We start from the raw sequence: 231701 nt of genomic DNA on the forward strand, positions 1-231701 counted from the left end.
ATCCGTATAGCCCCTAAGGTCTTATATACTAGGCCCCTTAGTATTTTAGGACTAGTCTTAGCATAGAATAGGTGCTTCTAGGGTCCACCGTAGTCCCATCCCGTAATATATATCCGCCCTCGGATTTACTTCTACGCGTTCTAAATAAGTATCTTAATTTAACTAAGCGAATAAGGTACTCGAGAGTTTCTAGTAAAGTTATTCCTAAACTTTTCCGCTCGGTTTTAAGTTAGGAAAAAGCTTTCTTAATAAAATATTCCTTCGATAGTTTCGGAAGTATCGTATACTTATTCTTTCGTCGTTCTTAAAGTTAAATTAATACTTCGTTCTTTCGTAGTTTTTAACCTTCTAGGATAGTTTTCTCCTAGGTCTAACCGCTAGTAGTCGTCTTTTCTATAGTTCTAAGGTCCTTTATAAGATAATATACTTATAATACCTATTCGTTCTCTTAAGAAGTACTATTTATATTAAGGTTAAATCGGTATATATTCTCGCTTATTCTATAGGTCGAATAAGAAAGTAGAGCTACGTTACTAGGAGTTCTCTCTCTTCTAGGACCGTAGGATAAAAACTAATTAACGCTAAAACGAATACTATAGTAGCTATAACTAAAACGATACTCTTTACTTACCTATATTAGCGGAGGAATAGTAACGCTATCGATTTCTATAGTCTTAAGTCCGCTAAAGGACTATAGTTTTAAGACTTCTCGTAATAGACGTATATAAAGCTATAATAGCTTTATTCGTAAAGGTTACTACTACTAAAATTTAGGCTATATAGTTATATAGCCGAACTCGTAGAAGGAAAAACGCTCTTAATTCTATAAACTATACTCTTATAACTACTATCTAGTACTTAACGTAAGCTCGCGTATATTAGGTTACTCCTCCTACCGTTACTTATCTCTTCGATCGTCTACTTTCTTCCTCCCTTACTTATTCTTCTATACTAAGGCCCCTTTTCTCTTTTCTTATAACTAAGCGCCTCGAGCCCTAATATAGTAGTAATTCCTATATACTTAAATTAAGTAGTCGTCGATAGCGTAAGTACGCTCCTTCGATATCCTCGTAGCGAGGCCTTTCTCTATAATTACTCTCTATAATATAAAGTTTAGCTCCGCTCCGGAGTCGATTAGTACGCGAAGCGTACGCCTTTTACTATTAAACTTCGTATCTATAGTTACTACTAGTATTCGCGACGATATCGTACTACCTTCTAGTAGCCTTAATATACTAGTAGCGCGTAGCGTACTAGGTACTAATTTTTTTATCTAGAGAAATTTACTCTTCTCCTAATTCTTATTTCTAGCGATACCGCTAGCTACCTTACTAGTACTCTATAAATACTCTACTTTTATATATCTAGATTAATTATAGTTCTAATATAGTCTATCGCCGGAAGTAGGTCTATTTCTCCTAGCCTTTCCCTTAGACTTATCGTTATATAAATAGAGCTTTAAGCGCTTCCTTTAAGGAGTCTCCGCGCTTAGCTTACTAGAAGACTACTTCGAGACTTCTCGTAGTTTAAGCCTTCTACTAGAGGTCCTTTAGAATTCCTTCTAGTACTATACCGCGCGTATAGGCTGCGCAACGGGTTGGGTTGGACAACCCGTAGACCTTTTATAACCCGAGCAAAAAGCCCTATAGGGTTTTTAGTCCTTATAAAAACCCGATTAACTAAAAACCTAATAGGGTTTATACCCCTATTAGGTTTAGTCTTAGCAGCCCAAATTACTAAAAATAGAGATTATTACTTAGATTATTACTATTTTTAGTAAAAAATATACTATTTATAGTAATTATTTCTATTTTTCTTAAAAAATAGTCTATTTTTAGTAACTCTTGGCAGCCCTATTAGGTTTTAAACCCTATCCTCTTTTTTTTTAACCCGATTAAAAAACCCGTTAGGTTTTTAGCTATTTTAGAAACCTAATTAATTTAACCCTATTGGGTTGGGTTCCGGGTTTTCAACTAGGTTTAGCCTAACTCGTTGCGCAGCCTACGCGCGTAGAACCTACTCTTTAGATTTAATATCGAGTAATTACCTTATTACTTCTAGCTAAATCTTAGGCTCTAAGGCGAGTAGTAGCTTCTAAGTATATATCTCGCGTTTAGATATCGATAGAATATCTATTCGGATATATATAAGCTCTTCTTATAACTCTCGAACTATCTAGCTTTCGCCCTAGCGTTTTCGCTATAGGCGACTTAGTACGAATATTAGGCGATTCGCTAGGTCTTATACTAGATTTCGTAGGAAGTAGATAAAATCATTCTATATTAGGACGGCCTTTTTTCGGCGCGCCTATACTAAGGTAGTAGTATTAGTTAGAGACGTAGTCGCTAAGTTAATACGATTCGTATCTAATAGTACTATCGAACTAGATAGTATAGAAAAACGAATCTACTAATAGGTATCGAATTTCTATAGGCTAGCTAACGAAGTATCTATATATATCTTAGGTTCTTCTATCTTAATATACTTTACTAGACTATCCTCTTATAGACTTACTAGACGCTTACGAAGGAGTAGCGTCGTACCTAGGATATTTACTAGATCGTTAACTTACTTACTCCGGAGCTCCGCCTCTATTCGTTATATTTTATCTAGCTATTTCTTTTCTAATAGCCTACGTTATAGTTACGCGTAGCGATCTTATACTATCGATATAGATATAATACTTAACGCTCTAGAGCTTCCTTAAGGAGTATCTACCTTATTTCTACTAAGTAATAATAGTAGGTTACTCGAGTCCGCTCGAGACCCGCGTATCTCCCGCGCTTCCGCTACTACGCGTTAGTTATAGCCCGATAGCTCTCCTACTTAGGACGATAAATTTTCTATTTACTCTATCTAAGCTAATAACCTTCTTTAAGTACGCGTTTTAACTACGCCGCTTATACCCTAAGTCTTTTCCTTAGTATAGTAGTTAAGGGAAGTTCTTATAGAATTATAAGAGTATAAGTAACTTAACGAGAACACTAAGATAATCGATTAATTACTATATAGTCCTTAGAATATCGACTATAAGAACTTAAGGAGTCTAAAAACCTCGTATGCGATCCGCATAGCCCCTAAGGTCTTATATACTAGGCCCCTTAGTGTTTCAGAACTAGTCTTGGCATGGGATGGGTGCTTCTAGGGTCCACCGTAGTCCTATCCCGTGATAAATATACTACTTGTAGGAGGAGGTTAATCCTTCTCTAGAGGTCGGCTTTTAATAAATCTAGTTTGTACGATTCGCAATAAAACCTGAACGTCACGCTTTCGCACTAAAAAAATATATAAGGAGGTTAATATATCGGCTAGATAGTCACCTAGGACCTTGTCGGGTATTTATGTTGAGCCGTCGTGATCGACTTCTCATAGACGACGACCGTCTCTCGATCGGACGGAGGGCGGCAGTGTCGAACGCCCCGTTCGAGCTTCTTCACACTCTTCGAGTTGTATTTTTGAAAATCGTGCCCTCTCCCTTCTATTATTCATGTTAATTCCTGAGTTGGTGATGGAAAATAGGTTCAAGTTAGTATGGAAATTCACGATGGATAACGAATAGTCCGGCGGTTGGACGCTTGACAGGGGTTACTCTATATAGTGCAACCCCTATTAAGCGGCACTGCCTATACGGAGGCACGCTGACACCCCAACTGCTGCCACTCGGGTGGAAGCATGGTGGCTTGCTCTAGGATGTGAAGAAGTTGAACTATCGAGGCGGGTCGCATTGATAGACCCTCGCGATCGGAAAAGAGGCAGCGATAAGCTATACCTCACAACCTCGTACTTCTGGCGAGCACGTCGTGGAATGGGCTGCCTCGACCTCGCAAAGTCCGCTATAAAGATAAAAGAGATGTGACGGGCTGGCCGCAAGAGGTCGCCTTTCTCACTCACCGGTTGATGCCTTCTCGAGTTTCGGTGGTTCGCCATGGTTCGCACCGTAAGTATTGCCGCCACTGTTCTAGCGGGTGAGAATCTCGCTCTCGATATCCTAGCCGGGTATATTGCTTATCGTTCGCCTTGCTGGATCTCCCCTCTCTTCGTTTTCCTTCTCCATCGTGTGGCCTAGACGACACTGGCCCAGCAGTCTGACGTTCTTATTGCGGAATCCGGACCGCGGCATTATGGTCCCTCGCCTCATCCTTTAGTTTAAAGGGGCCGTGGAGGTGCGCTTCCTAGTCGTGATGTTATAGTTGCATTCTCATCGAAAGGCAGCTCCTATATCTCTGCCACTTCTATTGGAGTGGTCTTTACTAATCCAGGAAAATCTTATACTATGAATTTATTTTATCTGGCGGCTGGATCGTATTCAAGGTTCTAGTTAGGACCTAGTCGGCCTACTTATAAGTCGCCAAGCTTTTTCGTTCGTGCCATCCGTCGCCAACTTATAATTCTAGGCCATGGGAGCTCCAGTCGGTACTCTTTGCCATCGCCTCCACGGTCGATCAGGCAATCTAGATGTTTATGTCGATCTTTTTTTACCGGCGGGTCTTCCAGGATCGCGGTGATCTCCTCCGAAGCACCGATTTATCGCAAGCGCATGCTGTCTGGGGTCTGTCAAGATCGGCCCTCCACGTTAACCGTCCGGGCCGGGATCGTTAAAGTTAACGGCTACAACTTCTATTTTAGTCCCACCGAAGCACGACACTTCTATATGGTCGATGCTTCGGATGACTAGTGCTCACTACGAACCCTTTGTTAACGCCTTCCGTGGTCAACCACCTATCCCCCGGATCAGGCCTCGGCGAAAGAATTTCTTCTTCTGTCGCCTGATTTCCCTTCTAAATACACCTATTGTCAGGGCCAGCCGGCCCTGTTAGACATGTTCCGCAACATTCACCACAAGGATCTCCAGAATACCATCGCCAATTTTCCCGCGCATCGCGACGCTTGTAACCAGTGCTTGAAGGGGAAATGTCCCAGTCTATTCCGTCTCATGTGCATGTTGTTGTTGGACCTGGTCCATTCGCGGGTCACACTTCGTCTGAACGATCAAGATATGATCTCTTCGGACGGCATGCACACGGATCAGTTTTACCTCACTTCTATAGTGCTGTAAGAATCATCGGTATTGCGTTTAGGTTTCGTCCTTGCCTCGAACATAAGAATAATCAACATTACGTAGGAAGACCTTTAGTAAATTAATTCGCTGGGGATTTATCTGAGTATATCAAGTGAGATGGCGGGTATTCTTCCTAGGTGGTTCGAAAATGTCACCCTAGCTTAATGGACTGAACTTAGAGTTATAGTACGTAAAAGTACCTTCGATCAAAGACATTTCCGTTAGTATCCCTCTCGTGACGATATCGGGCGACTTCTACTAGTAACCGGGTTGAGCATATTAGACGCCGGATAGCTGTTGTAGGTGAAATGAGGTCATTGTAGGGATGATATATCGCGCCTCCCTTGACAGGAGCGTCTTGAATACCCTCACCTCATCGAGGGCTTCATTGGGCGCCGTGTCTTCCCTAATGGAAGCTGATCCACCTTCTCAAGCCCTAGAGTGTGAATGCCCAAATGAAGGGCCCCGCTTCTCGAAGCCGCATCTTATGTTCAACATTCGATGGCATCCTGATCTTGTCTTTCTAGAGCTATATAAGGAGTCTATTCAATTATATTAACCTTTAAACAAGAGCTGCGCTCCTCACTGTCAAGTAACCGCACACTCTCACGGCCTCGAAGCGATGGAGTCTTCGGAATCCTACCCGTCTACTATAGAACGGCCGCAATACAAACCCTTGGATCTACGCAACCCTTCATTTCAGAACCTCATTGAGCAGCTGCCCGCCTCGTTCCTAGCCAAGCAATCTATAAACCACCCTAAATACCCCAGCAAATTCAGCATGCCGTTTATCCTCTACTGGGAACACAATCTCCTTCTTGTTCAAGTCACGGCTGATGACTGGGTCGCACACTTGAAGTCTATTTGCAGCTCCGTCTGGAATGAAAAGCCTGAGGATGGTCAGTATAAGCTTTGTCTGGACGAAATAGTGACGGTGATATATCACTGTATAGGTCGACCAACTTTGGTTGACAAGACGGTGCTCTTTAATGTGTGGATTAATATGAAGTTCACACTATTACTATAGGTATTGGATTATCGAGCTCGGAACATGATGAAGTCCTATATAACGACATATCCCACGGCGTGCATTGGAGAGTCCGTGGTGATGTGGGATATATCTTCCTCCGCCCAGGTTCACGGCCATCTATGCAAGTGGTCTCCCCAGGAAGTGGACCAGTGGTACGGCGAAATCTCCAGCGTCGGGCAAATGCAGGTGGTCAAGTTCACCACCGACTAGTTGATTAATAAACTAGAATGCCTCTTATTCGATGGAGAAATAGGCAAGTTACACCAAGCCCTTGTTTAAACTACCGCAGCTTCTAAGGAAGGAGGACAGCATGCGAAGACCAAAAAAAGGACAACTAGTTAACTTTCTTTAGATGAATGAGTGCTCCAACAGTTATCGCTCAGCTCGGGTGCCTAGAAACCTCGGTCGAGGAGAGTTGGGAATTATTTCCTTGATATTTATTTCCCTTTCCCTTTTTCCTCTGCTTGCCAGCCAAACATTCTACGCATCGATAATGACCACAATCTTTACACTCTCCTCTGTCTTCGTCCCCTTTAACCACACATTCCTTTTAGTAGTGACAACAAAATAGAGCTTTTCTCTGACGAATCGCCTTTAACACATAATGTCTCTATAATCTTTGAATTCGCGACCTTCCCAACTCTGCGTCGATTTAAGCTCGTGCGTCATGGTAGTCCTCCTCTTCCTTTTGCTGTCTTAGGTCTTCTTTACTCTTTCTTTTTAGACTCTTTTCCGGGGGAGGTTGGAGCGACATGGTTGTTTTTTTTTTGTTTGAAGAGGTGGCCACGGCCGGGTTCGAGATCGATTTGAGTTGAACAAAAGCTGCAAGGGAGAATTGTTGCGTGCGCGCAATACTGTATAATAAGCTGCCGTTCTTGCTGTGAGGGTATTCTATTGAATGCTCGCCGTAGTGTTCTTTTAATTTATCCTCCTTTCGAGGTACTAGACCAAACCCCCGTTAACTTAGTAAGGGTTTTATATTCCAGACAGCTTGCACTTGTCCCTGTCCGGTTTGATGTAACCCTACTGGTCGTAGAATCTGGTTTGTGCTTTGTTTCATAAGATATAGGTATATTCTAGTGTTGCCGTCAAGTTTTGGAATCTTGCGATGATAGCTTGAAGGAGAACTTGAACTAAGAGATATATCCCGCCCAAGTAACCGATCAAAGGTCTAATAAAGAACATAACAACTCCGAAACCGACAGCTGCGATCCACCAAAGCGCTGCCTTGAGAGATATATTTATTGGGTCAGGTTTGTCCTCGATTCCCGAAAGAAGTGCGCTGGGTTTATATCTATGTCTCTAGCCGAAGCCAGGTCACTCTCCACGACTCGGCCTCTAGCTGCGGAAACTCCTCTAGAGATAATCCAGGTCCGCTTCTCGAGGGAAGAAATTCTACCTTTCATGATTAATTATCTGCTTCGTTTTCAGCATTAGCGAAGGCAGAATATCTTTCTATGCTGTCTTTACGTCGGCCCGTTTATCGTCCTGTTTAGAGGTCGCCTGGCCCTCTTTGATCAACAAATCTATCCTAATCACAGCCGATTTTGCTTCCCCGAGATTAAAGTTGTAACAGTAGAGTCCTACTGCTAACTATCGAAGAAGAATTGGACACTAACCGCCGTTCTTGGTCCTGATATTTACGGGCCGCATAATGTCGGTCCAAATTGCTTAAGATTTGTCTCTCGTTGAATTCAAATATTAAACATAAATAGTTTGTATTGACGAGGGATTATAGTAAATGGTCTGTGATGGGAGACCGGCTAGTAATTATTTATTCAAAAGGATGTGGATCGCGTGAGGGGATCGGAAGGATATTGAGGTTTCGGCGTCAAGTTATCGTCAAGTTCTTGATGGACGTCAGTTAATCTAGTACCAAACAAACTTGAATAGCTCACTTTGGGTCAAACGAGAGACACCCAACCAGCAGCAAGGAGGCGCCTTTTTGGTGACGGGGTTTGGCTTATTGTCTTGGAAGGTTCCGGCGACCTCTTGCGCTTCTTAGATAGCCGCTCTCTTTGAATGCCTGCGTTCTCCACAACCAGTAAGGGCTCTCTGGCCAAGGAGTATTGGAGTTATGGCCAAGCCATTCGGAAACTCTTCATCGAGTAAAATCTTTCATAGTGATCAGGTGTCACGGCAGCTTCGCCTTTTTTCAAACCTGAAAAGACCCGCGTGGCATATGTCTGCGCACCAGGGAAAATTTTTGGGAGCCTTGGCAAACAGTCACTGCGGACTACGGACAGGAGCACGACAAATAAAATCATGTGATTTGCATGTGAAATATCGGTTCAGCCAACATGCCCCCGGAAGTTGGGCCCACCCGAAGGCGAAACCAAAAACAAGGAACACGGGGGCCAAACTAAGTGATCCCCTATGGTGGATGCTTGGGCCGCTCATTGTACGCTTCAGGACCTGCCAAGCGGTCCTCAGACACTGGGGCACTTGCCATAAACGCCAGGATTGGGTTGGACGCGTCACCACGCGAGGCAGCAGGCTACTTGAGCACAGCCGGGCAATTGTAGCCGAGGACCTAAAAGGGCACCCGAGCCCGAACTGGCTTCTGCAGATCCGCATCAGGGCAGTGCTCCCTGTGGCTCGCGCAGTGCTCGGGCGTGCTCCCTCACAACTCCCCCGGCGTTCCCCGTACTCTGCCGTAGCTCCCTCGATGCTCTTCCGTGCTCGGCCGGGCGTCCCCGATACTCCGTCACGTGCTAGATTAAAGCGGCCTCGCTCCCTTTCCTGAACGAAAATGGTAAGGGATCAAGGACAGTTCGGGGTATATATAATACATATATATATATAGCAAAAGAGCATAAACCACCACGTATTCCTCACACGTTCGCAACCTTAAATCCAGTGAGCGCCAAGGCGGAATCCTGCAACCCCAAAGGTGAGCCTTGCGGATGTGCGTACATAATAATTACGACAAGGCTGAGGTATTGGTTAGAGCCAGAATCTATATCCTGCAACTCTTCTCAAGACGCAGGATTTGAATGTGTGCTACCACACCCCCCCTTACATTCGGTTCGGCTCGCTTGGCTGTCTTTGAGGCCATCCATTCTACCCTGTCTTGCTCGTTGGGTAATGGGTGCGAATGGTATCTAAGGTCTGCACAGGACTTAGCATGCATGACATGGTGATATAGCATTGAGTGGCAGTCACGAGTTGAGCAGCGGTGGCACAGAGCCGCCGGACAAGCGCGTGAATCACGCCCTCCCCTCCCCGGGTCTCAGTGTGACTTGACGGCCTGGCGGACGAACAACCTCGTGATGCTCGCTTTCGTTGTCTGCATGCCACAAGCGTGTCAGCTTATCAGTGTGACCCGACATTATTATTCGGGCGCCAGATACATAGTTTCTGGTATCTGATATGCAATATCCGAGGTGCGAGTCTGGCACGTAAGCACGACCTGCACCCAGCCTTGCTGTATCTCCGTAACTAACTCGAACGCTGGATATCAGGGCCACCGGGACCCGGCGCGGCGCCGGTATTGATCGCGATTTTCATCGTCGTGGCGATGGCTGCCGTTGTTGCTATGATGAGTTACCACGCCAAGAAGGAAGGAAGCGACCAAGATGACGGTGGAGAAGACCCGCTCATACGGCAGCATTCTGCTGGGCAGGGGGGAGTTATGTCGGACGAGTCGGAGCACGAAGATGATGACGATGACGACGATTGAGTAAATGAACTAGGCGACGATCTCAGTCCAGCATTTCTTGTTACAAAGAAGCTCCTGCACCGTATTAGACGGATTGTGAGGAATCGGAGAAATGTACAGCAGATTACAGAGAACTTACCTCATATCATGCCAGGCCCAATGGTGTAAACTTCAATTCGCTATCAACACAATCACTAAAGGCATTTCATGAGCGTTCCAGTCATACATCACAGAGAATAGTTTATCCAGGAAAACTCCCAAGTCTCCATCCCAATGCAATCAATAATTTTCGCATCAAGCTTGCACCAGGCAGCGTCCTCATTTGTCAGAATCAAACTTATTGTCAATTTCCTCGTCCGGCTTCGTATGAACGAAGGCTCTTTTGACAAAGACATGCCAAAGACGGTTTCGCGCCTTCGTTGCCCTGTCCTCTTTCTTCTTGCCCTTCTTGAGCAATGCTATATCCTGCTCTCGATTCTGGTTGTCTTCTTCGACCTGTTCTTGCTGTTTCGGAAAATGCCCTCTGGAGATCTTTTCGGCAACATCTAACCAATTTCGGAGGGTCAAGTCCACCATTTGGTAATTGCTGTCATTATTCGTGGTGTATTCGCTGATGTAATTGAAGTGCTTATGGGGATTCTTCGTGGTATCGCTTTGGACTGCCTCATTTATTGCCGTCAAATTTGCGTAGTACTGTCTCCAAGACATAAGAGATAGGGTTTGAGGAGAATATCCCGGTCCGGGGGGTGAAGTCTTCGATGGGGCCTTCGGAACAGGAAATTGAGGGCCCTTCTTCTTTTTTCCTTTCTTCTTCTTCTTCTTCTTTCTTGTTTGATCCTGAAGCATATCACCATCGTCTCCAAATCCTTTAAAGCTGTTCTCATGGTCGCTAGAGTCAGTGACTAATGGGTCATAGGATTCGGGAGCGGGGATTCCAATAGCTTTGGACGCAGGACTATGATCCTCTAGCCCTGAAATGTTGTAGTGAACGATCCGCAATGTAGGGTAGAAGTTTGGTACGACGCTGGGTGAAACCAGGCTCATGCTGTATCGCTCACCCCAACAACCTCCAATGGCTTTTAGAAACTTCTCGACATCATTCTTCTTCTTCTTCTTCTTGTGCTTCTTTTCGGCTTCGTAGTCTGCACCTCCCTCCTCCAAGTAGGACGATCCTGCAGGCGGCTTGGGTAAATTTTCCCAATTGCTTCGTAGATCCGTCAAGTATTGCGATTTCCCAGTTGCGGAAAACGTTTCGTTGTTAGACATAAGCTCTAGGCCACCTCCTAGTCTTTGGAATTCGTCATCAATACCCTTAATCTTGAATTTGTACTTTAGTTCATGCACATCCTGGAACATGAAATGATCTATGTTCATGTGGCCAAAGACGGACGCAACAATTACATCCCTGTACTGGCGTAGCCACAGGGTGAATTTTTGATGACACGTTTCGTCCCAGTTCTGTTTGTTTGCAGTCCGGGCCGGCGGTACATGGCCAATGAGCATGGCCTTCATTCCACGGGAGCGCAAAAACTGAAGCTGGATTCGCAACCATTCGAAATGTTCGTACCCTGGTTCAGATTTGAGGTCGCAGCCATCGACGGCGGAATTTGAATCAAAGAAATATAAGGTGTTGAGACTGAAGACCGCCAATTTGTTGGGTATTACTTCAGTGAAATACCATCCGCCTCTTGCAAATGAATGGCGTTGCTCCTGAGGGATGAACTTATTCCATATGTCTTCATACTCGCGAGTCCATGAATTCGGTCCAGGTTGAAAGATGTTGTGAGGAAGAATATCATTGTTGCCAAATGTAGGTACAATAGGCACAACGAAATCATTCGTAGGGTCGGGATCGTGTAGGTTGTCTGGTTTGCCAAAGGCTTCAACAAATTTGTGAACGACGAACTTATTCAGTTTAAGAACTTGCTTGTTGGTCCGAGGAAAGCGGTCATCGTTGTCATGTCGAGCAGAATCTCCTGTCCATATGACAAAGTCTATAGAATCTCTCAGATTCTCTTCGATCCATTTGAATGTGGCATTCACAAGAGAGAAGGGGGCGTCACAGCTCGTGACTGGAGCTCCGTAGTGGCCTGACGAGCCTTTTCCAGAATGGCATTGTTCTTCGGGGGAGGAGTGGACTTTGTAGAAGGGGTCTGGGTGTATGTCTGTAACAATGAGAAACGGGACCCTGGTGGGAGGGATAGCACAGTACCTGTGATATGTAGAAATCTACCCTGTAACTTCCTAGCTGGCGGTTGAGTTTTGAGGATGCTGGGGGAAAGAGGATGTTGTGCATCTGCTCCTTGAGAAGGAGGTTCACGGGGAACAGCGGCCGTGACGGCTGCTAGCAGCAGCAGCAGCAGCCCGCCAGCAGCGCCGATCATAGCTGACAACAACGAGTGAACAGCATTTGTAAAAGAGCAAGGACGCAGACTCTGTACAGAAGGACAGGCACAAAGACTGTTGAATGTGATCAAAAGCTTTTGCTGGGTCGGTGGACAGTCAGGAGTCCACGACACGCAGGCGCGGACTCAGGTGCAGGTGCAGGCTAGGAAGGTGCAACTCAACGTCATTTGCGTCTCGGCCCGGCAGGTTTTTCCGCGAGCAAGCGACGAGTCTAAGACCCTTGCAGCCTAGGAGGTCTTGGCCCCACGATAGTCAGGCACAAGCCAACGCACACTCTCTGCTGCACGTGACTTTACCGCTTGGGCTTGTGGGAGGAAATGAAGAGGATGTCGAGGGTGACTTTCTTAAAAGTTCATCAGAGGAATCCTCTCTGCCTCTTAAGACATCTCTCCCACCTAGTCTTAGTCCATGCCGATCTGTCAATTGCTGGGCTGATCGTCGTGGCGTCGTGTGACAACCTTCTTCGCAGTGCTGGGTGAGTACCTTAAAACCGCCTTGCTTAGGTTATTGTATCCGAGGCCAATGACGCCTTGTGGCTTGTCCACGTGTGCCCTTCAGATGACTTTTTGACACACACCCTCACCCCCAGCTGATATATTGGTGTGGACCGGGATGAATTGTGGGATATCAAGTTCCAGTGTGCCTCATATTAGGACTCGTATATCTAATTTGGTCCTTCTTGGTTGGTGCATGCACATGCCACCATGAGCACGAGCATACCAACATGCATGAAAGAATGATAAGCGACGCCCCTCACTGCCCGCTACGATTACCAAAGAACTCATAGCTCCGTCGTGGTAGCGACCCGGGCGGATAGCTGTAATTATTTGATCCAGCGTAATCATCTGGGGGTGTGAGCATTTGTTGTGGCAGCCCGTCCCCTTGGGGGTTTAGGTCGTTGGGAGGGCTAGGTAGTTGAGCCAAGGTTGGGTTCTCGCACGGGTACTGACTGGGAGCTGGATAGTATTCAACTTTGACCCCGTGAGATAGAACCCCAGATCCGGTGGTTGCGTTTGTCACGGCTGCGGTGGCAGTATACTGAACAGGAGAAAGCTCTGTTTGCCGGGCTTTGAGTCGGGAAAACAGTACTGCAGATTCTTTCTCAAATATTTCTCGCATTTCAGGCATTCCCCACCGGACTCTCGCAAAATCAAGAATCTCAATGATCTGGCGAAGGCAATTCGTAGCCCGTTGGGCATTGTCTAGAGGCATACTTGACATAGTTTGTTCTAAAATGGCATGAGTCGTCTTCAACAAGCGATCGAAATCTGACCAAAGCACCTCCAAGAACTTCTGGCCTATATATCGTGCCCGGCAAATATCAGCATAGGTCAGATACGCGTGCCAACTGACGTCTTGCGTGATTGGTTGCAACTGATCTGCAAATTGGGCAGAATACTCAAAGACCAGCTCCCGGTTCAGATCGGTCATGCTCCTGGAGGGGACTCTTTGATTGGGAGAGACCACCAGGATCTGGCAATAGAGTCTTTCAAGGTTGAACAAGACAATATGTCGTTGGGACAAGTTGGCTGGTATAGTGGCGTACCAGGCGTGGATGTCGTTGGAGACTGAGCTGGCATATGTGGCGGCGGTGGCCAGTGGCCATTGCGTCCGCGATGACCACCTCGTTGTTTGGAAGAAAGAGGATTGAACTCGACGAATGTCGAAGAGATAGAGCGATGGTTTGGTCGAGCGGAGAAATAGCTGAGAGTGGGATGAGTCCGATGCCGAGTCTGGAAAGTGGACTTCCGATGACGAATCGTCCGAGAAAGAAAAGGCGCGGTCAAGAGCCATACTGATCAGGCGATCAAAGGCATAGACGCAATGGAAGATCCGCCTGCGGAGGTCCAGCTCACTTTTACTGATCTTTGTTTCGGGCGGAGGCTCGCAATGGAGACCGAGGTCGACGACTAAGCGAGAGGCCATCCCAATCAAATACCAACTGTCGAAGTGCGCTGGATCAACCAATGAATATTGAACCAACAGTAGAAGAGCTTGAAGGCCAGCAATGGAACCTGGATGAAGCACATAGCTTGCCAGACCCCGAGCTGCTGCCACATGTTGAAGAGCCGTTTTATCATCTTCATCTCCCTTGCGCTGTGACCTCGAAGCATAAGCAATGGCCAGGATTAGTCGGACATTCCAGACATCCAAGGGTTCGGCCGAAGCCAAGAAAGAGGGCTCATGATAGATGCGGGATAGACTGCTCATGAGGTCTGTCTCTGAGAAAAAGGGGAATAAGACGTAGATATTCTCCAGGTAGTGGTTGATCATTGGTGTTATCGCGTATCTTGGCGGCAGTCCTCTTGACTCGATTGAAGGCAAGTCTTGTTTACAAGCGGTGGCAAGAAGAAGTTTGGCAAAGGACATGGTAGAGGTAAATCCATGAAAATCGCGAGAGGTGGCATTGACGGTCAGAAACCCAAAATCACTGACCAGCTCGTCGACATCAGATGCTTCCTTCCGACGAACACCGCTGATTTTTCTTGGTTGAACGGACCGTTGTGAAGGAACGGAGCCTTGTCGCGGTTGGCGAGCGGTGGCATCGGTGCGAGCTCCTTCGATTCTCCTTTGCAGTCTTTGAGCAGCGGCCTCGAGTGCTGCGACATAACTTCGTTCTTTGCCTCGGGCAAATTCATCGTTGGCGCTTGAGCAACTGCTTCCCTTACCCGATCGTTCGCAAGCAGAGCAGGCGGGTAGTTTGCCGTCACATTTGATTTTGGCTGAACGACACCTTGCACATGCTGCAACAGGTCTAGAAACGCGCAATGAAGGCGCCAGAAGAGCGTCAATTGATTCCGTCTTTGCCATGCCGGCGATGAACAAGACCGTTGGGTCAGGAACTTTTGATCGATCTCCTTGTTTTGTTTGGACAGATGTCAACCCCACTTCCCACTGAGAGAATTGATGTGTGGATGGCCCCCGTTGAAAACCGTTGACAACCCAGCATCTGGGGAAACAGAATTAGTTGGACAATTGGGACGGAAATTCCAAATGGCCGTATTTCCAGTTATTAGACTTGTTTTTGCTAGAGCAGATATCCTATCCGAAGAAGGGATGAAAATATCGGTTAACAGATTGATTGTGATGGGCGACTGTGAGCACGCGAGAATATTGGCGCGATCCCCAGACCAACTCAAATGGTTGTGGTACGTGAGATAATGCGCTGAAGGTTCTGGTCTCGTTGGCACCTTGTGTGAGGTGGACTATTTGTCCAGTTCCTCAGAACCCAGTGCTTGTGCCTTTTGCGGATTATGTTGGTTGGTGTATACACGTTACGAAGAATAATGATGAGCGGGAGGAAATGAGAAGTTATGCTTCACGTTTCGCAAAGTCAATCAATGCCATCTTATCCCGACATCCCCAGGCTGCTGTTATCCGTACAAGGTCTCGGCATGTAATTACACCAACCGATGGACTCGTATCTATCTAGTTGGCCACCTGTGCAGAGTGCACCGTCCTCCGTACTAACCATTCCTTAACTAACTCCCCACCTAACTTGGCTAGGCGATTTGGGTTTATCCCCCCCGAGTGTTAGGCGAGGGGGAGGTTGTCGGTTCAAATTAACCCCCCAATCGCGCTGATAGTGGTGGCTGCTGTCTCCAGCTCGCCAGGCTCTTTTAGTTAAAGAAATAACGGGCTGAACAGGGACAGCAAGCCCTCTGAACCCCTCTCAGCCCCTCTCAGCCCCCTAAGAGATACCTCTGCCCTACCTCGTCAGGTCCCCCTGTTCCTAAAACCCACCCCCTCGACGGTCGGTCCCGGTCGCTCGTACCCCTGCACCGTCTGTACTCGCCTTCTCAAATCGGAAGCCAAGGGTAGGAAGAATGGGCTTTACTCGCCTAATCCATCTTCTAAGTCTGGATAGCCTGGACCTAGCTCACGTTTCAGGGCCATTTGGGTGACGAGGGGAGACGGTGACCTTCCCTCCAGCAGTACTTGGGTAGTCGAATCAGTTCACTCTGTTGATCGAGTGGCCTGCTCTCTTCAGCCCTTCCATCAGCCCTTCCATCAGCCCTTGAGGTTTTGAGCTGGGCAAGGGGGATCAGGAGCTGTGCAATGGAATCCTGTGGCCTCAACCTTGGCCAATATGCTTCTAGATCTACGATTGAAACTATGAGGTCCACCTACTGCTCTGTGGGATGTAAGCTGGTTGACTGTCCCCGTCCCTCATCCCCCTTGGTCTCCGCGGCTTCCTGGTAGCTGCCGCCCCAGGCTTGATGACCCAACTTCCCGACTCACTTATCTTCTCCTGCTTCATGCACCCGTCCGTGCCCAGGCTGCTGTATGCACCACTCCGTCCAACCTTGTCGGGCCAGTGTCAATTGCACGTTTGACTGGCTGCTGACTGCTGCCCTAAACGCTGATCCTCTAGCCAACCGTCGTCGGCATTGCTGCAACACAATTCAAGGGCTTCGTACTCCAGCCCACCAAATGTAAATACCAACTGCACCGAGGTCACCCTCTCATGAATAAGGCCCCGTCGGACCCGTCGCAGATAATGAGATATGACCTGACACTTCATCTGCTTCGATCCCACATCAATTCCATCGGCCGCCTTGATGGCAGACGATGAAAATGCCACCATGGCAGATACGCCGGAAAATGAGCGATCTCATCACAAAGTCCACCATACAGTAACCGCTTGTGTTCGTTGCAGACAGGTATGTTCAACGACTTGAATGATGTTCCCTGCCAGCGAAATGTACCCCTACTGACTTGGTGCAGAGGAAAACACGATGCGATCCAGCATTGCCTCGTTGTGAACCCTGTGAACGCAGCAATGCTCATTGCGAGTATTTTGACTCCACCAAGAACAGGACCATTCCTCGAACCTACATAACCTCACTGCAGGATACAGTGCGCCGATTGAACGAAGAGGTAAAGGCTCTAGAAAGGGAGGAAGACTATGAGCCAAACCATGAAGCCATGGCCCGCGGGGCGGGTCTGGTCAAGTTCAGTGAGAATGATGAGTCGAGGTTCTTAGGCCCTTCGAGTGGTATAGCCATCACTCGCTTTGTCATGGAGTTCGCAAAACAAAATTCCGCTCGAAGGACAATCAAAGATGTGGTGCCTCACCACGCGGCACAGGAGATCAAACAAAAGTTCGATGCAGAAAGTAGCAAGCCTACCTCAAAGGTGTATCCGCTCATCAGTTCGGTCGCCGCGCCTGATCTGCCAAACCGTGATTTGATGGATCGCCTTATCGAGATATATATGGTCAAGGCACAATATATGCTCCCACTTCTTCACGAACCGTCCTTTCGACAGGATCTACAAGCCGTTTATGACGGCTCTAAAGATCCAACCTTGAACTTTCAAGTTCGCCTTGTCGTGGCGATTAGCATGCAGAAACTCGACACGCAGTACGCAGGCTTGGCCGACAGCTACTATCTGGCTGCTTTACCATTTCTGGCCGGATCCATTCAGAAAATGGACTTATCGACTCTTCAATGCTTTGCATTGATCGCGCAGTACTCCCTACTTACCCCTACTCGGACTGCCGCTTATTGGGTAGTCGGACTTGCTGCTAAATTGTGCCAGGAACTTGGACTGTGTGAAGAGGAGACTATTCTCAGACCGCCTTGTGGATCTAGGCCTAACTTTCTTGAGATCGACATGCGGCGACGATTATTCTGGATCATTACGTCCATGGAGTATGGACTATCCCACAGCCTTGGTAGACCTAGTGCCTTTGGCGTTACTGTCGATAACATCAATGTCGGATTCTTCGAACTTTGCGATGATCGATATATTAGTCCAGACGGACTCCTTCCCGGTCATCATCCAATAATGAAGAAATGCATCGCTATACACTTCCTCAAGATGAGGCTTCTACAAGCAGAAATTAGAAGAACGCTCTACCTTAAAAAGCGTGATACTCCTACGCACGAGTCGGACCCGTGGTTTCACAGTATGCTGCAGAAGATCGACGACTGGGTACGAGAGTGTCCAAAGAACGACGAGGGAAGTGGTTTGAGTGAGACCTGGTTTATCGGTCGCAAAAACACCATGATAGTGTTCATGTATCGCCCCTCGCCCCAGATCCCCACCCCGACGCTGGAGGCGGCCCAAAAATGCTATGATGCCGCAATCTTCAATATACAGATGCAAAAGCGCCAAGTTGAAGCTAGACTGATCGACATCACGTGGATCTTCACACAAGCAATCTTCATGGCGCTCAATACGGTTCTCTGGTGCTGTTCGTATCCCGCTATCAGACAACAACATCCATTAGAAGAGGTACAGCTACATATACAAGATGCTTTGAAAGCAATCGACCTGTGTGCGGATCGCTGGCCGGGAGTCAGATCTGCACAGCAACTATATGATAATCTAGTGCGAGGCTGTCTCAAGGCTTATGAGATTGATAAGACAGTTGAGTCTCCGGCATCGGATTATGTCTCAACCACGACTCAAGATGTCAGTTCTTCCGCCTCACAATTCGCCAACAGCCCTGCGAGCACAGCTAACACTTCCGTATATGGACCACAGTCGCCCCAATCAATCCATAGTGTCCATGGCCCCAACCATGTCTTTAAAAACGCGGCCACCGGCTACATCGATCATGCGAAGCAGATGTATCAACCTGATCTCGTAGCGGCCATCTCACAGCCTCAAGCGATGAGTGGGCAGTATATGCCCGCACCAGTCCCTCAAATCAATGTCCACTCCCGATCTCTACACTATAGTCTACCAACGTTCGACCCACACAACCCGGGAGGCTATGTTCCCACCACCACTCAAGGTGGAGCAACCTGGACAGCGGCACCTATGATGCCGGGCATTCTTCCCGGCATCACGGGCTCCCCGAACATGAATTACGATGATCTTCCATACCTCGCATCATTTGGCCATGAATACTCCCGCTACATGCAACAGAGCTACCCATCTCAATACCAAATGCAGACTTTGAGTGAACAACAACAGATGGAGCTGATGGCCTCGCTGGAACAGAGCCAGCTTCCCGATGTGTCTGCACTTGTCAGTGATGCGACCACATTCTATACTGCGCAACTGCCATCATAGTGTCGAGCCGAATCTTAAGAGTGCTCAACTTACCAGTCGTCTAACGCCCCGTTTCTGTGGCACCGCTCTCGCGCAAAAGGAGACACTGGCCACTAAAGACTTAAAAGCCAGGTCTTGCCATGCCTGATGGACTGGATGTAGCGAAGTGTAATTCTGTTGGAGCTTGATTGGCTTTACTGTCTTTCTGGGCTATGGCTCCACGGTGTTACAGCGTCTATGGGCAGGATAGCCGAGCAAGCATTTCCTTTGAAGCACTAGAATCTCGGCCAGATGGAACATACTACATTGGTAGCATGCCATTGCTCAAGAATCCACCAATTTCGCCTTTCCGAATGGGTTCTAATGGCAGGCCCCAAGAGACTCAACTACGAGATGTCGATGGCAAGAATCTCAAGACGCAATGAATACGAGGCAGTTGCTACCACTGTCCCTATGTGACCCAATAATGATACCCTCCTGAGTACAGAGCGTAGCTAATTTCTGGCTCGCGGATTCGACTACCAATGGCATCCCAATGTCGTCTGTTCACTCTTCACTGCTCGCAGCTCGCAGTTGGAACATGAAGCTTTGGAAGCCTTTCCTCCATACCCGTTTGCATTCTAGCCACTTGAATCCGAATTGCAATACAGGGTAGTAGGAGTCGTAGATAGACTCAGAACAAGGAATACGGATAAACAGCAGTTCCCCTTCCTGACCGCTCAGGACAGCGGAATACAGGGGTTGCGGCAAGGCTTAGCGAGTGGATGAGCGCGAAGAACCAACGACCATGTTTTGACTTTTCTTCTCTTGACTGATGGCTCTGCTTCTTTGGGGCTTGACAATGTAGGCAAGTACAGGATGGTTTCGATCAGTATAGCAAGCACATGCGTTGGCTTGAGATGAATGGTGGTAGTCCGTGGTGAGATTTATGGGGACCATTATCTTGAACAGAGCAGTCTTGATTACGACAGCTGGCGAATACCATTCATAGTTCACATCATTCTCTCCCCAAAGCCTCACATACATAGTATGCTCGCCAACAAGCAGGAAACGATGGCTTCCCTCTCTGCGCTCCTCCAAGCGACAGACACCAGGGACAACGCTACGATCGTGGCATCCCAGGCTCGTAGAGGTGCTGTATGCCCATAGTCCTGGCAGAGGTAAGCTTCGGCTGCACTAGCTGTCTGCGAAGCAGTCCCGTCATCAGCCCAAGCCCCCTTGCCTCCGTTGTTGGTCGTCAGGTGTTGCGCCCGTGCATGGACAAGTCCCGGGCACACCGCTCGTTCGGCGTCTTGGGTTCTGTGGCTTTTCCGACTCAGCCACCGTACCACGGGACCGAGGCGCCGACGGGACTCGCTGAGCGCCTCCCACGAGTAAGGCAGGGGCCTCTCTTTCTTTCCCTCCCCGGTGCTCCCTTCAGCCACATGAGATAGTCACATGCGTCAGGTCACGGCTCACACGCCTCGACTGGGACAGGTGGATGCCTTGTTCTCCCGCTCCTGCGACTGGCATTGACATCCTAGCCTGAGACGACACCTGGACCGAAGGTTGATGGTCGCTGGAAGCCTATATACTATGTACTACTCCACACTCTATCAAATCAAACTGTCTGTGCGTCTTCAGTGAATTATTCCAGGCAATAGCCGACGGAAAGACTCTTCCTCCATGGTCAACAAACGGGTGTAATAATCGACCACAAAAATAATAGAAGGATAAGTAAGCATCTTCCACCGACCCGCCCACCCAGCACCCTGTACCATGTAGTATCATGACGCTACAGTCCAACAGAACATCTCCACCGAACAGGCGACGCCCAGCTTGGGTGCCGGTAGGGCTCGGGCTTGGGTTCACAGGGGTGCCCCAGGCGAGGAAGGGACTTTCGTAGCAGCACTCGCAGGTACTATTTACAGCCCTACAAAGAAGCAGTTTAGCGGGTCCCACGGGCAGGGATCCTACAACCCACGATCGCCCAAATCCGAGCGCTCAGCCTCCCTGAAGAAAGGTGATTCGACAAATGCCACGTGTGAAAAGGCGATCCCGACAAGGGACTTCCCCTCTGGAGGGTCCGTGATTGGAGTTTTTAGCTCTGGTTGATATCTCCCTTGCGGTAGCAGCCAGCATTCAAGCAGCCAGCCCTGTGGTTCTTCTGGTAGCGGAACAGCCAGTGAGGAACATCCGGTGAACATATCTCGTTAGCGAACAAACGAACCGCTAGTTCGCAATCCCTGCCCTGTCCGGCCCTGCCCTTGCACTCCATACCAGGACGCTTCTCTCGCAGCCGTGAGATCATCTCCAGAGAAAGAACACGAAAGTGGAACCGAATATACTTTCATATCTTTGACGAGGTGCATGTGTGCCATCTGTGCCATGCCATGCTGTGCCAGGGCCCTGGTTGTTCATGGTGGCTGCAGCCCATGGGATGACGAGAAACTCGTACACTAACTAAATAATCGACCAGAAAGGAAACGAACGGGGTCAGTCGTGTATGCATGTCAGTGTGAACTGCGTGAAGGTAACGGATGACTCTCATTCCGGAATGCCACCAAAATACTGCCCCGGCAATAGCAGTCCGTCATATCTACACACCTAGTACCTAGACTACTTGTCTTTTTTCCCCCCTCCAGTTGGTTCAATTACACTACCGCTCTGTTTTTATCTATTCGTTCTGCGAAGGGGAGAGAGAAAGAGAACTTTGTCTGCCGGCCAGCTCGTGTGGTTTTTTCTTACTTCTCCTTGTCCCCTTCGTGCTTCATTCATGGTCACTCGTTCGACTCCCTTTTCACAAGCAAGCAGAGCTTCATTCAATTTCCATAATCGAGTCGATCCGAGTCGGTATAACAGCCCGCGGGGCGGGAATACAATTATCGCGATAGGCTACTTGCACCCCTCATTGAGTCTACTCGAACCTGACTCAATGCAGACGCTATGGATTTCCGAGGCTCAGAAGCTATGAGGAACGGAGCTGTGCATGCGCAATATCATGCGCCGCTTCTTCCCCCAGAAATGATAGATGGAGAGTCTCAAATGAGTACAAATGGTCCGTGGACATTTCATGTGGACAATACACATGCTCTGCCACCAACCAATCTAGGAACCCAGCCACCAGTCTTTCACGGTTCGGTCAGCAACAGCACTCACCAGAGTCGGGCACTCAACGATATCCTCACTCCACTACTACAACATCATGATACCCCCAACTTTCGCGAAGTCATCTCTACATATCTGAGGCTGCCTGCCAACCTCTGGCAACTAGTGAGCAAGATCCGAGAATCGAATTTTGCTCATGAAGTCCTTCGCGACAATCTACCGCGGGATATGTGGAATTTGATGGTCAAGGTGCGGGATGATATTCACTTCGAACATCTGCAGCCACTTGTGGTCGCTACATTCGCGGAGCATGCATCGTTCATGGGAGCTGCTGCAACAACATCTCAGAACCATTCACGGTCTGGGTCTGGCGCATCCTGGTATGAGGGAGGAAACCCACAGATGGGAAACGGTGCCAGCAGACCAGCACTCCATCCCTCACATGCGACAAGCCCCAGCCTGAGCGGATTCCAGTTCTCAAGCCCGGCACAGCCAGAACACTCAATGCAGACCCGGTCTGCGACTCCCATTTCATTGGTGTACCCCAGCAGTCGGAATACCTCTCGAAGTCCCTGGCGTAATAAAAAAGGAAAGGCTCCTGCAGGTCAGCTATATGTCTGTCCATTGCCAAATTGCACCAAGAAAGGCTTCAAAAACGTCGGCAACTATATCAACCATATGTTGCGACTGCACGCGGGATACCCGCGACACGATCCGGAGACGTCCTTGCAACCTGAGTCGTCACCGTCACTTGATGCTGGCGAAGAATTCGTTTCGCCGGCAGCAACGACCGCCAGCAGCTCACCTCTTCTTGCGCGACATCTATCACAAGATTGGGGCAGCTTCGGTGACGTGCATTCGAGTTTTGGGCATGACGATCCGAACCCATCCACTAGTAACATGAACGGCAGAACGAGCGATGCGAATCTCGAACAATTCGACCTGCCGTCTTCAATCGTCTCTGGCTCAGGAGAAGCCAGCAGGGATCAGGACGACTTTGGTGAGATGCACGATCAGGCGAATTCCGTCCAGGAAGATTCGGAGCTCTTAGCAGATGAGGACCCGGAGTACTCGTCTGCAGATGCCGGAGGCTTGTCTTTCGGCATGTTCCAGGCCACCATTTTGAGCGCTAGACGCTCAAACCGCACAAGAGGGTCTTATTAGTGTGTATGAGACGGACTACGGAAGGCTTGAATTGGGGTGGGCAGAAATGGAGGTACGGGCAAAAGCGTCAGAAATCCAAGATCGATCGAGGTCATGCTGGAGGGGACTTCCCCATTGCGTGATACAGTGGCTCGCTGTGCTGCAGGCGGCATGCGAGCAGTCTAGTCGCAGATTGTCAGGGTATATCGGTATCAAAGCGAGGGCCGCGCGAAAGGCATCTGTATTTTAGCGGTCAAGGACTAGTAAGTAATGATTCGGATAGCGACAAATTGCGCACTATGAGAAAGAGCGGAGGACAGGCAAAATGCAAAAGGACGGCGGCTTTGCTCCCTGAGGCTGGACCTCTGGGAGGGAGGATTGACTCGTTGGTTGGACTATTTCTTGTTAATATGTCATATGCCTCGTGCGGTCTGCGCGTTGGTAATTATCATTCCATTCCTCCCCACGGAGATACATTCCGTCGCCAATTTCATCCAGACTCTTTCCGAGAAGCAGAATGCCTATGATGGATTTGTGTTCCAGGGCGTGCTTCCTCGGGCGGCTTCCTTCTGCGTATCCGGACTCACCTCCACAATGGCTTTGTGGCAAGGTTGTAGAACCTATGATCGTAATTAGGGAGGCAGGAGGCAGCTGACGAAGAAGCCCCCCGTCATTCTCAATCGCAGGCACGTCCAGCATGCCCATCTCACTTTCGCATGCTGGAACAATTCCCCAATTTCCAGACCGCAAGTTTATTCTAGGGGGGCAACTGGGTTTTCCAGCCGTTCTAGGCTTGAACGATCAAGTGACCTAGAAAGTGGACGAGCAATCCGGTTCCAGTTTGATCGACGAGGTTGCGGTCAGCGGCGGCAGGGGATGCCAAATTCGTCAAAGCACAGGACCGAACTTAGTCATCTTTGTGGTCGTGTATCGGGTGTATGATGGCCTACACTGAAACCAAAAACAATCTGTTTCATGTCCAGTACACGCGCAATCTCGGCCAGGTCCAGTTGGCGAATTCGTCGAGGCAGACTGATAGAGTTGCTAATGCGATGTGATGGTTATTGATGACTGACTCAACGAGGTGGCGAAAACTCCGGCCACGGCCACGGTCACGGTTGCCTCCAGGCTCTGGGGCCTCGCGCTGGAGGTGGAAAGCCGAAGTGGGGCGGAGCAAAATACCTCGCATCCCAGTAACTCCATAGTCCATACAAGATACAGATAAGGTTCCCGTGGGGTTCATTTCGCAGTGTCACGGGCAGATATCTGCAAATGAAGAGGGGAAGAGCAAAGTCTGAAACAGACCTGTTGGACTAGCGTGGGTAGCATAGCGAGGCCGAGAGAAACAGCTGACGTCCGCATTCGCCAATATCATCTGTCTGTCCGAATTTCCAGCTACGTCGGAACCCCGTATCTCGCCCGATCAATGCGAGCGAGGAAAGTGGCGGTAGAAAATCATCACAAGCAGCGACCTGTGCTAAGTCTTTCTCCCGGTTCAAACACTTCTGCCCAGGAGCGAGATTGCGCAAAACACATGGCACTTCTCGATTGGATTGTGAAGCCCACCGGGTTGGTGGGAGGTTGACCGTTCAGCCACTAACCCAACGAATGGAAGAAAGGGACATGGCTAATATGCACACATGCTGGACTGCTGCACGAGTTTGTGCAACCTTGCGCAGGAACAAGCAAGTGAAATGGCTCTAGCTAGTTACTTAGATCGCAGGCATTGTTCTTTCGTCAGGCGTGCCCCTCGATACACGGTCCGCTGTGTTAGGTAAGAGGGACGCTTGTGCGACGGGTTGACTGCAGCCCTTGCTCGGAGCCATTTGAAGAGGGTTGTGCGTCTTGAAGACTCGGCCATCCACACGGTTGGTAGAGGCTGATGATAACCTCCGCCTTCAACTTTGTGCGCAGAATGAAGCAGGTGCATCGATTTTCTTGAATGATGATGCTCCCGCCCCGGCCACACTACGTTGAGTGGAGTTGTGGTTGAGCGAAACGCAGGCATGGGCCGCGGGCGCTGGTCCTGGTGGGTTTGTTGTGGCGTTGAATCCACCATGACGATTGAACTTGAGGCTTGTTTTCTCTCGGAGTCCTGTCCAACTCCATTTCAAGAGACTGCAAAGGATCCATTGACCGGTTGGAATCGCCGTGGCAAGTTCAAAGAGCCTCACCCAGGGGTAAGCGCGTGATGTCTTGAGGGGTGGGAAATGTTTTAGACGACGATCCCAGTAAAGTGCTTGCATGCTCGGTGAGATGCCCCGCCCCGGCAATTTCAAAGCGCACAAGATGATTGTTGGAGCCTGAATTTCGCGGAGAGGGTGATGACTTCCTGCCTGACACATGACTACGTGCCGGGGTCACTCTGCCCTGATGGACTAGAGGGTTCACGCCCCCCCGGGCAGACAAACGCTGTATTGCCTGTTTTGATATAGGGCTCGTTGAAAGTGAAGCTTCGCTTCTCTGTACTCGTAAATGCGAGCGGCGGCAGACTAAAATGATGATGTGTGGGTGGGGACAATGTCGGCGAAGGCTTCTGGCGTTGATCAAACATTCAGGGTCAGACATTCAGACTTGTTCCCGCCTGAATGTCTGATCCACGCCGACAAGCCCAGACTTGGTTCGAGCAGATACTTACCTTATCGCCTGCAAAACTCAGTATGTACTGAGTTGAGCACGTTAAACTGGCGTGGAATGTGCCCTGGTAGGTATCGGGACAGCTTGCTTCGTCGACCACCGTGGGCTTAGTAGAGACTGATAGAGCGCCTTTGGGAAGTATGCACCTCTCTCTCCCATAGGAAAACCATGCCCGCGCCCATGGTTGTTTTTAACACGTAAAAAGCCAGTGCCTAATCTTAGAACTCTACGAGTATCTGGTTGCGTAACCATTGGAGGACGAGCTGACGAAAGCAGGACACGGAACGGCGCTGGTTTGGCTCGGTCAGGTGCCAAGTAAGTCGTACCGTGTCGTGATCCGACACTCCCAGCATTGGAAACGCAAAAGAGTCAGTAGTGAGAACAGAGACCCGGCCTGTCCAATCCATAGCAGAAGCCTCGAGGATGGTTTCGAAAAAAGAACGGCGTCATTTTAGATGATGATTCCAACGGGTGACTGCGGTATCGCCTTCATCGATGGTCGAGTGCTAAATAAATATCATCAAGACCAGCGATCCCTATTGCAAGGGCGACGCAGTGCTTCGTACACCTCGCACCCTGCGGGAGATATGGTAAGGAGGATAGTAGGTGGGCTGTTTACGAGTACTCTACTGACAGTGGACCGCAGGCCCGAAGGATGACCCTTGGAGTATCGGAAGAGGTTACATGCCTGAGGCTCCATGAGAGGTACAGACTTGTACAGGAGTGGCTCACTCATCGACCGCGAGGACCAATGATGAGGTTGAACATTGACATGGTGTTATAGTTGGACGAAACAATCAGAGGCGATACCCATGCCAGACAAGGGCATGGAGGGGGCGCCGTTCGTCAACCACCCTGCTTCCCGGCGACCAGGGATTGACGTTCGAGTCGAAATAACCTGATTTGCCCCGACGAGGACCGGCCGCTATGGGTGCCATTGGGGAGCTCTTGGGGCTCTTGATGCTTAGGGTGCCTTTCACAGCCCCCAGAGGTGAACTTAGTACGTCTGCAACTAACGAAGTATCAAGAGTTCGAAAGAAGCCCGCTGCGGGCTCTCAGCCATCCTTCTTTCGTAGTCGGGTAGCCAAGCAACAATCCGATGGCAAAGAAGGACGCTGTGCGCCTTGTCCCTCTTCTGACTTGCGTGATGCGCCTATCTGTATTATATACGAGTAGACCCCCCGTCTGTTCCTTGTATGCCAGACCTCTCTACCAGAACGCTGCGTGCGATCATCATACCCACACGTTGTGCCTGGCACTCCCGGTCGGCATTATCATTTACTTTCTGAGAACAAGACCGAATCCTCGATACAGATTTTCTATTAATTCGACCTTTCCCATGCAGCCTAAGCACATCGAGTCACCGAACTGTTGTCTGTTAATAGCGCCCAAAACCCAGCATCTCTTTCCGTGCACGACCTTGCAAGGCGGATGAGAATGAACTGAGCAACTTCAACCTTCGAACTCCAGCCAGGTCTTTTCTATTCTCGGTGGCCCGTCACTCCCACTGCCTTTCCTTAAAACCCAACTAAACGTGGAGGTGATTACGAGCTTTGGGGTCTAGTCTGATCCACCTACCAGACATTGACATATTTCTATTTCGGTCCCACTATCTGCGATTTGTCGGCACCAAACATTACAATATATGGTCTAATACTCGTACATAGCGGGTTCCAAACGGACTAATTGAGATCTCTTTCTATATCTCACCAGGTGGTCTCCCATCAGCCTTGTTGCGCACTGAGGTCTCCATACAAAGGGCGGGACCTGCATGTTTAAGATCCCATCTTCATTCGCAGCAACTGATTGGTATTGACCGCGCTCGTATCCTAGAAGGGGCTGGTCTCCAGAGGCCATCTTTTCCCAGTCAATGGAGCACTTTAACTTTGGCATCCCAGAGGGGAATATACCGCCCCTCAGTTTTCCACAAAAGCCCACGAGGCCTGCACCACCCGTACCGGATAACCAGCTCCTCCTCAAGCGACTAACGGAAAATCCAAACTTTGACTACTACCAGCATATCATTCACGACTACCTCTATGCTGATGAAAATATCTGGTCTGTTCTACTATTTCTGCGCACTGATCCTACTGGTATTTTTCATATACATCATCGATCTGCAACACAGACACCCCCACAAGACATCTTCGAGATCATTTCTCAAATTCGACAGAGTGCTAATTGGGGACTTGAGAAGATTGAGATCTTGAATCGGGTGAACAGTGGGAGACGAAAGCCACCCCAAAATTTACCCTTCCATCAGCCTTACCGTTCTGGTCATCGGCCCCATTTCACTCCCACACCATCGGCATCGAGGGTGAGTCAGTTGAGGAACGCTTCAAATGTGTCTTCTTTCGACTATCCTCGCTCAGATGATCTCAGTCAGTACACGGATTCGCTCCAGAAAGACACAAGCTCCATCATATCCGTCGATGGCCGCAAGACCGCCCCCGATGGATATCGTTTCTACTGTCCATCCCGAAACTGTAAGCTAAGTTATGCTCGCCAAGGGGATTATGAAAATCACATGGACCAAAAGCATGCAGAATATGAACCTCACGACCCTCACGAATCACTCAAGCCGATACCCCAGAATCCGAAAGGGGGAAACAATCACTCAAACGAGAATCCAGGATCGACTCCAGCAAATAATAGTAATTCTAATGCCCAAGCCCCGCCTTTCCCCTCCACAACTCGACAATCACACTTCCACACATCCACTCCAGGACCTCCCGAAGCACACCAGCCTCACCACGCTGTGACCCCTGACATACTCCAAGGAGTAGGCGGCCAAATGCGGTTGACTCCCCAAGGCCCAGAGGATCCCACTCGCTCGACGCTTCACCACGACCCGAACCCTTTTCTATGGACTTATGTCGATGTCCTAGAAGGACAGCCACTACTTGGCAGCCAAAATATCCCTCCTACCTACATGACTCAGGGTCATCACCATTACGAACAGGACATGACCATGAGTTGAACGATTAATGAATGTTTATGCCCACCAACTCGCCAAGGAGAAACCATTTATATTTGTGTTCTCAAGGCTACAACAATTGTGCCACTTGACTGCTGGGCTTTCTTGTTTCCTGCCTTGTCATTGGCCGTCCAACGTTGGCTTTCAGGAGCAGGTCAAGATTATATATCCCATGTTACATGCAGCTGGAGGATTCTCCGATCTAAGCTCACTGTTGCACCCGAACCCATCAAACACAGTGTCCTATGCATCTTTGTCGATGGTGGAGATTCTTACTGGAGATATTTCCCCTCAAACGGTGCTCGGCATCCACCACCATCGCATCCATACAATACCGGTAATAATAGTTCTTGGGAAGTACCAGCTTGCGCGGGCACCCCTATGTTTGCCCATATTTTCGGTGCCGAGGACATACTTGTTGTCGGCGAGCTTTTTCCGGTACAGGTTCCATGCACACCATTCTATGACTTTGGATTTTTAAGGGATTGGACTGAACCGCTTCGACACATCTATGCTGTTCAATCTGAGTATCTGCGGCGTTACGGGTCAAGTCAAGGTTGCCAGGGAATCTACCAAGAACCTTCGGGTGCAGGGCGGAACGCCCAATGGGCTTTGCATTTATTTGATACGAAGAGGAAGAGGGGTTTAGAAATTATCCACGAGGATACCCTCTGATGCGAGATACCCATGTACAATAACACTAGAATTAGGAACAGAGCAGAACAGAACAACGCATACGGAGCCCACTTGGTGCCCCTGGTTGATAGTCGGAAGAGTTCAATCCATGAGTCTCTACAGTACAGGGCCGTTGGCCTGTCCATGAGACCAACCGCGCTCGCCTCGGCTGGGAGCATACCTCGGTGTCTTCGGCTCGCGGTGCGGGGCGTCAGATTTTCGACTCGACCGATAGTAATCATGGACTGATCCCTTTCTTACACCTGGCTAGAGATGAGGAACACAACTTTTCATGTTGATTTATCCGTCACTTTCACCATCTGGCATCAGTTTACTAAGCTCTCCTGTCGAGGAAGCAAAAGTTGTTGCAGCATTGCCCGTAATAGAACACTAAGCGTCACGACTAGTCAGGCAGCTCGATCAATTCACCAAAATGGCCCCTAAATCCCAGACCAACGCCTACGTACTAGGCGTTGGCATGACCAAGTTCATCAAGCCGCGTCGACTCCGCCCGTACACTGAACTAGGATTTGAAGCTGGAGCCAAAGCGCTCCTGGACGCCGGCATCACATATGACGATGTTGAGACTGGCATTGCTTGCTATTGCTACGGTGACACCACCTCCGGCCAACGTATTTTCTATCAATTCGGCATGACCAACATCCCCATCTACAACACCAATAATGCCTGTGCCACGGGTTCAACCGGCTTACAACTGGCGAGGACACTGGTGAAAGGCGGAGTGGTTGACTGCGCTATGGTCATCGGCTTTGACACCATGAATCCTGGGAGCATTAAATCTGTTTGGAACGACAGACCGAGCCCAATGGGTCTCGGTACTAAGATTATGGAAGAGACTTATGGCAAACACGATTCTCCCAGAAATGCCCAGTTTTTCGCCAACGCTGGGCGGGAATATATGCAGAAGTGAGTACTAAGCCCAACGTCCCTTCAAGGCGCACTCCCCCTTGGGTCTGCAGAAACGAGTTGTTGGCTCTATATTTCTTTTAGCCCGAACCAGGTCATGATCATCTCACTGGGCTTTTGCTAACGGTCTCGTCTCCAACTAGATACGGTGCTGAACCCCGTGACTTTGCGGAAATCGGCCGCGTCTCCCATGAGCACTCGTCCCGCAATCCATATGCGCAATTCAATCAAGTATACACTCTCGAGGAGATCGAGAAATCGCCCATGATTCACTTCCCGATCACGAAACTCCAATGTAGTCCAACCTCGGACGGATCTGGGTCTGCAATTATCGTCTCACAGAAATTCCTCGATGAGAGACCTCACCTGAAGTCGAAAGCAATCCTCATCGCTGGACAGAGCCTAATGACGGACTCACCTAAACTCTATTCTCGCAGTGCGATGGACCTAGTCGGATATGAAATGGCTAAGTCAGCTGGAAAGGCCGCGCTGGCTGAGGCTGGCGTCAACGCTAAAGACATTAAAGTTTGCGAAATGCACGATTGCTTTAGTGCGAACGAGCTCATCACCCTTGAAGCACTCGGTTTCTGTGACGAGGGCAAGGCCCACCATATGGTAAGAAATGGCGATATTACCTATGGTGGGCAAGTCGTGATCAACCCATCAGGCGGACTGATCTCCAAGGGCCACCCACTGGGCGCCACCGGGTTGGCCCAGTGCTGTGAATTGACATGGCAACTTCGAGGATGGGCCAACAATGGCCGTCTTGTCAAGAACGTCGACGCTGCGTTGCAGCACAATCTCGGTCTAGGAGGCGCAGTCGTTGTTACCGTCTACAAGCGTGCAGATGGCAAGAAGAATACAGACGTTAGTGTCAGTGATTCTGAAATCGCCAAGTCGAGCGGCTTGGGATACAATCCTGCCATTGAAGCAAGGCAGATCACCAGTGAGGTCGCTGAGAAGGTTAGAAGCAAGAACTTCAAATCCGAATATGCGCTGGGGGATACACCCGAGAGATTGCAAGCCAGATTGTAAGCTTGCCTGAGAATAGTGGAATTGAATGTCAGTATGTACCTGATTGCCATGATTGATAAGAACAAAGAGCCACATTTTCAACATTGGGACGAAGTATGTCAAAGGACGGGAGATTTTCCGAAGGTGAATTCGTCGCTCCATGTTGTGATATGCTGTGATGAAAAGTCCTAGTTGAGCGAAGAAGGCGCCATAACGGAGTGAGAATACTTCTACCTCATGATCGGCGTTTTCGTCACGTGAATCTATCACGTGATTCTATTTACCCCGCATTCTACAATTCCAATGATGTCCCGTGACCATTCTGGCATTACCCCGCCCGAGGCTTGGAGTTGGTATCTGCTTAAAGTTTATTGATTTGCTTTAGTCCATCGGATATGCATGCTTTCTCGCGATGACGATCGTCGCCTCTCGGGGCCCAATTCCATAGAACCCTCTATTTGGTGGAGCTATGAATTGATGTCATCGCGAAGCTTGCGCCAGAGTAAACCAGGCACAGGAAAAGTCTTTTTTTTCCTGCTTAGCACATGGGAGCTTGCTACTTGACGATGGTCACTTAAAAGGCATGTGCCAGAACGCTGGGTAGGTCATTTCTTCCATTCCATGCGATCATCCTTGGTATATCGGATCACACCGCCACCCCTCACCATGATGCTGGCTCTAACTATCGCAATTTGTGCGATATGGTTCCAATTTGGTATTGCGCAGACCTCTGGTTCCTGCGCGGCCGTCACACAACACCTCACAGACGCGCCGTACCAGAATTACTTCTACTCAGACTGCAATAGTGACACACAAGTTGTGGTCACCAGTCCTCTGCCTAATTCGAATCTGTCCATCATCGGCCCTCGAGTGGTAGTTGCTTGGCCTGCAGGAAACAGTGGTATATGTACTTTTTTCCAGCCTCAAACTGGTCGCAATGGCTCCCTAGCTATCGAGCTCGTCAACTCGACGGTTGGAATGCCGCTGGCTCCAGTCTTCAGAAATGCCTCCGGTTCTCAGTACCCATTCGTGGGTGTGCAGGGAGTGCTTTCGTTCAACAACTCCGCGACATTGACCATTCCAATCCTAGGCAGTATCAGGACGATTCGTGACTTTACTGAAGGGCCCAGCCTCTTGAGACCGGTTATCCAGGATGCAGTCAATGTCACCCGATTCAATGGGACAGGCGCCTCATTCTCAAGGCTATGGCTTGACAATGTGACCACCACCACTTTCACAATTGTTCCTTATGGCAACACTCAAACGAATATTACTCTTAATTCTCGAAATAAGACCGTTAGCTTCGGAGCCGGCTTCTACACATTTTCTGCGAGCTTTAATTATCCTCAGCTCACTCAATTGCCACCAGATCAAGTTCTGAACGAGGAATCTCAAGGACTTATCCAGCAGCAGGCGGACCAAACCACTTCTCTATCATTCCTATCTTACACCGAGAAGCTCCTTGCCGGAGCCTGGAGATTTTTGACATATTTTGGTCGAGACAGTATGATCAGTGCACTCCTTCTGGAACCAGTTCTATCACAGGGCAATGGCTCTGCTACTGAAGCTGTGATTGGAGCTGTCCTTGAACGCATCAACCGCACTGATGGCTCTGTTTGCCACGAAGAGACTATTGGCGACTACGCGACATTCTTGAATTTTGAGGAGAACATCACCAGTACCGATCCGGGGTTCACATATCCCATGATAGACACGGACTTCTACCTGCCCGTATTGATGCAACAATATTTCAATAGTAGCCCAGGTCGTGTCCAGCCTCTCTTCGCCCGAAGAGCAGGGACAGTCGACCCCGAGAACCGAAACCTGACTTACGGCAATCTGACACTCATCAATGCCGAAAAGATAATCAACATCACCGCTCCATTTGCTCGAAATCAAACCAGAGATAATCTCCTTCATCTCAAACGAGGTGAAATTGTTGGACAGTGGCGAGATTCCACATATGGCCTGGGAGGCGGCCGCATTCCATTCGATGTCAACGCGGCGCTTGTACCTGCGGCTCTTCGTGCGATCGCGAAGTTGGCACAGTCAGGTGTATATCCCAACAACACTCGAGTGAACACAACGGCATGGGGTTCATTGGCAGATGCTAACGCTCAAATTTGGGAGGAGAAAACCCTCCAGTTTTTCGAGAGGAACATGACGGCTGATGATGCAAGAGAAAACCTGCAGGGCTTCGTAGACACCTCAACTTTCTACAATGGCCCAACCAACGACTCTTCCCTTCCAGAGGACGGCAATATCACCACTTACGCCATTGCGCTGCAAGGGTATAACAACCTCTCATCCGTCGATGTTCTCCACAGCGATACTGCATTCCGTCTTTTCTTCCTGAATGCATCGTCTTCATCTCCCGAAGCCGAGGCACAGGAGACACGCTTCATAAACGCTACAGCCGACAGCCTTGTCCGACCTTTCCCGGCCGGTCTACTGACGCCTCAGAGCATGGTTGTGGCAAACCCAGCATTGTCCGGGTCAGATATCCTCACAGCAAACTTCACAAACGCAGCTTATCACGGCACGGTGGTGTGGTCATTCCAACTGGCGATGATGGCCAAGGGACTGGAACGACAGCTTGCGCGGTGCAACTCGACGAAATATGTCCAAGCCAACACGACGCAAACACCGCGATGGTGTGACGACGAGACCGTCGAACCCAATGTCCGACGCGCTTACAACGCTCTGTGGGATAGTATTGAGGCCAATGCGGCACAGCTCCAGAGCGAAGTCTGGAGTTGGACTTTCAACAACGATACGGGTAGCTACACCACGACCCCTCTGGGCGCGTTGCCACCTCCGCCCGGGGTCAGCTCGGGGACAGAAAGTAATGTTCGCCAGTTGTGGAGCTTAACTTTCTTATCTGTCACACGGGATTCTAGCCTTGCGAATACTGAGGCGTGATGGCCGGATTGGGATGCCAGGCCGCAGAACCAGAACTGGATGGTTGGAAGCAGGAAATCATAATGAAGGTGGATGAAGTTTGCAGCGCATGATCTCCGCAAGTCTAAACAATGATATCCACTAGTATCTGCATTCAACCCGCAGCAGTTGTACTATTATAGTTTATATGCCATGGATGTATTATTGGAGAGTGAAGCAATTCTCGAGCCTCGTCCGGGGCACATCGGGTTTGTTTCCCCTCTCGCATCAACTAGCTCGTTAAGATTGATCTACATTCCGTCCGGCGGGTTGTGACTTCATCCAATCCACAGCCATCTCTGAGTCATAATTCTTCTCTTGACACTGACGATCACGATTTCGAGGTACATACTAGCACTGGCAAAAGTCAAGTTCATCCAGTTCTGGGAGGGGCGCCAGGGCTGGCAGGATAAACAATCCCTACCAAAGTCATCATTTATTTCTCATTAGGATGGCCTTGTTTAACTCCTTCAAAAGGACCACCCTGAGCACTGGGCACTCATACTGCTACCTCTACAACCAGCGCACCCCAGGTAGCGGCAATCCAACACTCCTATTCCTCCATGGTTTTCCCAGCAGCGCGTATGACTTCCGGCACCAGGTGGCGCACTTCTCCCCTCGAGGGTACGGCGTGCTCGTGCCGGACCTCCTAGGCTATGGCGGCACATCACAGCCGCTCGACGTGCAGAAGTACAGCATGACTCGGATGGCGCAGGAGATAATAGAGATCCTAGACCATGAGGGCATCTCGCGAGTCGTGGGGATCTCCCATGACTGGGGCTCCGCTCTTCTCTCGACGCTGCTGCGCCGGCATCATCAGCGTTTTGACGCCTTTGTTTTCATGGCTACTTACTACGGTGCCGCGCACCCGTATTCCGGGGATAGTGTCTACGACTACGGGAAGTTGAAGGAGATGTCGCTGGGGAAGTTTGGATTTAATGCATTTGGTCACACCGTGTTCCTAGGTGACGCGGACAGGGCGGGGAGATTGCTGGACGAAAATGTTGAGAGTTTCTATGATCTCGTTTGGGCTAGGGACCAGGAACTGTGGAAGAAGTATTTCAGAAGAGAGGGCGGGATTGAGGAGTGGGTGACCAACGGGATGAGATGTGATGTCGCAGACTGGGTCGGTGGTGGAGAAGGGGAGGACAAGGAGGAGCGCAGGAAGATCATCAGCTTGTGGAAGATGGGAAACGGATTCACACCAAAATGTATGTGGTATAAGCAATTGTTGAACGGAGTTTCGGTGGCAGATGAGGCTGGTATGTATCGCGCTGAATCCCCCTTCCAAGTGGCAGTGCCGTTGATATTTTAACGTTTTTTAACAGACAGCTCGCCTATCCCGTCGAAACTCTCACAGCCAATCCTTTTGATGATTGAGCAGAAGGACGTCAAAGGCCGAGGGGATGGAGCTGAAGAGGCTGCTAGAGCAGTCTCGCAGCATGTGTACGTCGAAAAGTGCGATACCTACCATTTTATGATGCTTGAGGATCCTGAGAGGACGAATGCAATTCTTGACAGATTCCTTTCCAAACAAATGGGAAGGATGGTGGAAGGGGTAAATTGAGCCATCATGAACGATGACAAGGCTTGCAAGGGTGGATGTTTCTGTACTGCATTGCCATGGTGGAATGTGCTCAAGTATGTTGCTAGGCTGTCTCGAACGTATCAAATTTATAGTCGTTCTGTCTGACAGATTTAACCTGTTTTGGCTGCGTCATGAGGTGCGTAATGATCCGCCGTAGCACACCTCCGCCTCGACCCGCCACAGGATTCTGCCAATTAAGATTGTGGGGATTAGCTGTTCAACCTCAAGAATCGTGTTGCGAGGTGTCAAAACACGAGAGGTTCACAGTGAGGCCAGCATGAAGCTCAGTTCTTTTCGATGGCCCAATACAAACCCATCCGCAGCGCCCCTCCTACCGCTTCTGAGGACAGGCTTCACGATCTTGCAGGTGCGGCCAGCCTGCATGGGAAGCGGCCAAAGCGAGTGGCATGCGTCAGATGCAGGCAATCCAAGGTAAGACCGATGTTTTGCTTTCGAGGTGCAGACTCAGATATCTGGAGCACAGCCTCTTTGTTCCATCAACCCGTGTTGATCTCGGGATGGAAGCTGACTCTTCTCTAGCTGAAATGTGAAGGTCTGGACAAGAGCTCAACCTGTGAGCGATGCGCCAAGCACTCCTTGGTGTGCGAGGTCGACACAGACTTCAAGCGTATTAATAAAAGGGCGTAAGCGGTCTCACACCCTGACCTCACGAGCTGTCTCCTTATTTCCGGCTGCCGTCATGTTCGATCTGTCAGGTACTTACCAATCACAGGAAGCTGGAGGATCTATCTGAGCAAGTCAAAGAACTTCAATCCTTGATTTCTCGCTCTCATTCAGATCTCAATGGAGAGAAGTTGTCCACCACGTCTCCCTTAAACGAGTCTCATCAGACAGAACAAGCGCTTGCCGACTCTCCAACTGCGACCACCGAATTACTCCCGTTTCCCAACGAGGCCAGAAGGAGGACGAATTCGAGGACTCAATCTGGGGCGGCCGCTGATTTTACTCCTTCATTCCGGGGCTCCTCGATTGAATCTCCAGCGGTATCAAGTCAGAGAGCTCAGTCATTCCACATGTACAAGTCCGCAAACTCCCGCCAATTAGGAGACCTCCTTCTTGACCAACACCAAACCTCAAATTTGTTCCAAGTGTACAAGCCCCCATGCTTACCTTCATGTCAAGCCACAGGCTTACAACAACAGGTTCTTCGGCGATTTTCATCCATTTTTTCCAATCTTGAATCCGAATCTGACGCCTGATGAATACTACGAACGATCCCAGCTCCTATTCTGGACAATCATTGCGATTGCTTCAAGGAGCTACTCTGAAGAGGCTGGCATATACGCTAGCCTCAGAACGCCACTGGATAAATTGATGTGGGAGAAGATCTCAAGTACTCCCCATTCTCACCTGACGATTCAGGCGATTTTGTTGCTTTGCGTCTGGCCATACTCTTCACCCTCAATGGTCACCAACCCATCGTTCATGCTCATTTCTATTGCCAAGACGGCGTGCATGCATCTAGGCCTCCACAGGCCTGAGATCCTCCAGGACTTCAACCGTGTCAAATTCCGAGTTCTACCCGAACACGTGGAGGAAGCTGCTAAAGTCTGGGCTGGCTGTTGCATCGCGGCTGAAAGGTAGGAGCTCTCTTATGCATGGAATTCACTGCTGACAATCCTCTTAGCATCACCTCCACAGAAGGCCAAAGCCCATTGTTCGTGTCAACAGACCCGACTTTGAGCCTAGCTTGCGATGAAGAAAATATTTACCACCTCCCTCAACATCTGAGACATGTTCTTGTGATTCAACGCTTCCTCAACCGTGTAAACTGCTGCATGACGGCGGATACCACTACTCGTGGAGGGCGGTCGTCGGCGTATGAAGCCGGAATGCTTCTTGCATCCCTTGAGGATGACCTTCATCAGCTTGAAAAGCAGCTGGGTAGTGATACTACAGGTTCGTTTGACTCTAGACCGTCACATCTGTGGGCAAATGTTAACAGCATCCTTTAGAGGTATGTAACATATGGATCTCCAGCGCTGCTCTGCAACTCCAGTCATACTACTTCCTTGAGCCGCTTGATTCGCCCACTCGAAAACATGGCCTTCTGAGGGCCTATCATACGGCAACCAAACTGATATCGCAAATGAAACACGCGACTGAGAATGAAAAATTCAGCACTTCTGCTCCTCACTACTTTGGACAGATGGTGAAACTGTCGGCTCTGGTCGTAATGAAAGTGTTGTTCTCGAGCTATTCTCGAATCTTGGACATTGATGCTGGAAAGAGAACTTTCAATACCGCCATATCCATGCAGCGGTCGATGTCTGTGGAAATCAACGATTTCCCCTCTCGGGATTGCGTAGTCCTGACTCACCTCTGGGCGATTAATCAATCATCTGCGAGCAATCGCAATGAAGAGCCTACATTAAGGCTCAACACACGCCATAGTGCCAGCGTGCTGCACGATTCGCTTTGGGTTTGGCGGAACTATTATGAAGAAAGGGCAATCAACACTGAACATCTAGGACGACCACCACGGGTTCTTCCCTCACTAATTCAACACTCTCCAGTCGCGACCATGGATACCCCAAATATCAATGCTCTCTTCGAACAGTATCCTACAGCTCAAAATCGCGGGGTCGAACAGCAATTAGGGACGATTCAGGGCATGCAGCAGCTGACTCCCACAATGTCCTCTCAAGGCATGTTATCGAACAACATAGTTGGAACAAACAATGGTCTCATGGCTCAGACCAACTCGATGATGAATACTACTTCCCCTGACCCATTCGACTTGATGGGTAACTACATGATACCTGAAGCAGAGTCAAGCGGCATGTTCTATCCAAGTTGGATGTGGGATGCTGGCTTTTCTCTTCAGTCTTGATCGATCGCTAAATGAGTCCACCCCCCGGTTACGTCCCTCAGAGTTGTAGAGAGCCGTTTTACAAGCGATAAGCGGACATATCGGTCCGTTCTTCTCGACTTCGGTATATGGATTGAACTGCAAGGCGCGCCTCTCATTCTTGCATCGGCATCATGAGAGGTTTACCACGTTCATTCTGACATACCAACCAGAAATCATTGGTGCACAGGTCTCAGCCGAATGGCGGATTGGTATTCTTTCGGTCCGCTATCGGCGCCGATCAAATAGGCCAATAGTCGCCCGTTCCGACTCAGTATGCGGGGAAGTTCGCTACTCTGAGCCATCTGCTCCACAGTAGAGAACGCCCCTTGCCTTGCAATCCATCTGATAGGCTTGGCCACAGCAAACAGCGTCCCATAATCGTTGGGGTATCGCCTGTAGGCGTCTCTAGGTATCTGAGATGAGCTTTGGAAAGCGAAAGTCGCTCATTTCAATTACTTACAAGAACGAGTGAACGCCCTGAGGAACATCTCCATCCTCACCTTCACCTCGACATCTGTGGAATACCCAATATCACTTGTCAGTCATTCAGAATGGGCTCAGGCGCTCCTGTTGCCGTCGATAACTCTCATCCTAGTGATCCGACTGGACCAACCGGCCGACTCGCCAATTGGATCAGTGAAACCACCCTTCAAAATGTACCATCACATATTCAAACTCGAGCAAAACATATCATTCTCGATGGGATCGCATGCCTCCTAGTCGGTGCACATCTTCCAGGGTCGGAGGTGGCCGCTCGAGCCATCTTCGATATGGAAGCACCGGGTACATGCACGGTCTTTGGATGGGGAGGACGAAAGCTCAGCCCCCTCCAAGCTGCACTTTTGAATTCTACCTTCATCCAGGGATTCGAAATTGACGATTGGCACTCGGAAGCACCGTTGCACAGCAATAGCCTGCTGCTACCAGCCCTCCTCGCCGCTGCTGAACATGATGCCTCAAGTGAACTCTCAACGAACAAGGTCACTACTGGATCTGATTTGCTATTAGCGACCATTGTAGGCTTCGAGGTCGGCCCGCGTGTAGGGCTTGGACTGCACGGGGCGCATGCCCTCACAATGGGCTGGCACTCTGGTGCAATATTCGGACCATCGGCGGCAGCAGCGTCCACCAGCAAGCTTCTTGGTTTAACTCCCAGCCAGATTGAAGACGCCCTAGGCATCGCCTGTACACAAGCTGGAGGTCTTATGTCAGCTCAATTCGGAAGTGATGTGAAACGCATGCAGCATGGATTCGCTGCACGAAACGGTTTGTTCGGAACGCTTCTTTCAAGAGGAGGGTATACCGGCATCAAGCGTGTCTACGAAGAGAATTATGGCGGGTTTCTAGCTTGCTTCACCAGAGGCAATGGCAAACAACCGGCGTACCTCTCAGAAGAAGTTGCAAAAGAGCTAGGGACGACTTGGAAAATCGAAGGCATTCGATTAAAAGCATATTGCGGAATGGCCGGCACTCACTGCACCGTAGACTGCCTAAGAGAACTACAAGCGAAATACTTATCACAGATGAAAGACTTCAGAAAAATCAAGGAAATCAAGATTGAACTAGGCGAGGCGGCTTTCCATCATGGTGGATGGCTCCCTAAACGACCATTGACAGCGACAGGCGCACAAATGAGCAATGCATATGTCGCGGCAACACAGATTATTGATTACGCCGTTTCGCCGCTTCAGTTCAGACAAGACAACCTTGACAGGGACGAAATCTGGGATTTGGTCGGTAAGGTGAACTGTATGGAGGCGAAAGACAGAGACCTCAAGTTCGGTCAACGGGTTACTGTGACCTTCCAAGGCGGTAACGGCGATCAAGCCTCGGATCCAATCGTATCAGAGCTTCCAGGACCCCGTGGCGTCTTCCCTGAACTTTCCAATGAAGAGATCATTGAGAAGTGGAGGCTGCTCGTGACTCCATTGATCGACGACTCCAGACGGCAAAAGATAGAAGACTTGATACTAAACTTGGAGAGCCGCGAGCATTTGAAAGAATTGATCGAACTGTTATCTTTGCCGACCAAGAATCCATTGGCCTAAAGCTGACTGAGCGAGGGTTACAGCACTTAGAACAATAGTTAGCCACTTCCTTCTTAATAACCATCATCGCTATTGCTTCCTTTGCTTCGAGCACCATCCGTACGTAGCACAGTCGCACCCGACTCAAAAGCCACTGAAGAGGGCTGCCTCAGGTTCATCGCTTATACCTGCCGATTCTCAATGTCCGTTCCAAAGTCATCCTCAATAGTTCTTTCGGTCCAAGGCGATGTGTTCCATTGCATTTTCACAGGCCATTCTAGATACCCAGCTAGTGAAACTTCTGGACTGACGCCCGAATCGCCCACACGCTTCCCAATACATCTCCCCAGGCCACAGACCGTCGAGCTGCTGATTCTCAATGGCTCCAAAGAATGCGGCCCGACATGTCGAGGGCCAATGACACTTCAACTGGCGTACGGCCAGTAAGATGTGGATATCACATGAGAGTTTGGTGGTTGTCTTGAAGTTACCCCGGATCGGACTTGGTGGTCGAAGTCGGCTTTCGCTATAACTTTTGCGGGGCTAGAGGGCAAGAACTCGGAGCCTTGTGGCCGGGCGACTACGCTTGGCGGATTCATCGAGCTTCGGGAAGCTTGGGGACGCTTGGGGAACTTATCTAGATAAATACATCATAGAAGGACCTCGTGTATGTGAAGGAAGAGTCACGAACATCGCTGGACTTTGAGTGAATATTGTACTCCAAGTTGTGGCCTACTTCGCTTCATCCTGCCGAAAGCCTTCGAGAAACAGAGACAACCGGTCCAGAGATGGAAAAACAACCTGCAGAGCTCGCCCATCTGGAGGATCCAGTGGAGAGAACAACGTCTATTGAGATTCAGAAGCCAAGGATCTCTGAGGAGACATACCTCGCCGACGATGCCGTCACTGAGAAAAGGAAGAAATCCCCAACGGAGAAGAAACTCGTGTTGAAGAGTGACCTTGTCATCGTCCCTCTGGCCGCTTTGATTTATTTCACTGCTTATCTGGTATGTCTGTTTTTGAGCACCGTGGTTATTGTTGGCACCGTGCCAGAGGCATAATATCAAAGATTCAATTCTCCTGGCTGATTGTTGGAGGTATAGGATCGAAACAGCATTGGACTCGCGAATGTCATGGGCATGTCCAAGGACCTCGGGCTGACTAGCAATCAGTACTACAATTGCTTGATGATGTTTTGTAAGTTTCAGCCAACCCAAGCCACACGGCGTCCTCGTCGAATGTACTTTTCGTCCCAAACGGCTAACCTCTTCCACCTCAAGACGTCGGATATATCACCTTCATGCTTCCAGCAAACGTGGGACTTCGATTGTTCCCTAAGCTTCCCCCAAATTATATCCTAGGTGGCTCGGCTCTTCTCTTTGGAGGCTTTTTGACGGCCATGTCTGCCGCCCAGGGCTATGAGACAGCGTTGTCGATGCGAGTTTTGATAGGGTCGTCGCAAGCCTTCATCCAAGGTCTCGGACTCTACGCCTCCATGTGGTACAAAAGAGATGAGGTAGCAACCAGGGGTGGTGAGTCTAGACATACCAAACGCAACAACTCTCCACAATAAGGAAATGCTAATGTTTTCGATCCTTCTTCAAAGCCATATATTATGGTGCAGCAACGATTTCAGGCGCTTTCAGTGGCTTGATAGCCTATGCGATACAAAATACATTGACCCTTGAGCGGACGGGGAGAGAGCCATGGCGATGGCTCTTCATCATTGAAGGGTCAATGGCATTATTCATTGGCGCACTGGTGGTGGTATTCCTCCCGCGATTTCCGGACCAGCTTCGTGGTCGCAAGCATTGGTTGTTCCGTCCTGAGGAGGTAGAGCTTGCCGTCCAGCGGATGAGAAGTAAGTATCCGCTAATCCACCTGATCATATGCTTCGATAGCAGGTCACACTACCCACAAGCAAGCATGAGCCCTAACGTTATTTCTGTTTCGACGACGAACAGCATACAACACAGTCGGCGCCAAATTCCGCGCCCGACAAATCTTGACCGTCCTCAAAGACCCGAAATGCTGGCTTTTTGCCTTGATCAACGCAGGTATTGCGAACGGAATCGGCTCGGTCGGCTTGTTCTTGCCAACGTTCGTGCATGAATTTGGCTTCTCACGAGGTATGTAAATTGACAAGGTCAACCAAATCCATGTTACACATCTTCGCTATCATAACATAGTATTCATTGCTAATGGTTGTATGATTCTACAGAACGAACACTCCTATTCTCAGTGATTCCATACGCATGCGCGACAGTAGTGCTGGTCATGGTTGGCAAAGCGTCGGACTGGGCCAATCGCAAGGGGATCTTCCTCGTCGGCACGCTCTCAACCGTAGCTATCGGGTATATCCTGCTACTGACGGTGTCATCCACTGCGGTCAAGATATTCGCCGCCTGCCTGATCACATCAGGTCTATATCCCAGCGTGATCCTCCTGGTGAGCTGGCTCGGCGTTAACACTGGCGGCTTCACCAAACGCGGCACCACATGGGCCGTTGCTGAGATCTTCGGCCAATGCTTCTCCATCATGGGCACCCACATCTATGACGGCGCTCCCAGGTTCATCAAGGGCCATTCCATTCTCTTGGGATTCATCCTCCTTGCAATCTTCAATTCGTGTGTGCTTATCTGGTGGATGAATAGGGAGAACAAAAGGAGGGATGCGATCGAGCAGGAATACAGAGATCGTGGCGAGACGCATCCTCATGCTACCTTGTCACTGGAGGATGTCCAGGACTTTCATATCTCTTTTAGATATATCCTGTAGATGGAGGGCGATGAGCCTACAAGGTGGAAGTGCATTTGGACTTTGTCTGAATGAATGGCGGAGAGCTGATGACCAGCTTTGGCGAGCATGAGTCAACGTTTGTTCCTGATTACATCCGTGTAAACTCATGGATGGAGCCAAATCGGCATGTAATGCTATTTAGTGCCGAGTGGCGCTTCATGAGGAATCAACATTCAATAAATTGCAAATCATCTTCTATCATCTATGCATTTACCGCCTTCTTCAAAACCTGAACAAACTGCCAAACATCATAAAAAGTATTATACAAGGGCACCGGCGCCACACGGATGACATCTGGCTTTCTCTGATCCGCGACGATACCTGCAGCCTGAAGAGCGTCGCTGACTTTCTCCAAGCGACCCGGCTGAAGAAGCACACTCAGCTGTGCGCCACGTCTGGCAGGGTCTAGGGGCGTGATGATCCGGAATGGACGCTCTGCGTCGTCTGACGGTGGTGTGCTGTCGTCCTTCAAGAGCAGATATTGGAGATATGCCGTCAGCTTGAGCGACTTCTCGCGGAGCTGTTCGATTGAAGTCTCGTTGAAGACCGAGAGTGAGGCGCACAGCGAGGCGAGGTCGATGGCTGATGGGTTGGAGATCTGGAAGCCGCCAGCGCCGGGGATGGGTCTGAAATCTGTGGTGGCGGGGAGAAAAAAAGAAGTTAGAAACAGGGAGAGGGACCGGACTGTTTGCCATGGGAAGGACCAGGACCACGGGTGCTTACTGTTATCCATCTGGAACCTCGACGCCTTGTCCCCACCATACCAACCCGTCAAGCGATGCCTGAAGACCGGCTTCGCATCTGGCCCATCCGGATACTCGACCTTGCCGTGCCTCTCGTGCACGAACAGGCCCGCGATCGCGCCCGGCCCGGCGTTCATGTACTTGTACGTGCACCAGGCGGCGAAATCGACATTCCAGTCGTGCAGCTTCAGGGGCACGTTGCCCGCCGCGTGAGCCAGGTCCCAGCCGATGGTCAGGCCCTTCGAGTGCGCGTGCTCGGTGATCCGGCCGATGTCTAGGAACTGCCCGCTGTAGTACTGCACGCCGGGCAGCAGGACCAGGGCGATTTCGTGGGCGTGGGCGTCGATCGTCGCCAGGATTTTCTCCGTTGAGATCGTATGGTCCGAGTCCGGAGAGACCAGGATCATCGCTTCGCTGGGCGAGTAGCCGTGCCACGAGATTTGTGATTCGATTGCGTACTATGTTTTGAGGCGGCCAGCGGCCCCGAAAGTTAGCCTTGAAATTTCCATCCGCCATTGGCCCTTCTTTTGTTTCTTCCAAAAATTCAGTCATTCAATCGACCAATCAATCGAACTTACATGATCACTGGGGAAAGCCTTCCACTCCAACAGAATCTTGTTCCTCTTGGGCGTCGGCCGATAGAAACTCGCCATCAACAGATGCAGATTTACACTCAGCGTGTTCGCAATGGCGACTTCCTCCTTCAGCGCACCGACAATGCGACTGGACTGCTCCGCCGCGGCCTCAGCCAGCGACTGCCAGGGCGCCGGCAGCGGCGAGTTGTCCATCTCCCGGAAGTGGCCATACACGTTGATACTCGACCAAGTCTCCAGCTGTGCTTGGAGGTAGCGTGATGTAGCGCGCGGTTGGAGGCCCAGTGAGTTTCCGCAGAAGTAGATGCCTTCTTCTCGTTGCTGTTGCTCTGCTGCTGCTGTTGCTGCTGCATTGCCGTGGTCATCAGTCTGCTGAGACAACGACGTTGCCTTGAGAGCCACTTTCGATGGGATATGAAATTTGGAGCGGAACGATCTCAACGGGTCCGATGCGTCGAGACTTCTGGCGTATTCGGCGCTGTCGCTGTTCTCTGGAAAGACATGTTTTGGCACAACGCCCCGCGGCGACGACGGTGATGTCTGTGCCTCGGAGGCTGCTAGTATTCCCGGCGCCATATTGTTGCCACACCGATGCTTGCGTGTCTTGGAGGTTCTACTCGTGATAATATCCAACAGATGTCAGAATAGCACCAGGGCTAGGGGTACAGTTATCCTGCTTGGAACGAGATTGTGATATGCTTGAAAGCGGCTGGTCTCCGAACCGATCAACTTGGACGACGGTGTATTTCTAGAGCCCCAAGGAACTTCTTTAGGTGGCTTCCAGAATAAAGACTACGTAATGGACGACACATCGGAAACACTTAGATGCGGGTGCGGATACGGATACGGGCAAGGCTTTGTGATGACCACGTTCCTCCCCTCCGATCCGCATCCGCATCCGCATCCGTCCCCGGCCGGCACCCCTTTTTCTTGCCTCTTGGCCTGGGCTTGCGTCAGTGTGGGCAGTGGCCTCGGGGCAACGCGCAAGGTTTCTGATCATTATCCGGCGGCCTGGAAGGATCTCCACCTGACCTGGCAATGACATAGCTTACAACGACTTGCGGTCGCCTGTTCATGACCCTGGTAGTACATTATTATGCAGAAGAGGGAGTTGGAAAGCCTTGTCCACACTTAGCTGGGTGCTCACAGTTATTGCCTTGTTCTGAATGCTCCTCATTCAAGGCAAGATAGACCTCTAGAGGAGTGCAGCTTTCAATGTGATTCCGTGCCTATAACAAATGCTAAATGTCTGTACATGAGGGAAAGGACGTTTCTATGGACATAATCCGCTCAAAGATCATGAAATTGCCACTGCTGCCTCTCCAGTTTCATCTCGCGTTCGTTTCAAAAAGGGTATCAGCATCGTTCCACCGGTACCAGCTAATTGTTGTTTCTCGTTGGTACTCGTCTCCTGGCCTCTGGTCGATGCGGTGGCCAGGTTCAGAGTTCGATTCTGGACAATGTAACTGGCTCCGGGGGCGCGAGACGGTGCAATTATGTAGCCCGCGACGATTTGGATGTGAATGTTGCGAAATGCGACGAGAGCTTCAACGGCTTTATTGTATGCGTTGCGGATTGTTGGACTGGTGCTTGCATTCGATGCATATTCTCGAATGTTGCTTTTCTTTGTCATGTAAGCCAAGAACTCACGATGTCCTCGTGGCATGTAGTTTCTCATTTCCTACTCCTGTCAGTAAGTGTGGTCTCGAAGCCCTGAAAGCCTGGCGACCGACCTGTATGAAACTGCCAGTCCTGGCGGCCTTGGAGCTTGAGCCACCAGTAGCATGATGGTCGACGCCAAGGACGATGTCGAAGAGTTGAATCAGAGAGCTCTGCGCATTACTTCCACCGCTGTATTCCCGCCATTGACCCTTCCCATTTCCTTCGTCGTAAAAGACACCTCGTGGGAGACCGGCCGATGCCATACCCTTGCTACCTGCCAGAAGTGGGCGGATGACATGGTAGAAAATCTGAGGATCACAGTGCTCTCGCATCCTGTTCAAGAGGACACCAAGCTCTGTGATGCCCTGCGTGATGGTTTGCAGGCACGACTCCAAGAGTCTGTCGTTGCAGTCACGAACGGCTTGCGTTGCTTGGAGCATGGCCAATATTAGCGGACCGCCTTTGGCCTCAACAGAGACCGAGATCAGATAGAACCATTCCTCATCCCTTGTGCCAGTCGCCGTTTGCAATGATCTGAGATTTTCAGGGTCGGTGATTTCACAATTCGGGGCCTTCCTCTCCCAGTTCCACAGATTCAGCGCGGAATACGTGGCGGTGGGTGGGAGACCAAGTCGGGAAGATACTTGCAACAGTGGGCAGGTGATCTGAGGTGGGAGTCGCTGAACGGTCATATCAGTGCTTTTGCTCATGCTTCACGGTTTGGTCATACATACCTCCGAAGGCTGTTGCCCTCCCCAGAAATAAGCATGGGCCCAAAATGCGAGAAGCGAATATGCTCTCTGCCATTCAGCTTCTGAACGCAGATATATTGTTTCTAGTATTGGTAAGGCATCGATTTTAGCTCTGATTTCATTGTTGACAATCAATTCAGATAGATTCTTCGCGAGTGATTCCCAAGGGGCATAATGTTGATGTGACAGCCGCCGTAGTGGTATCTCGTCTGGAAGGAAGCCATTCCTGGCTGAAATCCCGAACCTGCAAAGGATATCTTGTGGTCTCTCCTTCATGTTGAGTTGTATTGAAAGAAAAGTACGGTAAGTGTTCAGCGAAAATCCAAATGTCAAGAACGTACCGCCAACGCGGGACGTCCTCAACGCTCTGAGCCTATGTTATCATTTCTAAGCCATGACGTTTCCAAGCTTTCGACTGGTGTCAGCATATCCGGAGGACCTTGCATGGGCCAAATGTGATGCTCCCAAAGATGCTTGATGCCGTACTCGGATGCGGATGCGGATGCGGATGCGGGAAGCACAAGGAGCATTTTTTGGCCGTAGCCGCCCTTGCGATCACAAACTTTGACCCAGAGCTTATCAGCATCAACACGGATGCAACATCGTTTCGGCTACATGCGGCAACCAGCCGAAAATTGCATAAGTCTTTGAGTTGATTGATGACTTCATTGCATGCTATCGGATCAAACGGTAGGCCCAGAGAACCACCAGTCGTCCATATTGCCAACAAAGTCTTGGCCTGCAGCAAAGTAGCTTTGTGCGAGTATTGATAAACCCTCCTCTTGGGAAGACTGCAAGTCCGGAACTTGTAGTTGCGAAGTGGACGAGGGAAAACTCGGGCGACGCGACATCTCGCCCCCTGATCTTGTGTTGTTAATTGACGGCGTGACGCCCTCGTGACTGATACGAGTTGGCTCAGGAAGCAAGCGACTTCTGAGAACCTCTGCAGAATGCGAATTTTGCCGATGGCCAATGAGCGAGGAACCGAAATAAGAATCGGCTGTTGTGGAAAGTTCGCTCGAGGACGAGGACTCAATGATTTCCCAAAAGAGACTCAAATCGATGAAGATGTTCGGATTAGGTGAATTGGTCACCGCTGAATTGTCGAATGACGTAGACACCACCTTTTCAAATTGCTCAATCTTGTTTGCCTGGGAAATACTTAGTCCACAGGGCGATCCACCCACAAAAGTCTTGTGCATAAAAAGCATTCCAACTCACTAGCTGATTGCCATAGGGCCAGTATTGACCCATCTCTCGAATGAAGGAAAAACACTTCTTGAAGCAGTCCTGCTTCTCTGCCCGCACTGTATGGTCGTCAGTGAAGCTTTGTTGGAGATAGATGGTGGCTGCAATTGCCGCGCAGTGGATCAAGAATGGGTCCGAAAGCATGAAATCTTTTTCTCTGCATTGATCTAGTAAGTGCACAATCCATTCGGTATGTGTCGACGTGAGATCAGCGGTATGTTGCAGGAATATCTCGGGTACCATAGTGACTCTGAAATGTCGAAGACGTAATGAGAGAAGTAGTGGATGGTTAAGGAGGCACAGTATTGAGTGATACAACAGCTGTACTAGTAGCCAAGGCGCCCAAAAAGCACGGTTCCGTCGCAGTGGTTGGGGTTCTTGCTCAGCGAAGCGAGACGGCCGGAATCGATATTTGTAGGGCATACCAGTCTCGATTTCCATCAGTTGAGCCGTGATTAGCGCGTATTCCGATTGTGCAGACCAAGCTGGCAGGGCGGTGGATTTTCCTCGACGATGTGCATATCGAGCCGCTCTTTGCCATAACCCACTAAGCTGGATAACATACGCCAAAATGCCTAGGTCTCTGGGTTCATTGGAGACGCCATTGCCCTGAGGTTGTTCAAGTGCTGCATCAGTGATCTCTGAGCTAGTCCCGAGTGGTTGATCTGGACTCTGCGGAATTTTGGGAGTCCTCTCATCTGTGACAAAAGTGAATGACTCAGCCGGATAGCTGTAGAGATTCTGTAGTAGGACAACACTCCAATAGCACCGGCGACGCTCTTCGACGGCATGATCCAACACGTATCTTGAGTATTCAGAGGACAGGCCGGAAGACTGCGAGAGATCCATCGCAAGGGATTTATACATACTTGCGCGCACAGTATTACCATCTATGCCCGGTTTAACCTCTGCTCAGTAATCAATGGATGAAGACTTACGATTGAATTCCCTGAGGCTCAGAATGCATAATGACTGGATGGTAGAGAGCTCTACAGGTCCCTGGGAGACTTTTTGCATGACCAGCTTCCTTGCATCATCGGCAATCTCCTCACTAGTTGGCGAATTAAGAGAATCCGAAGCAACTCCCGCCAATGGTGAAAATCTGGCTGCTATTGCAACGATTGATAGTAGCAATTCATCATCCCTCGAAGGAAGGGTTTCTGTCAAATACTGCGGAGAGAATAACGGGAGAGGTTGACAATTCGAATAGGTCAGATACAATTCGGCCGCGGAAGCTATCTTATCCCATGACGGCATTCTGCACCAAAACCTTAGACCATGGGTAGCGAGTTAGTAGTGCACCTTACCTCTGTGAAGATGATGTTGCACGAGCAGGAGCATTTGGCGTCTGCTGGGGCACCGAGGCTCTTGGCGACGAACGGATGGAAACATTGCCCATAGTTTGAGATTGATAGCTTTTTGCTCCGTTAGTACGCTGGCTGGGCGCCATTCCGGTTGTTGGCTCGGTCTTACTTGAAGGCATTCCGCATCTCTGCGAGCTGAGTTTCCAGAGAACTCAATCTATCCGCCTATGTATACCATCAGATGGTGGCTATCAGCTGAAGTGGCTTGATGGGATGGAGCATTTGCTGGAAGGCTTACCGTGCTCGACTCACCGTTTGGAGAGTGACTCATCATGGGGGAAGATGGGTTGGTATGCATCCCATGAAGAGGGCTCATTGTCCTCCGCGCAGGGTCAGGTGCATAGGTGCATTGTTGATTCAGTCTCACACAGTGGGAGCACACCGGCTTCTCACCAGGACATCGCGACTTCTTTCGACTAGACCTGGCATTAGCAGCTACTACTAGCCGTTCAAGAGTCCTGGGTGGAGGCTTACCGGCAAGGCTCACAAGCCTGCCGTATCCGCTTTGAAGGGCGTTCTGGTGTGGTCATGACATTTTTGTATGGCCTGAAAGGTCAAACTGTAGTTGGCCCTGAACGGGGCACTGGAAGAAAGGACGTGAGAGAGAGTCAACATGTCTAAGCTAGGATACGCACGCAGCAGACGAGAGGCGGTACGGTGAATCAAAGGACCGTCAAAATCAATTCCCATTCAGTTCAAATGGCTACCTATGTAGAAGACACTTTGAGCTATAGCGAACAGATGACTGGTGACAGATAAATGTGCAACAAGGTCAATGGCAGCACCTCAAAGGTCGTCAAATGTCTGTTGCAGAAAATGGCCCCTTGAACCACCTTTCAGAAATCAAACAGCTACAAGAACCGGTCTGGGAAAGACAAGTAAATCCAAATTCCCAACAGCGAAAAGAATAGTGATCCACTCGCTATGAGAATAACCAATTTTGCTTTCTCCAAGGATGTGAGACATGCTGGATCCAAGGCCATCGTGATTTCATAATATCGTACGTTCCTTCGAAGAGTGATAGGTCAACTAGACCATTTGCTTCGATGCCCTAGCCCTCCAGTTCGCAAATAGACGAAACCACTTGAAATCAGCTCTTTGGTGGTAAGTCCAGACCGCAATTGTCATGATGGTAAGTGGGACTGCGATGACCCAATATATCCAAAATTGGTCTGACATGTTCCATCTCGTTCCCCCTTGCTCGTCAATATCTAATTCGAAAAAGCTCATGCTGAATACCGTCTTAAAGATTGAATTAGCATGGAACATAATCCTTAGCTTTGCCATCGGCTTACCGATACAAAAGTCGCGGGTAGAAATGCTAGAGTTACCACTGAAATTGTTTTCATGGATGCACTATCGCTCTGCGCGGCGCGACTGATATTCATGGTTTCTGTGCTGATCTCCACGGTAGCCTTGCTGTCACGCTGGACAACTACATTGTAGCCCTGGGTATCGTCAGTGTCCAATCCCAATCAGCATATTTGAATAGCATACCAAGTTGATTTCATTCGAAAGTCGTAATTTAAGCGAGTCAGCCCGACGGCCGAAATTTCGCAACATTCTAAGCCAGAAACGCATTTCACTATGAGGGCAACCTGGTTTGCCCCCATCTGCTGTGCCAGGGCAGTCGCATAGCATGGTGGTGACCGTTCCAGGACCGTTGAGAAGCTCATGAACGGAATCGACAGAGACTTCAAGTACCTCGCAGATGTGGATCACGTGCCGTGCCATTTCATGGAGTTGTTCGAAGTTGGAATGCAGCAGATCTTTGGGTCTCTCCTAATAGGACAAATGTTAGGTCTGCAAAAAGAGTTCACTACCCGGGTGCTACCCATGAGTGATCATTAGGACATATACCTTTTCAATTTTCCTTATGTGATGGCGGGCATGCCAGACGGATGAGTCGTACATCTCCACCACCACCCCGACGACGGTGCTTTGGAGGAAAGCGAGAGGCTCTCGTGGTGGGTCGCTGCGAGTGGTGTTTAGGAGCTCAATGAGCTTCGCCGCGAAATGGGGAGGGGTATCAAAGCAAAATAGCAAGGCACCTTCTGGTGCATCGGTGGTATTTATTATCGAGCAGATGTAGAAGCTCATTTCGTACCATTCGTAGCCAGGGAAGAATGTGGAAGACGGCAGGTCTTCCAGCTGCTTGATGAGAAAGTGAAACCATGATGCTGCTCAGGTCCAACATCAATACCAAGAACATCCACGCTAGGTCTGTTGTGGTACTTACTGTGCACTTTTCCGGTACTTCTTTGATGGGTTGCATTTCCAGCATAGCCATTGGACAAGTGATGCATGTCATCCCATAATTGATTTGGGTATGCGAAATCGGAGCTCAGAAGCTCTCTAAGCAATTTGGACTCCTGAAAAAGGTTCCATCTCGAGAACCTGTACATGTTAGACATGCGTCTATGCGATGGGTGGAAACCTCATCATACACTATCTGCACCCCAGATCCAGGGTTCTGTCGAATTTTAGTCAGCAATCCGACCCATCATGGTCCGTACAGTCAAACTTACTCGAAGAAACCCCTCTGGTTCACACTCCTGTTTTTCGAATGTTCCATTAACTTATGGCACTGTCAGCCTTGACCACAACGGTGAAGATGAGGTGCTGAGCAAACCTTGTGCGTAAACGTCGATTTTGTCCAGGCGCTGCATTTGCTAGGCTTGGTAATTATCACTCCGGGCCGCTCCAGCACACTACTTGAATGGATGTTTGTGGGTGGAAGGAAGAAAGATGGGCAGGAGATCGCATCTTCTTGCGAAGACAAATTGGGACGGAGGGAGGCTGAGAGGAGATTCATGTCTCTTAAGGCTGAATCTCCTTAGCGGCTGCGACCAGGCTTGTTGCTAAGATTGCGGCTGTGTGTTTCGCGAGGAGAAGCCTGGCAGCAAAATGAGAGGTCAAGATTGGTGTAGTCGAGAAGTGGCTGCATTAGCCTCAAGCCTTGACAAACCCCTGCGCCTCATTGAGAAGCCAACGTCATGTGTCGCTGGCGAACATTCTTGATAGGTTTGAACTTCGTAGACACCTCGTGGTCAACATAGAGTCATCTTCATGGCTTGTCGGGTCTCGAGTCATGTAGTAATCTCTATACAGGAGCCCTGGTGGCGTTGTGGCCGTGAATCCTGGTTCAGAGGGTATCATGCAACCATTGCCTTTGGTATGTTGTTTGAGTTTCTCCATCATGATGGAAACATCAGATGGCAGAATGGGAAAGCGGGTAGAAGATAATGACAGCAGCGTGCCCGGGAATACGATGAAGGCGTCTTCGGTGGTGATGGCCTGCTAGGTTGACACCATGACGCCGTGATTCCGCATGTGTTCGGAAATACCCTGATCAGCCTTGCGTCTGCCTCTCCCTCGCACCGTCTCTCTAATAAAGAGTGCATTCCTTCCCGAATTGCAGTCTCCTTACACCAAGGCAGCTCACGTGTCCTGTCTTCCGCGCATAGGGCGCTTATCCTATACTATAGTATTGTACGGTTCAATCTCTTGCAGCTGTGAATATCTTGTGGAAAGATTCTCACTGATTACTGCAGACAGCACTTTGCATGTCACACACGGAGCTAAACTCGACATCTTGCTGAGACATTTGTCCACCGAGGCTCATTGCACTGGACAAAGTACCATGTATTTATGCATCAACACAAAGTGGCTGTGCTACCAGTGAAAAAGCGACGCACTACTCTGGAACGTTGGGAAAAATTCAAATGGAGAACGAGAAAACATGTTTCATTTGTACTGCCTATCCACACGCAAGCCCTCAAGAGCGCTGATCGCTTGTTTTCAATTTGCCAGTAGATGTTCCCAACCCAAAATACACGACTCGCAGGACAGATGCACAATGGCGTGATTCCATCGCGGAGCCGGGCCGGCCGTTCCATTTCCTCGTATTGCATCAACGATGGTATGCTCTAGACACGGGAGAGACTGGAGGGAAGCAACTTCTGAAGGACATTACCCATCGCATATTAAGATAGTCTAGAAACAGCCCATGACAAACGCCGGAACCAATGCTTTAGAAAAGAAGGGCAGCAATCAAACCAGCAAGACCGGTCATGGACAAAACAGGTGTCATCATGGCGGCAGCACCATTGGGCTCGGCGGTGCTGGAAGGAGAAGAGCCTCCACCAGTGGATGATGGGTTGGTCTCTGGATTGGCCTTGCCAGTAATGCAGGTGTTGACGCCGCGGATGACACCATTGGCATGAGCCTTGTTGAACAGTTCGCAGATGGTTTCGTTGGTAGAGGTGGTCTGGACATTGGATCCTCCACGGACTTCGGTGAGCGAGCCCATGACAACGCTACAAATCAGTTAGAAATGGTTCGGGAATCCAGCAGAAGTTCAACTTACGAGTCGAAAGTACCAGCAAAGTCAAGAGCGCCGACAATAGTCTTGAGCTTGGGGAAGCCAGCAATAGCTTTCAAGTCGGTGTTGTTGGCAATCAGAAATCCACCGCCAATGGTTGTGAGGCTGGGGAAAGAGAGGTTGGCCAAGTTGGGGCTGTCAACAAAGGCCAAGGTACCACCGGTCTGGGTCAGGTTGGGAGCAGCGAAGGACTCGAACGAGTTGGAATAGAAGCCAATGGAGCCGGCAACGGTAGCAAGGGACGGCATAGCCACTCTGCTCACATTTCGGAAGGTCAAGTTGGCCGCATCGATCAAGTTGGGGAACAGGATCTCCAAATCGCGTCCATTGGCGGAGAAAGAGATGGCTGTTGTAACGTTCTTCAATTGGTTGACATTGACGGAGGTGAGGTATGGGTTGTTGTTGATATCCATGCTGCCAACACCCGTTAGGTCAATGCCCTCGATGTTGTTCAATTGAGTGTTGGAGATGACAATGGAGTTGGCGCGGTCCACTGACTGGGCGAAGTTAAGGCTCTGCAATGCTGGCAGTCCAACCCAGTTGATCTGGTTGATTCCAGTCAGAGAATCGAAGCTTAGAGTAGATAGGATGGTCAGGCCAGTAAGGCTGAATTGGCCTCCGATCACGTTTAGCTGGTCAGAGGTGATGGCAGTCAACTGTGTGGCATTGTTGCAAGTCAAATCACCTGAGATCTGTTGAACCCCGTTGATTTGAATTGTTCCAGTTGCAGTGGAGTCGATAATGACATCTCCGTCGTAGACTTCGCAGTCTGCGATCTGTTCGGCGTCTGTGGAGCTAGCAATGGTGATGGAGGGACCATCGCAGACATCGTTGGTTTGTGCTAAATACAGCAGTCAGCATGTTGTTCAAACCTCACTTGGTGCCTTCTCTTCTCTTCCTCTGATTGTAGCTCCAGCTCCTGCTCGACCACGGGTACCAGGGGATGCAGATGCATGAGGAACTCACCGAGAACGGCGCCCGTCAACACGAGGGTAGGAAGAATGAATTTCGTGAATGCCATGGCGAGTCTATGAAAAAGTTGGCGAGCTTGAAAGAAGGTCAGCTTTTATAACAAGCGAGGAAATGTAAGGGTGATCGGCAGAGAGTGACAGTGGCCACAGGGTGAACAAGTTGGCATGAAAATGTGATCGACTCGCAGGGAGGAAGGAGCACGATGGCACTCACCTGAAATGTAATATTAAAAGACGATAGAAGGGGAAGCCGAGGAGAAATCGGCGTGAAGCAGGAGTCGTAAGAAACTTTTGGGTGATGGGATGTGAGAAATTAATTGTTGGGCTGTAGTGAACACGCAACAAGGAACAGTGTGGGATAAAAAGCTTCAGCGAAGGAGAAGCGGATTGTTGTTTCTTTGAATGGTAAAAGGGGGAGCAGCAATAGGCAGGCACGAACTCCTTGTGAAGAAGAAACAGGGAATCAACGCGTGGCTGGCTCGTGAAGAGAAGATGAATGCAGCAGCAACGATGGGTGAGTTAAGAAGGGGAGGATGGAGCTGGGAGATGGCAGGAGACAGATGGATATGGATGGCGTCTCGATTGAGCTTTTGGGGAGCGTTGCAGCGTGTGAGGCGTGAGTCGTGACTTGAGAAGCATGGGGGGTTGCGAGGGCGGAAGTGCAGTTGGTGGCTTGAGGCTACAGCTGTTGGTGTGGATAAATTGGCAGGCCCGATTGGCAGCTGGGCGGGCTTCAATGCAGGTGCAAGCAACTGCTCAATGGGCCAAATATGGGTCGACGGGGGTGCGAAATGGACGAACCAAGTTGCTCTTGGGGGCTAACCATGGCTCTAAGAGGCTCCTAAGATTCTCTGCCAGGGGGCGCCTGCGCCAACCTTCAGGGATGCCGCGGTCAAGAAAGGAGGAGGCTGTACCGTATTGTCACGGTCATGCGTCTGCAGCCACCCTCTCGTGCCTCCAACCTGCTTGTCATCTTGTCATCTCCACCCTCGCCCTCCCTCACAGAGCGACTCACCACACATTTTGTCCACATCACTGCACCAGTCCCAACCTCAAGCTTTCTCTCAGCCACTGGTCCGGCCCACTGTTCCTGCTCGAGAACCACAGTAGCCTCACGCATGTCCTAGTGAAGCCCACCACTCCCAGTGTCCCAGGTCTGCACAAACTCCTTGATCTGAGACATCGACGCCTGGATACACCAGTAGGTTGCCACCTGCACACTTTTGCACATCATCTAGAACACTATGGAGTACACAGCTGATATGGACCATGAAGCTTTCGTCGACCGTCATCTCGCCTCTCTACGCTCCTACGGAGTACAAACCTCTTCACCCCTACAGGCTACCTCGAATGAGCTTTACTACGACTACGAGTAATACTGAGGTGCTCATACAAAGATCTCCGTCTGCCCATCCTGTCTGTGCCTATCACTACCGCAGATCTGTCGGGACTAGTCTCCGGCCCACGACCGTTGAAGAAACACGTCAAATCAAACTCATCCTAGTACTCGTAAGAACCACCAAGCAATATCCATTCGGGCTACACTGAGCAAACGTGTCACTCTCCACCATTGGATGCTCATGAATCGTCCAAGCCGAGAGACATATGATGACACCTCGCTTTGGAACATTCAAACTGGAACTTGAGAATGCACGGTGGATGCACGTGGCTCCGAGGCCTCGATTGTCACAAAATTGACGATTTGACTGTTTGGGAGGCTCTGGAAAACTGCTTCCGTCGGCTTTGAACTTCTTGGTTTATCCCAGTTCCGGAACATCATTGTGTTGCAGATCTTGTCGATGGAGGGGTTTCATATTGCATACATCCTCCAAGAGTCGGTACTCCGTAACGGGGACAGCTGAGAAGCTTGTCTCTGGTTCCTTCGCATAATATCAGCTCTTTATCTACTCCGTACTCCGTACTATAAGCAGGACATCGACGGGATGTAGATATCGACATTTGTTAGTGGGAAAGCAAAGTACGCGGCCTCGACCTGTGGCAATCTTTTTGGAATCTTCGAACCTTGGAAGCGATTTCTCCGTAACTCAATGGGCCCTACCACCCGCCACAAGTGTCCCACCATCACATTAGCGCATTTCAGGTGACAGTACGATACAAGGGATACGTAGAGATACCTTGCAGCACATCCCCTCCAGCGCCAGCGGGACACCCACTTCCAGATAACACTAATCCGTCTACGGCACAACCACTCTCGAGATGATGGCCTTCAAATTTCCAGCATAGGTCCGCCGCATACAAACATAGATTGTGAGGATGACTTCAGCATTATTGATCGGAGATTCGTCAACCATCACTCTACTACCGTCCTCCGTGTGCCCTCTACATCGCCCGACCTGAAGTTCCTGTGTAAGTCATATGAAAGGTGCGGTGTGAGCACAGATGCCAGGGCCACCAACAATTTTTTCTCTCACAAACTTTGTCTCGTGCCGCGTAACCTCTTGCTTTCCATTGTTCAACAATCCGTATCTTCGGCTCGAGCCAAGGCAGTACCAACGGAAAGATGCGCACCCGAACATCAACTGTACCCCGTACCCGCCTGAGGTATCAGATTCACACGTTGATGGGAATACTCGATATTGTACGACGTGATAGATTAATGTCTGCATGCTAGCGACGACCCGAGTTCCATCCCGTAGATTCAATCCGCGTGTCGTTCAAACCATATAGAATGTCAACAAGTCACATTCGGGGGAAGGGCGTTGGGTGGCCGACGAGACGCACAGCAAGGAGCGTAATTGATGTCAGCACGTGATTTGGCTTATGTCAGCAACTCCTTGGCAGACTAGGCAGCCAACCCCTTTTGGGACATTGAATGCAGGGACTGTTGCAATGACTTCAGAGTTGAAATCAATCCGACTGCGACCTCACTCGATGGCTTCAGAGCTCCGACTCTTCTATTAAGCTGGCAGTCCATTCGCATGAGCTTAACTAGCATCCCTTCGTGAATTTCAGCTTTTTTTTGGCGCGTGGTAGAGCTGCGACAGGGAGAGCTCGGGTAGCACGATTCCAAGCATATCTTATATGCTTGCCAGATCACTTTTCAGAATGTCTCTCCGCAGATCTAGCAGAATATCTTCGGCTACTGCATCTCCTCTCCCAGAAGTATCGAATGCTGCTGCCGATATTCAGAGGAAACGGGCTGCATCATCGCTAGTTGGTGAAGTAAAGGCCAAGAAGCCCAACCCGAACCCAACCTCAAAGTCCAAGGCGAAGTCGGTGGATATCCAAAACAACACGGAGAATGCAGACCCCGATTTCAAAGTCCCAGAAATCCCGGTGACGCCGTTGAAAAGTCGTAGAAAAGCATTAGCTTTTGTTAACGAAAAGCCACCACCGCTGACTCCGACACCAAGTCTGGTGAATGTCATTCGAGCCGCATATAGCTCCGGTGATATTGACGATACTAGCCCGCCGCCAGACAGACCCGTCGAGCCGCACGTTACGAATGCCACACTGGTGACACCCGGTGGTACACAGTCGGTAGCGTACACCAATACATTGCCCGACTCTTCGCCTTCCAAAACTGGACTCCCAAGACCTACAGCCACCACAAATACGCTCCTGGACAAAGCATGTGCTCATCTGATCAGCGTCGATTCACGCATGAAACCAATTATTGAGAAGCATTACTGTCACATTTTCTCGCCCGTTGGCCTTGCCGAGCATATCGACCCTTTCCGATCATTGTCTAGTGGTATCATGGGCCAGCAGGTTTCCGGGGCGGCTGCAAAGTCAATCAAAAACAAGTTCATCGCCTTGTTTAATGAAGGCATCGAATCTGAGAACGCAAAGTTTCCGACTCCAGCACAGGTCGCAGCTACTGATATACCACGCTTACGGCTGGCCGGGCTGTCACAGCGGAAGGCCGAGTATATACAAGGCCTTGCGCAAAAGCTCACGACGGGAGAACTCACCGCAGACATGCTGATGAAAAGCACAGACGACGAGGTAATGGAAAAGCTCATTGCGGTAAGAGGGTTGGGGAAATGGAGCGTGGAGATGTTTGCATGTTTTGGTTTAAAAAGAATGGACATCCTTTCGACGGGTGACCTCGGAGTTCAGCGAGGCATGGCGGCTTTCTATGGCAAAGACGTCAAGAAGCTCAAAGCCAAGGGAGGAACTAAGTGGAAATACATGTCGGAACAAGATATGCTGGATAAATCCGCCCCGTTTGCGCCGTATCGAAGTCTGTTCATGTGGTACATGTGGCGAGTAGAGGATGTTGACATCGAGGTCCTGAGCACAATGTAACAAGTGTATTCATAGGAGCGTTCTTCAATATATGTACAACCCCACCCTATTGTGACCAACGCAACGATCCATTTCTCCGACTATTCCGGCTCTCCCAAGTCTTACCGTTTCGTCAGCGAAGTTAGTTCGGCAGCTCTACTTTCGCGGTGAGACAGTCATAGATTCCAGATCGGCACGTTCCTTGTTCTCGGCCTCGATCGCTTCGATGATGGGGCTCAAATATGCAATATCCTGTCCCAAGTTAGAATATGCTCTTCCCAATCCCGAAGCAAAATGCTCGCCTACCTCTTCAGGCTTTGTCTGTTCCGCTGGAGGTAATAATTGATGGGCAAGTGAGCACTGCAAGAACGGTGAGTCTACGAACGTGCCCAGTATGGACTCAAATAGAGTACCTGGAAAGCTCTTCTCAATCGGAAAACGCGGTCGTACGCTTCTTTCGGGGGGAGTCTCTTGAGGGCCAGCTGAACGGTGTCGTTCTCTTCCGGGATCAAGTCATCGTGTCTCAAGCCTAGAGCATGCATCAGCTTGCGTGCCAGCGGATGCTAAGACGTTTTTATGAGGCCGTACCTAGTCGTCTGTAACCGGCAGCATTGGCGTACCAATTGGCGAAAGGTTTCATCCAGCTTAGAAGCCATGGGCGCTTCAAGATATAGGGAGCCAACGAAGGACCGGACATGTTGACTCGCGACGGTTGGTGAAGGGCTAGGTCGTTGTTGGGAGAAGGAAGAACAATCTCTTAGCCTCTCTCAAGTTGTAGCACCTCCCTTGAAGCTTCGAAATGTCATGATAATCCTGCACTTCTGACTGGTTCTTGGCGATATGTAGCAAGCTGGGCAAGTTTGCCGATGCTATGGAGGCGCATATAGAAGGTGAAGTACTACGGATGAGTATATCCTCTGGAATAGCCAGACAGCTTCCCCTTCACTCCCACACTTTCATCATACCCCCATCCATAATCCCATCAACTCCCAACCCAAGTATACCCGCTCCAAAACTTGGACTCCTCACTCACACGACCCAACAGCTTATCTCCATTCCACCTTAGGAAGGGCTATCTTTCTCTGTGTCCCATTCTCATAGCCCCAATTTTGCTGTTTGCATTGAAGCTTTCTTGATGGCTTTTGTCAATCGCTGACAGGCCAGCTGCGTCGGCTGCGGCCAGACCCCGCAGTTTCTCGACGATACCGCCCGACGGTGCAGCGGAGAGAACATCCTGCCTACAACCAAGTTCCATACAAGCTACTGGTACTCGATAAGTCCCCTTTCTACCGCCTCAAACCAGCAAATCCAATTATCTTCGCCATGCTCTCGTCATATGGCATAATACAATCGTCGTGAACCATCATTCCTTGTGAAGAATGTCCTACGAGCGAGATCCTGAACAAACTCCGGCTATTCTATCTCCCCAATATGCTTCCACGATCGACAAATCAATCCCAACTACCTCTACAACAATGTCTCCCACTCATGCGAGAGACTCCGTCGTCGCTCGAATACAGGTACACTCGGCACAGATTCCGAAGGCGTGGATCTCTCCCATCTGCGGAGCTGGCGCTGGTTTCGCTTCGGGCATCGTTACTTGCCCTTTAGATGTGATAAAGACCAAACTACAAGCCCAGGGTGGCTTTGCAGCCAGGTCACCCAAAAATCCATACACAAAATCTTCCCATCTTTACAAGGGCGTTATCGGAACTGGTCGAGTGATCTGGCAGGAGGAGGGCATCCGGGGGATGTATAGAGGCCTAGGTCCCATGCTGTTAGGCTATCTACCCACATGGGCGGTCTACTTGACAGTTTATGAAAACACGAGAGAATTCTGGTACGACACTTGTGGCAGTTGGTGGGTTGCTCGATGTTACGCATCCTTGACCGCTGGCGCGTGCTCTACCGTTTTGACCAACCCAATATGGGTCATCAAAACCCGTTTGATGTCGCAAAGCAGCAGGTCCGCTAGTGATGGGATGCGTGCCCCTTGGCATTATACTTCCACCTTGGATGCAGCGCGGAAAATGTACCATGCCGAGGGCCTGCAGTCGTTTTATTCGGGTCTGACTCCAGCACTTCTTGGACTGACACACGTTGCCGTTCAATTCCCACTGTATGAGTACTTCAAAATGAAGTTTACTGGCTATGGTATGGGTGAGCATCCACCGCAAGACAGTGGCGCAAATTGGGTGGGCATTTCGGCCGCTACTTTCTTCAGCAAGATCTGTGCTAGTACTGCGACATATCCCCACGAAGTACTACGAACGCGATTACAGACCCAACAGAAAAGGGGTCTATCTTCAAGTGATGGTCTCCAAGTTAAAGCACGGTACACTGGTATCTTGCACATGTCCCGGGTCATCTTACACGAGGAAGGATGGCGGGCTTTCTATGCGGGCATTGGTACCAATCTCATCCGTGCCGTTCCGGCTGCAATGACTACTATGCTCACGTACGAGTGGTTACAAAAGACCATTCGCCACTCTCAAGAAGTCGGAGAGGAATTGGCAAAATCCTCCGACAAATATCCTGGATGAGGACTCCGACCAGAATTGGTTGGGAAGAATACATCTCTTGGCTCGAAATATAGTCAGTGCATTCTTGGTACTAAAGAAAAGCCTCTGGACTCGCTTTGTTCAATTGGACTCCGGCACTTTCTCTTGCAAGGCCTTAGAAGAATAATGAGAACTCATAGGGCGAGTTCGGGAATGGAGATCTTGATACCACACCAGATTCGAATATGAATGAATCACCTAATACGAATGGAGAAGAAGAGGAAGAAGAAAGAGACGATGCACTCTGGGTGCACGGAGCATAGAGCTACATGAATATTGAACCAGGAGTATTGGTACCGCAGTATCTGGCAGGGAAGATTCCAATATTGGAGTTCGTTCTTACTACGGTACGAAGTAAGTCCCGAGTCTGGACACACGATGTCATGGCATTGACACGAGGAGGCATGAGCGTCTTGCTATATATTGTATCTGCATTTGTCCCATGGGGCTTGATTCAGAAGCAGAAGCTTGCTGGCACTGCCCAAGCCTGCTAGAAATGGGGCAGGAGGGCAGGGAAGGGGTTGGGATGTGAATAAATGAATTGAACCAACGCAATACAAAGAACCTGGAAAGTTCACAAACTATTGTCTATCCATGTTGATGAGGTGACTCCTATGCGCATCGCTGTTTTCCAATGACTCCCCAACGCACACACCCAAATCACCTCAAGATCACGTCTATTTCTCCCGGACACCATGAAAGACAGCAGTGTACTCGTAGGCGCATCCATCACCATCACCTGAGCTGGGAATTCTCGACAGATACCCACCCACCCGACTTGCTCCGCAATTCCCCCTCCCTTCGACACGCCTTGGGCGATTTTCGAGTGGGCGCCCAGCACGGCATGAAGTACATCGCATATATGTAGGCACTAGGCGGCCACTCTGAAGCTTGTTCCTGGGCGGTGAGGGAAGACAGGGAGGGGGTGGGGCGGATCCGGAGTATCGTTCTCCCCGAGACACCTACTCGTACCTAGCCTGGGTCTTGTGTGTCTTGTCGTCTTTAGGGCTCACCTCATTAAGGACGCGTACGCAAGGCTACTGCCCGATAAGTTGCTCCGTAGCTACCTGGGTGATGGGTAGTAGTGGTGCGAGGCAAAGTGTTCTCCTTGAGCTGATCATGCGAGCGAGTGATTCGAATTCTCGAAGATTTATATTTTGGTATTTTGGACCAGAGTCTTGGGCTCCCGCCGGTGGTTATGTACAGTGCTTTGTTATCTACGAGATCGTGGCTCACGAGTCGAGAGATCCAGGGACCGAGGCTTTTGTGAATTCTAGGGCGTAGAATGCTAGTCCGCTGTCTCTGTTTGTGTCTGTAGTATTTTATTCACCGCCTGGTACTTCCTGTCAGGTGCTGCCAAGCGGGGGAAATAGCTTGACTTGTCTTGAATAGTGGGCATGCATTGACTATCCTAGTACTAAGCACTCTCCCGGAGCATGAAGGATGGTTTCGGATATAGCGAAAACAAATCTATACAGTGGCTTATGGCTATTTGGTATCATTTCATGTATACCGTGCTCTCCCAGGTCCTGGCTTGAAAGTTTGTATGTGTGAGACGCATCGATACGATACCCCACCAATGTAGGGGCAATACTGTGGCAGCCTTGCCATGTGACCCCATTTCAGCCTTGCGTCGCGTCCACGGCCCATTAATTCTTGCTCTAATTGCTCAGGATTTCATGGAATGCCGCAAGAGTCGGCCCACCGGGACGATCTATAATCGCAAAGATAATCCGATCGAAATAGCCCCTCCACTCCTCTTCGGCGAGGATATCTTTGAAAGTCCGTGCAATCACTTTTGGCGGATTGCGGAACGCGCCGCAACCGAGAGCGCCCAGAACAAGGTGTGTCCGGTTCTGTCTCCCGAGAACGCGCAGCATCTGGCGGATCTTTGTTTCTAGCAGAATTTGATCACTCGGGTTGACTGCTGCTCATCAGACAACTGTAAATGTACAACCGTCTTCCGGAAGGAGAGAATCACCAAATGATAACATGTCACTCGAGCCATCAGGCTTGAAGATGGCTGGGACACTGATAACACCTAGGACGAATCGATCCTCCAGTCTAGGGTACTCAGCCATCTGCTCACTTGCCGGGTCAAGTTCTTGCCTGTAAACGACCACGTCTGGGCTCCACAGACATGCAGCGCCCGTTATTGGGTAATGATCTGGATTCAATGTCGAATATAATGTGCTGCGAGAACATAGCTGGCATAAATAAGTAAGAGTCAACCGTAACATTCTGAGTCGAGGGCCTTCTTGTCGCTCCACAGAATCTGGCTGTCAAATCTTACCACTTCCTCTTGTCCCAGAGAACCACTAAGCCAAGCCCCGGCCGCAGAGTCGGCGCAAGCCATATTCAAGCATGCAACATGGCCCTGATTTTCGCGCTTGGGACCAAGCAAGAGTAATCCTGCCGTGAACGTATCCATTTCGCGTACTTCGATTATCGGCATGTCGCCTTTACGAACAGGTAGTGGCGAGCTGTTTTCATATCGAGTTGACCTGAATGAAGCACCTGGTGTCTCGACAACAACAACTCGATTTGTCTCTTTCGTCTCTGCTGCTATTTGCGCCAGTCTCAGGCGCTCGGGGAAATAAGCCATGCCGCCAATGTAATTTCAAGAATGAATGAGGTGCACACTGTCATTCCGGATAAGGTCTGAGAATAATATACAATGTCCAGTCGCAGATCCTGCTGCTGATCAAAAGAGTGCCTGGTGACTGAGGATGGGACGTAATGATGCTTTATCTGCTCTCTTGTATTGTCGTGTCCCCAGAGCGGCGGTTGTTTCCAACGCTTTGGGACAGGTAAGCAGCCGAGGAACTCGCAGCGATGACTTCGCTTGGAATGGAAGGCGTACCCTCTGGACTCTAGGGAGACCAAACGCGAATAGTACGAGGTGCTTCGGATGGATCGCTGTCTGTCTTCCTCCTTGTATTAGCCTGGCGCTCTGCCAAAATTCTAACCAGGCATCAGCGTCAGCCATCTGCGGCTGAGCCGAAACAGAAGTTCGGACTGAATGACAGGGGCAACTAGCCGCTCAGGAGCCAGATGATGCCCACTTAAGAGCTTGCTTATGTGCTACCTAGCGGAACCAGGATGCTCGCCAACTTCCGGCTTCAGGGGTCGCTAAGACCCTACAACTGGGCGATTAGGCTTTCCGCTTGCGGGGAAGAGGACCCAGTTGCAAACGTCGAGCATTGGGTGTAGCCGCTGCAATTAGCAGAGATGGAGGTTATCCCGAACACGACTCCGATCTCATCCCTACTTCCTACCTTCATCCAGAAAGCGACATGCTTGCTGCAAGCTCGAATCGGATTTTGATAACTCACCTCCCGCTCATCATAGAGTGCTGCTTTGGGATTAGATCATCTCTCTGGAGGCTGTTGCCGCTTTTGTGGAATGGCTACTCCAGACAATGCTGTGGCAGGGCCACAGCAGGAGACGCAGCCCGGAATCCATATTTTATATCCTCCCAAAGACAAGCCAGTGGAAACAACGCTTGAGTGAGTTTATTTGCATGTAACTCGTCGAGACGAAACTTACAGATGCAGTATCGTCGCCGTACATGGTTTGATGGGAAGATCGTTTAGTACCTGGACCGATCCCAAAACTGGACACCTGTGGCTCCGAGATTTCTTGCCGAAAGATATTCCAGCAGCTCGGATCTCCTCCTTCGGATACGATGCTGAGGTTTTCGGGAGAAGTGTGTTGAAACTAGGAGACGTTGCAAATAACCTTCTCGCGGCCATCCGCTCGATCCGAGATGAAAAAGTATTCTCACTGCATGACGAATGGTAGTAGAACTTTGGCTGATGCACGATAGGAGCCTGGGCGGCCGCTCGTCTTCGTTGGCCACAGTATGGGAGGTTTAGTGATCAAAAAGGTGCGCTTACCTCTTTCACGTCAGTGCTATAGCAGACACGGGATGAATGAATGGAGTTCGAGATATCACTGGCCGCTGAGCGCTAAAATATGCTATCCTAATGTTTCTAGGCGTTACTCAATGCCCGGCTATCGCATCGCGATCTTTTCGAGTCAACATTGGGGATAATATTCATGGCGGTTCCACATAGAGGCTCTGGCAGCGCTCGCTATGGTTCAATTGTCGCAAACATGATGAAGCTGGTATTGCCTATCCAGAGACAGTATCTCAAAGCCCTCGAGGCCGACAACGACAGCTTGACCGACTTGTCTTTTCAGTTCGGTCACTTGGCAACAGAACAGAACTTGCAGATTGTGTCTGTCTTCGAGGGACAGAAAACTAAGATGCCCCATTTTTGGAGAGGCAGCGTTCTGGTGAGAGTGTTTGAAATTCTACATTTCATCCTTCAATGCTAAAGATCACAGATCGTCCCCAAGCACTCGGCACAGCTGGGTATTGGTAGAAACGAACAGCAATTCAGTATCAGCGGGGGCGATCATCGCAACATGTGCAAGTTTTCAACCTCGGACGATCCACAGTATCGACAGCTCTCACACGCTATCAAGAGGATTTCGATTGATCCTTTGAGCTCGAAACCTGAACTAGATGAGGTCAATGCCATGCAGAACCTGTGTAAGTCCATCACCGCCGGTGACCCTCACCTACTTAGAAACGTTGGTTTTAACGTTCTTCTTAACAATGCCTAGCATTGTCGCCTCAAGTCTTATGTATGAAAATGCTCAACACATTTGATGCAATATCGGCCAAGGAGCGTGTACCTGTCCCAGTCAAGAATACACTAGACTGGTTGCTAGACGGAAAGAAATTTAAACGGTGGGTAAGGGACGAGAAAGCCCAACTCTTGTGGATACAAGGTCCACCTGGGTCCGGGAAAACAGTCATATCGGCACATATTGCCTCTGGCTACCTCCAGAACCTATGCCCCCAATCTGCGATTTGCTATTTTTTTTGCAGTCGACTGTCTGAAGATCAAAATGATGGTGTAGGTATGCTTCGCGGAATCTTATACCAACTATACGCTCAGCGTCCATACCTGGTTGAACATGCCATAGAGCGTCAGAAAACTGCCAACGATTTCGCACAGAACTCAAGATTACTCCTAGACACATTCCTACAGTCAGTTAAAGATCCTAGAAGCGGACAGGTCTTCTTGCTCGTTGATGCGCTAGATGAGTGCGAAACTGTTGACGCAGTTGTTTTTCTGGGACGACTAATTACCGAACTCAAGTCCACGAGACTTAAAGTTCTCATCACATGTCGTATAGATGACCGGTATGATGGGCTCTTAGAAACATCGGAAAAACGAGGGAAAGCGGAGGGAACATTCTCAATCCACAAGTTGGATTTGGCAGCTGTGAAGTACCGTAAGAACATCGAGGGGGCTCTTGAGGTGTTTATCAGAGCTAAAGTCAATGATATTGCCGAAATCTTCGGATTAGACGTCGATAAAGCGAACGAGCTGCGTCGGAAAGCAACGCAGAAGGCAGACAAGACATTTCTGTGGGTGTCCTTAGTGCTTGAATTACTTCGAGACAGTGCCAGCATGTCGCCGACGAGCATCGAACGCATCCTAAACAGCCTGCCAAGCACTTTGCAACAGACCTATCACCACATATTAGAGCAAGTCAGAGATGAAGACAGACCCATGGCTCTTAAGATGCTCAAGGTCGTTGCAGCTGCACGGAGACCGCTATCTCTACCGGAGATAAAAGTTGCCTTTGCAGTCAATCCAGAGTGTCGATCAGAAGCGGAGCTCAAGAACAATTATGAGCCTCACATTGAGAGAACAATACGCCATCTCTGCAAGCAGATTGTGACTATCGCAGACGACAAGGTACATTTCGTCCATTCAACCGTTATGGACTTCCTTGCGAGCCTAGCAGTGAGCGACCGACCGTGGTACAGCTTCACCATGACCGATGCCAATCTTGAGATGTCTACAATCTGCAATTCCTACCTCACGCTGTCAGATTTTGACAACCAGCCTCTCGTTATTGAAGACTTCATTCATGGACAGACACAACAATCTCTTGTGGAGAAGTACACAGCTTCCTTCCCATTCTTGAATTACGCTGCGTTATACTGGGCCGAGCATTATGAATGCTGCGAAGCCCAAACAACCTCAAGACTGGTCAATCAAGCAATGAGTATATCCAACGTGGCTTCCGGGCTGTTCAAGACATGGTTCGCCGTATACTGCGCCTCCCAGCCTCGTACATTTGGGTATCCAAAAGGGCTATCCACGTGCCATATAGCAGCCCTCAATGGCCATACTACTGTCATTGCCCGACTTCTAAACAAGGCGTTTGATGTCAGACTCAATGACGATCAAGGCTGGGCCCCCCTCCACTGGGCATGTTATGGCGGTCACGCAAGTGTTGTACAGCAGCTGATTCAAGCTGGATCTCCGATTGTTTTTGAGAGCACTCCAAAAAGGCCTGGGATGCTGGACCTAGCTGCGAGCCGAGGGCATTCTGATGTCATGAAAACATTGCTTGCACCTATCAAAGATGCCAACCTCTCCAGTGTGCCTCCTTCGCCCGAGGCGATTGTCCTTGCACTTGAAAGCGCCGTGAGAGGCGGACACACGGAGACTATGGATCTCCTATTGGACCTCTACCTTTCGGATACAGATGAAAAGGCTCCTATGCAGCAAAAATGGGAGAGGGACCACCTAAAGTGTAAGAGAGCTGCGCGCAGGTTGGCCAGAATTGACAACACTAAATCTTTCCTGGAGAGGCTGTACTTTGGACTTGACATAACGCAGGACCGTTCCATACTCACTGTAGCGGTTGAGACCGGGAATGTCTCTCTCGTCAAGACCCTGGTAGAAGCCGGCGCAATAATCAATGAAAACCCCGGCAGCGGTCCTACGCACGCCCTTACAACACTACAATCAGCGGCGGAGCAAGGAAACCTCGAGATCGTCCGATACCTGATCGAAGTAGGGGCTAATGTCCGTGGACCGCCAGCCTTCCACCGCGGCAGAACAGCCTTGCAAGCAGCAGCGGGAAGTGGAAATCTCGCCGTCGTCAACGAGTTGCTCCAGCATGGAGCCTCCCCACGAGAAGACCCAGCACCCTGGATGGGCGTTACCGCAATGCAAGCAGCAGCAGCAGGCGGGCACCTGGAAATCGCACAGCAACTGAAAGAGGCTGGCGCCGACATCAACGAACCGGCGCCCTGGCGTGGCTGTACGGCCCTACAGTGGGCGTCGTCGAAGGGGCATCTCGAGTTCGTGAAATGGCTACTGCAGTTCGAGGGCCTCGATCTCGACGCCACCGATCAGGAGCCGCACTACTGCCAGACGGCCTGGCAGCTCGCCAAGGAGTACCCCGCCATCAGAGAGCTCCTGGAGGCGGCTGGTGCCACTCCGGAGGAGAAACGCCCGGGGTTCGATTATCAGTACAACGAGGATGGGAATCTGAAGCCTGAGTTTGCTGATAAAGAGCCGCCGCTGGGCACAAAAGGGATCACTGTGGATGGGTGAGTGAGTGAGTGAGTGAATCAGTGAATGACAATGAATGACCAACTTGAAGGGGAACGAGGTTATGAGATTATGTATTGACTCATGATTTGAATGAGGAATTAGATCTGGTCTGGCGGCGCAGAGTTTCTTGTTGGATATGCCTTCTCACTATCTCACAGACTACCTACTCCAATGAAGGAGGAGAGCTAACAGGACATGTGCACTTGGATCTGCATTAATTCGCCTAGAGACGAAAGAAGAATCGGAGTCCAAAGTATTCGACAGAGGTGTCTATGGCACTCCGCATGTATTCATTACAGCATTCGTATTCCTGGCTAAACCCTGTTCCCTATTCCGTCCTACGCGGTAGTATATATATTGTTCACAGTGCAGGGAGGGGGGAATTCACAAAAATACACAAGACACATCATTTCCATCCATTCACTCGCTTGTCTCTCCGTGCCTGTTGGTAGAATGAGGAGTAACCGGGGGCACAGGAGTAGCAGCGGCAGTGAACAATCCAACGCCAGGTAGGACAATATGAAACTTCAGCAACGCCGACTTCTGCATATCTAAACAAAGTTTCCAATTTTTCTCATTTCTTTTGACTCATGAATCATCCTATCCACTGCACATCTCACAGGCTTCTTTGTTCTCGATAGAGCCTGGTAGGAGAAAGTGGCAAGTTAGCTTAGAAGGTTCTACATCTTCAACATGACAACAGATGCAAAGAGAAGGGGGATTTAGGACATGCACTCACACATTAGAACCTTCTGGGCGTAGATATCACCCTCTCGTTCCTCGGAGTCGCTCTGCTGGTCCTCGTCCTGGATCTTCTTGGTTGTTCTACTTTCAAGGCTCTCGTCCACGTCAGGCGTGCCGACTGGATCGGTGGGAAGGACCTTGGGGCTAGGCTCTTCGGAGCTCATGCCGTCGGAGAGACGGGTCTTTGCGAGCTTGGAGATCAGCTGCTTGTCTTCGGTTGATGGTGGCGGTGTCGATGTCGGAGTTGGGATACCGTTGAGCTGTGTGGCAGAGCCGCCGTTGTTGAAGCTCGATGTCTTGTTGGCGTACATGGGACGCGGAGACGAGCTGTAGCTCTGGCCGAAACCGACGGATGTGCGTTTCTTCGGGGCAGATCGCTCACGAGCAATGTTTGTGTCGGCAACTTTTAGTTGTTCCTGGTCGACAGTGAATTGGATAGGTGCGGTGGCGGCCATGGTTCGTAGGTAGTACATGCCGGTCTTGAGACCCATCTTCCATCCTGCAAAATGCATGGATGTGATCTTGCCCATTGTGGGCTCCTTGAGATGGATGTTCAAGGATTGCGACTGATCAATGAATGCACCACGGTCTGCAGCCATTTGGAGAATTGTACGTTGACTGATTTCCCAGACGGTCTTGTAAAGAGCCTTGATGTCTGCTGGAATGTTGGGAACATTCTGGATGGAACCACCATCGGCGATGATACGATTCTTCATGTTGTCAGACCACAGGCCAAGATCAACCAGGTCTTTGAGTAACCATGGGTTAACAACTTGGAATTCTCCAGCCAATACACGTCGAGAGTAGATGTTGGATGTGTAAGGCTCAAAGCATTCGTTGTTGCCCAAGATCTGTGATGTAGATGCAGTGGGCATAGGTGCAACGAGTAAAGAGTTGCGAACTCCATGTTTGGCAATGTCGGCCTTCAAGCTATCCCAGTCCCAGAGGTCTGAAGGGGTAACGTTCCACATGTCATATTGAAGAATACCTTGGGAGACAGGACTTCCCTCATATGTCTCATATGGTCCTTCTTCTTGGGCTAGTTGGCAAGATGCAGTCAACGCACCATGGTAGATAGTCTCGAAAATTTGAATGTTGAGTTGACGAGCTTCTGGAGAATCGAAAGGAAGTCTGAGAGCCAGGAAAGCATCAGCAAGGCCCTGGACACCAAGACCAACAGGTCGGTGTCGGAAATTGCTCTTCTTAGCTTCTGGAACGGGGTAATAGTTGATATCGATGACCTTGTTCAAGTTGCGAGTGACAACTTGGACAACCTCATGAAGGCGTCCAAAGTCATACTCACCACGGGCCTGGTCGACGAAAGTTGGGAGAGCAAGTGAAGCAAGATTGCAGACGGCTACCTCATCTGGAGCAGTGTATTCGACAATTTCAGTGCAGAGGTTAGAGCTGCGGATGGTACCCAGGTTCTTTTGGTTGCTCTTCTCGTTGCAGGCATCCTTGTAGAGCATATATGGTGTGCCGGTCTCGGTCTGAGCTTCGAGGATTGCGTACCAGAGCTTTTGAGCCTTCACGGTTTGACGACCCTTGCCTTCCTGTTCGTAACGCTCGTAGAGAGCCTCAAATTTCTTGCCATAAACGTCAGCCAGGCCAGGACACTCATGAGGGCACATCAGTGTCCAGTCTTGGTTCTTCTCGACACGTTTCATGAAGAGATCGGGGGTCCAGAGAGCATAGAAGAGATCACGAGCACGGACTTCCTCCTTGCCATGATTTTTTCTCAAGTTCAGCCACTCAAAGACATCAGCGTGCCATGGCTCGATATAACAAGCAAAGGCACCAGGACGCTTATTGCCACCTTGGTCAACGTAACGTGCTGTGTTGTTGAAGACACGAAGCATGGGAATGAGGCCATTTGAGGTTCCATTGGTACCAGCAATGTAAGAGCCGGTAGCGCGAATGCAATGAGCATTAAAACCAATACCGCCCGCAGTTTTGGAGATCATGGCACATGTCTTGAGAGTGTCGTAGATTCCGTCAATGCTGTCTGACTTCATGTCAATCAAGAAGCAAGACGAGAGCTGTGGCTGAGGAGTGCCAGCATTGAATAGAGTTGGGGAAGCGTGAGTAAAGCATTTCTGGGACATAAGGTTGTAAGTCTCAATGGCCTTCTCGACATCATCACCGTGGATGCCAACCGCAACACGCATGAGCAAGTGTTGTGGTCGTTCAGCGATTTGCTTGCCAATTTTGAGCAGATATGACCTCTCCAACGTCTTGAAACCAAAATATTGGTAGTTGAAATCTCGGTCGTAGACGATTGCTGAGTTCAGCTCCTCGGCATGTCTCATAACACATTCATAAGTCTCTTGGGAGATCATAGGAGAGGATTTCTGTGTCTTGGGGTTGATATAGTAGTAAAGATCTGAAATGACCGAGGAAAATTGTTTCTTGGTCTGCTTGTGTAGGTTCGAAACAGCAATACGTGCTGCAAGAATGGCATAGTCAGGATGTGTGACTGTCATGTATGCTGCTGTCTCTGCGGCCTGGGAAACGGTCAATGTTGGTCGTTTGCAGCGGCTAGGGAAGCTACTTACCAGATTGTCGAGTTCGATGGTGGTCACGCCTTGGTAGACACCTGAAATGACCTTCTGGGTGATGGCTGCGGCGTCAACATGCTCGGGATCGAGACCATAACACAGCCTTGAGACACGTGCGGTGATCTTGTCGAATTGAACGCGTTCCTTGCGTCCATCTGTGAAATTTTGTAAGCGTCGAGTTTCGAGGTTGAGGAACGACATGGTTTGGTATTGGTTTCCCAAGGGCCTTCTACATCCGTATGTAACATACCTCTCTTGAATACAAACATCTTCTCGGTAGGTTGATTGTTTTAGTAATTCACGAGTGTCGATGAGGATGGATGTGGCAAGGAGGACAACGGGCTGCGTTTAAAGCAGACGTAGGGGAGACGACTGCACGCCTCGAATTATTAACTCAAGAGATAATCACTGTAGAAACCCCAGGCAACAATAGCAAACAAGAGGGATAGTGCAGTAGAAGGAAGCAGACATGAGGAGTGAGGGTCAAAACAATCAAGATATATGGGGGGCACTAGAAAGACGCGCCCGTGGTAGTTTGGTGGCACGCGTTCGCGTTGGATTGATTTCCATTTTTCTTTAATGGGTCGGCAACGGAAAAACTATACCCCGTATACCCAGGCCAAGGCTCGTGCGCTCCCTTATTTGCCACTCACTTTCCCCCTCAATTACTCGATTTAGCCCTTGATGTCAACTGCTATTTGAAGAACCCCCATCGACAATACTTCTTCGAATGTGGGAGAGAGAATCTGGATCTATGTAGCTCCTTTCAAAGCGATTCTTCTTCGATATCATCTGCCATACCTCTTTGGACTCGGAGGGAACCAAAGATTCAGCACGCGACCCTGGCCCAAGGACGTAAATCAATAGCCCACTTAGTACTCCGTACACGGAGCCTGTTGCCCACCGGGTGCCACCTTTGTTTACGAGGCTGACAAATGGATATTTGATAGCAAAGAACGACGAGAAACCGAGGTAGGCGTTCCAGTTAATTAACATCAATCTTCCTTTCTCCATCCTATAACCTACATGTTTCGCCGTCTCCAGGGAACACCTGTGCTCGATTTATATAACGAAACGAACTCAAAACCAAATAGCCGACCCTGAGTCTCCTAACCCGACATTCAAATGCTAAGCATACACAAGCGCAACCACTCTGGTGTTCATAAAAGGCATCAATGCAAACATCACCCATGATTCTCTATCCTGCCCTTTCCTTCCCCTTCCCCTTCCACCCTGACTCTGTATCATTATGGTCGTAGTCCTCATCGCCCTCCCGGACACTGCTCATCCTTTTCAGTTGCTCTCTCTCCTTGTCATCGTCTTGATCTGCTTCGCTCCGGTTACTGCTCAGCAAACTCAGCGCGTCCGCGTTAACCACTCTAAGCTTCTCTTTGGGCACCGTGAACATCACTTGGACCACCCGTTGCTGTACCGCCGTCTCAACATCCCAATCCGCATCGTCGTCCTCTAAGGCCCCGTTATTATCGTTGATGACCAAGCCTGGAACAGGTCGTCTTCGAACAGATGAAGCTGGGCCGGTGTTCGTCGTGCTATTCCAATCCTCTGGCCCCTGTTTCTCACGCCAGAATGATGCACCTGCACTCAGGGTTCTTCGGGGGGCCGTTTCTGCCATTTCCGGCTGACCAGAGTGCTTCGTAGGACTGGATTGCCCACTCCTGCCCTCGAGTGTGGCCACACGATCATTCACATCGACACTGCCAGTTCCTGTGAAGACCCGCTTCACACTTCCAAGCAGATTCAGTGCTCTACGACCTGAGCCGGTAAGGCTCCCAGCTCGAGCATACTTGTCCTTGCTGGGACTCCATTCGACTCCTTGATATTCTCCAGTCTCTTGCTGCAGCCGAGTTGGATTTCTGTTAATGAGTGCCTGGTTCTCACTCGGTCTTACTGGCTTGAAAGCATTTCTTGCCGACGAAAACGTCTCACCGCAAGTCCTCAAGTTGGGTTCCATGTTAAGTGAGACGCTGCGGCTCGAAGGGGCCCTCGCAATATCGACTGGACTCTCTTGTTCGCTTGTATTCGGTCGTGAACCTCCCAGTCTATTCATAGCTGCTGCAGCTCCCGAAAAGAGAGCGTACCCTGCACTGACGCTTCGTTGCGACAATGTCCTTGATACTGTACCCGGAACAGATCTCGAATAGTCAGATGCACTTGAAATGCTCTTCTCCGAAAGATTACTCCCGGTGCGATCGGATTTTTCTGGAGATCCTCGACCTGAATTGTCTCCTTGTGTTTGGGACCTGAATTGTGACAAGTTTGAATAGGTCCTGCTGTGCGCCTGGCTAGTGCTTCTGGAAATCGTCATGCTTTCCGCGGCGGATTGCCAGTCCTCTACCCAACCTTCTACCTCCTTCTGACGTTCATGGGCAGCGTGACTAGGTCGGGAACTGTTTGCAGCGCCCGGAGGATCCTTGAATGGATCACTCGCCACTGAGGTCCGGTCAGCTGGGAGATGTGGTGATTTCCTGCGCTTGAGTGACCCAGGCTGACTGCTTTCATCCTCTTCGTCAATACGGAAAACGGGACCAGGTATTCCCGCTGCAGGATGTTGATGGTATGCTCCAAAAGCTGAAGGATTTCTTGTGTTCAGATTCTTTCTGAGCCCTCGCGTAGGGCTAGGAACTTCCACGAGTGCGCCAGTTCTTTCTGCATAGTGAGGAGCGTAGCCTCCAGGATCGTCGGCTATGAAGTCCTTATGGAAAGAAGTTGTCGACTCGATCTGTCTCTCCTGAAGACCACCCCAGCTGGCAGATCGCATGTCAGGATATCTCGAACCATAGTCCCCAGTTGGGGCGGGTGTGTACAACCGCTCAGCACCTAGTGCCAACTCTCGAAGTTCCTTCTCCCGCAGTGCCCTCCTTGCACGGAGCTTCCGCGAATAGAGGAGCCAGACAATAGCTACGCCGATGGCTACAGCCAAACCAACGCCCAGCCCTGCTCCAAGCCCTGCCTTCTCAGATGGCTTCAACCCCGTCGAGCCAGCTTGAACTTGGCTGGAGCCGGATGACGAACCTGATGGAAAAGGGTTTGTGTAGGTCTCGGCCCATGTCAATGAGGTTGTGTTGAAGAAATAGGTGTTATCTTGCAGTTGTCGTCTCTGGTTAGAAGTCGAAGAGTCGATCAAGTAGCCTCCTGCCACCATCATCACATCGCCCGGAAGCATTCCCGCGCCATGGCCATAGATGCCCTGGCCAGAAGAAAATGGACTTCCACTTGTGGTTGGAATAGTCCAAGCCCACTCACCCTGACCACCGAAGCCTTGGCCAAGCTCCAAAACCACCACTTGAGGCAGTGCAGGGTTAGAAACATTGCCCACCCAACCACCAAGGACAACTATCTTCGAGCCGTCGGATGTCAAAACGGCCGTATGTCCTGATCGAGGTTCGACCACTGGCAAATCTCTCGATTTGAGCCTCCTAGTGCCGGAAGATGGTTGTGATACTGCAACAAAGGCCCAAGATTGCTGAGGCAGGGAAAAAATGGCCAGTTGCGACATGTTGAGGAAGGCAGTCTGGGTATGTCCACCGAGAAGAACAAAGTTCTGTTGTTGAGACACATTTGACCCTGTGGTGTTGGAGAATGTCGGTGCCAATGGTGTGATAGTGAGTCCTGCTTCAGGTATCGGTGGCGCCCTGGATCCAGTCAGGGAGACTTGGTATTGGGAGCTGCCATCCAGCGGCGAGAGGGCGGCCAGTGTCAGCATAGTATTCGAATAAGTAGCATCTACCGTCCAGTCGGCAGCATCTGCTGCCGTGTCATTGGGGCACATGCCACCAAACACAAATAAGGAGGCATCTTCGATTGATGTTGTTTGAGAAAATGTGAAACCCGCAGAAAGATATTTTGCACTCAAAGAAGCATCTGCAGCATTCAAAGGCTGAGTTGTCCACGTCCCATTATTGTCGGTCTCGTTTCTCGTAAATTTCCACAATTTCAGGTCTTCTTTTGCGTCATGACAATTGCCTGCCAGTACACTTATGCCCTGAGGGTCGTGAATTGCAACGAATGCCTTGGAGACACCACCGGACAGAAATGGTAGGTTGTCCTGTAGTTGTTTCGCCGAGGTGGTTGAACTTATGGTCTTGGAGGTATCTAGGATTGACAGCGAACATTGCGAAGACGATGGCTGCGGGGATATCAGGTAGGCACCGGAGCCATCTTGCAAAGGCAGGACTTGAGTCGGATTGTAGGGTAATTGTGCAAAGGCGGGTGTCACAAGGGCCAGAAGGCCACCGGATAGAAGATGTAGGTAGTTTATCATGGCTTGTGGCTAGTTTTGGGTCATTGCTGTGTCGCAAACTCGACTGGCAAACAATCCATCTGCGGCCTCCCGTTGTGAGGTTTTGTGGACGACGGGTAACATGAAATATCGAGTCTGAAGATTGTTTGCTCGCCTCTGGGGTACCCTATATTTTGAAGGAGCGCATTCGGGAGCTGGCCAGCAGAGAGAGGGATTCGTAGACTCTGTACTCGAGGAAGGGTAGTGTTGTTCAAGGGTAAACAGCGGGGTATGATGCCAGCCACAAAAGCCCAAGTCTCGGTTCAAGGGTCTCTAAAGAGGAGAAGGTTGAACCGCCTGAGCTGATGTTGTTATGGCACCCAATTGCAGCCCACGGGAGATGACTTGTGGTTGGAACTAATCATGGAGGGTTCATGCGGGACATGTGAATCAACTCGGCGCGTTTGTTTGGGACGGAGCTGTCACCGCGGCAACCGCTAAGATAAGCGAGCACCCAGGCCGGGATTAAAGATGACAAGCGTCGATTTCGCCATCATGCTGGCGGTTTTCTCATGCCGAACACATGTGCGACAAGTGGCCACCCAAGTGACCCGCTAAGCAGAGGCTTACGAGTGTACGCCGTATTGCGGTGTTAGCGGGCGCCTCGCGGAGAAGGAAATGTAATTGCATCTGAGAACCGTTCGTGTTACTCGTTGCTTCCACTATTGTTTGTCTCCCAAAGCGCGCTAGTCGGGTGTTTTAGCCGCGACGCCATCGTCCACGATAAAACCAATGAATATTTCGGTGGAGGCTTGGATGCTTCCAGGCCCTGGGATAGGCTGTAACTCTCGTATCGTGAACTCGAGATGACTCTCTGGTGGAAATCATGGGTCTTACGGAATCATTGTACGACGCACTACTGAGCTGTGAGGAAGCCCTGCGTACAACTGCACAGTTAGCACGCACTAGTCTATCTTGGTTTAGTGCTACAAGAAAGGAAACTCGGCCGAGCAACAAGGCTGAACGTGAACGAGGCTGGCCGCCTCCTTGCTAGCTTATTAGTTTCCTCAGGCTGGGGGCTCGTAAAATGTCCATCGCGAGTACAAAATGGGCCTTGAAAATTGTATATTAATAATGCTTACATTTGCCTATGCAGCTTCCATCTTTGGTTCTACTGTACATTCGCTGGTCCAGATTCGCAATAAGATAGGCGACGGAGATCACCGTGGCGATCATACTCGGCGGGTCAGATAGGACTGAGAGTCAAAAGCGTCCAACTTCGCTCTTCATCGATCCATTTTCATTCTGCACGGTTAGATTTCACAGTCGTTACTTCCCACACTTCCCACAATCCACGCTCTCAAAGTCTCCCATAAGATGCCCAGCGTTACGATTCCCGCCAGGACGGGCGCCTATGTCAGCCTCACAACAGGGGAAAGGCTTAAGTTGATCAACCAGCATGGCAACCAAGTCATTGATTTCTGGGCCTTCGTCTTCCCAGCTGATGATACCAGTGGCAATATTCCTACAAGTTTCATTCGCTCGACAGAGGCAAACGCCCAGGAGACCGAAGCAAATCTACCTTTCCCATACACTAAAGGCGTGCAGTACATGTCTGCTTCCCGCACACGCTCAGTTTTATCCAAACTTATTCCTTCAGCCCATATGCAGGATGCTTTGTACACCAATAAATCTCTTCCACTATTCACTCTGGTAGAGGACACAACATCCGGTGTCCACGATACGTTGTTCGGTTGTTGCGACCGGTTTCGATATCATAGCCTTGGTATTCCTGACTACGAGCACCCAAGCTGTGCGGAGAACATGCATCTTGCACTTCGGGACGCAGCAGCCGCAGGAGTATTCCGTCCGGGAACTATATCCTCGGAGTGGACCCCCGATCCCTTGAACGTCTTCATGAATGTCCCTATAACTACCGCGTTGGATCGCGAATCTGGCGGGGGCCGGATTGAATGTGTGAATCCGGAAAGTAGGCCCGGAGAGTATCTCGTCCTCAGGGCGGAAATGAATTGCGTGGCTGTGATGAGTGCATGCCCAAACGACAAAATACCGGGGGTCAACGCCGGGAGCTGCACCGAAGTCGAATACGAGGTCCTCTCTCCAGGAGGCACTTGAAACAAAAGTCAGGTAATGATCGAGCTATGCAACCTTTGATTTACCAGAGGAAGCAGCTCTCCCTTCCCATTGTTTGCAGCAAAGGTGGTTCCACTCTCGCCCTTTGTCTTCCAAAAAGATGAGACTTCAACACATTTCTCCAGCGCTCGAACATGTTCCTGGACTTGTTGGGGAAGCGGCCGCCTCCAAGTCAAAATGCGAGCAGACTTGCATCAATTACCGATTTATACAGTATCGTGAAGACTCTGCCCCGATTCGCTTGCGATGATTCACGAGGCCTATGGTACATTCAGGTGTGATGTCTTCACAGATTACCAAGCAACAAGGCCTCAGATTTCTGATATCTACAATAAGCTCCCGCGGTTCCTTTATGTGCTCCGCTCATCAGCTTGACATTCTTACCACGTTGTATTTGGTGACTAGGATGATGAGCCACCTACGGCCTCAGAGTCATCGGTACTATTTCCCACAGCGCACAGATGCCGGTCTGCTTCTTTTGCCTCCTGAACCGCCGCCACTACTGCTTGTGTCAAGTCAATGTGGAAAAAGGGTCGATTTACCCCATGCACCGGCTGGAAAGAGAGACATTGGCCGCCCGAGCCGCCCGAGGCACCTGTATGCCCTTCCATCCTTTGCGATTTCCTTCTAGAATTCGAATCTTGCTTAATGCCGAGATCTTTGTCTTCCACTCGACTCTCATCATCCAAATTGAGGATTCTCCTCCTCCTCGTCTCCTCAGCCATTGCGTCTTCGGACGAAGCTCCGGCCAGAGAGCTCGCCACACAGTAAACGGGCGCTAGTTTTCCCACATTGCCGTGACTAGCTTTGGTTGAGAGCCCGAAGCCTGCTGCTACAAGCGCCCGGCGAGCCCAGCGATTTGTCAGGGTTGCAAAATGCCAATCTACTGTTGATGGGCGAGCATGGCGTTCGAGACTGTTCCGTAGATCGACAAGACCTTCAACACTTGTCACGTCGATATTGTTTATCGATGAGCAATCGAATACAACTGCACGAAGAACAGGGAGGTCCTTCTGGATGGACTCCAAGCTCTTACTCCCGGAGGCATCACTCCACAGCCGATCGGATGCCTTGACTTGTGACTCAGTCTTTCCGACTCGGGAATGAGACCTGATATAACGAGCAAGATTCCCCAATTGTTGAGCTTGATTGAGGAAGTTGAAGCCTTCCGCAAAACGGTAGACAAATACTCCCGGATATGGAGACTTGACGAAGACTGCCGGATTGGAAGCATCATTCCGATCGAGTGAGATAAAGGTTTCTCGATGGCCTTTTCCTAAAGACTTTGGATGAGTCGGCATTCCCGGCTGAGAATCTGATGTATCTGTTGCATCTGCAGCCACTGGCTGCCAGATTGTGACTTCCCCTAAGAGCGATCCTCGTGTACGTGCTACTCTTACCAGCAGCAAACCAATTGACAAGCCAATGGTGATGTATATCGAAGTCTCTAGATGACTGAAAACAGCAGCAACAACTCCTACCACCCAGATCAGAAGCTCCAATGGGGACAGACGCCAATATTTCCTCAAGGTCTGTAATGAAGCAAGTAGGTTCATAACAGCGTGAATAATCAGTCCAGCGAGAGCAGCATGTGGTATGTAGTAAAACACGGCGGTCAAGGCATACAGTGCCAGCAGCAAGAGCAATGCACTGAATAATCCCGCAAGCGGAGTGCGGACAGCTGCCTTGGAGAGAACAGCGGACGCACCAAAAGAGCCTGTGCATGCATAGCCGCCTACGAAGGGGCCAAGCAGATTCGCAGAACTCTGCGCCATGATCTCTTGGGATGGGATCACCATGTAGTTGAACTGCTTTCCAAACGACTTCGCGATTGCGATGTGCTCAATAATGAGGATGATGATGATAACTGGGGCATGCGGAAGCACCGATGTGATCAGTTCTCCATCTAGTCTGGGGACACCGACATATTGGAAGCCTAGACTAATCGTTAAACTCAAGAAATCGATTGGCAAAGAGCCAAGATGATGAACTCACCACTGTCAATATGACCAACAAGTCGGAATTTCCGTTCATCCTTGGGTAGCGTGCGATGCACAAGCCACGCTATTAGAGTGTAGAGGAGCATTGCAAACGTGAGTCTCAAGGAAGATACCATGGCCCAGAACCTTTTGCGGGCAGGCTGACGCACTTCCAGTTTTGCGCAAACATCCCTGATAACGGTCAGCAGGATTAAGCTGGAGATGCCGACAGCGGCGTCAAGCTGCGTTCTCGGGAGACCTTTGAGCGTCTCTATGATGACTCGATAAGGGGGCTCCCTGGTGTTTATGCCGGTAATCCCCATCATAACTGGAAATTGAGTCGACATGACGGTGATGCTCGCAGAGGTTACAAATGCTGAAATCGGGATATAGGGGATGATATCGATGATCCACCCAAGGCGCAGGAAGCCAACTGGCAACATGATCGCTCCTATAACGAACGACAGTGTCCTCGCTACGTCTGGATTCGAGTACGTGTCCGGATGTGCGTCCTGTACTTTGGAAATCACCGAACCGACGAGCAAAGAGCCCACGGCTGTAGTCTAGAAACACCGTTAGTCTTCGAGTGCAGTCAAGGCATGACCAAATGCCAGGATTGGACACCCACCCCTATTACAATGTCCTTGGAAGTTCCGAAAAGCCAGTAGATCGCCGCTCCGGTAAAGGAGGTATAGAGTCCAAACTCAGGCGTCAGATCAGCCAGCAGTGCATACGCCATTGCTTGCGGAACGACCACAAGACCAACAGTCATGCCTGCAATCGCGTCTCCAAGCAGCCATCGCCAATTGTAGCGAGGTATCCAGTCGATGCATGGGAACAAGCTTCGGAAGTAATTGAGAACGCCATTCTTGCTGGGGAGTAGAGAATGGATCCATTCTGAAACCGTGATATCGTGCTCGATGTAGGAGTCCTGGTCAGTATTCGAGGAAGTGTCAGCCGAAGTACTCTTCTCATCAGATGCTGTGTCGTTCGTCATTGGCTGGTTGGCTGTACCGGTGACTAGGGCAGTGGTGGGCTGAATGACGGGCTCCTTGCCAGGTACAGCACTAATAGTGCGCGTGCAGGTAACGAGCATCCTCGAGACTGTAGCAGAAGTACCTTTAAGGAAACCCATGTTGGTGCAATATCGTTTCTACAGTATTAATGATCAGTGTTTCTTCGACAAGCCGAAAGAATAACCCCTTCAGCACCGAAAGGCTAGGTCAAACATAGTTCCCGGGCATCAAGAGGTTTAACTAATACCGTAGCAATAGCAGTACCCACTCCTCCCGGAACGGCGGGCAGGTCAGATCGGCGACCATTTTCTTAACCCCTAAGCAAGCGACTTCCACTATTTCTTGGTCTCTGGAGACATCCGGGCAACAAGTATAGCACGTTTCTGCATTTATAAGACGTGCATGAGGTACAGTAGGATATATATTGCGAGTACAAAATTCTAGTATGGGAAGAAACCTCTCGCAACCTCGTCACCATCCTTCTCGTTGCTCGTTCCTTAGAGCATATGGGTTGGTGTCTCGTTCAGTGCCATCTAGATCAGGGGTGAGACGAGCGGATTCGACATGTTAATTTTCAAGGAGTCAAGGCACTTCCTGGGACTCGACCGACAGGGGTGATATCTCAACATCTTAGGGGTCCAGGTGCTTTTAATCACTCCGAAACCAATTCGATGACCAATGAGTCACGGCTTCAGCACTGAAAGCTCGGAACTGATGCTGTATGGGCGCTTTCAGTGGCTGGGGCTGAGAATTGAGATGAATATGAACCAGAGCGAGCAAGGCGACAAGGGTATGTTTTATGCATAGCTCCAACATTGCGATATGTCTCGTCTCGGAAAAGCAGGACTTGCCGATCTACATGAATGAGGCCAACAGATCACAGGCTCATTGATTTGGACCTGCAAACAGGAAGCCGTCTGCCGAGAAGTCCAAGTCCTCACTAATCAGGTCTTGCAGCCACGGCTCGTCGGAAATCGTCGGGTCTGAAGCCATTTGCGAGGACATGGCCTCCTGGCAATTTTCTTCAGTGGCGGGAGGTTGAATCCGGTAGCCGAGAACCTCGCGCGAGAACTGGGCCAGCTGTGAACGAACGACTAGCGCGATAGGCCACGTCTCACCAAGGACATTCAACGCACTGAGTTCGAGCTGCACGTATTCTTTCAGTATTTGCGCCTGCGGCGACTTGTTGAGCAGGCACTCCGCCAATTGGACGGCGGCGGCAAATGCAATAGCACAGGAGAAGCAGGGAGAAAGCGTCCTCAAGGTCGTCCTCGATGTGATTAAGTCAGACAATGCCTTTGCAGATCGGAGTGCTGCGCGATGGTGGACTTTACTTTCCTCCGCGACTACCTTGCCACGGTCGTTGCCACAGACGGTCTTGAAACCACGGATTCCGGCCAAACTGGATCGAGGGAGGTGCAGACAGATGCTTGCGAGGTGCACAATCATGAGCGCACAGGACATGACTTCGTCTGTCTCGCCGTCGTCCTTCATTCCTTCTCGCTTTTCCTCTGGCAAGGAGAGCAGGAAGCTGGAGATCGAGGCGTTCACCGCGTCCGCTTGAGGCTGCGGCGACATTGCCAATTCTAGCACATTGCTTAATATCCGCATGGCTTCGATCCGGTAGGCGAAGGAGGACCACTTGAAGTTAGTTTCCTCGGTAAAACGCTGTTGCATATCTTGCACCGTCTTGACGTGGAACCCTTGCCCAGTTTCGTATTCTTCGCAATGCGTGGGGAGCTTCATCTGGGGCGGTTGGCTCAACCTCAGGTTGAGTCCTGCGATCAGCGAGATTAGGCCTGTTATCGTGTACAGCTCCCACCATGTACGCCTCCAGCTTTCTTGAAAAACTGAATCTTGGCCGATGGCAAAATCGCTCGAGTTCAGTCCAAGCCTTAGAGCAAGATCAATGGCTGTGGTGAGCGCTCGGGTGCCTTTATCGCGTTCGAACCGGGCGTAGGATACCAGAGTGACGAGTATCAGAGATTGAACCTTAAAGCCATCGTCTGGGATCGTTGGGTCGAAGATGAAGTTGCTCTTCATCTCGTAGACCTCCGAGGAGCCGTTAGCCAAATGGTGACTGGCGATAAAACACATGGCGTTCTTGAGATGGTCTGGAAATATCGACCGGTTCTGCAGGAAGAGTCTCCGAGGCAGGAGGAATGGATGAGCAGGATGAATGTAGCGATAGTAAACGTCGATGGGATATTCGGTGTCTGAATCGTCGTAGCCCAGCATCGGAACCGAATGAGTTTCATCACTCGAAGATGTAGGACCCTGTGATACAGGAAACAGCGTGTCGCCAGTCAACAGCAGGTTTCTGTGGACGGTCGTAGGCATCGAGCCTTGACAACCTCCACTTGAGCCCGTAGTAGGCAGCAGGTTCGACTTTTTCCTGTCTCCCCTGTAGCCTCTGCGCGACTGGACAAAGATGCACGATGTTCCAGACTCCACACATCGCCCACAGACTGGCATTTGTCCATCACACTTGAGATGCTTGTTTCGACATGGTAAACAGGCCGTCAGGCTGGGACTCGACCTTACTCTCTGGGTCGAGCTCATCGTGTCCAAGTGTCAGGAACCGAAAGTCCTAGGTGATCTACGTAGATAGTTGAAGGGCCCAAGAAAAGTTCCGGCAGCTCCCAGGATGGCCATGCGCAGCTGAGAGATTGTTGGGGCTTTCGCAAAGAGCTTTACAGAATTGATTTGGTGCTATGATGTCAGGAGAACTTGGAGGATATTCATCAGGTGAGGAGGTCTGAAGCCTTCGGGCCCTTGCAGTCGTGGGAAAGGCTTCATTGGCGGCGGCAGCCCTCACTGCTAATTCGCCCCCAAGGAGCCGTTGAAGCCAGATAGTCTCGTGAAGGGATCTGGGAGGATGCTCCAGTAGCCACTGCTATTAGCGTTCACTCTAATCAGAATCCGGCATTAACCGGCGGGTTCCAGGTTGATTTGATCTCTTCGCCTCCCATCTGCAGGATGACATAAGCCCCGTTGATAAGGTGTGGCGATATTTCATCCAGGGACATGCGTCAAAGTTCGACGTACAAACTACGAGTACGTAGAATTACAAGTATCCCTGAACCACCGATGAGCAAGTTTGCGACGCGAGCAGATGATTGAAGATTACTGGGCTTGACTTTAGCAAGGTGGGCCCTCCGCCGAGCCTCGCCGCGCAAAGGGTCCCCCTGAGGTGCCCGGGTCCCCGAGGTCGCCGAAGTTTAGCTATCGTGCCCTGACTGGTATTCCAGAAGCATCAACAATAATCTCTGCTGATACTTGAAGCAGCTAGAAGTGTTGTCGATTGACAGGCCTGTACAGGAAACAATCGTACAGAACCTCATCTGATGTCGTAAGACAGGGTGACGACGAAAACTCTGCAACACATCTGCCGCGAACTAGTTAGCCTCTTTGATCGATACCCATGCAGCAAATTCCAGGGATTGGTGTCGCCCCTTTGGCTACTTAATGTTTTAAATCGAGTGGACAAGGTACTTTCTCGCCTACGAGATTTACTTGCTAAAGTCCTGCTTTGACTGCTTTTAATTGGGAATCATTGCGAGAGGAGATGGATGACAGCCGTGCCACGAACCAATATGCTGCACAAGACTGATGCCATCGTGATTGAACGAAATAAGTGGCTCCATTTCCGATTGTTTTACAAGGCCTCTCTGAGCGAGAGACCAGTCCGATTTACATCGCTCGCGCCCTGCGTTTCTAATTACAGTCACCATTCCTCAACCAGCATCTTGAGAGGTAGATGCACGAAGCGTTGCCCCGATTCCGTCGGTTCAGGTAGTCGTCCTCCTCTAATATTGATCTGGAGTGACTGGTGAAGTAATCTTGGCTCTCCCATGGTTGCATCTCGCTGCCGCCGTAAAGAGACATACTGGTCCTCTGTTGCGCCGTCCATCAAGTGTTTGTTGTGCTCTCTGTGGCTTCCAACCGTCACGTAAGGCACCGGGTCGGTGCGTGTAGACGACGGGTAGTCATGGCCGTTCCAGATTTTGACATGGTCGGGCAAGCTTAAAAGTCGTCGTCCTGACTTGAACAGGTCTTGTGCACTTCCACCGGGGAAGTCACAGCGCGCTGTGCCGATGTCAACGTTCAGCAGGGAGTCGCCACAGAACACATGATCTAAATGCGCGTGTCAGCCGAGAGCATGCGCATGCGCACGCTCATGCTCATGGACGAGCAAGTTTTGCACTCACCTCCAATCTTATATCCTAAATGATCTGGTGTATGACCGGGGAGGTGCAAAGCCGTAGCTTCAAGATTGCCAACGTGGAAGACCTCGTCATCGTCAAAAAGCTTATCGAAAGCACCTTCCATCTCCTCCACTGGGACCCCGTATTTCTGGCCAAACAATTTCTGCACCTGTCCAATGCGCTTTCCGATGCCAATGAAAGGCCGATCGCCTTGCTCCTGCTCAAGACGGCTTTGCAGGTACGATGCTGCTGTCAGGTGGTCTGCGTGAGCGTGGGTTTCGAGAATCATATCAACGATGTAGCCCTTCTCACGGACCAGAGAAAGGAGTGCATCAGCGGTCGTAAAGGTGATGGTCTGCGTCGCTGGATCGTAGTCCAACGCAGGATCGATAATCACGGCCTTGTTGGTGGAAGGGTCGACGACAATATATTGCCATGTGCCTGTCTTGCTCTCATAGACATCGTGAATGATCGGCTGCTGGGCTACTGCCGTAGCCTCAGCGATGTCCGCAGCATAGCCGTTGGCCCCAGGTTTGAGAGCTGCCTCTGGTGTAGAGCGTCTAGCTGTCTGGCTATATTTTCGGGACGCATTCCCCAACACAGTCGCTTGGGTTGGCGGCGATGGCCTAGGATGGGTGCTTTGGAGAGGCGAGACCTGAGTCGACAATGACCGTGTAGCGGCCATGATGGTCGTCTTTGGTTGGAAAAGCCGGAGATTGCCGCTCAAGCGAGCCGCTGTTGATCCAGATACGCCACCAGTCCAAACTGGCTTCACGACTAGTCCAAGGCTGCTACTGTTCTTGATACCACTTCGCAAAGCCGACATGTCGATGATGGTGAATCAGTTGTTGCGGTCTTTGGTCGATAGATGACATGAGGGGTTACCGCAACTTGTAGGTTTACAGTCTCAAAAATACGACGCTGTCCTCACAGTCTGCTGACACTTCGTAATGGAATTCGCCGATCTGCCTCGCCGACCAGTGGACTACGTGGAGCTGTCTCATCCCAGCAGCTCTGATGGGGCTCGCCGACTTTGAGCCCGGAATCTGAGGCCGGGGTCCGTGCGAAAATGACTTTTCTCTTCGTGCTGAAGTCTTCGACTGCTTCATGCCATAAGATTCACTATTGCTTTGGAAGTTTCTGCTATTGCTTGCAGAGGACATTAGCGTGTGGAAGATGTTCTGCAACAGTGTGGCCAGCGCAGGCCGGGCTGCTCGATGTTCAATCGTCCAAATGCCAAAAACAACCTCGACAGTCCGGAATCTTGCAAATGTTGTCACAGCACCGCTGGTCAATCATGCCGGTCATGATCACAAGGTGGTGGTTGTCGGGGCAGGAAGTGCGGGCCTCACAATTAGCCACCAACTTGTCCGAACGGGGAAGTTCTCAAAGAATGACATCGCGGTAATCGATCCGGCGGAATGGCATCATTATCAGCCTGGGTGGACTCTTGTTGGTGGTGGTCTGAAGAAGAAGGAAGACCTGCGCGAGGGATTAAAGGGCTTGATCGACCCTAAGCTGAAATTCTACAACAGCAAGGTGGAGGCCTTCTCGCCGGAACAGAATTCCATCACTCTAAACAATGGCGATAAGCTTAACTACCAACATCTCGTCGTTGTGCCTGGCATCAAAGTGGATTTCTCCAGCATCAAGGGCTTACCCGAGGCTCTTGACGATCCGAAGTCTCTAGTCTCCTCGATATACAGCTATGAATACTGCGACAAAGTGTTTCCCAGCATCCGGAAACTCACAAGTGGCTCTGCGCTGTTCACTCAGCCTGCTGGAGTCGTCAAATGTGCCGGTGCTCCTCAAAAGGCGATGTGGCTTGCGTTGGACTATTGGAAGCGAGCAGGACTATACAACCCAAGCGACCCTGTCCACTCGAAGATCGACATGACTTTCGCAACTGGTCTTGGAGTTATGTTTGGAGTACCCAAGTATGCAGCCAAACTCGAGGAGCTGAGGGTCAAGAGAGGCGTGGAAGGCCTGTTCGAGTATGACCTCGTGAGCGTCGACGGCAATGTGGCCACTTTCTCCGTCCGTGGCGATAAAAATCAACTCGTCAAGAAGCGATTTGACTTTTTGCATGCCGTCCCCAAAATGGGCCCGCACGCTTTTGTCAGGAACAGCCCTCTAGCTAACGCCGCCGGCTTCGTGGATGTCGACGACGCCACCACCCGGCACAAGAAATACCACAACGTCTGGTCAGTCGGAGACGCTTCTAGTCTCCCCACATCCAAGACAATTGCAGCTATTACATCTCAGGCACCTGTGCTGGTCGAGAACCTCATGCTATGTTTGCAAGACAAGGCGCCATCGGCAGACTACGACGGCTATACATCCTGCCCGCTTGTGACCGAGTATGGCAAGGTTCTCCTAGCCGAATTCAAATACGGAGGCGAGCCAAAGGAGACGTTCAAAGGCTGGTTTGGAATCGACCAGGCCACCCCTCGCCGTGCATTCTATCATTTGAAGAAGGACTTCTTTCCTTGGGTTTATTCGAAATCCATGATCAAGGGCACCTGGGGCGGACCACGGGGCTGGATCAGATGAGCTTTTCTGCTTGTCGGAATACCTGATTTGGGTCGTCGCAATAGAATCAAGAAAACTGGTGATTGTGCTAGCTTTGCATCGCCCTCCACAAAAGGAGGCGTGGCCCATGTAAGAATAGAACTAGAGTCCATGAGACAAGAATGAACAAAGTCTTCGAGACGGAATTCAGCTATCTCGATGTTGCCTCCTGTGCGGATGGAAGTCCTGAGAGTACCTATCGTCCTTCCTGTCCTGCCAAACCGCAGCCTCATCCACAAGGCTCCCTCTTCTAAAACAATTAGCAATATACATAACACAGTCTCGAACTTTAGATTGAAAACCTCACTGGAAACAATAGTTAGTGCAAGTAGTTTTCTTTTTCGGCCTCGCTATTGTGAGCACAAAGAATTACGGTTTAACTCTGCCTTATGGTAGCAGGACTCGCTTTTATCCCCTTCCCTGAAATGGGAAAGAATGAAGAAGAATGTAGATAACAAGTGTTATAGGAGTCTAAATTCCAATTCACAATTCTACAAGCATGCTAGGGTTCAATAAGTAAATATTCTCGTATCGGAATCTCGGGATTCGGCAGGCTTATAATGCAATTTTCTCTTGCTCTCCCCTTTTCCCTAACCCTATGTCCAAGGTATCTCCACTGCCACGTTGACGCCATTATCAAACTCGCACGGCTCCATATTTCTTAGCCTTTCAGTAGCAATCCCACATTAATGGAGTTCAGAAAAAGCTAGTTGGAGCCGTTCACTGCCCCATTGAGTTGTCTGGCGATTTTCTCCGGGGCGGCAGAAGTTCCCGTTTCCTTCGTCGGAAGGGTGGTCTTCAAAGGGGGTAGGAAACTCCTGGCCGTTTCCCTCGCTTGCTGAGCCATCAGCGCGTCAATGACAACCAATGCTGACATAGCTTCAACGATAGGAACGGCTCGAGGGACGACACATGGGTCGTGTCTCCCTTTGGCTTCTAGGGTACCCTCTTCCGCATCATAGGTTGCGGTCTGCTGTGCTTGACCGATCGTCGCTGGCGGCTTGAACGCGACCCGGAAGTAAATGTCTTGACCGTTAGAAATGCCACCCTGAATACCGCCCGAGTTGTTTGTCTTGGTAATTAGCTTCGATCGAGAGGTCTTTCCATTGGTATCGGCGGCTGGAGCCGCGATGAACGGATCATTGTGGATTGAGCCTGGGACTTCGCATCCTCCGAAACCCGAACCAATCTCAAAGCCTTTTGTTGCTGGTATACTCAACATGGCGTGAGCGAGAGATGCTTCGAGCTTGTCGAAGCAAGGCTCCCCGAGGCCAATGGGACAATTTCGAATAACGCAGGTGACTGTTCCTCCGATGCTGTCACTCGCATCGCGGAATTTCTCAATCATCTTGGTCATCCGCTCCGTCGCTCCTGCATCTGGACATCTGACTGGTACGAAAGAATCAACCTGTTTCCTCGTGATCTTGGAGACAAGAGACAGGAACTCTGGATTCGTCGAAGGTGTGGGATGATCGACTGCGGGTGGGAAAAGATGTTCTGACCCAACTGAAGTGACGAAGGCAACAATCTCAACTCCGTGAGCTAGAGAGAGATATTTCTCTGCAATGGCGCCAGCGGCCACTCTCCCTAGATGCGCAGACAATTAAGTTTGCAATCATCGAGCCCAAGAAAAGATAAACGACATACCGATAGTCTCTCGGGCACTACTCCTGCCACCACCACTGCTCGCCTTGACTCCATACTTCTCCAAATAAGTAAAATCCGCGTGACTAGGTCTGGGGTAGAGGTCCATGGTCTTGCCACCGTAGTCTTTCGGCCTCTGATCCTCGTTTCGTACGACGAGGCCAATGGGTGTTCCGAGCGTCACGCCAAACTCAGTCCCAGACTGGATTTCCACCTTGTCCTTCTCGTTTCGAGGAGTCGTTAGTGCAGATTGACCTGGTCGCCTTCGAGTCATCTGAGGTTGGATGTCTTCCTCCGTCAATTGCATGCCAGGAGGACATCCATCAACTATGCAGCCGACCGAGCGGCAATGAGACTCGCCATAGGTGGTCACTCGGAAGTAATCGCCGAAAGTCGACATTTTGAGTAACTCAGATGCAAGAAAAGAACAACTATGAGTTTTGAATACTTTCCCAGCAAAACCAGCTGGAGGTGGGTGGTGTGACTCAGAATCACAGTAGATTGTTGAATCTTGAGCTCGATCTGCCACTAAGAGGGAATAATTCGATAATTCAAGGCAGGGTCCTTTATGTCGTCCTGTCTACCGCTGAATTTCGAACAACAGCGGATTTGGGATATAATGCAAGTTCAACTGAGATGAGATCTAGGACTGGATTTTTTGTGAAACTTCAGCAAGGTGGAAATCTAGACCGAAACTTTGGGACCGAAACTCTACAGATCACGTGATCCCGCCTATTTTACACTTGTCCAGGTCTACATTCGCCAGGCGGGTACCTGGTCCTGCGACAAGCTTTCGAGATGTCAGACTCACATACGCCCAAGGAATGAGTACGGTTAGAGATCAGCTATAGAGTGCCCGTAGAAAGCCAAAAGCCTCTCGGACAGCTTCAATGCCGATTTTGTCAGCCATCTTTCACTGAGACAGCGAAAACTAAAGAGTCGATGATATGCATCAGTCGTATCCGTCGCGTCAATTCATTCCTGGTGGCATATGCCCATCGTTGGCATGCTTATTTCTCTCCGAGTTTTCCATGGTCTAATCAGTCACTTCAGAACAACTCTAGTAGTCATCTCCCCGACTGACAACCTCCTTTACGTTTGGCCGAAGCAAGATAGTATGTTCGAATTGTGCGGTGTAGCTTCCCTTTGTGTCGACTAAAGGCGGGTAGGATTCCACTATACCCGAGCTGACCAGGTTATTCAATCCCAGCAAATACTTCTCTTGACCAAGTCGGTCAAGATATCGCCGACAGAATGGAATCGTGCCGAAATTCTTCTTGATGACATTCAAAAGAGCTCGAGCCGATTGCACTCTGAGTGCTACATTGGGAGCATCCGACCGCATGGCATAGTGTGAGACCTCAAGATCTTCGTTGACATAGCCACGACCGGTACTGCCGAAGGTTTCGATGGCAAATATCTCCCCTTCTTCCATCTTGGTTTGATCTCCACCCTTGACGATCGGAACAGACTTACCACCATGAATACTGTGTTGAATGATGTCATGGCCATTCAAGTTGCGAATGGCCTTGACGGGGTATGTTTTCCCATCAATTTCGACTTCGTAGGATTCCATTGTCTCCTGTATGGCAGCACCAATATCGCAGACACGGACATCAATTCCTGCTTCGCGAATGCCGGTATTTGTTGCATCCTTGACAGCTGCGAGAAGATTGTCATATTTCGGATCCCAGGCCAGTGTGAACGCAGAGTCAACGATACGTCCATTGACGTGGACGCCATAATCAACCTTAAGCACATCTTTCTCCCCGAGAATCCACTTGTTTCCGGCGTTAGGGGTGTAATGCGCTGCAATATGATTAATGCTGAGACCAGTAGGAAATCCAACACCTCCTTTAATATTGTCCCCTTCCTCTAAGCCCCAATGGCCAGTCAGAGCGCGGGTGCTGTCTTCAATCCCCTCTGCAATTTCCGTCAAACTCATTCCAGGCTTGATATGGGCGTGGCACCATTTTCTAACTTGGCGATGTGCCTCGGCACCCTGACGATATTCCTGTAGGAAATCATTGTTAATGCGATCGAGGTGTCTTTTTTCCTCATTTGTTGTTCTGTATGAATTCTCGTTCTTGTATTCAACCTCTTCACCAACGGGATAGATATTGTTTGGGAAAAGCTGGCTGACGGGGACCCGAGGTGGGTCAGATTGGACCTTTGCACCACCGCCAGCACCAGCACCTGCAGCCTTCTTCTTCTTTGGCTTCTTCTTTTTCTTCTTCTTTGCGGCTCCGCTTGCCGTATTCCCATCGGCCCCAGCAGGCCCAGCCACTGCGGGCGCATCGTCGTCCTTGTCGTCGTCCGAGTCATCCTGATCTGAGAGGTGGCCATTGACACCGTTGGTGCCATTTCCTTGGGGATTAGGCTTGGTGGCATTGCCGTTCAGAGCGAGCTTGGAAAGCTCGTCTGCCGTCTTTGCCGCCATTGTGCAGATATCGATCGAGGATTGAGCAGGCTAGAGTAGTGAGGAAAAGCGGAATATTAAAGGAAAAGGCCGCAGAAAGTATTGAAACTGACCGCTTCCGTTCTTGGACCAAAGTACTCGCTGCTTGAAGGGAAGTCAGCAACCACACCTTACAGCAGCGTGATCTCCCATGTTCGAGTCAACCCGCCGCTGAGTCATTAAATGCGATACTACATTTCAGAGGATGGTGCATAATCTGACGCAAAATCATGGGGGAATTTCCTGTTGCCCCAGGTCTCCGGGAGTGCGCCTCACTGGGTCGCTCCTTGATGCAAGTAACGGTGTGGCTCATGTAGGATACTCCAAACGAATGATGACACTCCAACCTGAACAATTAGTCTCTGAAACTGGCCCCAGATTGTATATAAGGGGTTTATTCCCCATCGGAAGTACCAGGATTGTACTTTATGCGAACCTAGCTGTGCCGATTCTTTTCTCAAAGCGGTTGGCGAACAATCCGCACGGCCACATTCACGAAGCTGATTTATGTTAGACTGGTGGCCAGTCTTAAATTAAAGTCTATCATCCTTGTGCTCTACTATATTGGGATTTCAGAAGAATGGCTCGTATTCTTGTTACACTCTCAGTCGAACTGGAGCGTTTCTGCATTTAGGACCAGAATTGCAACCTCGACACCTTAATTTTAACGAACCTGTCGTTGTTCAGCAACCCAAACCCATGGCAAGCCCGATCGCCGTGGCCAGAACTCAGGACTCCACAACATACCAGGTGATTAACACCATATCCGTATACAATCGCTAGTCAAGGTTCTCTTCAAAGCTCTTCACCATTCAGGCCCACACGAGCTTCGACGCGGCCTGCATCTGTCTCATGGGGGTCTTATGCTTAAGAATGGTTTCCATACCTTCTTTACCCCCGATTGGCTTCACTTCCTCGCCCAATCAAAGAGGCACGCTTGTCATCGTCCGGACATGCCTCACCATAGTCTTTATCTGGATTTGGTCCCCTAGCGCACCCGAACATCCCCAAACCTAGACCACCATGTTCGCACAGCTTCCTGAATCGCTTCATACAGTTAGTGCTGGCAGCGTTGGCTCGGGGGCTGGCTCTTGCTGTTGCAATGAGGGAGTGGCTACGCCAGAGAAGTGATATCAGTGCTGAGAGATTTCGAAAGCGAGAGGAAGAATGGTGCACAGAGCAGTTCATGCACCGGGAATAGGAGTATTCTGACCGGATTTTACATCGTTATGGGAGGATTGTAGGTTCGTCATGGGCAAGCAAAGACCGAGTTCAATTTCGGGTTTGCTTTCAACAGTGATGACGGTCAACCAGAAACAATCATTGAAGGGTACCTCGACGTCTCCGATATGAACGATCACTTATGTTTCAACAAGATAAGCCTATCCACCTTGATCAGCGAGTCTGGGATTCGGGATAAAAAGAAAGCGTGCAACCTCATCGAATGCATGTAGGCATTCCAAGTTCTTTGGGTCACGATCCGGTATATTGATCGAGCAGCGCAGCAATTGACCATCACACCATTCAGCTAAGTGTTTTGGCATACATGCCGTTTGTGTCACTCACCTTAGCATTCTGGCGGAAGAAGCCCTATCACATCAAGACACCAAACCTTGTTGATTTCCTGCTTTATCCTTCACGCGAGGGGATGCTGACCACTGGGTACATGCATAAAAAGAAGATCGAGGTTGGTGTTGAGGATATTGGCGACAGTTTGTGTATCTCGCTTCATTCTCGCGAGCCTGTGACTTGTGTGTCAGGTCTTCGCTGGGATGAGATCGCTGCCAGACGACTGCTATAGGACAGTATAATGGCTGGGTTGGTGCCACGCAATGTATGATAGGAAAGTGACCAGGCCTAAGTTCAAAAGTCATCATAGCATTGAGGGCTATGACGAGTTCTGCTGTGCTCTCGTCGATGATACAGATGCAGTCGCCCACCCCTTCCTTAGTATGAAGCTGTCCGTTCTCCAAAAATGAGATGCGCTCATGTGCAGCCTGGGATGGGGATTTGCTAAATTGCGACTTGCAAATGGTGATAGAGTAGGACACTTCTATCGGAGCCGGAAAAACTTGGCTGCGCTGACAATTAACGAGTTGATGGCCCCTTCCAAAAGGTGCAAGACGTCACTTGCCCGCCAAATTGATTCGGAACTTCCTCTCGAGTTCTTAGCTTTACTCCTCTATCTTCCTTGTGCATCCTACATATTCCTACCTCCACCCGCCACCCATCAATCCTCCGTCGCTGTCCGACATCATCAAGCATGAGGCATGCTTCTTCGCCCGTGCTCCCTCCCAAATCTCCACCTGGCAGTCCCGCCGTCTGCTCCTAAAAGAACATCCTTCTCTCTCATCAGAGTCGCACGCGACCAAATCCAACTTCGCCACGCTCGCCGATTTTCCTCGAGACCAGCCTTGTGCAATGCAGCATCCCCACCCACACACTATGACGTCCTCAAGCTGCTTCCAACAGCAACTGCGGCAGAGCTGAAACGGCAGTTCTACGTTCTTTCCAAAGAAACGCATCCGGATCACAACCGCGACGATCCAAAGGCCGCCGATCGCTTCGCCCAGATCAGCGAGTCGTACTCGGTATTGGCGAATCCGGAGAAGCGGAAACGCTACGATCGCGATGTAATGCGCGCCCACCATGCTTCCCACCACCGCCGACACCATGGCTCGCACTCGTCTCATAGCACCTACGCAGGCTCACGCCCTGCAACCGGCCTCAGCAAGCGCCGCAGCGCATTCAAAGGCCCGCCCCCCAGCTTCTACGCCCACGGGAATCCCTCCGCCCACACCGCGCAGCAGACACAATCGTCCTCATCGGCCACCGGCCCAAACCACCACAAGGCAGGGACATTCAACGCAGGTGCATACACAGACCCCGGCCACTACGATTCAGCATTCAACTCATCGGCAGTCTACAAAACACAAACACATGAAGACTATCGACGAACGAATCGGCGGGCGGCTGAAGCTGCCGCGATGCAGGCAATGGCAGAGGACGAAGGGAATTTCTGGACTCGATTTATCGTCGTGGGCGGCATCTTAGTCCTTAGCGTCACCTTTGCCTCCTTCATCGCTGCTACGTCAATGCCTTCAGGAAGGGGCGGACTTGTGAAAGCTGATGGTAGCCGCCGCGATGGATTGAAGAGATAATAAATCTCAACTAGGACCTGGGAAATAGCAAAGCAGGCAGGGCTACCCCTCCGGATCGGCGTGCATTCAACTGAGTGTGCAGATATTGAAAACTGCACGGCTTGTGTGGGCCAAATTGCCCACCGGCTACAATTGCAGGCAGCGACCATGACCAGGTGAGCATTAACTACACTCTACGCGTTGCTCTTAGATGCATAAATATTTTGAATGGAGCCCTCCTTTCAAGAGGGCGGGGGTCAAATACAGGATCAAAGTAGAAAGTGACAGCGTAAAATAAATGGTTGCAAGAAAATACATTGCACCGCAATCAAAGTAAAGAAAAGTGACATGGACACGTAGGGCGATCGATCTCTCTTCATTCCTCTATGGCAAATGGACATCGGTACGGTGTTAAGAAAAGGGGACTTTGTACAATCTTTGATTTCCACTCACTCTTCATCGTCGCTCCGCTCTCTCTGCTACTCTACTCTGTCCTTCCAAAAGAAAATTTCAACTGAGAGTGATGCGGAATATAGAGCACAGGAGCGGTTGGAGAGAGATGAAGCTCAAGAAGCAGAAGCAGGTACGATTCTTCGCTCTCGCAGTCTCTATCCCTCGAAAGTGAAAGAGGCGCCGACCTTGTGTGCAGCCTGGTTCAGGTTCTGGGTGTCGAGGGAAGCGCCGAGGCCAAGGGTCACGCCGGTGCCGAGCTTGACGTTGTATGCGAGGGCGGCAATGCCGCGGTCGTTGATCTTGGCCTATCCGGTGTGAAGGAAGAAGAGGGATTAAGTTAGTATATTGACCAGATATGATAGGGGGAGGATGGTGGGGAAAGATGGGTTGGGATGCGCCCTGTGGGAAAGGGGGAGGGAGAGAAGACGAAGACAACAATACCTTTGCGAACGAGCTGGGGTCGAGCTTGTACTTGCTGGCAACCTCGAGACCGACGTTGCTTCCGGCGGTGGAGTCCCAGGTGGCCTTTGCGCCGGCCTCGACCTCGGCGTTGACTTTGTGGTAATAGCTGGCAGAGAAGATGCTGAGGTTATTTGTGGCGGTGAGGGCAGCTGCATAGGAGCCCTGGCTGTAGCCGGCGGCAAGGGCGTATTTGGTAATGGCGGCTTTTCCGACATCGTAGCCTCCCTCAGCGCCGATGAGGAACCCCTCGTGGCCGAGCGTCACGTCGAAGGTCGCGGTGGGGCCCTTGAAGAGGTCGGTGAACAGGCGGGTGTGGATGTTGGGTTGCTTGTAGAGCAGGTTGAGCTTGCCGCCATAGGTCTTCTTCGCGGGCAGGTAGTTGGTCAGAACCTCAGCTTTCAGACCCTTGGTCAGGTTGTCCTCCAGCTCCAACTTGGTGTCGAGGCTGTTGGATGTTGTCCATGTTTGCGTGAGGGTCAAGCCTGCGGAAGTTTGGCATCAGTATCGCTTCGGGGCATGAGAGGGGGGAAAACCGTTTGTGGACCAGTGGAACATACCAGTTGCCTTGTCGCTGTATTTGCCCTCGATCTTTCCCCTACCGTTAACATGTGATATTCTGAGATTCTCTTTACTGATTGTGGTGCTCACCGAGCCGGAAATAGGACCATCATGGGCAGATTTCCCTTTGACATTGAAACTGCGACAGAGGAAGAGTGGTCAGAAAGGCCGGGCTCCAGGAGAAATAGCGAGATCGCAGCGGGGCCAGAAGAACTTACACGACGCCATTTGGTGCCTTGGACTTGACCTCGAGGTTGGCAGCGGTGGTATGGTAGAAATCCTTGTTGAGGAGCTGGGGGGTTGCGTTAGAACAAGCACCGTGCAATGGCCCCTCGGAGACAGTGACAGGTTTCTCACATCGTTCGCTGGCTTAGCGATGTCGCTGAAGGGCACTGGAATTCCAGACATGACGACCAGAGTGGCTGAGAAATGTGAAGTTGAGAGGGAAGAGCGAAAGGTACAAATAGGGTAATCAAGCCAGAGGAATGGAGAGATGGAAGCAAAAAGGTGTCCGTCTCGTCTCGGTGCCTCGAGTTGAGCTCTTGAGAAAATTGGTCGGAGGAAGCAGTTTGGCCCAGTGACCAATCATGTGACCCGGTTCAAGGAGGTGGCATCGGGAAACCTCCTTGATAGGAACGACCGCAATTCGAACAACATCAGATTAGACCAGATCAGCATGTATTATTTCGCCTTTCAGCCCATCCTATTTATGTGTATATGCTAGCTTCTCTTCCTGTCTGAGTTTTCCATAGAATGGAATCAGCTATATAGCTCAAGCTCGATTGTAACCACCCTGTCAAGCTGCTATAGTATCTAGGAGTTTTACAGTCCTCCCAGCAGAAAAGCATTTGACTGTTTTCGCTAATCTCGACATGTGGCAGCAGATTGCCCTCCTGAAAGGAAACATAAAAAGAACCATGAAACGCCTCCCCGATGAATGCATTATGACCCTGCCTCTGTCTCTGTATCATATCGCGCCACATGCGTTCCAATCGCTCGACCGCTGGGATCAGTTTGTCGAGACCAGGTGGGTGTCCACCTCATGACCGTGCTGGCACAGTAAGGCGGGAAATGTTGGTCAAACATCGTTCTGTACCAGTATGCCTCCTTGTTAGTAGGCACGTCGTCGCCCCATTCTTTCTTGGGGTTGGCCAGCATCTCATCCGTCACATGAAGCTCTGCATTATCTTTTAAAGCATCAATCCAGCCATATCCAACGCCATCGCTAAACTGCTCTTTTTGCCGCCAAAGAATGTTGTCTGGCAGGTAGGGTTTGACATCCGGCTCGTCTGTGGTGTCAAAAGCTTTGCGCAGGATATACTTTTCCAGTCTGTCTTTCGTAATCATCTTCTCTTGTGGATCCACGTTCATGGACACTTCAAGGAATTGCTTGTCTAGGAAGGGAACTCGAGCCTCGACACCCCATGCGGATGTGGACTTGTTGGCGCGGAGACAATCTGCCAAATGCAGGTTCTTGACTCTCTTGACTGTCTCGGCATGAAATTCTTCTTTATTTGGTGCTGCATGGAAGTACAGGTATCCGCCAAAGATTTCATCACTTCCTTCTCCACTCAAAACCATCTTAACACCCATGGCCTTAATCTTTCGGCTGAGGAGGTACATCGGTGTCGAAGCGCGAATGGTGGTGACATCGTACGACTCGAGGTGATAGATGACGTCCGAAAGAGCATCTAAACCCTCTTGGATGGTGAAGGTGAAATCATAGTGCTTGGTTCCGAGAAATTTGGCGACCTCAATCGCAGCTTTGGTATCAGGGGCATCGGGCAAACCGATGGAAAAGGAGTGCAACTGGGGAAGGAAGGTAACTGTTGACAGCTCGTCATCGTCGTCGATACCGACCAGTTTGGTGCCGGTCTTGGGGGCGCCACCGTTGACATAACCGTTGGTGATCCCGTTGGTCATTTTACTGGCCTGTTGCTTCTCAGCAATGGCTCGTTGACGAAGAGACTCTCGCTGTGCAATTGAAGCGGTCAAACTTGAATCGAGACCTCCCGACAAAAGAACGCCATATGGGACTTCCGCCATGAGTCGTTTCAGCACCGATTTCTCTAGGGTATGTCGGATCAATTTGTAGTCGATGGGAGTAGTCGGAACCCGCTTTGGATCCCACCATGACGGCTCGAAATAGCGGGTGGTTTTGTCCGTCTTGGAGTCATAGACGTGGCCGGGTGGGAACGAATCGATTTTGTCGCAAACGGGGGCCAGCGCCTTGAGCTCGGAAGCAAAGTAGACAGCACCGGGTGTTTGAGAGGAGCGACCGATATAGAAAGAGGTAATGCCAATAGGATCGCGGGCAGCAATTGTTCGATCTTGTTCCTTGTCATAGAGAACAAAGGAGAACATGCCATCTAGCTGCTTCGGGGCGTCGATGTCGTGTTCCAGATAGAGTGGGATGATGACTTCACAATCACTGTGAGTTCTGAAGTTGTAGGGGGTTTTGAAATGCTTCCGCAAGATTCGGTGGTTGTAGATCTCGCCATTGACGGCCAGAGCTACTGTACCTTCATCGTTGACCAGAGGTTGGGCACCGCTGTCCACGCCGACGATACTGAGCCGTTCGTGGCAGAGGATGGTGTTGTTCCCAGACCAGTTGCCAGACCAGTCAGGTCCACGATGGCGCAAACATTTGACGCACTGCAGGGCTTGTTGTTTAAAGGTGGCTATCGAAGGATGGCTGCGAATAGACGAGTGAACTCAGTTAGTTATCTCTTGGTCCAGGAGAAGCAAGCAATGCTATGCACAGTGAACATACCCATGGCAGGCGAAGATACCACACATGACTGACTGCCCACGAGCTTTCCTGGGAGAATGTGAGGGTGTGATAGTATGCAGGTGAGAGGGAGTGGCGGCGTGGGATTTTCAAAGAATAAAAAGGTGCACCATCGACCTACAAAATTTGAGGCCGCGGGATGACTCAAGCGTGACCCCCCTCCATGGGCTCAACATCTTGTCATAATATTTCATTCCCGCAGCCCTTCAGCCTTTCACCGGCTCCACTTTCGCCTGGCTGGCGGCGACGATAAAGATAAGGAATGACTGACCGGACTGAATGAATGAATTAACTGTGGAGCTGTCAAGGCCGAGGACCGGGGGACTGATGTTTTGCCCCTTACCTATTGCCAGTAGTTGACTGTTGAAATCTGGTACAGTCATTGAATTTGACTTGTCGGGTAGTGGCTTGTTTGTGGGCTGCGCCAAATTTACTAGCCGCCAAATTTCAGGACTAGGGCTTTTGTTTCCGTACCGCGGTTACCAAAGTTACCCCTGGTAGGAAGCCTCAGTCCCTGCTGAACTGACCGTACCAATACGACCACTCGGTATCCGAACCGTGGAGTCTTGGAACCTAAAACCCTTGGTGCTAGACGAATTAACCCGGCCTGATGGTCCCTGTGGGATGACATCCGATCCCAAGTCCCACGGTCCCCAAGTCTCTACATCGGGCCCTGGCGAAGAGCCAACAGGAGGCTCCGGGGGCACTTCACCCCCGTAACAAAGGACTTCACCCGCCTAAAGAGCCCCTAGTGTCTGCGTAATATTACTGCTCTGGGCCGAAAATCACGAGTTGCCCCTGGCCTGAGCTCGTCCTGGTCCCTGCTCTAGACACTACGAGTATTCCGAATTACTGAGCAGTGCACTCCGACCTGATCCAATGGGCCCTCGGTCTTCCTTTTCTTCCCTCTCACTACCCCTCAGCGTTAAGAACCCGGCCATATGCGTACCCATGGAGCTCATCGCCTCGATCTTTGGGCACGCGACTATTCTCGTTATTCTTCGCCAGAGGTGAAGCTGACCATCACCAAGCTGACTACTACTGCTCGTGTCTGCATGCGCCTTCGTCATTGTCGCTGGGGTTGGGCACCAAAATTCCCCATCTCCGGCTGTCTGTGTTGCACAGTTAGAAATAGAGAAACGTGTCCAGGACCACAAGGTACGAAGTGACCGGGATGATGATACCAGGGATCCGAATTCCCCGCATTCTGTCGTCCAGAAGACTCAAAATCATGCACTCAGCCATTTGCTACCCCCACGCTATTCGCATCTCGGACGCTATTTCAGCTCCCCGCCCCTCCCACGGCCTTCTGATTTCCCGGTTGCACATGCCCGGTCTCTGATCAGCAGACCTAGCCCTGAATATCCCTTTCCCATGCTTCTACAAAAAGCAAATCCTACCCAAGGAACGGGCTCTCTCCGCAGACACCAGACACGTGGATAGCACACCGTAAATCCCAGGTCTGCAGTAGTCGTGCGCCTTGCTTTGAAGGAAAAGAAACCTCTCCAATGCCATGCAAGTGCTGCCCAGCACAACTCCGCGCTCAAAGAAACCATCATGCAAGTTAAGTCGCCGGCCGCATCCATCAATGTCGTAAATCATTCCCTAGCATCACTCGCATTGCCAGCGGTTTCGTTTCACGTCCTTAGGGTGCGGGGTTTTCTTTGACGATAGACTTGATCTTCCGATCGTAGGCGGCCCGATCCTTTTTGAACAGATTGTATGCATCGGCTTGAGCTGGTGATTCGGGGTTGGGATCGTTTAGCAGATCCTGGATGCCCAGGAGAATCTGCTTGATTGTGATTGCCGGTTTCCATCCTTCCTCCTCATTCAATATCGACAGACAGACAGTGCCCGATGGATACACATTTGGGTGGAAGAGCGGTGGCACAAATCGACCTGCAGTATCGTCAGCATACATCTTCAAATTCTAATTTGATGCGCCCATAAATCCCTCACATTTGGGTGGCTTTGTAGGGTATTCGTCCGGAAATGTGAGCGTCAATTTGAAATGCCCCCCTTCCCAGATCGTCTTTTCCCGACCAGGGATTCCAACCTCCCAGGACTTCAGATCGACAACGCCATTAGCGCCACGGTTGGGTTTGGCGAAGAAGCCAAAAGGATGGTCACGTCGCCACTGCTTTCTATCCAGAGGCCTTAGCTGTGTTGACGCAGTGTAGCCGGGGTCTGCCTTACCGTTCCTCCTGGAGGCGATTGAGACACAAAGACATGATCTCTGATGAGCAGGATATTTCTAGAATGAGAACGCGATCGGTGAAGCGAAGTAACGATGCAGAAGGCTCGCGATGAGAACAATCAGTGATCAGATCAGACTACAGGCAGAAAATGAACTAGAAATGAGGCTAAGGCTGCGGCGCCAGGCCAGAAGGACGAAAGGCGGCTGCAGAGGCTTGGCATGGTCACGTGCTGCATGTCTCATGATCAACAGCAAGCTGCCTTCAGCCAGTCTACACTCGTCTTCTAGAAGAGGGAAAGGGCGAAAAGCAAGGGTATCATTGATCTAGGTAACCTAAGACCATCTATTGATCATGGCGAGGTCATTTTTGACTCCGCCATCAGCACAAGCGTCTCCATCTGTTCTATCCATTTCTTCGCAAACACCGCTTCCGAAAATCGTTGTGTACTGGCTCGTCCCCTCACTCTCATTGCATGTCGTTGTTGCGCATCAAGTGAGGCGACCTTCCGAAAAGCATCGGCGTATTCTTGATCAGATTCTGCAAGATATCCAATGACTTCTCCCTCGTATGGTATGACAATGTCCAATTTGGGGCCACCACTGTTGTGCACTACTGGGATCAAACCCGCAGCAAGACCCTCCACATTGCCGATCCCGAAATGCTCCGAGTACATGCCATTTGTGATGATGCTCGATTTCTGCAGATGTTGCAGGATCAGTGAAAATGGAGCATCGCAAATGAATGTTGTTGCGTCATTGATCTTTAGTTCTCGGGCTTCAAGTCGTAGCTTGTAAATGTGCTTCTCGTCGGGCGTGTTCGTTCGGACGGATCCGATCAAGACCAGTTTAGACTTGTTATTTGAGCTGTGATAGTATTTGGCAAATGCTCGCAGGATGAGGGAATGGTTCTTCTCCGGGCGGAATTGAGCAATGTAAAGTATACTGTCCCCGCGTGCTCCTTCACTTCCAGGCGTGACCTTGACCTTCGACTGGAGTTCTTCTACAGGGCAAGGTGGGTAGACAACAGCTGCAAAGGAGGAAGAGTCTTGCTTGGGTCTCCATAACTGGCGGATGTGGCCCTGAGTCCAGGTCGAATTGCACATGACAACATCGATTTGTCTTCCTGTCCAACCGTACAACCACGCGAATATGCGCCAGTAGTTTTTCTTGCCTTTGCCTTTCAGCCCTGTCCCAGCGCCAGAATGCATTCCTTTTGCCCCAGTCTTGTCGTCCAGGCTCTCGAGCATGTCAGTTGAGATGGTTGGATAATGAACGTAGGCCGCGGTTGGGACACCAGGGAAGAGATACTTGCAAAATGCAACTGCAAATGAATAGCCCATGGTGTCGATGAGAACGTCTGGCACAAGTAGTTGAAAGGCCTCATAAGCAAGAACCATGGATCCAAGGGATTGGCCAAGGAGTGTGAAGGAGGGATATGTGCTGGCCAGGACATATCGACGTCTCGATAGGTATATGAAGACCAGCGAGTGCTCCTGCAATGTGATATCAAATCTGTTCTTGACAGTTGACACTACCACGGATCGTTCGATGTCATGATCACCGGTGTAGACAGCACAAATAGCAGAAGGCCATCTTCTTTGCGTGGCCGCAATAGCAGCCCATAAGACCCTTTCCCCCCCACCACCCGCATTGCTATTCATGTTGTCAGCTGCATAACATTGGTCATGGGCTTCTGCCATAATACGTACCAGAATGGATGAAAGAAGCCGACAATGCCACTCCAAGTGTTGCGAAATGGTTGGCCATTCTCAGCCGTGCCTGTTCTTTCGATCTTTTCCCAGCCGTCATCAGCTTCCACTGACAGATGCTGCCCTTCAGAGATCGCACTTCTGTCTTTAACAATTTTAGCAATAATTGCAGCCCGTCTGTCTCTGCCTTGAGATTTGAGGAACCGGCCCGCCAGGCGCACTGAGAGCTTGAGCGCGCATAATCCGAAAAATGGTAGGAGTGGGATTATGGCGAGCAATGCCACAAAACTAGGCGCAGCCATCGCTGAGTGGGATCAAGGTGACGCCAGCCAGACAATCGACATTTTTAGCAGTTTACCGGTCGAAGAACTAATGATTTGGGTATGGAGGTACGCTGAGGTTTGTACACCTTTCGTCCTCCAAACACGGCCTTCAGTCGCGGACAATAGCCGGTGTTGGTCCAGAACTAATGACGTATAATTCCGCCCTGTCGGTGCGATGGTGCCCCTTCCTTCCTCGCAGCGCATCGGCGAATCGGAGTTTAGTTTCTCCCAAGATTCTTCCAAGCATCACATCAAGGGTATCACGCAAACGACATACACCTATACCAGACACTCATGCACGATCTTTTGTATCCTGAATAGTACTGCCCGGATGCATGGATGCACCGTCGCCTTCAGATGTGTGCCATCAATGTCAAGCTCTCACTTTTCCCGCTTTTGCGTGCGATTTACAGCCAATAGATCATATTTGCATAACCTGAAGCCGAACCCTCACATCCGTAACTTTCACCCTTCGAGATCAAACTACCTCTTGCCCGAACTCCTGCAGCTTTCTCATGCTGCCTTCCAAGGAGTCCACGACTTGACGGGTCTGTCTTGGGTCTATTCCATCCCTCTGACCGCAGCCCTCTTCAGAGCTTCATGGATACCAGTCCAGTGCATCATCGCTCGAAATCGGCGACGACGTCTTCTCGTCAGTCAACCTCTACTTGCCTGGCGCCAGATTTACCGAAAGTCAGTTCCACGTCCACCAGGTCCCCCAACAGATGAAGATGCAGCAAAAGCAAATGAATGGGTCAAACAGAAACTGGGGATGCGTCAATTATCATTGCGGAGAGACCTTCCCTACATGAATCTCAAGTGGGAATTCATCCTTCCCTTGACGTTCTTGCCCATATGGTTCCTGAACGCGGAAACCATCAGGAGGATGAGCGGTGACACGAGGACCGCCTTGGCCTGGATAGGAGGACGAGGCCACGTCGACGACTCGCCCGAGTCGGTTTTGGTCCCCCTTGAGCCTGGGTTTGAACTCGAGAGTATGGCATGGACCTCTGATCTGGTCTCCTCTGATCCATTCCTCATTCTTCCTGGAATTTTTCTGTTTCTGTCTGTCTGGAATGCCAGAATCGCCGTGGGTAAAGCGCCAGATACAAATGTCCAAAACGACCTCCGGAGAACGGTTGCTGGACGGTTATCACTCGAGCTGCCCCAGGCTATCCAGACCATCGCGTTTGTGTTTCCCTTAATATTGATGTGGCAAGGAATCCCATCGGCGGTGATATTGTATTTGATTGGATCTGCGGCCACAATGATAGTACAAAGGCCTCTCATAAATCGCTTGATGGGTGAGACTAAGGTCATCAAGCCCCTGAATGCCAGATTACCGGAGGAAATATCTATCCTGGGCACCTCCAAACCGAAAAGACGGCCCTTGCCAAACGGGATGAAAAAGCTTTTGTAGCAGATGATGACCTGCCATAAGACTCAACCCATCCGTTCGTTTCGTTTGCATGGTGGGTTAGTGATGGGTTGAGCACCCTTCAAAAGGACAGACCAACGAATATGTCCAAACACACTCTGTTGTCCTTCTAGCAGAGTTCTCAACCATCTAATATCGGCTACTCTACTACCACCAATGTCAACTGTCAGCGAAGACACGCCACCTGGTCGCTTGACTCTTTAGACCTCCCACGGCCGCCGCACATCGTGGCACGACTTGGATGATAGCTTCCCAACACACCCAGATTTTCAGGAGATCCACTAACTGCTTGCTTGCTCACCAGCATCAATCCTTCTGGATCTAGACGGGACGGCCGAACCATCAATTTTTGCCCTAATCTTTTGGGGAAATTCTCATTCTCTAGACCTATGTATCTTTATTATGTAGAATATTGCAAGTTCTGGTTCACATGAAAGGCTGTAAGTTCCATCACAACCGATCGAGGCCTAATACCTCCAATTAATGCCAAAACCGAAGGACGCGACTGGGATGCAGTTGCAGTTGCTCCTCACAATAGCCAATATTATTGGAGGCGCTGGGATGGATCACTTCATACGAGTCCTAGGAGCTTTTGGGTTTACTTCATTACTATTCCAAATTCGAGCCCATTCATAAAAGCTCACAATTGGAACGGGAAACCCTCGTGCTCATGGTGATCGATTTATCGTCCTTTGTCTGTGCGCATGTTTTTCCAGAGGCGCAGAGAGACGGAGAAAGAAAAAGATGCAAATACATACTAACACGAAGTACAGTCAGTCCCTTGAGACTTGTTAGTCCATCCATCTCCTCTCGTTCTCAATCTCCGAATGAAAATAGAAAGATGGAGCCACAGCCACAGCCACAGATGCATTTTGCATTGTCCCTAGCATCGATAGTCCCGGGTTATGTCCTAGCATGCTTTACTGATCCGCCATGCGAATTGCCTTCTGTCAATTCGAGCCAAGCGGTAGGGTTGGATAGGAAGCTGCCGCTTTCTCACTCTTCTCCAGCTGCGCAGCAGGGCCTATGGTTCTTGAAGTCCAACTCTCGATATTCAATTCCTCACAGCTTCGCCTTGACCTCAACCTGCGTTGGAGCAGATGCATCTAAATTGACCACCACGGCGCCGGTAGACTCGCCTTCTCCAAAGAAAATCACCTCGACCGTCAGATCATCTCTGTACCGCCTCGAATACGGGCTTGGCAGCGTGAGCAGGGCGCACACCATGTCTCGATCCCGACCTCCAAGAGCATTGCGGATGAGATGAGTTGCCGCATTCTTGTCCTCGACGACGAATCGACTGTCTTTCTCTGTCACCGCCCATTGTTGTTGACGGATCGGTTTTTCACCTCCCTTTTCGCTCCGGTCACTGTCGATCCTACCGGTCTTGTCCATATTCCCGCCCTTTTCAACGGGAAGGGTAGATGGTGCAGATGATTTGAACCACGAGCTTAGCCAAGCCGTGCTAGAATTGTCTGACTTGGACGCCTTGTTCTGCTGCTCAATCCACTGGCCAACAAGACCTACCACTTCTTCGTTGGTGAGCATTTCCCACAAACCATCTGTAGCCATGACCACAAAGTCGCCTTTGGTGGGTTCGATCTTCGTACTTGTTACTACTGGTTCAGCTGTCACGTACGGAGGTGTCTTCAATAAATTATGTGGCGTGCGCCCAAACCAATTCCTCTTGACGCGGTCTTGAGTCTCTCGGGTCCATTTATAGAACGCGTCGCCGAACGCCCTGGTGGGCTCTAGGTTTCCTAGAACACGACCGGCACGGATGACATATTCTTCACCAGGATGCTCAGCGCGCATACGAGCCTCTTCATTGGGGTTGGAACCAGTTTGGTCCTCAGATAGGGGAGTCGCAAACCATTTTCCAGTCTGTTGATTGCGACGGCCAAGCACCGCTCGACTATCACCCGTGCAAGCTACTCGGAGAGTCTTGCTTTGAGAATCATAGAATGACAGGAGAGCGCAGGATCCAGAAAGAGCTGGAGCTAGAATCTCAGCAGCTAGGCGCTTACTGGGATTCTTATTAAGCTTGTTGACACTGTCGAGACAGATCTCGTTGTCCAATTTGACAAACGCAGATTTTAGAGCGGCGTCTATGGCGGCAGGGGGAGGAAAAGGTGACTTGACATTTGAAAGAGCAGCCTTGTACGTGGTATTGAGTTCTCTTGCAGCGAAGGAGATGAGGACTTGACGAAGTTTGGCGGAAGTAGTCCAGCCTGAATGGCCATCGAACACACCCCAGAACATCCAATCTGAAGACGTCTGATTGTCTGTTGCGGCGATGCTATTGGGGACCTCGACAATTTTCTCAGCGTGATCATCTTCAATGGGGTCATTGCTTGGTAGTTGGACAACATCATATCTGACAACTCCACGACCTCGACCGACCAAAAAGGATTGTTCATTCTTTCTTAATCTTTCTGTGGCCTGCTCCGGGGTCATCATTTCCAGCACCTTCCTTCCAAAGTCGTCTGTATCTTTCTCCAGCGGCCCTTCACCTACAATAGACCCAGTGAAGAATTGGTCGTTATCGACTACCAATGCTTTGCGGTTGAGTTCGTGACTTGGAGTTGCTGAAGCAGCGGCAGCAGGTTGCGCAATAGACTGGGCGCTATCTGTAGTCAGTGTTCTTGTGGGCGAAGCTGATGTTGGTGAATTCGGTTGGTTGAGAAGATGTTTTGTCCCATTACCATTGTACGCGTACCACGCACCAATTGCCCCTAGAGATCCAACAAATGCAATGGGTAACTTTGGAAGGCGCATGGAAGCTTGTAGAGGCTGTCTGGAGGAGCTATATCTTCGAACAAGAGCGGAAGATTGTGCGAAGGCTACGCCATGGCTAGGAGCGGAAAAGGACGACTTATTGAGGAGCTTTCGAAAGACAGAACGACGAGCCGTGCGAAAGGCCAGAACAGCGACTCGACGCATGGAGGGCGGCGAAACTCAAGGAAATGAGGGCGTGAAAGATTGCATCTAGGAATGCAGTCAAGGAGGAAAGGATTGGCGACGAGGAAGAAGGGCTGTCAGGTTGCTGCCGAGTCTCGGTAACAGTTACACCAGAGAGACGTGAGGACTCAAATAAGGCTGCGATATGAGCGATCGCCGCAGTCTCGCGGAGCCAATCGGAGTATATCTTTCTGCCAGGCGGGGGGTCCGCAATTCTGCATATGAGACCATAGACGTCACTTCCCTTTCACCAAATTATATTATTCGGGTCCGCAGGCAGGCTGTCTCTCTCCCACAATCACCTCTCACTCTCTTCCCCGAATTTGAAGTTTGATCGCTTCTTTCAAGACTCAGGCTTTCGCATCAACATGTCCTCTCGTGCCCTCCGCAAACTCCAGCGTGAGCAAGAACTCCAGCGCCAGGTGGACAAGGCCGAACGGGCCTATGAAGCCCAGGAGGAGTCAGAGGACGAGGATGAATTAAACGCCGCCGCCGAACCACAGCCTCGATCTACAAAACCTCAAAATGCCTTTGATTTGCTAGAGATGGGTGGAGATGAGGAAGACTCTGAAGTAAATGACCACGAGCTCCCGTCAAACCCCCCAGATCCGACTTCCACTTCCACTCCCGTCCCCAATCCCTCATCTTCATCCAAGCCCAAAAAGAAGAGAAAGGCCAGGGCGAAAAAGAAGGGGAAAGCAGCCGACGAGGCGAAGAATGAGGAGTCTGGAGATGAGGTTGATCGTGCTCTTAAGGAGTTGAATGCAAAAGGGCAAGCCTCACAGGCTGATGTTGCCGCCGAACATGTCCCTGGCTGGAACTGGGAGGTCGAAGCCACCAAACTCCTGCATGTTGAGGAGCGGAACCTCAATCCCATCAATGAAATGAAGAGTTTATTCGGTAGTATAGCCCTTGAGGGTGAAGGATCCCGCTCTTCACCACGAAATCTTCGACGCCGAGAACAGAATCAGCAGGGTGGCGTCGACTTGGCAACTGCATTGACTGGAAGATATTCGGTGGCTAGCAAGGGTAAGGAACTTGGTTCTCTCGCTTCAAGACGAAACATCTTCATCCAAGGTAAGGAGGAGTGGCCATTGTCCACTAGTGGTGGCTTGAGTATGGAACTCGTCCCGAACCCCCAGTCTTTCACAAAACAATACACTATTGTTCACAGCAACCTCTACCGAGAAACTCAAATACATTTCTGCATGGCGGTTGAGTCGATGGATCCTCAAAGAATGATCGGTCTCCTCTCCATGTATCCATACCATATTGCTACCCTATTACAGGTTTCGGAGATTGCAAAACACCAAGGGGACCACTCTGTTTCTGGCGATCTCCTGGAGCGAGCACTTTACTCTATTGGCAAATCCGTTCATAGCTCCTTCCCGTCATCTTTAAGGAGCGGCATCGCTCGGATTGCCTTCAACAAGCCTGCTAATAGAGAACTCTACCTCGCAATATGGAGATATATCACCAACTTAGGAATGAGAGGGACCTGGCGTACAGCTTTCGAGTGGTCCAAGATCTTGCTGCAGTTAGATACACTCGTCGATCCTTATGGCGTCACGTTAATGATTGACCAACTGGCACTCAGAGGTCGGCAACACGCACAACTCCTGGCTCTCTGTGCGGATGATGCGTATGGCCCAGCATGGGCTCATCTACCAAACATTCAGACTTCCCTGGCTTTGGCTTATCTGCGAGCTGGCAAACCACGAGAATCGCGCAAGCAACTTGCACTCGCAACGCACAGATATCCTTACATTATGTCGGCCCTCGCCTCAGCATTGGATGTCTCGCCCTTGCCAAAATCACTCTGGGCTAAACTTCCATCGAGTGATGCCGAGAAACTCTATACTCAACTCTACGTCACCCGTGCAAAAGATCTTTGGAATACGCCGGAAACTATCAGCTTATTAGTTGAAGTGGCAGAAACTCTCAATCATTATCCCCAAGAGTCTGCACCTTCGGCTAAGCTCGAAATCTCCCTTGAAGAAGCACGACATATCATGCTCCTCGAAATCCCATACTTGATCGCTCTGCTTCCTCGACGCTTCACCACAATGCCTACATCCTCCAGTGACGTTCTCCCTCCCCCAGACTCCGAGTCAGATTTCGTTAGACGGGCTCCCGGCGCCGCTGGGGGTGATGGGACTATGCAAGCCATATTCAGTGCGGCAGGAGCAACTGCAGGTGCAACCGGCTCTCTTCTCCAGCGGATCATGAACTGGTTCCAGCAACCAGCTGGGCCAAACGATACAGAGGGCGAGTCCGATGGCCAGGCCGCTTTACGAAGCCTGCAAGAGCAGCTTGGTGGAAATGTACCCCACCAAATGATCGAACAGTTATTGCAGATCCACCTCAACGAGACAGAAGAAGAGGACATCAATCCAGCTGGGCTCGGTATGGTCGGCGGCTGGGACTATTATGAGGAAGCAGCCGACGATGATGACGAGCAAGACGACAGTATGCCTGAGTTAGAAGACATTCCGGTGGGATCAGCCAGTCTTTCTCCGTCCACTTTCACCACTGCTGATACAGAGGTGTCGCGCAACCCTCACGCTGCGATGGTTGAAGATGACGACGACGACGACGATTACGACAGTACTCCTGGTCGAAACCAACAACTCGCCTCCTCCACTACAACTGGCAACGCCATCCTTCGACGTGTCGACAGCGATGACTCCATCACCACTCCAGCCCCGCCATCATCATCACCACCACCACCATCCTCCACCGCTCGCCGTCCCATCCTTTCTCCGTCAGCACCAGCACCGAGGACCTTCCAGCCCGCTACATCTACTTCTACACCGGCAGAAACATCCGACACCGACCTCTCGGACCCACAACGCCTGCAGCGCTGGCTCCTGACGACAGGGCTGACAGAAGTCCAATCGAAGAAGACCTCTCTCGCCACGTATGTTACACGCCTCAAGACCCTGCGCAAGCCCCAGCAGAACTGGGTTGTAAGCATGGTCCGCCACCGCGCGGGACCGGAGCTGGAATCACAACTCATCGGGACGTTACAGGAATAGCTGAGGAGGGTGAATGAATGGCTGGCTGGGCCCCTGGTCGGCAGAGCTGCTGCCGATGACGGTGGGATGAGCCGGGCAAGGGAACAGATATGCCTGGACCTCTGTAATTAGCGTCGGCAGGATTCCATTTCCTAGGTACAGAAATAGTTTTCTCCCCAATTACAGGGAGTCGGATCCAGGTTGCCTAACAGGCGACATCACAACGGCATGACGACGGCATGGCGACCAGACGATGTACTGAACTCCTCGGCGAGCATGAAGCTTGATTTCTACAGAAGCCTTTGGAGACGATGCTACACATATGCAGTTAGAGATAGACAGACACCCAAGGGTACCGAGGATGGTAGTTAGGTAGTCAAGATACCCAATTCAAAACGAAGTGAAGCCAAGCAGAGTAAACTAACCCACGAAGGAGCAAGATGATTTCCATGAGAAGCTCACACATGGGACACATCAAAAACCATTTTCCCTCCCATTTTCCCGGTCTGGTTCTTTTGTTTCATCAACTAGCTACCTATCTTCTGACGCTGAGATTTTGCATGATACCTGAGTCTCCGAGTTGCTGCAATAGTGTTACATCACAATCGCGGGTGGTCTTGGTGCCGTCGGCATTTTTCAAGCTCATTCGGATCGTTTTCCTAATCTCACAATCTCCCAATTGCCCCGCAATCCAGACCAATTCACAATTCTTCATCGGACTCAAGTCCCGGGCCGCGCGGCAAATATCCGCTATTGACGAACTTCAGTCCGCTGCGAGATGGGGCGGGTTGGCCTCCTGATGGAAGCTGGCCCAGATCTTTGACAAGCTGTTTGAAACCAGGTCCTGCTGATCTACGTGTCAAAGGCTTCGAAGCTCTCTTCAAGGTTGGCTCAGTTAGCAGGTCGGTAGACGTCGTGATGACATGTGTTGCACCGGGTCGGATGACCCTACTGTCGCCAAATATTGAACCACCATTGGTGGAAATTGGTTTCAGAACTGCAGAAACAAGGTCTGGAGACTTCACAGATGGTTTAGGAGCCGCAAGAAGTTGTGTGATGCTGATACCAAGGCCGAGTTGCGTTGTTGGTGATGGCGATGCTGCGTAAATGGATGTAGCAAGCGGGACATTCTCTGATGGAACTTGTCGGCTATGCTTCAACTCCAAGACGGGGGCGACAATATGTTCCCCGGCAGTTGGCATAGAAAATGAGACTCGAGGAGTGGCTGCGACAGTAGCTAAGGACTGTTTTAACTTTAGTTCGGCTAGTTCCTTCTTAATAGCCTCAAATTCTGCTTGAAGTACTTTGAATTGAGATTTGGGTACCCATTCTTGTCCTCTCATGACGGCGATGCCAGAGACATCGTCCAAGATGGGCGAGTCCATGATGTTTGGTGGGACTGGAGATCGGGTGGCTTTGGATGAAGCACGAATTCCGATACAGCTACCAGTCGCGGAACCTGAATCGCTAAATCCCGAGAGAGTATCTGGACTTGGGGCACCATCTGTATGGGTAGCCACTTCACCAGGAGCTAGTGTATTGCTCAGTGGAAACGAAAATTCTTCGACTGGGACTTTCCGGATTTCGTTGTGATCCGCACATGCTGAGAGAGGATGCGTGGCGGTCTCTTGAGGTTTCGACGCACGTGCAGAAGTAGGTGCCTTGGCAGCAGCATGGGCTGTGGGGGAATGTTTGACGGCTGGAGAGAAAGGGTTGGCCTCGGCAGGAGTGGAAACCGTGATTTCAGCGGCGGTGGAGAATGTGACTTCCGCGGGAGAGGAAAACTTGTTCTCAATGAGAGATGGTTTGTCTTGAGCTGGGGTGGGGTTCGCGGTGTTTGGGGCATTGAGGGAGTTGAAAAAAGACATGAAATCCTTGGGGTCGGCGAGCTTGCTCTTGGATGAGTCAATGGCAGGGGCTGCGGCATTAGACTTGGATACCCTATGTGCTTGTGAAGGCTCTGGTTGTGGAGTGAAAGGAGCTGTGCCAATGAGAGCAGGTGGTGGCCAGGGTCGGTCTTGAGTGGCTCTGCTACGAACCTTTCTCTGCTTCTCGGTCGACTTTTGTACTGGGTTAGCAACACAAGTGCTTGCAGGTATCGATTGTACTCTAGCTCTGGTGACCTTATAGCAGTTATCGATTGCAGATCTAGCATGAGAGGAGTCTCGCTCAGATGGATCCATCAAAGAATGAGAAGAGGCTTGTAGATCGGCCTGTAGCCTTGCTCTATGGGCGTTACCATTCCCCGATCCAACAGGCTCTTTGGCTCCGACGGTAGTAGATATAGCATCCTCTGTCAGGGAATACACTATCTTTTCGTTAGGATAGGTGGTGTCGGATGGATGAGACATTTATCTACTTCTCCATTTCCTGAGTTCTTCTTTCGCGGCAGCAGCCTTCTTGCTTTCTGCAGTGCCCGCAATATCACTTCTCCGAGTGATGGTGAGGCGCGAGCGCTCGTGCCTATGGTAATCTGATGTCGTAATAAATTCAGCGGTGGCATTTCCGAGATCTTGCTGCAGAGATGTCAGTCGGCGAGAATGAAGGGAAGACAGAGGATGGCTTGCCTCCATGGTAAGCTGGGCATTGTATGTTCTCTGCGTGTTAGGAGACATGGGCGGTTGGTTGTAATCCTCATCGCCGTCAGAGTCGTCATTTGCGACCTGGCGCCGTGATTTACGGGCCATGGTGGCAGGGATGGCTTAGAGAAGCAGATGATGATGAGCTGTGGAAGCCCCAATATGCAGGTACGATAGAAATATGTGAAAGGGAGGGGGTGGGAGAAATGAGGTGATGTTCGTTGTCGCTGTTGGGAGGCAGGAACAGTGCTGCGTGAGGTGAATGAAAGGGCAAGCACCATTGAAGTCTTGGCGAGATACTCCAGTGGTATAAATGATTTACATGGTGCTCTCCTCGATATCAAGTGGTTGCTGAGGTTTGAGATTGTCGTCCTTACCATCGAGCCAGTTATGCGCCAAACACCTGCTCCGGTGCAAAGCTTGATCAACCAGGATGATGCTGGAACCGAAGGATAGATCGGGAAAGAAGCCTAGAGGGAGATGAAAACGAGTCAAATAACAGTTACCGAGATGGAGGCATGACATTAAACTGCTGGAAACCACTGGCGCACGAAAGCATGGCAATAGGCCGTTGTTTTGCTAAGCGACCAACGCCTATCAAGTCTGAATGTTCACGGCGCAGACTTCGTACCTGGGGGACAGATTCTGCCCTAAGATAGAAGATAGGAAGCATAGCTGGCTTGAACATTTGCACCAGGCTCCGTGATCCCATGATGCAGCTTCCCAGCCTGCCATCGCAACCCTAAACGGGCGAAGTTGGAAGCCTTTCTGAGCCGAACTGGAGAGTTGAACTCGGTGTAAACTTAATGACTACAAGCAACAATGACAACCAATTGTGGTTGCATACATTTCTGAAACCCACCTGGGTATAGCTGTTGGGCAAAATGGGCATTGCAAGAAGTTTGAGGTTGAAAGAGTGTTGATGACGGGTGGAGCAAAAGCGGCGGGAGGGCGCGTTGGGCGGGCGGGCGGCCTCAACAACGTATGTAATTAAGCCTACAAGTGATTCGCTTCCGGATTAGTGCAGCACTAGCTAGACTAGCGTGCCAAGCAGGGGATTTGAGATACTGGGTCACGTGCGCACACGGGCTGCCAGATTCAGCTAGTGAACAAAGATGCGCAGCTCGCAGGATACATAGCATGCAGTCATATAGAGGAAATTGGGTCGGCGGATTAGTCTGGGCAAATGTTTGGAGTACTGCTGTGGTACGAGGTACAGTACGGAGTAGCTAGGTGTGTAGGAGAGATAGTAATCGGTATACGAGACACGAGACACGAGACAGGGTGTTACGGCTCCCGAAAGCGCCACCGCATTATTGTTATCATCGATGATTACTCCGTATTACTCGTAGGCATTATTGCCCGTGTCTGCTTCTTCCCACCGCCGGGGCGTTTCTTTACTACAGTAGTGCACCTATGTGTCCTGATGATCAGACAACCACTGTATTACCCGTACAGTATCGTGCTTCCCCTGTGCTAACAAATACTGATACTCTGCGGGGTGTCTTGCCAACCATACGAGCACGATTGCACGGCGGTACTTTCAGCAGCTCGCTTCCCCGCACACTTGTGAGACGCAGACGGTACGAAGCCCAAGACTCACCGCCTAAGGTGATTCCAATCGCCAGGCGTAGGGGTGAGCTTAGGGGACTTGGGCTTTGAGGGGGGGGACGCTTAACTGCAATTAGGCCTCCTCGGCCCAAAACTGGCATTTGGGCGGGGACGTTGAGAGGCAGGGGGCCACCGGGGAAACATTTTGTTGGATGCGGTGGGTTGTGAGGACGGAGAGTGGGGAGTAGCGTCTCCCTGACCCGCCCTTGCCCTGCAGCCGTGCTTGACTGCGGACTCCGAATCCAGCTTCGTCCCCCAATGCAATCAACCCAATGCGATCAGTTGATTAAGAATCGCTCGTCAACCGTCCATCTCCTCAGCGGCCTCACTTGCATCTGCGCCTGCACCCAAGCTCACCATTTCCAAGCTTCAAACCACCAAACAAAACTAAAACACCACAAGTCTCCGACCTCCCTCCTCATCTCATCTGCCTCTTCCCATCTTGTAGCTCGTTCCACTCATCCGTGACCGCCATTCCGTCCGTCAGTGCTTCCGACTTCTTCCATCCCCTACTCTTGACGATCATCGACTCTTGGTATAACTTGTCGTCCTGTCTCCTCCATGAACCCACCTGCTACTCCATCTATTCCCGGAGACTACGTTGATCACCAGATCATCTTCACTCTTCATTGAAGCTGCCATTCCCTGTCTACAGTACACAAGCTCAACCTTGGCCCATATCAATACTATATACACGTACGCAACATGGCTGCTCCACGTGCGTCCTCTTTCAAGGCTCTCCGCAATCTACAGCGGTCGACAACCACGGGAGCTACTCCCGCCAGACGCAGTCTCCATATCACTGGCGGCCAAGCGTCCCCTCGGCTCGCAAACCCTACGCACAAGACCACCTACTTGCCCTGGAACCTGCAAGATCTCCGTCATGAGTGCCAGAAACGTGCCCTGTCTGCGTCTGGCACCAAGCATGAGTTGATTGACCGCCTGGCTGGCCATGATAATCTGCAAGCAAGGGCCTTCTCCATTGCAATGAAGCGTATCGCTATCGAACAGACCCGCAAGCCTGTATCTGGGTATGTATCCGCCCACCCCCCGGGACGCCGTCATTATGTTCTGTATGTGACTGACTTGGAACCCAGACCATCCGAGACATCCCCCCAGAGACATTTCAATACTTCGCGTGAATTGAAGGCAGTGCATGATACGTCTACCATTGATTTTGCCTACCTCCCCAAGCTCTTTGAGACCAATGACAACGAGCCTGCCGCCATCCGTGTCCCCATCCTGCCAGATATCGAATCCGACCATGCCGAAGCAATTCTAGAGAAATACCCCGAACTCGACTCTGCGGCTGGCGGGTATCAAGACACACCAGGCCATGATACCGTCTTGAAGGCACAGATATCAACCGTGAATGGGGACGACGACAGCCCTGCCAGTGCATTCAGTGATGTACATGATGGCCATCATGCCACTGAGATGTCGGTTGAGATGCTCACCACCTTGACCGAGACCGTGGGAAAGAGTGCAAGGCAGTTCGCTGACCTGGTCAAGGATAAGGATGAGACGACGGTGCGTCAGATCTGGACGGGATTTCTTGATGATCTGTTTGGTGGGCCTCAGAAAGGAGCGAGAGCTTAGACACTTGCGATCATGGCGAGGACGAGGTCGGTAGTAGCGACAGCGAGGCTGGGGGACTGGACCCTTTTACCCAGTTCCGATAGGGATACGTATCTTAATTCAATATTTATTGCACTGCGCATTGCGCATTGTGCACTTTTCGAACTATGTCACTCATGTCGGTTGGAGCTCGAGTCCACTTTTCCAACTCCACTCCACAGTCCACACAGCAGTCGATAGGCCCCAGAGAGCCAGCCGTGTCTTTCTTCCCCTGAGCAACGACCGTGACCTGGACACTTCCGAGTTACTGCTCCTAAGCACGGAGTGCTACCTCCTGCCATCACCCCGTCCTTTTGACGTGTTTGAAAGACACTTGACTGAGGCTGGTGACTGACATCTACCCTTCTCTGATGGCTCTGTTGAGTCAAATGGCGACATACCGACTACCGTGTCAGATCCAATGGCTGGGGCATCGCCAAAGAAAAGCGCCATCTACCGCCACCGTCTCTTGGTACATTCTTTAGCCACCAATCAGGAATTTGATCGTCAGGTACGCGAAGTCTCTCCCCTGGAATGATGAACCATGGCTCCACTGCCCACATCCACCTCCCACCTGCTCGGACCAGCAAGATTCAGTTTCTTCATGAGATCCTGTTTGGCCATACTTCATTTACTTATGCATCTTTCCTTCCATTTCTCATACTTGTACTGTCTACTCTCCCAGCATTCCATATTTGAGGGATCTCTTAATTGAAGATTCTCTCTCCTTCTAACCTTGAATTGGATCCATTCACTGCTTGCCCTCTGACTTCATGTTCGGTGACGACTCATTTGGCTGGTCCCAATCCTGAGAATCCCCACCACAGAACCAGAATATCGTAATACAACCCAACCTGGACAGGCTCCTTGATATCAATTACAGACAGCTGCTGAAGAGTTTGAAAACCAAAACCAAAACCCCCCAAAAAAAGAATGCATCGGCGTTGGCTTTCACTGCCGCTGCTATCCAGTTGTGCTTCGGCGTTCTACCCTTACTCTCATCCACGTGGTGATGGTTCAGATTCCAATCACAAGAGGTTTATTCCGATCGATGCCGACCACCAGCCTCCTCAATATTCTCCCATCTTGACTCTAGATCTGAACAAAATCCCGGTCAGTGATCTTGAAATTGCCTTCTCTTCCTGATATGACTCTGACATTGTGGCAGACGAAGCGGAACAATGCTTTCTCCGTCACGAATTCATCCAAACCCAATGCGCCCAATGCTATGAGCATCAGTCAAGACGGTGCAGACTTCACCTACTTTTCAGTCATGAAATTCGGCTCTCCAGGTCGGGACATGTACATGTTGCTCGACAGCGGGTCCGCCAATACCTGGCTCATGGGCTCCAGCTGCCAGTCTCAAGCTTGTCAGATCCATAACACTTTTGGTCATGCCAACTCAGACACCCTAAATCTCACTCAAACCACTTTCTCCTTAGCATATGGCACAGGGCAGGTCCAGGGCACCATGGCATCCGACACGGTCAGCTTTGCAAACTATTCGTTGGAGTTGGGCTTCGGAATGGCCACTACCGCCTCGGATGATTTCCTGAACTATCCTATGGATGGCATTCTAGGCCTTGGTCGAGCCGCATCAGAAGAGCTCGGTGTGCAGAGCCTCATGGACGCGTTGGACGATCAGGAAGGCTTGAAGGAGAAAATCTTCGGCATCCATCTCCAGCGAAGCTCGGATGGCACAAAGGACGGGCAAATCACATTCGGCGGGGTCGATGCGTCCAAATTTAAAGGCAAGCTTGAGTACACGAACGCCATTAATAACAGCACCTGGGAAATCCCCCTCGACGATGGCGGTGTCGACGACAAAGGGGTAGGGTTCAAGGGCAAATCCGCCATAGTCGACACCGGCACGTCCTACTGGCTCGCTCCACCAGGCGACGCCGACGCCCTGCACGCCTTGATCCCCGGAAGCTACCACAACGGCGAAACCTACCTTGTGCCATGTTCCACCACGGCCAACGTTTTCGTCACCTTCTCCGGCGTCAACTACACGATATCGCCCAAGGACTATGTGCGCGGCGGAGCGACCGGCAGTGCCGACGGCATGTGCTACAGCAACATCATCGGCCACCAGGCATATGGCCCCAACCAGTGGATCTTGGGGGATGTCTTCCTCAAGAACGTCTACACAGTCTTTGACTTCGACAACGCCCGCGTCGGCTTTGCCTCACACTCGGTCAGTTCCGACTCAAGTACGACCAGCTCGTTGAGCAGTTCTTCTCCTCCTACGACCTCGCCCTCCTCGTCGAGTTCTTCCTCCGCTTCCAGCGCGCAGCCATCCGGCTCGACTACCGCAACCTCCGCCGAGGGCCCTTCAAAGACTGTTTCAAGCTCGAGCGCTGGCCCAACCAGTTCGCCCGCAGGTGGTGTCGACAGCAGCCCCTTCGGCCAAGCCGGCGCCACTTCCGGGGCGCCAGAGCGCCCAGTCAATCTCGGATGCATCATAATCCTCGCCTTTATCATCGGCTTAATATTGTAATACCCGGTTGCTGCCTTTGCGCTCATGGCGGTCACGCAGAGCAGCAAAGTAAGACCGACCCCCAAGGTGCCAGCGCGGGACCAAGGTGAGATGGTGGAAACCCAATTCCCAGAATGACGTCGCGCTAACAGAGCGCCAGGCACATTAATGTTCAAAAATGTAAAACCAACCCTCAGCATACCATACCATAGCTTGTTGTCCAGTGTTTATGAAAATACCTATAGTTCTTACTCGTACTCAACCGGCACGCGTCGGATGTGTTGAGGTCTGCGAAACTCTGACTCCCAGCTCAGATAGCACACATGTGCCACCCCGTTCCTGTCTTGCAGGATTGAGGTCTCGTATTTATGTAGTTCTCGGATACTGTATCAATAGGATTAGCGTCCAGAAGTTCACGTTTATAAGTGAGGCCTAGGATTCTTTTCTAGGGTTTGGCGGTAGCATCTACATAGAGCCCAATACTCTACAATGCGGTGCGCTACCTACCAGCAACTTAGGCAAAAATCCAGTGGGTTGTTAAGCCCTGTGACAAGTATATACAACCTATGAAAAATAGTATACAGCTCCTGATGAGCGACATGTATCAAGACGTGTGTGGACCCAAAATTGTTCGTTTACGTGGGTGAAGTGAGTGAGATAATCAACGTCCCCTGCGGCAAGTACTCTGCTACTCATCAAACTATCGATCTCCCTAAGCTGAGCGATTGCGGTTACATCAGATAAGCGATTGCACCGGCCGCGGCGACAAAGAGGAGGTCCGCTTTCTTGGCCTCGGTGGCAGCGCCTGTGAACGTGGCGACGACGGCGGGTTTCGTCGTCGTTCTGGAGCCGCCTGGGGGAGTGGTTGACGACGGGGCGACGGGTTGGCCGTTGTGGGAGTCGGGGATGCTGGTTGGGTTGACGTTGGCGATTGTGGTGGCAACTAGAGTGGCAGAAGCGGTCGCGGTTGCGGTCGCCGTCGCCGTGGTGGAGGCTGAGGTCCACGGCATGCGAATGGTGCAAGGACAATCTGTGATGGTCAATGTGGTGGCCTCGGTCACGGTAAACGTCTTGGTGCCGTGCGTGAACTGTGTGGGGAACGGGCAGAACGTTGTGTACCGCGTCACCACGGTGGTAGTATATGACGTCGAATCGCTGGTTGAAGACCTTGCAGCAGACGTGGTCGCGGCCTTGGTGCTTTGCGATGTGGTCGATGTCCGCCCACCGTCGTCGCCGCCGCCACCGCCGCCGTTGCAGCTAGGCGCATTCGCGGTCCTCGGCAAGTCGTTGATGGGGTTGAAGCTGTCCAAGTAGGTCGTGCCGCCAGAGGTAAAGCTCACGTCGTACTTGGTTCCGTTGACTTGGTTGGTGAAGGCATCCGCGCTGGCAGAGTAGAAGGTGTAGTATTTTGACTCGCAGCTCTTGACCAGCGTGACTGAGCTCTTGGAAATCGTGGGGAGGTTGTTGTAGCTCATGGGGTTGATCGTACCGATCGTGAGTTTCAGGTCGTTCGGTGACTGACCGTTTCGGACCTGGTTAGAGGAATCATGTTAGACAGGAACTCGGGGCGAGGTGAAGACATATGATCTGCTTACGGCGGCAATGATGTTGAGCTTTTGGACACCTGTTCCACTGGGGGCACTCAAGCTTGAATTGATAACCTGAGGGAAGATCTTATCAGACACTGGGAAGCCTTTGCCGTTGTTGTCGAAGGTCTTGACCGTGCCGGAGGTGAGGGTCACGAGCACGTTGAACCCTGATATAGCTGTTTTCGCGGAGATTTCGGACTCAAAGCCATAGAACTGGAGATATGTCAGTAGCGATCATAGCAGCCGTGAAGCACACATACTGTGAATGAGTCATCGAATCCCGAAGCATCGCCCAGGGGTGTTGCCACGATCGTCCCAGATTTACTTCCATCTCTGTCCTTGTATTCTATCTCAACCTTGGATATTGTGGCCTTGGGCATGTCGTTGATCCTAACACGAACCTGGCCACTGAAGGACAGCTTGTCCCCTGCTGACAGAACGTTTAATTGAAGGGCCGATGGCTTGACTGGATAGACTTCAATAGGATCTGTGAGCTTAACTCCAGCAGGGACTGTGTCTATCATCTTCTGCAACACCTTCGCACATGTTGACCTGTAGGCAACCGGGTCCTGCAAGGTAGATATGGTTGCATTGTTGTCGGAATTGAACAGGTGTAGATCCGAACGTGCAGACGGGTCGGGGCCGACGACGAGGGGGTTCTTGGTGCTGCCGGAAAGGTATTCGGTGACGATCTTGTTGTCGTAGGTGGCATTGGTCGAGTCGAAATCTGCGACACCGAGGCGTGTAGAATTGGTTGGGACGATGGCTGGAAACTCGGTTGAATGAACTCCTCCAAGGCTGTGTCCGCAGGCTACTATCGAGATAGACTCTGGCTGTGTGAGACCCATTCGAATAAAGTGCGCCTGAAGAGCTGGCCCGGGGTCACGGACATCTGGTACACCTAGCGCGCCCGCTTGAGTGGCATCAATGCGTCCAGATCTTGTGCTGACCACGGGTCCACCGCAGCCCCGAACGGCTGTGTAGACACCAAGCGCAATGAGGTCAGAGATGGATGCCTGCGCGTTGAAGAAACGAGAATAGTAGGTGATAGTGTTATTGAATGCCGGTCCACCGTTGGATGATGCATACTGTCCCTGAAGTTCAAATCCGATAGATCCATCCACGCCTCCGGCGCCAGACGCCACATTGGCCGGAGCCATATCATGGAATGCAGTACGGAGAAACCCACCCGCAATAGATCTCCCAGGGGCGCGGGCGAATGTACATGGTGTGACCGCGAATGCAAACCCTCGAGAGTTGTAACCATCGTTGAGGTATTTGATATCCTCGAGCTCATCGACCGAGGAGGGCCAGGTTGCAAAACAGACTGTGTGAGTGATGAGGCTGCACACCGAGAGAATAAAGAACATGAGCTTATTCATAATGCACAACATGCGCGGAAGATATTGTTCAAATTAATAAGTGAAATAGTGAGCGTGAGAGGCGTTGCTGTTGGTAAGTAACGATCGACAATAGTTTGAATGCGGTAGCAAGGGACATACACAAAAGAAACAATCAAAGTAGTAGAACAATCACTGGATAAACTGGCATTGACATGCTGACAGTGCCTGAGCAGTGGTAGATATATGAGAATTCAGGAGTAGGGAGTCAAACTCGACCAAGAGGAAGCTCCAGCAATCTCTTGGTCTGAAACTGCGCTCCCAGATGGATTAGCACCATTATCTCGAGCATGTTTGCTCCGGGGGCATAAGCTCAAGCGTCAAATCTCCAGGCGCGGTATCACAAGATGAATTGATCGTGGATGAAGCTGGAAAGCCTTGCCCCCTGATGCACGATGTATCGAGGTAGCACCAAGTAAAATTAGAAATCGGATGTCTAGGCCAGAGAGTGGATGTGGCGTCAGCCGTAATGTGCTTGTATTGATTCGTCAAAGCTGTTAGCGGGGGATCATGTGCGAAGCCTTTGGGTCAGGCTGAGCACATTACAATCACCCGTTGCATTGTTGGTGGTTAGAAGTGAAGGCAAGGCTTTTCCGATGTTGTGATTTCTCCAATCGTGGTTCAAACAATACGCGGTCCAGTCAGATGATGGAGCTAATCCCCGAATTGGCCCCCCGTCAAAACGTCACTCCACTCTAAACTTGCTCGTCTGAGGTCCCTGATTTCTTCAGCCACAGGTGAGCGAATATCAGACATGTCGCCGCTTGGTACGGGCTAGGTACTCAGTATTGCATGGGAAGTGGAGCCCGGAGTATGAGACGCTTTTGCTTTTTGATTCATCGATCCGGAGATCTTTTCATTCGATCTGCTCGTACGGTCGCCTCGGCAGTGCCGCAGTCGCCGTCTTCGTTTAACCACATGAAGTCTCATTTGACTCAGCACTCCGTATTCAAGACTATTGGCACTTCAATTTTGTGGCCTAAATGGCCAAGCCTGGGTTCTATGGTACATGCTGGTACGTCAAAGCATTGCAAGGGTCTGGTGCAGTCAGGGGCTCAGCCTTGCCAAGATCAATGGGGCTGCCCATACATCATCATATTGGCGAGCCTTACGCTCGGTCCTTTTCAAAATCCGATAGCTAGAGGGGATTGTTCTCCGCACTGAATAGGACTTTCATGGTGCAATAAACCAATCTAGTAACGCAGTGCTGCAACATGTCTCCTGTTGCCCGATGGTACGGGTTGGACCATGGTTGAGGTTGACCAGTTCTTGCCACCACCCATGATCATCTTCTCAACAGCGAGAACTAGCTTCTGACCACGAGAAGAGCTAATTCTCGTGACTTGTGCGTTGCCACATCCTCATCGCCCTCTCGGGATCAACGGTATTAAATTGGCGACACAGAGATTTGCATGACGTGGAGCGGGAAAAGGGAATATCGATCTTTTAAATCCTGTTCAGGTTAGTTTTCCCCGGAACAGAAAGCCCAGAGACGTGTCCGGTTTCAGAAATAGTAATGGTGGAATAGGGACAAGTGGCCTTGTTGTGTTAGCCGAAAAAGAGCACAAGAGCAAGTTTCATGAGGAATCCATGTCGTAGAGGACCCACTAGTGTCCTCTTACAGACAGATTTTAGTACCATTGTGCCTTCTTGGTCAACTTCAGAGATCTCCATTGGTTTAGTCTCTACTGGCGTCGGTTTCACGCCTAGAACTGCGCATAGTGGCCGTATATCATGGTTGGCGACCTTTTCCATCCTAAGCTTGGTGGCCAGTTGAGGACCTTAAATACTGCCACCCTCCGAGGCCAAACGCCATACAAGTTTACCGCTTCAAGCTGATTACTACTTCTCGGATTCCTTTCTTACACACATCGATCCTCGAAATCTACCTTGTTCACGGTTATTGCTATTTCAGCCCAATCCTAGCCTCGAGGTAGAGTCGCAGCCATGACTGTCAAATATGAGTTGCCCAAGCTGCCTTACGCTCTTGATGTGAGACCTCAACCTTCTCAGTTCAAATATTACTGACTGAAGCTAATTCAATTATCCACATAGGCTCTGGAACCGTCCATATCAGGACAGATCATGGATCTGCACTACAACCGCCACCATCAGGCGTACATCACGAATCTGAATAATGCGCTGGCAGGTCAAGCTGAGGCCTTTTCAGGGTCAAACTTGCTCAAGCAATTAGAGCTGCAATCAGCCATTCGCTTCAATGCAGGTGGCCATGTCAACCACACACTGTTCTGGGAAGGTCTTTCGCCTAAGTCCACCGGCCACTCAAACATTGTAGATTGTGCGCCTCAATTAGCCCAGGCCATCGACCAGCGCTGGAAGACTTTCGACAACTTCAAAGCCGCATTCGAAGTAACCGCTCTTGCCATACAGGGATCTGGATGGGTGTGGCTTGTGAAGGACAAGGACTCGAACGCGATTGAGATCACGACATCGAAGGACCAGGAAATCCCGCCTCCCTCTGGGAAGCTGGTTCTGATTGGCATCGATATGTGGGAGCACGCCTACTACTTGCAGTATTACAATAACAAGAAACAATACCTTACCAACATTTGGGATGTCATTAACTGGAAGATGGCCGAGAAGCGATATCAAGGTGATGCAAGGACAATCTACGGAGATTTGGCAGGGTTGGCCTCGCACTTGTGACGTGCATGAATGACAGTGTCTGTAGAGGTCCATGGCATCTGAGCACATGCTAGTAGCAAGCTAAAGATAGAGCGTGCTGTGGGTGGATCAATTGGCGGGGTCGATACCTGCTCATATATCTGCTCAACCAGGATTCGGGTCTGGAACCGAAGCATGGGGTAACTAGACCACAATTGTGTGCTCCGTGAGAGGTTGAAATGAGTACATGACACGCAACCTGGGCGCCACAGCGCCACAGCGCCACAGAATAAGACATGGAATACTATCTCAGGTGGAATCATGTCTACTACAAAGTACATTTGTATGTTCCACTGTTTCACTAATTCTTTATCATATGTCTATGTTGCCCACCGAGTTTTATGCCGCTGTAATAGCATCCCACGCTATGCAAACCCTAGTCATACACATTCGTAACAGTGCGGCCAGCAGCACCATATGGTCGTGACCCTGAAAGTTGCCTGCAAGGAAAATGGATATTGCACCAGTAGACTTCATCTCCCCCAAACTCCAGGGATAAGGCCGGAATGACAACTACCTTGCCATCGGTCTACCGTATTCGCGAAGCGACACGCCGGTTTTGCTCTATTGAGGCCTCAGGGACGAGGTCTCCAGGGGCCATCAGCCTCATCAACTAGGCTAGAGCGCTCCGTCCACTTGAGTGCAGCTGTCGTCTTGCTGTATGTGAAGTGCCACGTAGGCGTGACATAGCCCGCAGTGTTGGTAGCTCAAGATATTGTAAAGGGGGTGGCGACCTTGACTGCGAATCAACATCAAGTTCTAGCTAGCCTCAGTATTGATGCCCCAAGATTTCAGCAAATAGGAAGCAGCTCGTGTTTCAATTGCGGTAACGTTCCTGGCAACATGAACTTCTTTGTTGCTGTTCCAGGAATTCTTGATTCCTCTAACCTCGTCGAATGGAATTTCTGTCGTTGATAGCCATTCTATTTGACAAGGGTTTCCGAATTGCTCAAGTTTGGACTGTAACTTCTGACTAGATGCTGCTGCAGGACTTTGGCTTTCATGGTCCCACAACGCTTTGACTGACGGTGACTTGAAAGGAGATTTGTGGGATGTTGATGACATATCTCTCGGCCTATGAGCGAAGATATCTCTTGATTCGAATGTAGTTTCCCACGGAGAACTTGGGAAGGTTTTGGTGGGCGAGTCTGTGATAAAGCTTGAGTCATCATCTTCGGAGGCCTGATCCGAGCCTTGTACGGCCTCCCAGACTATTCTGCGCCTTTCAGGTTCATAACATATGGTTCCGGGGGCATAACGATCCGATGCTAGTGTTGGAATTCTCATCCCAGCTTCCAGTGAGCTCGGATCGGATATCATTGAGGATTGTAATGATCCTTCACTCCCTGTGGATGTGGATCTATGGATGTCGTTCTGGTGGGTGAGTTTCTTGGTTTCCGGGAGGGTTTCCGATTTCATGAGTGCAACGCCTGCAAAGGTGCCAGACCCATTGACGGAGAAGACAAAATAAACTCTCCGAGCACTCTGCAAGAACGAGAAGTGGAGGGGTCAGCACCCATGGAAAAGTTTGATGAAGACAGGTTGAGCGTACCTTGAAGGCTATATTAAGCCGGGTGCAGTGTCGCTTAGGAATGTACCATTGGCCAGTCTCGATGCTCCGCGAAAGAGCGTCCAGGGAAAAGCTTTTGAGAATAAAGTACTTGTCTTTGCCCCATTCGGCTTGCAAGACCTCTGGAAAATGGAGAAGCTCCTGTGCCTGTTGCTCAACGCTGTTACTTTGCTGCGAAGAAACTGTGAATGATGCACGTCCAGGATAGCTCATCCCATAATGGACTTTGGTTGATCTTGACATAGAACCTTGTCGAATTCTGCAGTCAAGACGTCGACCTTCGAACATGTTCGTCGCCGCATGAGTGATGGCAGCAGCGCGGCTACCTTCCGAGGTAAAATTGACGAATGCATATTTGGCGTCCGGATTGTATGCAACGCTGAGTACATTGTACGGAGCAGCCTCTGAGAAATAGTCCCTCAGACTCATAACCGTTGCCTCTGCAGCGATGTTCCCCACCCATAATGCGTGCTCTCCCCAATGCTTCGGCATTTCCTTACCGGGTGACGTGCGTGTTGGGGACTGAAGAGGCGCTGTTTGGGGAGGAGGTTAGCACGAATAGTGATCCGGGTATGCATGAAGTGCAATACCTTTGAATCCGTATTGATTCGCCATGACTTCATCATAAAAAGCAAGCCCGAACTTGTTGGACGTTGATCTGTCGTTCAAGCAATCAAAGTACTTTTTGGAAACCATTTTGATTCAAAGGGAAAGACTTCAGAAGGGATGGTAGGTTGTTCTCTGCGTCGTCATGTATGGCTTCTGTAGCCAATGTAATCTGACTTGACGAGTACGCGTGGTCGCGGTATGCTAGTGGCATAGGACATCGCGGTGTTGAATAGGCCGGGGATCATGCTAGTCTTTATCTGTGAAGTTTGCGAAACACGGCTCTATCCTGAAGGGAAAGCTGGAGAAGAGACACCGAAGCCGCTGAGTCAAGGAGATGGGAAATACTGGGTCGTTTCCCAGTATGCTCGCGGTTCAACTTGCGCATTTAACTTGCTCGATGAGGGACCATCCTGGGCCCGCCATTGGCCCATGTGGTAGGGAACAGGGGCTGAGCATGGCGACAGGGTTTGGCAAAGAGCTTGGCGAGCATTTTACTACCTGCGCTGGGCCTGTGCTTTCGCTGCTCCCTTTGCCCTAAGATAAGTCCAAAGGGCATCTGGTAGCACTACCGTCCCCTTCCGAGACCAAATGTGCTCAACCAGCCCCGGGCACAGGCCGCGGTTAAGTCAGCAGCTGCGCCTTGATGGGCTTGATGGGCTTGATGGCCTCGTTGGACAGGACCAAGCCAGGATATTTCGGTACTCAAACTCAATAATATTAGAACATCTAGTGCTACCTACCAACTCACTGCACACAAAAAGCCGAGGGATGATGTTGCTGCTCAATTTCTCGCTGCTCACAACTCATCGGAATCGGAACATCTTCGCTCCTTGCGTATCCGACTGCCAAGCCCTGCCTTACTTAAAAGAGTAGCCGACTACGCACTTGAACAAGGGAGACTTCGCCTTGTGAAATCTTACACCAGGCCGTCCCAGTTAATACACGCCGTATGCCGCCCAGTGGCAGCGGAAACAGCATTCATGTCGTGCTTGTCCACGTCAACCAGCAGGTCGATGCCCAGGAGCTATGCACGACAAGCTTGTTTCAAGTTCACTACAGGCACTGCATTCCAATGGAATGGTCTCGCCGGGATCTCCCATGGGGAGCGAAATGATTGCCACCCGGACCATATGTCGAATTGCCGCGTCGACATCGGCGCCAGTGACCTGAAGATTCTTGGACGCTCTGGTGCGCATCTTGACACCAGATATGCAGCACACGCTTACCAAGGTGATGACGACGACAATCAAAGCCAGTGCGTAGCCTGAACTTTGCCTACCTCGGGGCACACTGCGTTAAGTTTCCAGAAGATCATCAAACGTATTTCGTGTGACTTGTTTATGCATATGCCGGTATTCTTCCAGCCTGGATATCAGCTCACCGTCTTGGGGCATTCTTCTATCGCTATTTCGGAGTACTCCACACAATACCAGCAAGAAATGGGGTCCATGGGAAATGATCGAATGATGTGTCTGAAATCGCGCTTCCAGCCATTCTTTGGGTGCGCACCACTCAAACAGAAACCAGATGTCCCTTGTGGTTATTATCCAGCGTGACTAATATCATTCCATGGTTTATGGCCGGCCCGAGAATCGCAAAGATCCTGGGTTGAACCAAGTGATCTCTGGCTCTCCTCTTGACAGCGCGAATCGTCTCGCTCAATCTCTGGCCAATATTTCTGGTGGCAATGTCTAAAGTCCCTTCTACGCGCGTTCTCCTCCAAATATTGCTATCAAGTCAAACTCTTGGGTGCAGCATGCATTCAGACCTGAAGCTCAAGCATAATGTGGACGTTAGGTGTTGTGATTACTAATGCATCGAGCCCTTTCAGACACAGGCCTGAGTTGATCGTGGTAAAGAGCACATTCCGAATTCGGACCAAGCTAACTATCTACTGGATATTATCGGGTGCCGACTTGACGTTCGACGAAGATCTTGCATTGCGACAGTACCACAACGCACAGCTACCAGCAAAGAGCTTCCTAACAGCCACATGCTTATTGAATCTCGTCGGTGGCACTCAGCCAACTGTGAATACTGACTCAAAAGGGATCAGTACAAAACACTCAACACACTACACTTGCTGGCTACTTGTGGCTCCTCCGTGTTAAATTGCTTTGGAATTAGACCTGATGAAGACCAAAACTCCAATCGCTGTCGTATGGACTACCACTGATGTTCCTAGCGAACAGGAGTACGGGTTCGCTCAGTCTGCCCAATCCCCCACTTAGCAATTTGGCTTAAGGGTCGTGCCGCTCAAACATCCGCCTCTCAGAGTTCATCCAGATTGGGTACTACTGGTAGTTAGCAGCTGCGAGGGTCGAGTGATCCTGAATTGGTGCAAGGAAGTGCTGGCGATAAAAGGAGCCGGCACCGCACCAGCCTGCTCCGTAGGTTGCGGAGGGCACCAGCAATTCTCTCGATTACAGCAAAAGAATCTGCTCTCCTCCAAGACAGTTATCCTACGGAATGCTACTGTCCGCTAAGCACTTGGGAAAACTTGCGCAATCCCATAAGAAATCTGCTCACTCTCCTTTAATCCCCTCTGACTGTTGCCTTCACCACTGCTCCTTCATCTGCATGCTTGTCACGGCTTAGCTGTACTGTGCCCATGAACCACGTGGACCTTATCAGATTCACGGTCGACGATATAAACCAACCTTCTCCAGAAGCTTTGACTTGGAATTCCTTTCGTCACGTCTTGGTACTCGAATCCTGACCAGCAATTCAATATGGATATGTCATCTATGCCAATGACGGCCTCAATGTCGAGCACCGCCACCATGTCACTGGCGTCTGGCAGTGCATCTCCAACATCGACTGCGATGGTACGTCAAGCACGGGGAGGAAAGTCTTCATCGACACAAGTCTCGTGACTATTCCCCGATTTGCAAATCATCTCCTATCTTGAAGTAGCGGAATCTTCTGAACCGCTTTTCAGTGCTTGCTTCTCACCTTCAGTGCTCAGACACTGGCGCAAGATTATAGGGCTTAATTTAAAGATGGTAGGCTGGGATGAACATGGGAGGCGCATGTAGGATATCCATGACGTGGAACTGGTATACCCTCAGGGCCTGTAAGTCCTTCAGAAGGCCTCGTGAGTGACCTGCTGACAAAATACAAGGCTTTATTTCCAAAACATGGCAAGTGACCTCTTCTGGCATATTGACAGGGTTGTGCGTTGGTGTCATATGCCTTGTCATATCTCTCGAGTTCCTCCGCCGAGTACAACGTGAATATGATGCTTTTACCCAACGACAAGATCGAGAGCGGTATGCTTCAGTACCGTTCGCATCTCGATTTAGTGCACCATCATCGGAGCATGAATTTGAGAATGGCAAAAATGTGTCGATTGGCTTTCACTCGGTTCGTACAACACTTCTTCAACAACCACAACTCAATCGTGTCGCCTTGCTACAACGTCAAATCCTCCGGGCCCTGCTCCACACGCTTCACTTCGGTGTAGCGTATTTCGTGCTGTTAATAGCAATGTATTACAACGGTACGTAACATTTATGCGCCAGGCTCCGTCTGATCATTTGATTTCTGTCCAGGCTATATCATCATTTGCATTCTCATCGGTGCATTTCTCGGTTCGTTCATCTCTAGCTGGGATCAGCTTCTCAACGAGAACTGGTAAGCTCAAATACGATATCGATTTACAGAAAGAGCTCTGACAAGACACCCACTCAGCCGCAAAACAGACACTGCTGATGCTACCGGTTGCTGTGGCTAACGCTATTCCTTAAGATGGCTATACAAGCACAAAATCCCATTCTTTTCTCGACTTCACGACTTACTTCGGAGGCTACAACTATAAAAGGCGTTCACAGCCTCGACAACTTCTCACATGCTATGGGAGGGTAGTCTAACCTTGCTTTGCAAGTGCTTCATAACTTGGGAAACCTGTGACGGTGATTGAGGAAGAACATCGCTAGAAACAGCCACCCACAGCCCAGATACTGGTCGATTAGTCATATTCCTAATGGGATACCACCATCCTACTTCCACTTAAAAGGGACACTGAACGCAAGAATTTCTAGCAACTCCAGGTATCGGACTAACTTCTATTGTTGAATAGTTCAGTAGAGATGGCTATTCCTTCAAGTTGCCTATCCATAGTGCTACTCTCGACCAGCCGAGCTAGCCAACCTTTACAAAGCCAGAATTTATGCGGACATCTTGCCTCCACGTCCACCGCTAGACCTCTAATCTGCTTTAAGCATCACTAGGACCATCATTCTGAGCCCGCTTTCTGGGACATATACGACTCACAGAACTGCGGCTCTGGCCCAGACTATGCGATTCAGAGGACGTACCGAAACGCGATGTGCTCGTCCTGCAACGCCTCCAAAGTCATCCTTTGTGCGATGTGGGGATGAATCTCACCACGGCGAGCATAATCTTCCAAGACAGCTTCTTTCTTCGCATTTTGCTTCCACATCCAGAAATATGTCGCCGCCACGTTTATCGCTGCAAAGGCAAAGAAACCGAGCACCGTGCCATGGCCTCTATAATAGCGCGGTGGACTAGTATAGATCCGGGTGCCCATGATAGAGAAGGCGATTCCAAAAATTTCAGAAAACGCCCATGTTGCTCCTCGCTTTGTGAAGTTGGGAGTGTTGATGGAAAGCCAGACAGGTAGGAGGATGCCAATAGGGTAGCATCCTGCGGTGACTAGGCAGGTCGCTACGACTCTGGCACTCATTGATGAGACAGTCATAAGTAATATATATCCGAGGCATCCGATGCAGCAGGATGCGAAAAGGAAAGGGCCTTTGGTGTTCCAGCGATCGGATAGGTATCCCACTGCGATCACCGTGACAAATGCCAGCGCGTATGGAATCACGGTGAAAAGTTGTGTCCGGACTATTTGAACCTGTCAGAACATGCTTGCACTATCAACGGGGGAAGACTTCCTTACCAGGGCTGAAACCAAAATCATGGATGAATGTTGGCAGGAAACTCCCTACCACAGAAACACCTAGCACAGCTGCGCCTTGGATGAAGCTGAAGAAATATGTTTTGACGTCCGTGACCACCGCAAGAAGCTGCTTCGTTCTGAACTTATCGCCTTCGGCGTTGTACGCTGCTTCCCGGTTAGAAATCGCAACAAGTTAGGTTGAAAGTGGAACTTGCCGTTATATCGCTTGTAGGCTAGCTCAATCTCCTCCGAAGTAAAGAGCCAGTGTTTCTTCTCGCGGCGATGCAAGTCATCTGGGAACCTTGGCAGAGCTAGGATGATAATGAGACCGACGCCAGCTGCCAGCACACCTTCGATGAGGAACAACCATGACCACGGTGTGCGTCCTCCTGGAGAAGAAAGATCTGACTGAACTCCGTAGGCGATCAAGCCTCCAAAAGCTCCAGAGAGTGTCGCGCACGCATAGTATATCGCTGGGATAGAGACATCAGACCTCATACGGCGACAACAAGAACCATGAATATCACCACTTACAAGATCTTGTCGCCAGCTCGTCGCGCCTGTACCACAGACTGCAATAGATAGGCGCCATCTGGATAAATCCTTGACCGATACCGAGACATATGCGCAATGCGAGAATCGTAGCATAATTTCTCGCCTCGGCCATGCTGCAGCAACAAATGCCGAAAAACACCACAGCCACGCCGAGCGAGCGATTGGGTTTGAATTTCCGCGCGGTGAGGTTTGCTGGTAGCATGGAGATGGCATATCCGATGACTAGTGCCGGTGTGAGCAAGAATCCGTTTGTTTGGAGTTGCATGAGGTCTTACAGAACATTGTCAGGCAGTTGTAGAACTGGTCGGCGTTCATGTTCAGGTCTTTCTGCAAGCCCATGATTCTGGCGTTGCCGATACTGTTGCGGTCCTTTGAGAGTGTTAGAGTATATCACACATTCGGAGGCTGTGGAATTGGAATGAGGCGCTCACCAGGTATGATGCTAGGTATGCGACCGAGATGAGCGGCACAATGACCAGGTCTGCTTTGAGAAGGAGTCTTCGTTCGAGGACTGAGCGTTTCGTTCTTTGGTCGGAAGCAGCGATGACCTCGTCTGGGGACGGTTCATGCTGACCAATGTCTTTGACCTCGACCTGTTCGACGTCTAGCTTTTCCATGGCTGGCTGAACAATGGTTTAATAGTTGATTGATTCAATCGAAAAGGTTGAGCAAAAAGTTCGAGCCAGGGACCTCGAGTTCATTTGTCGGTGTCGTCTTGATATAAGCGAAAAATTGGACTGTTAATCGGAAAGCATTTACCAGCCCTGCACTGCGTTGAAGGATCGGAGGTGTCTCCGGACCACGTTGATCGACCCTACGATACTTGGCCCCACTAAACAATATCACCGGTCAGGACCTGGGGTATAGAGAGAACGTGGCTTTCGCTTAGCAAAAGTTGCTGTGGGATCGCCAATGAATACGAACCATGAGTGAGGATGGCGCGCCTTTCCGAGTTGTATCCGATCAAGCATCCTTGCGGCATCCCCCCCGCAAGGCAGGCTAGTCAGGTCGTCGTAACTCGGAAGCGGAACGGACCAGATCATTATTGGTCGAGTCACAAAGTTCACAACTGCGATGTGGACGGCAAAGTCGAAGAACCTTACGTGTGATTGGGCTAACGGTTTCTCTCAACATATCTACCTGCAATCGGATTTGAAAAAGATTGCGGGCTAGGACTTCAAGCATCTATCACATAGAGACTGTTGGCCTGTACCTCCCGAACCCATAGCGACCAGGCCCTTGTCCAAGCAGACTGGCCCATGTCGGTTGTAGCTGCAACCTCGGTCTCGCTCAGGAAGTGGATGCCGCCGCTTTCAGCCCGTGCACTTTCCGGCAACCCAGCATTCAGTGCGAGACTCGTTGTTTGAATGGCGGCATTGTCTTGGGTGTAAATTGCTCTGAAAACGCACTCCTCCGGGCTCGCGGCAACGGTTGTGAAGCCATGTCCACGCATGAGAACCACAGCCTGTTGAGCTTCTTGGTTACCGGTAGTATCTGAGCTGCTGAAGTGCGACGCAAGAGCTTCTCCAAGGCGCGTATTTCGAATCAACAAGTCTTGGAGATCATCGGATTGATAATGCTTAGCGATATCAAATATAGGGGTTGAATGCCCTGGCATTGACGTCAAACCTAAGTCATGACAAACCGAAAAAGACTCTGGAGTATTCATACCTAAAAAGCCGGCCATGTGGAAACATGGTCTGAGTTGTACAGCTTTCTCGAAGTTAGCTAATCACTTAGACGTCTTGAGCTGCCATGGAGCTTTACCGGAAACCGTAAATGGCACCACCGCATGCGAGTGGCTATGGATAACGCTGTTGATCTTAGGATACTTCTTGTATATCTCACTATGAATGCACCGCTCCAGATAGCCTCGTGGTGCTGAGGGATCCACAGGGGAGGCATCAGAAACGTTGTACTCCACCAGATCTCGGTCTGAGGCGACAGTGGCTGGTGGCATATTCCGCGACATGATAAATACATCTGGTTTGAGCGGGTGTCTTGCAGAAAGATGGCCGTATGCATCCACGACTCTACTGAGAATCAGCGTGGGGAGTCCAGAGAATTTGGATTCATTTCCCCGTACCCATGATAATGCAGAACATGGCTTCCCAGAATTAGAGTGCGATAGGTGTTACGAACAAGTAGCTGCTCCACAGCACCAGGGCCTTCAAGTGCAGGCATCTTTGGTTGACAAGAATAATTGTGGCGATGCTCAGTCGGTCCGGAGAAAGGCTGTGTATCAAAAGAGCAATGAACCTAGTGAACTTGCCAGATATCTTCTGCACACCAATCCGATGCGTCACGCGGTTTGCTAATCAGGACACAAGCGCTCTAGAAAAGTATGGCGTTCGAGGGCTCGCTTCCAAGTGAGGACCTCCAGTTATTCAGGTGGCCAGCTCACGGACTTAATGCTCTAAAAGGCTCCGAACAAGTCCGCCAGCCTTGTGAGCTCGTGGCATAATCGGGTGGCCTGTCGGAAGCGGTTCCGATAAATCCCCACGGAGTCCCTTAGTGCTCCGGGGTATCGTGGGACCTTTCAATTTGCCTTCTAGCGTTCTGAACAGCTTCTGGGACCTCATCAACGAGGATTCGGGACTGAGGGTAATATGGTGGTGAGGTGGAATCTGCTAGAGACCAGAAGATGGACGTCTTTATGGGTAGCTATTTCCTGGCATGTCACGAGATATCATGGACTCTTCCACCTTGGGCTTTAATTGCGCCATAGGGTCTGAGAACGCATTGCAAGATATAGGGATGTCGTGGACATCAGCTATTGGTAAACCACCCTATACACGGCGAAGGATTGTGCACAGGAGGCTGGAGAAATGAAAAGATGGCTGGACAGTGGGGGATAGGACCACCTACCGAAGAAGAAGCAAGCCACGACAAATGCCGCCCAAAGTTTGCCTCGGTGCTCAAGCTCTTCAGTGGAGAGTAAGTACACCTGTGCTGGGGGTGAGAGGGGTGGACTCCTCCCGAACAGAGGCGCCTAGAAGGGATGATGTGGGGAGATCCAGGGATGGGGGTGGCGGCCTAGGCGTGCCTAGGTATGTTTCTTAGTTAAAGTCGGACGTTCCTTACCTGCTTCCCGCCTCTCGCACAAATGTCACTCCACGTGGAACTAACCTCACACTATTTGGTTACCTGAATAACAACCGCCACATCGCACGTCTGGAGACCGTACTAACCAATTTGATCTATTCCGTGAAAGATGGCCAGTCCTCAGACAAGAACTTGATCAGCGATTGAACTGTCTCTCTGCGCGGGAGATGGATAGATTGAGATCCAAGCGTCAGAAGGTGGCTGTCGCTTGTGATCCTTGTCGCACTCGGAAGGTATGTCACCATCATGGGCTACCTGCTAGCGATTCTCATAATCATGACACCAGATTAAATGCGACGGTCGGCCACCAGGTAAGAGGCCCTCATTGAGCCTACGATGATGGCGCAAAGCTCTGTGTGCTGAATCTGATGCAGTATGTGACCCGTGTCAGAGGCGGTCACGTGGCGGGGCTTGCACTTGGGATACCAGTCCCGCAAAGTCGACTTCACAGGTACCTCCAGATCGTATTCAGTGGCTCGAAGATCGAATACGGCAATTGGAGCAAGGATCCAGTCTCGCCCATAAGACAGATCATCCCAACACCAATTCGGCCGAGGGCGAAGCCGCTCGAAACGCAACATCAAGCTTAATACCAAGTGAAAGAGCGATAGCCGTATTTTCACGCGGTATAAGTAGCGAACAGCCGTCCATTGTAGCGCCTAGTGACCAAGGGGCATTAGGAATATCTACAATGGACTCACAGGCACAACCTGAGTCAGTCCCTTCGGTCACGCCGAGACCCAGCACCCAGAGACACGAGATTGCAAGCACAGCGGATGGTGTGTCTCCGTCTGACACCCGTTCTGTTGCAATCATTGGAGCGACTACGACCGAAGGTCAAAGAGACGGCTTCTTCGGAAGTGCCAGCGCCGGAACTTTTGTACGTTCATGTCCCATCCCGCATGATTTTTCGATCCTGCCTTCCAAGCTTGGAGAATCTCGACTCTTAAGGGCATATCAATCAGCGTGATATCATTCCGCACGACCTCTAATCAATAATCAAGACTGTGATTCTGATGATCGGACTTGCAGATGCAAAATGTCAAGAAATTGGTTGAGCAGAAACTCTCCGGGGGGTCAAGCTCGACCACAGCCGTGCCCAGTGCCGCTCAGCCAAATTTACCTATGATGGTTCCAACCAGTGAACTCCAAAAGAAGCACATCGATTACATCCTGCCTTCACGGAAAAGAGCCGATGTACTCATGGCATTGTACTGGAAGTTCGTACATGAACTCTACCCGTTTCTGGACAAGCAGCAGGTACAAAAGGATTACAACAAAATTTGGAGTGGAGACGACTCCGTGTCCGAAGAACGATCATTTCTGTGTTTGCTCAATATCATCTTCGCATTAACTAGCCAGATGGATGCGTCATTGGAAGCGGAGCAGAAGCTGCGCTCTGCAACAGTATTCTACACGAGGGCGCGCGAACTATTGGACGTGGCAGAAATGGCTTCCGTGCGGTCGGTCCAATGCTTCCTACTACTAGCACAATACTTCCAAAGCACCAATGAACCTCATCCTTGCTGGGTCTTTGTTGGCCTTGCCATAAGGACAGCTCAGAGTCTCGGACTTCATATCCCGCAAACGACCGAGGTCATAGCCGATATGCGAACCAGAGAGATGTTACGTCGAGTCTGGTATGGGTGTGTTATGATGGATAATGTCGCCTCTATGGTATATGGTCGACCGTCCATGTTAGGCCCCAGGTCATTCATTCTAGTACCATTTCCGTCCCCCTTGGAAGAAGATATTGTCCCTCTTGGCAATTTCTCGCCTGATCCAGGACAAGAGCATCAAGGATCTGTTATCGATTGTTTCTGCTTCTCTGTGAAGCTATACGAAATACTACACGATGTCTTGTTCAACTTCCACTCAACAATTTCAGAGATCCAAAAGAACTTACCCTTGGAGCGGATGTACGACCGATACCTAGGAAGCACATCACCAAATGATGGGAACCTCTCCGTCCTTGAACTTGAGCGAAGGCTTGCGAGATGGGAAAGCAGTCTGCCTCCTCACCTCAGATTCGAGTCTTGCTCGCAGTACAGCGTTGAGAATAGCATCTTCTACCGTCAGACAGTAATTCTCCATCAAAGGTGAGCAAAATACCCCCCGGCGAGGGGAGGGGATTCGGTGTTGATCGGGTGTAGCACTAACAGGACCTAGGCAGCTCCATGTCCGTTTATTGCTTCTAAGACCCGTACTTTCAACCTTTATTACTACAGACTCTATTGACAAGCCGCAATCCACCCCTTTCAGAAGCCTCCTGACTTACCGAATCTTGCTTCAGTGCGCCGTTGTATGCGTCAAAGTCGCTCAAGATGCCATCGACACCATCCATGCAGGCGAAGCCGCTTCGGCTGATTCGACTGAAACACTTAGCGTGTGGTGGTACAATGTGCTGTTCTTGTACACCGCCGCAACGGTCCTAATCGCAGCTCGCCTGAGTCCCTCCATTTTGGCTGAGATAACCGAGGACTCCATTCTCGAACGATGGAACAAAGCGGTGGATATCCTGGAAGGCTATGGCACCAAATTTGGTCAATCGATTCATCGTCTGACAACCACTTTACGTCTCCTGTTCGATGCTTTACCCCAGCAATATTTTCGACTGAGGCAAAACACCCGGCAAAATGAGACGGAGACAGCCCATTCAGCAGTCCAAACTAATCACTCACAAAGCTCTGCTCCAATGTCGTTCTGGCGGCCGATGGAGTCCACCAGCCTCTCTTCGTCAATCTTCTACGACCCTGCCAGAGACTATGTGCAGGACACGGATGATCTGATCAATGACAATGACCCGTTCATCTCGGGTAGTTGGACTGATTTTGACGCTGCTTTTGACCCTATGGACTTTTCATGGTTGATGACCGTGCCTATGAACGATTGAAAGGGGGCGATCAATTAGGCTCTGCACACCCGATCTGATTGGATGGTTCTCTTATGGCTTAAGCAGCCTTTCGTCACAGTATTGGTCAAAACGACTGGTAATATCTGATGTCTGCAAGAGTCTTCTAGGACATATATACCTGGCCGATTCCAGCAGAAGCAATAACAATGACGAGATTTCGAGGGGTTTGGCAGATATACAGAGCGTTAAAAGCGGGTTCTCAAAGTCCCTATCCGCCTCGAGTGCACCATGGGTGATAGAGTAAGGATCTCATTCTATTACGCTAGTCCAATCATCATAACCCGATCATAGCATCGTACAGTAGAAAAGTCCTCCGTGTCCATTCCAGCCGAAGATTTAGATCTGCTGAACCATAGACCCATCAACCGAGGTGCGACGGTCTTGCTTGCCTCGCTTGAATCCCACCAACTGGATCATCTCAGTCCAGAAGCCCACAGGGGGAGTGAAGAATGACTCTTCGTAGGCATCCACGACATATCTCTCCCACACCAGATCGGCCTCGTGAGGGCGGACGATCCTAGTTCGGTGGATGATTTTCCAGCCGACGAACAGAACAGGCGCCACGATCACCATGGCATAGTAGGAGAAGAATGTATCGACGCTCCAGGGCGTGAAGGCGGAGTAACCGTAGAAAAAGACAACGATGGACATTCCAGCGAGGCCGATGTAGGCGCAGTACGGCTGGAACCAGCCGGTGTAGGGGAATGATTTGCGGTCGATCCCCTGGGCCATGCACGCGCGGTAGAAGAAGATGTAGGTGACGCACATGACGATGTAGTCGATGATGCCGCCGGCGGTGATCAGATTGACCAACCAGGTCAGGACCTTGTTCGAGCTGTTGCTAAGCTGCAGGAAGGATAGGAATGGGAAGAACATGACGATAATGAAGCACCAGATTGGCACGCCGTTCTTGGTGCACTTGCGCAGGAACCGTGGTGCACGTCCCTCGATTGCCAGTCCGTACAAGCTGCGGGTTGCGCAGTAGGTGTAGGTGTTGCCCGCGGAGAAGATGCTCGTGACCATCAATGCGTTGGTGATATGAGGGAGCACCTCGACGCCTAGGTTAGTCATCGCAATCACATAGGGTGACGCAGCGGCGGTGCCACCCCCGCTTCCAGAGCCGAAAATGACGTCGACCAAGGTTGGGTCGTTATAGGCAACGACAATACCGACACAAAGAGATCCGAGAATGAAGAAGATGCCGAATCTCCAGTAGATGGTCTTGAACGCAGCCTTGATGTATATCCGAGGCCGCTTCGCCTCGGCGGAGACCATCGAGATGTACTCGGGGCCGACCACGGTGAAAGACGCTGACCACAGTGCTGCGAGAAAGCCCTCGAATCGGCCAAGGTTGCCCTTCGTGTGGAACTCAGCCATTGGGCCGGGATCCCTCCAGTAGCGGAATCCGTAGGCATCATGTTTAGGGTTGCCACCGCACATGGTGATAAATGTGAAGGAGAACAACATGAAGATCAAGATGACCTTTCCTCCGGAGAGCCAAAACTCAGCTTCTCCGTATGCCTTGACGGCGAGGACGTTGAGAAGACTAGATACAAAGAGTTAGCCGACTCGTCGCTTGGTGGCACACGGATCTTGTAGGTGACGAGAAAGTAGTAGTAAAAGTCGCTTTGGGGGGGATCAATTCTCACGCGTAGAGCACAATACAGCCGGCGCACACAGCAGCAGTCGGAATGTCATCTCTCCAGAAGGACAAGACCAGATTGAGAGCGGTGATTTCGAACGGGATCAAGAGAGCCTCGTAGAAGAAGAAGTTCCAGCCGGCCATGAAGCCGAAGGCGTCGTCTACCCACTTGCCAGCCATACGGATAAAGCCTCCAGAGACGGGATGTAGGACGGTCATTTCGGCGATGCAGTTGTTGACGAGGCCGAGCAGACCACTGTAGAAGGTGTAGGCGAGGAACAAGCTCAGCGGGCCGCCTTTTGCGAGGCCGCCGCCAATACTCACGAAGAGCGCCGTGCCGATCGAGCCTCCGATGGCAATGAGTTGGATCTGACGGTTGCCAAGCCGACGTTGCAACTGGTCCGCATTGTCAGAGACCATGCCTTGTTGGATTTGGTGATCATGGCTGTGGATGTCGACCGGGGCGACGCCCTCGTCGATGTACTTGGATTCCTTATTGTCGCTCATGGTTGGTCGCTCGGGGATTTTGTTGCTTGGGGGAGAGGTCTTGGGAGTTGGCAGCAAGAGCTGGGCGTGAGGGAGACAAGCCTATCTTGAGGGCTTATGGCACCCATATATACGTAAGAGCGACAGAGCATTTTTGCGAACTCTAGAAGCCCAGCCTCCTAGCCTTGAACACTTGTCCAACAGTCGTCCAACAGAAATCCACTCTCGGATCTGATGCTACTCAACGAGAGACCGGAGGCGACCTCGGCCCCATGGTTGACCAACATTGAACAAGGTGGTTCGGTTTGCCTTGGAACGCCTCTGCCGCCCACATGGCTAGGATTCGGCCTTTGCACAAAAGCGACTACAAGATCCTAGATGAGCGAATAGGCGAGGTGAGAAGGAAAGCCTCTTCCCCGCAACGAGCCCACCTAGTACCTGTCAGCTGAGTGCGAATGGGCCGAGATGTGACGGGTGTAACAGACCCAGATGTCGATACTGTGCGACCATTGCTCTGAAGGCGAAATGAGTGGACCGCTTGCAGGCCTAGCGGATGGATGCGACGCAGTGAAAAAGATGGAGCTGCGCTGCGGGAATAGCAAGTAGTTTAAAGGAAGGCTCCATTGTAATTGCGGGGCCGGCGGGTTTGATAGGATATGATTCTTAATAACAGCCGGGACAGAATTTTCAAGAGAGGCTAACACGATCTCATATGTCCAACCCTGGGCAAGCTTAGCCTCGACGATCGTCTCCGCTATGGAATTAGGGAATTTCTTGGTCTTGGAACTGTTTCGCAGCTGCAAAGCCTGGAAGGAGAGTGCGCTCGGTGTCCACGGAGATAGATAAACACTCGCCGGCCTATTCGATACTGGCCATTTTAGTTGCATCTTTGCGAAAGTCCAGGTGTCTTGTCCTGATTGCGCATGGGGGCCAAGTCAATCCTAAAGATCGTGGAGCGACGGACAAACAGCGCGGCAAGTCGTGCTGAGATTGGCAACCCGATATTCTAGAAGACCCAGCTTGACATCACTTGAGATCTCTTGGAGATCAGCAAGCAGTGGCAAGCTCTACATGCCGAAAGACTTGAACAGGCCACCTCCAGGGTGCTCTCATCCACTTGCCCGGTTATGGCGGCAATAGCCAGGGGGGCCCCCTTGGCACCGGCCGGTTACGTAAAGAATAGAAAGAAGAAATCATCAGGCTTACTCGTACGGGCCTCTTTGTCCAGCCATGATTTGTCCCAAGTCACCTGTTATTAGCACCCTCCAATGTTGCTGTGTGTGTCAACTCCTGTATACTCGCTATACGAGGGATGCTGTCCCTGGGGATAGGGGCCTACACGGAAGCCTGAGGGCTAGATTCCGCCGCCTCCTCCAGCCCGCCCTCTCCGTCCCGAAATCCAAGAGCATCGTGTGCAATTATTGACTGGGAGCCAGTTGTAGAAGCCACGAAGACCCTGATAGGCGCCGAGAGCTGCTCCTGGCCGCAAACGAGGTGGGTTACTGTACTCTCGGCTGCCCACACAAGCCCTTCTCAATTCCAACTGACCAAAAGTGGTCTACTTAGTAGTGGGACGCCTTCACTGCTTTTAGGCGCATCCCCCCCCCCAGCTATTATTTACTCGGTGGGATCCACATCAAGGGTGGGTGGCTGGTGACGTCAATCCGAGGGACTCTCCCGGTCGCGTGGTTTACTACTCGCTTGGGATGTCTATCTGGAGGCAGAAAGTCCAGATCATACATACCAAGGCATCTTGGGGGTCAGCAGAACCGCTTGGCCTGATAAGTCACAGAAGCAATTCCGTGCTTCTAGAAGCTCTCGGCTTGCATGGAACCACCCTAGGTAATCGACACTGATATGACCTCGAAAACAGGCGGGAAATAATAATCTTGGCCGCGATAAGCCAGTGGCCTTCCTCAACATTAGACATCCCGGGGCGGTGGATCAAAACCATTATCAGCATGTGCTTCACTGGTTCAAAGTTTAAACCTTGGTCAAACCGTGACGGAGCATTGTTAGCTCCGGGCACGAAGCCCTGAAACAGCGATACATTATGGAAATGAAAAAGCAATATCAGTCACAACACGGAATGACTTCGCACCACTTTCACACAACGTCGTCCTGGCTCAATCATGGTGTGATCTTCTATCTACGTATCATTCGCGTGGAACCAAGGTACTAATTAGTTAAGGGGGTATCGCCATTCTGTAGGATCGATGTTCTCAAGGGTTACTCATTAGAGCATCATGATCCGGGCCTCAGGTTCGCACGAATAGTACCAATGTCATCCTTGCTGAAATCCAGATGGGTATGAACATACTCAGCGGCCCATGATGAGCTACTCTCGTCGCCGGCATACACGGCTTTCGCGTCCTGCAGAAACTTGAGCATGTACTCTGCCCTGACGTTAGTGAAGCCTCTCATGCCAGGCGTTTCCGGCGTCCATTCGGGCTTCCACTTCTTGATGAAAGACGTGAGGAATGCCTTCTGTGGTTCAATGCCCACCCTGGTGAGTGCGTAGTCGAATGCAATCTGGTTGTCCGGCACGCCAGCAAGGGACAGAATCAGCGCTGCCAGCGTCCCCGTGCGGTCTTTGCCTGCCGTGCAATTGAACAGGATCGCTTGGCCAGGGCGATCGAGAAGGTGTTGGAAGACTTTCTGGAAAGCGGATTTGTAGATCTGAAGGATTTCGAGGTAATCCTTGCTAAAGCCCCGTGCGCCGCCTTCCCAGGAGTCGGGGCCTTCGGATTCGAGGTCGGCAAAGTGTTTGATATCCGTGTCAGCTGGAGGAGTGTCGAAGGGACACCATTGTACTTCGATGGCACTGTTCTCGCTCGTCAAGTCTGGAAAGGGAAAGACTTGTCGTTCCCGAGCCGAGCGGAGGTCGAAGACGGTTCGAATACGAAGGTTGTTGATGAGAACGTCTTTGCCTTCTGGTGTGAGACCCGACAGTGTGCCGGACCGGTAGATCAAGGTGGGCCTGACATGGGGCATATGTGCAAGATCCCTGATATTGAAGCCCCCAGGGGCAGACACAAACGGTTTCTCAGAGAGCACACGGGCCAGGTCCGACGTTGAGATGGCCTCTTCTATGCCGCAATCGATAAGGCTGGTGTGGAAAGGTGCTTTGCTGTCGGTGGCATGTTGGTCCATGATGGCACCGTCCTCGAACAAATAGCAAAAACAGTGAGGTAAGGTTTCCCGTTCAAATTAGTCCCTTGATCAAGATGACTGCAAGGCAACAAGGTCCTTCACGACATTGTCTACAGTCGGACGCCAAACTCAGAAAACGCCATGGAGAATATATAGTGCGAACCATCATTGCGAAAGGATGAAGGCTACGCCTCAGCACACGACCTGCTACCCTATTCGTAGTGCCGAGGCATAACGGTAAGGCTGAAGTTTAGTTTACAACAGCACAGGGTGCACCGGTACGAATACGTTCCCCTTTCGGCCAGAACCAGGCTCCAGCAAATGTGTGAAAAGAGTAGCTCCAGTACTGGGGTTCTTTCATGAGATGTGGAAAAGACAACAGCGCCTTACGGCATTGCGACTATACACTGTGTCTCCATTAATTGTCTTGAGTTAGGGGCGTTGAGTAATCCGATGCGGGAAAAAGACGGCACCCGCACGGTACATATTGCGCAGCTGAAGTTGGCCACCTTTCTTTTGCTTTGGAAGCCTATTGCATGGTCGCTATGTAAGCAAGTTAGGATAGATTGACGCTACTTTCATGGCAACGGCCCTAGTTTCGTTTCTTGTCGGGTTCTATCTCATTAGTATTTCCTGAAATTAATTAATATATATTACGGACACATGGCAATTATTTCCCCCCCACATTAGTAGATCTACTTCTCCGGAGCTAGGCTAGCGTTTACGTTAATGTAGTAAATAATTGAACGTATTGTAGTTCGATCCAAGACTACATAAATATGGTGTGGATGATATTTGTAAAGACGCTGATCCTACGAATGTATCGACGGATACTATGTACTTGTGTTACGAGCGGTCGCCCATGGTCGCAGCTACTAATATATAAGTGACTACAACCCGAAGCTAGCTCCTCATAGACTCGATGCCGAGCCCGCTAAGAACCACATACTAATCGCACGCTCGCCGCTTAGTAAGGAGCTTTCTCCTTCTTTATACCTTAAGTTTACGTTGCGATATATAAGTATTAAGGAATCAAGTAACCTACACCACACTACTACTAGATTGTTGTACTCTACTATGTACCTATTATAGGCTAGTCACGAGAGGTAGATAGCTGCAAGACAACCTCAGATAGTACTCCATACATATCCCAAAGGGCAGAGGCCTGGGCAATAAATCATGTCAAGTCAAGCCTGTATTCTGAGGAGTTGTATATCCGAGGTTGCTAGCGAATTCTCTTTGTAGCCCCAAGAAGCCGGTTTTCGCGTGCAATAGCATCCATTAATCCTCAACAATGCTATGTATCATTATCAAAGGCTATAACGTACCGAAAAGAAGGGGAAGGCAATTCAGTTACATAGCAGTGAACAGTTCCACCGTCTTCGTTACGCATCACACTAGCTGCTATAATCTAGGGAACCACATGATTACTGCAATATCCCTGCAAGAAAGGCGCTGAGGATAATGGGACTCATACTTGTTAGCTGTGCAATCACGGCACTGTACCACGCCTGCCTCCATACGACATGCCAACTGATAATGTCCCCTTCACGGTCCCAAGCTCTCAGAGGAAACGGGCCCCAGCCATTTTGGACATCGTTCCCGATGTCCTCTGTCCGATATGCTAAAAAGGCTGAAAGTGCTGCAAAAGTAGATTCATGCTTCTCGAAGCAGTACTCCCATAGCTGCGCAAAGTATTCATCAATGGAGGTAGGACATGGACTCAGAATACAGCTTCTTTTCGGTGGCTGGGAGTTTGGTACGAGGGCATTCTGATCGACCCTCTCATTGAAAAGTCGATAGACGTAGCGAACAGCCTCCTGGTAGCCCTGGAGCCCCGGTTTTGCGCCAATTTGCCGGTGTTTGCTGTCCAGATCCAGGCCGGTACCGCGTCGCGATCGAAGAGTACCGGCAAACTTCTTCAAATTATCTGGTAAATGACCCATTCGCATGAATACAAGATACTCGGCGTGCCACAGAGCATCGATGATGCTTTTGTTTATCAGATGATACTCTGCCATTCTCTTGCAAACGATCTTTTGCATCTTAGGATGTCGTTCTGGCTCATATAACCACCCAGCGATGTGTACAACATCCTCAATATCCAAGTCTGTTGACGAGTTGAAGGCGGCCAATACCTTGTCCATGTTGATTAAATACCGTGTCCCAGTATCTCTACCAGCCTGCTCCACCTCGGCCTGATCCATAGCCTCATCCAATAAGCGATTCTCATATTCAATTTTTGGGCCCCATACTGCGTCGAAACCAGTTGTGTCACAGGGTAGAATAAAGCATGTACCTTCTCGATGGCGTGTATGTAGCATGATACGCAAAGTATCGGCGGTATAGATGTGCGGTGCGGTGGCGTATTTATTGGCTCCAGCTGCACCCACAATAAACAAAGCCACGCCAACCAAATTAAGAAGACTGACAGTATATAACTTCTGTCTGATTGCGGCATAGCTCACGACGACGACAATCGAGCTGATTATGCAGTTGAGAGACCAGCGGAAGCCTCTGCTAATGGAGCCAGACCAGTTTCGGGGGCCTTGTGAGCATTCTAGCTTCCAAATACGCAAGTGCTTCCAGATTGATATGTAAAGTACCATTCTTCGCTCAGCAGAGAAACGGGGAGTTCTGGCTTCAAGGTCTATCTGATCTCCAGTCTCTTCAGAGGTTGTAGTGGATGGTGTACTACGTTTTGGTTGCATGCTAGCTGTAACCGCTGGTGCTGTTGTTGTATCGACATTCCCCGCTCTGGTCTTTGCTTTCCAGCATAGATAGCATATTTCATTCATGAATCCTATGATCCAAAAGAAGAACAAGACCTGCATGATCCAAGGGACGTACGACAGCCTTGCAGCGCACTGCTCGAAGCCCTTACGGCATGGTTGTTCGCCGACGACTATCGCGCTTATTAATACCAAGAGTGTCCAGATGGATGTAATCGACCCGATCGCGACTGAGACGCGGGTGTCAGTTGAAAATCCTTTGCGACGCAGGGTAAAACCACTGTTCATGACTGCTCTATGGGCGGTGATCAAGAGGGTCATCGCCGCAAGAGCCGAAGCTTGGTGTAAACCATGTTCAAGAGAAATCTGTGAAAATGACTGTGCTCGACTCTCAAGGCGACTCATAATGAGTAGGGTTGATAAATTTTAAACTTGAAGTTTTATTACTACGCAAAAATGGTAATTCTAGACTGATTTTCTCGAGTATAGAGATTCGTTGGCGAGGTCAATTCTTCATTATTTCAACCAAGCTGAAGCTAATCTCACAAGCGCGTGACCCAACTGAGTGTGAACCTAACTCTTAGCAGTTTTACTTACTCGTGTTCACGGTGCTGGGGCGTGGTTCTATCACACGCCTAGATCGGTTCGAGCACATCGCAGCAATAAATCCCAGCATCAAGGCTAGTAGCTAAAACGGACAGCTACAGATACGGGCATTGATGAGGTCACAGAAAACGGCCGGAGAAAACAGGGGGAAGCGGTACGAGAAAGCCACAGAAAGCCATGTGCCATCGGCGATACAGAAAACAAAGTATGCTCTCCTGATCAACTCCGTAATTGGCTTGGAATGATTCTCGATACACTTATTAACCAACCCATTAGCAGCTAGCCTTCGAATATTGGCCAGTGTCCTGAGCAGGACTAGTAAATCTACAAGTCATAGGCACCCAACCGGTGTAAGGATCCAATCGTATTATACGAATTCAAGAATTCGGTAGTTTGAACAGCAATGGCAAATCACATTTCATTGCCATTCGAGGCCTGAGCCATGTCTAGTATTCCATTCACCAACTTAACTACTTGTTCAGTCATTGATGTCATGCAGCCGACTACCACGATTCCTCCTCTCACACCTTGATAAATACATTTCCTTTCTTGTCCACCTTGACCCCATCTCCACCTGGCAAAATCTTGAGTGTCTGTCCAAAATATGCGTCCACCACGTTGAGATTGACACCAATCCATGCGTCCTCTGTGCTTGGCATGATGCGATAAGAGACAGTGTTTCTACTCATCGGCACCAAGCTGAGAACAGACGATTTCGGTCCAGAGAAGGCGAACTTTTCACTTGTGTCCATGGAGATATTGAATGTGAGGAAGTGCATGCTTGGGTTTTCAAGCATGAAATCTAGGCGGTAGATGTGCAAATCTTCTTGAGGGAGAGGCGAGACTGTCAGCATCACACGAGGTTCGGCCATTGGAGCAGTGAGTTTGGGAACTTCAAGCACCGTTGTGTTCACCTCGTTGGAGTCTTCCCTTCTCCATCCGATCTGAAGAGCCAAGTCAATGCCTACAATGTTCCGGTCTCCAAGGACCAACTTCTGAATGGACAAATCAAAGTCGAATTTTTCAGTCTGGTCTGGGTCAATCTTCGAGGATATGATATTGTCAGTAGATGTCTCAGTTGCATTTCCTTCGGGGTGAACTATGCCAGTACTTGTGAAACAAACCGCACCTCCCACGATCTTGCTGGCAGTAAGCAGAATTGCCTCGATGACAAGAGGCTCCGCCGCGAATGAGTAGAGATTGGCAGTCACTGTATATTGGTGCTTCAACCCTAAAGCAGTCGTTGATGGGTCTATATCCGTTGGAGGCGCTTCAAAGAAGCTTGGCCATGGTTCCCGGCTTAGCCGTGGTAGAAATTCATAATTCGCTTCGAAAGGTCGAATCACTCCAATGTCGACAGTCAAGCTTTTGACAGATATCGTCTCGGGTTCGTTTGCAAGTCGATACTTAGCCACAATTTCGAGTTCATGGTCAACAGCGACGATAGTCTCATTAACGAGGAGCGATACTTTTTCGCTATGGCCTGGCTTGATTGTCCCCAGATCTTGAGATTTTAGCATGATTACACCGTTTACTGACTCATGCAATGACTTGTCATCAACTTCTGAGTACGTCCACTTTGCTTTTGCCGCCCCAGCGATAGGACTTATCATCCGTGCCTCGACCATTACTGAAGCGTCCTCGCTTTCTTCATTCAATAACTCAAACTCCACATGAATCGTCTCATTGACATAGTATGCTTTGCGGAGGCCGGGGGCATGAATTTGAAGTTTCGGTGGCTTTGGCTGTACGTCAATGCAATTGTACGCGTTTGATTCTTGTCCGAGGGAGCGAAGAATAGGGGCTCCTCCTTTCATTTCCCACCAATTTGTGGTGGAGTGTTCAAAGCTGGACGTGGTCGCGGCAAGTCTCATATTTGTCCGGTTGAGTATGAGAGTGATAGATGCAACGGATAACTCCCCTGCCTCCCGTGGAGTGACTTCAAATTGAAAGATTCGAGTCTGACCAGAATGAATGGTCAAATCAGCATATGCTATTTCCGACGCCACCAACCCAGTTGACGACCTTTTGCTTGCAGGGCTCGAAAGCTTGGAAGAGTCTTGCAGTACAATTGCAAAAAGCTCAACCTGGGAAGATACACTAGGCGGGGGCGCACTTGGTTGGGAAACCAGATAGATAGGCTTGAGGGCTCCTTCAAAGACCACTTTGATTTCGCCTAGAGGAATAGGTGGCATCTCAGCTCCCATTCGAGCTTCTAATGATAGCTGACAAGTAAGCGGCGTACCGACAGAGACGTTGTGGCTAGAAAAAGCAAATCTCGGAACCAAAGGTGAGAGGGCTTCGTCCATGTTAATCGAAACCGAAGCGACTTGCCCATCTGATGAAGGTATACTATCAGGGCCACCCAAGTTGTAGTTAAGCCCACCCTTTTGTTCGAACACATTGCTTGAGAGTTCCCACAGGAGCTGAATTGATAATTCCGAGTCTTGCAAATGAACTGCACAATCGTGCATGGCCCAACCAATATGTTGTAATAGCGTCCACCAGCCACCGGCCCTCCACGATACGCTTGACCAAAGTGGTTGCAGAATAGTGACCGCATCTTTCCAAGACTGCGTACCGAGGCTTTCAAGTGCCATCTCGAGCTTGAGAATCTCAGTCTTACGCAATTGACCTCTTTTCGCAAAATGTTCAATCGCGCTAGTAAGAGTTGCTGTGATGGCCCCTTGATAGTCGTAGCCTTGTGATCCATCCAACGGATACTCACGATATGGCTCAAGCGCTAGATATGTGTTGTATGATTGAGATTTGCTTGCAGCGACTCCTGCAGGTGAACGTCCCGGTGGTTGTCTTTCCTCCTCAGGTAATTGCTGCACCCATGTCCGCCGAGCAACCGTGGCCTTTCTCGCAATCTCCAGCCAATAGCCTTCATGGTGCAGTAGCTCCCATGGAATTGCGCGCTCCGTTGAAACAAGGGACTTTTCAAGGACAGCAAATACTGGAAGTAGATCCGAGCTGTCTGAAATTCTGGCAGATAGTAAGGGGTATTGTGATCTGGAGATCAAGTCGGCCATAGCAGTAGCCCACATGCTCAACCAGGCTTCCCACGCGTAGTTTTCTGTTCCCTTGGTCCTCCTATTGACAAGGTCTTTCATACGCTCACGATGCGTTATCCATGATTTGACGGCGGTTGAACCTTGATCGGTCCATAACAGACACCTGAGCGTACGCAGCGCGATGATATCAGCAAGGAGTCTGGCCTCATTAAAACGAGGGCTCCAGACTGGAATGGCGTGCATGATTTCGGCACCAAATATGCCTTCATAGGCCGTTTCGTAGTTTCGGCAGGCTGCATCCATCTCCTGCCTGAACTCTGCGAAAACTCCCAGTTTGAATTCGTACCTGACGTTCCATCCCGGTAAAGAGAGAACATGTGCACTCCCTGGCTGTACAGTGGGTTGGGGCACCACGTTTCTACTACGCTTGCGACGAGCGTGCTTTGAAAGGTCGCGGTAATAATCTACACATGAAGCATGAATTGAGGATAAGACAGTGTTGACAAACTCCTTGACCTCAACCGGCGACGCATTGAAAGGAATAAAGTAGATGCTTTTGCTGTCAAGACCGGAGGAGCGCCGGATGTTGCTAAATCGATCGTCAAGCTCGGATGGATTGATATGGCCATCACCAATCAGAACAACCACAAGCCTTGTTCGATAGTTGGTAGATGTAATGACGCTGCGAGCAGAGCTGATTTCCGACTTCACCTTGTTGTCCTCTAGAGAACTGGAATTGGGATCAGATGCCAAAGAAAAGAAGCTGATGAATGCACACGGCAGTCGAGATTGGTGTTTCAAGATCCAAAGGGGCGAGAAGATGCCATCGGGATACAAGGGGGAGCTGGGCGTCAAAGGTGACAGTGGAGAGTGGAGAATAAGCTGTGGTGGTGGATTTCCAGATCCAACAGAAGCAGAAAGCAGAGGCGAGTGAGGTGGTGGGGGCGCTTTACGTGGTGGGAGAGCATATGCCTGTATCTTGAATGAATATTTGCCGCACCTCTAAGAGGAATCGGCATCTGACCTACCCTTCCTACGCTTGTGATTTTGAAGAATCTTCCATTTCTTGAAGTCAGAGACTGACTATGCCAGGGAAGGTTGGAAGCATCTTGGTCCCGGAAGGACTCCTGCAACAGTTGTGCAATATTTCCCTGAACCCGTGGAGCATCTATTTTAATTCTGAATCCTCCTTCTTGTAGCAAATTGTGCGCCTTGCGCGAAGGATCGATATCATTGTCGTTTTCTGCGCCTAGGCCAGAGAGGAGGAGGAGAGGCAGGTTGTGGAGGTAGTAGTCCTCCGGAAAGCGGTCCATGATGATCAGACATGATGCGGAAGCGGACCGATCAAGGAGGTGCTTGCTCACTTCTTGAATAACTCGTGGCCATTATAGATATCATCGTGAAGGTCATAAGTTAGTCTGCATGGCCAACATCTCACATGGAGTTTGAGCATCTGAAGTCCTTTGTTGCGAGCGCCTTCGGTTTACCTTCCTAAGATGATCCTGCTGATGTTTTTGGCCCCACTATCGCAATCAGCACGTGACTTAACATTCAGCTGGTCACGTGATATGGACAAAGCTTTTGGCGGCCCTGGGTTCCTCCCCACCTACAAGGCCAGCTGCGGCGTCTGTCTACATGCGATCGGGTAAGTATTGCACATAGTCTATGTACTATTCCTGGTAGATGGACTGCATCTGCTCAAGGTAATATTGCTGACGTGGTAACGTTGATTTCTAGCGCTGTTTCCAAGATCCGGTGATCACACAATCCCCAACTGGCGGGGAACCTGGTGATTTCTCCGAGCCAAGCTCGTCAGCATTTGGCGACTTTGCTCCACCACTTCTTCAACAACTTGAGAACGCCGACCACTAAGACTAATGGAATTGCCTGAGCGCTGGCAATAAGGGCACTGATATACATATTTCAAAGTGCTGATTCTTTGTCGTCGTCAACAATGGTCTGACAGACGCTGAGGGGCTGTCCTTGTTGTGGTCATGGGCAATCTACAATCTCGAGACTGACTATTATGGAACCTCCTTGGCACACCATAATCGGCTCTCGTCTGGTAGCCTTACTTCTATGATTGAGGCTTGCTGCCACACCTTACGTCAATGGAGCCCCCACAAGTATCGTCAAAGCAACCATTCAGAGCATGTAATGCCTGCAAACGACGCAAAGTGAAATGCGGTGGCGGGCCAATTTGCAGCCGCTGCTCTCAGGCAAACTTGCATTGCATCTACGGCTCGGTTCATCCTGCAGCTCTCTCGCGGCGTTCGATCATTCGTGGGAAAGTCATCGAGAGCTATAGAGAGTCACTCGCACGGGAGGCAACCAGCAATAGTGGAGGACAGACCTCTCCTCTTGTGGCGCAAGACCTACACACAGATGATACGAGCGGAGATGGCACATCTCGCTTCACATCCGAGTTTTTCTTGGAGCTTGTGGAGGACTTCTGCAACTATACTTTACCAACTGTACCCATCATTGGCGAAGCCGAGTTCAGATCCGCCATCGAGGCTATGGCTCATTCCACCCAGGATCGGTCTCTTGTATACTGTCTCGCGGCGCAGACACTCCATCTCAGGCGCACCATGGGAAGAAGCGGAATTGTAAATCCAGATGACGCGACCACCCTGTACGAAACGGCACTTCGGCTCCGGCAGCCAGTGTTTTTCCGGCATCAAATCTCAGTCAAGAGCGTGATGGTTCCGCTGCTTACCTCGATGGGGATGTTTTCAACAGGTCGAGACGTGGATATGGGGTTCTACTATAACAGGGAGGCTATAAACGGCGTCCAGATACTCCATGTGGACGACCCTGAGCATCAAAATTCACTTGAGCCAGCTGAGAGAGCACAAAGAGAGCGTCTTCACTGGCTGCTATTTATCCACGAGCGGTTTCACGCACTAAGCTCCTACCGTCCAGCTGTCATGACATTATTGCCGAACATTCCTGAAGGTGATTCTTCAATTCCACCAGGGGTCATGGAATACTTTACCCTGCTCATTCACGTGTTCCGTGTCATCGATGACGACTTTATCAGAAATTGGAGCGACAAAACCAGGCCTGAACTGACTCTCGCCTGGATCGAGAAGAAGCAAGCCGAGCTTGGTCATGATACAAACACATGGAGCGCAGGGTTTGAAACGCTCAGTGACATGCAGCAAGTAGACTTGATCGTTACGAGATATTGGCTCCGCACTCTTCTGTGGGAAATGGCGTTACACAAATCCATCCTTAGTTCTAACGTGCAAAATCCCAACCACGACTTCCTCTCCTTAGCTTTCCCTATCAGGCTATCACATCAACTTCAACATTGCTTGAGTAACAAGCCACGCGAAGCTGTTGAGATTCATGGGACTGGCATTCTGGACAAGATTTTTGAGATCACCTGCACTGTTGCGGATCTCCTCCAATACGTTGTCCCGAATACCTGCACACCTGAAGTGCAGTCGGCACATGTGGACTGCTTTTTATTCTTGTATTCTTTCTTGCTCAAAATGTCCAAATTCTATCATGTCGAACGAACACTTCTGGCGGCCAAACTTCAAGCTGTGCAGACGGCGCTTCCTTTCGCGATAGAGGGCAAAGAGCGCACTGATAGTTGGTCATCATCGTCTACTCCAGGTGGATTGTCGGACCGCTTTTGAATCAAGGAATATTGGAATGGTCAGTGTTCTCCAAATTGTTATTGGATCACAAGTGTTCAGTAACTCCAGATTCGTTCTCAAGCCCAAGTCCGAAAGACCATACCTACAATTGAGATTCAACTACAATTCTGCCAGTCAATTGCCAGCTAAAGATTTGAAAATAATCGACTTTAGCTGTTGATGCCCAGTTCCGTCCCCAAGTGTGCTGCTGGACCGTGGGAATACACTGCAAGGCCGGTTCGGGTAGAATAGCTCTTCCAGCGACTATCATTCAGGGGACCTCGCACCGAGTTCTTGCCTGCATATTTGGTACTATTCTGGAACATTGAAAGAGAGATGCGAGTTTTTCCGCGAGTTCATTCGCGAGTCCGCTAGTGATCGCATTTCCCATCCATGTCTCTTCCTTCTTCCCTGAAGGTGAGCGAAGGCACATGCATGTACCTGCATGGAACATTGATGGAATATCTCAAGAAGCATGCAATCATCGAATTGCAGGAGCTGTGGGGAACAAGGCGTCCTTCTGGGAACTTAGAAGGTTTGCTTGCGTTCCATTGCCCAGCATGTGCCGCGCATGGACGAGATGTCGGACCGAGTTCTCAGCCAGTGATTTTGGGCCAAATCCGTCTAGTGCCCCCAAGCCTCGTACGCTACGATTCGCTAAAACAAAGCAATAGTCCTTCCATAGGACCAACGAATAGCTAGTATACGACCTCGGACCGAGTTCTGTTCCAGCATTGAAGACCATGTCACCTTCCCCGCGTACGACAGTGGTTAGAGTATACATCACACAATCCTAAGTATTGTGGATACCTACTAACTAGCACTAATGACACTCTCCAGTGTGGGGAGAGAAGTAATTTCTCCGTTCTCTACAACATCTCGCGGTCCAAAGCTGCCTCTTACGACCGTTTCGCTCGGGTTCCTTGTTTCCATTCACGATGGAAGAGCGCCAAACCAATTGCAATCACAGAAAAGAAACTCCGAAGCGTTGAAGAGCTTCTAGAAATCACTTGGAAGGCGATGTGCATCGCTTCGGTGCGCTTCACGAGGAGCGATCAACGCTATAGGCTACTAACTATTTCCAAAGGCTGCTACTAATTACGACGGGTATAAAGACAACACAGAGTCGCATTGCTTGGACCTGGTTCTCCCCATTCATCTTCTTCATTCACCATCAGCTCAATACCGCTTGAACATTTATTTTACCCGTGGCAGCTTAGTTCACTGAGCTTAGAGCAAAGCATGGGCTCACCATACGATGAAGAAACTGGCAAACGGTCCAGTATTGCCGACTATACTGCTGCCACCCACAAGGGCGGGCACGATTCAAGTCGAAGAAGATCCTTGTTGATTGATGCTGCTCCTCAGTCAGACCCAGGCATCATCAACCAGAGCGACGGAACCCTTCGCAAACTCTCGGCCGCCGTTCCAAACCTTGCCAATCTTACAGAAGATGCCAAAAACGGTGCCGACCAGGAGAAGAAGATGGGATTTCGTGAATCATTGCGGCTGTATCCTCTTGGTGCCTTCTTCTCCTTTGGTTTGTCACTGGCAGTCGTTATGGAAGGATACGATACAGCGCTTCTGGGCAGCTTCTGGCAGCAACCCGCATTTGCGCAGAAGTATGGCGAGCTCGTCATGAAGGACGGCGTTGAGACACACGTCGTGTCTGCATCGTGGCAGCAAGCGTTCACAGCCAGCAGCGTAGCCTCGATGATTGGTCTCATGATGAATGGCTGGCTGTCTGACCATTTTGGATACCGGAAAGTCATGATGGGAACCCTTGTGTCCATCACGTTGTTCTTATTTGTCACCTTCTTCGCTGTCAATATCAGGATGTTGTTGGCCGGGTATATCTTGTCCGGTATTCCATGGTAATTGGGATTCCTGAATGACTGAATGTGGGTAGCAGTGTTGACTGACGGCTCTTAGGGGCATCTTCCAAACCATCACCACCACTTACGCAGCAGAAGTAACGCCTGTCTCCCTTCGCCCATATCTCACCACCTACGTCAACCTGTGCTGGGTCATTGGTCAACTCCTCGCCGCCGGTCTCCTCAAGGGTCTTCTCACCATGGAAGGACAATGGGCGTATAGAATCCCATTCGGTCTGCAATGGATTTGGCCTGTTCCGATCTTCATCATCTGCTATTTTGCACCTGAATCCCCATGGTGGCTCGTACGGCACAACAAGATCGATGAGGCTCGAGCCGCACTTCTGAAACTCACGTCGAAGAAGAACACGTCTTTCAATGTCGAAGAGACTCTGGCCATGATGATTCATACCAACGAACTCGAAATACAACAGTCCTCCCAGTCCTCCAGCACGACGTATCAAGACTGTTTCAAGGGCATAGATCTTCGCCGGACTGAAGTTACTGTTATGGTCTGGTTGATTCAACAGACTTCGGGCTCCGCTATGATCGGCTGGGGAACTTACTTCATGACACAAGTCGGACTATCGACCAGCGATGCGTACTCTCTCGGTGTCGGGCAGTACGGTATGGCGTTCACCGGCACCGTGGCGTCTTGGTTCTTAATGCCACACTGCGGTCGTCGCACCCTCTATCTCTGGGGCCAGGGACTTATGTTTATCGGCCTCCTTACAATTGGCTTACTGGGCATCCCTAAGCTGTCGTCGAGTACTGGTTGGGCCATCGGCGCGTTGATGCTGATTGAAACGTTCATCTACGACATCACAGTCGGACCTGTCTGCGTGAGTCCCTCTCTGTCCATGCCCATCTCCCCTGGGCCTGTTAATGTACAAGTCCGCTAATCCATGGACGTAGTACTCGCTCGTAGCCGAAATCCCCTCAACACGCCTACGCATCAAGACAGTCGTCATATCACGCACTGTATATAACCTGGCAGGCATCGTGATCGGGCTGCTCCAGCCACGCTTTATGAATCCAACAGCTTGGAATTGGGGCGCCAAGACATCTCTCTTCTGGGCCGGATTTAATCTCATGGGCTTGGTCTGGACGTTTTTCCGACTACCAGAGCCAAAGGGGTACGTTATACACCTAGAATCCTACCTTACTCTTGCTCACTACTGAATGCTAACGATGCGTCTTCTATAGCCTCACATACGCTGATTTGGACGTCCTCTTTGAGAACAAGATCAGCGCAAGGAAGTTCCAGAAGGTCAAGGTTGACCCGTATCGATCGGAGCACTTGGTGACCGTTTCTGAGGACAGTGAGAAGGTCATCTCAATAGAGAATGAGAATGTTAAACGGGGCTGAGTTGACTTGCCTGGTACCTTCAGTGCTCCAGAGTTCACGGTTCTGTGCAAGGCACAGAGAGGTAACCGTGGTCCAGGTTACGGAATGAGGAAAGAGCTGCCGATGCTGAAATCTTACCGTTGAAGTGATGAGAAATGTGTACATGAAGGTTAGGTATTTACGCTGGGCCCTGTGTATATAGCTCATCCTTGCCTAAATCAATTCAGTTATAAATTGCAAGGACGAACTCTTTCCGTGTGATACTGAACTCATAATTTCAGCAGTCGACCCAGAATTAGTCGTCTCAAACTTCATCCACTATGCGCGCAGCTCTAATGATTGGCAATGAAAACTGCGATATCCTGTCTAGTCTGTCTACTTTGATCTCAAAGAGTGAAGGATAAATATATATATGCACACAGGAGCGAGATTCACGTCTCCCAATTGTCGAAGACTAAAAACCAACACCCGCTAGCACGGTCATCATTGTCAGTGCAAGCTTATAGTCCATACTGAGATCTTAGGCCAAAATAGTCTGGGAACTCGAGTTTCTGCTGGACTTCAGACGGAAAGAAAAGGTCAATGATGGCAGCAATCTTCAACGCCCGCACCAGCCAGGAGAAGGTTTGCAGGACCCGGATCCCCAGTCTTGTTTCTGGAAGCCCAAGCCTGAGCAGGAACGAGGGGGTATCGCGGATTATCGGCCGGATGATATGCTCAAACTCCTGTGCGGCGTCGTGGAAGTTCAGCGTTTCTCCTGGATTCTGACATGCCTCCCACCGCTTTGAGATCTCGCCGGCCAGCACATATGCCTGAATCAATGCGGAACTCGTGGCCCAACCATTCACACCAGATGCGTTTGCCGCATCGGTGACATTTCCCCTATCCTTGGTCTCTTCGTATAGAATATTGGCCAAGTCGCCTCTCATGATCTCATACTCACTCGTCATGGTCTGCCTTCCTTCTCCGCTGGCGTTAGCCGGGACGTACGCCTGGCTCCTGCCTTTCGAATCGATCATTCTTGTGCCGGGCTCGGCGCACAGACATGCACGAACGGCCTTGTCGATGCCCATCATCTTCATCACGACAATGCCCTGTCCCCGAAGATCAACCTGTTGACCAGTGCTGCGGAGATCCTGGCTGTTCTCAACCACGGTAACAGTGCAGCCCGGAATCTTGGAGAGCCCGTAGGCCGCTGCTGGCCCGCCAACTCCAGCTCCTACTGTGAGGACTTTGTAGGGATTTCATCGCGCACGGTTGGATTTTCAGAATCAATATTCAAAGTTTGGAGTAGAAAACGAAGGCCGATATAACAAAGGAAGAAGCGCAATCAAGTAAGAATAGGCGCAGGGTGTGGCAGGCCCCCAAAGCGATTGCGATGCAAGCATCTAGGTGATGCGCTGCGTAGTAGAGACGTATTCAGCAACGCTTACCTAGATATGGCACCTCGTAGATATTTTATAGACCGCAGGCAGATAATTGTCACTGCCTCTCAAGGATAATCTCGTGACCTGCAAGACCACAAAGTAAGCTCAATGCTACGACTTTAAGTTCAGACCACGGCGTGTCCTAAGCCTCCTCTTCCGCACGGCGCGGCTATTTTGAGCCTCAAATGGCTGGAATCTTGACATCTCGGACTTTTGATCGCACGCGTCCGGATAGCCCGCGAGCGATATTAAAATTAGCTGATTCAATGACAGAAGGGGAGCTTGATACCAGGCTCGCATATGGGAGAATGATTTGCGAGACTACGGGTAAAAGCTCCTGCGAGGTATTTCTTTCCCTGGCACTGGACTTCTAAGTCATGCATCCCCCACACGATGTAGTATGGCCTGGGAAGAGCTATCACACGCAGGTCGCCTTGATGGTCGTATAAATTCATCAGGTTCCGTCCATACGAATGTCTGATCAACCAAGTCTAGGATCTTGCACTTCGGTCCTCCTTCACGAAATATGAAATGATTCAGACCATCAACGTGCGAGTGGCACCAATCACTCCTTTGGCTTGACTCGAGCGGCCCACTCATCACAAATAGACCTCAACCTACTCTCGGTCCCCGGTTCCTTTTCCAATAGTCAGTACTTCGCCATTAGAAGAGCGCGAGATAGCGCTCACCGTTGCACTATGTCCAGCATCTGGACTCCATTGGAGCTTTGACTGTGGCAACGCCTTATGCACAAGCCATGCTGCCTTCGGGGGGCATACGACATCGTAGCGCCCTTGCACGATGTACGCTATCATTCGTCAGACAAGACGTGTCCATATGGCAAGAAAGGAGGCAAGGACTTACTTGGGATGTGGGCGATCCTCTCCATATTTTCCTTTCTCAAGAGCCTCTTCTCGTCTCTTAGGAAGCAGCCGTTTACAAAATAATGCGCTTCAATCCTGGCATGCTGCAAACCCCAGTCCTCATCCTCCAGCTTCTCGAGCGCGTCGTCCGCTAGAAGCAAGGTCGAAATCGACATCTCCCAGCGGTTCCAATTTTTGGAGGCAGTCAAAGCAGTCTCTCGATCTTCCGACACGAGCAACTCATGATAAGCCTTTGTTGGGTCGTCGCGTTTCTCCTCGGGCAAGAATTGGATAAAGTCCTCCCAGCGATCCGGAAATAAAACGGCGGAGCCGTGGCCTCTCAAAGTCCAGTCAAATTCCCATTCTTCACCGAGGAATACGCCTCGGAGCACTAAGCTGCCAACAGCCTCTGGGTGGGCTTGAGCGTATGCTAAGGAAAGCGTGCTTCCCCATGAGCCACCAAAGACCATGCTCCATTTCGGGATCTGCAGCTTTTCACGCACGGTCTCGATGTCGGCAATCAGGAGCTGAGTGGTATTCTCACGAATCTCGGCTACAGGTCTTGACTTACCACCGCCGCGTTGGTCCATGAGGACAATGTGATAATGGGCCGGGTCGAAGAACTCGGCGCTCTTCGCTGAGGTGCCACCTCCAGGGCCGCCGTGGAGGAAGATTACTGTTCGGTTCAAAGAAGGTGTGAGCCATTGGGGTTTTCCGAGTTCCCGAGCTCCCACCTCAAAACGGCAGGCAACGGCCGGTAGATAGTGAGTTATATGAGAATACCGCTCACCTGGTAAACCATTCTTGTTGCCATGCTGCGCATAGTATACTCGATGCAAATCGCTGACTTGGAGATACCCTTCGTCCCACGGCTCTTGATTTTCGTAGCCTGGCATGATGATGATCTGAGAAGCACGATATCTGAGGACAGCGTCAAAGAGTTTCGTCGATCTGCTATCAACACGCAACAGTGACTTGTGATTCTTGCACGTTGCAGGGGAATGAAGGAGCGAAATGGCTGCGATGCGAGGGGCAATGGGGTCCTGTACAGTGTTCAGAAGGCTTGGAACAAAGTGTTCAGGGCTTGCAGAGGTTACGCTAGTGAAAATAACCTGCTCTCCAGTCGCCAAGGGCGATGTTATGTAGGGCTACACAGCGGCTGCCCAATTCTCGAGTCCCCCGCAGGTACATCCGTGATAGAATGCGATGTACCCCGCCTGGCAAGGCTGTCAGCCTTGCTGGCTTCAGGGGGCCGCTCTCATCGCCTACAGCAAGAGACAATAACGAGAGCGCATATTGTAGGCAGTGCCTACTCAATACGGATGTCTTCCATCTCTCGCAGCCTGAGCAAGCCGAGCAAGCCAAACAAGTACGGTTATCCAGGGTTGATAATGCTAATCTCGCTACTCAAGCTATACGACAGGTCCTGAGAGTCATGTATCCCATTGAGTTGTCCGTAACAAAACAAGTTGCCTGCCCGGATCGATCTTGGGAAATAGCGTCGTGCCATCCTGTCCTCCTCAAACTATTTTCTCTTTGAGGAGGTGAACGTTTCCGATCTTATCCTGCCTCAACGACTTGACCTCATAGTTGCGAGGGTTGAAAGACAGTTTTGCCAACCACAGCCAAACTTTTAAAGCTCACTTAGTCTCGGTGCTGACCTGCTGAGCCGCTGAGCCGCTGACCCTAGTGGTGGGTGCGTAGGGCCTACTCGTGCACCCAGCTCATAACCGGGGCTTGGATGACTAAGATATGGGTCATCGAAACGGGAGATTGCCTTTGAAATCCCTTTCTTTGGGTCTCCCGCGACTCGCCAACTCTGCAGGCCCAAACCCTTCACCACGATACTTGGCTTGGCCGTCGGGCTGCTGGATGCTCAACAAGCCTCAACTCGGTGTTTATCCATCTAATTGGTGTGTGTTTGAATGAGACAACCTACTACCTGGCCAAACAGCCCATTTTCTTGTGTCGGATCCCGATGGACAGACCGAGTATTGTGGTCGGCTCCCCCTACGACAAAACGGCCCGGTCTTCTCTGTCGGGATTACCAATCATGCCTCGGGCATCTGAAGCGAGGAATCTCAATAATGGGAATGAGAAAGCTGCGCTCTGCTTCGCCATGACATAGCTACGTTACGTATAGGAATTATCTGTTTCGGCATCTACCCGGTAGAGTATGGCTTCGAGCTCTGGGCCCGCGTTGGTGACTGGTCCCCAATGCTGGGTCCGCTATACAAGGATTAGCATCCGCCAGGCTCTTGGTTGCTGTTTGCTGTTTGTCAAGCCGACCGACTGTACTGTGCATATCTTGTGGGGCACCACTTTTCCGTCGCTTATTCAATTCCCTGGGTCCAGAGCATTGATGCTACCTCGTAATTCGTACCCCGTAACTCCAAGTGACGGATCGGGGTTTCAAGATTGCGACTCTATCGCCAGTCGTCTTGTAGAGTATCAGGCAACATTCAGTTGGCTGGTGGTATTATCGCTTCGCAAGGCCTTTCTGTGAGCTTGGCCGAAGATCCTCATGCAGCGTCCATGCGAGTCCCCATGTCCAACGGAACGCTGGCTGTCAAGCCCGCTTCAAGCTGTACCAGGCCAAGGTACCTCGTACTCTGTACTTGAGCATGTCGAATGATTACCCGTGCTCAGATGCGATGTTGGAAGTTCTTAGACGCTTTCGCTGTGGCGGATTCGAACGTGCCAAGGTGCGCGATCCGATGCCGCCAGCACCTCTCAAGGCTCCCCAGATGCAGCAGTTTGGATAATCGATGACTGAAAACTCAATATGCAATCCTTGGACACCGAATGTCGCGTTCCATACGGACCATGGGATTTCACCCAGTCAAGGGCTCCTCGCACCCTAATATCTGATTGCCCACGGCCCGCTTTTTACGTTTCCCATATCGTGTGGCACGCGAGGACTCCAAGGCCAAGCGATTTCGGGCGGTTAGTAACTACTTATTCAGCTTTGGTTGAAATTAAACCACAGGCCCTGAGGCACCACACGATGGCAACACTGACTAACGGTCCGATATTTTGTGATCCAGGTCTATTTGGGAAGGAGCGATCTTCGGGCCCTGAGAGCTCGAGGGCAAGTCGAATGCAGTAGCCGCTTGTCGCTTGCGCTCTCAGCACAAAAGCTTTATTTGACCCCGACCTCCCCTACACTATGTTGCAGCCTTTGCGCTGCTCCCAGATCTGCCTGCTTTCCAGACCCTAGCAGCGTGCAGAGGCCTATTTGCCGTCTCTACATAACATTGATCAACCCCTTCTGGGCTTCTCGGATGGTTTCAGCCAAGGGACCCTGCGGTCTCACCGGCAAATGCCTCCTAAAGAGGATGGCACCCCACCCAAGTCCTTCACATTCATTACTGGAAACCCGAGAAGCAAGAAGAACATCACCCAGATCCGTCGGCATGCCGGACAGAACTCTGGTCATAAGGCTACGTCACAGTGGCCTACCTCCACTGCGGTAACCTCTGCTAGTGATGATTCCCCGCCGACCTCATACACCTGGAGCCCAAGGCAGTACGTGCCGTCGAGTTTGCCTTCGGCCGGGGAAGCCCACCGATTGTCTACGTCGCCTCCTCCAACGAATGAACAGCGTCATAGCTGGCCGCCGCAAGGACCCGTTTCCAGCCGCCCAACGTCTAGAGATGAGGTACATGGGTCGGCTGTTGGGCTTCAAAGGACCGATCTCTCAAGTCCAGTGCCTTCTTACCAGCGACATGTGGAACCTTGCTCGCCTAACAGCACAAATATACCACCAACGGGGAACAGGCCTAATGCTTTGGACGTTCCATCCAGATCAAGCCATGACCGTGAAGGCTACTATCTGTCTCGGCATATGATGTACAAGAGTTCGAAAATACCAAGCTCATCAATAATAGAACCATCGTCGCCACCCTTCACGAATGTTTCTACCAGCGCACACCGACGGAATCTCACAATTCAAGAGTTGGTTAATACATCAGAACCGCAGGGATCACGGTTTAGCGGAGAGCAAGATTTAGAGACAAAGCCTCCAAGTGTCCAATCTCCTCAATACGACGGATCGTCGTTACCAAGTCCTAGTGGTATGCAGAGACCGTACGATTTCCGATTATCTTATCCCGTTCAGAAAGTAACCCGAGTTAGGACACATTTAGTTCAACGGAAACACGGCAATCACGCAATGGGAAAGGCAAAGCATCTGAAACGAAGGCCGCTTTTTATCCACTCAGACCCAAGCTCTGGCTCCAACAAGGACAGCCCAGCACCATCTCGCTCACCGAGAAACCGACATACATGGCGCATAGAGAAATCGTCATCTGCTAATACAACTTCTCCAATCGCCCCTACCCTGGCATTATCTAAAGATGACTTCTCAATAGCACAGACACTGTCACTAGCAGCCTCGTTCTTCACCAGTCAGATGTCGACTTCATTCCTAGAAATTCCGAGTCCCGTAGACCAGGTCAGACACCGGACCAACATTTTCCTCGCCGAGGGTAGTCCCATTCACTCAGTGGAGACTTTCTCTGGTGCCATTACTACTGCTGCCGGTCTACTGGCCGTTGATCGCATCGACAGCGCGTCGTCTTTGCTGAATCAAGCATTACCCAACCTGCACGACCTCCTTACCTCGCAGCATCCACAGCTTTATCCCGTCCTCGCCGAGCTCTCACTTGATTGCCATGAGGACAACTCTCTTGCTCGACTTCGTGGGCAAATCAAGCAATTTGCTGCCAGCTTATCACATTCGGTGCTCGGGGGCTTGCATCCCATAACGCGGCTCCTTCGACTTGAACTGTCTTCACCTGAACAGACTGCGAGACTAAGAGAACTCGTCCAGCGCAAGATTCATGACCTTCATGTGGACTCGTTCAGCCTGACAGACCCTCTAACGATAACCCAGAGGTATTATCTGGCTCGTGTCTTGGCACAACTTGGGCATTTAGACGATGCAGTCGGAGTCCTGGACGATGTGAGCAAAGCCTGGGAGCAAATCTATGGGCCAGGGAGCCTCATGTGTATACTGGGTATGATAGAAAGGGCGAAGGTGAGAATGAGGAGGGAGAGCGTGAATTTCACAGAAGTGGAACACATTTTACAGGATGCGCTGGCGAGGACGATGGATCTCCTGGGTGAGCACCATGAAGAGATGCCCCGGCTTCCTGCTTCGACAACGACACCTCATACTCAAGCTGCATTTGGATCTACATACCCTCAGAATCTTCCGGCGAGCATCGTGCACGCCCGAATGGCATGTCTCCGCACGCTCGGCCGGCTCTATGCAATGCAAGACTTGCCCCATCGTGCGCTGCAGTATTACAGCCAGAGCGCCATGATTGGAATCGACGAGCTTGGCCTAATTGTTCCGGCTGTCCAACTTATCCTTGCCGATCTCGATGTCGTGGGTAAACTGGCTGTGCTGGATCATTCACAGCCTTGAGAGTGAAAACGATAACACTCGCCCGAGAAAAAGGTAATGGACACCGCGCGGGCAAATCAGTAATGGAACAGAGAATGCTTTTTAGCGGTTGTTTAGAGTGTGGATGACGATAATGTAATAAGTGAAGAGACACCTGTCAAGTCGAGTGAAAGGCACGATATATAAGAGACAAGACACACTGCACAGGTAGCCGCCCTCAAATTGACCAAGTTTATTGGAGCTAGTATACAGATGGGCGTTGATATCAACTCGGCCCTTTCTAGTTTCATTCTTTTCATGCCATCGACCAGAACAGAAAGCCCAATTCATCAAGGAAATCTGGTCTAGTTTTCCTCGCTTGCCACCAATGCTACACGTGAAAGGATTGATCTTCTGCAAAAAGGTCCCCAAAAAAAAAGAATGTCAAGTCATCTTAACTTCTGCTTTTCCTTCTGTTTCTTTTCCGTCTTCTGGACCCAGGCCTCAGCTGCGACGCCGCCAAACACAAGGGCGACGCCGGCCCACTGGCCCGGCGACAGGGACTTTCCGAACCAGAGGACGGAGAGCAGCATGGTGAGCATCTTGCGGGTGACGGTGACGGTGACCAGTAACAGGGACGAGAAGCGCTCGAGGGTGGCGTAGATGAACAGCTGGCCGACGGCGCCGCACGCGGCGAAGCCCAGCATGTCGCGCGTGACGGCCGGGTGGCGGGCGAGGAAGCCCAGCGCGGAGGATAGCTCGTTCGTTTCGGCGGCGGGAAGGAAAGAGGGGAACAGCGCCGGCGGGATGATGGGTGTGAGCAGCAGGTAGCCCGTCATGAGGAGCGTGCCGAGCAGGTTCAGGATGACCATCATCTGCGGGCCGGTGGATTTCCCGTAGCGGGCGGGCGAGGAGAAGATGTGGTCTTGGATCGTGTTGGTCAGGCCGTCGAAGAGGAGGTTGATCGCGAGGAGGGTGAGGCCGTAGATGCTGCTTGTGGCGTTGGTTCGGGAAGAGGCCTTGCCGGCTTTGGGCGGGTGGTACAGCGTGAACAGCGCGACGCCGCCGGTCACGGCCAGCACGATCAGATACTTGGAGAGCGGGTAGCGCTTGCGGAACAGCGTGACGTGCAGCGCCATCACGGGCAGCAGTTTGCAGGACTTGGCCAGCACGAAGGTCAGGTAGTCGACGTGTGCGAGCGAGGCGTAGCCGAAGGGCGACGCCAGTGTGGTCGTGAGCGTGACCAGAAGGAGCGGCGGGAGCGCTGCGCTCGAGGGCAGGATGTGATAGGAGCCGTTGGTTTTGTAGAGGAGGTACAGGCTCCCGCTCGTGAACGCGAAGAACGCCTGGATCGTGTTCAGCACGATCGGGTACCGGAAGTATTCCAGTTGTGCCTGCGCGGATGTGTCGAGCGGGTAGGGTGTCGTCGTGATGCGCTCTTGGAGCAGGCCCCAGGTCAGGAAGGACCCGTAGATGCCGCCGACGCAGATTACGAGGGTCAGGATGCCGGATGATTGGGTGGCAGGGTTGTGCGGCTGTGGCTGTGGTTGTGGTTGTGGTTGTGGTTGTGACGATGTTGCTCGTGTGGACTGCGCTGCCGTGGGCTTCGTGCGCGGTGAGGCAATGTAGCCGTTGGTATAAACTGCGCGTTTCTCAGCATTGTCGGAGAGAGTCTGCATGACTTCGCCCGAGTTGATTCTTTGCATGGGTGAGGACTGTTTCAGACGCGCCATGAGTAGATAGAAAAGAATGGAATGCACTGTCTATACATGAAAAGAGTGGCTGGATTGAAAAAGTGGATGGTGGACGCTGAGATGAGATCTGGCAAGTACGGAGTACTCTATGTGCAATAAAGTTTCAAAGTATAAATAAAATACCAAAATTCCCCGAGTTCCAGGGTCCAGCGCGGCGGACATGACTCAGGAGGGTTTGAGGGACAGACATGACGTGACAAGGCTGTCATGTATTTCGGCGCCAAGAAGCCTGTCATTTGCGCTAAAATCACAGCGTTTTGTTGTTTCTTTTCTTCGTAATTTATATTAAGATGCTACCTCCTCGTATGCATGCTATATCTGAGGCGTCATTACTCGTTGGCTACTAAGGGCTCCATAATTATGTATAATGACCCATGCCCTTTATCTCTCAAATGGTCTCTACCTCGCTCATACCGAAAAATGGGTTGGAGGGGTCATAGGGCCACTTGCGGAGAATAATGTCGCCGCCGATGTATTGGCTGAAGTTTCCCAACGTATTGGCCTGGTCGCAGGTAGATTAGCTGTCTGGCGTAGCGAGATTGGGGTGGGGGGAGATCTCTTTTTTCTCTGTGGTTTGGCATTGTGTGCGTTGGGGAAGGGAGCAAAGTCGAGGGAATGTCGCCTCTTAACGCTGGGCATGGGCCACAGCCAGGAGGGAACGTACCATGTCATATGTGCAAACAGCATCTTGACTCCCAAACTTCTTGATGTTCAACACAGTATCGAGGTCATAGTCGACCTCGACCTGTTGAACGGTCTGGCGAACGGGGTTCTGTAGGAAGTAGTTCTGCGGGGAAATGACCATGGTGGATTGGGCATTCTGGTTGCTCCATTAGCCAGCAGTCTGGAAAGGGTAAAAGGAATAGTCATACCGTAAAGACCGTGTTGGGAAGATCTTGGGTGTCAGGGACATGGTGCATGCCCAGGTTAAAGTAGCTAAAGGACCCCAGGGATTCGAGTCAGCTTTGTTCAGTTTAACAAAAAGTAATAATAAAAGGGACAAAGGTGGGCAATGTAACAACCCCCCCTCCCCCTGCTTGATTTGTACATAGTAGAAGGGAAAGAAAAGAACTCACATCACGAGATCCTCCTGCACAAGAGACTCGCCGTCAAAGAATTTGCCAAAGTCGACCACTGGGCGGGCTGGGTCCAAGGAGCTGAAGGCATACACACTTCGCGGTTCCGTGTCCTTCTGCTGTACAGCGTACAAGTGGTGCGAAGCCCAATTCACGCTGTTTTTCAGATTGGTGGAATTCACGACCGTCAGATGAGCTGTGCTTGCAGTTCCGGGAGAAATGCGATATCCCGGATACTCGCCATACTTGTTGGGCGTGTCCTTATTAACCACCGCGTAGGAGCTAGCAGTATTAGGAGACCACATGATCTTAGAGTCGTCCTCGCTCTCGATGAATGTCTTGTTCAACTTCATCGTATTCCGCGCCTGACCGTCCGACCAGGGGTAGCTGTGAAAAGTCAGAACACCTAGCTATGTCGCTCTCGAAGGGTTGATGGTAGTGGGTACACTTACACTTCCGAGGTGGGAATGACCTCGAGCTTCATCAGACTGTTTTGCGTCCCGTGAATGTCCATGTCGAGCTTGTAGTTCAGTACATGGTCGTGCATCGAGCCCGAGACGGTGTCGTGAATGTGGAAGCCATGCTCGCTGTTCTTGGCCCAGAAGGCGGCTGCAATGTAACCCGAGGCACGCACTGTGACGTGGATCGATCCGTCGTGGAAAAAAGCGTACTCAAACATATAGTCGTAGTTACCGAGGGTGCTCACACTGCGGACGACGAGGTGAATATTCTTGGTCGTATAGACGTAGTTGTTTGCAGAATGGCGTGCCACCGGGTACCCTGCGTCCATTTCGAATATGCAGATACTGTTCTGGTGGGAGCGTCTCTCTTCACGCCAGTAGAATGACGTGTTCAAGTACGTTGCGTACGCAGGGCAGTCGTATCCATTGACCAACTCGAACGCATTAGGACCGAATCCGTAATAAGAGTCAAGGAATGAGAGGGCTGATTGGCCTGGGCCATTGCCTGCATAGTGTGCCATCGCCTCCTGCATGCCCAGTTCGTAGATGATGCGTTCTCCTTTGAACTTGATATCAAAGAGCCGCATTCCGGTGTCGCGGGTAAAGCCAAGGAAGAACGAGTAACCCACTTAGAAAATGTCAGTCAAACAAACTGTAGCTGACCTTCAAAAGGCTACCGGTGAATACGTACTCCATTCAATATAGGTCTCCTCGTGGTCCACCCCGAAACGTGGACCGGCTGGTTGGACGCTCACTGGCGGCGGAATGTCATCGTAAGGGAGAGCCTCACCGCTTGGAGACGTCGCGCCCCAATCTCCATCAGCGCCAGGCTTGAAAAACTCGAAGGTACCGTTGTAGAAAGCGGATCGGAAGTCGTCCGTGGTGCTGTAGAAGTCTCCGTTGTAGTACCATCCCAGCACCGACCATTTGGAGGGGTCTCGACCAGTCAGATCAGTGCAAACAGCCAATCCGCTCCGCAAGAGCGAACCGGTGCCGTATATGCCTGTAGGTGACATCGTATATTCATTCCATGTGGTGACGGCGCCGGTCTCGTCATCGATCCAGAGCGGATCGCTCGGCCCGAGAGCCAAGAAATCGGTCGGTGAGTTTGTAAATGTCTAGGTCAAATTGTCAGTCATTGGGCTCACACGACCTCAGCTAGGGAGAAAGGAAGTCATGCTGACCCCGTTGAACATCTCCATTAAAATATCCTCTATCGATGCTGAGATGTTAACCAGGAATTGTCCATAAGCCGCCGCATCAGCGTTGTAGATCCGTTGCATCCCGACGCCCTTATTGTAGGGATAGTTCAGCGGTTGCAGAGTTGTCTCGTTGGATACTGGCAGGGGGCCAACCATGTACTCTTTCAAATACGGCTCTATAGTGGCCTGGAACTGGATCGTCGCCCCTGCGTACCGCGCGGGCTTGGCCCCCTTACCGTTGAGGTAAGGGAGTGCATCAGACTTGTTGGGTTGTAGCAGCTCTACAAGCACGATGACATTGTCCCAGCTAAAGATGTTGTCAGCACACTGGATAAAGACGTAAGACGAGATAGGGGACCACGCACCTGGTCGCATTGGCATTGGCTGTGAGGTTAAGTTCCGGTTGCGCATGAAGGAACTTTGTCACGGCAGCCGCCTCATCGGCCGTCAGTGCGGCAAAGATGTTCTCGACTGGTGCCTTGGTTGTTGACAGGGCACTAGAGTTGCACGACCCATTTGCACCTTGGCTGCCAGTTTCAAGCAAAACGTTCTTTAGGGCGACAGGCTTCAATCCTGGCATGAAGTTTTTCATATTGGTCGGCGAAGCAGAAGTGATTACTGCTAGACCACCGACGGCCAGCATGCCTGCTGAGAGAATCCTCATCTTTCTCTTGCTCCGCCTTTTTTCTAGGCTTCTGTGCAAATTTCGGCAGGACTGTGGAGGGTTCACAATGGCCGTGACAGAACACAACGGTTGCCCATGAAGGGGGGTGACTGTCCCTTCTTATGCACCTTGATTCTTCCCTCCTCGAAGACCAGGAACCTGAGCTGCGAACGAACGGTCCCATTGAACGTGGTGATTACCCACCAGGGCGAGAGGCATGCGCTCTAGTCTCCTAGATAACTGAGCTCGTTCAAACCATAATGTCATAGAAACTGTCAGTGCTTCCGATCTACTCGTAGCTGTGGTCGCTCCGAAGCATGCGCCGTATGCTTCCATGGCTCATCGACGATGGTGTATGAGTAGAGTTCTCGAGGTTCAAGGTCGTGGAACTCGCGTGGCAAGGGCATATCAGACTTTGCGACTAGTTGCTTGGATGGAAAAGCCTTGTGCTTGGCGCATGGCCTCTGGAATCGAGGTTCCTGATAAGCGCGCTCTCGGAACCCAAGAAGTAGAAGCTTCCGATATAGTCGGTATATGCAGCAGAGATAAGGAACGCCCTTAATGGTCATTGGTCCTCCGGCGACGTCAATAACTCTTCAGCAAGACATGTCACTATCCTCGGCCTACCACCGCCTTTGATATGTACTAGTCAATGTCCAAAAATGGGTCCAGATATCTGTCTGCCGCTTCGACAGAATCTTGATCCCTCGTGTCTTTCAACGTGTTCGCTATGCAGCACATACAAACAACCCTCCGCATCATAGCAACCCTGCTCCTTGGCCAGCATGCTGCAGAATAATGATCGCTATCTCCAGCGCTCCATCACCCGGCGCAGAACTGGATGTCTAGTGTGTCGGCTCCGCCGGAAAAAATGTGATGAGGAAAAACCTGTCTGTCGGGGTTGTGCACGGAATGTCCTGGTGTGTCGATGGCCACCTCTGCAAAACGGAGAATTTTGCAATGACGCCAGATCCTGGCGACAGACTCGTCCGACACCGACCGAACAACTGCACTCAGACCTACAGAGTAGCCATCTTGACCGAGAGAGCTCGACGCTGAGTTTCCACACAAGCAATTCAACAAAATGGTCACCTGCGTATCCGCTGGGCCAGCTCCTCGCCGGCCTGTCCTCAAAGCCCATGCTCCTCCGGACCGAAGTGGGTTCGCACTTCTTCCAGCATTTCCTTGAGCTTGTTGCCTTGCAGCTGTCCAGTCGCAACGACCCTGAAAATCCATGGATCTCTCTGTTCATCCCGCTCGCTATGGGGGATGAACTGGTTATGTCGACTCTGTTGGCCTTGGGTGGAGCGAATCTGTGCACTTATTCCGGGCATGCCCTCAAGCAGACATACTCTTTTTATGCGGTGGCCTTGAGGAGTGTCAAGCATAGGGTGACGGAACTCGTGCAAGGCAACTATTCGCATTTGTTGAATACCTTGGTAACAACGATTGCGCTGTCCCAATTCGAGGTAGCTACTTCTGCTCGCTCCTAGTCACACTCGCATATCGATTGTTAGTTATCAGGCACTGATACGGACAATAGGCTATGATTGGAGACACTCGAGGCGTACTTCTATGCCATCTACAGGCGTGCCGTGAGCTTCTCCTGCTAATTCAAAGGAAGAGTATTAGCATCGACCCGGCCGTGCTTGCATTTACTCTGGAATTATATTTATACGCCTCTGCCGTAGGGACCTCGTTCGTCTACGACGACCGTCCGGCTAAGCTCACCTTCGATTCAGAGTACGACTCATTACAATCACTGTGTTGTGATTCGAGGGGGTACGGGTTCATGTTAGGATACGCTGGCAGGCTCTTTCAGCTGCTCCCCCGCTTAGGGCAGACAGTTGGTCGTTGGATCAGCCAAGACTGTGACCTCGAATCCTCGAGCGCAGATAAGCTGTTTCTCTTCTTTCAAGCCGAACTTCAGGGCTGGGCGCCATCCTACCACCAAGATACCAAGATGCCGACCCTTTCTGACACTGTCGCTGACAACTCAGAGCCACAGTCTACGTTGAGGCGATGGCATCATGAAGCACAGGTGGTTGCTAGAATATACCATCAAGCCATGTTAGCGTTCCTTTACATGGGTCGACACGGTAGGCGACCGCCCGACGAAGCGCTCTTTGCTCTGATCGACCCTCTGATCGCCGAGTTCTTGCGCCTGAGAGCATCTCTTCCCCCAGAGTCGCCTATCTGGTCGATCATGTTATGGCCAACAGTCATGATCGGCTCGTGCATCCGCCGTCCAGATTACCAAATGTTGATCACGGAAAAGGACTGTTGTATGTTAACAGTGCTTAACGCTTTCGATGTCTTGCAGCAGATATGGGATGACGAGCGAGAGATTGTTTTTGGCGCCGTCGGACTCTCTATAGTCTGTACGAGTCAAAAGATAACGTTATGTCCTATTTAAAGGGTTCTTCTAGCAGCTCATCCCACGGATGGTTGCTTGCATTACTTACACTTTGACGGAAGTATTAGGGGCAAAACCACGTTCGCGGCCTATGTCAAGCTGGGCCCAGAGCTGAGGGAGGGGTAAGCTAGCCAAGCAGTCTCCACTAGGGCGAGGACCTGGTCGCTATTGAGGATGACTTGATCAGAGGGGCTTATTAGTTATGACGAATAAAAGGCGGATGTCAGTGTGGAGAGTACGAAAGATAGGTATGTTATAGTTATCTTGAAGATGGTTGAGGGGGCTAAAAGTTATATACATTCAAGTGTAGTAGAACGCTATCCCAATGACAATATTGAAGTAAGCTTTAAACTTGCTAGGCTCCGTCCACTCTTCGAGGATGACGTCTCCTTCACTACCGTCGCCCTTACGCCTTCTATCCGCTTTCCTAAAGATATAGACATCCCTTGGGGCCAATAGACGGTGCGATGATTCTTGTGGCCTGTGCTCAATGAGGGTTGACTTCTATCTAGTCGTCTTCATCATCACTGCCGAAGATAGCCTTGAAGACCGACATTCCAGGTCTATCTTGCTCCAAGGCTTCGTTTCGATCTGGATCCATCACGGTTAACGGCTCAGTAGTTTTAGGTCCGTCGGCCGCTGGTTTCAATGGTTCTGGCTCAACGTCACCACTGCTCTGCGGAGTATGAGAAGCTTCCTTAGATAGATCTTGTTGAAAACCTGCTGATGCAAATGATTTGAACTGCATTGAGCTAGCCAATGAGGTCGAGGGAAATGGAGCATCCCCATCACCTGTCGAGGGCGCCGGGGCAGCATGATCGGGTGGTGGGAGGCTGAATCTCTTGCAGACCAGCCTGGTGGGATAGAAATTGGAGAACAGTCGAGTCATGGGTCCGAACATGCCCATTTTAGCTGCTGTCTCTGCTGGATCCTCTGCTTTGACCCGCGGCCTGTTGAGAGGAGAATCAGACGCCTCCCCATTTTGACTCTGTGGGACAGTTGTTGATGACGTGAAGCGACTGGCCATGAGCCCAGAAATTGGTTTGAAGACATGCGCCGCACGCGCAAACTCTTGCATCTCTATCACCCAATCTTCTTGTCTCATTCCCTCCGCCTTGGGTGGAATTTCCTTTCCATCTTGTCCCTGAAGCAACCCGGCTTGAATTTCAAGATATGCTCGATAACGTTGACGTTTGTCTTCATCTTCTGAATATGGCATCCAACCGCCTGCCCCGCGGTTGAGAGCTTGGAGTGCTACATCTCGTTCCAGTTTCGGTACAAGGTTGGTCACAGTGTCTGCTGCCGATGCATGATGTTCATTCCCAGTTGGAGCTAGTTCACCCTTTGCGGAAGGAAGGTTGTCCCGACCAGATGCTGAAGCAAGGCGATCTCTTGCTGCAGGAGTCATAAAATCGAATATTGATTTTCCGGGCAGTTGAAGTTCGCCCAGTAGTGCAGCTCGACTCTTTGAAGTCATAGTTGACGCCTTGGCAGCATCGGCTGTTGAAGTGAAAGCCGTGTTGGATTCGGATGTATCAGGCGAAACAGAGGATTGCCAGGCTGAGGGCACTTGTTGAGGCCGGTACTTTTCATCATTGATGCTCATTGTACCAAATCCGTCCAACTCATCAGCTAGAGTGAATCCATCCGGCGGCAATCGACCATCATGGCATCTCCTCAAGACGTTTTTCAGGGAATTGAGCTTCTTTGAAACGAACGTGGGTTTGCTTTTCAGCATTGGATTGGCCGTACCGATCCTAGACTTTGTTTTGCCTTTGGCCTTCTTATCACCACCAATAACTCGATTGTAGGAGATTTTCGGGCCTATTGAGTAGGGATCGTCATCGTCAGGATCATCATCGTTGAGAACACCTACACCAAACCCTGTCTTGCCCCTTTGCGTCGCAGACTTCTTCTCTCTGAAAAGGTTGGGTCCATTGTTCTCTTCGTCTGATGACTCTGCTCGCCTTGAAATGCTCATCTCGGGCTTAGAAGAACGTTCGACCACGTTCGTTTTCTCTGGTAGCTCGTCCTTGTAGCCGAGTCCCTTACGGCCTGTCCTACGAGAGTAGGAGACTAGGCTTACGTCTGCAGGTGCAAAGAGATGCAGATCCCCAGGTTGGTCCCCATCATCCCCCAGATCTGCAGCTCGACGAACTCGAGGACCAATCCCTTGACCTTCCTTCCAACCCATGCGCATCAGAAGCTTGACTCCTCTTGTTTGTTCTGAGGGTCGAAAAAGATCGATGGCGGCGGATTTACGCATTGAGTCGTCCTGAGTACCAAAACCGGCAAAGTCATTCGAGGTTTGTAAGGTGCGTGATTCTTCGGCTTCCTGCAGGTCTTCTGCGTCCATGAAATCCTCCGGTCTCTGCTGGGGCGCATTTTTGACATCTTTGGCGCGATTCTGCCGGGAGGATACAAAGGTAGAAGGGGACCAACCTTCCTTAGAGCCTACCGTATTGAAATATCTGCATCCAGCATTTTAGCCATTGTGTTCTTCTAGGTAAATATCCAGGGGCTCACCCGGCGCTGAAACCTCCAGTAAAGGCGCCGTGCAAGCGTTTTCTCCCCCTCTCGTCGGTGACCTCTTGCTTCCAAATCGGAACGAAAGATCCGTCGTCACGAGTGTGTTCGTCTAGTGGGGGCAACGGCGTGCCATAGAGGACGAAGGGAGATTCTTGCTTCTGGAGGTCGTCTTCGAATGACCTGCGAGAGCGTTTATAGGCCATTGGCTACGACGGGACTAAAATCGGACGCCAATGGAGCTGATTGCAAGCCGCCAAACATGTCTCACACTTAGGAGCCCAAGTCATGACTGCGATCGAAGTTCGAGCAGTGAGTAGGCAGTTCACTCCGCTCTGAGTTCAAATGACAGTCACGTGGGCAGAAGGACCATGTCTTTTTAAACTACCACCCGCGTACGAGTAATCTCATCCATATTTCTACATGTCTACTTCAGGCCCGTCGTATTTCGGATTGCGAATGAACATATTGAATCTTCAGGACATAAACTGAAAACTTCTCCTTATCACTATGCGTATCTGTCCCACCTCAATGAAAATGCCTACGCAAACTTAGCTAATGCTCTGCTTGAGTAAGTGCTGGACCTTTGGAAACGATTTGTGATAGGAAGTCGCTGAGGTGGCCTCTACTCTGACTGGAATGACCATCCAACAAGCCCAGTGCTAAATTTCCCACTGGTTTCAATCTCTTTGGCCTGGACCTTGAGCTCATCCACATCCCAGTTTGTCCACAGAAATCTGCCCTTCAAGAAGCGCGCCTCGGGGCTTGCAAGCTAGACATGAAAGCTCGCAGGTAGAGAAACTGGATGAGAATAAGCCTCGTGGTACAACAAGCTGAAGGTGACGAGTTCGCTTACCATTGTCTTCCAAGCCCGCCGCCTTAATACCTCCTGCTTCCCTATTCATGGCGGTGTCCACTATCCCAGGCTGGACGTGAAAAACACTTAGCCCCGGGTTCGCAAAGGCCAGCGCATCCCAGAGCCTAACTATCGCCATCTTAGCGATGCTATAAGAGGCAAAACCAGGACCAAAGTCCATGTGCGCTACGGCCGAGGAAACATTGATAGGAACTGCATCCGTTGAAGCATAGCGAGGGAAAGCCCGAGCAACGTACAACGAACCTCTGAGATTTTCTTGAGTGGCTTCGAGTAACTTTTCGGGATCCACGTCACTAATACCCTCATGGGGCCCAATAATCGCGGCGTTGCTAACTAGAACATCGATTTTTCCGTCCCCAACAATCTTTGCGAAGGCGTTGTCGACCTCAACCTTCTTTGTAATATCGGTGGGGGACACGAATACCTCAACCTTAGGGAACTCGCTTTGAATGGAGGCTTTAGTGTTCAGAAGTATGTGTTCCCTTCGGCCAAGAAGAGCAATCCGAAGTGCACCTGCCTCAGCGAAGTAGCGAGCTGTCTCTGCACCAATGCCAGTTCCCGCCTCCTGTAACTATCACAGTCTTGCCATGAGCAGAAAGCTCTGGACGGATGGGAGATAAGGACGGGTATGTTGTATCGTGCCACGTCAAGGTTGGAGAAGGAAATGGAGCCATGGCAAGTATTGGATTTCTGAGGAACCAGAAAGTGTGAGTCGATCGACCAAGAAACAATCACCCCTGGGACAAGAACGCCAGCTTTATACATTGTTGAGATGACAAACCTATTCATCGTCGGAGTTGTACAGTTTGTGAGGCTGTGGTGAGTGTCTCTGAGAGGCAATGCTGACCTCCACAACGCTTTTCGCGGTCTAGATGTCATTTCATGAGATAGCAGCAGGGCCCAGATGAAAAAGTGATAATTGAAGCATGCTCTTAGAAGGTGTAAAATCACCCGCCCGAATGGTAATTCTCCGCCGGTTGAAAGGGAGACGGCAACGCTCCGGCAGCCTTGCCTCGACAAAATGTTCCGTGGCACCTGGAAACACCTGCTGACTGTAATGCTGACATATGTGAAGATTCCCTTAAAGCCTCCTCACCTCAAGGCCTCCACGACTCGCTGCGGTCTAATTTGACAAAGCATGATGGAAGTGCAATCTGTTCAGCGGTGCGGGTTGTGCAACAAACCATTCGATCTTGGTGAGTTGCACTTTCGAGGTTCCTGCACGTGGGCAAGTCCGGACTAACACGTGGGATTTCAGAGTCCACACTGAAGAGACATGGATACTACTGTCGGCCACGAAGAGCGGGTGGTACTCGGCGGACTCGATCTTATGTTTCTTGTGCAAAAGGAATGGCGCGCTGCGACAACAAGCGGCCCCAATGCTCGAAGTGCATGAGCAAGGCTGTCGAATGCCACTATCCAGCCAAAACGTCCGGGCAGCCAGGCCGAAGAACCGGATCTAGCGACAGTACATGGATTAAAACGCAGAATTTTGCACTTCCCCTAGCGACAGGGCTTTCCTATGTTCAAATTTCTCAAGACCCACGCAACGATGGTGACTCTCTTCTGGACGGTGCGGTTTCCACCTCAAATCTGGAGTTGGCAGAACTGGACGGTGAATATATCAAGTGGGATGACCCGGATGCTGACCTCACCGACTTATTAAATCCACAAATGGCTGGTGAGGTCACTCAACATCATGCATTATGGCAGTCATCTTGGGGGCGTCATTCGGTGACTTCTATGGATCAAGGAGTCCAATCAAGGCAATCGTTTTCTGCCTCTGACATATTAATACTTATATAACCGACTTACAGCGTACGGACACTTCTCCACCGGCCGAGGCTAAAGACTGCAGCACAAAGAACTACCAAGCTCATCTTCCACACACTGACATCGTACCCAATGATGATGCTACGAACCAACACCCTTCCACCATTCATCCACCCGCATCTGATATCATCGAACACCAAGAAAATCTATCTCGAGCCCTTGAGTAATTGTATGAGTTTGATACATATGATCCGGAGTCGGGTACAGGGAAGCCGAAAATTGTTTTCGAGGAATGTGAGGCTAGAATGTGAACGTTTGCTTCAAGAGGTGCGTCAACATTACACAGCGGTCCCAGGCCTTTGAGTCATGAAAAACTAACGAATAATGTCGGCATCAAGAGTTGAACCACTTGGAACTGCTTGCTGCCCTACAGGCTCTCTCTATTTACATTCTCGTAAGGGTGGATGAGGGAGAGACGGGTCACAATAACTTTGATTCTCTGCTAATCCACGGTCGCCGTATTTCCTGGCTCTGCGATCTTGCTAATTGATCACTAACGAAATATTGTAGGCCATGTGCAAAACACTCTCTGTGCTCGAAATGGCGGGAAATGTACCTCCTACTTCGCGCCGCATCTTTGAGCGTGGAGACAGCTGGAATGATTGGATTTTCAAGAGTCTAAACGAAGGTCTCTGGTCGTCCTCCCCTATTATCGTAAAATGAACGCAAGGATTCTGATAAACCTAAAGATTGTGCCTGGTTTATCGGGTTGTCAATACGCTAGTTTATTTCGAACCAGCAGCGCTGTGCAGACTTCAATCAGACTTGATTCTAGCACCGTTGCCGGCGAAGCGACAACTGTGGGAAGCATCGGATGAACATGCATGGAAAGAGGAGAGCCAAAGGGGGTTCCAGACTGCGCTTGGTTTGGCTGCAAACGGGGAGTTGGTTAGACTGGAGGAGGGTAAAACATCATATGTTGCTGACGTGTTGGTGCTCCATGACTGTCTGGATACCGGCGCCTCGTCACGGCGCACTAAAGGCTCAACGGGGAGCAGCTGCCGACGAGTAGTGTAGGCCGAGAGGGTCTAATTAAAGAGCCACCCACTGCCGCAGTGAAAGTGGCTGGTGGGGGGAGGGCGAGCAAGCATTCCGGATCCCAGTCACAAACAACAATAGGCATAACTATGAGGGGCGCAAAGCCGAGTTCCCTGGTAGCCTACGTAGCCTAACAACAGTCGCTACCCGGGTCCTTATGGGCATCACTGGCACCTCCCAAGTCGCCCAGCCCTCTGAGACTCTGACATGACTCGCCGCCTGCGCCAACTCACCAAACCGTAAACTTTCCTGCCTTGCCCACCTACATACGCCGCCGTATCCGTAATTATGATTGCCATCCCATCCCAATCCATGTCCTGCTGTGCCATCACATCAAGCAACACCTTGAACCGTGGTCCTGTATCTGCATTGCAATCCAACTTGTAACAATGCCCAACCTGCCAACTTCCAAACAGGTTCCTCCTTGATTGCATCCAGATTGCATTGCTTCTTCTGCTTACATCGAGTCTGGCCGCCTAGCATTACTGATTATTCCCTCAATTTCCCTTCCCATCGCCCGCTGGCAGCTGTCGGTCTCACCTCTCACCTCCACCTACCAGTGTCTTCCGATGCTCATCAATCCGCCTGCATTTCCAGCCTCCTGAGGGCCTTGCCTATCAGAGATCTACTTACACACCGGTATTCAAATCATTGACTCGTCCATCAAATCTCCTTTGTTGTCAGCCTGGGTTTATCCGTGCAGCGACGAGGTTGCAAGGTCAGAAGGCTGGCTGACTGAACGCGGATCTTGTCGCGCAAACACCACCACCACATTCCTACTTCCTGCAACCCTAACAATCCGCTCCTGCCTCAATCTCGCCCTTGTTCTGCCGCCCTGATCGGCAATCGCCCATCAGATGGCTACGGCAGCATCACAACAATCACCTTCGATGGTCCGGAGCCACTCATCCTCTCGCAATCCTCCCTCTGCGTACGCCCCCGTTTCCCCTGCACAACCTTCTCGAGCTCGTTCGACAAACCAGCGATCCTCTCACCATCACCGCTCGGGCTCACGTACCTATGAATCCAACCCCCCACAATCTAATCCTACAGCCCTTACCAATGTTGCTCGCCGAGACTTGGAACAGTCCAATATCGCTCGACAACCCTCTACGTCTCGCCGAAGTTCGCGCGATGGCAGAGGTGACCACAATGAAGGTCACTCGTCCTCCCGACCAGGATCAAGACGCGGTAGCCAGGACTTCAGTGCGCCAGCGCCAACACCGCCAGTAACAAACGGAACTTCTCCCCATTCACCGCCAAGTGCAAGATCAGAGAGTGATAGACATACTTCTCAAACATACCCTACAGCCGGCCGTAGGAGAACCTCCATTACTGCGCAGACAGGTACATGGACATTGGGGAAGACTATTGGGCAAGGGAGTATGGGCAAAGTCAAGTTGGCCAGAAACATCGAAACTGGCGAACAGGCTGCAATTAAGATTGTTCCAAGGCAGACAGCTGATGAACATGGAAACATCAAGGACGAACGTGCTGACCGATCCAAAGAGATTCGGACCGCGAGAGAGGCTGCTATGGTCTCGCTGCTATCTCACCCCTACATCTGCGGAATGATCGACGTCCAACGGACCAATTACCACTGGTACATGCTATTTGAGTATGTCAATGGAGGACAAATGTTGGATTATATTATTGCTCATGGCCGATTGAAAGAGAAGCAAGCGAGAAAGTTTGCCCGTCAGATTGCAAGTGCTTTGGACTACTGTCACAGAAACAGTATCGTTCACCGTGATTTGAAAATCGAAAACATCCTCATCAGCAAGACTGGCGACATCAAAATCATTGACTTTGGTCTGAGCAATCTTTACTCCCCTCGGAGCTTGCTCAAAACTTTCTGCGGGAGTTTGTACTTTGCCGCCCCGGAGCTCCTCCAGGCTCGCCAGTATACTGGTCCAGAGGTTGATATTTGGAGTTTTGGAATTGTATTGTATGTGCTTGTTTGCGGAAAGGTTCCCTTTGATGATCAGAGCATGCCTCAATTGCATGCCAAAATAAAACGTGGTGTGGTTGACTATCCCCAATGGCTCACTGCTGGTATGTCCACTCTAACTTCCACCCTCCACCCTCGAAGCACGCTAATTATTATGCCTTTAGAATGCAGGAGCATTATCTCAAGAATGCTAGTTGTCGACCCTCGTGACCGTGCTACCCTTCAAGAGATCATGAACCACCCATGGATGACCAAAGGTTTCAATTCTTCACCAGACAATTGCCTCCCACAGAGGGAAGCGCTGACGCTCCCACTGGATCCCGAAGTTATTGACAAGATGCAAGGCTTTGATTTTGGGTCGGCAGCATACATTACTGAGCAGCTCACTCGTACCATCGAATCCGAGGAGTATCAAACTGCTATTCGAAAGTCGACACGTGAAGATTTCAGTCACAGTTCTGCCAGTGCAGAGAAGAAGCGCGGTGTCTTTGATTTCTACAGGCGGAGAAATTCCATCAGTCGAGAGGGCCTTACCACTCCGTCAGCCGAACAAGTTCGCGGATTTGACCCTCTCAACGCCTACAGCCCATTAATCTCGGTCTACTATCTAGCCCGTGAAAAGCGGGACCGCGAGAGGAGAGAGCAGAACCCAGGCGCACTTTCCTTGCCGGTGACTCCAGGCGAGCAACCTCTGAAATTACCCGGTCTTCCGTCCCCCGAACCAGCGCATACCAACACATTTGCTCCCGAAATTCCTGGCGAGAAGGCCACCGGTGGCCGAGCTAGACCGAGAGCACGGACGAATGGTGAAGATGACGTGGTACACGGCATCAAGAATGTCGAAATCGGCGAGAAACGACCTGGACCTGGTGGGCATTCGCCTCAGATCCCCCCTGAGCCTCAAAAGAGAGAGGGCACTGCACTAGGGCTGCTTAGAAGGTTCAGCACAAGAAGATATCGTGAGCGAGAGTCGGATCGACCAACTCCCCCTGCTCTTAATATCCAACCTCCTCAAGATTCAGCTGCGGCTCCTCGAAAATCCTTTTCTGTCCGTCGCTCTCGTACTAGACGGGATCCAAGCCCCTCGACGCACCACGCAGGGGGAAGCCAGCCTCAACATGAGGGACTTCTCAGTGCCAGTGGAGGATTCAGTAAAGCTGGTAAATTTCTGGGCAGATCCACCAGCGTCAATTCGGCCGACTACCGACCGCGGCGGCTGCTACAACGAGGTGCGACTAGCAACGAATCACCATTGCTTGTACCTGAGCCGCCTGCGACCAGTGGATCGGATCAATCAAGTGTGAATGCAGGCAAACCCGACAGGAGTGTGGAACTACAAGACCGACCTGCACCTAACAACAGTCCTCTGGCTACACCTCGTACGCCCAATACAGCTCGTACCAAATCCTTGGGCCACGCACGACAAGAAAGCATTCAGGCAAGGAGGAAACGATATGAAGAGCGACGGGATCGACACGCCAACGTACCGGAAGAAACTGATGCAGATATGAAAGACGACACGGACGCGTTGGATACTCCCGCTTTGCCTGAGACCCCTGGCACGGAAATATCCAAACCTGCGGGGCTCAAAGGACTGTTTTCAACATCTACAACCAGCAGCAAGCCTCCGCAGTTTATTCGGCAAGACATTATCCGGGTTCTGAACCAACTAGGTGTCCAGTATACCGTGATCCGAGGCGGCTTCTCTTGCCGACATGCACCGAGCATCAATCTCGAAGGAGTGAAAGAACCAGCTGATGAAGAGCGGAGTGGCCGTGTGGTGTCAGGGCACCAGAGGAGGATCTCATTCGGAGGGGCTTTCCGTGGAAAGGACCGAGAGGACATTAGGGATGATCGAGAAAGAGATCGAGAAAGGCTTACGAAACACCACACACGCAGAAGGCAACCCGATCAAAGTTTTGTGACCAACTCTGAAGGCTCTGATGAATATCTCCAGCACGGACGGAGCCCTAATGAACAGGGACACGATGGAGGGGCCACGAGAACACGCGTGCAGGACGACACGGGTGAGCGGCTGGTGCTCAAGTTTGAGATTGCGATCGTGAAGATTCCTCTCCTTTCGTTGCATGGAATTCAATTCAAGAAAGTGCAGGGAGGCATGAATCAATATCGATCGATGACCTCGGCGATATTGAATTCATTGCGGCTATGATTTCGATGACGAGAAAGGATTGGATCGTGTGAGGTGGTCGGCAAAACCCATCTGGTGTTGAACACAGGGAGCAACCCGAGCCAAGTGGGGATGCGACGAAATGAGATGACTATACGGAGCGCAAGGGGCAGCTGAGTGCTCACTGCTGGCGCACTGATGGGTCGATGTGCTTGCGCTTGTGCTTCAAGCGACCTTGCAGAGGATGTGCGGGTGCGGCTGGAGGTGGGACAAGCTGCCAGCAAAGTTGAGCGTGAAAGGTTCCTTGTGAAGAAGCCCGAGTTCATGCGACGAAGGATGAAATTTTCCTTTGTGGACAATCTTTTACTCTGAAAGTACTGTCTCACTCGAGTAGTACCTACCTAGTAGGCACTGCTGTTAGTATCTTTGTAGTATGGTCAATCAAAGTATCTATTCCCTCGTGGTCTGCAGAACTTGAGCGCGGACTAAACGGTTATGATGGCATAACGAATACGCATTGAGTTAAAGGGAAACGAAAATGGCGTGCGGGACCGGGGAGGGGGGGAGGGGAATGCGGGAGCCGGGAGCCGTCCGCCAGCAGCCTAGGGTACCTGCAATGCGACAGGGGTTGGGGAGGGATCATCCCATCAGTATCGCCCGGGCATGTTTTCAAAATTAAATTCCAACTCCTCCGGACGCAGTGTCGTATCAAACATTGGCCACAAATGGGATTATTTTGTGGGATTATTTCTGGACGAGAATTGATGGCGATGCTCGCTAGAGCCTTTGCTACCTATTTCGCTTGACCACGTGCTTTCCTCCGTCTTCGCAAACACGGTTGTGACGGTTGTGCTGTCAGCGGTGCCCTACTCCGGACAGTGAGTGCTCCTGGGCATGGCTGGGCAGCTGTGGTGTTCCTAGAGTGGGCGAGTGGGTGTTGGTGGGTGTTGGTGGGTGCTGGTGGGTCATTCCTGAGGCGACAGAACCACTGGACATGATACAGTCCTGGGCCTGTGTCGAAGGCTCAGATGAGAGGGGAGTGGAAATGGGGATCGTAGATGGGGAATTATTGGGTTGGTTTAATTACATGCGTCCGACATTGGTATTACCCCGGGAGCGATTCATTTTCGACGTGGTGTTGGTAGTGATGCCTCGTTCTCTACCCAGGTACCTCACCTTCTGAGACATGCTCTACTGTACGTAGTACTCCGTATGCACGGCCGGAAAAGAGCAATAATTAATGATAGATGAGGATTAAAATACATGGGCCGTGGAAACGCAGGTACTCCAATTTGTTTGCACTAGGGCCGCATTTTGATTCATGGTCAAGCCAGTGCCGTGCCGTTCCACTACTCGTAAGAACCTCAGACACTAGAACCAAAAACAGGTCCCACTTTGTTCTCTTGAGGTGTGTTGCCAACCTGCGAACCTGCGAACCTGCGAACCTGCGACTTGTTTGGCAGCAGCTGTGAGAGAGTGTGTATGTTCGTGGACAGCATGAGTGATGGGAGTATGTAGGAGGAGCTGACTGCTACAGTGCTAGATTGAGATGGAATATTCCGGGGGACAGTCTTCTTGTCACGAGCACGTGTGGACAAGGTGTGAGGTGCCCGTCGGAGTGGAAGAACAAGAGACACGCCCCCCTTAAGCGTGATGATCACCCGCTGTCTGGGCAGCTGGCAACCTGAACATCCCCGTAGCAGGCCAGTACAGATACACAGTATACTGTACCTGACAGTCTCTGTACTGAACTTATCCCCAGGCCGGCTTCCTGCTCTCTATCTTCCTTCCGCAACCCAAGGCAGACTTCGAACGGCGAAGGGCTGTGCTGCGTCGGATATTGATCGAAAAACCATTCACCCAACGGCCGTCTCCCTCACTAGACGTCTGCTGCTAGATAGCTAAATACTGAGCACGGAAACTCGGAAAAAGGTCTTGATTGACTTTTCCTTCCACCTGCCTGACGAGCGCTGACAATACCTGTCATTTCACCGTTGGTGTGTTTGACCCCAAACCATTACTACTAGCGACCTGAGTACGGGCTGCTTTATCCGTCCAGAGTACGGAGTACTCTCAACTGGTACTGAGAGCACGCCTGTGCCTGCTGCACACCCGCTCAAGGTAACCACTACCACCACCACTGACCTCTCCCACCACTGCCTCTAGGCCGTCTAACCTGCCACTCGAGGGTCAAGGCTCAAGACTCCTCACCAAGTCACTCACCACTCGCCATTGACCGTCCACCTCCACCGTCCACCTCCACCGTCCACCGTCCACCTCTCCCCAAACAAACCTCCTCCTAACCACAGCCACGACGACCACCACTTCATTTCCATTTCATCTTCCACCATCCCATCCCATCCCAACCCATCCACATCCACATCCCTCCTGCCTCTTTGCTTTTTTGTTTGCCTCTGTTTTCATTCAACACTGGCTCTCAAAAGAGGCAAGACTCATTGCTCTGCTCTTGTCGGGTCCTTCCTTCCTTCCGTCCTGTTAATTCCCTGCTGTCAAAGCGCTGCTTTTTGCAAAGCTTAAGGTACGTGGACGCTCTGTCCTGTCCTGTCTCAGGCCTGTCCTGCCCTACACCTGCAGTCAACCTCTCGCACCACTTTTCCCCCCTACAGACGCTCGTGCCCTCGATTCCTCCACAGAACCCTTCATTCCCATCCCTCCACACTCTGCCCTTTTCCACTGCGCCGTGGTACTGAATTAATTCTTGCCTACGCAGTCTGACTGGCCGGCCCCGTCGAATCAGCTCCTTCGAGCCTCCTGTGCGACCTTGCCAGCACCCCATCCTGCAGCTCATGGCCTCTGCGCCCATTGTCACTGCCAACACCACAAACTCCTCCGCCACTTTGCTGAATTCCATTCCCCCACAAAATAATAATGGTCTGGGAAGGACCACGATGAGATCGACCACCAACGCGAAGGCTGGAGATCAAGGGCGCAAGCAGAGTCCTGTTGACGGAGCTTCACGGTACGGAGTCCTGAATTTCCTCCACCATACTTTCATACGTCCTCCACCCTCCTATCGCTGCTCCGTCACCTTCCCACTTTCTCATCGATCTACCCCTGCCTCTTCGTACAGGCGCCCTGACTTCTTTGCCATATCGCGCAAAATGATTCATTCTCACTGACTTCTTCCGGCCACAGGCGCCCAACCGCTCAGAAACCCTGGGGTCCTGGCCCTAATACGGGCTCTCAGCGAGCCTCCATGGCTGTTCAGCAGAACGGAAACACCCTTCAGCCCCGGAACGTAGCGAATGCTAGGCAAAATATGCAAAAGGAGGCAGGCATTTCAGACAAACAAGCCAACGACCGGTTGCTTTTCATACTTGGCGCCGCTATTGTATGTTTCAGCCCTGAACCCACCATTCTCCCTTGTTGAGCACAAGGCTAATCCCACTTTTACAGGGTCTGAATGTCGTGGTGACTGCCAAATCGGGAGACAAGTATGAGGGCTTGTTGTCCGGTTCAGACCGCAATGCTCCCTCCTACAAGGTGACCTTGAAGATGGTCAAAAAAGTGCAGTCGGCGCAAGTTAATGGTACCACGTCTCGGGAAGCGGCCTTCGTTGGCACGAGTCCTGAGCACGTCATGAACTTTGACCTGAGGGATGTTGCCGACTTTCAGATTTCAGACTTTATTGTTACCGAGTCGTCTAAACTTGCTAATGGTTGGTGCTGTTCGTTCTTGGTGGAACTCTGAAAGACTGACATTGCGACTAGGTTCTCCTTCTTTCCAAACCGATGCTGATATTTCAGGAAATCAATCTCGTGGCGAGCGCACTCTTCAGAAGTGGGTGCCGGAAGGCCCCGACAATACTGACCTCGCATTGGACTCAGGAGGAGCAGGTACCTGGGATCAGTTTGCCACAAACAGTCAGCTCTTTGGCGCACAAAGCACATATGACGAAAATCTTTACACCACAGCTATTGACAGAAGTGCTCCCTCATATAAACGAAGAGAGGCCGAGGCTGCGCGCATTGCACGAGAAATCGAAGGGCAAACTTCTGGGAATGCGCACGTTCGAGAAGAACGCGGACACGCCGTCGAGCATGATGGCGAGGACGAGGAGGACAAGTATAGTGGTGTTCGACGGACTGAAGGCCGCTCCTTCCCACCTCTTCCTGTTGGCGGCCCGAACAAATATACACCCCCCGCTAGACGTGCACCAACTGGTCAGGCCACTGTTCCTGGAGTACCTGTTGATCCTGCCATTATCTCAGCACAGATGGCGCCCCCGAAGGCGAAGCAAGGAAGCAAGACCACAAGCGACGTTGAGAAGCCCGCTGTTGCCCCCGCTGAGACGCCCACCCCCACTCAGCACGGTGGTCCTGCTGCCTCACTCTCTAGCTCACCCTCGAAAGAGGCGCTAGCATCCTCCACCGAACTAGAGACGGGTGCCGAACCTACAGCTGCCGACTTGACCAACAAACTAGCCACTCAAGGTCCAACTGAAAACGTCGAGGTCAAAGTCCTGAATCAGTTCCGTCAATTTGCCGATATTGAGAAGCAGCGGGTTATTGAGCGAAGAAAGGCGCAAGCAAATCAGGATCGGACTGCGAAGCTGAATGAACTCCTTCGGTTCTCAAAATCCTTCAAGCTGAAGACACCAATTCCCTCCGATCTCATCGGCATCCTTGCAAAAGATCCTGCGAAACAAGAAGCGATTGTCGAGAAAGCAAAGGAAGACACCGAATCCAGTGCCCCAACCACCACACCGACGCCCGCCCCAGCTGTTACTGCCAATTCTCGCAAGCCCGACGCTCCTCAAACTCAACCCAGTATACCGGATAGGCAGACTTTCAACCGGGGTCGTGGCGGCTATGCTCCCAATGGACGCTCTGATCGTGCCGGAAGCCAGCAGCAATCACAACCACCGCTTTTCCCATCTCGAAGTGGAAGTGGTCCCTACCCACCACGATTCCCTCATCAGCCAGCAGGCAAGGGAATTCCACCCCACCCAATCCCTGCACCGATCCCGATCATCGACGGACGGATCCCGCCCACGGGTCCTATGGCTGATCAAAGTGGATTGAGCAGCCCGCAACGTTCGAATATGCATACTCCAGCATCTGGCATATCTGGAAAATTCAATCTCAACGTTAAAGCTTCGGAATTCCGACCCAATGCTGCGGCCACCACTTTCAATCCTACCAGCTCTCAACCTCCGTCCAGTCCAAGCTCGACTCAGAGAGGGGCCTCGATTTCAAGAACTGCATCTCCATCTGTCTTCTTTGGCCACAGGAAGCCCAAATCTGCCGCTGAGCGACCGTCCATCATCAAAGACTTCAACCCGATCGCTCGCATGCGAAGAGAGTTAGCTGCTTCGAGACCCGATGAGCCAGTCAAGGACTACAGCAATAATGGAGGAATTCCCAATGCATTCCAGACCGGACCGAGATGGACTGTGAAGGATGAAAATGATCAAAAGACGTATGAGGAGGTGTTTAATCTACCTACAGTTCCTGTAGTATCACCATCACAAAGCCGGTCTGCATCTTCGCACCATGTTCCTTACCCTGGTCAGGGTGGCGCGCTCCCCAATGGACCGGCGGTAATCCCACATATTTCGACATCTCAGCATGGGCCACATGCAGCTACACATCAATACCCACATCCATACGACGATGGTAGCCACCGCATGCAATTTGGCAGTGCGACCCCCAACATGTACCCATCTCCAAACGTGGCATCTCGACAGGCATCTGCATACGCGTCGCCAATGAATCATCCCGCACAACTCGCATACCAACAGCAGCAGCAGCCACCATACTTTGGTACACCTGGAGCGCAAGTTCCGGTCGGAATGCGTGCTTATCCTGGTACACCAGGGATGATGCATGCTCAAGTCGGACAGATGACGGCGCCGATGATGATTCAGCAACCGTCTAATGGACCGTATATGGCTGTGCCGTCCCAATTTGGCCATCAGGTGCCCATGTACTCACCCAGCCCAGCGCACGTGTATCCACAACAGAACGGGTATTCTAGCCCTCAGCGAATGGCACCCATCATGATGCATCAAGGTTCACAGCAAGGGCACCAGGCGCCGAGTATGATGTACAGTATGTCGAATCAAGGCGGACCTATTGTGTATCCACAACAACAAATGGGTATGGCTCGTGGAAACTATGGCGGACATCAGTATGGAAATGCACCAGGATATGGCATGCAACATCGAACGATGAGCAGTGGATATCCTCAGATCCCACAAAAGGGATATCCACAACACATGCAGGCCAACCACGGACCGAATATGAATGGAGCACCACAAGGGCCGGCATACACTCAAGTAGAAGGAGCCCAGGATGACGGCAAATGAACGTTCGGCTTGACGGTGTTGAAGAACAAATTCTGAACAGAGGGTCCAGCTGGTGTGCAAGTTGATGGCAGGATCCTGCTCGTGCTGTTGATGACAACTAAATAGCGCGGCACAGTACCATGATTATCAGACTCGGCTGATTGTTCCGGCTTTTGGATCCGAGATATCAACCTGGGTATCAAAGATAGACATCCTGGTAAGTTGAAGCGCACCGGGACACCACTCTTGGTTGCTGATACGAGTGACAGTGACGGGTTTCATCGATCGAGATCAACCAAGAAATGCACAAGGGACCTGGGATGGCTCTCGAATAGCTCGAGCTCAAGGCTTGAAACTGCTTGGTACTCGGATCAGGCACTCAGTTTTCTATGTGGACTGCGGTTGAAATACAAAATAGCTTAGGAGGGGAGGAGACGAGGTTGTTTAGGTTTGGCATGTCATCATCAACACGGGATGGGTGGCAGGCAGGCGTCTTACTCGATGGACACAGATAGCTCGAGCAGATGCAGAGGAAGGCAAGTACCAAGGGATGCAAAAGTATTGAGATTACTGGGTTTCTAGTGCAGCTGGACGAATGTATCGTGGTTAGCTGTGGCCCATGGGCGAGGACAGAGTAGCAGATAAGTGTCAGTCGGTCGGGTGTTTGGTGAGGAAGTCCTGTGGTCCGCCTGCTACGACTAGACAGAGAGGTAGTTTCATTTCCAGTCGACTACAGCTACACACTGCTTTGGCTAGTAGTGCTACGAGTACTTGTATACTCCAAGCAGTCGTGCAATCCTAGGTCGCCAAAATTGTGGCTGGGGGACCTCGTCCTGGTGCTCGACTATTGAGCGTGAGCGCTCCCCATCCGGAGTTGCAGAGGGGATTCTGTTTGGGCAAAGGTACAAGGCGAGCAGGGTTTGGATTCCACGGTTCCTTGTTGAACTGGGCCAGGCCCTGACTAACCAACAAGCCTCTGTCGCAGCACCCACGGAGTTCCTCGTATGTATGTACTCGTACTTAGGATTCGAGTTTGTCCGTCACTTTAGTAAAATGACAGTCAAATGGCAGTAAATGACGGACAGAGGATGTTTGACGAACGTCATGAGAGTAGCTGCTTTTAGGGACTTAGGATTGCGCTAGATACTAGAGGCTAAGCGCTACGTAGGTCATTCTATGCTAAATTTTACTAGCGAAATACTTCATCTAATATAGATGCCTTTGTACATCACATGACTACACTTCAGCAGGACTAATAAGTAACCAAACGCTGTCGTTTTAGAATAAATGACGGGCGTCTTGGCGCCTAAACAAATGACAAACATGTCACGTCCTGTCTGTCACACAAATCCTCCGAGTCGTACTATCTCTGACCGTCCAGAGCACTTTGAAATTTAGGGTTCGTGCGGCGTTCTGTTATTTCGAGAGTCGTGCCTTGCTCCAGATTTCCCCTTCTCTCGAACTGCCACGTAGCAAAAGAAGAGATGATCCCTTGAATCAGGCGAACCAGTCCCTCGCCTCGCACCCTCGCCTCACCATTCCTACACAGTACGAGTCCTCCGTACATATGCAAGACATCTCGATGCTCCTCCAGCCTCCGGGATCCTTCCTTTGCTGTTCTTGGTGCCACAGGCTCTTCTCTAAACCAGGTCCATATCCATTGCCCCATCGCAGTGTTGGTGAATGGGGCATCTCACCGTCTCCTCCGTGCCTCCGAAGCCATTTTAACCTCGTCTTACCCGTACCAGGCCTCCGAACGCCCACTGTTGAATTCTAACTCTCTTCAGCTAGACCGGCGTTCTCGATGGTTTAGAACTCAATGGCGGATGATGAACCCTGGTCAATTAAGAGATACACGCTATCACCAACCCGGTAAGATCTTTGACCAGGGGCACGCGCTTGATGCGTTGGCACGTTGTTGCTCCAGTTCATCTCAGATCAATGGCTCTCAGCCTCTCGCCTACTCAGCCTACCCAACTCCAAGCTTGCTCACCTCTCCTCCATCGTCGAATCATCCTCCCAGATTCCCTCTCTGCTTCTCGTTCTGCCTTCCTGTGCAGTTGCTGACCTGTTCCGGCTTCTGCTGAGCCTGCATCATCGTCATGCATGCTGTCGACATCTGCAGCCATCCGTTGCCCTTGTCTCTTTCCTGACTAGGTCTATCCGACCTCACTCCTACATTCGCTGTGTAAACAATTCTGGCTCCAGCAAGTTCATCATCTCGCTCTTTCTGATTCGATCTACCACTACATACGAACACTGGAACTTCTCAAGCACCGACAGTTTGGTCTTGTCATTCATCATCCCCCACCCAGCGGCCGCTCCTTTGTTTATCCTCGGTCATCTTCTGTCCTTAGCAAGAATACTATCCACCCATAGACGGCGTCTTTCTCCAGCCTCCAAACCGTCAATCCCCACGGTGATCAAAATCCCAAACTTACTGTTCCAACTATCACCCAACGACGATCAGACACATCACACCCTGAAACCCCCGTCTCACCTGACGATACCATCATGCGTCAGACGAGAACAAGCGGTACCCTACAGCCTCATTTTCAGACGTCCTGCGACCGCGACTCCGACCTATCCTACCTGTCCCAAATTCATTGGCTATAAATTCCCTGTGCTGGACGAATAGGCGTTTGTGCGCCAATTTGCTTTCTCAGACGCTCCAACCCCAAGGTACGGTCAAAAATGGGTGGCTGAAGCAATCCACCTCTCCACCAGACTCCCAGACAAGGTTATGTTATAGGGGAAGCAATTATCAACGAGCTGACAGCTGTACTAGATACCCAACGTCTGAGAACGCCGCAGCCACACTCACTTCGCCATTGCCTGGTCCAATCCTTCCTTTCACCGCCTGAAGTCCCCCTTCTTTTTGCCTCTGTACAATTTGTAACAACAGCGCATTTTCTCTACTTAATATTAATTACCCTGGCGCACGCTCGCCCAACTCTGACGACTTCTTCCTTTGATTTGTACCAACACTCCAGTACCCAACCCTATACACTCGCTCAATACGGAGGACACACGGTTCTTGAGAGAGCGCTACGCTCTTTTTCACACTCGTTTTTCAACCAGGTCGTCCCTCGATCGACTGCACTCGTTCTTTTGCGATATACATACATTCGGTCGGCTATCTGCAAGATTACTTGGAAACATTCTTCGTTCAAAACCCGACGACGGTCGGAAGATACTTGTTCCCCCTCGAACACGAACTCTGAGACGGAATTGGTCACAAGCGCTTAACCTGGGGGCGTGGCGCTAGAGGTAAATTGCACCCTTCACGTTACACCAACCCTTCTGCATATTCAGAATCATTTTTTGCTTTGCAAGCCCAAAACTTTTGTCTTTGACATCACTCGAGGGCTGTCACAGTGGAGAAAGGAGCGGAGGTAGTTTTCCCTCCAATCTTCGCTCTGTCGCATCACAATATCTGGAAATTCCTGTCCTACTGTTGAGAAGGAAAAGCCGTCCGGTTGTGCTGCAGTGATTCTTGGCGGCGTTTCATATGCCAGTTGATCCCGAGCTGTCCTGCTAGTCATGATGGATACATCAGCCACTACCACTACCGCTACCATTCTTGAGCCCGAACTACTCCCACCGTCCGATCGTGCCTCTCTCAATACACGGAAACGATGGAAACAAACATTCATAGAACTGACGTATCTGTCTCGACAGTGGCAGCCGGCGGACGGTCCTCCTCCCATTTATTCCTTTTGGATGGCCTCCTCGGAAGTCGATCAAAAGTTTCTCGGCTATTTCGCAAAAGTTACTACCACTGAGAATAATTATCTTTCAAGGTAAGAAGGGTTGCTATCCTTGTCGATTATGCGCCATCACCTTGGCTAACGTGGGGTCTCTTTTCGCTGCCCGAAGTTTTCTGTTTCGGGTTTTAGGTCTATCAGTAATACTTGCAGAAAAGCTTCTACGCGCACGGAAAGCAAAACGACTGGATCCGGTGCGCGATCCTAGAGCGAGACATCTCATTCATCATATACTATGGCTAGCACGTGAGGGCCTTGTCATGGTGGAGCAGTATATACTCCCCATGGTAGGCAACTACGTGGAGCTTCGCGTCCTATCTTATAAACTTAAAGCATCCTTTTATCACATTTTCGTCCTTTTTCACAACGACCCTCCCGTCAATGACCGAATCAACCGTTCGAGATCCGACTCCTTTTCATTATTTCCCGATCCATTATCACCCAGACTCTCGAAAACGTCCTCAAGAGATCCTGCGGTACGTTCTCCAACTGGTGGTCGTCGTCAACGATCGCCTGCGATTAGTCTCGGAGGGCCAGTTGGTGGCAGCACAACCGCACGAACGCCCCCTGGTCTTCCCCTTCCCGCGACTCATCCATACACCAACGGAAACGCCAACAATGGAAGTGGCGTCGCAACGTTTCTCCTCCCTCTCCAAGACTACACACCGTACGCAACACAAGCATTCCGCGAGGCCAACGAACTTGCCGAGCGACTACTCCCTGGATCGCACCCGGTCCGCCTCTCCGTCAAAGTCGAGTATGTCGCTTACGTGTACGACTGTCTCCACGAGTCAGAAGCCAGCCGCCGCCTGGCCCGTCTGGCAGTCCGGCACGTCTACGAGGCACAGGAAGGAATGGACGACGATTCCTTCGAGGACGCCGCAGAAATGGTGGGTATCCTTGGCAGGATGATGAAGCGAGGTCTCGGCTCCGGTGGTAGCTCCGGCAGCCAGCAGGCCCAGGCTCAGAGTCGTGAGAGAGTCGGTGGTGGCGGCGAGCCGCCTGCGCCGCCTGTGTCATCGACTACGACGGCAAGAGCCAGGGCTGGCACTGCGGCAGCTGCGCCGGCGAGATATGCATCGTCGCAGCAGCCGTCAACTTGGGTCTAGTGCCTTGGTTCCAGTCTGGTGCTACAAGCCTGCAGTGCCCGGGTTTATATATGCACATAATTAAGACCCTTCCGGCTACAATACGAGAGTCCTGTTTTGTTCTCTGTCGGCCATTTCGCCTTCTGTTTCCATTCTGACGTGTGCTTCGTGGGGTTCGGAATTGAAGATCTCCCTGGCACGCGCTCCAGTCTCCTCCTGCCATTCATCAAAGGTCCCTTGATCCGATCCATGTGTGCATGTGAATGTGCACGTCTCGAATGATGCCATCGTCCGGGGCGCTGTGAGTGGCGCGCCGGGGGTATGTCCGGGGTCCTTCCAGGCCACCCTGCTTCGCTAAGGTTTTCTCTAGTTTGTCTGAGGGTGAGTTGCTGTGTGAATCTATATAATAGGTACCTGGGGGTAGCTACCTAGGCAAGTAGAAAGACTCCAGTGCTAACTATGTAGAAAGTCTGATACGGAGTCCCCAGGTCGTCAGAGTGAGGCTGCATCTTACCGAGATCGGTATGGCTTCTTGGGGAGATGCGCTTCTACATCGCCAGCGTGTGAGTCTACGACAGGTGCTCATCACTTTCAGGTACGAAGCTGTTTTGATCCTGCGATGCTTGGAACCACCGCGGTTCGTTTCCAGACTCCGCCTAAATGTCCAATATCTTCATTCCTCTGTTCAACCATTTGCTCGGCAATCGGGATCTAACTCGTTAGTCGTTACTTTAGGTTGGTGTTAACTCTTGTAAATCTCGTACCCTCTTAGGCTTCACTTCGCAGGCCGTCCGTCAGGTCTTGGGTTTCCACCCGGATATCAACCAGAGCGGATCTTCCCATGTTCCTCCCTCATTGGCGTTGTGTTTTTTTTCTTTCACTTTTGATTTTCCTTGTCCTGTCCCCGGCGGTGACGTTTTTCCACTCGCCCCCCACTATCTATTCCCCCTCCCCCGTCACATGTCAACCCTAATTCATTGATAATTTGCCTCCCAAAGATTTCCTGGCTTGTTCCTCAACGGAAAGTCTAGATTTCTGCCACTGTGGCTTTCTTGCTGCGCCTTTTCCGGGGGTGGTTGACTTTTCCACAAGTCGTCATCAGATGCTAGAGTTCTAATCTGCATAAATACTTCCCATAGCTCACCAACCTCTAAGGAGGTGGATTTTCTTGACAACGGGTGGCTCTATGACGGCCGCTTTGGCTTTGAAACATTCGCTTCCCCCACATTATCACTAAATTGCTCAAGAGAAGGAAATCAAAGATGCCAGTCATCGATATCACCAAGGATTTGTCGGCGCTCTTCTCGAAACAGGTCAAAGCTACGCCTGAAGCTGCTGCACTTGAAGACGAGCACGTCACATACACATACGCAGAACTAGACGCCAAAGTGGAAGCTCTCTCACGTCGTCTTCAGCAGCGTGGAGTTCGTCGAGACAGTCTCGTTGGAGTTCTGTTGCCTCGCAGTGCCGATTACGTCATTGCCTGTCTCGCAGCTCTTCGTGCCGGAGGTGCATTCCTCGTCCTCGAACTCGCCTACCCTCCCGATTTGTTGGCCGATGTCATTGAAGATGCTGATCCCGCCGTCGTCGTGACATATAGAGCCGAAGTCGGCAAGATCAAAGAGGGCGTTCCGCTCATCGCCCTCGACGACGAAAAGTCAACCGACGATGCCAATGGCCATGCCGAACCGCCACCTCCGCTGCCCTCGGAGACTGACCTGGAACGACTCGCCTTCGTCGCTTATTCTTCTGGTACCACCGGAAAACCCAAGGGTATTGCAAACCCACACCGTGCATCTGTCCTCTCATACAACTTGAGATTCGGCCTGCAGGATCAAAACCCTGGAGACCGTGTCGCATGTAATGTCTTCTTCGTTTGGGAGATCCTTCGACCGCTGCTGCGAGGTGCCACCGTCGTCTCCGTTCCAGACGAAGCGAGCTACGATCCGGTCGCCCTCGTCGATCTCCTCGCCGCCAAAAAGATCTCCGAAACCCTGATGACGCCTACGCTCCTCGCAACAGTCATTGCTCGACATCCTAACATCGGAAAGCGGCTTCCGGACTTGCGGACTCTGTGGCTTAATGGCGAGGTTGTCACTGCCGACCTTGCTCGTCGGGCTTTGAAAGCCCTGCCCAATGCACGCCTGCTCAATTGCTACAGCGCATGCGAGACTCATGAAATTGCCTGTGGAGATATCGGTCAGATTCTGGACAATGACGCCACTTACTGCCCAGTCGGTCCATCTTTGGTTCCTAAATATACCTACATCCTGGATGAAGGTGGCCAGAAAGTCGATGCCGGCGTCAGTGGAGAACTCTTTATTGGGGGTCCACTACTCGCTCGTGGCTACCTTAATCGACCTGAAACTACTGCGAGGGCCTTTCTACCCAATCCGTTTGATTCGACTCCTGGTTCAAGAATGTACCGCACTGGAGATCTCGCCAGATTGCTTCCTTCTGGCTGTCTTGAAATCACGGGGCGTGTGGGCGCGATGATCAAACTTCGTGGCTATTCTGTTGTTCCTGGAAAGGTCGAGAATGCAATCATCAAGAACCTCGCCGTCAGTCATTGTGCGGTAGTTGCTTACGGGGAAGGCCTCGATCGACAGTTGGTAGGATATATCGTTCAGGACAAGGAGCCAGGAGATCGACCCATTGTCGAAATCAATGACTCTGGCCACAGCCCATCGACACGCCGCGTACTCTCCCCTTTCTTGGCCCATTACATGATTCCGTCACTCTGGGTTGAGTTGCCGGAGCTTCCTACCCATGAGGTCTCGGGTAAAGCTGATACTAAGAACCTACCTGCCCCTCCCACTGGAACTCCTAATGTCAATGGGCACAAGGTCGAGAAGGATCCCATCGATATCGAGGCCATTGCTGAGATTTGGGCTGCTACCCTCAAGATAGCCAAGTCGAATATCACGCCTGAACATAACTTTTTCGACTTGGGCGGGCATTCCCTGTCCTTGGCAGATCTTGCATCACGGTTATCCCGAAATTTCGGCTTTCGGATTCCGCTCGCTCGTCTCGTTGAGCCGCCAACTCTGAATGGCCATCTGGAGACTGTGAGAGCTGTTAGAGATGGCCATACTGCAGCCGTGCAGGCAGATCTGCCCAACATCCTGTCTGCTGACTCAATACTCGATAAGGATATTCAACCACCGCCAGGCACCAAAATCACCTCCCTCAACAAGGCAGAGACAGTATTCTTGACGGGTGTGACGGGTTTCTTGGGTGCATTCCTCCTCAGCGACTTGTTGGAGAGTACCTCTGCACATATCGTATGTCTCGTACGTTTCAACGACCCCTCACAAGAAGATCAACCAGGTGGCATTGCAAGAATCCGGCGAAATCTTTTGGACTTGGGCCTGTGGCGTGACTCGATGATGGAGCGAGTCGAGATTCTTCCTGGAAACTTGTCCCGAAAGCGACTCGGAATGTCACCAGATGCATTTGAGGAGCTTGGGAAGCGCGTCGATGTCATTGTCCACGCAGGAGCTACTGTCAATCTCGTTTACCCTTACGCAGCCCTACGTGGCGCGAACGTTGGCGGCACAAGGGAAGTCCTTCGACTGGCAGCTTTGGGTGGCGCTACTGTACAATACGTATCTACCAATGGCGTGCTACCGCCTTCACAGGAGGGTTGGACAGAAGACAAAATGCTTGGAGTCGAGGATGTACCTGAAAAGCTTCTTGATGGATATGGTCAAAGTAAATGGGTGGCAGAACAGCTCGCAGTGGAGGCCAGTCGTCGTGGAATCCCAGTTAGAATTCTCCGAGCTGGAACGATCAGCGGTCACAGCTCCACTGGCGCGGCAAACGCGTGGGATCTCTTGACAGCATTGATTGTGGAATCGCTCCATCTTGGCTATTTCCCCGATGTGGAAGGTTGGCGTGCTGAGATGACGCCGGTCGACTTCGTCAGTAAAGCCATCATTCATCTTGCAAATCAAGATCATGCTGAGCAGACTGTCTTCCACTTGGGTGATCCCAATCCAGTGGCTACCAGACAGGTCTTCGCTGACCTCAATGATCTCGGCTATCCAACAAAGCCTCTAGGCTTCGAGGAATGGGTCACCCTTTGGAACGAGAAACGAAGCTCCGTCAAGGGTGGAGATGGTGCTTTCACGGTCGACATTCTCCGAAGCGGCATGCCGAGCCTCGAATTCCTACGAGACATCGTCGTGTTGAATAACGGTCAAACCCGACCATTCCGCGCAGCCGTGCAACGGCCCAAAGTCGACAAAATCCTGCTGGAAACCTACACTCGCCACTGGTTTGCTAGAGGCTGGCTACCACGGCCTCCAATGGGACAGATGTCCCATGGAGGTGCCGCACACGCACCGCAATTCGGCCCATTGAGTGGGAAGGTGGCTGTGGTGACCGGCGCATCATCCGGGATCGGCGCCGCTGTGGCCGCTGCGTTGGCGAAAGAAGGATGTCACGTCGCACTCGCTGCTCGGAGACTCGAAGCCCTCGAATCCGTCAAGCGCCGACTCGTGACCCGCGAAGGCAAGGTCATCCTCCGCTCGACAGACGTCACAGACCGGAAACAAGTCGAATCACTGTTCCAGGCGGTGCATGACGAGCTCGGCCCTATCGACATCCTCGTTTCCTGCGCGGGCGTCATGTACTTCACCATGATGGCAAACGTGCAGATCGACGAGTGGGAGCGCACTGTCGACGTCAACTGCAAAGGCCTCCTCCACTGCCTGTCATTCACCGTCCCGAGCATGCTCAAGCGCGGCGCCGGCCACATCGTTGCCATCTCCTCCGACGCCGGCAGGAAGGTCTTTCCTGGCCTGGGCGTCTACTCCGCGAGCAAGTTCTTTGTCGAAGCTACCCTGCAGAGCCTGAGACTTGAAACTGCGTGCACGGGGCTTCGTGTGACCAGTATCCAGCCAGGAAATACAGCGACAGAGTTGCTCGGTATGTCCACGGATCAAGAGGCGATTAAGAAGTACGGGGAGCCGACCGGCGCTCAAGTCTTGGATGCCGATGATGTGGCGAATAGCATTGTCTATGCGCTGAGGCAGCCGAGCCATGTCGCCGTTAATGAGGTGCTTATTGAGCCGAGGGATGAGCCGATTTAAGCTGGGTAATGAATGATGGGGGAGGGAGGGTTGAGACCGCCGTGTAGAAGGGCCACATCCTTGAAAATCTTCTTTTCCTCGAGAGCTTTAAGAAAGCCTCGTCAACACAGAAACGGCGAATCCGAGGCTCAATCACTCGTGAGTTCCTCGAGCCAGTGCCTACATGCACCAAGGTTCAAGGATAATCAGCTCGAAGGTTGGACGGCAATGGCGGCCGAACCCCGGATGGCCGAACTAAATAGATTTCGTAGACAAGGTCACAATACCGACCGCTTGGGTTTCATATGGCTACTACGCAACCTTTGAGCCTATTGGGGGCATAGAGAACCGGGTTACTATGGTGGGATTTTGACTATGGGTCTTCTGGTTGCCCTGTGCAGATGGCTTTTGGGTTTCGGCGTGGTAATGGAATTCTCGATGGTCGGTCACAAACCTAGATATCTAGTCAATATTAAATCTACAAGTTTGGACAGAATCGCGCATCACTGCCAAAAGGTGCCATGTTCTCAAGGCTTTCGGATACGGGACAGCGGACCGTCAAAAAGATATCACGTTTTTCCGAGATAAATGCTGTGTCTGACAGGTAGGAATGCCCCGTCACGGCGGGGGATTTCGAACACGATAAGCATGATTCGGCCCGGTGGCTTGCGTCTGACAAATGGTATATAAATTCCTATTTTTTTTTGATGCGACGACTGCCGATATGGAACACTGAACGCGTCTTTTTTGTGGCCTCTCATGTCAGCAAGCCCCGATATTCCCTTGCCGTCCTTCTTCGCTCTCCCTCTGTCTTAAATTCGTGCGAGCTTGAGGCAGCCGGAGAAGTCCACAAGCAAGCGCGACCCTTTTACAGGCCTCTGCGTATCCACGTCCATCCAATCCGCCGCCGCTTGCTCACGGCCCCAAGGCAGGCCCAAACTTCAAATCTAAACTTCACAGGGCATATCGCCCAGGATGAACTCGACATCATGCCTCCCCAGCAGAGAATCCTTTGCGTCGCCGAGAAGCCTGCCATCGCCAAAGCCGTCGCTCAGCATCTTTCTGGCGGGAGGTTCGCCACGGTATGCTTGTTTGACCCTCATGCCCGATCCCCAAGCCCCATAGGCGCTGTCCTTGTTTGTCCCCTACCTCTCTCGCCTGTCACTCATGCCTTGACGCCAGGTTGATTGTTGGATTATGTTTTTTCTTTACATTTTCTCGTGCAAAGGCATTTGGCTGGAGAGATGGCACGGCTGTAGTAGCGTTTTTGATGTCACGCTCTACGTCCACTATCGTCTCTGTTGCATTTGGATGTTCTTCGAGATCCGTTTGCTTTTGACTTGAAATTTATATCCCTTGCTCTTGCTTCTCGATCTTCGTTCCAATTTCATTCTAACTGTTCCCTCTTTCTTCCGCGAAAACAGCACAACATCCAAGGCAACCCGTACGTGAAGAATTACGAGTTCACCTACGAGTTCCGACAATGGGGCGGCAACTGCATGGTGACCATGACGAGCGTGCTGGGCCACCTGACGAGCCTGGACTTCGACTCGCAGTACCGCGCCTGGCGCTCGTGTCCGCCCAGCCAGCTCTTCGACGCCGTCACCCACATCTCCGTCGACAGGGACAAGCAGTCCATTGCTAGGAACATCCAGCAGCAGGCGTCGAGGGCCAGCGTTTTGTTCATCTGGACGGATTGTGATCGCGAGGGTGAGCATATCGGTGGCGAGGTCCGTGATCAGGCCAAGAAGGGGAATCCGAGGATTGCAGTCAAGAGGGCTAGGTTCAGCAATACCGAGAGAGCGTAAGTTTGTTTCCCCTTGGTTCTATGCCTCTGGGCTTCTTTCCCCAATCTCCTCTCCCCCTTGTTTTGACTTGATATTGAATGGTGCGGGACCGGGTTGGATCTGCCTTGCACCTCCCCTACAACCAGGGAGCAAAGGCAAAAACAAAGATATTGACTAGCAGTGATGCATAGTCACGTTATACAAGCAGCACAAGCGCCCATAGACATGGATGAGCGGCAGGTGAACGCAGTCGCCGCACGGATAGAACTCGATTTGCGGATCGGGGCAGCATTCACACGGCTACAGACCCTCGAACTCCAACGGCTGAGTGAGAACCTGAAAGACCAGACGATCAGCTACGGCTCATGCCAATTTCCCACTCTCGGCTTCGTCGTCGACCGATACAACCGCGTACGGAACTTCAAGCCCGAGACATTTTGGCTTCTCAAACTAATGCATACGAGAGACCGAATCAAAGTCAACTTCAGCTGGAAGCGCGGGCACCTCTTTGACCGCGCGATTGTGACGGTCATCTTCGAGGCATGTCTAGATGCGAAACTCGCGCAGGTGACGAAAGTGCAGAAAAAGCCCACTTCGAAGTGGCGCCCGTTGCCGCTCACGACTGTTGAGTTGCAGATCCAGGGCAGTCGGTTCCTGCACATGACCAGCGCGCAGGTTATGTCAGTCGCTGAGAAGCTGTATACCAAGGGCTTCATCAGCTATCCGCGCACCGAGACGGATCAGTTCCCGCGAGAATTCGACTTTCAGACGCTGATTCAGCGCCAGGTCCAGGATGAGCGCTGGGGTCAGTATGCGCAGGGCCTCTTGGGGGAGGGCGGCGCGTTCCGGACGCCGCGTGCAGGGCGCCATAATGATCAGGCTCATCCGCCTATTCATCCGGTCAACTATGTTGCGCCGACGGCGTTAGACCAGAATGAGAAGAAAGTCTATGAGTTCGTTACGCGGCGGTATCTGGCGTGCTGCTCTGAGGATGCAAAGGGCGAGGCTACGGATATTGAACTATTATGGGGGACGGAGACATTCCACACACATGGCCTACTGGTGCTGGAACGTAACTACCTCGACGTCTACCCCTACGATAAGTGGGAAAGTAGCCAGCAACTACCTGCATTCACGGTGGGAGAAACTTTCGAACCGACAGAAGCAAACATGGTAGATGGCAGGACTACTGCACCAGGATACCTCACCGAACCCGAGCTGCTCGCCTTGATGGATGCAAATGGGATCGGCACCGATGCCACCATGGCTGAGCATATTTCCAAGATCAAAGAACGTCTCTACGTCGACACCCGAGCTCGTGGAGGTGGAGGCGGCGGTGGGCGAACCGTCCAAGAGTTTATCCCGACCACGCTTGGAGTAGCTTTGATCGAAGGTTATGACAATGTGGGTCTCGATGTCAGTGTTAGCAAGCCCTTCCTCCGCAAGGAGATGGAACTGAAGATGAAGGCGATCTGCGAGGGACGGCAGACGCGCACGGACGTGGTACAGCAAAGCTTGGATCAGTATCGTGAAGTCTTTGTGAAAACCCAGCGTGACATTGACGTGCTCAAACGTTCGGTGACGAAATATGTTGTCAACGGTGGTCGTGAGTGAAACTTGAATGCAGTCACGAGGGGGAAATGGGGAGTGCCGCTTTGGCGGAAGAAGCCGTTGGCAAAAGCAAAAGTGGGACATGGTTGCAGTTCCGATGATGGCATTCCCGCACATTCACATTCCTGGCGATCAATCGATTGCGCACAGGCAATACCGGCTGCTGGCCGCCTGTGGCGTTCAATTGGGGTCTCTCCTGTGCGACGTCCCTTGTTATGACAGAGTCCTCTCTGCAGGTTGTTCGTAGCCCTACACTGTGAGTGTCGAGGCGTCGTCAGCACATACTGCTCACGACCCCAGATCTGAACGGGGCGTCGTCCTTGGAACGAATCGGATGGGTCGAGGTGCCTGCGCCACAATGTCCAACTTTCCAGTTTTACCCATGACGCAGACATGACGCGATCGGAAATCGGATGCTTGTGGCTGATGGCGTCAGATCCGCCAATCATCAACGGTTTCAGCCACAAGTGCTTGAATCTGCCATACTACTCGCAGGAGACCCGTGTTCGATTCTGGCTCGCCATATGCTCCGAGTGAGAGTTTCCACGTCTCCGCATCTGACAAGGGATCGTGCACGGTATGACGCTGTAGAGTCCGCTTTTGGGTTCCTGTTTGGGCTTGTTTGGTGCATCTGGTGTATTTGTCTCGCCCTTTTGGTGTTACAAGGCTGGCATTGCTACTCCACCGGTGACGCAACTGCATTGGTGGGATTCAAGAAATGAAACCAGGTTTGGAGGGCAAAACCTGGAAGTGAGTCTCGTTTGGGATGCGTGATCAGCTCCGGAGAGGGCTATATAACGAACTGTCTTTTCCAACGGGGTGGGAATCTTCCGTCTTTGTATCCAATACTCATATTCACACCAAAGAAGACCACATACAAAACCTCACACTCAACACAGAAATCAGATCACCATGTCGAATCTTATCAACAAAGCAAAGGATACTTTGTCCAGCAACAAGGACCACAGCGCCAGCACCACCCATGGCGGAACAGGATCTACTGGTGCTTATGACAACCCTCGCTCTACCAACGCTGGACCTCACGGGTAAGCATTGCATTGATTCGATGAGGGAAAAATGGTCTAATCAATTTGCCTTCGGATAGTTCCAATATGGCCAACAAGGTAGATCCTAGAATTGACTCCGACCGAGACAACCGCAATGATCCCACAAGCCGCGTAGGAGGCTATGGCACTCAAAACACCGGTGCTGGCGGAATCGGTGGCACCGGCACCCACACCGGCACCCATGCTCCTGGTGTTGGCGGGACTGGCGCTGGTTTTGGAACAGGAACTTCAACCAACGCAGGCTATGGCACCGGTTCCGGAATGACTTCTGGCACCCACGGCACTCACGGTGCTTCGCACGGCACCACTGGTGCTGGCTACAATGACCCACACTCCGCCAACGCCGGGCCGCACAGGTAACATACCCTCAACTACCACTCTAGGATCAAGTCCATGGACTAACATCATTTTCCAAAGCTCAAACCTTGCAAACAAGCTAGACCCCCGCGTCGATAGCGACCGTGACAACAGAAATGACCCATCCAGCCGTGTTGGAGGATACGGAACTCAAGACACATATGGATCTGGAACCACAGGTCATGGTGCAACTGGTGCTTACCATGCAACCACCGGCACAACAACTGGTGCAGGAATTGGTGGCACTTCAGGTGCGCAGTATGACGACCCTCGTTCCGCAAACGCTGGTCCACACAGGTGAGCAGTTCTTGACATTGTTCCTGTAGTACATCCTCACTAACAATGTTGAAAGTTCAAACCTTATGAACAAAGCGGATCCCAGAATTGATTCGGATCGTGATAACAGGAACAACCCTGTGAGCAGCACTGGCGGTTATGGTCAAACACAGACACAAGGTGCTGGAATGACTGGTGGTACTGGCGGTGCTGGCTATGGCACAACTGGAACCACCGGTACCCACGGTGTCGGACATGGAGCTACTGGAGCCGCTGGTGGCTATGGTGCTGGTAGTGGAACAGCAAATGACGGTAGTACCACTGTTCAGGGCATACCTTCGGATCAAAAAGCGACCCACAACAGCCAACTCCTCAACAAGCTGGATCCTCGTGTGAAGAACGACAAGGAAGGAAACCCTCTCCACTAAACGATGGATGATGACTGATGACGATTGCTGAGATGTTTTGAATGAGGTGGAACTTGCGTGATTGTATGGAGACTCGAAAAAGTTGAAGATGATACCACAGCATTTGTATCGGTACTGCAAGTGCAACTTGTAACATTATTAGTATACTATCAAGGAATCAGCACCTTGAATTAACCTGTCGCACAACATCATCAATTCTTCATTGCCATATACTTTCCGTGTGATGTGAGAATGTGTCTACATAACGATCATTCGGTATCATCGAAAGGTACAACGTCTAGATCCATGGACTGCCATGACGAACATGCGCAGCACCAGTGATGCGTGATCGTGGCAAAGATGTTTGAAAAGTCTTCATCATCACGTTCAACTGCGGGTCGGGATGGAAATAAAAACCTCGACATGAAGCCATAATTTTTAAGATGGTGAGGTGAGGGCCCCTGGGGTAACGCCGACGTGAGGTGAGCATACAGTGCACAAATCTCACACTTGGATGGGTCGCGCAGGGCAAGAGTGATGAGTAACGCAGACAGGGAAGCCACCATGGGCACCAGATGCCGCTTGGGGCGACTAGTGTCGTTCCTTAGTAAGGCAGGTGCCAGTGGGAAAGGCACTCAGCGAAGAAGGTACAGTCCTCACTCGTACGAGTACGGAGTACTTCAGGCGGGCATTAATGATCACCACGGCACAGCAGTACAGGCCTGCGCACACTCCGTACTCTGTACTCCGTAGGGATCCTGCACCTCGGGTCTGCCACCCATCTGCATGCATGCTACGTAATCACGTAATCCATCAGCTCAGCAGAAAAGACTGACCTGGTTACTGGATACGGTAAAGTTCCAAACCCGCCTGCCGGAGTCTTTAACCAGTTGACCCCCGAGCCGCCTAGCCAAGTTCCACTTTTCCCGCCCAAAGCCCCCAGGGGCCCTGGGGGGACAGGGGGACGGGGAGGGCTAAGCCCCCCTAGAGTTACCACCTCGGGAGCCTCAGAGTCTCGCCGTTATGGGGGTGGCCCAATCGAGCCTCGACTTACGAGGTTACGACGCGGTCCAGGCGCCATCAGTCTTTGACTTTACCACTAACAGGATGCCCGCCTTGGATCTACTTCCCACCCACAAGTTGCATCTGCATTGACGAGGACGAATCTTCCTGCGACCAAACAACCCCCGTCTCAGATCGCCTCTATCCTATATACCCTAGGCTTCTGCTCGGTTTTCTTACCACCTTTGATGTCACCAGATTTCATGACCATAATCCTACTTTGTCAATAAAGTTTTGGTCGTCCTCAAGATCCTAGCCAACCCAACCTCGCAGTGTCCACGGCGCACTCGTAAGTCCAACATGGCGGCCCGGTCTGATCAGGCGGAACCATTCCCAAAGCTCGAGACCCGACGAAGCTCTTTTGCCTCTCACTCCTCGATTCCCTCTTCTCCTGCGCGCCCACGGACGCGGACAGGGTCGTTGATACAATCGTTTATCGAGAGCAATCCGCCTCTTGGGTTTACACAAGCGGCTGGGGAGGTCACCTCTAAGATCCCCACGTTACCCGAGATCAGAAATGGTGCATTTTCCGACGCAGGATGGACGCACGAAGGCCAGATGGAGCAGAGGGGAACAAATCCACATGAAATCCATCGGCGCCGTATAGCGAGAACGAGTTCCGCCAGTACCCGGACGCGAAGGAGTTCTGTCTCTACACCGGGTGGTCAGGTGCCCGTTATCACTGAAGAGAGACACGAGTATTTCCCGAGTCAAAGTCCAATGACAAAACCAGAGCCTGTCATCGAGGAGGCTCTTGCTGCCGGATTAGAGGGGAGAATCGACGAAATCAGCCAGGGCAGAGCCCGGTCCACTTCCTCCAAGCCAATTGAAAACGCCGCCATCAATGAGAAAGATGCATCGACAGCTTCATCAAACGCTGACGGCAATGGGCCACAGGCGGTCAAGGTTCAGGGCGGACCGGATGCGAGTGGCACATATCCAAACGGATATCGATTCCCCAAAAAACACACCTGGATCCAGTCCACCACGATCGGTCTGAAAGCATTCTGGAAATTCTTCCTCACGCCGCTCGGTTTTATTTTGACCATCTACGGCTTGAATGTTGTTGCGTGGGGTGCTATGATTTTTTTCGTTCTCCTCAAGGCCGCACCGGCAATGTGTCACCCGAACTGCGAGGACGACAGCAGTGCCCGCCAGATCTGGATAGAAATCGACTCGCAAATTCTCAATGGCCTCTTCTGCGTCACCGCATACGGTTTGTTGCCCTGGCGTGCCAGAGACTTCTACTATCTGATGCAATGGCGGATTTTCGGCAAATACGACCACCACCGTCGGCTCGCCGGAGTCAATCGAAGTTGGTATCGACTACCAGGAAGTGAGAAACTCGACGAGAGTGTTGGTCCACCACCGGTCTACACCAAGAAACATCCGCCCTCGCCCGAATCACCACCACCCTATACCGAAGAACAAATCGCCGAGCTTGAAGCAAATCCCGCCATTCCACTCCCCGTCACATCCATGCCAGCGGCCCCGCTTACGGGCGTGCGTGCCGCTCCCACGAAATCCTGGACCCTGGATTTCGTCGTGTGGATGTATATGGCCAACACCGGGTTCCAGGTGTGTCTGTGCGTGTTCATGTGGCATTTCAACCGATTCAACCGGCCCGCGTGGGGAACGGCACTGTTCATTGTATGCGGTTGCCTCGTCGCTATCTTCGCCGGCGTTGTCGTCGGCATAGAAAGTAGCAAGGTCAAGAAAATCGAGGGCATCCCCATCATGGAGTACGACGTGGTTGAAAGCGTCGAGGACTTCCAGGAGCGAAAGGCCAAGGACGAGAAAAAACAGCTGAAACATTCGAGACGCGAGGCCAAGAAGTTGAAGGGCCAGCATTGGTTTACGAGACACTAGGACTACGTTTAATCCCGGGGGAAAGTTCCCGTTGGTAAAACTTGACTGGCAACACTAGCCCTGGAAGACTGGGCCAGAGCAGTGAGTATACGGTCCAGCGGTTTCTACACAAAACCCATCTGTGATGAAGAACGTTGTTCCTACGTACAAGAGACCGACTAGATCAACCGGTCGACGCGGCGCGCGCGGACGCGCCCACACCTTCTTTCATCCATCGATTGGATACTGGAAAGCGATTGTGCATTATTAGCCCCATCGATGTTCTTTGAATGCAGCGACTCGTAGCCAGCCAGCCATTCTTACTCTCTATCTATACTCCGTCCGTATCTATATGTCGACATCCTCCATTATCATGATGGATGTCTCTAATGAAAACACGAAATCTAGGAGAAGCAATGAGGTGTCCCTTCCTAACCAAAACTAAGTATTGGTACGTGGTACGTGGTATGCAGTACGTGGGTCATGGTTCATGGGTGGTTCCAGGACGTTGGCCAACTGGTCTTGTCTAGTCTTGTCTCGTGTTGCCATGTTTTGCCATGTCTCTTGTCTCTCCTTCTCCTTCTCCTTCTCCTTTTCTCGTCCCAAGTCGAACTTAGCCCTACACCATGGCCTGGCTCGGCTCGCTTCTCTTGAAATTTGCCGTTTGCCCTTCCTGGAATATTCCTCGGGCCGTTCGTAAGCCGCCGCCGCTCAGCTCAGCTCCCTGGCTGGAGCTGCTCTTTTTTGTGGGGCGTACTGTGCTTAGATTCGTATGCTACTAGGTTAGGCTACCTATGTACTGCGTACCTCCTCCGGATTCGGATTCGGGGGGAGTAGGCTGAGTTGAAGGTAGATGTCTCTTGTCCCCAACATCTTTCTGGAGCGCTTCCTCCTAACGCGTGTCGTGATTGACGGGGAGTTGCCGGACCTGGACGGGATAGACGGGGGTTTAACTTGCCCTCCTCGCCCTTCTGCTCGTGTCTCTGCGTTGATTGTCCGGCCTGGAAGACCGAGCGCACGGTATCGCATGCACACTGTTTGGTGCAAGCTACTTGTAGACGTCTTGCTCCCGTGGCCAGCCCGGTGTCCCGATGATCGGCAATCCCATCCACCCTGCAGAAATAGTCTTTTACGGCTGGGCCTGAGCGACTGTTCGCACAATGAGGTGTAGATGGGCGAAATGTATCTGGGCCGGCACCTGCCACTTAGGCAGTCACCCAGAACCCCGACGCAAAGCGAATGGCCTTTTCCCGCCCTTCGCGTTCTCCTTCGCCATCCGCTCCTGCGTAGGCGCGGTTCCCCTGAAGAGTCGGCGAGTGGTCGCTCCCACGCGCGGTCAAGTGAAGGACCAGCCCCAGTCCCAGAACCTCTTTCCTCCTGCTGTCCTCATGCGTCCGCTCATCTCAGCCATTCTGCCGCGGCTTGACTTCCCCTTCCTGCATGATATAGTAGACGACGGTGGAATCGCCGCCGCCGCCCTCTCGCGCCCGCATCCCCAGCAACACTCGTTTCTGGTCTTGATGCTCGTACGGTACTCTGGCGTGGCTTCCTGGTGTAGAGGTCGGCCGCTTCGCATTGCCGTTCACTCTCGTACCTCCATCACCGTTTGGAGTAGCAACAGCAACAGCAACAGCAGCAGCAGCATCAGCGCCGGAGCCAACAACGATCCTCTCGCGGCCAGCCATCGCATCAAACACCGCGCAGAAGCGACTCAGCGTCCACTTCTCGGCGGTACTCAGCGGCAGCACGAACTCGCGCTGCACGGGCAGTGAGGCTTCTGGGATTGAGTGCTTGACCAGGTGTAATTGTAGATCGGGGTGGATGTAGCTGTGGCGTGGGGGAAGGCCGGAGATGAGCCGGACGACGTTGATTGGGGGTTCATTGTTGGCTGGAGGGGCGGATGATGGTGTTGCTAGAGTTGCTGTTGAGGAGGTCGCCGAGCGGGACGGGGATGAGGATCGGCCTTGTTGCTGCTGATAGTTGGGAGAGAAGTAATTGTCGACCTCGAGATTGACCATCCTGGACGTTGTGTTCCCGTCGCCATCACCGTTGATGGACGCAGGACTCGGTCCGCTATTCAGCTGAACGACATGCAGCCGCAGATCGGACCAGTCATGCTGATACCGTAGATTGTGCAGGATCTCGATCGTGAGAGCCTCTCCCGCAGATTTCGCGCCCGAGCTCTCGATCAGTTTCGACACTGCTGATGGCTCGGGCGGCTGTGGTGAGTCTGATGCCTCTGGCATCATGGATGAAAACAAAAGCCGGAGGAACGAGTATGCACCAAGTGCACTGTTCAAAGGCCAATCAACTTGGAAGGCGACAAGGAAGGGTGTGAGAATGAGATCGGATTTATTTCAGTCCTCAGGCTGAGAGAAGAGATGTGACAGCCAGGCATGCGAGTACTTTTTCCCCCGTCTTTTCTTTCCCTGCCTCTGGGAAAATCTCCCTAGGTCTTTCTTCCAGAGCTGCTGGGAGGTTGAGTCTTGGAGGGCTTTGACACGCCCACAGAGCGGTTGGATTTAGTATGCCCTCTCACAGAATGAAAAGAGTACAACGTAAATACTTCTTTGGTGACTCGGAGGCGGGAGAGTTTACATATAAAAGCTTGGCGCCAATTGTTGGTCGGACGAGTTCGTAGTTCAATTGTGGCTGAAGACGGTGGTGCTGTGGCTGTGCGATCGTCGCCCGGTATGAGGGAGGCGCGGTTCGCTCCATAGATCTGCAGATAAGATTAGATGCCACTTTCGTACTGAGTCTGTATGTATACATAGGATGTTACATCAATACCCTGCCAACAAAGCATAATGGAGAAGTAACAAAGATCAACTAAAATGTGTGAAAGGATTATATATTATTAAAGGTAGGAGACTATTCAGCATCCTTTGCCCATCAAAATACGCCAGACATAAGCCCAATCATCGCTAGACGCGGATGCGGACGCTGCTGACGACTCACCTCCATGACCGCCGGCTGGATGAGTCTGGGGGAATCTGAGGATTGGGGAACTGTCGTGTGCCCTTTAGGGAGGATCCCTTGCTGGTCGCTGATAGACCTTTACGCCCGTCACATCCCTTTTGTACACATTCAGGCTGGCCCTGTACACCCGCTCTTTGCACACACGCAACATAGCTCCTATCTGCGACGGGGTATCATGATGCCGCCAACAAGATCCAAATCCCATAAGTCCAATCGCAAAATCTATTCCTTAGACAGGAGTGAAGCGGTCTCAATTGTATGTGCCGACAATCAGCGCATTCACCACATGGCCTTCTTTCCAGCCCTGATCCATGAGTGTGAGCTTGTCGTCCAGGATTTTACCAAGGTAGGCGATTTTTATTTTGGCCTTTGGTGGTACCTGGAAAAGTAAGGTCAGTATCCCAACCAATTTCGGCACCAAAGACGCCATACCTCAGTTTCATCTCGAATTCTTTGCCCCAGTGCGCCAACCCTCTGCGTCCTCCCCAGGAGCACTATGACATCAGGACCACCACGATCACTAAGTCGACATTTGACCTTCATGGCATCCTTCTCCACCGCAGCTTTGCCTTTAGCTTCTTTGACTTTTTCTCCGCTAGAGTCATCATGACCAAAGCTGGCATTTCCACCCTCTGCGGCTTCAAGTTTGGCGTCAATGGCATCGATCTCATTGGTTCCCGTTACCGTCTGGCTATCGATGTCGTTGGAGTCTTCCACAATATTGGTCGGGTCTGAGATGACGGCCACGGGCATTTTGTACAGATTTCCAGCTTCGTCATACGCACCGACCTCGATTTGCCCCGTGGGGAGCGTCACACCCAGCGCATCAAGTATGCCTTGTGCATCTGCCATGTCGCCTTCTTGTAGACATTCAATGACCCGTTTCAATGCAGCCCAAACCTCCTTACGCCCGGTAACTCTGGTTTCAAAGAACTCGTACCTCTCCCTCTCAAGTTGTGCTCGTGTCCATGTTCTGTCGGAGCTGACCCAGGGCTTGGGTGATTGCAGAGGAAGATTGTAATGCTCGGTTAAGGAGGCAGGGTCTTGTCGCGACCTGCGATGGTTATTGACCGACTGTCTCGGCGTAGAAAGAGCCGACCTAGAAGTCTCGCTCCGATGTATTGAGGGTCCCGAGGGAGGTGCTAGAGCGCGAGGGTCATTGTCGTGAGGGCCGCCATTGATAGCAGTCTGGGAGGTTATGTCCTGCGGCGACTGCCGTACTTGAGGAGGGGCACTGGCTCGTCCAGTTGGAGGACTCGCAGCATCCGAAGGTCTAGATGAACAGCAGCCCTAGACAGAAAACGACGGGGTTAGTCTAAGAGGGCGGAATTTTATTCACTGCCAGTGATTTGGCCAAGACGGAAAGGCGAAAACAGAGGTTGAAGACGTTCTACCTACCATTGCTTCATAGCATAATTGGACTCCCACTAGCGCCTACGAGGTGTATATAGATTCGAAGATAAATTGCTCTCGGGTCATACAAGCATGTCGCAAGCCATGAAGCGCCCACCAAGTGACGGAGTGGGAGCTGGAAGATGGATGGAAACAAGAAACGAAGGTGGGTTCCACTGCCAGGAGGGCTAGACGATCTTGGTGACTTGGTGAGTGGAATGACTAACTTGGATAAGACCCAAGATGGCAGGATGAAAGAGCAAGGGCAGGACAAGATCAAGGGTGGTGGCGGTGGTAGAGGTGGTCGAGGCGGTCCAGTGAAGGAAGGATGAGGTAAAGTGGTATATGCTCGTAGTGTGTAGGATTCACAAGAGATGCTGGTAAGATGGATGGTGGTGCAGTGCAGTACTGAGTGGTGACGAATACTTGGACGAGAGCAGATGATGAAAGCACGACCTGGCGGAGGTGGAGGAGGAGGCGAAGCGATGAGACCAGGGAGCATCGATAGCTGGAGGAAGAGTAACTAATGATATGCACCTACTGACATGACATGACACATGTGATGCCATGTACCTCGTAAAGTGATTGCCACGCACAGATACACAGACACTACCCGCATTCGCTCCAAGTCTCTAGGTGGGTCGGTTAGGCAGGTTTAGGCATGGGTCTGGTCCATAGGGAGCCGCGGAGGCCCCCGCTCGAAGGATGTCTACAAGCCTAAGACGCCCAAGAAGCCTAAGTTCTTTAACTAAAGGACGAGTATCGACTAGCCCAGCTGCTTCAGCGATCGTCTTTGCATGCACACCCACGCCGTGCTTCTCCATGCACCTCTGAAACACATCTTGATTCTGGAGAGCCCAGGGCATGTGCACCCTGCATCCCGCATCGTGCATCGTGCATAGACCAAAGACGAGTGGGAGCGAGGGCGATACCCACTTTGATGCCGTTCTGGTCCAGCTACACTTTCATCCATCACCTGATTTCTTTCTCTTTTCGGCCATCGTTGGTTTTCTTCGATCCTCACGGTCTTCACCGTTATGTGGGTATCTTCTTGCGCACGTGCTGGAAAAACCGAGCATTCAGCGAGTGAGTCAGTAGTACCTCGCAGTTGATTGCCAACGTAGTCTGGGTCAAGTTGGGAAGAGATTCGCTGCATCACTGTTCCTCCCATCATCTACTCGTATGTAGCTACCGTTCCCTCCATTACGAAATGTTGGCATCAAGCGACCCTGAGCATGGTTCTTCCATGCCCCATTGCGCTTCCCAAGTCATATACATGAATAGCCACATACACAAAATATATAATCTTTGTCCATGAAAAGTAAAAGTCATCATCGAAGCTCAATTGAAGGACACACCCCTTGGTTCCAAACGCCTTGCTTGCCCTCGTGCTTCAATTCCAGTTGTTGATATCTGTTTCTTGAAAGTCAGTCCCAGGGTTTCCGAATCAAGGGAATAACATTACTCACTTCTCGCTCTTAGAATGAAAGTAGATTCCACTCACGCGACCCTCGATTTGATTAAAACAGATATAATAGAAGCCCTCAAAGCTGGCTCCTTGGATACTTTTCAGCTTATAGTCCGGAACTAGAAAATGCTCCTTCCATCTCATGAAGATATGTTCTTGTTGCCACCAATCCTCATGATTCATCGGATATACAAAATTAATGTTTCGCTTGGCGTGTAGGCTGAGTGGTCGCCATGCCGCAAATCTCGCCCAATGCGTCAGGTCAGTCTTGTCACTGGCGCCCCAACTGGCGTCTCTTGTTCGGAAGCTATACTTCTGATCTGGCCCTCCGATAATCTCACCAGTGAAAAACGTTGTCAATGTGGGATGATCGGGCGTAAGACCACAGATCTGTAGATATCCGGACATGCTGGCCTGCTCAAGATCTACTGTGAGAATTGTGACCTCCACGTTGTAGATTTGCCTGTCAGATTGTTGGGTACCCTTGAATACTGAATATGGCTGGAATGTAGCGGACGGATATTGAGGCCGCAATCGTCGACCCGAAAAATCCCATGGATGAGCATTCCCCGACCAGTCCAATTCTCGGTCGATCGGTGGCACTCCTGTCGGACCACTAGACTTGGAGAAGCTGGTCTTCTTGTCGTCGACGGACGTTTCAGATGCAGGTGATACTGGCCCAGATATGTCTTTTGTATCTGTCTGTGGATTCGTTGCCGACATTTCCATGTCTGGGGATGAATGCTGCACCGCCGATCTTTCATCGGGATTAGACGTCGGAGCGTCATCGTCATTGCCTTGCACAGATTGGGTATCTCCGTTCAGCTTGTGGCTCGAAGTCGCACTTGAGACGTCTCCGCCGTTAATTGCATCTAGCTCCATCTTTTCCTCGGGGACCTCGGGATGCAGCTTTTCTTCCAAGTCGGGTGCGGACGTATACATGCTTTCTTCTTGTATCTCCGACATGGCCGCAGCTGTATTGTCATTCACAGGGCGACGGAAAACCTCATTCGCCCTAGGATGCTCCTGGTGATGAAAGGAGACATAGTGGTCAGGAGGTGGTGTCAGTGGAAGAGGACATGCAACGTTTGACTCGTCTATCTCTGATTGAACCTGAGGGCGGTCGGGTGCAATTGATGCATGAGTTGGCATTGAAGCGCAAGCCTCCGCTGTGTTATCATATGGAGAGGACGATCGACAAACCCTGATGGAATTATTGACGTGGAGGTTATGGGGTCGATGAGGTGAGAGGGATCGTCACTCGATCGCAGACTGCGCCGAACCAGATCCAATTGCTTGCCTATGCGGTTCAAAGGTGAGGCAAAGCAACCAGTGCAAAGCTGGTTAGATGAAGAGATCCAAGACAGATCAAGTTTGAGGCTGGCTGCAAGAGCAGTAGTAGCAATAGGGAATTAGCGGATAGGTTTGAGGAGGGGCGTGGCTACCAGGTCTGGAGGAATACTACTAAGTCTGTGGATGGAGATGGAGATTGAGGAAACTTGTGCAAGACCCCAAGTGAATTGGGGATCCCGAAGCCGGAGAGGCGGTTGCATTGGCTTTTTGGTTCTACGAGTACTGTAATCTCTAGGTCGTGCTTTCCTGGTTAAAGTGCCGCTTCCACTTCCACTCCTTCCCAGGGCCACAAATGTTGCGGGGTACAGCCCGTGATCTGAGACCTGACTCGCACGCGGTACGCGGCATCTCCATCGCTCCTTCGCATTCACCATTCCATCACATCTACATTTCCGTTCCGCCTACCCCCGTGCCTTCCTTCATGCATCTGTGTGCATCCGGCCTACCATATCGCACGTGATTAGTAACGACTCACAAAGTACCCGTCCTTTTCGTTGGACTGAGTTGACGTGACCTATTCTAACCCTCATTCATTCGTATCTTGTGGCTGCAAGGTGTTTTCTGATGCACCTAGAGTATCACTAACGACTGTCCATATCGATGTTTGCATGATGGTGTGTACTGACGTTGAGCATAGCCATGATGTTTCTCCAAGCCATACTCATTGCGAGTTGAGTACTTTGGAAGTGGACTGCATCGGGTCGGGTCGTAGAGGCGCATTAAGTCGACAAGTCCTCAGATTGGCTTGATCTAAACCAATATTGTCAGCAGCTTCCCCCACATCTGGCTGAATAGACGCACCTTGAAATGTAGGGAAATCAACGAGAAAACCAGTGCCTTGAGATCCTGTACCAAGTAGTAGAACACTCTGAGTCCCTCTGGGTCTGCCGAATCGGTGACGTCTCCCAGGGACCCGATCTTTGCAGTCTAGAACAGAGTGAGCTGCCGCTTCATCTTAAGCTGCCAATCGAATCTCCTACCTCAAATTGAATGTGATCACTTCCAAGCCTGATCTCCAGCTCTTGTCTGCCATCTTTATTCTTCTGTGGCCACCGCGAATCGTCTTCTTTCATGATCTCGCTGTCTTTGACGATACGCTTGATTTCGGATACGAGGAGAGAGCTGACGCACACTGTCCGTTGGGTCAGCAAGGAAGCTGTCAAATGGCAGATTGTGAGAAGACGCACTTTCTTTGCGGATCAGAGAATCATTGCGGTAGTTCGAGTTGTTGGCATATCTTGCCGTAGCGCTTCGTCCATCGCCAATCACCCGGAAGTCAAACTCTGATATCACGTTAGATAAGTGTCACTGAGAGGACCTGAAGCCTTGTATACCTAAGAATTCATGTCCAAATCTGCCCGAATGGCCGGAACTGCTTGTTATTAGCTTCTCACACCCCGAAATGGTTCTGGTCCGAGTTCCATACTAGTATCGCACATAGAAAGGCTCATTTGTGGTCGCCATATCGGCGAACCTTTTCAGCTATGTGTCGTCGAAAGATTACCTGGTGGATGGCAGGGCGCCAGATCAACAAGCGGCTGGACATCCAACACGGCTGTGGTTCGCGATAATTGTTGCCAAGCCATGTCGGAGGTTTAGTCCCGCGCCGGAACGCTATTGGTGAGCCAGACCTAGTCTTGCCGAGCTACTTGCATTGCCTCAGTACGTAGCGTTTCATAGGTATGAATCCAAATGTGGTCTTTAGGGTTGTGAGGGAGGACCATCCATAGGGCGCTAATGCAGTGAGGCCTCCGTTTGGGCGGTACCCTCAAATCCAATGCATCTGCATCCACATATACAAGAATCTAGCTGAACGGGAGAGAGGCTCCGCTGCACGACCTGACGAGCTGATGGCTCCTGCAGTTTGGAGGGCTCTACTTTTGTTCTGGGAATGCTTTCATGTCAAATGGGTTCAGCAGGAGCATCAAACATGGCGCACTCCTGGGTGGGTCACTATCGGGAGTCTTTTCCAATAAATCTTAACCTGTCGTCTGGGACCCGGATCAAAGGTAACTTCGTCGCTGGCAACTTCTCAATAAGTTTTTAACGTAAATCGAGATGCTAGAGCTTGAAGCTTGCTTGACGTTACTCTCATCATTATTCTTCTTCATCCCATGCCTTCTCATAGCTGGTGGGACTTAGATTGAATCCACTTTTCTAGCCACCTTGTAGTAGGTAGCTAGAGTAGTAACTTAGTATGCGGTTGGCGACTACTCAAGAAGTTATCAACGAGGCTGAATGGCAAGAGGTGGAGAAAGAATACTTAGTTAGCTCTTGTACGGCCCAGGTCGGGTACAGATTGGGCCCCTCAGCCAAGACCAATCACATGATCTTGAATTCCACCAATACACGTGAGCCATCCGCAGCACGTGATCATTGGCAAGAAATCTCATCATCCACCCGAGCGCTGCCTACTGGTTTGTACGTCTCCTTGATTACCGCCAAGCAATGACGCAGCCAGATTTCAGCGGCCTCTGCTAGCACCTTTAGTTCTGTGATTTTGAGTCCTGGCTTTATTCCGTAGCTCATCGGCGGATCTTGACTTTTAGTTTTAATTTTTCTTTTCTCTTCTTCTCCCAAAATCCTTTCTGTTGTCATCTCTCGTCATTAGAACTGTGAATTCGTACCAGATCCGCAATGTCGAGCCTTTCGGACCAAGTCTACAATCTCTTCGCGAGCGTTACTGGTAGAGAGAAAATTGGCTTTCTTGACACATCTGCCACCTCGTTATATAGTACGCCTGGCCCACCAAGGCCCATTCTCTTGGAGACCGGCTGATAAGACACAGTTGCTGCCGCTGCCATCGTCTTCAATCCAGTCTTTTGGAAGTAAGTCTGGATATCTTGAGCCATATATTGCACTTTCTTTGCTGACCAGTATAGCATCGTTGCCCGCCTAGGCAAGACATACACCCCAGGTTTGGGTATGCAGGAAAACTAATTTCAAGTAGAGTATAACACACATTTTTTGACCAAAATATTCGGATCACCCTATAATGGTTGCTATGCTTTGGCAGTCACGATCTTTTCCATTGGCATCATTCGAGATCATCTGTACACTGTTGCGCTAGATGAGCAGCCCGTATATCCCCCACTCCATCAACCCGAGCTGGGAATCGGTTTATTCTTGAGTGGTAATGTCCTTGTCCTGTCGAGTATGTGGGCTCTTGGAGTCACTGGTACATACCTCGGCGATTACTTCGGGATTCTTATGGACAAGAAAGTCGAAGGGTTTCCCTTCAACGTCACGGGAGCACCGATGTACTGGGGTAGCACATTGTCATTCCTCGGCACGGCGTTATACAAAGGCCGCACTGCAGGCGTCATCTTAACTCTTGAGGTCTTCGTCATGTACCTCATTGCTTTGCAGTATGAGGAGTAAGTGCATCACGTGTCGTCAGATGGGGACTGATCGCGATTGCTAAACTTTCCACAGCCCTTTCACTGCCGCCATCTACGCGAAGAAGGATGCTCGGCCAGTAACTCGATCCATGACCAAGCAGAAGATTCAGAAAAAGGCGTAGGATACGGAAAGTGCACACAATTAGACGTCACGCTTTTGCTAGACTTGTAGGTCTGGTATTTGACACTTAGTGAGTTGGATACGGTGGATGGGAAGGGGGAGATGGTTGCAGTGGTCTAACCTATAGTATGCGCACAAAGAGCCGGATGTGAGGAAGGTTGCTTGTGATACCCCGAGTCAACGATTGCCTGTAGAGTCAGCAATAAAAGTATTCCGTACACTGTGCCTCTAAGTATGATCTCATCAGACAGGATCCCTGCTTGGAAATTAATTCATTGTTGTCTGACATACGACCATGTTGAATTTAGGGTTTAAATAGTGCATAATCTGTGGTCAGTCCATGTGAAATAAACATCTTGAATCATGTTTATGGCTATTTTTCGGTTCCTCGAGTCAAATCCTGCGCCGATCACATCCTCTGAGAGAGGAGGAGGTTAGAAGTCCAGGTGCGCACCTTGTCACCGTCTTCACCACTCATTTTCCACTGTTCCGGCACTCACAATCATGAATCTACAGCTTGGCCTAATTTCGAACTTCTCAAGACTGCTTTTTACCTGAGTGAACCAATTCTTCTCTCACCTGTCCCCGCGTGGACACCGCCAGCCGCATTCCTCGCTCCCATCCACGCGCACCAATCCTTCTCCCCTCTGTCTCATTATCCACAAGCCAAAATGCCTCCTCAACACGTTGAGATTGCGGAGACGATCGCTGCTCTTAAGAGAGCTATTCGCAGAGAGAAAGAAGGTAGATACATACAACCTGATCAATGGCAGGCCCCATTGTGACTTCTGAGCCTGACATACCTTCCATCTCTAGCTCCTACAGAACAGCCCATGCACGGTGCGACCAATCGAGGAAACAAACTGAGATATGGCGCAAACTATGTACATACCGGTGCTCTTCCATACCCACACGGCGCCGAAGGTTACAAACAGGTACGTTGTTTGATGACACTAGACCTCTCGCCCGAATGATTAACCCCTCTCACAGAAAATCGAACATGCTGGGTACACACGCTACATCCTCGACAGAAATCCCAGACGTTACAACGAGTACGGAGATGAGCTAAATGACAGTGAAAGCGACACCGAGGCAGATGAAGACGCCAATGACGAAAACCCATATAGTGGTATACGCATCGAGGGTCAGCCCATCCTAAAGTCACTTGAAGAGCTTCTCCAGATTAGCTGACCTTCCCTAGAGCTGTTGGCGCCCTTGAAGCATCCTTCCGACCTCGCGAACCATCCTACTTTGTCCCTGCCCTTTCTCGATTCCGCCCTCCCAGACATGCTAAGATCTACGGAAGACAAATTGCGCCAGGAACGAGCCAATCTTTGGCGTGCAAAGAACCAGAACAGACAGTTCATCGGTGACGAATCGTGGATCCCATCTCATGTCACTGAAGGTGTTGACGACTGGGATTTGTTCGAGCCTAAACCCAGGCTGCCCGCTCTCTCACCCCGGAAGAAGAGGAAGACGGCTTCGCGCAACGAGACCTTGCGAAATGGGGTAGGGCATGGTTATGCTACTGCAGATGGCCACACAAGTCGGGTGGGCCAAGACACCATGGGTAACAATCAATTATCACCAAAGGACATTTCCACCAAGGAGATAGCGGATACTGGAGAAACGGGGGACGTGCCTGTAGAGCATCTAGTTGCTATGGATGTCGACATGTCTGCGGCAGATCCACCAACTACCAATGGTGTGCATCAAGATGCCAACTCCACCGAAGACAAAGGAGCTAGCAACAAATCCCTTAAGCAAATACAGAACGGCGATGTCCATGAGACGGCAGATAAGACGGACACCGAGACAAAGGAGCAGGACGACGACCAGCGCAGTGAGGATGGCACACCACCTCAGCACACCCGAAGAATCACAAGAGCACTCGCCGCAGAACAAGAAGGGTCGAATGTAACATCTATTCCCGACTCCCCCCATACTTCCACATCAACGATCAACTCTTCACTCCTCCAGCCGGATCCCTTCTTCCTCCTCCCACCCTCCCTAGCCGCGAACCACCGTACTCCACGACATTTGGACCGCCTAGGTCTCCCAGTTGAGGAATTCCTTGAAACCCGCCGCCTATTGACCATGTACATACAAAAGCAAGAAGAGAGCGTTCGCGGATACGAGGCACTCCTAGGCAAACTCACACGTGCGAAGAGAATGCGAGATAAAGTCTGGGAGTGGTGCAAAGCTGAAGGACACGTAGGCGAATGGTCGGACGGTGAGGACTGGATCGACGCCGAGGCATGGGGCTTGCAACCGGAAGAGCTCAAGAAGGGCAAGGACGAGGAAGAAGTCGAGGGTCAGGAAGACACAGGCAGAAAGGGTAAACGGCGCCGCAGGGACTAGAAGTCTCGTGTAGATGACCCGCCCCTCCTGTTTGTCCAGGGGAGGTACGCACTGCGGCCTAGGGAATCTCCTTAATCTGGTCGCACTTGATGATGGATGAGATGGTTAGATGAAGATGAAGCCCTCTTCGTTGAGAGAAAACAGAGATGATTTCAGAACAGCAAAGGTCATCGATCACGCTTTACTGCCACTCGCTTATGAAGCCATTCGATTTTCGAGCCCATGGCCCCCTCCGCATCCGTTGGTCTTGCGTGTGAAAGAATCCCTAATCCATTTAACGATAGCCCTTCCGTTGAGTCTTGTCGTGTCATGTCGTGTTCGTAGCAATTCTACCCACGCCTTGACCCGCCCTCTAACTCCATGAATCTCGTAAGATTCAACCCAGGCTTGAACCATGTCAAGTCAAGTCATACTCTCTGTGGAGCTCCTCCGCCTTCCGCTTCATCCTGCTCCACTTACGTAGAGTCGGCAGGTGATTCATGTCGCGCCCGTACGGGTACCGGACTTTCCAGCCGACTGGCCGAGGGAAGAAGGGCGGTTCGGAAGGCCGCTCTGTTGGCGTTGGCGACGCCCATCTACATAGCTTGTGTCGTCGAAAAACAGGTCGAGCAGCAGGTCGTGGGTGCAGAAAGGGCGATGACGAATCCGAGTCGCTCTGACCCTCCGTCCGTCGCGGCGCTCGGCGGAACTTGGGAGTCATGCCCTTCCACTATGCAGGACCTCTCACTTGCTGAGCGGTAGCCTCGGGTTCGCCTCCTGTCGGGACGCCGCCGCTTGCACCGGCCATTCGACGGTCTCCGTTGTTGTCGTCGGCATCGTCTTCCCCGTCGCCGTCACTGCTCTCTGCGTCTTCGATGTACAGCTGTGCGTCCTGAGCAATCACACCTGCCGCCTTCAACCGCGCGCGCATGTCTCGCCGGTCGCCATCCTGCCATCGACCCAACGCTGCTGCTGCATGCATGCGGAACCCAAATACCTTCGGCTCGTACCGTCTCCGGGACTTGACAGGCACGAGGGCCGGGTACACCTGGAAGAGGATGTTGTGGAAGCTGGAGCCGAAGTACGCGCCATCGATAGCAGCGTGCCGGGACGACTTGGGATTGTAGATATCCTCGCACTTGGCGCAGAATAGTTTCACGCTTTTCAAACCTGGGTTGTCGCTTGGTCCGAAGGGAAGCAAGGGGTGGCTGTCGCAGAGCACGCGTGGGCAACGGCCAAAGTCGGATTTCTTAAATTTGTCGACCATCTTTGCCAGACCGCGCGTCGTCACGATGTATCGTGCGTGCACGAGGCCGTACAGGTGGCGAGCGGACTTCTCGATCGTCTCGCGCATATCGTCTTCGCAGTCGAGGTCGAAGACGTCCGTGATAAGATCGAGCGCGTGTTGGTAGTAGTGGACTTCGGTGTTTAGTCCTGTTAGGTTGAAGCGATCTGTGATGTATTCTTCGTCGATCTCGCAGAAGTATTCATTGCCACGGGATGATATGAACTATAGATCAAGTGACAATGGTTAGCCTTCTTCCCTTTCCGGTTATTTAGACAAGCTTGAACAGGATGGTATGGGAAGAGTGGTTAGATCAGATGCGAGACATTGGTTAAGGAATCAAATGCTTCAATTTTTCAGAATAACACACGTAGACTCCATGATTGAATAGTGGTCGTCGTATCGACAGGCTCTTTTCCCTCATAGCTTGCGGAGCGATTGCGCTAATCCATTTTCACCTGGGAAGAACTGCCGAGTGATGCTGACACTTCCATGGTACCGACTGAGTGTATTTATTTGCAGACCAAAGGTACAAACCATGCTCAGATGATCTGCATTAGACAAAATTGACTTCTACTATCTCTCCTTGAATTGCCTCTCAGGGACGCCCGTCAGGGTCCTAATCGTGTGGGGGCGAGGGTTGAAACCCTGGCTGTGTTCAAGCACACACCGGTACACACAATGTATGTAGATCGAAAAGTGTATGTAGCATGAAAAGAGGATGGAAATATGAGATCTCCTGCAGACAGAGTAGACTCACCCAGTCTCGCCAGTAACTTGTGTAGTCACTGTCTGTTTCTGATTGAAAGTCCTCCATTGTCCGGGTAGGGTGCAATGTGACCTTCTTGAGCGAACTGGGACAAGGCCGACCAGTACAGTTGTAGCAGACGTTTAACGACTCGTCTTAATGTATCAATGATTAGGTTTATCTGTTAATATGCATAGGCATATGAAATGTTGAAATGTGGTAGTGAGATGAAAAGGACAATCATGCGGATCGTGCCTGATGGGGCACAAAGTAAAAATCCATATCACGTGAGATACGGTGAAGCATAGGTGCACCTACAGTACTCCTTGGCATATCAGTTGCAGCCCGCTCAGTTTAGATACACGCGTATGACTTACGAGGACATTTCAACCACGCTCGAGTCAGGCATGGCCACGAGATGCTGAATATCGGATGCAGAGTAGAGATGCCTCAATGTCTTATGATCAGGTTAGATTATGATCATTATAGCAGGCTCGGCTTCTCATGACTCATTACGGCCCTCCTGTCCCCATAACCCTCTGTTTTGGCTGCCACCCAGCCGCTCCCATGGGAGTTCAAGGTTCTCCAGCGAATGCAATCAGTACAAGTTAGGCTATGCTAGGGCTTGGACCAGCGGACTTGTCTGTACGGAATACTCCGTCCGACGCACTGGTTAGTGGGGGTTGATATTTCAGGGGCTAAAACCACTAGTTAACACAAACATCAGCACCGCATTGGGGGCCTGTCTTCCTGATCCTCAGTTAGACCATAATCATGGCAGGTAATTATGTTACATATGCTGATTGAGGCTAACCTTAGCAATGAAGTCGTAGTGCTAAGGTAAGGATATTCGATAATGGTCCTACCATGCTCGGTAAATATTTCTTGTTGATCCCCTTCATGACAAATAAGAGCTTCATCCGTCACAGAGAGTGCTAAACACCAAAGGGCCTTATATTGTCAGGGGCCGAGGTCTTCAGTCTGTCCAAACGATGTTTGACAGGCTGCCTTGTCAACTCCCTCTTTTCGTCCAGTTCCTTCATCTCTCCTTCCGCACGACATGCCTCGGCGATTATGGGACTGCGACGTTGGGCCACTTCTTAGCTCAATGAGTCCCAGTACTCCGTGCTGCCACGCGAGAGTAATCACACCACTGAAGGCCTAGCTCGTACAATTTTCTTTTCTTGACATGTGCAAATCTCGCTCGTATATTCTGGTCGATTCCGTTTCTGGAACCATGATCAAATGACTAATCTCTCGCAAAAAGCTCAAATACCTCTGGATGGTTCACAAATATTCAGGAGAGCCATGAGCTCTCTAGCAAACGAATCATAAAATGCTATCTACCATCAATCAGCTGACAACCTAAGGCAAACTCCAAAGAAGTACACGTCAATAATTTTTCAAATATTGGAATTCAATTAGACATACTCATGTCGTCGATGAAACCAGAGATACTAGCCTATGTAAGTAAAGGTCCCTGACACCCATGACACCCCGCGGTACGCCACCGTCATTGTCATCGCTGACATGTGATATTGTACCAGCATCTTGAAAAGGCTGAAGCCACACCGGCGTGCTCGGATCAACCCATTTGGGAGCTCTCTACCAACGACGCCAATTGTGGACAGCTTGGACGAGAATACACCAACATGAGCTTCGAAGGTCAATTCGACTCGTACAGCATCGAAAACCCAGTGGAGATTCTGCGCGATGTCTGGGAGGGATTATGGACAAGGCTCACGAGGATGATGTAAAACAGATTTGAAATTAGGTATTCTATTAGATCCAAAATTGCTGGATGGAGTGATAAATGACCCGTGATAATGGTCAAGGACTTCTACGTAGCATTGTTTCTCTGCCCAGGATATATGCGCCACCGCTATGCAAGATAAGATTATATGGTTATCGTGACCTAGTCATCCGATAATCCACGATGGCCGCAAAGCCAAAGTAAGAAGAAAAGCTAAGACCTTCAAAGACCCGTGGATCGGTTCGTCCTTGTTTTGCTTAGATCGACTCCGGCCAACGAAGTCGTGGTGTAGACACGATCGATATCGTAGGGGTTGGAGTTGTAATTCGACGCCTCTGCGATCGACTCTGCTCTCGACCTTGTGCGAGTAAGTTGCGCTCTACCCACGGCGTCTGTCGTATGTGATCTAGTGACCTTCAATGGCTCGAAAGCGGGACCGTCAGAAGCTGTGTCAGAGCCGCTAGTCACTGAGTGCCCTGTCGGGCATCTCTTCAACTCCTTCTCTTCCTGTGGGGCTGGCTGAGCCGCAGACGTGGCCTTTGCGTTGGCACGGAGTTGATTCATCACAGCTTCTGCTTGTGCTGCATAGACACACTTCGCCCGGATTTGAGCCCCGTATTTGTAGAAGATGAAGGGGAAGGGCACACAAGCTAGGGCTAGAAAGGCGGGAACTGAGCTGGCCCAGTGGATGCCCAGAACGTTGTACATGTCATGGGTGAATAGAGGGAATGCTGCACCGAACAGTGATCTCAGTACAGTATTAGCTGCAAGAACTGAAGCGGCAAAGATAGTGTAAGAATCGATGAGATAGTTTGTGATGGCCAAGAATACGATATTCAAGCCGAAGCCAAAGGGCGCACCGGCAAGAACAGGTGATATCCAATGAACCGAAGGGTAGTTTGTCCAGGCGAACCAAAACATTCCGATGGGAATTGCGATTGCTCCATATAATGCGGGCCGCAGGCGGGCTTCGGGCGGTGCGATTCCACCGTTTCTTTCAGCTGCTGCAATGTACCACTTGTTCGCCCAAGCAACGAACAGAATTCCAATGATCATACCACCTGCAACACCGAGAAATGGGAGGCCGCCGATGCCTTCGGACCAACCGCGGGTTTGTTGGAAGACAATGGGATAAGCGCCGAAGAGAAGGTAAAGGGTACCTAAGTTGAGTCAGTGTGACAATGATATTGGGTTGATAGCATGAGGTCTTACCGTAGACAATGGCAATGTAGATGGATAGAAGGAGGACGATTGGTTCCATGAAAAGAAGAATCCAAGGTCTCACCATGGCAGTGGCCAAGACAGAGCTCAGAGCCGGTGTGCCTTTCTCTTTGTCGCCTTGCAGAATGTACTCCTTTCCGGTTTTCTGCTTCAACATCGCCACGCGTTTCCGCAAGATGACTGGGGCGTAGGTCTCTGGCACAAGCAACGTTCCGAGGATCCATAAAACTCCAGAGAATATGGTGAGAAGGCCCATAACCCAACGCCAGCCCTCAGACTCACTAAGAAATCCGGCGATCCATGGGGACGCACAAGGTCCGAATGAGGGTGCTAAGGCAAACAGACTCATAGCCAGGCCTCGCTCAGACGCGGGGAAGATATCGGCGATCACTCCTCCAGCATTGGTCATTGGAGAGGAGCCGAAGGCGCCAGCGAAAAATCGAAGAACCAGCAATGTGGCAGTGTTGTTTGAACCAGCACAGCCAGCATTGAAAGCCGTAAAGGCACCAAAACTAATGATGAAGATAATCTGCCGCCCATAGATTTCACTCAAAGGTGCGAAAACCAGAGGACCAGTGGCAAAGCCCAACACGAATAGCGAGATTCCAGCAGTGATAAGCTCTGTGCTAGCGCCCAGGTCCTGGGTGAGCTCTCGTATGGCACCTATAACAGTTAGATACACTAAGTTTATGAAATTAGGACACGCAACTCACCACTGAAGGCGCTCGATGCAAAAGCAACAGAGAGAGTTTCGACGGCCACAACCGAAGTAATGGCCCATCGGAAGCCTTTGGTCCAATTGAAGGGATTGCCCGCATCTTGGGGGATATATGTCACAATGAAAGGGTCCTCTGTTGTGCCTGACCCTTCATATGGATAATGGAGCACCTCGTCTGTAACACGTGCTTGGTCGATGATCAGTCTGAATAGAGGGAGAGAGCGAGGAGCCGATGCTTGGTCTTCCAGCTGCTTTTCGGCCATTCTGGCAAGGAGTATACTCTGCCGTCTGCTCTGTCGTCAGGTCGTCAGTGCAGATGTGATACCCAAAATGGAGAGGAAGTGGCCATGATGGTTTAATATCCTGTGCACTGATTGATAAAACCTTATCAAGGGGTTATTTCTTGCTTGCATCATCGTCCACCTCGGATATGCGTTTGGGGGTTCCGCGTGGATGATTTCCGTGAAATGTCAAGCCTCAAAGGCAAATCAGGCTCCACCCACTGTAGGGAGCTGCCATTAAACCGAGCAGGGGCGTGTCCACAACGGCGTTCCCGACAAGGCCTCATGGATCTGAACTTCACATTGCACGCTGTACACAGGCACTGCTGCAATCGGAAAGCACGGTTTTAACTCATGGGATACTTCTTTACATTCGGTATTGCTTCCCGACCCTACGAGTACGAGTACAAGTGGATTATGACTTGATCACCAGACCACTCACAGAAGCTTTAAGTTTGACGAAAGGCTTTTGGTCCTGAGACAAAAGGTAACGAGCAAAAACCTAATCTGTGGATAATTATTATGAGTGCATCCCCTCGCCTTATGCAGAAGATGGACCCTTCTGTTACGGGTGCGGGCCCAACAATGTGGCATGGACGTTGCGTTCGAAGCGTGAGACATTTAAGTGAATCTGAAACCGGGTTTTTCATCGGAGTCGGCCGGAAAAAGACTAGCACAGCCTTTCTACCTCGGCATGTCCTCTAGCGTCCACATGGTGAGCGTTTGATTGGACAGCTGTCCGTGCGTAACGATGGATCCGTCTATCAGATGTGGCGGCAAGATCGCAAGGCTACGCCATACATCTTCACAAGCAATAGTGTCGGTGCATAAGAACGCATTGTTCTTAGCCTCCAACTTTCACACAGCAAAGTCGCACCAAAGTAACTTTTAATTTTCACAGCCCTTCTGCCACGAGAGCTTCCCCCCTTGTATGGTGTGCTTGTTTGTCCATGGCGTTAATGCCGCCGAATATACCGACCATTCTTTCAGCTACGGTAATGTGCAGAATCAGCGTCTCCTTAACATGACCAGAATCGTTGAAGGTGAACGAATCTGTTCCTCAATAGCATACGCCTTACTCTGACGGTTAAGGTCCTGTAGATGGAGAACACCAGTCATGTCGATCTGTAAATTCTGTGTAAGATACGTAACTTTTAATGCTCTTGCACTGTCCGTCAATGGAAGAAATCTGCAGATTTCAGTTAGATTCAACGGCCGTCTGGCCCCAGTAACGCGTTGTCTCAATGTTTTGGAGAGGCCTCTCAAAGCAGCTACATAAGGAGCGTCTACGCTATTCAAGCCCTGCTAACTCATGCTCTTCGATGATCAGCCACTGTCTCGGATGTTTTTAACATTGCAATACAGCTCATCAGATCAACATCTGCCTTCAGTCACAAACAAGCGAACCTTTAGCGCGAGATTCAGTATATCTCATGGTCAATCTGAAGAACACTAGACTCAACATGGCAATCCTACCAAACCCCGTTCACGAGTCGCGAATCTTTTTCATGGCAGAGTGCGCTCTAGCACTATCCTATGGTCGGGAAAATTTCTGTTTTCTGTGAAGACCAGTCTAGCTACGCCACTGCTACTGAGAGTCAGTGAAGACTACAGTATACAGAGGCACACCGAAAATCAGACCGACAGTAGCCCAAATGCAAAGTCTTGGTGATTCAATAGGGCTCAGGTCCACAATTGCGATTGAAGCGGTAATCAATTTGACCCTGACAAATCACCACCACCTCTATGTGCCACGAAAGTGTGTCTTTGATTCGACAGCCGCATTGGTTTAGACGAAGCAGCATCAGCTCGTCATTTATCTGAAACACTACACCGGTGGCTAGACAGGTCAGCCAGCTGTAGAACCTTAGCAAAATGCGGTCTGCAATTCCAAATGTTGTCTACGGCGTCGTTGACGTTGTGCAATGAACAGAATATGGCCTAGAAGGGCTCCTTGATGGGCAACTGAGGATGAGGCGTCAGCGACCATTGCGCAGGAGTCAGGCCGAACGAGCCAGGAGGGAAAATCTTGCGTGCAGCTCGAGCATCGCCATAGGTAGTTGAGTTGGCTCCTTGGCTGAGAGGCGAAGTGCCGTCTTCGTCGGAATTATGTATCTTATTACTATATTCATCTCGAGACCCAAGAAGGCAGGCAGTGATTTCCTTCTCTAGGAAGTTACCGAGAAGGCTTGATCTCAGGCTCGGCGGCAACAGTGATGTCGTCATTGCTGGTGATAGCGCCAGAATCTATCTTGGTGTGTCGCTTCTTAACAACAGGAGGGTCTGGCAGCCGCGCTTGGTAGTGGAAGACTCAGGCCGGCGACTATCTATTTGTCTGCATCCTCAACTCAGCTCTTGCTATTAGCCTATAAGGGTAGTAGAATCTACGCCGCGGGCTAAGACTCGCTGACTTTATGAGTAAAACCACCTCATTTGCCTCCTCATCTGTTACTATATAATTTTTAGGGAACCTACGCTAAAGTAGTTTACTAGGACATTTTAGTGTAGAACGACTTAGCGCTAAGTACCCTAATATCTAACGTAGTGCCAAGCCTATAAAAGTGATTGGGGCAGTCATGACGTTCGTCACTTATCCCTTGGTCGTCATTAATTGCCATTTGTCTGTCATTTTACTGAAGTGACGGACAACCTCGAATCCTACTCCTGAATCCTAGAGAGTCTTATCGACTTCTCTGCCCTAGCCTATCATTAGAATCACTCTCAGACACTCCCTTTCGACAACATCCCAACCGTTCGCTATTGTCCATACGCATCTCGAACCAGGTGACCACTACCTACAGAGCATGAGGATCCGGAAATGCCCGAAGCCAGATTGACCGTCTGATACGTTACAAGGCAAGAAGTAATGATCGGACTGTTTGCTCGCCTGAGGCGCATTCTTATGCCGCATCATTCACTATCATCTGCATCATCCTGCAGACCACCTTTCGTCGAAGATCCCTCAACCACTGTCGACCCAGAGGCGGTGGCGCTTCCAGGTCTAGCAAGGCTGCCGCCGGAACTACTTCTGCAGATCATTCGGTATCTACCCGTTGAGTCAGCTGCTGCGGTCGCCTTGATATCGAAATATCACTACCTGGCTTTGAAGCAGTATGTTCTTCTTGGTCTTAGTGACATAGCTGGTAAAAGGCGCTTTCTGCGTCTTTTTGAGGTGGATCTGGCCGAGTATATCGCCTGTCACTGTTGTAGTATACTCTATCGATGGAAGGCGTGTGCACCACGGTATGAGTGTCCTCGACGATATCGCCGTGGGATGTACCGCATACACACACTTGGGCTAAAGTACTGCCCGCAGCACTATCCTCGTGAGCTACCCCTCGAGACTGTCGCTGCATTTTTGAGGGGATACGAGCGAGGCCCTGCCTACGGCCCACAACTTCAAGAACTTCACCATAAATGCGATGCCGCACTGCCGTGGCACCACTGGACCCCAGATGTATCGAGGGATACGGCGGCGCGGGTCGTCCATGGGAAGCTGCTACTTCGAACATCCTATAGTTTGCAAGTGTCGTTGCAGCAATCTTTGGAAAGCCAGCTCGACCAGCTGATATTCACTGGCTGTGGCCGTGCAAAGTATGAGGACGCTCCGGGTCTTTGCAGCTACTTTGGTCCTGATTGAATTGATGATTTCCTATGGACTAGCATCCATTGCGCGAAACCTCGTGCATAGCTTTTCATGTGGTACATCTGTTTGACGGCCATTGCCGGTGTCCAATCTCATGTTACCGAGGTCGCTGTGAAGGCCCCAACAATACCAGTACAGATTG

At 50.8% G+C, this 231701-nt stretch overlaps 80 protein-coding genes across 80 annotated transcripts; 39 read left to right on the forward strand and 41 right to left on the reverse strand.

Moving 5' to 3' along the window:
- Nucleotides 1-10068: 10068 nt before the first annotated feature.
- Nucleotides 10069-12134, reverse strand: A1O9_11058 (uncharacterized protein; the record flags this gene model as incomplete). The annotated part of the gene is made up of 2 exons (XM_013399777.1): nt 10069-11915; nt 11963-12134. The coding sequence occupies 2 exons, from the start codon at nt 12132-12134 to the stop codon at nt 10069-10071; spliced, it is 2019 nt and encodes a 672-aa protein (XP_013255231.1).
- Nucleotides 12135-12909: 775 nt separating this feature from the next.
- A1O9_11059 (uncharacterized protein) lies at nt 12910-14967 on the reverse strand (the record flags this gene model as incomplete). The annotated part of the gene is made up of 1 exon (XM_013399778.1): nt 12910-14967. One exon carries the CDS (start codon nt 14965-14967, stop codon nt 12910-12912), a length of 2058 nt encoding a protein of 685 aa, XP_013255232.1.
- A 2118-nt stretch (nt 14968-17085) lies between these two features.
- Nucleotides 17086-19185, forward strand: A1O9_11060 (uncharacterized protein; the record flags this gene model as incomplete). Its single annotated transcript, XM_013399779.1, has 1 exon — nt 17086-19185. The coding sequence occupies one exon, from the start codon at nt 17086-17088 to the stop codon at nt 19183-19185; it is 2100 nt and encodes a 699-aa protein (XP_013255233.1).
- Nucleotides 19186-22089: 2904 nt separating this feature from the next.
- A1O9_11061 (uncharacterized protein) lies at nt 22090-23415 on the forward strand (the record flags this gene model as incomplete). Its single annotated transcript, XM_013399780.1, has 1 exon — nt 22090-23415. The coding sequence occupies one exon, from the start codon at nt 22090-22092 to the stop codon at nt 23413-23415; it is 1326 nt and encodes a 441-aa protein (XP_013255234.1).
- A 4486-nt stretch (nt 23416-27901) lies between these two features.
- Nucleotides 27902-29011, forward strand: A1O9_11062 (uncharacterized protein; the record flags this gene model as incomplete). Its single annotated transcript, XM_013399781.1, has 1 exon — nt 27902-29011. One exon carries the CDS (start codon nt 27902-27904, stop codon nt 29009-29011), a length of 1110 nt encoding a protein of 369 aa, XP_013255235.1.
- A 1105-nt stretch (nt 29012-30116) lies between these two features.
- A1O9_11063 (acetyl-CoA acyltransferase) lies at nt 30117-31645 on the forward strand (the record flags this gene model as incomplete). The annotated part of the gene is made up of 2 exons (XM_013399782.1): nt 30117-30610; nt 30754-31645. 2 exons carry the CDS (start codon nt 30117-30119, stop codon nt 31643-31645), a joined length of 1386 nt encoding a protein of 461 aa, XP_013255236.1.
- A 645-nt stretch (nt 31646-32290) lies between these two features.
- On the forward strand, nt 32291-34546 carry A1O9_11064 (uncharacterized protein; the record flags this gene model as incomplete). The annotated part of the gene is made up of 1 exon (XM_013399783.1): nt 32291-34546. The coding sequence occupies one exon, from the start codon at nt 32291-32293 to the stop codon at nt 34544-34546; it is 2256 nt and encodes a 751-aa protein (XP_013255237.1).
- A 469-nt stretch (nt 34547-35015) lies between these two features.
- On the forward strand, nt 35016-36131 carry A1O9_11065 (uncharacterized protein; the record flags this gene model as incomplete). Its single annotated transcript, XM_013399784.1, has 2 exons — nt 35016-35826; nt 35893-36131. The coding sequence occupies 2 exons, from the start codon at nt 35016-35018 to the stop codon at nt 36129-36131; spliced, it is 1050 nt and encodes a 349-aa protein (XP_013255238.1).
- A 1446-nt stretch (nt 36132-37577) lies between these two features.
- On the forward strand, nt 37578-39006 carry A1O9_11066 (uncharacterized protein; the record flags this gene model as incomplete). The annotated part of the gene is made up of 3 exons (XM_013399785.1): nt 37578-37753; nt 37801-38072; nt 38129-39006. 3 exons carry the CDS (start codon nt 37578-37580, stop codon nt 39004-39006), a joined length of 1326 nt encoding a protein of 441 aa, XP_013255239.1.
- A 572-nt stretch (nt 39007-39578) lies between these two features.
- A1O9_11067 (uncharacterized protein) lies at nt 39579-41075 on the forward strand (the record flags this gene model as incomplete). Its single annotated transcript, XM_013399786.1, has 1 exon — nt 39579-41075. The coding sequence occupies one exon, from the start codon at nt 39579-39581 to the stop codon at nt 41073-41075; it is 1497 nt and encodes a 498-aa protein (XP_013255240.1).
- Nucleotides 41076-41842: 767 nt separating this feature from the next.
- A1O9_11068 (uncharacterized protein) lies at nt 41843-43832 on the forward strand (the record flags this gene model as incomplete). Its single annotated transcript, XM_013399787.1, has 6 exons — nt 41843-42061; nt 42158-42251; nt 42335-42586; nt 42661-42915; nt 43019-43183; nt 43276-43832. The coding sequence occupies 6 exons, from the start codon at nt 41843-41845 to the stop codon at nt 43830-43832; spliced, it is 1542 nt and encodes a 513-aa protein (XP_013255241.1).
- A 223-nt stretch (nt 43833-44055) lies between these two features.
- A1O9_11069 (kynureninase) lies at nt 44056-45765 on the reverse strand (the record flags this gene model as incomplete). The annotated part of the gene is made up of 3 exons (XM_013399788.1): nt 44056-44486; nt 44577-45054; nt 45175-45765. 3 exons carry the CDS (start codon nt 45763-45765, stop codon nt 44056-44058), a joined length of 1500 nt encoding a protein of 499 aa, XP_013255242.1.
- Nucleotides 45766-46486: 721 nt separating this feature from the next.
- On the reverse strand, nt 46487-47879 carry A1O9_11070 (indoleamine 2,3-dioxygenase; the record flags this gene model as incomplete). Its single annotated transcript, XM_013399789.1, has 3 exons — nt 46487-46870; nt 46923-47531; nt 47586-47879. 3 exons carry the CDS (start codon nt 47877-47879, stop codon nt 46487-46489), a joined length of 1287 nt encoding a protein of 428 aa, XP_013255243.1.
- A 407-nt stretch (nt 47880-48286) lies between these two features.
- On the reverse strand, nt 48287-49700 carry A1O9_11071 (uncharacterized protein; the record flags this gene model as incomplete). The annotated part of the gene is made up of 2 exons (XM_013399790.1): nt 48287-48754; nt 48825-49700. The coding sequence occupies 2 exons, from the start codon at nt 49698-49700 to the stop codon at nt 48287-48289; spliced, it is 1344 nt and encodes a 447-aa protein (XP_013255244.1).
- A 4548-nt stretch (nt 49701-54248) lies between these two features.
- A1O9_11072 (uncharacterized protein) lies at nt 54249-55441 on the reverse strand (the record flags this gene model as incomplete). The annotated part of the gene is made up of 2 exons (XM_013399791.1): nt 54585-55441; nt 54249-54534 (listed from the first exon to the last, which is right to left on the reverse strand). The coding sequence occupies exons 1-2, from the start codon at nt 55010-55012 to the stop codon at nt 54249-54251; spliced, it is 714 nt and encodes a 237-aa protein (XP_013255245.1). The 5' UTR covers nt 55013-55441.
- A 3195-nt stretch (nt 55442-58636) lies between these two features.
- A1O9_11073 (DNA-3-methyladenine glycosylase II) lies at nt 58637-59842 on the forward strand (the record flags this gene model as incomplete). The annotated part of the gene is made up of 1 exon (XM_013399792.1): nt 58637-59842. One exon carries the CDS (start codon nt 58637-58639, stop codon nt 59840-59842), a length of 1206 nt encoding a protein of 401 aa, XP_013255246.1.
- Nucleotides 59843-59977: 135 nt separating this feature from the next.
- On the reverse strand, nt 59978-60518 carry A1O9_11074 (ubiquinol-cytochrome c reductase subunit 7; the record flags this gene model as incomplete). Its single annotated transcript, XM_013399793.1, has 4 exons — nt 59978-60073; nt 60128-60181; nt 60235-60350; nt 60410-60518. The coding sequence occupies 4 exons, from the start codon at nt 60516-60518 to the stop codon at nt 59978-59980; spliced, it is 375 nt and encodes a 124-aa protein (XP_013255247.1).
- Nucleotides 60519-61296: 778 nt separating this feature from the next.
- Nucleotides 61297-62364, forward strand: A1O9_11075 (uncharacterized protein; the record flags this gene model as incomplete). Its single annotated transcript, XM_013399794.1, has 1 exon — nt 61297-62364. The coding sequence occupies one exon, from the start codon at nt 61297-61299 to the stop codon at nt 62362-62364; it is 1068 nt and encodes a 355-aa protein (XP_013255248.1).
- Nucleotides 62365-64043: 1679 nt separating this feature from the next.
- Nucleotides 64044-64987, reverse strand: A1O9_11076 (uncharacterized protein; the record flags this gene model as incomplete). The annotated part of the gene is made up of 3 exons (XM_013399795.1): nt 64044-64262; nt 64323-64549; nt 64615-64987. The coding sequence occupies 3 exons, from the start codon at nt 64985-64987 to the stop codon at nt 64044-64046; spliced, it is 819 nt and encodes a 272-aa protein (XP_013255249.1).
- Nucleotides 64988-65787: 800 nt separating this feature from the next.
- A1O9_11077 (uncharacterized protein) lies at nt 65788-66186 on the forward strand (the record flags this gene model as incomplete). The annotated part of the gene is made up of 2 exons (XM_013399796.1): nt 65788-65891; nt 65934-66186. 2 exons carry the CDS (start codon nt 65788-65790, stop codon nt 66184-66186), a joined length of 357 nt encoding a protein of 118 aa, XP_013255250.1.
- A 315-nt stretch (nt 66187-66501) lies between these two features.
- A1O9_11078 (uncharacterized protein) lies at nt 66502-69821 on the forward strand (the record flags this gene model as incomplete). Its single annotated transcript, XM_013399797.1, has 3 exons — nt 66502-66684; nt 66736-66943; nt 67018-69821. The coding sequence occupies 3 exons, from the start codon at nt 66502-66504 to the stop codon at nt 69819-69821; spliced, it is 3195 nt and encodes a 1064-aa protein (XP_013255251.1).
- A 722-nt stretch (nt 69822-70543) lies between these two features.
- A1O9_11079 (ribonucleoside-diphosphate reductase large chain) lies at nt 70544-73324 on the reverse strand (the record flags this gene model as incomplete). Its single annotated transcript, XM_013399798.1, has 2 exons — nt 70544-73069; nt 73121-73324. The coding sequence occupies 2 exons, from the start codon at nt 73322-73324 to the stop codon at nt 70544-70546; spliced, it is 2730 nt and encodes a 909-aa protein (XP_013255252.1).
- A 997-nt stretch (nt 73325-74321) lies between these two features.
- A1O9_11080 (uncharacterized protein) lies at nt 74322-77405 on the reverse strand (the record flags this gene model as incomplete). The annotated part of the gene is made up of 1 exon (XM_013399799.1): nt 74322-77405. The coding sequence occupies one exon, from the start codon at nt 77403-77405 to the stop codon at nt 74322-74324; it is 3084 nt and encodes a 1027-aa protein (XP_013255253.1).
- Nucleotides 77406-78740: 1335 nt separating this feature from the next.
- On the forward strand, nt 78741-79499 carry A1O9_11081 (uncharacterized protein; the record flags this gene model as incomplete). Its single annotated transcript, XM_013399800.1, has 1 exon — nt 78741-79499. One exon carries the CDS (start codon nt 78741-78743, stop codon nt 79497-79499), a length of 759 nt encoding a protein of 252 aa, XP_013255254.1.
- Nucleotides 79500-79918: 419 nt separating this feature from the next.
- A1O9_11082 (uncharacterized protein) lies at nt 79919-82631 on the reverse strand (the record flags this gene model as incomplete). Its single annotated transcript, XM_013399801.1, has 3 exons — nt 79919-81453; nt 81513-82059; nt 82125-82631. 3 exons carry the CDS (start codon nt 82629-82631, stop codon nt 79919-79921), a joined length of 2589 nt encoding a protein of 862 aa, XP_013255255.1.
- A 766-nt stretch (nt 82632-83397) lies between these two features.
- A1O9_11083 (uncharacterized protein) lies at nt 83398-84852 on the reverse strand (the record flags this gene model as incomplete). Its single annotated transcript, XM_013399802.1, has 1 exon — nt 83398-84852. One exon carries the CDS (start codon nt 84850-84852, stop codon nt 83398-83400), a length of 1455 nt encoding a protein of 484 aa, XP_013255256.1.
- Nucleotides 84853-86239: 1387 nt separating this feature from the next.
- Nucleotides 86240-87546, reverse strand: A1O9_11084 (uncharacterized protein; the record flags this gene model as incomplete). The annotated part of the gene is made up of 2 exons (XM_013399803.1): nt 86240-86649; nt 86724-87546. The coding sequence occupies 2 exons, from the start codon at nt 87544-87546 to the stop codon at nt 86240-86242; spliced, it is 1233 nt and encodes a 410-aa protein (XP_013255257.1).
- Nucleotides 87547-87953: 407 nt separating this feature from the next.
- Nucleotides 87954-89273, forward strand: A1O9_11085 (uncharacterized protein; the record flags this gene model as incomplete). The annotated part of the gene is made up of 1 exon (XM_013399804.1): nt 87954-89273. One exon carries the CDS (start codon nt 87954-87956, stop codon nt 89271-89273), a length of 1320 nt encoding a protein of 439 aa, XP_013255258.1.
- Nucleotides 89274-89997: 724 nt separating this feature from the next.
- On the reverse strand, nt 89998-91335 carry A1O9_11086 (chorismate synthase; the record flags this gene model as incomplete). The annotated part of the gene is made up of 2 exons (XM_013399805.1): nt 89998-90878; nt 90939-91335. 2 exons carry the CDS (start codon nt 91333-91335, stop codon nt 89998-90000), a joined length of 1278 nt encoding a protein of 425 aa, XP_013255259.1.
- A 660-nt stretch (nt 91336-91995) lies between these two features.
- On the reverse strand, nt 91996-93375 carry A1O9_11087 (methionyl aminopeptidase; the record flags this gene model as incomplete). Its single annotated transcript, XM_013399806.1, has 1 exon — nt 91996-93375. The coding sequence occupies one exon, from the start codon at nt 93373-93375 to the stop codon at nt 91996-91998; it is 1380 nt and encodes a 459-aa protein (XP_013255260.1).
- A 2288-nt stretch (nt 93376-95663) lies between these two features.
- On the forward strand, nt 95664-96554 carry A1O9_11088 (uncharacterized protein; the record flags this gene model as incomplete). The annotated part of the gene is made up of 1 exon (XM_013399807.1): nt 95664-96554. One exon carries the CDS (start codon nt 95664-95666, stop codon nt 96552-96554), a length of 891 nt encoding a protein of 296 aa, XP_013255261.1.
- A 587-nt stretch (nt 96555-97141) lies between these two features.
- A1O9_11089 (uncharacterized protein) lies at nt 97142-98414 on the reverse strand (the record flags this gene model as incomplete). The annotated part of the gene is made up of 6 exons (XM_013399808.1): nt 97142-97291; nt 97428-97930; nt 98006-98036; nt 98097-98145; nt 98225-98298; nt 98364-98414. 6 exons carry the CDS (start codon nt 98412-98414, stop codon nt 97142-97144), a joined length of 858 nt encoding a protein of 285 aa, XP_013255262.1.
- Nucleotides 98415-98948: 534 nt separating this feature from the next.
- Nucleotides 98949-100783, reverse strand: A1O9_11090 (asparagine synthetase [glutamine-hydrolyzing] 2; the record flags this gene model as incomplete). Its single annotated transcript, XM_013399809.1, has 2 exons — nt 98949-100687; nt 100780-100783. The coding sequence occupies 2 exons, from the start codon at nt 100781-100783 to the stop codon at nt 98949-98951; spliced, it is 1743 nt and encodes a 580-aa protein (XP_013255263.1).
- Nucleotides 100784-102442: 1659 nt separating this feature from the next.
- A1O9_11091 (SUMO-conjugating enzyme ubc9) lies at nt 102443-103028 on the reverse strand (the record flags this gene model as incomplete). The annotated part of the gene is made up of 3 exons (XM_013399810.1): nt 102443-102696; nt 102757-102941; nt 102994-103028. The coding sequence occupies 3 exons, from the start codon at nt 103026-103028 to the stop codon at nt 102443-102445; spliced, it is 474 nt and encodes a 157-aa protein (XP_013255264.1).
- A 316-nt stretch (nt 103029-103344) lies between these two features.
- A1O9_11092 (alpha-1,2-mannosyltransferase) lies at nt 103345-105005 on the reverse strand (the record flags this gene model as incomplete). The annotated part of the gene is made up of 2 exons (XM_013399811.1): nt 103345-104647; nt 104704-105005. The coding sequence occupies 2 exons, from the start codon at nt 105003-105005 to the stop codon at nt 103345-103347; spliced, it is 1605 nt and encodes a 534-aa protein (XP_013255265.1).
- A 391-nt stretch (nt 105006-105396) lies between these two features.
- Nucleotides 105397-106446, forward strand: A1O9_11093 (uncharacterized protein; the record flags this gene model as incomplete). The annotated part of the gene is made up of 1 exon (XM_013399812.1): nt 105397-106446. The coding sequence occupies one exon, from the start codon at nt 105397-105399 to the stop codon at nt 106444-106446; it is 1050 nt and encodes a 349-aa protein (XP_013255266.1).
- A 1080-nt stretch (nt 106447-107526) lies between these two features.
- On the reverse strand, nt 107527-109407 carry A1O9_11094 (uncharacterized protein; the record flags this gene model as incomplete). The annotated part of the gene is made up of 1 exon (XM_013399813.1): nt 107527-109407. One exon carries the CDS (start codon nt 109405-109407, stop codon nt 107527-107529), a length of 1881 nt encoding a protein of 626 aa, XP_013255267.1.
- A 386-nt stretch (nt 109408-109793) lies between these two features.
- Nucleotides 109794-112463, forward strand: A1O9_11095 (uncharacterized protein; the record flags this gene model as incomplete). Its single annotated transcript, XM_013399814.1, has 1 exon — nt 109794-112463. The coding sequence occupies one exon, from the start codon at nt 109794-109796 to the stop codon at nt 112461-112463; it is 2670 nt and encodes an 889-aa protein (XP_013255268.1).
- A 680-nt stretch (nt 112464-113143) lies between these two features.
- On the reverse strand, nt 113144-115129 carry A1O9_11096 (uncharacterized protein; the record flags this gene model as incomplete). The annotated part of the gene is made up of 2 exons (XM_013399815.1): nt 113144-114750; nt 114802-115129. 2 exons carry the CDS (start codon nt 115127-115129, stop codon nt 113144-113146), a joined length of 1935 nt encoding a protein of 644 aa, XP_013255269.1.
- A 2208-nt stretch (nt 115130-117337) lies between these two features.
- Nucleotides 117338-118231, forward strand: A1O9_11097 (uncharacterized protein; the record flags this gene model as incomplete). Its single annotated transcript, XM_013399816.1, has 2 exons — nt 117338-117663; nt 117730-118231. 2 exons carry the CDS (start codon nt 117338-117340, stop codon nt 118229-118231), a joined length of 828 nt encoding a protein of 275 aa, XP_013255270.1.
- Nucleotides 118232-119396: 1165 nt separating this feature from the next.
- Nucleotides 119397-120749, forward strand: A1O9_11098 (uncharacterized protein; the record flags this gene model as incomplete). Its single annotated transcript, XM_013399817.1, has 1 exon — nt 119397-120749. The coding sequence occupies one exon, from the start codon at nt 119397-119399 to the stop codon at nt 120747-120749; it is 1353 nt and encodes a 450-aa protein (XP_013255271.1).
- Nucleotides 120750-121459: 710 nt separating this feature from the next.
- On the reverse strand, nt 121460-123699 carry A1O9_11099 (uncharacterized protein; the record flags this gene model as incomplete). The annotated part of the gene is made up of 3 exons (XM_013399818.1): nt 121460-122260; nt 122324-122530; nt 122578-123699. 3 exons carry the CDS (start codon nt 123697-123699, stop codon nt 121460-121462), a joined length of 2130 nt encoding a protein of 709 aa, XP_013255272.1.
- Nucleotides 123700-125664: 1965 nt separating this feature from the next.
- On the forward strand, nt 125665-126384 carry A1O9_11100 (uncharacterized protein; the record flags this gene model as incomplete). Its single annotated transcript, XM_013399819.1, has 2 exons — nt 125665-125709; nt 125773-126384. 2 exons carry the CDS (start codon nt 125665-125667, stop codon nt 126382-126384), a joined length of 657 nt encoding a protein of 218 aa, XP_013255273.1.
- Nucleotides 126385-127161: 777 nt separating this feature from the next.
- On the reverse strand, nt 127162-128401 carry A1O9_11101 (uncharacterized protein; the record flags this gene model as incomplete). The annotated part of the gene is made up of 2 exons (XM_013399820.1): nt 127162-127887; nt 127955-128401. The coding sequence occupies 2 exons, from the start codon at nt 128399-128401 to the stop codon at nt 127162-127164; spliced, it is 1173 nt and encodes a 390-aa protein (XP_013255274.1).
- Nucleotides 128402-131596: 3195 nt separating this feature from the next.
- On the forward strand, nt 131597-132221 carry A1O9_11102 (uncharacterized protein; the record flags this gene model as incomplete). Its single annotated transcript, XM_013399821.1, has 3 exons — nt 131597-131657; nt 131706-132083; nt 132136-132221. 3 exons carry the CDS (start codon nt 131597-131599, stop codon nt 132219-132221), a joined length of 525 nt encoding a protein of 174 aa, XP_013255275.1.
- A 666-nt stretch (nt 132222-132887) lies between these two features.
- On the reverse strand, nt 132888-134677 carry A1O9_11103 (uncharacterized protein; the record flags this gene model as incomplete). The annotated part of the gene is made up of 6 exons (XM_013399822.1): nt 132888-133450; nt 133506-133642; nt 133696-133978; nt 134040-134282; nt 134336-134429; nt 134492-134677. The coding sequence occupies 6 exons, from the start codon at nt 134675-134677 to the stop codon at nt 132888-132890; spliced, it is 1506 nt and encodes a 501-aa protein (XP_013255276.1).
- Nucleotides 134678-135237: 560 nt separating this feature from the next.
- A1O9_11104 (uncharacterized protein) lies at nt 135238-136244 on the reverse strand (the record flags this gene model as incomplete). The annotated part of the gene is made up of 4 exons (XM_013399823.1): nt 135238-135671; nt 135732-135773; nt 135828-136093; nt 136147-136244. 4 exons carry the CDS (start codon nt 136242-136244, stop codon nt 135238-135240), a joined length of 840 nt encoding a protein of 279 aa, XP_013255277.1.
- Nucleotides 136245-138197: 1953 nt separating this feature from the next.
- On the forward strand, nt 138198-140058 carry A1O9_11105 (uncharacterized protein; the record flags this gene model as incomplete). The annotated part of the gene is made up of 2 exons (XM_013399824.1): nt 138198-139264; nt 139428-140058. 2 exons carry the CDS (start codon nt 138198-138200, stop codon nt 140056-140058), a joined length of 1698 nt encoding a protein of 565 aa, XP_013255278.1.
- A 357-nt stretch (nt 140059-140415) lies between these two features.
- A1O9_11106 (uncharacterized protein) lies at nt 140416-142228 on the reverse strand (the record flags this gene model as incomplete). The annotated part of the gene is made up of 2 exons (XM_013399825.1): nt 140416-141625; nt 141729-142228. The coding sequence occupies 2 exons, from the start codon at nt 142226-142228 to the stop codon at nt 140416-140418; spliced, it is 1710 nt and encodes a 569-aa protein (XP_013255279.1).
- A 2223-nt stretch (nt 142229-144451) lies between these two features.
- On the reverse strand, nt 144452-145360 carry A1O9_11107 (uncharacterized protein; the record flags this gene model as incomplete). Its single annotated transcript, XM_013399826.1, has 1 exon — nt 144452-145360. One exon carries the CDS (start codon nt 145358-145360, stop codon nt 144452-144454), a length of 909 nt encoding a protein of 302 aa, XP_013255280.1.
- Nucleotides 145361-146787: 1427 nt separating this feature from the next.
- On the reverse strand, nt 146788-148497 carry A1O9_11108 (uncharacterized protein; the record flags this gene model as incomplete). Its single annotated transcript, XM_013399827.1, has 1 exon — nt 146788-148497. The coding sequence occupies one exon, from the start codon at nt 148495-148497 to the stop codon at nt 146788-146790; it is 1710 nt and encodes a 569-aa protein (XP_013255281.1).
- A 722-nt stretch (nt 148498-149219) lies between these two features.
- Nucleotides 149220-153028, reverse strand: A1O9_11109 (uncharacterized protein; the record flags this gene model as incomplete). The annotated part of the gene is made up of 2 exons (XM_013399828.1): nt 149220-152687; nt 152744-153028. The coding sequence occupies 2 exons, from the start codon at nt 153026-153028 to the stop codon at nt 149220-149222; spliced, it is 3753 nt and encodes a 1250-aa protein (XP_013255282.1).
- Nucleotides 153029-153826: 798 nt separating this feature from the next.
- Nucleotides 153827-155365, forward strand: A1O9_11110 (uncharacterized protein; the record flags this gene model as incomplete). The annotated part of the gene is made up of 1 exon (XM_013399829.1): nt 153827-155365. One exon carries the CDS (start codon nt 153827-153829, stop codon nt 155363-155365), a length of 1539 nt encoding a protein of 512 aa, XP_013255283.1.
- Nucleotides 155366-156607: 1242 nt separating this feature from the next.
- On the forward strand, nt 156608-158608 carry A1O9_11111 (uncharacterized protein; the record flags this gene model as incomplete). Its single annotated transcript, XM_013399830.1, has 4 exons — nt 156608-157239; nt 157298-158081; nt 158155-158375; nt 158446-158608. The coding sequence occupies 4 exons, from the start codon at nt 156608-156610 to the stop codon at nt 158606-158608; spliced, it is 1800 nt and encodes a 599-aa protein (XP_013255284.1).
- A 2023-nt stretch (nt 158609-160631) lies between these two features.
- Nucleotides 160632-161773, reverse strand: A1O9_11112 (proline iminopeptidase; the record flags this gene model as incomplete). Its single annotated transcript, XM_013399831.1, has 2 exons — nt 160632-160822; nt 160879-161773. The coding sequence occupies 2 exons, from the start codon at nt 161771-161773 to the stop codon at nt 160632-160634; spliced, it is 1086 nt and encodes a 361-aa protein (XP_013255285.1).
- Nucleotides 161774-164199: 2426 nt separating this feature from the next.
- A1O9_11113 (uncharacterized protein) lies at nt 164200-166311 on the forward strand (the record flags this gene model as incomplete). The annotated part of the gene is made up of 1 exon (XM_013399832.1): nt 164200-166311. One exon carries the CDS (start codon nt 164200-164202, stop codon nt 166309-166311), a length of 2112 nt encoding a protein of 703 aa, XP_013255286.1.
- Nucleotides 166312-166718: 407 nt separating this feature from the next.
- Nucleotides 166719-168002, reverse strand: A1O9_11114 (uncharacterized protein; the record flags this gene model as incomplete). The annotated part of the gene is made up of 1 exon (XM_013399833.1): nt 166719-168002. One exon carries the CDS (start codon nt 168000-168002, stop codon nt 166719-166721), a length of 1284 nt encoding a protein of 427 aa, XP_013255287.1.
- A 409-nt stretch (nt 168003-168411) lies between these two features.
- Nucleotides 168412-168828, reverse strand: A1O9_11115 (uncharacterized protein; the record flags this gene model as incomplete). Its single annotated transcript, XM_013399834.1, has 2 exons — nt 168412-168525; nt 168688-168828. 2 exons carry the CDS (start codon nt 168826-168828, stop codon nt 168412-168414), a joined length of 255 nt encoding a protein of 84 aa, XP_013255288.1.
- A 267-nt stretch (nt 168829-169095) lies between these two features.
- A1O9_11116 (uncharacterized protein) lies at nt 169096-171143 on the reverse strand (the record flags this gene model as incomplete). Its single annotated transcript, XM_013399835.1, has 4 exons — nt 169096-169486; nt 169552-170188; nt 170252-170678; nt 170745-171143. The coding sequence occupies 4 exons, from the start codon at nt 171141-171143 to the stop codon at nt 169096-169098; spliced, it is 1854 nt and encodes a 617-aa protein (XP_013255289.1).
- A 1068-nt stretch (nt 171144-172211) lies between these two features.
- On the forward strand, nt 172212-173842 carry A1O9_11117 (uncharacterized protein; the record flags this gene model as incomplete). Its single annotated transcript, XM_013399836.1, has 2 exons — nt 172212-172895; nt 172970-173842. 2 exons carry the CDS (start codon nt 172212-172214, stop codon nt 173840-173842), a joined length of 1557 nt encoding a protein of 518 aa, XP_013255290.1.
- A 508-nt stretch (nt 173843-174350) lies between these two features.
- On the reverse strand, nt 174351-176574 carry A1O9_11118 (uncharacterized protein; the record flags this gene model as incomplete). Its single annotated transcript, XM_013399837.1, has 2 exons — nt 174351-176313; nt 176369-176574. 2 exons carry the CDS (start codon nt 176572-176574, stop codon nt 174351-174353), a joined length of 2169 nt encoding a protein of 722 aa, XP_013255291.1.
- Nucleotides 176575-176993: 419 nt separating this feature from the next.
- On the reverse strand, nt 176994-178010 carry A1O9_11119 (uncharacterized protein; the record flags this gene model as incomplete). The annotated part of the gene is made up of 3 exons (XM_013399838.1): nt 176994-177140; nt 177196-177810; nt 177981-178010. 3 exons carry the CDS (start codon nt 178008-178010, stop codon nt 176994-176996), a joined length of 792 nt encoding a protein of 263 aa, XP_013255292.1.
- Nucleotides 178011-179123: 1113 nt separating this feature from the next.
- On the forward strand, nt 179124-179336 carry A1O9_11120 (uncharacterized protein; the record flags this gene model as incomplete). The annotated part of the gene is made up of 1 exon (XM_013399839.1): nt 179124-179336. A coding segment is annotated over one exon (213 nt), but the record flags the coding sequence as incomplete, so codon positions are not given.
- Nucleotides 179337-180973: 1637 nt separating this feature from the next.
- Nucleotides 180974-184240, forward strand: A1O9_11121 (CAMK/CAMKL/KIN1 protein kinase; the record flags this gene model as incomplete). The annotated part of the gene is made up of 2 exons (XM_013399840.1): nt 180974-182171; nt 182232-184240. 2 exons carry the CDS (start codon nt 180974-180976, stop codon nt 184238-184240), a joined length of 3207 nt encoding a protein of 1068 aa, XP_013255294.1.
- Nucleotides 184241-187415: 3175 nt separating this feature from the next.
- Nucleotides 187416-190529, forward strand: A1O9_11122 (uncharacterized protein; the record flags this gene model as incomplete). The annotated part of the gene is made up of 3 exons (XM_013399841.1): nt 187416-187550; nt 187616-187886; nt 187930-190529. 3 exons carry the CDS (start codon nt 187416-187418, stop codon nt 190527-190529), a joined length of 3006 nt encoding a protein of 1001 aa, XP_013255295.1.
- Nucleotides 190530-194231: 3702 nt separating this feature from the next.
- Nucleotides 194232-195384, forward strand: A1O9_11123 (uncharacterized protein; the record flags this gene model as incomplete). Its single annotated transcript, XM_013399842.1, has 2 exons — nt 194232-194311; nt 194388-195384. The coding sequence occupies 2 exons, from the start codon at nt 194232-194234 to the stop codon at nt 195382-195384; spliced, it is 1077 nt and encodes a 358-aa protein (XP_013255296.1).
- Nucleotides 195385-196625: 1241 nt separating this feature from the next.
- Nucleotides 196626-200459, forward strand: A1O9_11124 (uncharacterized protein; the record flags this gene model as incomplete). The annotated part of the gene is made up of 1 exon (XM_013399843.1): nt 196626-200459. The coding sequence occupies one exon, from the start codon at nt 196626-196628 to the stop codon at nt 200457-200459; it is 3834 nt and encodes a 1277-aa protein (XP_013255297.1).
- Nucleotides 200460-201946: 1487 nt separating this feature from the next.
- On the forward strand, nt 201947-202246 carry A1O9_11125 (DNA topoisomerase III; the record flags this gene model as incomplete). The annotated part of the gene is made up of 1 exon (XM_013399844.1): nt 201947-202246. The coding sequence occupies one exon, from the start codon at nt 201947-201949 to the stop codon at nt 202244-202246; it is 300 nt and encodes a 99-aa protein (XP_013255298.1).
- A 204-nt stretch (nt 202247-202450) lies between these two features.
- A1O9_11126 (DNA topoisomerase) lies at nt 202451-203839 on the forward strand (the record flags this gene model as incomplete). The annotated part of the gene is made up of 1 exon (XM_013399845.1): nt 202451-203839. One exon carries the CDS (start codon nt 202451-202453, stop codon nt 203837-203839), a length of 1389 nt encoding a protein of 462 aa, XP_013255299.1.
- A 909-nt stretch (nt 203840-204748) lies between these two features.
- A1O9_11127 (uncharacterized protein) lies at nt 204749-205964 on the forward strand (the record flags this gene model as incomplete). The annotated part of the gene is made up of 4 exons (XM_013399846.1): nt 204749-204882; nt 204942-205259; nt 205321-205557; nt 205613-205964. 4 exons carry the CDS (start codon nt 204749-204751, stop codon nt 205962-205964), a joined length of 1041 nt encoding a protein of 346 aa, XP_013255300.1.
- A 1341-nt stretch (nt 205965-207305) lies between these two features.
- On the forward strand, nt 207306-208874 carry A1O9_11128 (uncharacterized protein; the record flags this gene model as incomplete). The annotated part of the gene is made up of 1 exon (XM_013399847.1): nt 207306-208874. One exon carries the CDS (start codon nt 207306-207308, stop codon nt 208872-208874), a length of 1569 nt encoding a protein of 522 aa, XP_013255301.1.
- Nucleotides 208875-210256: 1382 nt separating this feature from the next.
- Nucleotides 210257-211099, reverse strand: A1O9_11129 (uncharacterized protein; the record flags this gene model as incomplete). The annotated part of the gene is made up of 1 exon (XM_013399848.1): nt 210257-211099. The coding sequence occupies one exon, from the start codon at nt 211097-211099 to the stop codon at nt 210257-210259; it is 843 nt and encodes a 280-aa protein (XP_013255302.1).
- Nucleotides 211100-212082: 983 nt separating this feature from the next.
- A1O9_11130 (uncharacterized protein) lies at nt 212083-213233 on the reverse strand (the record flags this gene model as incomplete). Its single annotated transcript, XM_013399849.1, has 3 exons — nt 212083-212211; nt 212265-213122; nt 213231-213233. The coding sequence occupies 3 exons, from the start codon at nt 213231-213233 to the stop codon at nt 212083-212085; spliced, it is 990 nt and encodes a 329-aa protein (XP_013255303.1).
- A 1456-nt stretch (nt 213234-214689) lies between these two features.
- On the reverse strand, nt 214690-215658 carry A1O9_11131 (uncharacterized protein; the record flags this gene model as incomplete). Its single annotated transcript, XM_013399850.1, has 1 exon — nt 214690-215658. The coding sequence occupies one exon, from the start codon at nt 215656-215658 to the stop codon at nt 214690-214692; it is 969 nt and encodes a 322-aa protein (XP_013255304.1).
- A 1137-nt stretch (nt 215659-216795) lies between these two features.
- On the reverse strand, nt 216796-217509 carry A1O9_11132 (protein mago nashi; the record flags this gene model as incomplete). Its single annotated transcript, XM_013399851.1, has 5 exons — nt 216796-216972; nt 217026-217177; nt 217233-217328; nt 217380-217417; nt 217472-217509. 5 exons carry the CDS (start codon nt 217507-217509, stop codon nt 216796-216798), a joined length of 501 nt encoding a protein of 166 aa, XP_013255305.1.
- Nucleotides 217510-218682: 1173 nt separating this feature from the next.
- A1O9_11133 (methylene-fatty-acyl-phospholipid synthase) lies at nt 218683-219426 on the forward strand (the record flags this gene model as incomplete). Its single annotated transcript, XM_013399852.1, has 4 exons — nt 218683-218779; nt 218834-218873; nt 218928-218962; nt 218993-219426. The coding sequence occupies 4 exons, from the start codon at nt 218683-218685 to the stop codon at nt 219424-219426; spliced, it is 606 nt and encodes a 201-aa protein (XP_013255306.1).
- An 812-nt stretch (nt 219427-220238) lies between these two features.
- On the forward strand, nt 220239-221928 carry A1O9_11134 (uncharacterized protein; the record flags this gene model as incomplete). The annotated part of the gene is made up of 4 exons (XM_013399853.1): nt 220239-220311; nt 220384-220502; nt 220558-220711; nt 220769-221928. The coding sequence occupies 4 exons, from the start codon at nt 220239-220241 to the stop codon at nt 221926-221928; spliced, it is 1506 nt and encodes a 501-aa protein (XP_013255307.1).
- A 709-nt stretch (nt 221929-222637) lies between these two features.
- Nucleotides 222638-223616, reverse strand: A1O9_11135 (casein kinase II subunit beta; the record flags this gene model as incomplete). The annotated part of the gene is made up of 2 exons (XM_013399854.1): nt 222638-223417; nt 223563-223616. The coding sequence occupies 2 exons, from the start codon at nt 223614-223616 to the stop codon at nt 222638-222640; spliced, it is 834 nt and encodes a 277-aa protein (XP_013255308.1).
- Nucleotides 223617-225915: 2299 nt separating this feature from the next.
- Nucleotides 225916-227895, reverse strand: A1O9_11136 (uncharacterized protein; the record flags this gene model as incomplete). The annotated part of the gene is made up of 3 exons (XM_013399855.1): nt 225916-226853; nt 226906-227577; nt 227628-227895. 3 exons carry the CDS (start codon nt 227893-227895, stop codon nt 225916-225918), a joined length of 1878 nt encoding a protein of 625 aa, XP_013255309.1.
- Nucleotides 227896-230872: 2977 nt separating this feature from the next.
- On the forward strand, nt 230873-231448 carry A1O9_11137 (uncharacterized protein; the record flags this gene model as incomplete). The annotated part of the gene is made up of 1 exon (XM_013399856.1): nt 230873-231448. A coding segment is annotated over one exon (576 nt), but the record flags the coding sequence as incomplete, so codon positions are not given.
- Between the last annotated feature and the right edge of the window lie 253 nt (nt 231449-231701).

This window comes from Exophiala aquamarina (genome assembly GCF_000709125.1).
Source record: "Exophiala aquamarina CBS 119918 chromosome Unknown aczIA-supercont1.16, whole genome shotgun sequence".
Taxonomy (NCBI): Eukaryota; Fungi; Ascomycota; class Eurotiomycetes; order Chaetothyriales; family Herpotrichiellaceae; genus Exophiala; species Exophiala aquamarina.